The sequence below is a fragment of the Rissa tridactyla genome, chromosome 3, assembly GCF_028500815.1.
Source record: "Rissa tridactyla isolate bRisTri1 chromosome 3, bRisTri1.patW.cur.20221130, whole genome shotgun sequence".
NCBI classification, from domain to species: Eukaryota; Metazoa; Chordata; class Aves; order Charadriiformes; family Laridae; genus Rissa; species Rissa tridactyla.
The window spans coordinates 123,837,397-124,107,121 of NC_071468.1; the positions used below are offsets into that span (position 1 = coordinate 123,837,397).

The 269,725-nt window shown below is 48.0% G+C and overlaps 1 protein-coding gene across 1 annotated transcript; it reads left to right on the forward strand.

Annotated features, from left to right (window-relative positions):
* The first annotated feature begins 28,110 nt into the window (after positions 1 to 28,110).
* On the forward strand, positions 28,111 to 235,239 carry XKR6 (XK related 6). The gene is made up of 3 exons (XM_054197416.1): positions 28,111 to 28,847; positions 210,674 to 210,870; positions 232,459 to 235,239. The coding sequence occupies exons 1-3, from the start codon at positions 28,111 to 28,113 to the stop codon at positions 233,421 to 233,423; spliced, it is 1,899 nt and encodes a 632-aa protein (XP_054053391.1). The 3' UTR covers positions 233,424 to 235,239.
* The last annotated feature ends 34,486 nt before the right edge of the window (positions 235,240 to 269,725 follow it).

Below are 269,725 nucleotides of genomic sequence, written 5' to 3' on the forward strand. Positions count from 1 at the left end.
CCCACGGGCCATGCCAGCTGCAGCGTCAGCAGTCAAGGTGAGACACGTATCTCCTGGTCAGAGTCCAGCCAGCTGGCGAGGAAGATGATTTGGGGAAGGCTGCCATCTTTTGGATGACTGCAAAATAACGGCACCTGTTGGGAAATGCTGCTCACGGATCCGAGAAAGATGTCAGCTCAAGCCTTTTTCTTGGAGCATGAGGTGCGGTTGCAGACAACTGAAGTTGTTCCTGCTCTGCTCTTGCCTCCCACAGAACGATCCACATCTTTATTTAGGGCAAACTAGGATCAGATCTGGAAATGATCTGGCAGGTTTTGTCTGGCCCTTCGTGCCTTTCAGCAGGGGCTGCATCTGCAAGGACAGAGCTGCAGATCTGGAGAGCAATACTGAAGCTACCTTCCACCTGGCCGGCTCAAGCGGAAGAGATGCAAGTAGGCTTGGCACATTAGTTTTGGGATTCTCTCTGCCCATCCCTGCTGTAGTTAGGTGATTCCGGAGGTTCCTTTTACCTTTCCACGGAAATCTTTTTGGCATTTGCCATTGCCATACCTGCTTTCTCAATGCCTGGGGCGTAAGGTCCGACACCAGCCACCTCGGTCCTATGCTTCTCTGATAACTTGTCCCCTGGGTCCCCTCCACTGCTCTCTCTCACAGGCCCAGCTGCCCTGTGGTCTTAAATGTGTCAGGGCACCTGCCTGCCTGGCGTCCCACTTTCCTGCAGATTAAACATTTGTCTAATGGCCATAAGCTGCTTAAATATGTCTTTGGTAAAGCCCCTTTGTGACCGCCCTGACAACAAATGGTTTCCTGCCGGGACCACTGCTATGCCCCCACACCAAAGCATTTCTTATGGATGCGTCGTCTGTTTTCTTTCCCTTTTGTGCATCCCGTCTGCTCATCTCCCTTACACTTCCCCATCACGGACAAAAGGAGATGACTTGCTGTACGTGGCCAAAGAGGCTCTGCAAGCCTGTCCCATCTCTCCAGGATATCCCAGTGCAAGCCTCTTTCCCTGATCCTGTACAGTCTTCATCCACCAAGCTAACACCACAATGTTTAGGATCTGTCAATGCATGACTGTACAGCACCTTTTAATCAGCCTGACAAAACCCCCAAAAAACAGGGCCAAAATATCCATTGCTTCCAGGATTTTCCACTCCTACAAGCCTGGCAGCTCTACATCTCCATTGCTTGACCTCCCCTGTCATCTCCGACCAAGCTGAAACCTTTACAGAATCACAGGATCACAGACTGGCAGGGGTTGGAAGGGACCTCTGGAGATCATCCCGTCCAACCCCCTGCCAGAGCAGGGTCACCCAGAGCAGGTGGCACAGGAACGCGTCCAGGCGGGGTTGGAATGTCTCCAGAGACGGAGATTCCACCACCTCTCTGGGCAGCCTGTGCCAGGGCTCTGCCACCCTCACGGGAAAGAAGTTCCTCCTCATGTTGAGGTGGAACTTTCTATGGTCAAGTTTGTGCCTGTTACCCCTTGTCCTGTCCCCGGGCACCACTGAAAAGGGCCTGGCCCCATCCTCCTGACACCCACCCTTTAAGTATTTATAAGCGTTGATAACATCCCCCCTCAGTTGTCTTTTTTCAGATTGAAAAGACCCAAATCCCTCAGCTTTTCTTCATAAGAGAGATGTTCCAGTCCCCTCATCATCTTGGTAGCCCTTTGCTGTCCCCTCTCCAGCAGTTCCCTGTCCTTCTTGAACCGGGGCGCCCAGAACTGGACACAGAACTCCAGATGTGGCCTCACCAGGGCAGGATAGCTTAGCCCCATAAAAGCATCAAATGCAAATAAAGTGAGGGTGCCCCAAAGCCAGTTAGTTAAAGCAGCTTGTTGGACAGTATGTGGCTTGGGAGGATGATCAAGCTGACCGATGCTGGGAATATCTGGCTCAGGTAGTCCTAGTTGGGACTTCTACTGGTGAAGCCACACCTTGAGTATTGTGGACAGTTCTGAGCACCTCAATATGAGAGAGATATCGAGGTGCTGGAGTGAGGGCAGAGGAGGGCAACGAAGCTGGTGAAGGGCCTGGAGAATAAATCTGATGAGGAGCCATTGAAGGAGCTGGGACTGTTTAGTTTGAGGAAGAGGAGGCTGAGGGGAGACCTCATCACTCTCTACAACTGCTTGAAAGGCCATTGTAGAGAGGTTGGTGCTGGTCTCTTCTCACAGGTAATTAGCGATAGAACAAGAGGGAATGGGTTCAAGCTGCAGCAGGGTAGGTTTAGGCTGGACATTAGGAAAAAATTCTTCCCAAAAAGAGTGGTGAGACACTGGAATAGGCTGCCCGGGGAGGTGGTGGAGTCACCATCCCTGAATGTGTTTAAGACTCGTTTAGATGTGGTGTTGGGGGATAAGGTGTAAGGGAGAACTTTGTAGAGTGGAGCTGATGGTTGGACTCAATGATCCCAAGGGTCTTTTCCAACCTAAATGATTCTATGATTCTTACAAAGGGAACTTTTCATCTCGATGACTTTAACCTGTTACCCAAATTTTGCCTCCAGAGGACGCGTGATATAGACCACTGCCCCTCTGCTGCATCCCTGCTTTGTTACCTATATTGAAAGCAAATACTGCCTCTAAAATCTAAACAATAATACATCTTCCCATGCTCTGAATATCCAGCAAATAAATAATAGAAAAGGCCCAATACAAAACTGAAAGCGCTAGAAACAAGGCAAGGAATACCAGCGACACTCTGTGCCCTAAAATCAAGGGGATTCATGCAGGGCTTATGCTATTAGAGGGGGACAATGGGACGCGCACATCATGCGACGCTAAGCTCAGGCTCCTAAGCTGTGGCTCCTTGAGGATTAGAGAAGGAAAGCGTGTGGGGGAGGTGGTTGGAACGGAGGAACGGGGAACGGGGAATGGCTTAGCGTTGCCGGGTTTTAGAGTATCATGGGGGTTGGTGGCTGTGATCCCCTTTGGGAGAGAGTGCTCTGGTGGGAGGGGAGGACTCGGCTGCACAGGGAGGTGAAAAAGAGGCAAAGTGATTCTATTTCCCAGAAACAGGTTCTGCTTTTCAGCTTGGATGTGTGATGCCCCTCTTGTGTAGATAGTCCCAAGAGGAGGTGCTCTGCAGGCAGTAGTGCTGGAGCCCAGTTCTTCAGTTCCCATCACCCATGATGCTGCAAGGGCCAAGAGAGAGCAGATAGATCCATAAGAAGGAACACAAGCAGCATAAGGGAGACGTGGAGGAGGGAAGGGAAGCAGGATGGCCAGCAAGGACAGGGAGGGATGAAGGCAGGAGGAGTTTCAGATGCAGAACATCACCAGGTACCAGAAAAGGGAAGGTTGCATTAACGAAGATGATGTGGTGACTTCATAAGTATGGCACAGGGGAGGGCTGGATACGTGCTGGACCCTGTGGCTTGAAGAGGGGAAAAAATGGAGGGAGGAATGGTAGGCAGGGAATGAAGGCAATTCCTCCAATGCTTGTATGAACAAGAGGATTTAGAGGTTGTCCTGAGGGACTGGTCTGGTCTGGTGTTTCACTGGAAGAGTTGCGTGCTCAGAGTCAATAGCATTGGGTAATGGCCTAGAGAATCAAAAAGAGATGAAGTGAGTCCAAAGTTGCTCAGAAAGGCAGGTGTACCCCGGGTAAGAAAGGTTCTGGTCTCACCAGCCCCGAGGTTCAGTCTGGTGGAAGACGTGGCACAGCACAGACATGCTCAGTCTTCCCTAAGGACCTCTCTGTGGCGGGAGTCCCAGGCCCACTTGGACAGCCCTGTTCACAGCTGTGTTGCAGGCATGACTGGGTGTCTCCAGCATGCTTTTTTGATATCCACGCACCGCACACCTCGGGCCATGTCCCAGTCCAACACACAGCCAAACAGCCTTTCCAGCATCCTTGGAAAGGCTCTTAGGGCATTTGCCTTGAGCTTGACTTGGACCACCTGCCCCTGGGTTCACCAGTCAGACCCCCATGTCCTGCTACACCCATGGAGGGGGGATTTGGGCCTCCAGTTCCTATCTTGGAGGTGGATCTCCCTTTGGAGGCTTTTGTTGACTACAGAGAGAGCGCAGGATAATGAGGTCCAGGGGAGGTGCCCCCACACCCATGGACCCTACCATGCAAGCCACCCTGGGGGACAATGGCCTGAGATACACCAATATCTCATAGCAAAAGATGGTGAACAGGGATAAAGGGCTAAACCTCAGGGCTATCTGCTTTCTTCTCTTCTCCACCTGGACAAGACTAACCTCTGTTTGGTCCATTTGTCCCAGGTTTGTTCTTGTCCACAGGTACAGCTGCCCCTTCAGAGGTGACCCAGCTGGGAAGATGGAGAGAAGCAAGCAGGCTGTAGGGCAGCAACCCAGGGAGCAGTATGGTGGCGTCAAGGCTGTGTATTGTGTCTGTCTCATGCCCTGCACTCTTGTGCAGCTCATTGCTAGGTGGATCTGGGTTACTTACCTGGGCTTTTGCACTAAGTACAGAGGTAGGGACCAGGCATGTGGATGCTGTGGCTGTGCTAATCCACAGAGACCCCTCCAGAAAGGCTGAGGCGAGCAAGGACCCCAGTTGTAGTCCTGTATATAGGGCAAGAGCACCTCACCAGACTGTCTTCACGTATTTAGAAATCTCTTAAGAGATTTAGAATTTAGGAATGCTCTCGTGCATGCACCCAAGCCAAGACGGAGTGGGCTGTTGGTCTCTATCTATACCAGTAAAAGAAAACCAGGGCCAGGCCAGCTCTATAGTCCTAAGGCCCTTTGGCACAGTCTGGCCACATCCACACTATCAAACTCTCTGAGTCTTCAAAACAGGGTGGTTCCTCCAGGTGGTCTACTGGGAATGGACCCTGGTCTATGCTAACACCTGAGCTTCCCAGGATTGTTTGGGTCAGCACTCATTGACCTGGGCTGAAACTGGCAATTTAGCAGTATGGGTGAATGTCTGTGTCCCAAATTGTTTAATTCCCAGTTACAAATGTAGCCCCAGGGAGTTTAGCTTCAACTATGGTTGAGCAGAACAGTGTCCCTGTGGCCTTTGTGACCAGGTCAGGAGCAAACCAGAAGGACTGTATAGCAAAAACCTTCACCAACAGTGTCAGCTCAAAAAGTACGAGGCAAAATTGTAACTCATGCAAAAAAAAGAAACCTCCTTTTCACTGTAACAGTGAAAATGCTGCAACCGAGTAATTACTCCAGCCCTGGCTATTCAGTCAGAAAGCATCAGGCATTTCTGAGCAGCGCTGAATGAGGGACTGACGGGGCTGGCTGGCATTTCATTCCAGCTTCCTTTCACTTGAGCAATCCACTCTTGAGGCTCTTGCTTTAGTCACTTTTACGGCTCCTTGCACTCAAGGCTGCAGAAGCATGTGTTTGAAGAGATGCTAAATGTTTTTTGTGGCATTGTTTTGCTTAAAACCAACATTTTTTCCTTCTTCATGAATAGCTGTTCCTCCTGTTGCTTGTGATACCTGGTGTACTTTTATTGCGAAATGTGACCTCTGGCCAAATTATTCTTTGAATCCCTGAGTTTCTTCTTGTCTATAAATTTCCCCTGAAAGTTTAACTGGGTGCACTCATCATCTGAAAGGAGGTTGTAGCGAGGGGAGTGTTGGTCTCTTTCCCAAGTAGCAAGTGATAGGACTAGAAGAAATGGCCTCAAGTTGCTCCAGGAGAGGTTTAGATTGGATATTAGAAAAAAGTTTTCACCGAAGGGGTTGTGAAGCATTGGAACAGGCTGCCCAGGGAAGTGATGGAGTCACCATCCCTGGAGGTATTTAAAAGACGGGTAGACGCGGTGCTGAGGGACATGGTTTAGTGGTGGACTTGGCAGTGTTCGGTTAATAGTTTGACTTGATGTTCTCAAAAGTCCTTTCCCACCTAAATGATTCTATGATTCTATCTTCCCTCTTCTTATGGGTCTCCAGTGGTGTCAGCCCTTGAAATGACCTTACTTATTGTATTTGAATAATAGCCATGCTCTTTTCCCAGAAATACCTGAAAACTTTACCCAGAGAAGCCAAAGGATACATTGGACATTTCATAGGTGATTCTTGCCTTTGCTACGGGGCGCTGGAAAAGCCTGAAGAGCAGCACAAGTATATTCTTGTTTGAGGAAAGAAAATGCTCAAAAGCCCCAGAAATGTTTAGTAAAGACAAAAGAAGAGTTTTTGGATATTCAAATCAAAAAAAGGGAACAACAGGCCTAAAACTCTCTTTCCATTTTACTGTGGCACATACAATATAAGTCCTGGATGACACTCATTGAAGGTAAAGTTCAACGGAGGTGAGCAAACCAGAGATCCCACTGCTGTATAGAGCCTATTTATGGACTTCGCTACCCAAGAAAGTCACTGAGTCAACTGCTGTGACTGGATAATTGCATGACCATGAACATTTGTAGCTCTGCACGCAAAGATCCTGTAATAAAGGTAATCAAATCTCATGCTTCAGCGCATAAGTGGAACTTCTGCGGCCGCCAGGAAAGAGGTTTTCCACCCGTGCACCCAGAACGATGCAGTTAGTTTGGTGTGCTATGGAGGTAACCTCTGAAGCCTCAGGTTTTGGCCATCGCTGGAGGCAGGAAGCAGGATTTGATGAGCTGGTGGTCTAACTGGGTATGGCAATTCGAATGCAAGAGCTGGGGAGATCACGAAAGGGGAAGTGTGCGATTAATGTGCTACAGTGAGCCACTTTGCTGCCACGTTTGGAAATATACGCAGTTCAGGAGATAGCCTCAACAGCAAACCGTAGTGTGAAACATCGAGAAAGGACCAGAGGGCACTTAGGCAATGGAGTCTGAAATATCCTCGGAGACCGCAGATGGCACTTTGCCCAGTTCAAGAACGAGGACTGATGAAGAAGCCCTCAGTCCTCAGTGAACACTAAAACATTGAACCTCCCTGCCATGACAAGCCTTTGGTATTCATGTTAATGAAAAGACCCGCCATGGTGCTACCACTACTGCAAAGCAGAGAAGAAACATAGCACCCTGGTGGGTATCACGCTGGGGGTCAAAGACTGTGGTCTACATGCATTTATGTGGGTAAATCTTGGAAATCAGAATCTATGCAGGCATACCCCAACTAAAATTTCCACCATATGCAAGAGAAAAGAAAAAGCAACGTGGCAATAAGACAACTCTTTGACGTTGCAAGGTGAAGAAGACACTGCAGAGTTGGGATGTTTGGAGGTAAGAAGATGATAAAGACAAGCAGCATCTTGGAGAAAATGGCATCATCCAGTAGCGCGAACACTGGTCAGACAAAAATACCAGCTGTGGCTGGTAGAGGGGATGCTGAATTAGCGCTCTTCAAACCTCAGTGTCCGAGTGGCTGCATCTTTGATTAGCGCTCTTCATCTCTATCATAACCTTGATAAGGACATAGAGTGTATCATCAGCAAGTTTGCAGATGACATGAAGCTAAGCAGGAGTGTTGATCTGCATGAGGATAGGGAGGCTCTACAGAAGGACTTGGATAGATTGGACCGATGGGCCAATGCTAACGGTATGAGCTTCAACAAGGCCAAGTGCCGGGTCCTGCACTTGGGCCACAACAACCCCATGCATCGCTCCGGGCTTGGGGCAGTGTGGCTGGAGAGCTGCCTGGCAGAAAAGGACCTGGGGGTTCTAATTGACAAGCGGCTGAACATGAGCCAGCAGTGTGCCCAGGTGGCCAAGAAAGCCAATGACATCCTGGCTTGTATTAGAAATAGTGTGACCAGCAGAAGGAGGGAGGTGATTGTCCCCCTGTACTCAGCACTGGTGAGGTCACACCTTGAGTATTGTGTCCAGTTCTGGGCACCTCAATATGAGAGAGATATCGAGGTGCTGGAGCGAGTGCAGAGGAGGGCAACGAAGCTGGTGAAGGGCCTGGAGAATAAATCTGATGAGGAGCGATTGAAGGAGCTGGGACTGTTTAGTTTGAGGAAGAGGAGGCTGAGGGGAGACCTCATCGCTCTCTACAGCTACTTGAGAGGCCATTGTAGAGAGGTTGGTGCTGGTCTCTTCTCACAGGTAATTAGCGATAGAACAAGAGGGAATGGGTTCAAGCTGCAGCAGGGTACGTTTAGGCTGGACATTAGGACAAAATTCTTCCCAGAAACAGTGGTCAGACACTGGAATAGGCTGCCCACGCAGGTGGTAGAGTCACCATCCCTGAATGTGTTTAAGACTCGTTTAGATGTGGTGTTAAGGGATATGGTGTAAGGGAGAACTTTGTAGAGTGGACTTGATGGTTGCACTCGATGATCCCAAGGGTCTTTTCCAACCTAAATGATTCTATGATTCTATGATTCAAACCTCAATGTCCAAGTGGCTGCATCTTTGATTGCAGGACCCAAACTCTGCATCAGCGAAGGCCTGTAACTTCTGCGGGTCGGCATAGACTGGAGCAGAAATGGATGTTTCCCAGCAAACAGAGAGCTGTGAAATATTCTATTGGAAACCAGCGCCAGGAAACTGTTCCCATCTGATACACAGTAATTTTGCACAGTGGTGAAGGTTTTCACACATAGCAATAAAGAGTGATTTCGGAAGGCAAATAGCTGAAAGAGCAGTTGCACCTGAAAATGAAGGTATCACCTCCGGTCATGATTGCAGCTCCCTGACGTAGCGAGCCAACGCAAGCCAGGAGCAGGATTTCCCACTGGGGTACCAGCCGCCAGACTGTTACTCTGCCTTCACACTGTCAAATGCACTCGGCTTCGCAATTCACCGAGCAGCGGGTTAAAGCACGCACGACTCTAAAGAAAACAAGCTTTGCTGCAGTGCTGGCAGTCAGCTGTGGTTTTCACCCGTCTTTTCTGTGCATAGAGCCCCTACAGCCTGCTCAGTCCAGCATCCTTCACCGCTGCAAGTTTTTTGTTGACACATCGAAGCTCTTCCAAAGAAAAAAAAAGTTAGGTCCTGGAAAACATTTGGGAAACCACGGATTATTCAATAATATTTTCTGCATGTTGAACAACAAATCTAACTTGATCAAAGAGGCATTAGATGGATCGATCATGTCCCAGCGAAGGGAAGATCTGGGGATCATCAGGCCTTGAGACTCTCCCAGTGATGTTTCCTTAGTTTCCATACAGTCTACTCAGTCCGGCATGCTTCACCGCTGCAAGTTTTTTGTTGACACATCGAAGCTCTTCCAAAGAAAAAAAAAAAAAGTTAGATCCTGGAAAACATTTGTGAAATCACGGATTATTCAATAATATTTTCTGCATGTTGAACAACAAATCTAACTTGATCAAAGAGGCATTAGATGGATCCATCATGTCCCAGTGAAGGGAAGATGTGGAGATCATCAGGCCTCAAGATTCTCCCACTGATATTTCCTTAGTTTCAACTGACCTATCTGTAGCTGTGAAGAAGCTGCAAGCACCTACACCAAGGTATCTCCTTATTTAAAGCCTTGCCACAGCAGACTTCTGCACTCTTCACACTCTTTAAGAGGTCAGTCGTCAACAGACACCAGTGAGGGGCTGGGTGGGAGAGTGCTCATCCCTATTTCCCAGTGGTGATGCCCCCAAAGGAGTGGGTGGCAGAGCCTACACACTAACCTGTTGAGACCCAAGCTCTGGTTGATGTGCTTTGGATGGAGAAGTCAGAGACAAATACAGCCCCATCCATCAAGAAAAACCCAAAGAGCAGATGCACTCAGGCTAATGCACAGCCTGGCTGAATGAACACAGGGATGGAAAATATATGTGTCCTGGGACTGAAAGCACTGAGATCTCTCCTAAAGTTGAATGTATATATGTCTTTAACCCTCAGGTGAGGCCCAACTACCAAGTCGCCCTTTACCATAACCTCTATTAACCAATTCAAGATAGACTTGAAGGCTTAGGAGGAACCTGCAAAGTCCTTCCACTCACATTTGCTCCTCAAAAGACAGTGTTAGCTTGTGTCTCCTGCAACAAATGGGATAGCTTCTTGCACCACACTTCTCTGTACCTCGATGGTTGTCCTTAGCAGTGAAAAGGACTGATTCAGCAAAGCCTTGCACCCAAAATTAACGTGAAGCCCACCTGTGCTCCTTGAAGTGGCACTGAAAGCTAGTGTTTAAATATTCTGCCACGCGGGCATGTCTCAGGCATGTGCTTAGATGGGGATAGGAATTCAAATGCTTTGTTTAATCAAGATCTGATGGAAGAGGTGTCAACATGGAGGTGAAAACAGCGGTGTGCATTTATGCGCTGAAAGCACACGCGAGCAATGCGATGGTGTCGCATCCCCTGTGAGAAACACGGGGCAAGGAAAGGTGTGTGTAAGCGCTAGCCCCTGGTGTGTCATGACACTACCATGGCTCCTGGAAGTAAGAGTTTGCTGTCTTGCTTCCAGCTGGCTGCCATCTTGCACGGAATCCTCCCGGAGCCGTGAGCCGCACCACGCCACCCAGAGAGCAACCTGCTCGCACGAGTGGAACCGGCAGCTTCTCTCTTGAATGTTAATTAATTAATAGCTAACACAACAGACGCGCTGCATCTTCACAGCACCTTGCAAAGCAGCTACTTGGAAGTGTGATGAATGCCATTCCTCATGAAGGACGTGTTTTCTCTAATGCGGAGTTTTCTTGGTGGGATTTTCTGACCTGTCTTATGCAGGACCAGCAGCACTATCTCTAGTGGTCACGTCTATGAATTAAGTCTCCCTTTATGTCTCAGAGGAACAAAAATTCTTTCCTCTCTTCTGGGTGAAATACTAGTGGAGCTGAGGAGTGAACTAGTCAAGGCTGCACAATCTCTGCTTGAGCTAGAAGGACAATTAAGAGCTTTTTGGGTCAAGGTAGGTCTCATTCAACAGGCCCACTTCTGCAGTCCTTACCTGGACGGTTGCCCCATTGGATTTATTGGAAGTACAGCAAACTGTAAGATTTAGATCAAGAGTTATTGTTTGCTGCTGTTTCAGCTTCTTTTTTTTTTTTTTCCTCATTCTGCCCTAAAAATGCCAGAGCTTGTTATCCTCTCAGAGGTTTAACCTGAGCATTTGTGCTGCAGAATCCCCTATGCCCCTTTTTATCAGCCTAACTAGCAGATAACAGACTTCCTCATGCTTCTCTTTGAGGAGTCCTTGCTAGCCTCCTGCTTTTGTTTGACCTTCTCAGGTTTCCCTCTGCATTGCATTGACCATCACTGGAGCAGAGCAGGAGGTAGATTTCTCTGGTACTGGCTGGGTTTCCTGCAGGAGATGACACAAAGAGAGCTTTATGACACTCACACAGAGACCAAACACAGCATTCATGTCTCTTGGGCTCTTGCAACCCAAGAAGAAAGACTCAAAGTGTCACCTAATCAAAGCATCCTACCTCTGAGCATGACTTTGCTCACTCTGCCTGGTCTGGGTTGCTCTTGCCTAACTTCATCCCTCTAAAAGTTAGATTTCATAGAATCATAGAATGGTTTGGATTGGAAGGAACCTTAAAGATCATCTTGTTCCAACCCCCCTGTCATGGGCAGGGACACCTCCCACTAGACCAGTTTGCTCAAAGCCCCATCCAGTTTGGTCTTGAACACTCCGATGGATGGGGCATCCACATCCATTTCCTGTGCAGTGCTCCACACTTTCTCCACAGTCAGCAGAAAGAGGATGGGCACCTCCAGAACATGGTTCATCCTGTCCCAAAACTCCATCCCCTCCTCCCAAAACAAGGAGAGGAATTGCCTTCTTGATGTGCTGGCATCCTCTCCAGGTCTTGCAGAGAAACTTTGAAGGACCAGCTTGAACAAGACATCCAACTTTTAATTGCTAAAACAAGGTGAGACAGATTCCCATGCCCAGCTTAGCATTTAGGAACCTTATAGGGAAGAACAATTGATACAAGAGCCTTTATGCTTCTTCTATTTCTTTATTAGGCAATCTTCAAGTGTATTTATCTCTTCCTTCCGGTCTCTTTAAATGCCACTGAAGTTGCTGTCATCGTAAATCAGAGTCATCACAACTGCCTTTCAAAGCAAAACTTCTAACCCCGAAGAAAAGACATCACTGTGAGGCAAACGCCAGCAGATTACACATTGCAGAGACAGCAGCATGGGGTCTGCTCCGACCTCGTCTCAGTGGGGGCCAAACTGATGGACTTGTGGCGTGCATCCTCCCAGGGAGCAGTCAGCTACCAGAGCATTACAACAGCTGGACTGGTTAACTAGTATTTTCTCCCCAGTTTTGGCCATTAACAGGTCCCTGTAAGAAAAGTAAGAACAGGATAAGCACATATGATACATATCTCTACTAATTTCTTACTTTCTGGTCATTTACAGCTCAGGGAGTTCCTTGAACCTCTTGCTATTTGCTTGCAATGGCCTTTTTTTTCCTAGTTCTCATTCTAGAAGAGCCAGTGAACAGCTGGTCCCTATTCGCAGTTCTCAAGTCCTTCAACATTTTGCAGTCCCTGCTGCACAGGGCTCTGGGCCAGTCCGTGCAGAACATGTCAGGGGTCCCACTGGAGAGGTCTGTCACTGTCCAACCTCGGTGGCTGGGTGTCCCAGATGCTCTTACGCGCCAGCAGTTTTGTATGCAGTGACTTGTTTCCAAGCAGTGGCATGACCGGTCATCACCTGGTGGTCCCCAGCGATGACTGATCAGCTGACAAATGAAGCTTCTCTCTGAAAGAAATGTGCATCAGCCCCGAGGTGAACCTGCAGGCTCAGATTCGAGGTGAATCTCAGGGCTCTGAGTCCTGGGTGAGCCCAAGCTGGGTAGTGAGACCTGGGCATGGTGATTTATAAAAGATCTTGAAGCAGTGAAGTAGAAAAGAGCAAAGGGAATGAAGGTTTCTTTGTGTCTTTCTGTTTTCTTGAGGAAACAAGGCTTGGGACACCACATCCCCAGAATGCCCACCTCTGGTTTTCCATGTCCTTATCATTCCTACCCCCTCCAATGACACCTTCATCCCTTGTCCAGTTTCTACTGGATCCCAATGTCCAGATTCTACTGGATCCCATTGTCCAGATTCTACTGGATCTTCTACTGGAGAGACATCCCATTCGTGTCTTCTCACAGAGGACAGGCATGGCTCCGAAGGAAGGGTCTCCACTGGTTCCTCTGCAGGGTTATTACACAGTATGGCCAAGTTGTGCATGAGGATGCCTCCTGCCTTGTCCCTCTGCCACAGCCCTCGTTTATTCTTAAACCAATGTTTTCCAATGGAAGGGTAAACCTGGAGAAAAGAATCTCCCATTCTGTAAAAGTCGGTGGTTATGTGCTCTTCAATTAAAAAAAAAATAATAATTCCACACCAGAATCTAACACATAATGGTTTAAAACTAATTTAATCCTATAATGAATCTCTGTCTTTTCCTTACACGACTGTTTCACAATTCTTAAACCTACACCTTGTTCAAAGATAGCTGGTTTCATTTTGTTTGGATTTTTTTTCCAATCAGTAATTTTGTTTGATTAAAACCTGACAGCATCACTGATGTATATATACACATTTTAATTATAATCATACAGTATTGCTCTTCTTGTGGGTTCGGTGCAACTAACTTTATGACATTACCAAAATATTTGCCATGTGTTGGTTAACTACCATACCTAACCAGCTGGGGAAGAGGACATCGGAACAGGTTGGAGAAAGGACACATTCGTACCTGAAAATCCTTTTCAACAGCTATTCAGGTGTTTGAGCAAAAATCTCACTCTATAAATTCTGAAGTCGAACACAATGAAATCAAAGTTCACTTTCAGCATCAAAGAAACATTATTATAAATCCTACCACGAACTCCACGGTAGCAATACCTGGTGTCTGTGGAGCATGCATCCTCGGAGGGCTTTCTAAACGTTAACTCATGTGTGTATTGTGAACAACCCATGAAATAACTTTGTTGGCCCTTGCTAGGACTCTTTAGTCTTGGTCTTTTCTGTATTACTATGGAAATAGAGTAGATTTTTTTTTATTTCCGAAGATCAACAGAAGATGCGTCTCTCAAGGGCACGAAACAAAGTCCAGTTTATTTCCTACAGCAGAATTTCACTCACTGGTACCCCAGAGAGAGGTCTATAAACACAATGACTCACTCCGGCAAGGGCGAATCTCCCCCACCAGCGCGTTACTGCTACATGAAGGTGGCCTGAAAAATCCGTTGACATGACATAAGGAAAGATTTAGGAGTAGTTTGGGAGCATAACAAATGAACCCCCCATTGAGTCGACTATACATTCCTTGGATCTATAAAGCAATCAAAATAAGCTCTTTGGATTACTCAAGACAAATGCCTGTCTGCACAACAAATCACTGCAGATGATAGCTTATGACAGCCAAATGAGACGCCTTTTCAGAACATCACCCAGCGGCTCTCGCGCGTCTCTGGAGCACATTATAAAGCAGGAGTTAAGAAATTTAAAAACCGCATCACCTCTTTTGGGTCTTCTTTCATAGGATGAGGACAAGTGACTTCAAATGTGCGTGGGAATGGCCGCTCTTACAGGGCAGTTTGGCCAAACATTCGCTACAAGGCATTAGAGCTTTTCCATTGTCTTCGACATTTCAGGTTACTAAAGGATTATATCTATAGACTGTGGTAATCCCTGAATATTTAGAAAATACATGCACGACTCTCCAAACATCAGACATCTGCCCCATGGTGCTGCACATCTGCCATTCCCGTGGATTTTTGAACAATTTCCTTTGATGAGTAGGTTTATTTCAATGGAAATCGACAAATGAGAAAAGCTCCCGTTCCCTTCGCGGCTGTGCCGAGTCTGCAGTTTTGTAGCTTAACATTTTTATCCAAGACAAAATACACAGTCAGTCTCTTTGGACATCACACAAACACGCATAAACACCCAGAGATAAAGAAGTTGAACGCACACACATGCGCACACACATACACACACACACACACGTGCTGAAATCTGCTTTGCTAAAAAATCTGGCTCTGAAACAAATATATATTTTTTAAATTAACAGTTTTTAGAGACACTAACTGCATCTTGAGCGCAGAGAACACATTATTTTGTAGGCGTTTTCGGCAGCACAATACCAACCCCTATTTTTAACTATTGACTAATTACCAGTAGATCTTAATTACATGGTGTGTGGAGGCACTAATAAGTTTACAAATCTGCCAACAACCCTAAACACATATGTCTTTTCAAGCATTAGCCTCCCTCTCCTTTTTTTTTTAAAAAAACACCCTTTCTCTTTTTTTCCCCTCGAATTTGGCAGCAGAAGATACTGGAAAAGGCTGTAATTGTGGGTGATTAGAAGGAGAGCATCTAAACACCCATCCTTGTGGGGAGAAGAATGGCTCAAAGCGCAAGGAGGAATCAAAAGTGAAGGCAGCAGAGCCTGGAGAACTTGTATTTTCAGCGGGATGAGAGAAGGGTTGCCTTTGGAGTAGTTTACTTTTGCCTTCTGTGCGAGCTTCGTGGAGCCATGTGCCAGTTTTATTTATTAGCTCTGTTTAGGAAATAGTGGCATGATATGTCCCATATTTTGTGATGGGGCTGAAAACCAACATGAAGGGGAGCAATGCAGAAGGAGCTGCTGGTTCTGCCCATCCTGCCTGTCCATGGCAGCCCCCAGGAGCCTCCCCCAGCTCTACTGCAAACCCAACAGCACCAGGGTCTTATTCTGGCCCCAGCTGGCCTGCTGTGTTCACGTCTGCAAAATCAGACACTACAAACCCACCAAAAACTCTTGCAAAAAAACCCCAGCCTCCAAGATAAGGTAACTATTTGCTATACTAAGATGGATATAATCTCTGAGAAGAAATATGGTGGTATTTTATACAGTTACTTTTGAGCTTCTTATGCAAAAAGCTTTTGGCCCTTCCAAAAGTAGGTAACTTTCCAACAGTTCCCCCTCTGTTCTGCGTTGCTGGGTTATGGCAAATTGCAGCCAAATCCATCCCAGGGTGATTTTCTCATGGTGTTTTCGGAGAATCATAGAATTACCTAGGTTGGAAGAGACCTTTCAGATCATTGAGTCCAACCATCAATCCAAGACTGCCAAGTCCACCACTAAACCATGTCCCTCAGCACCACATCTACCCATCTTTTAAATACCTCCAGGGATGCTGATTCCACCACTTCCCTGGGCAGCCTCTTTCAATGCTTGACAGCCCTTTCAGTGTAAAAATTTTTCCTAATATCCAATCTAAACGTCCCCTGGATCACCCCGGCATTCTAGAAGGCAAAGAGGTCTTTGCACTTAGCTGATCCTCTGGAAGTCAGAGACATTCACAACCCCCTTCAAAACTTGGTCTACCTCTATCTGAAGCCATGTTTTTAGTTGGTTTTGGTTGTAAATGAAAGACATGCACATGATTAAAGAAATGTGCATTTGATAATTGGAGTCACGTTCCTTATAATATACCTAGTAATTGCACCACGTTTTATCATGCAAAATTCCAAGTTCTTCACAAACTTTCATCCTCTTGAACACCCTCTCGTTGGTGACCACACTGTCATGTATGAACTTCTACTGACTCATTCTGCTCCCTGAAGACACATACATATTTGCTCTCCTGGGTGAGGACTGCAGAGTCCAGCACTGGTCAGGATTTAAGAGCTTGAAAGTGGTTTTCTGTGGCAGCTCAGGAATTTCTTTTTAATCAAATAGAAGATAAAAAATTCCCTTTTGTGTTCCCAAGAGGGAACTCACTCATGTTCTACAAAAGGCACCCACGCACTTGTACTTGGTCCTTACGTTTCAAACCACAAAGTTGATTGCTGTGGTCCATGTTAGCATATGAAGATACTCTTCCAGGAAAAGAGCACTAGGAGGACATGCATTTTGGCAGCTGGCATGGAGGATGTCCCAGAGCCATCGAAAAAGCCTTCAAGTAAGTGTTTCCAAAGAGACAACTCAAGGTCTCTGCTCTCATGAGACCCCACCTGGGGTACTGCATCCAGCTTTGGAGACCTCAGCACAGGAGAGACACAGAGCTGTTGGAGCGGGGCCAGGGGAGGCCCCGGAGATGCTGGGAGGGCTGGAGCCCCTCTGCTGGGAGGACAGGCTGAGAGAGCTGGGGGGGTTCAGCCTGGAGAAAAGAAGGCTCCGCGGAGTCCTTCCAGCCCCTTACAGTCCCTAAAGGGGACCTACAAGAAAGCTGGAGAGGGACTTTTTACAAGGGCATGTAGTGGTAGGATGAGAGTAATGGCTTCAAACTGGAAGCGGGGAGATTTAGATGAGATATTAGGAAGAAATTTTTCACTGTGAGGGTGGTGAGGCCCTGTCCCAGGTTGCCCAGAGAAGCTGTGGCTGCCCCATCCCTGGAGGGGTTCAAGGCCAGGTTGGACGGGGCTTGGAGCAACCTGGTCTGGCGGGAGGTGTCCCTGCCCAGAGCAGGGGGTTGAAACTGGGTGATCTTGAAGGCCCCTTCCAACCTAAACCATTCTGTGATTCTATGATTCTGTGATTCTATGACTGATTACTTACTGTGCAGAACTGCACATCTGAAAGTCTGATGGTGAACGTTTCTGTGTGTTCTTTCCGGTGGCTGAGTGTCCAACAAAAGCCTTCTCACTGGACCATTACCCTCAGCCCATCGCCACCATAATTCTTTTCCCACCCAACAGCACTTATTACAAGAGGTGATTACTTGTGGGAGTTTTAATGTTGCTTTAGAAGCTGTAGAGAGGCTAGTAACCACATCAAAGAGCTACCAAAAGCAGGAATTTATGGCAGAGTTGCTGTATGGGATGATTTTCAGTATAAATAATTTTGATAATTTAACAAGAACAAAAATTAATCTTCTACCTTCAAGTGCAAATATATCCAAAGAATGAAGAATGTGCATATTCTTGGGAAAAACGCTGGGGACATTTGCAGTCTGAGTCCACACTGCTGTTGATCTCCTGAAGTATTTGCCATGGAATCACTAGATAAACTTGAGTTTTATGACTACGTAAATGAGAGCAGGTGTCGCCTTTCCATATCCATATTTCTAAATGCAGAAGGGTATTTCTGCCTGGGATGATTCAATGTTTATTTTTACATGGTGGAGGAGAGGAGATTATTGTCATTTGCATTGATGAAGGAGGTAGTTGTCACCTTCCCATTTTTCCATATTGAATCTTTGTTAGCAAATAACATGTCTTGAGTAAAATGAAAGTAGGAGATAATTTAAATGGGTGCCACACTTAGCCTCGGCAATGAAATTACAAAAGTGAATCAACATGAAAGCAGAATCATTTTTCTCAACAATTTAGGTAATTATGGACAAGGCAAGCATTAGTTTTTGCTGCAGAGAAACTGAACCAGTTACTCTGGTATCTTAGGGCAAAACTTCAGCTCCTTAATTAACAGATTGAGAAATATTGTGTGCGCTGGCAGATGGAAGAAATGATAAGAGCACTTGCCAAAGCTGGATGCGCTGGTGATGTGCACACACCAGAAAGCACAGTGCGTGCCTGAACCCAGACTCCAGAATAGCAATACTTAATTTTTAGGCATTGTCTGAAATAGACACATGATCATTTTTGCCATACAGATGAGAGACCTTAAGCGTCCGTTTCAAGCTGGGCAAATCTCATCTGTCCCCTGAGATATTAGATGACCTGTGCAAAGCCAAATTAATTAAAAGCATTGAAAAATAGAGAAAAGGAAATCATGATGCTTTTAATACGGTGAGAGAATAAAAGGAAGTAAGAAATAAAGTGTTTCTGTTATCCTACAAAAGAGATCTTTGCTCAGTTATAGAATAAACAGTATTTATTCCCCACCTCCTTACATCACTTAATGCCAACTGGCAAAGCCAGATGAACGGTTCTCTTCAAAACAGGTAAAAAAGTCCATGTTGCTGCCTGAAACTAGAGCCTGCTCCTGCCAAGACAGGATGAGTCAGGAGAGGACAGGGGCATGGGGTGGGAAGATCGCTGGGGAAGGAAGCTGGTTACTTCTCCTGCTGTCGAGAAGAAGCTGACAGCTCTTAGGGAGAACAAATCTGGTCCATGCCCAGAACCAACATCAGTAATAGGTACGTGTGGATGTGCACTGGGGGCCTAACCCCATTCCTCCCAAAAGTAATGGCAGAAAACTCAGGGCTAGATGCAGTTTATGAATGTCTACTGCCACCTGAGATGCCGCAAGGTCGCTGGGACACCCTGCTCCAAGACTGACAGGAGGTACAGGAGACCCAAGCCCTCTTGGAGCACCAGCTGGAGGCCAGGTGAAATTGCCTGGGGCCTTTCAAATGGCACCAGATGTCTGTGTGTGGGCAACATTGGTGAGCTCCTTCTTGACTATGATGGGAACTCAGACACCAAACTCATGTGTGGAAGCAGACACTCAAATGTCTCAGGTTGGAGCTGAATCCAGCTCCCACTGACTTAGAATAGGGGCTCTACCAGGTCAAGGCATTTGATTCAGGACCAGAGTGGTAGAAATGGTGAGTAGTGGGGCCAAAAAATTTACTGAGTGTGGACACATAAGTGAGAAATCCCACGTGGTTCATGGTGAGAAGGCCTGCAAAAGGGTAACCAACATAAATAACAGGAATAAAGTGGGAATGGAAATTCTGTCCTCAGGATGAAAAAGGAGAGAAAAACAAGGACACGTGGTTTGGACAGAGCTTTAGGAATACGGTGCATGGGGGATCTCACAAGGTCAGTGAGGAATCAGGGGAAGACGATTTCTCTGCAGTACCTTGACAAGAGGAAGGACCATGAAGAGAAGAAGTAGAGACACTGAGGTATAATAACCCACATTAGAAACAGGCAATGCTTGGGCTGATGTTTCAGCTAAAGGGAGATGGAAGAAGCTACAGTCACCACAGAGGCTACCACCATCAGCCTTTTCTTTGTTTTCCAAGGGGAAACCCAGGTGGGTTGGGATTAGTGCAACATTCTGTCTTTATTTGGTTTGATAGAAAAGGTCATACATTTAATTAACAACTCTGTAGTGACAGCATCAATTACAGGAGAGTACTTTATTCTGTTACATGCATGGCTTTGGATGAGGTTTACAGCTTTATCAGGTATTAAAATGAGCACTGGGGAATGTGTGGAAAGGGGGACGTTACAGGGAATATACTTCACTTTAGTTAAGGTGTGAAACCCAGCTCTGCTCCGTTAGGACAAGAGGAAACAGCCTGTAGTTGCACCAGGGGAGGTTTAGGATGGATATTAGGAAAAACTTTTTCACCGAAAGGGTTATCAAGCACTGGAACAGGCTGCCCAGGGCAGTGGTGGAGTCACCATCCCTGGAGGTATTTAAAAGCCAGGTAGACGTGGTGCTGAGGGACATGGTTTTGTGGTGGTTTTGTCAGAGTTATGTCGATGGTTGGACTCGATGATCTTAAGGGTCCCTTCCAACCTGGGCAATTCTACGATTCTATTCTATGATTCCTCCCCTGGTCCATGGCTACACATTGGCTTTCCCAGTGACCTAGAAGAACAGAAAAGCAATGTGCTACGTACAGTTCCTATTGGGACAACAGCCAGCCTTCACACGCACCCAGTTCAGAAGGGGAAGCATCAGCTGATAACTTTATTTGTCACTGAGCTCCGAAGAGCAGCGTGGCACGCTGACAGTAGCAGCCAGCTACTCTGTGAGATACGTCCCTGCCCTTCATAGCCAATTAAATCATTGGAGCCCCATGAGGGGAAGTAGGAAATGCTGTGTAGTCGCTTTTCCTAAATCCCAGCTTGGAAGAGCACCAAGCAAGTCCCTCAAACTGGAGGTCTTAGCTGTTAATGCTTTTCCAAGGGGAGAAACACAGTTGCCTGTACCGCTCATCACCTTTTTTGGCGGATGAAGTCATGTTGCTTCTTCCTGCTGTACCTTGAAGAGCATGACCGAGGGGATTAGCTCGTGCTCAGTTTAGCGGGAAAGCTAGGCTTCGCAAAGAAAAGGCAGAAAGCCTCTTGAAGTCACTCTCTTCTGCACAGGCCAGACCCCAGGTGGGCCTCTGATCAGGCATCCCATGTCACTGGTTCAGATGGCCGCGTCTAAAAGGTGTCCCACAAAGGCAGGTTTCTGAAAGCAGAGAGACAGGTTCCATTTGATGCTCAGTAATAAATGAAAACAGTTGCAGCTCCCAGGAGATTAAAGGAGGCCTGAGGAGAGCTGAAGAAACCATGTCACCCCAGGTAAGATCTAGGTAAGAGGAACTGTGAAGTTTGCTAATACTCACTTCCCAAGATCATCCTCACTCTTCAATTTTTCAGGAGGCGTAAAGTGATTTAAATGTAATATTACGTCCCAATAGAGAAAAGTTTGGGGTTCATGTAATCACATATTTAGTAGAGAGCTGTTATCCAGCTTTTCTCCTGCTACACCTGAGGACCTGCAGATGTTTTAGGGACTTAAATCGAGCTTCACAACCTCTGTAGGTTATATCAGTACCTCCATTTTGCTAAAAATATAGCCAGGAAGAGGAGTCTGGTTTTAAGGAACAGCCTCTTGTTTTAGATGCCTTCCTCTGGGATGGCCCCATCCAGCTGAAACCTCAGCGAGTGAAACCAGGGTGGCTCACGGGGATATTTACCCTGAAAAAGACTTGCTCCTTGTTGGACTGCTGGAGCCCAGCCGTATTCTTTAATTTTAATGTATTTCCTGGGAAGTGTAAGCCATTCGAAACTACTCAGTTGCATGTGAAATTATAGAGTTGTAAGGATCTGGGATTAGAGGTCAAGCACCTGGCCCAGCTGTGAGAACACGCCACCTTCGGTTGTTTCAAGATATCAATAGGGACTAACGCATTATTATTGACGGTGACCGAAAACTCTTACCAGTCGACTCCATCGCTAAACTGAAAACTCAGGAACTAAGCCCTCAAATAAAAAAGGAGTGCTAGAACTGGAAAGCTTCACCAAGCATTCCTCACGCTCTCTCAGAAGCAGCTTGTAGGATGACCGTGAGCTGGCTTCGCAATACACAACCTTTGGCACCTTCCGCACCTTTCCTAGAGAGCCTAATGTCACCCAGTGCTGTCACAGGGAGACCACTAAGCGCAAGAGCAGCATCGTGTTAATCCTCCCCTGATACACACACTTTCGCATTCAAAAAGTTTAATGGAAAGCACAGAAGTTAATCAACAGAAGGACTGGCCTAAGTGTGTCTCCTGAAGTCAAGCTCACGCAATATCTACTAAGTTTACCAACACACCCAGCTTTTAATACTGTGGAGACTTTAACGCCATGGCAAAGGAAGCTGGAGACTTTTCTGCCTCATGCATGAATAACAAAGCCACCTGCTATATTCCAGCGGTGGATGCTTTATTGTTAGTGATGATGCATGAGGCAGAAATAATGCAGTTTGATTTTCAGAGACAATACCAAGTTGAGCTTGCAAGGCTGTCAGCCCACACTCGTTTGACTTCGGGAACTGAGCAAACAACATGGAAGTAATTGATGGAAACTAATGACACAATAAGATGTCATTTTTCTGACCTACTTTGCTTAAAGTAAATCCCCATTAACTGTAATTATCTGTGCTGGTAGCAGAGTACTCCACATACACCAAACACTCCGCTGGCTCCATCCCCCAGTTATTTAAATGAGGTAGTTCCAGATTTACACAACTCTGATTCTGGCTTACATACCTCTCTATATATAGGGTTTGTTCCTCTGATCTGAATAAATGCCTGCAAGATGGAAGACCACACAGCTCAATTAGCGTGTTGATCAGGATGAAAAAAAAAGGCCTTTAACTAACCAGCACAAGGAGGTTCTGAGCCCATGCCCTGGTGCTGCTGGAGTACCAAAAACAGCTCCCCTTCCTGGTGTCTACACTTGAAATGCGAGGCACAGATGGATCAGCCCTGAGTGCTGCAAGGCAAAAACCCTTGCTAAACATGTTTTATAAATACTTGCAGATCTGCGGGTCACCCAGAGTTTACCCGGACCTCTGGACACAAGTGCCTCCAGCGTGACGGAAGCGTGGGTTGCTGCTTAGCGCTGAGAAAAGCTTTCTCCTCTCAAACACAGAATCATGGAATGGTTTCGGTTGGAAGGGACCTTCAAGATCATCCAGTTCCACCCCCCTGCCCTGGGTAGGGACACCTCCCACCAGCCCAGGTTGCTCCAAGCCCCATCCAACCTGGCCTTGAACCCCTCCAGGGATGGGGCAGCCACAGCTTCTCTGGGCAACCTGGGCCAGTGCCTCACCACCCTCAAAGGGAAGAATTTCTTCCTGAAGAAGATATCTCTCTTAACATATGAGTTAAGAGAGGTATCAACACGGGTGTGATTGACACTGCAACATCCAAAAAACCCTCAAAAATACATTGTGTTGGCTAATAAAAGAAACAGGCTCTGACTAAGGACTCTTTCAGCTCTCTGGAAGGGCCAGTGCTACAGCAAAGCAGGAGTGAAGCTCTTGTTGATCACAGGGGCAAAGCATGTCCCATGTCCTTGGCCGAAGCGACCATGTGGAGGTGGCTGTGGGTACCAGGGAAATGAAGGGTTTGTGGGGTGCTTTGAAGGCAGCTACATCTCTGCTGTGTGCTTAAGTGAGTGAGCAGGAGCTGGAGAACATCATGGGATAATCAGGAATTAAAGATGTAAGTGGTGGAGATATCACTTCTGGCCACCCACGGAGTCATGTATCCGTGACTCATCGCCTGATGCAGGAAGGAACGTAGCGTACCATGCATCAAAATGGACAAGATCTTTCCAAGGAGAGATGATCCGAGCTGGAAAACCTTTCAAGGGCTTTTCATCCCAACTGTTTATTGTTTCACATTGGCATGCGATTTGCTTTGTAACATTACGAAGCTATGTGTTAAAACTAGTTAGTTTTGTGGTTCAGTTTTTTTTTTTAGTCTCTGCAACTCCTACTGGAAGGCTCTTCCGATTTCTAGTCTAAATATATTCATGGCCATTTCCTACTCATTTACTCTTCTGCTGCTGCCCTTCAGTGTCTCAACGCCTTTCCCTTCGCTTGCATTTACTTCCCAGGATGTATTTATAGGCAGAAAACATACTCCCTCTCTAATCACATTTTGCTTAACTAAACAAGCCAAATTCTTCCAGTCCACAGTAGAAAGACAGGTTGTCCCAACTTCTGGTCAACGCCTGGCTCTTCCCAGCACATATTCTGGTCTGAATTCACCCTTCTTGGACACAGGTGACCACAAATACACCGAGAAATTCAGAGGCAGCTTCAACTCTGTATTGTAGCATGTCATATATTGCCCAAGCAGCTGCTTTTCTCACTTCGTGTGCCAACGCTAAAATCCTTAACTGCTGTTTTCTCCCACCCGTATGTCTCATCGCACAAGTTTGGGTTGTTTTTGTATCAAAACAGATGACTCTTCTGCCCCCTTATTGGTTCATGAAATGCAATGTGCACCTACACTTCTATTTAAATAATAAGACCAAATAGTTTTATTACTTCTGTGCTGTTTTGGTGAGGTTTTTTTTTTTTTTCCTTTTCAAATCATATGTAGCAAATCTGCTACATAGAACAGTTCGAAGAAATGAGGAATGCTTCCATTTATATCCCATCGTACTGCAAAACAAAAGTTTAAGCTTCATACGGGTGCCTCTCACCCAAGAACATGGGTCCCAGAGTCCTTATTTCTTACATATTTACTGCTTAGATTTTAAAGTGTCAAACAGGAGAGGAATTTTATGGTATATATATACATTATTATACAAGCCCTTATGCACAAGAATTAATTTTGATCAAGTTGAGAGCTGGCGTTTGCCTCATTTATTTCTATATTCCTATTTCTTGCCACAGGTTAAGTCAGCAGAAAATAAGGGACTGTCCACAGCGTTTAAATTCAGCATCGTGGGGACCTGCAGGATCACGTCCTCTGCGATCCCATTATTTCTCTAACACCAGTTTTCCCCTTTTGAAGAACTTTGTGCCGGAGTTTTGTGCGCTGCAAATGACTTTGATTCGGCCTCATACGGGCGTGCATCAGAGCGCGTTCATCCGGACAATGCGCCGAGCTTTGCTTCCCGTTCCCTTTCTTCTGTCTCTCTGCTACAGGAGGATCCAACCGTTTCAAAACCAGCGGCGTCTTTCAGACTTCGCATAACTTTTGAACTCCTTCGACATCACTCGGAAAGGCCAAATCCGTGCTTCCCAGACAGCTTATTTCCTCTGTGCATGTCCTCCCACTCTTCTCAAGATTAAATTAATTTTGTCTCCCTGGAAAAAGCATTTTATCTGCAATTATGCACCTTTCCACATGCTTGGGTTTTGGTTTGGTTTTTTTTTTTTTTCCCTGTTGAAATTTAGACTCTGCAAAGCAGCAACTTTGGCAGCCAGTTCTGGATCTATCAGCCCTGATATTTTGCCACAACTTTTAAAAAAAAAAAAAAAAAAAACAAAAAGAGAAAGGGCAGAATTCAAACTCCCACAGAGAGAGGCAGAACAAGAACCCATGGGAAGAGTAAAAAGCTGCAGAAGGAGCATCTGGAAGGAGCTTGGTTATGGAATGGGAAAAAAAAATAAAACAACAGAAAAGAGGGGAGATTGTAACCTACAGAGGACAGCACAAGACAGCACAGGAAAGACAGATACGATGAAGGAACAAATGTGAACTGGTAGAAAGGGAACTGGGGGGACGGAGGGGAGGGAAGGACCTTGAATTTGTTTTCCCTGGCCTGCCAGTGGATCCTTGGGTGAAATACCTGCTCAGCCCCAGGCAGATCCCAAAACTGGAGCTGGGAGCCGTTTCCAAAGCTGGCCAGAGTTTTGTCTCCTCCAGCAAGGAGCTGAGCCCATGGAGAGGAGCTGGTGGGTTTGCCTGACCCTGTAAGAACAGGGGGGGTGAAACAGGGTCCCCCAAAAAGGGTGAGGAAGGCACAAGGGCAGAGGAGGACAGAGGATGGGGGATTTTGTGTTTAGGGGAGGGACAGGAGGACGCTGCGGTGGGGGATTTGGGAGGTCACTGAGGCCAAGTGAGGTCTGGGTGCTGAGGTGAGCTTGGAGACCTCTGGGATGCGATGGGGGACCTATGGGATGGGGGTGGGACAGGAGCCCCCCTTCCCCAGCATAGCCAGAGGATAGGAAAAGGCAGAGAGGAACCCAGAGGAGGGCCTGGAGCTGGCTGGAGGTGGGAAGGGGGGAGGCAGCCTGGCTTGGGGTGGTCTGAGGACAACCTGGGTGGCAGAGGGGTGGTCCTGGGATTTGAGGGTGAGCAGGTCACGGGGACAGGGAGGTTGCACTGCAGGACAGGGGTTTGGGCGCCCAAACACTGGGCTGGGGAGCTGATTTGGGAATGGGATGGGGTCAGCACAAGGAGCCCTGGCCGAGGATGGTCTGGGGGATGCTGGTGTCAGCGTACAAAGGGGGAGTGGACGGGAGAAGCACAATGGAGGTGCTAATGCAGAGGAGATGGGGAGAAGTGCAGTGGGTGCTGGTGCAATGGGGATGGGGGAGTGGGCAGCGGGCAGCGGTGGGAACTGGCACAATGGGGACAGAGCAGAGGACAGTGCTGGGTGCCAGTGCAATAGGAACTGGTGCAATGGGGATGGGGCAGAGGCAGCAGTGGGTGGTGGTGCAAGGGGAACTGGGGCAGTGGGGATGGGGCAATGGGCAGTACTGGGTACCAGTGCAATGGGAACTGGTGCAATGGGGATGGGGCAATGGGCAGTACTGGGTGCTGGTGCAACTGGAACTGGTGCAATGGGGACAGGGCAGTGGGTGCTGGTGCAATGGGGATGGGGCAGGGGGCAGCAGTGGGTACCAGTGCAATGGGGACGGAGCAGAGGGCAGTGCTGGGTGCCACTGCAATAGGAACTGGTGCAATGGGGATGGGGCAGAGGCAGCAGTGGGTGGTGGTGCAAGGGGAACTGGGGCAGTGGGGATGGGGCAATGGGCAGTACTGGGTGCTGGTGCAACTGGAACTGGTGCAATGGGGACAGGGCAGTGGGTGCTGGTGCAATGGGGATGGGGCAGGGGGCAGCAGTGGGTACCAGTGCAATGGGGACGGAGCAGAGGGCAGTGCTGGGTGCCACTGCAATAGGAACTGGTGCAATGGGGATGGGGCAGAGGCAGCAGTGGGTGGTGGTGCAAGGGGAACTGGGGCAGTGGGGATGGGGCAATGGGCAGTACTGGGCGCCAGTGCAATGGGAACTGGTGCAATAGGGATGGGGCAGGGGGCAGCAGTGGGTGCCAGTGCAATGGGGACGGAGCAGAGGGCAGTGCTGTGTGCTGGTGCAACTGGAACTGGTGCAATGGGGACGGGGCAATGGGTGGTACTGGGTGCTCGTGCAATGGGAACTGGTGCAATGGGGATGGGGCAATGGGTGGTACTGGGTGCTCGTGCAATGGGAACTGGTGCAATGGGGATGGGGCAATGGGCAGTACTGGGTGCTCGTGCAACTGGAACTGGTGCAATGGGGATGGGGCAGAGGGCAGCACTGGGTACCAGTGCAACAGCAACTGGTGCAATGGGGATGTGGCAGCAGGCAGCACTGGGTACCAGTGCAATGGGAACTGGTGCAATGGGGATGGGGCAGGGGGCAGCAGTGGGTGCCGGTGCAATGGGGACGGAGCAGAGGGCAGCGCTGTGTGCTGGTGCAACTGGAACTGGTGCAATGGGGACAGGGCAATGGGTGGTACTGGGTGCTCGTGCAATGGGAACTGGTGCAATGGGGATGGGGCAATGGGTGGTACTGGGTGCTCATGCAACTGGAACTGGTGCAATGGGGAGGGGGCAGAGGGCAGTACTGGGTGCCAGCGCAATGGGAACTGGTGCAATGGGGATGGGGCAGGGGGCAGCAGTGGGTGCCGGTGCAATGGGGACGGAGCAGAGGGCAGTGGTGGGTGCTGGTGCAACTGGAACTGGTGCAATGGGGACGGGGCAGTGGGTGCTGGTGCAACGGGGATGGGGCAGGGGGCAGCACCGGCTGCCAGCGCAACGGGAACTGCTGCAATGGGGAAGGACGGCGGGCAGCGCTGGGTGCCGGCAGAGCGCAGCACCGAACGCAGGGGCCGCTCCCTTCCTGCTGCCCGGCCGTTCCCGGCCCGTCCGGCGGCGGCTGCCCCCCCTCGGCCGCTGTCCCCCTCGGTGGCTGCCCCTCCGAGTGCGTCCCCCTGGGTCGCTGCCCCGCTCCGTCGCTAGGCGGCCCGTCCCGTCCCGTCCTGCGCGGGCGCGGAAGCGCCGCCCCCGGAAGCGGCGGGCGGGCAGGCGGGCGGGCGGCGGGTGGGGGGGTGCCGGCAGCGGGGACGGGGGGGGCAGAGCGAGCGAGCGCGCCCGGCGAAGGGGCCGGAGACGCGGCGGCGGCGGCGGCGGCAGCAAGATGGCGGCCAAGTCGGATGGCGGCGGCGGCGGCGGCGGCGGCGGGGTGGGCTTCGCCCAGCTGCACAACCTGGACGAGGCGGCGGCGGCGGCGGCGGCGGCGGGCGTCTGCGGCGGCGTCGGGGCAGCGGCGGCCGAGGGCGCGGAGGAGCCGGGCGGCAGCAGCTCCTTGCACATCTGCCACTGCTGCAACACGTCGTCGTGCTACTGGGGCTGCCGGAGCGCCTGCCTGCGGAGCCTCTTCGGGCGGGCGGCCGCCGCCGCCGCCGCCGAACCGCTGGCCCCGCGCCCCGCCGCCGAGGGGCCGCCGCGGGCGCCGGAGGCCGGCGAGGGGGTCGAGCGGCCGTGGCTGGACTGCCTGTGGATCGTGCTGGCGCTGCTGGTGCTGGTGGGGGACGTGGGGACGGACCTGTGGCTGGCGCTGCACCACTACGGCCGGCGGGACTACGTCTGGTGCGGCCTGACGCTGGCCTTCGTCCTGCTGCCCTCGGTGCTGGTGCAGATCCTCAGCTTCCGCTGGTTCGTGCAGGACTTCACGGGCGGCGGGCTGGGGGCCGTGCAGGGCCTCAGCAGCCGCGGGCCGCCCATGATGGGGGCCGTCGGCCGGCGGGGGGGACCCGCCGGCGGGGTAGGAGGAGCCGCCGGCACCGCCACCCCCGGGGCGCAGCGCCTCTGCAGGATCTCCGTCTGGGTCTGGCAGTCCGTCATCCACCTGCTGCAGATGGGGCAGGTCTGGAGGTAAGGGGGCGGCCGGGTGTCCCCCCCGCCGTGTGTCGCGTGTGTCCCCCCCCCCTCCCCGCCCGCCATCCCCCGGGGGTGGCCGGCAGCGCGTTGTCCGACATGGCGGGGGGTGCGGGTGTCGGTGCGTCCCGGGCGCGGGTCGCCGTCCCCTGGCTGAGGTGGGGCGGGCGGGCGTCGCTGCCGCATGGTGTGAGGGGGGTCGGTGTCCCCCGGCTGAGGTGGGGCGGGTGGGGGTCGTTGTCAGGTCGTGGTCTGAGGTGGACGTGCCTCAGTGCCACCTCACGGCCCAAGGTGGACGGGGGTCGGTGTCACCTCATGGTTGGAGGGGGTCAGTGTCCCCTGGCTGAGGTGGGGTGGATGGGGGTCGTTGTCAGCTCATGGTCCAAGGTAGACGTGGGTCAGTGTCACGTCATGGTTTGAGGTGGGTCAGTGTCCCCTGGCTAAGATGCGGTGGATAGAGATCACTGTCAGCTCGTGGTCCAATCTAGTCGTGGGTCACTGTCAGCTCATGGTCTGAGATGGACATGGGTCACTGTCACCTCATGGTTTGAGGTGGGTCAGTGTCCCCTGGCTGAGGTGGGGTGGATGGGGATCGCTGTCAGCTCATGGTCCAAGGTGGACGTGGGTCAGTGTCAGCTCGTGGCCTGAGATGGATGTGGGTCACTGTCACCTCATGGTCCAAGGTGGACATGGGTCAGTGTCAGCTCATGGTCTGAGATGGATGTGGGTCACTGTCACCTCATGGTCCAAGGTGGATGTTGGTTGCTGTCACCTCATGGTTTGAGGTAGGTCAGTGTCCCCTGGTTGAGGTGGAGCAGATGGGCATCACTGTCACCTCGTGGTTTGAGGCGGCTGGGGGTCGCTGTCCCTTGGCTGAAGTGGGGCCAGTGGGGGTCAGTGTCACCTCATGGTCTGAGGTGGACATGGGTCAGTGTCACCTCATGGTTTGAGGTGGAGGTGGGTCACTGTCCTCTGGCTGGTGTGGGATTGATGAGGGTCGCTGTCCCTTCATGGTTTGAGGTGGATCACTGTTCCCTGGCTGCAGTGGGGCTGATGGCGGTCAGTGTCATCTCGTGGTTTGAGGTGGATGTGGGTCAGCATCACCTCATGGTCCGAGGTGAATGTGGGTCATTGTCATTTCATGGTTTGAGGCAGAGGTGGGTCACTGTCCCCTGGCTGAGGTGGGGCGGATGAGGGTCGCTGTCAGCTCGTGGTCTGAGATGGATGTGAGTCAGTGTCACCTCGTGGTCTGAGCTGGTCGTGGTCAGTGCTGTGTCCCCCACATGGAGAAGGAGAAGAGATTCGGGGGTTACTCCCACTTTGGGTGAGGAGAGATTCCCACAAAATGAGGCTGTGGGGCTGAGGTGTGGGACATGGGGGTCGTTGTCACCCCATGGTCCACTGTGGATGTGGGTCAGTGCTCCCCTGGGTGGAGGAGGTGTGAGCCCCCGCCTTGTGCTGAGGGGACGTCCGAGGGGAAGAGAAGTTCCCCCGGAATGTGTCTGTGGGGCTGAGGTGGGAGGAGTGGGGTTTGTTGGTCCAAGCAGGATGTGGGTTGGTGCCCTCTATGTGGAGATTTGGGGTGACCCCTGTTTCACTGAGGAGAACCCCGAAGGGAGGAGAGGTGCCCCCCAAATGAGCATGTGGGGCTGGGGAGAGGGGAATGGGGAATGGGGGCTGCTGTCACCTCACAGCCTGGAGGGGACATGGGTCAGTCCCCCCCACGAGCATGGGGGCTGGAAAGGGTTCTTTCTCCGTGGGGCTGTACATGGTGCCTCAAGGATGGGGTGGCTCTTGTTGCCCCACAGCCATGGGGCAGGGCAGGGGGGGGAAGGATGGAGCTGCTCTTCCCGACAGGAGCTGGTGGGTGGGGGGACACCCCACGGGTGACAGCGTGGAGGCAGGCCCGGGGCTGGGGGTGACCCTCACACCGGCAGCGCTGCAGAGGGAGGTCCTGTGTCCCTGGGGAGGACATGTCCCACCACTCCCCTTCTGGAGATGGGGAGCCCCCACAGAAAGGCAGGGGCTGCTTCAGAAAGGGGGAGAAGACAGTGGACACCCCCCCCCGCCCCCGCTGGCTGCCGAGCGCTGGGATGTGCCATTTCCAGAGGGTCGGTGTCCTCTTGGCGTGGATCAAACCCCCCATAGATGATGAGGGGGTGAGGGTTGCATCCATCCCTGAGAATCTCTCCCCACACAGTGGAGGGGGAGATGCCCCCCCCAACCCGGCACCGAAGGAGCAGGTTGTGGGAGTGGAAAAACGCAGCCTGATGCTGTGGCTTTGGCAAAAGAAGAAACCTTCTCCTCCGGGGAGTGGGGACGGTGGTGGGGTTGCCGGTGTGAGGCTGAAGGTCAGGGATGGGGGCTGTTCCCCGCCAGCAGCTCCCGGGGTAGAGGGAGATGCTGGTCAGAGGAGGGTGTGGGAATAAAAAAAGCATCCTTTGGAGTGAGCTGAAAATTGCATTATCCTCCCCAAAAAAAGAGATGTGGGAGGGATTCTCCGGGATGAAAGCCTGTAGATGCAAACACTTCCAACAGAGATGTCGGTCTTACCGAAAGGGGTGTTGTAAGGACAACTGTGAAGAACCCGGCGTGGCCCAGAGTCCTCTGAGATGGGACGCCGGGTTAATAAGATGGAAGGGGTGGGAGATGTGGGTGACGGAGGGTGGAGGGAAGCCTCCGCGTTGTGTCGCGGGGTGCTGGATGCCCCCCTCCACCCCACGGATGGGTTAATACTGTAGGGAAGAGGCTGCAGATGGGGTTGGTTGGGTTTTTGTAGCTTTAAAAATAATCCTTGGGGAGAAGAAGGTGAATTTTTTTAAGGGGGGAGAAGGTGACGTGTCACGGGGAAGCGGTGGGAAGCCCTGGAGGGGCTCGCTGGAAGGGTTAATACCCCTGCGTTGGTATTTCCCAGATAGAATTAAAAGGGGCAAAAATAAGCTCGCTGATGGATTTTAGGAATTTTTTTTGGGTGGGAGAAAAGATGAAGGGGAAGGCAGAATGTGGTGGCTGATGGGGAGGTCCTTCTCTTTTTCGGCTAGAAGGGGTTAATTCTGCCGCCTAATGAAGAAGTGGCTGGAGTTAAGATGGAGACAGCATGGTTGAGCCTGGGGGAGGGCTGCGTGGGTGGAGGCAGGGGAGGGCCTTGACACCTCTTCTGAGGACACCGCTCTCTCCCCGGATAAAATGAATATACACATCAAAGATTTTTTTATTTTTTTTAAATTTTTTTTTTTTTATTATTTTTAAAGAAGCCGAGGGGGTGGAGGGGAGAGGATCTGCGTAGGAAGGGTGCGTGAAATGTATACCTAGGAAATCAGCCCGGGAGATCGGGCAGCGCAACAGCAAATACATATTTCTTCTGCATCTTCAATGTCATTTGCGTAGCGTTCAAAGCACATTTGTTCTTAACTTCTGCTTGGGGGTTTCTCCTATTTATTTATTTACATTATTTTTTTGTGGCTGAGATTTGGGCTGGGGGGTGGCGGGAGGGGGATGTCTGCGGGTGATGCGTGCCGGAATGATGAATTGGTCCGCGACCCTTTCTCCTGCTTCCCCTGGTACTCCCGACTGCTGAGCCCATCAGCAAAAGCAGTCCTCGATGCAGATGCTCCTCTGGCAAGTTGGATTTTTCCTTTCTTCCAGCCAGGCAAAACGAAATAATTGTGTTGAAACCCGGCATTTGCCAAAACACCCGCGCGCTTGAGTGAACAAGGTGGGGAGGGGGACACCAAAGCGATGCCAGCAGAGATGGAGGGGTGATTTTATTTATTTTTTTTACCCTCGTTAATACGAAGAAGCAAGGCGCAAGTTGCCCAGACTTTATTAATGCAGAGAAAAATGTTTGCTTCTGAGGTTGTGCAGGGCTGGGACTGCCGAAAAGGAGCTCTGCAGATCGGCTGGCGTTAGGTGAAATAAGGCAGCTTTCTCTCCTGTTGATCCCTAAATCCCACTAGCACACGGCTCCCGCTTTTTAAGGTACGACGGCGTGGAGCTGCCTCCCAGTATCTGACCAGAGCAAGAATTAACTTCATGGGATCCGTGGGCTAACCTCCACGAGGGTGTCTTTTTGCATTCCCACTGTAGCTATTGCCAACGCCATTAAAATTAATCTTGAATGCGGTGATGGGACTAATAGCGGAAAGCGCTGGTTTCGCGGTGTTCGCCTGCAGCTTAAATCGCTTGGTGCTGGGAAGAAGTTTATACGTGGGGGGGGGGGACAGAGGAGGAAGAAGACCCGGGACGATGTAAGTTCAGAAGGGGATGCAGCCAGCCCGGTTTCCTGCGTAATCGCGGAGACGGCGGGATGAAGCGTAATCGGGATCACATGGAGCGTAATCGGGATCGTGCGTTTGGTAGAGGCTGTTGTGGCTGTTGCTCAGCAGCTGGAAGCGAAGTCGTAGAGAATAGAGGGGGCAGATTAGTCTTACAGAAATCCTCGTCCGGAATTGCCGAGGGCTTTCGCTTCTTGGGAAGCTTTATTTCATCTGGGTTTTGATTTGGGGGGATAACACAATTCCTGTAGGGACTTTTCCTCAGCGTCGGGACAGCTTGCCAATAAGATGATGAATAAATAACATTTCACAGCAGAAATATAAACATACATCGGGCTCTTATTTTAGCAAGACCCTCTCTTCATTTTGTCAGGATTGTGGGAGAAGTAGCTGGTTGTTTTTTGAGCAATCATCTGGGTGGGGGCTTTGTCTTCTGTTCGTGTCCTCTGTTGTCCTATTCAGAGAGTGAATCGTGACCAGGCAGGAGTGCTGGGGGGGTGGGTGTGTGCGCAATGCAAGTACTTTATCATATTCCTGATTTTTTTTGTGGCTGTTTTTTTTGCTCTGCTGACAGCCTAAGGCTGTGTTAATACTGCCTGCCTATAGCGGCTGCTGGAAAGAAAGTATGCATATACATTGTAAAAACATGTGTGTGCATACGCATATAGGTGTGTATATATATATATTCTTGCTTGAAGTAGTACGATTTCAAATGGCATTGAGACTGATAAAGCTCAGGTCCTGATTTTTTTTACCGTTATAAATCTGCAGTTTTCGCCTTTTCTTTTAAATCTCCTAGATTACCTTGAAGACTAGAACAATTCAGCCAGACTATCCAGAAAGGAAAGGATGCCAGCCGGGGCACGTCACGCTCGCTATTGAGCCACTGCCCTCGCTGGGAGCTGCAGAAGGGCTCTTCATTGAGGAGGGATGTTGCAGTGCTGTGGTTTTGCTGGAAACAGGCTGAAAGCGGGTCGGCCGTCAGAGCTTGCCAGGGCTGTTGCTTTCGCTGAAGCCATTCAGCTGTATAAATTGAGGAGACTTGAAGTTTTCGTGTCTTGGGTAGTTGCGCAAGTTGTATTAATGGCAATTAAGAGCAGAACTTCTGTGTCTGATGTCCCTTTCTTTAACCTCTGTTGGAAGTGGGTTAGTGGGTCGTGGTTGCTGTCCTGGAGTACAAGGGTTAGAGTATAAAGTATGATCCTTTGCGTCACGGCGTGCTATTAAAGAAAACATTATTGGATTCCATTGGATTAACAGTATGTGGAGTTTGAGCTAAAATGAATGCTGATCAGCTGGAAATCGCTCTTGTGTCTGTTAAACTGTCAGTAACGGTAAGTTTCGTGACTTGACTGTACTATGTTTGCGGCTTTTGTTTTTCAAACTGATTTGAATACCTATTTAGAAGAAAAACACTCTGTGAAAAAACAACCAAACAACCCAGAACAACCCTTGTCACTGTTCTGACATTAAAAACACCTTGTGTTTGTGTGTGGTTAAAAGAAAAATTCCTAAAATCTAGGCGAAGACTTGATATCTTGTTTATTAGTGGAAAGACCAAATCTATGAGTTGTTCAGCTTTTGGCACGCCTGGAGGTGGAAGGAGATGAATCAATGGGTTTAAATGGAATATGTGGTATTTAATGACTACGTGATGAGTGGGCTTAGGCTCTACTAAAATACTTTGTTCTGGGATGAACTGTGAGTTAAATACATCCTACTTCAGATAGTTTAGATACAGAGGCAGCTACAACTCTTAAGATATCTACCCAAGTCCCTTGAAGTGGGAGACATCTGCTTGTCAAATGACAGATGAGCGAGAAGCTGCTGACCTAACACTGCCTCCTTGTCTTGGTTTGGGATGTTCAGCTCTGTAGAGCCTTTCTGTAAATTTACTGCCTGCCCTGGCACACTCGGAATATTTTTTTCAGCTTTTTCTGGTTAGCTTGTCTGGCAGCTAAGTTTTTCCCTTTAGCCAAGTTTTAACAGCTTGCTTTTATAGTATGGAGTTTTGTCAGCTTTTGACAAGTTGGCAGAGGGAAGACATTCTGGGATAGATGATAAATATGTTCTCCCTACAAAATCAGGTCTGGGGTATAATTTTTTTTTTTTTTCCCCCAGCGAGGTGGTTCTCCCTTCCCAAAACCGTACCCGTTCTGCCCCCATTTCTAAGAATTTTCTGCAGTATCTCTGTAGGGAAGTGTCAGGCTGCGGGCGTAGAGGTCCAAAGACATTGAATCGGAAGTGCAAGGCAGGTAGGTTCTGTGCGTGGGAAAATAATCATCATCACAATAACAAAAAAGGCTTTATCACTTGAGTAGGGTCTCCATTGGTTGCGAGGTGGTGGTGAGGCTCGGTGTCTTGTTGAGTGCTACCCACTAGAGGGGGTCAAACCACAGATGTTGAAGCAGATCTGCTGTGCCAGCCTTGGGAGGGCAGAGTTTTCTCCAAATCTTTTCATGGGAGAAGTAACTGCTGCCCTGACCTGGTGGGAACTCGCCTTCCTATGCAATTCAGCATTCCTGCAGTGACGGCGTGGCTTGGGTAGGTGGATGAGTGGGATTGGGAGGAGGGACTGGAGTTTGGTTTGCTCTTGGAGGTGGGGATTGTGTTGAGGAAGAGCCATGTGGGCACAAGGTGCCCTGTGGGTAAGGTGGTCCTGCAGTGACAGCAGCTCATCACCTCTCCACCAGGGTGTGTGGGGAGAGGGAAGGGGAAGCAGAAATGCTTTGGTGACCTGACTGTGTTCTTTCTGGAACCAGCATGAAGTTTCCATGGCTTTCAAGGTGAGGACACTGGTGCTAGGTATTTTCAAGAGACCATCTCCAAGGCCAGCCTGGGTGGAGCTTTGAGCAACCTGGTCTGCTGGGAGGTGTCCCTGCCCATGGCAGGGGGGTTGGAACTAGATGATCTTTAAGGTCCCTTCCAACCTAAACAATTCCATGACTCTATAAGGGCAGAAGGCTGCTTTGAAGCTGGGTTGCAGGCTGCTTTCTTAAATGCTGCTACCTGCATGGTCTTTGACCAGAATGTCCCTTTTCAGTTGCTCAGGCTTCATGGTGAAGTCTAGGACACAGTCGTGCCTTTTCTTCCAAGTACCCCATGGCTTCATCTCTAATGCCAGCGGCAACCTGAAAGTGCCTCTCCTGGTGGAGGGAAGGCAGGGTGCCAAGGGAAGGAGGAAAGATGGCTCACCTTTATTTTTATGTTAAAATCATAAGCTCTCTATTTTCCGCCTTTCTAGACACTTCCATTTTGCTTTTAGCTGCATTGAGCTAAGCTTTATTCCTTGCAGTGGTTCTCCTCTCAGTACAAATGTAGGTTATTCAGGGAGCATTTCCTTTAATGAAAAGGATGGAGGTAGAACTGATGGTGATAAAGCATCTCTTTGGAGGAGAGCTGCTTTCGCTGTCTTGAGACTGCAAGGAACAGAAATTGGACGTCAAACGTGTAATTTTCCTTGGGGAATGAAGGCGAGCCTATGGAGGAGTCTGGATCCCTCGCAGAACTTCTCCCTGTACTTTCATTTTGCTTTATTTCCCTGGAATCCTGACTTGATTTTTAGCACCTCGCTGTCACGAAAATCAGTGGTAGTATAAGCCAGTGTTTTAACACCTGAAAGCTTTTAGGCAGGAGGACCTATGAATCAGAGTAATGCTTTGCTATAGCTAGAGATAAAATTAAATTGTAATTAAAGGCATAATAAGCAAATAACATGTGCCAGATACTGTTACTTCATTGACCCACCCTCTTCTGATGTGCTGGGATTCAGGCTGATGCCTTAGTCTGCTACGACTGCTTTAGGGCACCTGAGATGCTTTTCCAAACCGGATCCCCAAAAAATGGGGAAAGAGCTTTCCTGGGGTGACGGATCTTTAGAAAATCCTCAAACCTGGCAGCAGTCTGGCGGTGGGAGGAACAGCTTGCATTTCTAACCCTGTTGAGCAGAACAGGGTGACCTTTGCAGGCAGATCAACAGGCACATCCCATGTCCTTGGGGAGTGGTGGTGCCCGCAGTGTCAAGGATGCTCCAAAAATCTCTTGGGTTGCGGGACTGAGCATTTGGCTGTGTCCCAGGATGGCTGGCAGCATCCCGCTGCAGCTCCCCATGGCTGGATTTTTATTTTATTAGTTTTGCAACTCCCCCCGCTCTGGGAATTTCTACTGCCCACCACCCTATATTCCAGTTTCAGCCTACGTTTGGTTATACCTAAAGGGAGGCCTACAGGGAAGATGGGGAGGGACTCTTGATCAGGGAGTAGAGGGATAGGACAAGGGGGAACAGTTTTAAGCTGAAAGAGAGGAGATTTAGATGAGATATGAGGAAGAAATTCTTTGCTGTGATGGTGGTGAGCCCCTGGCCCAGGTTGCCCAGAGAAGCTGTGGCTGCCCCATCCCTGGAGGGGTTCAAGGCCAGGTTGGCCGGGGCTTGGAGCAACCTGGTCTGGTGGGAGGTGTCCCTGCCCAGGGCAGGGGGGTGGCACTGGATGATCTTCAAGGTCCCTTCTAACCTGAACCATTCGGTGATTCTATGATATGTATCTGCTGTAGCGTAGGAGCTACGTTTGTGTTGCTCAGGAGGAGTCTCAGGAGGTGCTATTTGTCCGCCCTTGGTCAAATCTGACCCATGGGCTGAGTACTCCATTTAAAGTATGCACATGCTTGGATGGCTAAGCTATGTGTCTGTGTCTGCTTTCCTTATTTCAGTATAAATGGATGTGTTATTCCTTCCTTCAGCGTCTTGAAGCCCTAGCTGAACCAGCAGCCCTGTTAGAGCAAAATCAGATCTTGGCCAAGAGACAAAAAATAGAGCGAAAGGCAATCTTAAATGTGTCCCCAAAACCATAACAGGACCTGAAGACTGTGCTTCTCCTCACGTCTCCTTTCTTCTGAAATCTGTGAGAGCTCAGGTTCACCTATGAAATATTCACAGTCTGTCCTTAAGTGACTTCAGCCGCACGGAAGATCTTTTGCAGAATTGGCAGCTTTGCTGAAACCTCCTGCGTTCAAGCCCAGAGCCTTTATCGCGCCGACCTCCTCTTCCTCCGCTCCACTCTGCCTGCATGGTTGCACGTTAGGATGCTTTGGTTGGATGCGGAGGCTCTTGAGGATTTTTGCGTCCCGAATAAATACCTGTGTGTTGTATCCCCTTTTGCACAGGATGGGGTGAGGGAATAGGCATGTCCTCACTTGTCCCCAAACCCCATGGGAAATCGGACTAAGCCAGGAGTGAATCATAAATGCTGCCTCAGTGCCCTGCCGGAGATGGTCTGTGAACGGGGACTATGGAAAACAAGCCTGTTTTGAACAGGCTTAAATTAACACTGCAGAGGTCTGCGCTCGTGCTGGAAAAACTCAGTAGGCTGTTGTGCTTTATCACCCTTTCTACCTTTGCAGGTCATCTTGAGGCGGGAAAAAATTTGCCGTAAAACCCCCACCACTTCGGCAGAACTCTTATTAAAAACTCCTCAGGAGCCACAGTGCAAAAGGCTCGGGCACCTGGAGCTGCCTTTATCACCTTTCTAATTAAACCGGCAGAAAAAACAAATCAAACCCAAGCGACAGAGAAGCCTGACCAGCTGCCGGAGCCTCCTGCAGCTTGTGGGTCTCGCCCCATGGGGTTTTCTATAGGGCAGCAGTGGGGCAGGGGTGCCGGGCCGTGCTTCTGCTTGCACGATGGGCTTCACAGCTCTCTCCCAAGAACAAAGGAGTGATGTCCTTTCAGTGGGGTGGCTCAGGTTTGTCTGCTAAAGCAGAGGGGTGACAGGTATCCCTGCGAGTTTGCAGAGGTTTCCAGTGTCTGGGAAAAAAATCACAATTTCCCGGTTTCTATTGTGAAAGAAGAACAGTTTAACTCTTCGTGCTTGGTTTTCCCCCCCCGCCAGGCAGTCCCGGATGATAGGACTGGCAGTAATGCGTTGCCTGACGTACTGAACACAGAAGACAGCAGTAAAGCACCAGGAGTGGTTTTCGGTTTGGGATTGGAATTCATCCCAGTTATGTCTAAGTGAGGGAAAAAAGAGCAACGGAGGCCGATGTTGTTGAAGTAAAAATTGTAAAGAGTGGTATAAGCAGAAGGCATTTAAATAATGTAAACAGTCTGGCATGGGAGGAAGGATGGGAGGCATTCCAGAAACAAAGGGAAAATAGTTTTAAAACATGGCTAAAAATATACTAACTCTTGAATTCCAGAGATTATCTCAATTAGCGCTTTTTCAATATATCTTTACAACAGAATTGTAGGAGTTCACAAAAGATAATGGAGGCTATGAGATACGGGGAAGTGATATTAATTTGTTTAATTAAAAGGATGAAGGGCTCCCTAAAATAAGATTCACTTATCTTCTGTCGCAGGGAAGAACGAGGTTATATTCAGAAAACAGCGTCTTGTAGCGTTGTAATGTGGAGAAAACGTGGCGAGAGCCGGGGCTGGGAGCAGGAGCCCCCTTCTTCAGCCTCAGCGTTGCTCGCTCAGTGACTTTCGATGGCAAATCCCTTCCCGTGGGATTAAATGCGCTATTAGAGCAAAAATGGTGTGATTTTACATTTCCGAGAGGATTTTGTTTGATGTTAAAGTGTGGGTGTCAGGAGGATGGGGCCAGGCTCTTCTCAGTGGTGCCCGGGGACAGGACAAGGGGTAACGGGCACAAACTCAAGCATAGGAAGTTCCACCTAAACATGAGGAGGAACTTCTTTGCTGTGAGGGTGGCAGAGCCCTGGCACAGGCTGCCCAGAGAGGTGGGGGAGTCTCCATCTCTGGAGACATTCCAACCCCGCCTGGAGGCGTTCCTGTGCCACCTGCTCTGGGTGACCCTGCTCTGGCCGGGGGTTGGACGGGATGATCTCCAGAGGGCCCTTCCAACACCGGCCAGTCTGTGATTCTCTTTGGGAAGCAGAAATTGGACATTGTCCTTCAATAAAAAAAAATAAATGATATAATTCAGTCATCAGAGCTTTCAGGTGCAAGCAAACCCACTTTTAACTGGGTTTCTGTATGCGTGGAGCTGTGCATGTATGTGCTTGATGTCCTCTTTGGCTTTGGAGGCATGCTGGCATGTGTCAGAATTTATGTCCAGCCTCAGCTCTGCATATACATCCCTTGGCGTGGGGGAGAAGCCTGCATTTATATCCAGCCGTGTTTTAAGACGTGTAGGGGGAGGCATTAGGGGCCGGGGGGAGAGAAGACCCTCATGCCAGATCTAAATTAAATTAGCCCCCCGGATGTATATTAAAATGTTAAGTAGCACTAAGCTCCGTATCCCAGCTCAGCAATATTTCGAGGCACTTTATTGCTTTAATGGAGGGATAAAATAGAACCTGCAATTATAGTAATTTTTTCTAATTGAATATTTTGCTTTATTCTTTCCCTTTCAAAGCATGACTGTAAGTACTAGCCTTCATAAAGCTTTGGAAATATTTATACTTTCCCTTTCTGGCAAGGGGTGTAAATACGCTTTATCTTGGGCAGACCGTTTCAGTCCCTCGTGGCTGGGGAGCAGAACAGCTCTGGAAAGCGGTGGGCAATAAATATTTCCCTGCTCGTTTTAACCATCTTGCCGTTATCACTGGAAATACCAGTTTCCCATCTGGTAGAGAGGGGAACGCGGTGTTACGGGTTAAATGCTTTTTGTCACTGTGCGTGGGCTTGACGTGATTTTTGTCAGGTGTCTTTTTAATTAATTTATTGTCCGCGCACGGCTAGTGCTCGACAGCTACAGCCAGTCTTTTATCCCCCGGCCACCTTCTGCGCGGGTGGACGAGATCCTTCATTTCTGCCCCTTAGGCTGGATTTGGGGAGGAGGATCCAGAAAAGCACCTTCTGGATCTTGCTTGAGCAAGACGTAAATGGCAGGAAAAAGCAAAAACTGAAGGGCAGGCGAGGTTCTTCTCGCCCAGAACCGTTTGAGACTGGTGGGGCAGCGATGCTGACAATAGGGATTGGGAATTCAACTTGAATTGCTGATGGTATAATTGGGTGTTGATGGAGGTCTTTAAAGTAGCCATTTTCAGTAATGCAAAATGCCAGCTTTTCAAACATAAGTTCCTACCTCCAGCTCAAGCCTCAAGCAGGCACAAAAATGCAGATAAATTAACATAATAATTGTGTTGTGCATCCTCTGTGCTGAATATCTGGTTTAAAGAGGGAGATTTCCTGATACTTCCTCCGTGCGTACACCCGTGATGGGATGCTATCAGTTTTACGCTGTTGCAATAGCTGTCTTCTCGTCTAAAGGGGACTTTTGATCCAATAAACTGCTTATCTCGTGTAGTTGTCCTTTCATCTAGCGTGGGTGGTGTGTGACGGCTGATTGAAGGCGCAGTATTGTGGTTCGTCTATGAATATTAATTAGGAATGGAAATAATTTGGAACAGCGTGCACCGAGGACTCTCGAAGCACTGACTGCAGAAATGCGTCTGTTCCTCCCTCGCGGGAGGCACGGCTGGGAGTCCTCTCCCAGGGAAGATACGAGCTCACGTTGGGGTGTGAAGTCACCATATACAGGCTGTTGAGCCAACATGATGACTTGATGACGTAGCGGAGAGGTTGCTGCGATGCTTTTGTTTCCCAAAGAAAGAAGAAATGGTTTCTTTGGGGAAAAGCCGCAGCAGACTCAACTCATGAGTCTGATGCTCATGAGTTGGAGCATCTCATGAGCTGATGCTCATCTCACGAGCATCAGACCCAGAGCGGGAGCCGGAGGTTGAGGCTTTTGCATCGGCACATGGCTGTGTCGAAAGGCAGCGCGATAAAATTGCGCGCCCTTCTTTTTGTCAAGGATGTGCTTTTCTCCTGAATGCTTAATCTTGCCTTAGTCCTTGTCAGCCCTGTTCCGTTGTCATGTGTTGATGTGAATGGATCGTACCACCGGGAAAGGCTCCAGCCCCAAATCTGATGCAGCCTGCTTTTGGATGGTGGGTGAGCCCCTCCATGGGTCCATCTCGTTGCTTTCCTCTGCTTCAGGTTGTTCCCTTGAATAAAACACCCACAAAAAAGGAAGACATTTTCCACAGAAGGAAATTTTTCACTCTGAGGGTGGTGAGCCCCTGTCCCAGGTTGCCCAGAGAAGCTGTGGCTGCCCCATCCCTGGAGGGGTTCAAGGCCAGGCTGGGGCTTGGAGCAACCTGGGCTGGTGGGAGGTGTCCCTGCCCAGGGCAGGGGGTTGGAACTAGATGGTCTTTAAGGTCCCTTCCAACCCAAACCATTCTGTGATTCTATGATTCTGTCAAAGTTCTACCATGTGCACTCATCAAGTGTAGAGCCCTCTGTCTCACCTGCTGGGAACTCGCCTTCAAGGTCCATGTCTTCACTTGTGGAGTAATGGCAGGATTTGTCCTCTGGCCCTGAGGTGGGCTAGCATAGCGTGGCTGTTTCTGTTGTGTTAAGGTTTCTTGGCTTTCAGGAGGGGGTGGCTGCCTCCAGCCTGAGTGATGCCAAGGAGCTGCTGGGGTGAAGACTGGTAGGTCATGGCCAAAATTGTGCCAAGGGTGATCCCATCGCAATTGAGCTGCAGAGGCTGCAGTGTCCTAATGTACAAGGAGGAGCCCAGAAGGATGCAACACTTTTGGAAGTGAAATATTCCCCTTAGGGTTAATTTTTATTTTCTTATGATAATATGTGAGGTTTTTTTCCCCAGGTGATGAAGGTGTATCAGAGTCTCTAGCAAAATGGAGAAACCCTGGCCCAGGTTTCCCAGAGAGGAGGTGGCTGCCCCATCCCTGGAAACATCCCAGGCCAGGTTGGACGGGGCTCTGAGCAACCTGGTCTAGTTGAAGATGTCCATGTCCATGCCCATGGCAGGGGGATTGGACCAGGTGGCCTTTAAAGGTCCCTTCCCACCCAAACCATACTGTGATTCTATGAAAAACCACTTCTAGCTTTTGGATGTGGCCACATAGTTCTCCTGTTTGGGTCTAAATTTGTATTATGGCCCATATGTGTGGTCCAGTAGTGGAGCCCAGATCCCTTCATTGGATTAGATTGTAAATGTCACCTTTGGGGGATTTATATTCAGTGGGTCTCTTGAGTATTAATGCTTAAAGGTGAGTGATGGAGAAATGCCTAGGCATGTCCATCTAGCTGAGACCCAAACGCTGGTGTCCTTGTAAGCCCACCCGGCAGATGCTGATGGGGGAGGACGTGGTTCATCACTCCCGCAGCTTTCTACAGCGTGCTTTGCTCCGCAGTGGGGACCCGGTGGGATTAAGCTGGGACCATCCTGGGAGCACAGGACAGGCAGCGAGCCAAGAAACGTGCACTTCTGGGGTCACCCATCTTCACCCAGACCCAGCTCAACTTAATTTGTGGGCTGCTTTTTTTTTTTTTTTTTAAAGCAATCTGAGTAATTAGCTGATTTACTTTAAAACTCCTTAGAGCCCTTAAAAAAAAAAAAAAAAAAGCAGTCGTTTAAAAATGGGTTGATTATTCCGCTTTCTTCAAAGCAGGGTATTGGGAAAAGCTGTCTCCTGCAGGCGTGTTCCTCTCCCAGCTCATGGGCACTCCAGGGGTGGCACCATGTGTCACCCGCGCTCGGTGTCACAAATGGCTCGCCTCGGCGTGCCACTTGCTTACAGCGGGACGTGATGGCTGTCAGAGGGGGATCATCTCCATCTGTGGGTCGTGTTTGGTGTTTTGCTCCGTTCCCGGCGTGGCTGGGTGAGGTCTTTGAACCGGCACGGGCTTTGCTTTTTCAATTCTGCGCTTTAGATCTGGGATAATAAAACATCAAAGTGAACCGTACTGTTGTGGATACGGGAAAATCAGGACACCCGGTAGGACTTCAGGGAGTAATAAATTTGTTCTATATTTAATCTCATATTTATCGCAGTGTCAGTATGAGACCACTTCATTTTACTACTTTAACTGTATCTAAGAATAACCGAATACTTGAAATATTGAAAAAGTGGCTAATACCTGGTGGTGGCTGATGGGATCCAGCTTTAATAGTTATTGATTGGTTTCACAAAGCTCCCAGTATTATTGCGTCTTAGCTACTGTATGTTGGGAACTAAAAACTGTATGTTGGGAGTTAAAAACTGTATGTTGGGAGGAAAAAACCTATCAATTATTTAAGATTAGATGTAATTATAGATTTTCAACTTAATTATCCTTCAGTAGTTGAATACAGGCAGGACTTCAGGTGTCATTTACAATTTTGCCAAAAAATTATGGTTGATCTGCTGCAGTTTTATGGTGGGAAAACCTTGGCAGCCCAAAGTTCCAATGTTCTCAAGCATTTCCACAGCTGCTCTAAAGTTGGTGTTTCCCTAATTGGGACGGGAATGCCAGTTTGAAGTCTGCTTGTCAGACGATGAACCCAAGAGACAATTGAACCCCGTAGGGATGCTCTTATTGCTTGGTCCTTCCTGGTAGTGTCCCGTATCTCAGAACGTACAGGAGAGTCTGCAGAGGTGGGCTGGAAAAAAAACATATATTCTCATAAGAAAAATAAAAATTAGCCCTAAGTAAATGGAGTATTTTCCTTTTAAAAAATCAGGAGAACAAAAAATAAGATTAAACTCTGCTTTTTGGTACTGAAACTTTGCCTGGATAACCTAGCATTTACCTGAATAATCCCTCCATCAGTGTGCTTCAAAGCACCACCTTAATTGATGCTTTACTACTGTTTGTGCAGAGCATGTTTTTAGTCTTTGTTTTACTGCTCTGGAGTTTAATAATTCCATTTATGAAAACTTTTTTTTTCTTTTTTCCCCCCTGGTATGGCTTGTTGCACAATTAGAGCTTCGTTAAAGGCTCTCATTATTTTTGCTTGTTGTGATCAAGCTCTGCCTGGAACGAACCACTGAATTTTCTGTTTGAACACGCAGATCTCACCGTAATTCCCTGCTGCTCTTTTAACCAGGAACCGGCTCTTTGCAGTTGCTGGGAAGTGACCAATTTTTTAGCAGTGAGGGCAAATTATTTCTGACCCTTGTATTTTTCTTGTTGGTATATAACTGTGTTCTCAGAGAAAAAAAAAAAAGCTACTACAATTATCGGGAGCTACATAACTGCAGCAGGGAGTTTGAATTCGGGATTCAAGTTTAATTTCTGATGCTTTGCTGACTTCTCTGCCTGGGACTGGATTATTTTTCCCTTTCTTTCAGGGGATTAGGGGATTTGTAAACCAGCACTCCTAACAAAGGCGTCTAAAAAAAAAAAACTAGGAAGGTTCTGGTGGTTGGGATCCGGTGCTGGGTTATTGTGCGCTTCTGTGAAGTTATTGCTTGTGAAGGACCGCAGCCCTCAAACAACGTACTTATTCTTCCCTAGCAAAGAATTAAAACACACATATTTAGACTGGATATTTTGCCTAGCATTGACCCTTACGGTCAACGGAAGGGTTCTTGCCTTGCTAACACTTTCCACTGGGTATAGTATTAATTCGTTGTGCGAATTAACTGGAGACTAAACTTCATTAGGCTGCCATTATCATTGCATGTGTGTTCTTCCTCTCCTAAATCCGCAGCGAAAACATCTGTTAGTCACTCAAAATAGAAAGCCTGCGTCCTTAGGAGCAATTTCACCATCAAAAAAAAAAAAAAAAAAGTGGATTTTTACTCATTAGGCTCAAAGAGCAGTCACTCTTAAAGAAATTTATTTTTCTTCCGATCCCTTTTCCAGGAGGAAACCTGTCAGTAAGACGGTCTCTGTTAGCTGTAACTGCAAGTTTACGTTTGTGTTTGCAGGTGTGGTTTTGCAGTATCTCTCAAAAACTCGGAGATGGGCAATGTCCTCCTCCCATCTTCTGTTTTCTGCTCTTTACCCATTTTCCTTCTGTAGGACTGCATTTGGCTTGGAAGGTACTGTTGTTTTCTTCAGCAGTACTGCTCAGGTAGGTCAAAGTGTTTTATTTGGACTCTTACCTGTTCCCAAACCTGGGGTTTCTGTGTAATCGGTGCATTGAATGCGTGTGGTCGTTATTTTTTTCTAAACCCAGCATCTCCAGGGTTGGGCTACTTGCTGTACTTATGGAACTGAGTGGCAGAAACCAGCAAACAGCAACATTTTTTGTTTGTTTCTTTTGTTTTTTAAATTTTCAGTATTTTCTTTGTTCCATGCAGACTTTGTTGGGTCACCTAAGAAATTTGCTAGGGCAGCTTCAAGCTGTCCCTGCCTGACTCTCCTGCTCTTGGAGCATCACCTGCTAGGGTTTCATCTGGCCATTGACCCTCATGAAGTTTCAGGTTTTTGGAGCTTCAGTACCTTCCCCTTATTTACCTCAAATGCAGAAGCAGTACCTGGCAGCTGCCCACACCCCAGTAGCCCATCTGAGCCCAGCCAGCTCCTCCAGCAGACAGCCAGGTGAGAACTAGTGGTAGTCAAAGGAAGAAAAACATAACATCATAATTTCTTCGCCAAAGAGAGTCTTCAAAGTCCCAAACAGAAGCTTGAACACCAGCAAACAGTGCTGCAGCCTTGCTAGCCCGACTTTTCCACCCTAACTAGTCCTGGCTTGGGTCTTCAGCAGGCTTTCATAGAATCATGGAATGGTTTGGGTTGGAAGGGAGCATAAAGATCATCCCTTTCCAGCCCCCTTGCCCTGGGCAGGGACACCTCCCACCAGACCAGGTTGCTCCAAGCCCTGTCCAACCTGGCCTTGAACCCCTCCAGGGATGGGGCAGCCACAGCTTCTCTGGGACCTGGGGCTCACCACCCTCACAGTGAAGAATTTCTTCCTGATATCTCATCTAAATCTTCCCTCTTTCAGTTTGAAACCGTTCCCCCTCGTCCTGTCACTACTTCCCTTACACTTGGGGGAGTGTAACTCCACAGGTGATAAGTTTTGAAGTGTCAGAGGCTGAGAAGCTCATAGTGATTTAAGTTAAAGAGGCATTCATTGCAGGAGAAGTCATTTAGGGTTGTCTTCCTACCAATAATGAAGAACTAGCTGAGAAGAGACCAACAAAAGAGAAGGTTCATAATAGAAATGCAACTTAAAAGCCTGACAAATTAAGGCCGGTTTTACTGAAAGTGCTGTTTACGTGCTATATTAGATTTCGGAAAAGCACATTCGTAGGAGCAGGGAATGACCATGAAAATTTACCATCCCAAACATAAAATTTGCTCATGCATCCTTTGCTCGATGATTCTAATGATAACGCTGAAATGACTTTATTTGCCCGTTAAAGGATATATATTACTCTTCCTAATCATATGAGTAGAATTATAAAAAGAAATTTCTCCTTTAAATTAGGCTGTTTACCCAGCTCTGTGGAGTAGCTATTATTTTCCCCTATGTACCGTCTCCGCAGACCACAGCAATGGGGCTGATCTGCAGACGCGAAGAGTTAAAACCCTCTGGATTCCGTCAGCAAAGACAGATTTTGTTGGTTTATGGTCTCATGCTTCCCGCTCCCCCCCCACAGGAGTTCTGTTATCTGATAAGATCTTATCTCCTTGGGTCAGACCAGTGGGATTATCTAAATGAGGCTGTTTTGCTACCCCGTCCTTCCCGACTTAGCGATGGGTTTTGTTGCTCTGCCTTGGCTTTGATGGGGACCCGTTCCTGGGGTGTCCTGCAGTCGTTTGATCGTGAATTAAAGAAATAACTCTACGTCCTGAATGGATCAGGGCTCTGGGTGATGGGGATGAGTAGCTTATTGTGCAGGGCTCCCTGTGATCTGTAATGACTGCCCGAGTTCAAGGAAGAAATCACAAAGAAGCGTCAACGTTTGGTGTTTTTAATGGAGTTCCAATTTGAGCATAAAATACCTTTTGTTGTTGTTTGAACCCTACCAGTTATTGAAAGGAGTTTACAATGCTTGAAAGAGCTTTTCTGGAGGTATAGGAAAGTGCAACTGAAGCATTTGTATCTTCGGAGATCTCAGGCCAAAAACGCTGTGCGGCTCGTTATCGTGTTTTTGATGGCAAACAGAAAAGAGCACAGGTGGCCTGGGAAAAGGCGTTGGATCCGGGCAGGTGCGTCGTGGTTTTCCTCCAGGTTATCATGCCGTCATCTGGCATTTGTGACTTCGAAAGTTCCTGAGCAGGAGGTGGCATGTGTTTAATAGCCCGTGATGAATGCCTTAGTCCTCTGAGGGTTTTTGAAGTTTGGCAAAATTTTCTGCAGTGCTGTGGAGAAAAATTTTGCTTCACTTGGCGTTTCCTCACTGCTTTGATTAGGGAGGTTCCCACGTAAGGACGTGAATTCTGAAGGTTTGAAACTCTTTTCCTGCAAAAATCAAGAATGGCACAATTACAGCTGGGGTTTTTTTTCATGCAAATTCATGTGTGCAACAGGGATCTCATTCCATCACCTGAGCTTTAGACACAGTACATTATGGTGAAAGAGCTCAAACCAGTGAGGTGAGTTTCTGCCCCTTTCAGAGGCAGAAAATACCTATGGAAGAAGTACCTTTCCATAGATTAATTGTGGATACTCTTATTTTTGAGTGGAGCAAAATACTGCATGTTACAAAGTCAGTTTTCCAGCCTCTCTGGAATGTGGATATGGAGGACCAAGTATTTTCCTGGTGGCATATCAACAGGGTAATGTCAGTTGAGAATTTGTCTTACATTGAAAAGATTTGAAGATCCCTGCGGTTTCTAGGGTTTGTTTGTGCAGTATCTTCTGGCTGGAGTTAGCACCAGGACTACGGTCAGGTGAGGAGCTGGGTTGCATACCACAGTGAAGAAAATTTGGAAAACTTGGGTTCGTTTTAGATATTTTTATTAGGTAATTACGTTTTGTGTGTGTTGGCCTTTAGGAATGTATATGGAGAAAGTACTTTTTCACTGTTGGAGTTTTTTAGCGTGAATGCATTACTTTGCAGTTGAAGTGTGTTTTAGTGTGAAGGGTTTCACAGGTGAGATTGCCTTAGCAAATGCCCGCGCTCTCCGCAACTGCTGCAAAGAGAGCCGAGCACCTTTCGGGAGGTGGGAAACCCAGCTCTGGAAACAGGACACAGGCATTGTAACACCCCCTCAGGACCTGATACCACCTGGGATGCATGTACTGATGAACAGGGTACCCGGCGTGATTTTACACAGGGATCACAGAATCACAGAATGGTGGGGGTTGGCAGGGCCCTCTGGAGATCATCCCGTCCAACCCCCTGCCAGAGCAGGGTCACCCAGAGCAGGTGGCACAGGAACACGTCCAGGTGGGGTTGGAATGTCTCCAGAGACGGAGACTCCCCCACCTCTCTGGGCAGCCTGTGCCAGGGCTCTGCCACCCTCACAGCAAAGAAGTTCCTCCTCATGTTGAGATGGAGCTTCCCATGTTCGAGTTTGTGCCTGTTACCCCTTGTCCTGTCCCCGGGCACCACTGAGAAGAGCCTGGCCCCATCCTCCTGACACCCACCCTTTAGATGTTGATGTGCATTGATGAGATCCCCTTTGAGTTTTCTCTTCTTCAGGCTAAACAGACCCAGGTCTCTCAGAGATGCCATGGCATGAAACCAGGAATAGCTTCAGAAGCAAAGATGGGTTCTCAGCTGAGTCATTATGTTGTGGCTTCTCTCATTTTTATCATTTTTTTGTCTTTTGGAGTACTCGCAGCAGGGTCTAGCGAGAATTTGGTCCTCACTGATTTTGCTGCATCAGGTTATGATCCCAGCTGCAAGATATACAGCTTTATTTGAAGAAAAATCATAGAATCATAGAATGGTTTAGGTCAGAAGGGACCTTAAAGATGATCCAGTTCCACCCCCTGCCCTGGGCAGGGACACCTCCCACCAGCCCAGGTTGCTCCAAGCCCCGGCCAACCTGGCCTTGAACCCCTCCAGGGATGGGGCAGCCACAGCTTCTCTGGGCAACCTGGGCCAGGGGCTCACCACCCTCAGAGTGAAAAATTTCTTCCTCATATCTCATCTAAATCTCCCCTCTTTCAGTGTAAAACCCTTCCCCCTCGTCCTGTGGCTCCCCTCCCTGCTCCAGAGTCCCTCCCCAGCTTTCCTGGAGCCCCTTTAGGGACTGGCAGGGGCTGGGAGGTCTCCGCGGAGCCTTCTCTTCTCCAGGCTGAACCCCCCCAGCTCTCTCAGCCTGTCCTCCCAGCAGAGGGGCTCCAGCCCTCCCAGCATCTCCGGGGCCTCCTCTGGCCCCGCTCCAACAGCTCCGTGTCTCTCCTGTGCCGAGGCCCCAGCGCTGGAGGCAGCACTGCAGGGGGGTCTCCCCCGAGCGCAGCAGAGGGGCAGAATCCCCCCCTCGCCCTGCTGCCCACGCTGCTGGGGATGCAGCCCAGGCTGCGGGGGGTTTCTGGGCTGCCAGCGCACGGTGCCGGCTCCTGTGGAGCTTCTCATCCACCAACGTCCTGGAAGAGGGGAAGCAGTGAGAAGGGAGCGTGGGCGTCACAAGAAGATATGTTGGCTAAATACTTTCTGGGAGGCTACCAAGTGGTGTAATAACTAATCTCAAAGGTGACAGCTGTTTTAGAAAGAAAAGCTTGTTTCTGATTTCAGCTTCTAGATAACGTGGTTTGGCTCGTGCCTTGGAGCTGTCAGTGCAAGAGAGGGTCAGGAAGAAGGTGAAGGGCTGCTGGATGAATTGAGGTGTATCAAAGCTTCAACAAGTGGCAGTGTGAAATCTCGTGTGGCGTTCTTCTGAATTCATAAGAGCAGGAACAGAGCGAAAAAGCAGTTGAATTCAATACCTAGAGAGCTTTCTGTGATCCTGCTGTGTAGGAAGGAAAATTCCAAGTAGCTCCAGCCTGTCCATATTGTGTAGTTAATAGTGCTCTCCCATTAAAATAACCTATTTTTTTAAAACAGAAATGAATCTGTAGGACTCTTTGCTGAGGTTTACTTGGTGCATAAACTTTCTATGTCTCTTTCCGCTCTTCTTTCCTTGTTTTTTATCATATTTTATGTTTCTGACCAGCCTCCTCTTGCATTTCCCACGGGACACTGACAGTGATACTGCTGCTTTCGAGGTTCGTTTGCAGTGAGCACAAGCTGCAGATCTCATCTGAAACATGAAATTATCCACTGCATGATGCCTTCTCAGCCCTCCGGAGAGCCTGGCCGTCCCCTGGTACCCCAGCCCACCCCTGCTAATCCACCTGCTCTGTCTGAGCGCTGAGCAGATCTGGATCCCATGGAGATTTTTCATCTCCAGCAAGACTGCAAGCCACGGACCTCGTGTTCTCCGGGATGTGAGCAGAGTGTAATATTGATTATAATGCTTACTGTAGTTATTTATGACATTCATTAGCAGGGAAGAGATGAGAGACTATCTTACTGTATTAAGTTGTCCCAGAGACACCTAGATAGTAAATAATAAATAAACAATCGACGATGGAGTAGAACTGGTGGAAAGCTGGGACGGTCAATGTAAGGATCTACCAGCCAGCCTTTTTAAATTAATAATGTGCAGATTCAGTGTGGTTATTACTTTCTGTGGCTGGTAATGCTATATTAAGGGGCCTAAGTGACTGAAGATGTATCTTGACTGAGCTAATTGAGGTCCATCTCGAGATGGCCATCTTCCTCTCTGCTGCACGGCACCGGGACTTTGAATACATGTCTCCACAGGATTTCACCCAGTGATAAAAACCTCAAAACTGATATTTCGCCGTAAACATACGCTTCTTCTAACAAAGCAAAGATCTCGCTAGAATGATTAATGTCCCTGAAGTGGGGATTTGTTGGAAAAGGGTGGTAAAACCCGGAGCAGCGCAAGGGTATTTCCCTGTGCTGTTCACTTAATTTCCTTCTAGTTTACCACCAAATAGACCTTTCGTTATCGCAAGAGAGAGATGAATGTCTGTGCGCAGGCATGGGATTGGAGAATTTTCTGACTTTACTGGTTATCGTGGACATTTACCCAACATTCAGCTTCTACTGGAGGCTTTTGAACCCAGAACTGGCACAGGGCCCAATACTGCAGCCGTGTTGCCCTATTTTATAAGAAAAACAAAGCTTACCGTTTGGCCAAAGGGGCCTCAGAAAGAGCTCAGTGACAGGAATGGCAGGAGGACTAGTTGAAGGCAGCTGAACTGAAAGCAGGGAAGAGTGGCCAAACTTTTTTGGCTGATCTTAGTTGTATTAACTATTAAAAAAACCACCAAACAAACTTGCATTAACGCTTTACCTTAAGCAGCCGTGACTCATAAATGAAGCCGTTCAGCTCCGTGTTCACAGTGTAAACCACTGGAGATGTATTTAAAGCAATAAACTCTGTAGTTGCACTTGTATTTTTGGTTTAAATCCTGTTTGCGTAAGGCTGTTAATTTACACGGGGCTTTACAAACACAGGTAGGACATGCTTTCCCTGCCCAGGTAACTCATTCTTAGAGGCTCGGACTTTCCCGATTAGTATTTTCTCCAGGTATTAGGGCATCCCCTCCCTTCCTTTTGTACCCTCTGCCTGGCATCGGTGAGAGGTCCTTGAGCCAAAGCCTGGTTTTTGTGTACGGATATTGCTTCACCCAGGGGGGCTCTGATTCCCAGTTGGGCACTGGGCTCTGTTTTGATGCTGGCAGTAATTTTGGGGATGGTGAGTACTGCACCCAGGAGGTGAGTAGGTGCCTGTATCAGGAACAGTGTGGCCAGCAGGAGTAGGACAGTGACTGTCCCCCTGTACTGGGCACTGGTGAGGCCCCACCTCCAATACTGTGTCCAGTTTTGGGCCCCTCACCACAAAAAAAGACATTGAGGGGCTGAGGTGGGTCCAGAGAAGGGCAACGGAGCTGGTGAGGGGTCTGGAGCACAAGTCTTGTGAGGAGTGGCTGAGGGAGCTGGGAGTGTTCAGCCTGGAGAAAAGGGGGCTGAGGGGAGACCTTCTCGCTCTCTACAGCTCCCTGAAGAGAGGGGGTAGCCAGGGGGGATCGGGCTCTTCTCCCAGGGAACAGGCAATAGAACAAGAGGAAAGGGCCTCAAGTTGTGCCGGGGGCGTTTAGATTGGATATTAAGAAACATTTCTTCACGGAAAGAGTTATTAAGCATTGGAACAGGCTGCCCAGGGAAGTTGTTGAGTCACCATCCCTGGAGGTATTTAGGAGATGGGTGGACGTAGTCCTTAGAGATGGTTCCGTGGTGGTTTTGTCAGAGTTAGGTTGATGGTTGGACTCGATGATCTGAAAGGTCTCTTCCAACCTAGGCGATTCTATGATTCCGTGTGACTACCAAGCTCCGTATGTATGTGTATAAATAATACTCCTGTTGTGACAAATGCTAGTTAGGACATGGTGCATCCAATAATGACAGTTCCTGACATTTCTTGCTGTTGTAGATCTGTCCTACTCCTCGACTGGGGAAGGATCCTCTTTGTGTTGGAGGCACGGGGAGTTTGGTGCATGGTAGTGCAGGTTGTACCTCCGGCAGGCTGTTGCGCTCTGACGGTGAGCGTGGTGGTTCTCAGGAGGTTTTTCTCTTGCTCGCGATTGCTGGTGGCGTCGAGCACTTCAGGCTAGGCTGAAAAGCGTGAGTGTCTCCTGCAGGAGTGTATTGTGTTCTCCTGGTGCCAAATGGGTCAAAATCCCTGATGTGGTTGTGGCAAACTGCAGAGCTGGCAGAAGAATGAATAAATCAGAGACCGTATGAACGTTATGGGGAGATGATCGTTAACCAGCATTCATGTGTAAAAAGCAGCGTCTAGACATTCAAACACTGCTAATAGCCTTTGATTAACCATTTTTGTTTTGTTCTTGCTCAGTGTGTTAATCACTGTGATTAAAATGCTTAGCCACCATGGAGCTAGACGTTGTATAAATTAGTAAGTAAGCAAATCCAAACAGATGGGGCAGGGAAAATTAGTATCTCTGGCAGGGCCAGCGTTAGACAAGGCAGGGCCAAGGAAGATTTAGGGGGAGACCCTAAATAATCTAAGAAAAGCAAATTTGCCTCTCCAATGGGCCTGCCAGACCTTCCACCCTCCTGCTCCTATAAAGCTTTGCCTCTTCAAGCCTTTTTTTGCTGCCTCTAGACCCCGTTTCTGTCCTCACCTGGTCCACCACATCTCAGGATGAGCTGGGTCTCTGCCCAGGATGCTCCATTCAGGCTTGGAAACGGCTTTTCCCTTTGCACGAGATGAGTTATTAACGTGCCAGCTTCTCCGTGGCGTGGATGCTGTTCCCCACACTGCAGAGCCTTGCAGGAGGAGGACTTGGGGTGAAGGGTTGACCACTCAGGCTGTTCTGGCTCCAGACAGGTCCAGCTTTCTAGTTATTTGTTTCTTTTTTTTTTTTTTCCTTTTTATAGCAATAGCAAAGGATCACTACTGATGTTCAACCTCTCCACCACCAAATGTGTGTGGATACCGTCCTTTGCTGGGAGGGCTGCCTAATTTAAGCTGTTGGGTTTAGGGCTAAGTCCTCGGCTGATGCAGTTTTTCAAGGAAGAAGCTGAGCTGGAAAGGGTGAGAGAGGCACCTTGCACTACTTGTGAGATCAGGAGCCTTGATAGGTGTCGAGATGCATCAAAATCAGAACCGAGTCATGTCACCTCTAAAGAGAAATCACAGTTAAAATGGGTAAGCGTGGTGTTTTCTTGGTGGTAGACTTAGACAAAGATAGAATTACCTGAAGCAGGGAGTGTCCGTGGAGGTGACAGACCACACTCACAGCCCTTCTTGTTCTTCCTTCTCCTCAATCTGGTTTTCTGTGTAACTCATTTTCTGGTAGAGCTGTGAAAAAAAATTAAATGGGTAGTTTTGGTGACAGCAGGTTTTTGCCTATTATGCGCTAGGATCTGTAGCTAGGATTTCCAATTTCCCTTCTAATCAAAAGGCTTCCTAAACCTTTCAGAAGTGCTCTCCTGGGATGACTGCACTCGCAGAAATGCAAGCACTTTGTTTCTGCTGGTGTCCGTCTCTTCAAAGGCAGCTGAAACACGGCGCAGCCACCAAACCAGTCCTGCTCTTCCCAGTGCTGCTGGGCGTGAGCATAGAATCATAGAACATAGAATGGCTTGGGTGGGAAGGGACCTTAAAGATGATCCAGTTCCAACCCCCTGCCCTGGGCAGGGACACCTCCCACCAGCCCAGGTTGCTCCAAGCCCCGTCCAACCTGGCCTTGAACCCCTCCAGGGATGGGGCAGCCACAGCTTCTCTGGGCAACCTGGGCCAGGGGCTCACCACCCTCACAGGAAAAGAATTTTTTCCTAATAATCTCATCTAAATCTCCCCTCCTTCAGTTTGAAACCCTTCCCCCTTGTCCCACGGCTCCCCTCCCTGCTCCAGAGTCCCTCCCCAGCTTTCCTGGAGTCCCTTGAGGGACTGGCAGGGACTGGAAGGTCTCCGCGGAGCCTTCTCTTCTCCAGGCTGAACCCCCCCAGCTCTCTCAGCCTGTCCTCCCAGCAGAGGGGCTCCAGCCCTCCCAGCATCTCCGGGGCCTCCTCTGGCCCCGCTCACAGGTCTGGGGTGTACCCAGTACACAGCTCTTCCTTTTCCAGTTGCCTCAGCCCAGCACTGTGTATGTGACGGTCCTAGGATATCACAGTGTGAAAAGCTGGAAAATCTTGGCAGTTTCTCCGCTTAAATGAAATGCTGAATCTATTCTGAACCAGTGCAGAATCAGTGCAGCGTGCCTGTGTAGTTCTTTTCAGGTTAAGTTGTATTTTGTTCCTGTTTTTTTTTTGCTGTGCCAGAGGGATTTTTACTGACAATGCAGCAGCATCGCTGTTGGGCTGATGGGCAGCAGAAGCTTTTGGGCTGCGAGACAAGTGAGGCTGGATTGGGATGTGTGTTTGGGGGAGGAGGTCCCTGCTCAGAGCTCAGCAGTGAGGTGTCCGCACCTCCGTGGGGTTCAGGATGGGCCAGTGCAGCTCAGATATTTTAAGTGGCAGGAGGTGGAATCCTGACCCCACTGGAGTCCGTGGCAGCGCTGGTGTTAACTGGAATTTGTCCCGTAGGGTCGGGTCATGAGAAGCCACAGGAGGCCACCTCTGTTCTTCGGTGCTTAGGTTAAGTTGGAGAGTGTTGTGGTTTTGGCCAAATTGGCCAATGGCCGGCGACAGATGCTCCCTCCCACATGCGGAGAGGAGGAGAGATGAAGAGAGATTTATGAGTTTAGAAGAAACTGAACTACTTTAGTAAAATATTAGTAATAAAATATAAAGGAAAATAATGAATTAGGTACAGTATGTACAAAACCGTATTAAGCTCCCAGGATGACGTCACTAGCAGGCCCTGGGGAAGTCCCAGACTGGACTCAGCAATGGATGGGAGCTGAGTTCCAGAGCTGGAGTCAGGAACCAATGGATCGGGATCAAAGGCAGACGAACAGACAGGGTCCTCCTTGGACGTCAGCCATCAAAGAAAGAGAGTGATCCTTTGATCCCTCAGCTTTTATACTGAGCCTGGGGCAGATGGGATGGAATACGCCTGTTGGTCAGTTTTGGGTCACCTGTCCTGTCCGCTCCTCCCTGCAGGTGGGACCCCTCTACGCTTTTCCGTTTACGACCCTCCAATGGGGCAAATAACGAAATTAGCTGACCTTGGTTGTTATAGCAGTAAGTATAAGCAAGAGCCTCTCTGCGTACCATTCCTTGGCACAAACTGTACGCATTGGTCTTGTCACTCTGAGAACGAACCGTTTTCGGCACAACATGCTGTTCATTTCAGAGAGTTAGAAGAGGCCTAGCTAAGAAGTAAAATTACTGGACAGAAAGTTGGTTCTGTTTCACCTCAAACCCGGATGGAGGGTTTCTCCATCCACCCACATGTTGAAGGCAGCTCCTGCTTTGGTGCGAGCGTCTGCGGAGACGTGGTGCTGGTGGGTGCGTGTCCCCAGCAGTCAGCAGCTGATGGATTCAAAAAGCGTCGTAACAGACAGCAGCAAGAGCTCCAACCGAACAGATTCCCAGGCAGAAATCACATGCTTGATGAACTCTGAGGGTACATCCCTGGCTCCCGGTACTCTTCTCTGACCCCAGGCAGTACTATATCTCATTTAAAAGTCAGTCCTTCTCTGCTTGTTTGTTTTCTTTTTTTTTTATTTCCTCATCCCCTTGCTATAGTGTTTTCCCTCTTGTCCTTATATGAACCATCCATCTTTTTCTTCATCTTTCTGATTTCTTTCTTAGCTTGACTAATCACAGCAATTTTCAAGCCTCATAAAAAACTTTGTTGCCTGTCTCTCCTTCCTTACGCCGGCCTTCCTTCCTTGCTTTCATCTCCTGATTTTTTTCCTAGGGACATGTGACTATATACAGGAACGCGTAAATAGAGCTAAATAAAAATATGTTTCCTTTATACCTGAAATATATAGAAAGACCTAAGGCTCAGCACTAAGCGTATACCTTAAAAAGGTGGGCTTATTCAGCGCTCCTCTAAGGCAATTGAGACATGTGAGTATACAGCTGAGTGCGTTAAGCTGCACAGTGACCACAATTCCGAGTACATTGGAAATATTTTATTTGCAGTGTGTTAAGGTTTTCAGAAACTGCTGTATTGTTATTGCCGGGAAAATGCTGACATATATTTTATGTAACACATCAGGCGGGATACAGACTCACTTTGCAGAACTGAGTAGCATTGCTACGGCCAATTGTTCAACACAGCATTTTGCTACGTTTTCTGACATGCTTAATAAAGATATTTTCATGATTCTAGATTCAGTCTGAATGCCATTAACTGCTGGCTTTCTGAGGGAGCAGAAACGCAGCTCGTAATGCCAGACTCCGCAGGTTTTGCTCAGCAGCCATTAGGTACGACTTCGGAGCCTCTAAACCCTGGAAATAAAAAGCACCTGGGCTGGTTGGCGGAACGTGGGCTGCTGCTTTCTGGCCGATGGACGTTCTGCAAATTGACTTCGCCCATCAATTAGGGTAAGGCAGAGCTGGGGAGTATTTTCTCAGGGATGGGTATAGAGATGGTTGGATATTCTGGCACAGGGGAGACCTGGCAGAGAATATAAGGAAAGCGGCTGCTGTCAGCCTTTGTTAGGGACCCCGCAATATCCATGTGTTGCCTTGGCATCGTCTGGAGCCCGTGGACTTGCGTATCTTGCAGGCAGAATATGAAATCATTATGTCGGTAGAACGGGAGCTGCCTGTCGTCGTAATTGGTTTAGCTCACATTTAGTATTTTTTCACTTACAATCTTCTGCAGCGGATATCCGCAGTAGCGTTTTGGAATTGTACCTGGTTTTGCATGCGGTTTTGGTGTGCTGGGAGAAAATAGTCTGCTTGTTGCATTTCGAAGGATGGTGCTGATTGTGGTAGGGTTATTCTGGGCATCTCTGTGCACTTGAGAGTACTCTTAAGAGAGTGCGGCATCACTGAATGTCCCAGTGGAGAGGCGATCAGGCTCATATCACATCCCTTCCCAAGGAGGGCATACCTGCTCTTCAGGCAGGTGTCAGTTCTCCCCGACTTCTGTGGTTTTGTGTTTAGCCTGTAAAGCAGAGGGATTTTCACCACGGAGAAAGAAACATGCATGTAGGTTGTAGAGAGGGGGAGTCAGTCTCTTCTCCCAAGGAATGGCGATAGGACAAGAGGAAATGACCTCAAGTTGTGACAGGGGAGGTTTAGGATGGATGTTAGGAAAAATTTCTTCCCTAAAAGGGTTGTCAAGCATTGGAACAGGCTGCCCAGGGCAGTGGTGGAGTTGCCATCCGTGGAGGCATTTAAAAGCCAGGCAGACGCGGTGCTGAGGGACATGGTTTAGTGGTGGTTTTGTCAGAGTTGGGTCGATGGTTGGACTCGATGATCTGAAAGGTCCCTTCCAACCTGGACAATTCTATGATTCTGTGGTTCTATGTTTAACTTTTGCCATCGTGAGGACTGCAGGAGAGGGAAGAAGACTAGACCCTCGTGATACAGGTGTCCTCTTTGACCATGTGAGCTTGTAGGAAAGCTAGCAGTGCAGGAGAAGGATGGAGGCCAGGAGGAGCGCAAAGGAGGGGGTGGGATCTTCCATGCTCCTTTCACAGATCCCAAGGATGCCCCAGTTTGGTGCAAAAACTGAAGCAGGGAGTGGCAGAGAGTTGACTTGCTGTTTGGCATAGAGCTGAACAGCTTCTGAGTTGCTTAAAATAAGCACTTTAAAGGTAAACGGTCAAGTTATGCGCAAGTTGGAGCTGTGGGGAGGGTTGTGTTGCAGAGCTGAGACCACGATGTGGGGCAAGTCGGGGGGCTGGACGGTGACATTCCAGACAGTGTCTGTACTGAGGAATGTGGTGGCAGAGGGGCCGGAAGAAGAGGGTGTTGTGGTGAAGTGAAATAAAAAGCTGTATAAAGTTAGGCACAGTGTGAAATGAACCCAGCGCGCTGGGGAGAGCTGGTGGGAGCTTTTGTCACTGCTGCGACAGTGTCACCCTGCTCTCACGAAAGCTTTAGTGCACCCAGATTTTCTTCCGGTACAAGGAGAGAAGCATGGCAAGTCCTTACCAATTTTATTTACTTTTCCTCAAATGTCTGCAGAAAAGGGTGACTAATATCTAGAAGAAATAGTGGTTGCTTTGATGCTACTTCTTAAAAAACTTAGGGGAAAACATGATTATATTTTCCACAGTGATCTTTAGCTTCTTTCCTTGATGTGCTATTACGTTTTTTTCAAGGGAAATGCATCTGAACAAGTGATAGGACGAGGGGAAACGGGTTCAAGTTACGTCAGGGGAGGTTTAGATTAGATATTAGGAAACGCTTTTTCACTGAAAGGGTTATTAAACATTGGAATAGGCTGCCCAGGGAGGTGGTGGATTCACCATCCCTGGGGGTGTTTAAAAAAAGGGTAGATGGGGCACTTAGGGACATGGTTTAGAAGTGGCTCTTGTCAGGGTAGGCTAAAGGTTGGACTCGATGATCTTAAAGGTCCCTTCCAACCTCAACAATTCTATGATTCTATGATTCTATTAAAAAGCATAGCATAAAGCATGCGATCGTTAGCCTTTTTTGAAATTAATTGATGCTTAATGTGATGATCGACGTGTGCAAGAGGCACAGATGCACTCCCTGTAGTAACTTTTGAATTTGACCAATTTTAGCCAGATTTTTTTCGGTGTGGATTTTGAAGATACCAAATTGTTGCAGAGTCCACGAAGGCAGAGGCGAGAGAAAAACCTCTTGCAGTCACCACGGAGTAAAAGCCGCTACGCGTTGTGTCGGAGAGTCCATGAGCGAGTTCACCAGGAGATACTAATCCATAATGCAGTGAGTTTCATCGCACCCTTTGCTCATAGATCTGTCCATCCCAGAGGAGCATCGCTCTTTTACAAGACAGCCTTTGGCAAAGTGATGCCGTAATGTGAGTCCAGGGCTCTGATTTTCCTCCTGCAGCTGCTTCCCATCCCAGCTCAGACGCGTGGCATCCAAGGCATTGCGGAGCGCGGCACTACGGCGGGGTGTGCGATAGATCTCAACGTGCTTTGTAGATATATGCGAGCTCCGTAGGTTGGCCTGGTTACTGAGATTTTGTTCGATTGTGTTGGTTTAACTCAGTGGGAGGTTATTTGAGAAGGAAATGAAAGGCTCAATGAACAGTGAATGCTTGAAGAGGTGTTAAGAGGAAATACCAGACGTATAAGCTTTAGGATCTTTGTTTTAAAATTTTTTGCTGTCTCTTCAGCCAGCCTGGTGTTGAGCAGCACAGAAGTAAACCTGCAAGCACAGAGGAATGCCTACCTCCTGTCGGAGTGAGAGAGTCCCTGTTCAAGGGAAGAGGAGTTTGTGCAGAGAAGACCTGGGAGTCAAAAGAGCTCAGGATATAAGGAGAGCAGGTGTAAGGAAGATACCTATAGGACAGATGGGGAGGGACTCTTTATGAGGGAGTGGAGCAATAGGATGAGGGGGAACGGTTTTAATCTGAAAGAGGGGAAATTTAAATTAGATATGAGGAAGAAATTTTTCACTGTGAGGGTGGTGAGCCCCTGTCCCAGGTTGCCCAGAGAAGCTGTGGCTGCCCCATCCCTGGAGGGGTTCAAGGCCAGGTTGGCCGGGGCTTGGAGCAACCTGGTCTGGTGGGAGGTGTCCCTGCCCAGGGCAGGGGGTTGGAACTGGATGATCTTTAAGGTCCTTTCCAACCCAAACCATTCTGTGAGTCTATGAAGAAATATTTTACAACGAGGGTGGTGAAACCCTGGCCCAGGTTGCCCAGGGAGGTGGTGGATGCCCCATCCCTGGAAACATTCAGGTCAGGTTGGACGGGGCTCTGAGCAACCCAATCTAGTTGAAGATGTCCCTGCTCACTGCAAGGGGTTTGGACCAGATGGCCTTTAAAGGTCCCTTCCAAACCATTCTATGAGTCTATGAAATGTTTTATCTGCCTCGGTTGCTGGCCTGGCCACAGCCCGGGCTGTCGTGTCCCTGACCCGTGCTGGAGACGGGGGAACTGCAGGATTTCCCTGCAGGGTGGTAGGGATGGCCAGGTGGGAATGGGAGCGTTCAGAGGGGCACGCAGTGCTCTGTGTCTCTGTGTTGGGGACAAATTCTTCTGCAGATGGAAATAATCAGGAAGCCTCATCCTCTTAGATGAAAAAGCAAGAGGTTTTGTCCTTTTAGAACCTCTTTTTGTGACCAACACTCTATTTATATTCTTAATTACTGGGAAATTGGAACTTTTTTGAATTTATTGTCCTAGAAAGGAGTATTTATATGGGAAAAAATCTGATTGTATAAATAGATGAGTCTAAAGTACTACAGAAAAAGAGGGCAATATTGGCTGTTCTAAAATCAAAACTTTCCTAACCGTTACAAGTGATCATGTCAATTATATCAGAAGCCCAGCAGCAGTGAGGTAGTGAGAGGGAGATTTGATTGCTGAAACAAATGTAATTTCCACAACATTAAGATCTGGCCAAAACTACATTCTGAGGCAGCGGATTGCATTCTTATTAGACTGTGGTTCTCCCCGTTTTGCTATAGACGCACGCAGACTTATTACTGTTTAGGCCAAGTAGGGTAGAATAATATCTCACCTACTACGCACCCATGTGTCATTTCTGTCCAAGTTACAACAAACTATCTGCTTCTGAAACCTGTGATCATTATGGCCGCTGATTTTTGCATGCTTGGGATCGATATACTGGAAATAGGGTAAGCCTGGAGAGGTCGGCTTTGCTTTGCAAGATTTGAGAATTTGATCTACGCTTAGGAGGAACGCACCGTGTACGAGAAGTCTGCTTTCCCTTTGGACTGAACTTCAGTGCCAGATGAGTTTCTTTCCCAATATTCTTAATTTTTCCTTCTTTCTGAAAAACCTAGTAGTAAACCTGAGGCTTCTAGGTCCAGGGTTGAAAAGCTCTTTGTGTTTGCATTTAGGTTACATCGCTGGTGACTCTTGCCGTTGGTCTAACACGAGTGCAGTTCTGCGAGCGGCAGTGGGGGAAGTGCTCGCATGAAGAGGCAAGAAGAGCTCTTGCATGTTTTTACAGTCGTTTCAAATAAAGTTCTCGTTGCTGCCAGGTGAAAGGCAGCAACAAGGTGGCAGAGGCTGAAAGTGGAAGGCTCTGTTGAAGGAGATGTCAAGACGAAGCATTGACTTCCTTCTCCAGATTTTATGCAGTTGGATTATCACTCACTTTTCAAAAACTTCTTAATTATCGCTTTGATTTATTCATCTTTCCCGAAGTTTTTTCACACGATTAGTGAAAGATGGTTGCATGTGCCTATCTTCTGTTCTAAGCAAGATGCTGTAATGCTCTTAAACCCAGCATCTGTCTGTATCCCTCATAGTTGCCTGCACATCATTCTCCACTTCTTGAGCACTCCTTGTTTAACATTTCTGCTTGAGTACGTGTGAATTTGTACGGTTAATATTAGAGCTCAACTATACTGTGAGATCAGATGATTTAAAAAAAGGAGGATAAAAATCTCATTTCATGAAAATAAATCTTGTGAAACCATGTCTAACCTTTAAAGTGAGCAGGAGTACTTCTGAGGAAGTGAATTCTGTGAAATTGCGCTGTTAAGAGACAGTTGGTCGTCTCTCTCTTGACTCCAGGGCATTAAAACTCAGCCCCTGATCTTGATACTGTCTAAGAGATCACCTGATGGGTCAAGAGCTGGCACGTAATTTCAAGCCCATGGTGTGTGCCGTGACTGCACTACACTGGGTTTGATACAGGTTTGGTTTGCCAGATACTGAACTGGTGCACTCGGACGGACCCCGAGGGTGGGCATCAGTCCAGCGTCTAGTCACAATCCCTGAAGTGGTGACATATAAACCAAGGAAAGCAGCTAGACCATCTCCAAAGGAGAAAACAGACCCTGGTTCATCTCTTTCAGTGCTATTAACGCTGCAGACGGTCTCCAGAGTGGTTTTGGCAGAGTGAGGTTTGGCACTGGTGCAGCATCACCTGGTGGCACCCTTCCTCGATTAAACGTTGGCACGGCCTATCTGTGCTAGCTGCTGCCTTCGATCCTGCCCCCAAAGTTCCTCATCTAGGACAAGTGGCGGCGAATGAGGCTGTCGTACGACGGCGCTGCTTTGTCAGCGGCAGCAGATTCGGGTGAAGTTTAACCGCAGAAGCTTTTCCGAGACAGAGCAGGTGGAAAATACAAAACCTTGCATCGCTTGAGAAGGGATGTTCTTGTTCTGCTCACAAAGCAGTTGCAGAGAAGTCTTTATGTGATGTGATGGATCTAAATGGGTTAAAAATAGCATGGGAGCAAGCCAGTAACAAATTCCTGTAGCTGCTCTTCCAGGCTGCAAGCACTCTTTAGTAATTCTCCTCCACAGAGGAAAGTGGAAGGAGCGGCTTGATGGACTGGTCCCTTTCCCATCTCCTGAAGAGTTTGGTTCCTTATGAAGGCAGGACATCAGCCAAGGTGGGCCCCCGGTCTGATATAGTTCAATTTGAATGTGTTGCTGGCAATGAATGTATTGTGGTGCTCGTTGACGAGAGGCATGAAAAGGGATTGACCTGAGACCCAAATTAGGGTTAGGATTGGAGCCGTTTGGCATTTAGAGTTCTCCAAAGAGGAAGAAATACAGATTCTAGCAATCATTGTCTTCCTTCTTTTTTTTCTTCTGTTTTTCCTTCCATTTTTCTTCCTGCTGTTAAAGTCTTGAAGGTGGATATTGATGGTTTATGAGCAACTTAATGTTAAAACAAAAATAAAAGTCTTTGATACTGAAAAACTTCAGAGTTTGGGGATAGGTTTTATTCTTAGCTTTTTTTGATCCGACATGGATTAAGGCACCAAGAAAACGCATCAGTTACATTGAAAAGTCTTCCCATATCACCTCATCCCCCATCGTCGTTTAGGTGAAGTGTTGAGGGTAGCGATAATAGGAGGAGATTGTAAGCCCAAGTATTGGAAAACATTGTTTGGGATGGGTCCAGGGAAGAGTGTTGCAGGAACACATGTAAATAGTTTTATGAAGAAAAGGAATGACTGGTAGAGCTTTCTGGTCTCTTGTCTTGGTCCTTCTTTTGGTATTTCATTGAAGTTCCCAGCTCAACCCAACTCACCAGCTGATTGTCCAGTTTCTCCTTTTACTCTTGCAATTAGTTATGGGATTTCTCCCCAGGAGAGAAAAGCAAAGCAAGGCAGCGCTGTGCTAGTGAGAATATGAATGTGCTCATTGAAAGCTTCATTTAATGTTTATAAAACATCAGGGATCACAGAAATGTTGTAACTTCAAGTTAGTGATATATTTTGTATTTCTTTAAAAAAACACAATTAATGCACTTTGAGGCTGCTGAAACAGTGAAGCAAGCGTTTGTAGGTTTGTAGGAAATCTGTGTCACGCTTCTAAAGTTTATAGCTGTGGGTAGGAGGAGAAGTGTCATCTTATCTCCAGGAACTAAAACATCCTGATTGTATCACATAGAATCAACCTCCAAATTTCATTCCCGCACAGAGAAACCCAGTCAAATAAAATTGCCCAGTTTTGAAGAAGGGCTTTGAAGCTTTGTGACCGCTGGCATTTGTGTCAAGCCAGGGTTATTTACAGGCTGCTGTGAAGGGTCTTAAGTAATCACTAGTAGCGTTAGCCCGTTTTTCATCTCTCGGAGAGCAAAACTATCAAATCCTTGAGTTTTGAGTGGGGTTGAAGAGGTTTTTTACTTTTGGCATCATGTTGCGACGTCTGCTAGAGGCACAACAGGCCAGTGTGGTTCATTTTGCTTTCAATATGTAAAAAAAGCAGTACGTGGGAGGTAGAAACAGAGTCTGCCTATGAGGATACAGGTTGGAAATATTGTCCAGGCGTGTAGGGTTTGAGTTGGGAAAGCCAGAGCTCACCTAGAGTTCATTCTCACAAGGGGATGTCAAGGGCAGCAAGATGATGACCTGGTCTAGTGGGAGGTGTCCCTGCCCAGGGCAGGGGGGTTGGAACTAGATCTTTAAGGTCCCTTCCAATCCATTCTGTGATTCTGTGATCATCTACTCTTGTGTCGTGGCCTGTTGCTGAATGGGACGCATGATTTAACACTAGTGGACACAGATAAGGCTGAGGTCCTCAGTGCCACCTTTGCTTCAGTCTTCATCATCGAGGTCTCCGTGGTTAGTGATGGGGTTTGAGAAGCAGAGGAACATCAGCACTGGGCAAGGGTTAAGTCAGGGATTACTTGCAAGTCTGTGAGACCTGATGAGCTCCATCTGCGGGTGCTGAGAGAGGCAGCTGATGTTAATGCAAGGCCACTCTCTGTTCTCTCTGATATCTCATGGAGATTGTGGAAGGCCCTCAATGACGGGAGAAAGGCAAATATTGCATCCATCTTCTTAAGGCCACAGGGATGACCCAAGGAGCTACAGGCCAGTCAGCCCCACTTCAGTCCCTGGGGACATCATGGACTGAATCTTCTTGGAACAAATTTCTGGGCATGTGCAGGAAAAAAAAGAGTTTGAGAACAGTCAACATGGATTTACCAAGGCTAAATCACGTCTGACCAACCTGTTTGTCTTGTAGGTTAAAATGGTTGGATTTATGGGTGAGGGAAGAACAGTGGATGCCGTTTACCTCAACTTTAGGTTTCAACACTGTCTCCCACCGTATCCCTATATCCAAGCTGGGATGTTACGGTGAGGATGAGTCGACAACTAAATGGTAGAAAAATTGGTTGGATGGTCTGTGTCAGAGAGTCCTACTCTACCTGGAGGACAGTGTACAAGTGGAGCACCACAGGATTTGTCTTGGGACCTGTCCTGTTGGCATCTCTGTCAACCTTGACGGAGTATACTCATCAAGTTTGGAGATGGCGCAAGTAATATTCACTGGAGAGTCCTGGACAGGCTGAGGGAATGGGCCAAGAGGAAGCTCATGAAATTTGGAAGGGACAAATGCAAAGTCCTGCACTTGGAATGGAGAACCCTTTGCAACAGTCCAGGCTGGGGATGAGCTGACTGGGGAGCAGCTTGCCGAAAAGGACTTGGGGGTTGTGCCCTTGGACGCTGGCAGCAGGGGAAGCCACCAGCGTCTCAGGCTCTTTAAACTGGAGCACAACCCGTAGACGGAGGGAAGTGACAACCCCCTTTGCTCGGCATCAACAAAATCCAGTTGTCTGTCCCACAGTACAAGAAAAACTTCAACAAACCGGAGTGAGTTCCTCAGCAGGCCACCAGCGTTGTTTTCTTTTGAGACAAAATCATCTACGTGTAATGCAGATGTATTTTCTGTAAGATCTTAGATGCTATGATAAAAAATGAGCTAGATAAGCTGTATCAGTCGATCTGTGTCATGTTGTCGTGAGTGTGCAGGTTGCAAAGCCAGACTACGAATAAGAGCTAAGCAAGTAGGCAACTAACTATTCCCAAAATTATCTGAGGGTTTTTTTCTGTGTTAAGGCTGAGAATGAGAAGCATGTGTTCTCCCTGCGCATAGCTGGGTCTGTTGGCAAAACTGTTACCAACCATCTAACAAAACTAAGAAGTGGGTTGAACTTCCCAGGTTTTACATTTGTAGGAAAGGCAGTCAAGATTTTTTTTTTTTCCCCACCAGCAGCAGATTGCATGGAATCCAAACTAGGTGGCTACCATCTGCTTTCACACAGGCTTTGAAAACATGGGCCAGCCCTCCACGGCATGGGTGAGGAAGACGGAGGAGAGTGTTTACAAGTCTGTGTTTACGGGATTTTGGGATTAATGTGCTGTTTTCTTATTCTGAGTCAGAGTCAAACTGAATTAGGCTTTGACTGAAATGCTGAGTGCCGCTCGCTTTCAGCGCCGCGTCTAAAAGATGAGCTTCGAAAATCTTTCTCTACCAAAATATTTTCACCCCACCCAATCCAGTTTGATATCATAATCCTGCAACGTGTGTTTTGACGTTTTTCTGCTCTCAGTCCAGTCTAACAGTCTCAGATGAGATATTCTGGAGTCTCAGTGGTGAGGTAGAATCCCTCAAAATTTTTGGAGGAAAAGGAGAATAAGGTTTTAGGATTTGGTCTAATGTATGGGTAACTGTGATTTCTGAAGTAGGATGCCCTGACCCAGGCAGAAGGGAGACATCCCAGAGTCGATAAATCACAGGGTGACTTGAATTTGCCATGCTGCTGTCAGGGCATGTTGTGTTTGAGACGCATAAGTACGTCTTCTATTTTTCATCGTATTATATTATAAAAATATAATAAAACGGAAAAAACTGATGTTAGCGTTGCAGTTAAGTTCAGACAGGTGCTGGAGCGAGCCCCGGTGGGAGGACATCAGGGCAAGGTGCTTGTGCCAGGCTTCTCCTTCTGCCCTGGTCTCCTGCATCGCCGTCGTTGTAAGGTCACCTCCTGTTTGGGGTTTTTAAGGGGGGCACGTTGCTACAAGGGACGAATTGTCGGGTGGTGACCCCAGTCAGTGCAAACGACTGGAGGTGTCACTCAGTCTGCAGCGTCCCTCGTGAAGCCGAAGGAATAATGTGCCTGAGATCAAGTGGTGTGACCCGCAATGCAGAAGGATACGCCGGTAAGGAGCAGGGTTCCTCACGCACGATGAGAAGCCTGGTTATTTCACTTGACTTGGCCAATTTAGCTGATTTCACACGGAGGGGCTTGGCTTAAGCTTTTCTCGGCTGTGTGGGTGAATCGGAGGGCTTTACGGCAGCAGGTGAGATTTTGTATCAGTAAAAGGAGTGTTTTGATGGTTCGTTTATTGGGCATTTCCGTGCCTAGTTTTTGCAGTGCCTCGCATGACGCTGCCGTTCCCAGGTCCTGTTCAAAGGAGACATGAACAACTCCACTGCACGAGGAAAGCAGTGTTTGCACAAGGCAGGAGACAACGAAACATCTGGCGTCCGTGTTTCCTTTAGTTCTTAACTTGAAATCTTCAGCTGGATCGTCGTTTACATTACAGCTCATTTACGCCGCTGTTAGAGGAGGTGTGGGTATAATTTATTCTCACATTTACGCTGCCGGAGTGGTTTAAAGTGGTAAGTGAGAATCAGGCCCTGGGTTTTCTGGTGGTTTCTTTTTGTTCTAATGAAGGATGCACAGCTGGATGCAGTAGCCTTTAACCAAACCCTGGAGCATCTCTTCATTACTCTTAATTCACAGCCGTGCCTGGGAGACCTGTTGCGAATAAGTGAATTGGAGGAAAGCGAGACTCGTTACGTCTCAGAGCTGCTTTGTTCTTTTACTTTGAGAGTTATAGTTTTGTTTTGAATTATTTAGGCTGCTTCGTTACGTGTTCTGTCATCCTGGCTTTGTGCGCCGTTATCAATGGGACGGCTCAGGCGGAGGGGTGGGGGGCGGTTCCTGCTCCAGCCGCTTGCACTCGGATTTACTCGTGTGACCTTTCGACACAGGAGTGGGTTGATAAATCTTTGCTGACAAGCGAAGAGGCATTACCACTTGTAATTTGCAAATGCGAAACAGCGGCAATTAGGGAAGAGCGACTTTGTAGCACCGGCCCTAGGAATTTATTTAAGGGAAGACGGATGTGGGGTGAAGTGTTGATAAAGAATGTTTTGGTTTTGCCAGGTTCCTGAAAAGCTCTTTTTAATAAATTGCTCATCTTTGGAGGGCTGTAAGAAATACCACGGATTGCCTTTTATCAGCCTATAATGTGCTTTCATCACTCCGGAGAAGTATGTGATAGTGGTACTGAGTTGGTCCCTGGAGAAAGCCGAGGAGACATTGCTAACGGCTCCAGAGTTACGGCTGCAGCAAGTCTGCGTTAAAATGGAGCTTATGTTTCCTCGTTAGTACAAATCTCTCTCTGTCCTTATCACCAAAGTGCTGCTGCTGGTTTCGCACGCGCGGAATTACTTTTCTGTAATGGTACAAGTAATTTAGCTCAGTAATACCGGAGTCAAAACCAACTCCTTTCTGAAATGTTATGATTTATTGCTTCTTGAGGCTCTTAACGTTGAAATGGCTTTCCATTCTTGAAACTCGTAAGGCATCTAAATATTACGCTGCATTTACTAAGAGGCAAAATCTACTTGGTGTTGAAGGCATTGAGATAATAAAGATGGGATCCTGAATGGCCATTTTGCAAACATTTTCTGACAGTAGCATTGAAAAGTAACTAGATATTAAAAATCATAGAATTGTCTAGGTTAGAAGGGACCTTTCAGATCATCGAGTCCAAGAATGTTGTAACTCTGCCCTATTTATTAAGCAGGTTTCTCAGTTTTTTCAGGAATTTGTGTTTTCAAACTCGCAACTCTGTACCTGTTGAATGCTGTGCAACATGCCCCAGTGCTTGAGGAACAAAATAAGAGAGTAAACAATGATTTCTTGGTTTAATCTTCCCATTTGAAAAAAAAAATAAAATAATGGTAACACTAGAGTTCTTAAATTGTTCATCTGAGCCTAGCTAGGGATAGTGGTTTATCAGATTATAAATGTGCTTTCATTACCTGGAGGTATATAATATGTTGGTCTGTGAAATACACACTTGGGCAATGAGAAGATGAAGGTCACAGAAATCTCGCTGGATGCCCGCCAGTGAGTGTATTAAAATTAAATAAATCCTTGATGCATTGTCGATGGCGCACGTACAGATGCTCTCTCTGCTTCATAGCAGGACGAATGCAGCGTGTGCATTTGCGTACCTGCATCTCACTGACAGGACAAGGGGTGATGGGCACAAACTCGAACATGGGAAGTTCCACCTAAACATGAGGAGGAACTTCTTTGCTGTGAGGGTGGCAGAGCCCTGGCACAGGCTGCCCAGAGAGGTGGTGGAGTCTCCGTCTCTGGAGACATTCCAGCCCCGCCTGGACGCGTTCCTGTGCCACCTGCTCTGGGTGACCCTGCTCTGGCCGGGGTTTGGACGGGATGATCTCCAGAGGGCCCTTCCAACCCCTGCCAGTCCGGGATTCTGTGACACTTTGCAGCCCTGTTGCAGATAAACATCCTTACCTTTGGCTGATTTTCTATCTTCAAAGACTTTTTTTAGCAATTGCATCCCGTTCCTGTGACACCTGCTGGTGTTTTTACAGGTGAGGGTCTGCTGGCATCTCCAGAGGGTTAGAACTAAGCCGTGCGTTTCATACCTCCTGGAGCCTCTCCTGGTCGGGCTCACGGCTGGTTAAGGCGACTGCTGCTGGTTAAAAGGCGGCGTTGTGCCCTGTAATTAGCAGACACGTCCTCATCTTCCTTCTCCCCAGATGACGGAGAGTCAAAACAGGCTTTTGGCAGCGCCCACTGTCCTTCCACGAAATAACTGGAAACCCTCTGTCTTGCTCTATCTGCTGTTGTGCTGTGACGGGCCAAGGCCTCATGTTGCACCAGGGAAGGTTTAGGATGCATACTAGGGAAAATTTCTTCACGGAAAGGGTTATTAAGCATTGGAACAGGCTGCCCAGGGAAGTGATGGAGTCACCATCCCTGGAGGTATTTACAAGACGGGTAGACATAGTGCTTAGAGATATGGTTTAGTGACGGTTTTTGTTCAGTGTTCGGTTGATGGTTGGACTTGATGATCTGCAGGGTCCCTTCCAAGCTGGGCAATTCTATGATCTAAATCTGCCAGCAAACTCTGGGCTTTGCCATCCTGCCTCACGCCAACTCTCAGGCTTACCATTGCCCACCCATAATTATTTTACATTTTAGCTTCTGCGGCTAAGTGAAGGTGAACTGGAGTTTGCCTCCGAGGCGAGCTGGTTCCCCTTCTCCTTCCAGTATACTACTTAGCGGGCTTTGAAAACTGCTGACAGTTGTTTTAAGAGCTGATTTTCAGGTCGGGCCTTTTGTAACTCTGCAGCAGGAGGAAGATATTGTTAGAAACCAGAGGAACGGAAGGGTTGCTGTTGCTCGAGGCAGGAGGAAAGGGTGCTTCGCTGCTGGAGAATAATGCTTTAAAGTGCTTCTCCTGCCCCTCCTGCTAAGGCACTCAGGAGTTCGCTCCCGCTGTCAGGCTGAGATGTATTATTGATAGCACCACGGCAAACCAGGAGGATGTTTAAAACAAGGGCTGGGGTCCAGAAATGATTTGCTTAAACAGTCACCAAAGATGCTGGGGGAGAAAATGAATTGCGGAGTTTTTGCCAGGGACTTGAGGAAATTTGAAGGGGGGCCGTACAGGAGAGTATTCCCGCGTGCAGTGTGCTGCAGCAGTGATTTTTTTGTTTTCTCAAGGTGTAAAAGCAGGTGGTGTGTGAGCGCTGATTACTTAGGTGAGTGCCTTTCAAGCACTCCTCTAATTTAGCACATACGAAAATAGCACCGCGTCTGTTAAACGTATGATGTTGCTCTGAGTCTTTATGTTTGAGCTCATTGGAAAAGCAGTCGGTTCTCTTGTTGGCGTGTACGCTGAAGAGCAGGAACAATGCAGGGCAGTTATGTGCTCAGAGTTGCTCCAAGCAGCGAACAAAAATACGTTACAGTCCCGCAGAAGTAGCAATTAATGGTGTGCATTTATGGAAAAAGAGGGCAAGTGCTCTTCCTTTGTGGTCTGAAGCCCCGTCCTCATGAGGTCACGTCAGGCAAAAGCTGCTGGTGGATATAAGCACCTCAGATACAGCTTTTTACAGTGAAAAATAGGCAAGAAGAATGCTTAATCTGTCTCTCCGCCTGGGAAGTAGCAGAGGCACGACGGAGCACCAGGGCCCTCGCTGTGTGAGGACGGAGGCAGGCTTTGGTTTTGGTCTTGGCAACCGCAGAAATGTGAAACAGCATCCGGCTGTTGTGGCTTCGGCACTCGCAGGTCAAACCCAGCGTGCCTGAGTGCAGGGCTGGCTCCTTATCCTGCCCCGTGCAGGCTCTGCGCCTGTGTTCATAGAATCACAGAATGGAAGGTTGGAAGGGACCTTAAAGACCATGTTGTTTCTTCCACCCCCCTGCCCTGGGCAGGGGCACCTCCCACCAGCCCATGTTGCTCCAAGCCCCGTCCAACCTGGCCTTGAACCCCTCCAGGGATGGGGCAGCCACAGCTTCTCTGGGCAACCTGGGCCAGGGGCTCACCACCCTCAGAATAAAGAATTTCTTCCTATTATCTCATCTAAATCTCCCCCTTTCCAGTTTAAAACTGTTCCCCCCTCATCCTGTGGCTCCCCTCCCTGCTCCAGAGTCCCTCCCCAGCTTTCCTGGAGCCCCTTTAGGGACCGGAAGGGGCTCTAAAGTCTCCCCAGAGCCTTCTCTTCTCCAGGCTGAACCCCCTCAACTCTCCCAGTCTGTCTTCACAGGTGAGGTGTTCCAGCCCTCTGGTCCTCTCTGTGGGCCTTTTGTGGCTGTGTTGTGATGGGGTCTCGTACTGCCCTCTATACAAAACTGAGCTGAATATTCCAAGACCCTGGACCATTTCCATCCCTTGGCATCATAACATTTCAGCAAGCGCTGATTTTCTTGGTTTTTCCTGTGCAACTGGAGAACTGAAATCTGCGGTGAATATATTAACATACATTGAATTATAGAAGAGATATTTAGCATTTTTCCTGAAGGAGCCTAAAATGCTTTACAGACGCTTTCATGTATCGCTACACAAACGCAGCCACTTTTGCTTCATGCTTAGATATAATTCAAGATGGAGGGCGAGAATTTTGCCTGGGGAGCTCAGGTAAACCAGAATAAGCCCCCAGATTGATTGGTACGGACAGGTCTTAGCTCAAGATATGCCCTGCCACCCTGTAGGGAGAGCTGTCAGGAAAAGATCCAGATCAGTGGGTGCACAAAGGAGCTTGTTGAGCCATTGCGACCACATCCTTCTACAGAAAGGGGTGGATGCTCCATTGTGTCTCCTAGTTTATTTGCAGGAGGACATATCACGAGCATGAGCAAAGAATGTTGTTGCATAAACCCAGGAGATGGCTACAACTGCCACCCAATCCCCCTCTGTCCCATCCTCCCCAAAAGAAGGTATCTCAAAATTGCAGGTGACCGTATACTGCTGGTGACAGAGGATGGCCTTAGGCTGAGGGGTGACATCTCACTGTGTCCGTGGTCTACCTCATAGAGATGTGGAGGTGCAAGACCAGGCCTGCAGCTCTTTTTGAACCAGCTGCATGCTCCACTGTGCCATTGCCGTGAATTTGCATCCTCCTTCTGAAATGAAAAACCCTCCAAATATTCAGGGCGAAATATCACCTGGCTTCTTTGCAGGAGGACATATCACGAGCATGAGCAAAGAATGTTGTTGCATAAACCCAGGAGATGGCTATAACTCCCACCCAATCCCCCTCTGCCCCATCCTCCCCAAAAGAAGGTATCTCAGAGTTACAGCTGACCTTATACTGCTGGTGACAGAGGATGACCTCAGGGTGAGGGGTGACATCTCACGTGGCTTGCTGTGGCCATGGTCTACATCATGGCGATGCGGAGGTGCAGGATCACGTCTACGTCTCTTTTTGAACCAGCTGGCTGCCCCACTGTGCCATTGCCGCGAATTTGCATCCTCCTTTTCTTCTGAAATGAAAAACCCTCCAAATATTCAGGGTGAAAACCGCTAAAATATTCATCTATTCTTAGGCTCATTAAGGCAGCGTAATTGGATGTAGGCGCTTCCTCCGCTCTAACGGTGCTGTCTCGCTCCTGAGCCAAGATTCATTTCCACGGGCAAGAGGATGCTCTGCGCTCTCTCCTCGCGGATAAGGGATGTGTGAAGACTCCCTGTAGCTCACCTCTCTTGGAAAGCAGCAGAGTGTGGCAGCACCTAGCTCGCTTCAACCCTTCCCGGGGATGGCTTTGCTCACCGATGCTGCTTTTACTCCAGCCCTGAGCGGGGATCGCTAATCAAGGCCGTAATCAACCTCTTGCAGGTCTTTTGTTTTCCAGATTGGTGTTCTGTGGCTTCCTCTTCCTGTGATTTTTTTTTTCCCTGTTTCTAACAAAGCTGCATCCATTTGAAGGCTCCTGCTCCGTCTCCTTTCTTTAAGATGTATTTTTGCATTTTTGCCCCTTTTGTAATTGCAACTCCCCATGATCAGGATCTCTCTGGGTGCTCTCAAATGCACAGTGAGACAGATTTTGTCCTAAAGAGACCTAATTTGTAATTTGCACTCAGTGGAAGGCCTTCAAATGCAAAAGCTGCTTACAGTGTCTCTATTAGATGTTAAACAGCACTCATAACAGGCTGGAAAAGGTGAAATACCATTTTTAGAGGCTGAGGGCAGCTGGAGTTGCTCTCTTGAGTCTACAGCCACCAGGACGGTGGCAGCATCATGAAAGGCTGCAGTGTGTGTTGGGCGTTGGCACCCAGCCCCCAACAAACTACCTCATAAAAATAAGCTTAACTTACACTTAAAAATAAGCTTATCATCAAAAAAGCATTAACTTGTTGCCACCACCAGCTCCTATTATGTGTTTGGTGGCAGAATGAACTCCTGGCTGCAATCAAAGGTGGGTTGAGCCTTAAAGATAACCTGGGACAGAAGGCCAAAAGGAGAAGTTTTACAGGATCACAGAATGGCGGGGGTTGGAAGGGCCCTCTGGAGATCATCCCGTCCAACCCCCGGCCAGAGCAGGGTCACCCAGAGCAGGTGGCACAGGAACGCGTCCAGGCGGGGTTGGAATGTCTCCAGAGACGGAGACTCCACCACCTCTCTGGGCAGCCTGTGCCAGGGCTCTGCCACCCTCACAGCAAAGAAGTTCCTCCTCATGTTGAGATGGAACTTCCCATGTTCGTGTTTGTGCCCGTCACCCCTTGTCCTGTCCCTGGGCACCACTGGGAAGAGCCTGGCCCCATCCTCCTGACGTCCACCCTTTAAGTATTTGTAAGCATTGATAAGATCCCCCCTCAGCCATGTCTTTTCCAGACTGAAAAGACCCAAATCCCTCAGCTTTTCTTCATAAGAGATGTGTTCCAGTTTGTGGTACCCCGGTAGGTTTGAGATAACCCTTAAGTTTGCTGATGGATGGTGCCAATTCTCCTGCAGCCCTCAGGCTACAGATGGACAGGCTGCAGAGGTGTCGAGGAAGAAGGAGGGTATGAAGGAGCTGGAGGAGGATGCCCTGGAGGAGCCATCAAGCAAACAATTCACTGATTTTTAGCGTGTGTCAAATCTCACTTATATTTCGGGCTGTTGTATTTAATGAAAGGTGGTGTTGCGCCATCCCAGTTTTATTCACAGCTCCCCAATTTTGTAAACGTTGTCACTACAAAATGCAGAGCTGCTGGAAAGGCTTCTTGTTAAAGTCATCGTGTGGAAGTGAATTAGCATTTAAGGATTTGGGTTCATCCCGTTTCATTTGGGCTATTCTCGTGCGAGTGTTAGACTTGCACAGAGCAGGCCAGATCCTGATGTAGCGGCTTGAGAGCAGAAATACCGCTGAAATGTCGCGTACCTGGGACACGGTGACTTTTGGGAGGGATCTAGAGTTTGTGGCCCTTGCTGACCTTTTTAAGGACAGTTGGATGCTTTCGTGCCACCAGTTCATTGAAGGCGTTGAATAGCTTTCTAATTATTAACATCCACTTGTAACACCTTGAGGTTGAGCTTTGAGGCTGCAGTTTGTGTACTGGAGACAGATGGGTGAAATGCTGCAGATAAGCAGAGGTCAACTGGTTAAGCCTTATTTTGTGAATAGCCTTGTTGGGGTTAGAGAGTGTATTTACTGTATAATCTGTGGAGATGGGTGTAAGAGAGCCTTTGAAGGAATTAGTGAAAATCATTTGAGACTACTTTACATTCAGGCAATAGAGACTTGCTGCAGAATCCGAGACTACCCGAAGGTGTGAGGGACCCTCTTGTGCTCTCCCACCGATGTCGACCCTAGCGACGCATTTAAAAATTGCTTTTCCGCCTGCCGAACTGATCTGCGACTTCACTGTGGCCTGATGAAGTGGAGTCCTCGTTAAATTCGCTGAAGGCTGGGACTTCAGTTCGGTCCTGCGTGGGCTCAACAAAACGGTCAAGCGCATCTTGATTTTAAGCGTGCTGAGAGCTGGGGCTACTTGAGCGCATGGTAAAGTGTTTTGCTGGCGTCTTTGGTCCTCAGTGGGGCAAGGGAGGTGATTTCTGCCGTCTGGATTTAAAGACAAGCTGCTGGTTTTTTTGAAAAGTACCACAAGAGGAAATTTTGGGTGCTTGGAGGATGCTCCCGCCTGCCAAAGCAGATGCTTCATGGGGTGATTGTGCTATGTGGTAGCGTCTCTTTATCTCCGACACCAACGGATCATTTTTGCTCCAGAAGAGTGATGCAAAAATGCTGACACTCCTCATTTTTCGAAGGAAAAATACAAATCTGGCAGTCTTGTGTGAACAGATGCGGTGTCTGGGCTGGATGGACAAAGTTAGCTGGGCAGTGGTGAGTTTGCTCACCGTAAGAATCTGCATCAAAATGGGAAATTATGGGAGCTGGAGAAATCAGGCTTGGAAAATAGCTATTTATTGGTAGCGCTCGCACAGCGAATGCTGGGATCATGATCCTGGCAGCGTGTTGTTGACGTGGAGCGCAGTGTCGCAGCAGGGCAGCACTTACAGCCTGTCTGGCTGGGAAATCTATGGAATCTGGCACAAAACTACAGAGGTGCTGGTTTGCCCCTCATCTCTGCTGGGTATGAGCAAGCGGCAAATTAACGGGGGCTTGCTGGAGTAGCTTGTGCTCTGTCTGGCTGCGTAGAGGAAAATCTTCCTTTAGAAAACGTTTTTGGTGTCAGTGTTTAGGTATCGGCAGAGGGAGGGGGCTTTTGCTCTCGCGCCCACCCTTTTTCGTTCTTCACCCATTGAATACCCATAAAACTTCGTGTTGTCGGGTGCTGGGAGAGCGGTTTTAACTTAGAAAAAAAGGTAAACCGTCCTGATCCCGTTTAGTGGCTGTGTGGATCTATAAACGGGGATGAATCATCTCCCCATGAAAGCACGGTGATTATGTTGCTGCAAATGGGTAGGAAGGATTTAACTTGGCTTTCCTTTGAAACTCTAAAACTGATACTGTCAGAGGCACTCAGAAGCGGCAGACGCAGCGAGAGATGTCCGAAGCAGACGGATCTGCAGACCAGCTGTCCAAAGGCTCAGGTCGAAGCTGCACCGTCATCCCCATCTCGGGCTCTAGAGCAAATCTGGTGGTCCTGGTGCGGGTTTTTTTTGCCCACCATAAAACCGAAGCCATCTCCATACATGACAGGAGCACTGTGAGCATTGGTTCATTAGCATTTGTATTAACTTCTGAGAGCGTTACCACTGCTAAGCACTAACAGAAGGCTTCAGGAAGCAGAAGTAGAGGCTTGCTGCGTGTCCAGAGGAAGACTGACCAGTCTGCATCCATAATCTCTAAGCTTTGTGCATGGCTCACGGCTTCTAGGCCGTTTCTGGCTCTTGTTGTTCTTCCCTGCTGTTGGATTTAAATTCTCCTGTCCTGAGCAGCCGGCTGCTGGAGCGATGGGTAAATCCAGTTCGTGCACCAAGTTACGAGGACAGTAAGAGATCAGAGATGTCAACAAAATGTTCAAGATGTTCAAGGCCAGGTTGGACGGGGCTTTGAGCAACCTGGTCTAGTGCGAGATGTCCCTGCCCACGGCAGGGGTTTGGAACTAGATGATCTTTAAGGTCCCTTCCAACCCAAACCGTTTGATGATTCTATAAAATTTGGGTAGCCTTTAGCCCCATATAATGCAGATTGTGCAGCGCCAGTGCGTTGCCCTGCTGCAGGAGGTGTGTGTTGCTCTTCGCCACAGCATACTCTGCTGCTGGGCTCACTTCAGGGCCACAAACCGGAGCGGGAGTGATGAGTTGGTGGCATTCACAGACACATTTGCAGGGGAGCCCTGTTTTTTTTTAATAGAGCATCCAGAAGTAGGTGCAGGGAATTCACATTGTGTTTCCCTGGAAGTTCTCGAGACAGATTTCCTAATTCTGAATCCTGATGATATAAGGGGCAAAAAACCTCCAGAAAACCTTAAGTGCTGTTCTGTTATTACTGTTTGTTATCCTGAAATTCCTTGCTGGGTTGCTGGCTTGACCTCGGCAGTAAGATAATGCCCCTGAACTGAGAAAAAAATGGTAATAATTGAGAGGTTCAGTGACCAGCAGTATCTGAAAGGCCGTTTTGCTCTTCTCAGATTACTTTTGGTTATCCAAACAACCTGACTTCAGGCACGAATTGGATTTAGAAGATGCTGATATGCTGGAGGTCCTTTACATTCCCGTGCCTCGGTTTCCCCACATCTTTCCCCAGATGTCTTTCTAACATGCTTGACCACCACTCAGCACAAGGTAGTCCCGCTGCTGGGTCACCCTCCAGAAGATGCTGTAATACTGACACTGAGCGGCTAATTTTCTCCTTTGTAAATTTAATTAAGACTTTCAGAGAACACTCCATTGTCTTCAGGAGTTTAGGGGAAGTTCTGTAGATGAATAGTTTGCCTGTTTTCCCTGACGTGCTTTGTTTCTAGCCCAGGTTTATCATCAGTCTTTCCCAGACTTTCATTAAAAGCAGCAGTGTGTCAGTGTGTATTATTCTGGTTAAGTCCAGCCGCATTAACATCTTACTGATTTCTCATGCAACATTTCTCCTACCCAGGAGAAACCAGGAGAATGACTTCCCTCTAATGTGAGTATTCATACCGTGAGAAGAAGGAAGAGTACGGATTATACTTAAAATCGTACTTTTGAAGTACCAGTCTGGGTTGATGGAATTGGTCTGTTACTGCTCCCCAAGGCATACTATAAACTTGTAATGGAGGGGCTGGACGTAAATAAATGCTTTAAGCAGTTTAGTTGGAAGTCTGGATCTTCACCTTACCCTCTTTCCCTCTTCAGTCTCCGTTCCTCCCTCCTGCCTGGCACTGGAATGATTTGAAGAAGGGGTTTGTGTCTGTTTTCACGTGGCTGCCTTGGAGATCTTTTCAGCCAGCTTCCCTCTGGACTATGTACAAACATTAAAAGATGTTTGAAATTACTCAACCTCAACGGTGCTTGAAATTGAGCCATGTTGTGTCAACAGAGTGCTTCAAGTGGTGATTGTAGAGGCCGGAGTAAAGGTTTCCAGCTCTAGTGCTGCCCACAAATCGGCTTTATTAAGTGATGTTCCCCGGCCTGGGTAACCTAGACGTGCTGCTCTGGTTGCTTATTTGTCCTCCTTCCTCCCTCTGTTTGGGTTCTGTAATGAATGAACGGGTTGAGATGGTCCCTTCAAGAGCTGCTGCAGGACTTGTTCTTGCTTGCTTTCCTTTGCGTGCTTGGATCTACTCAACAGTGATTTGGGGAAGAATCAGGATCTTTGTGGGTTATTGGAAATGTGTGGTATTACTTGGCGTCTGAAGAATTTCACAATGCCCTAGTTGGCAGTGCTGTGTTTTTTTCTAGAGCAAACTGTTCAAGAGGCAGCTGAAGCTGCCACCTCTTGTTCACCCTTCTGGTGCCCATGACATACATGGAAGGGCAACAGCGACATGTAATTTGACTTATTTCAGACTCGAACGGTATCTTTCCTGAGTAATTCCGCTGACCGATAGACTGCTTGCTGTCTGGGTTAAGAGGACAGCCAAATTTACGACCTTAGAATTTTGAAACGGTGCGTTTCAGTGGGTGCAATACAGTCTCCGGGTCTTTCTGGCTCAGGATTTCTTCTTTCCTGCAGAAACTTCGATGTTTTGCAGTAAATATCAGGGAACAGGACACTATCATCTGGTGTCTAAAGGCATCCTTTAAGTGAAAGATGAGAAATGAGTTTCTTTTTTGGTTTGAGAAGTGTACTGTGCGTTCAGTGAGTGGGGAACTCTGCTGATGCTGGATCGGATGTTGAAAAAATCCCATGTCTGCTGGTCCCACCTCACAGTGAAAGCAGCAGATCACCCTCTGTGTTTGAGGTCAAAATATGCAAAAAATTTGAAGGGCCAGCAATTTCACAGTAAAGTCGTATGATAGCATTGGAGCTGAGGATTTCAGAGCAGGGGGAGGTTGGTAAAGGCGTGTTTTGTTGTCTTCGAGTGTGGATATCTCATGAGCAGTGCTGTGAGTGCCAGACCTAATGAAGCCTGGCATCCCGGGGGCTGGTGTCTCACGGTCGGCTGCTCCCGACCCCAGGAGGGTATTGCAGACCTGTGGAAGGTTTTTCTGTCATTTATAGGGCTCTCTTCCATGCAGATCCTTTGGTGCCCAAGAGAGGAGAAGTTCACACTCTAGTCTTTCCCCAAGGATGAGAGCAGAGGAGGGTCCACCACCCCCATTCAGCATCAGGTTGATCTTTTGTGGCCTCAAACTGATTTTAAGCCTGTATCTTCCATGGGAACTCAGTGTCTCTTCCCTCTGTCTCTGTAAAATCTCTAGAAACACCAGTTATCTTTAAGATTGCTTCTGCTGTGTCGTATGTGGCATACGTACAATATGGTCAGATAAGAAAGTCCATAAGAAAGCAACTGGAAAAATTAAAACAATTTGTGTGACAAGCAAAGCTTACACGTGGCAGCTTGTTCTTTTGCTGGGCGGCTGCCTCCAAGCTGTAGTCCAATGTCCTGGTTTGGGGTAGAGCGGAGCCAGCTTTCTGTTGTCCTTATCTCTCTTCTTCCTCTCCTTGGAGTGAGAGGTGGGGGAGAGCATCTGGCATCTTGTCATTGGCCAGCCTGGCCCAAACCATGACACGCAACTATTAGGGGAAAACCAAAGATGACGTGTGCGCTTAAAACTGGAGTTGCAGTGTCGGATTAAACTCCACATGTAGTATTTAAAGTAGTATTTAAATGTATACGTGCATAAAAATAGGTACATATGGATACCCATATATCAACCTTCGAAGTCATCTGTGCTCATCATGCCCTTCCTTGAGCAAAGGGAAAGAGAACAGTGCAGGTGGCTATCGTGGAGGGTGGGATTGCTGATTCAGCAGCCGTACAGGAAGATAGAGCTACCAACTGTGAATGTTATTATTTGGGAGAGCGTTTGTTCTTCCTTTTAGAGCTTCGGCTTCCAATAAGTGGTAATCACCTGAGAAAAAAAAAAAACAAAAAACCTCGGTTTGTCCTTAAGAAATGTATATATGTACTCCTAGAACCAGCTGGAGAGTATGAGTCTGAAATGCTGAAAATCAAGAAGTAAAAAGTACCACTCGCCCCGTGTATGTTTATATATTTTTAAATCCTGTGATTAAGGCATTTTTGTAGCGATGTCAATTCTGATTATAAGAAAGTGGCATTTATGGAAGAGGCGGGAGCAAAAACCCCTAGCTCAAGGATTCAAGCTGTCTGCTTGTCTTGGTGGCAGGTGAAGAGGCCACCATCCAGCTGGAGCAGAGCAGTAATGATTTTCTATTTCTGAAGTGCCTTTGAAATTGTGGAGGTGTGAGAAGAAACATGCTTCTGGAGGTTAATCTTTCTGATAAACTGAGAAGGGACTTTGCAGCGAGGATAATTTGCGTGTTTGACGTATTACGAAGGCGAGTAAATTTGGACGGCTTCATGGATAGACGTGAAGGCTGAAGGCAAGGGGGAAGGTGTCCCCTTGAAGAATGCTTGAAAATGAGTAGGAAAGATCTCAGCTGTAAGGAGGACACAAGGTTGTGTTGTCTGTGAGTGTCTCATACTTGACCTTGAGCCTGAGCCTTGAATTGAGTGTTAGGGAGCAGAGGGAGGAGGCACCCCAAAGGTCCCTGCTTCTCCTCAGGGTATGCTGAAAGGGTTGATAGACTGGAAATTGGAGAGGACACGTGTGGATGTGGGAAGCTGAATGAAACGGATGTCTTAAGCAGGAATGAAAAAATGGGTTTCAAGTGAGAACGTGGGAAGGGATGCTGCAAATGGGGTGGTTTTGAGGAAAAACTTCTTTACTTTGAGGGTGCCAAAGGACTGGAACACGCTGCCCAGAGAGGTGGTGGAGTCTCCTTCCCTGGAGACATTCCAAACCCACCTGGACGCATTCCTGTGCAGCCTGCTCTGGGTGACCCTGCTCTGGCAGGGGGTTGGACAGGATGATCTCCAGAGGTCCCTTCCAACCCCTGCCAGTCTGGGATTCTGTGATGTTGCTTTGTAAGCAAGTTGCAAGTCTTAAATATTTGAATTCCTGGAAGACGGTTGAGGATAAAATAATTGGGGAAGAGAACAGCATGCGAAAGTGTGGTAGCTCAAGGGTGTTATAATAGGTGGTACCACCTACTTCTGAGCAGGTGCCCCTTGTCCCAGAGGAGATGATACCTGCTGAAAGGGGGGAGCTTTGCAAAAGCTTGGAGGAGGGGAAAAAAAAAGTTAATTATAACTGTTCGTTGAAGGACAGCAAGACTCACTCTTCTAATAATTGCAGAGATTTGGGAGAAACTTCGAAATGCAAATTTGAAAAGTCAACAGAAGTATTTAGGAGAGCAGGTCCCGGTCCACTGCAAGTTTGGGCGTTTAAGATCCTCTCGTGTGCACCCTGAGAGCTGTGCTCCAGAGGCCAGGTTTAGATCATAGAATCATAGAATTGCCCAGGTTGGAAGGGACCCTTCAGATCATCGAGTCCAACCATCGACATAACACTGACAAAACCATCATTAAACCATGTCCCTCAGCACCGCATCTGCCCGGCTTTTAAGTACCTCCAGGGATGGTGACTCCACCACTGCCCTGGGCAGCCTGTTCCAATGCTTGATAACCCTTTCAGTGAAGACATTTTCCCTAATATCCATCCCAAACGTCCCCTGGCACAACTTGAGGCCATTTCCTCTTGTCCCATCACCTGTTCCTTGGGAGAAGAGCCCAACCCCCCCCGGCTACCCCCTCCTTTCAGGGAGCTGTAGAGAGTGAGAAGGTCTCCCCTCAGCCTCCTTTTCTCCAGGCTGAACACCCCCAGCTCCTTAGAGGTGCGTGTGGATCCCTGCGTATTTTGAAAATTACGCACATTTTTGAGGTGGCTTTGATGTGATTGTCACCCTTTAAGAACAGGACGCAGGGAGCCTGAAGGCCTGAGGTACCTTCTGCTGGGTGAGAGCATCATCTCAGGCAGGTGGGGATGGACGGACGCTCGGTGGTACCCGCAGTCGTAACCTCGTGGCTTCAAAAGAGCTTTGAGGACTGAGAGCAGCTGAGCTGCCGCGTTTCCTCTTTCACTGCGAGCACCCAACGTGCAATCTCCGTTCTGAACGCGGCATTCATCTGAAGTATTCATTAAGACGGGGAATTATTTGCATGTTATTAGCATTATTACGGGGAAATAAAGCTGCCGCTGGTTCTCCCCCTCCCTCCATGTATCTTTCATCACCCGCCTTTATAACTGCTCTGAATCCTGTTTGTTGTGTGACAAACTGGGCTGATAAATCTCGTTACTCACTTGAATGGCTGGGAGACTCATTGCACATTACTGAATTTTGTGAATTATGTAATAAATGCATAATTAAAATTAAACCCAGAGCCTCTCCTGGAACCTTATAAAATTCCGTTCGTGTTGAATTGTAGAGAAATGTACATCGGTATTAAAATTTAAGCCTAATTATTTGGATTTATTTTTAATCAATATTTAATATGCTACCTATAAGTTGCTCCGTACCCACCGCAAATCTGCGGCTGGGGCTTTGCTGGAAAGGGCAGAAAGAGTGTGTGTGTGTGTATGTCTAGAGTCAGATGTTTGTTTTCATCGTGCTTCATATTTTAATATTTGATTACAGAAAGGAAAACTCCCCTGAGCACGATGTGCTCGAAAATTTCTTCAGCCAAGCGAAGGGACTGCTAGGAGTCGGTTTTGCCCCAGCCTTTTCCCACTTGATCACCTTCAAATATTGCGGTTTATTGGAGGAGAATTAAAGTCGTAGGAAATAATTCACCCTAATGGAGCGCCCCTTCGTTGTTCGCTCATCAAGTTGTCATTAAAATCGTTCTGAAAATCTTTTCCGCGGTGTATTTCGGCAATCCTGATACTTATTTAAAGGCAGCTGCCCAAACTGCTGTCAAGTTAAAACTTGAGATGTGCTAAAAACTTATTTTCTAGGTGCTAAAGTGGGCTTTAGAGACATTTTCTAATAGAAAGAGAAGCGATGTTTTTAAGGCAAACAGTCTGCAAGCCCCCGTTTAATTTTGAAAGGTTTGTCTCTTAAGTACGGAATTGAATAGAAGGGATTTTATTCCCCTAAATCCCCGATTCTAGAGAAAGCAGCTTGAGATCTCAGTAAGAGAATTAACACATGGGTTAAACTTACAATAAGAAGCGGTACTTGGAAAATGCCTATTCAGATGCCGTTAAGGAAATAATAGGATTAGTTCTTGTCGTGTCAGCGTGGATTCCTCAAGCCGCCGCTGCCTGCTGACACGCAGCCGGTGCGTGTTGCTGGCCCGGCCGTGAAATTGAGGACAATGAAAATAAAGATGGTTTTTCTTGGAAGCAATGCGTTTGAATGTTTAAGCCGGTCCTTCTGCCCACACGTGCGCCAGGTAATTCAGGATGACAAATAAGCCACTAATAATCCCCCCCCCCTGCTCCCCGCGATGGCGGTGTTTGGGACCGAGATGATGATCCTAATTGGAGCTGTGGAACTGGTAAAATGCCTTTATCCTAAATCAGGAATACACCGTGGCCAACCTTTTTTTCCATTTCTGTAAGCAGATTTCTATTCCTTTCTATCATCTGTTTGAAACACAAAACATTTTTTTGCCTGTTATTTCGATTCTGTGTTTTTGATGAGCCATTTATTGTTCCAATGTGTATATATTTTTAATGTATATACATTATATCCATCATTTAAGATAAAGCATTTTTACTTCTGAATTTTATTTTATTTTTTTTTCACAATTCATAGTAATCCAGTATCCTGCAGCAAAGCATTATTTTCAGTTCCTTGTGTCTGACATTTCATAATCGTCCATGTGTATCTTTATTTTTAGCTTAAGCGAAAGCTGTGAAGCGTTAAGGCTGAACTGGGCTTAATTTTGACATCATCCGATTCCGTCATAGAAGGTGCCGTAGGAGATCGTCGCGGTGAAAAACCTCCAGCCAAATGGTAACGAGAAAAAGAAAGGCATCTGTTGAGCTGTCCTCCTTCTGTTTCTTCGTCTTCAGACACAACTACGGCTTCTTTACACGCCTTCTCCTTACTTTTCTGCGGGGTTTTCCTCTTCCATGTAGTCCTGGGTGTCCTGTAACTCCCCCACAAGCCAGTGCTTTGGGAGCAGATTAGGCAAAACCCAAGTTTTCTATAGACAGATAATTGGCAGATGTAGCAAATTACTCTGTAAATTAACAACAGTGGAGGAAACAAGGTAGGCATGTGCTTCGGTTGATATTTCACTCCATAGTTGAGTGTGTGTCTGACAGTACACCCAAGTACTCCTTGAAGCTGGAACTTAAGAAGGAAGCGGGAAAAAAAAAAAAATCGCTTTACAGATTGGTTTATTATGGAAAGTATTTGCTGTGTTTTGGCAGAAGGTATATTTAGGGGGTGTGTGTGAACTTTCTTCACATTTTGAAGTGATAGACGCGTGCAGCTCACGCTGTCTGGTTTGAGTTGCATCTAAATGAGGGCTCATTTCAGAGAGAGGGAGCGTGTGTTTTAGCAGAGTGTTACTCCATACTTGCTGGAGTCGTCTTCAAACTGAATAATCTTACGGCTCTGGAGGACAGCGATATATCATATTAGGTAGATGGCAATTCAAGATTAAAAAAAAAAACAACATCGTCTAAAAAGGAATTAATTTAGAAAAGCCACACTTGAATGCGTATAAGTATATGCACATGGGAATTTTATCATCCATACAAGAAAACTGTACGTTTTCAGGTTACTGTGCTGTGTATTTTTCTTATTCTTGGACTGCTCCTTGCATGGAATGCCTCATTCTGCTCTTCTCGTAGCTGTTCCTTCCTTACTCAGTAACGGGAGTTGCTTTCTTCTAACAAAAAGTGCTTATCCATATTATAAGTATATGTCTTTTTCAATGTCCCCATTTAATTTAATATTTAACAGAGCAAAGATACGTGCATGATATAATGCATCCGCTTATGGCTAATCGTGATTTGATGTGATCTAGCCTTTTTGTATGTAATTTTTTTGTGCCTTTTATCCACCAGGTTATTTTGTAGGTGACAGCGTTAAGAGTTCGTTTACACTTGAAAGTAGACTATTTCTTTTGGAGTATTTCCGGGTTTATTAGTTAGCGGTATCCTTTTACCAGCACAACTAACAGTGCACTGAAAGTGTGAAAGGACGTCTTATCCCAAACTAGATATCCCCAGTCCTGTTCCAGTGTAAGGTATAGTTACACTTAATGCATTTTCACCCATCTGTAGAATATTTTTCTGAAGGCTTTGGGGTGGTTACTTTACCCTGCTGGGATTGTTTTTTCCAGCTGATTTAATTTATCTAGGAGTTAGTTGTCCACCCTGAGCTACTTGTCTTGGCTTCCTCTCAGTCGATGGCACTGACACTGCAATGTGTCCTCTCCTCCGTTGACTAGAAAGCTAAACGCATCATGGGCTGCATCAAAAGAAGCGTGGCCAGCAGGGCGAGGGAGGTGATTCTGCCCCGCTGCTCTGCTCTGGTGAGACCCCACCTGGAGTACTGCGTCCAGCTCTGGAGTCCTCCGCACAGGAAGGACATGGACCTGTTGGAGCGGGGCCAGAGGAGGCCACGAGGATGATCAGAGGGTTGGAGCCCCTCTGCTGGGAGGACAGGCTGAGAGAGCTGGGGGGGTTCAGCCTGGAGAAGAGAAGGCTCCGCGGAGACCTTCCAGCCCCTGCCAGTCCCTCAAGGGGCTCCAGGAAAGCTGGGGAGGGACTCTGGAGCAGGGAGGGGAGCCATGGGATGAGGGGGAAGGGTTTTACACTGGAAGAGGGGAGATTGAGATGAGATATTGGGAAGAAATTCTTTGGTGTGAGGGGGGTGAGCCCCTGGCCCAGGTTGCCCAGAGAAGCTGTGGCTGCCCCATCCCTGGAGGGGTTCAAGGCCAGGTTGACCGGGGCTTGGAGCAACCTGGGCTGGTGGGAGATGTCCCTGCCCAGGGCAGGGCGGTGGAAGGAACTGGATGATCTTTAAGGTCCCTTCCAACCCACATCATTCTATGGTTCTGTGATTCCAGCTTTGACTGGGTGCCCACCTCACAGCTGAGGTTTGCTGGGATGAACTGTGCCGTCCCATCAGCAGGAGCTGGTCTCTGAATGTCCTCTGGTGCCTTTAAAATGTCTTTCCTTGGGTTCGTAAACTACGATATCCCACTGAGAGCTGCAAAACTGCCCCTGCTGCAGCAGGACGGTGTTGGCCATGGAGCAGGGAAGTTGGTGTGCTGATTCCCACGCAAAACCTTGTCCTAGATCTGAGCTGTGTGGCCAGTCATCCTAGCAGGGGTGTGTTTGTCACAGTTTACTTTGATCAAAGCCATCTGCTGGCATCCTGCCTTTGCTGAAGGAGACCTTTGCCAATCGCAGTGAGAGATTTAATTTTATTCTTCTGTAAAATGCCATTTCCACAAAAGCCATGGTTGCAGACAGCCTTAGACACCTTGGGCTTTCCAGGGTCGAGGAACCATGTGGAAAGCTTTATGTCCGGAAAACAGGAGCACGCCATAGTCTGGGATGGGAGCCCTGGGAGACTACAGCTATACCATGTGTCATTGCTGCCATCGGCTTGGATGGCCATGAGTAGAGCACGCGTAAAACCAGCTGAAGGTACAAGGTGCCATTTCCAGTCATCCAGAAACCCCAGGCACTCTGTTGCAATAGCCTTACAGAGAGGGAGAAGGAAAAAATATAAATCCTTTCTTAGGGTAAAAGCCTCCCTTTGCTGAAATTCCTGGAAGGACTTTCATCAGTGGCTTCGCTCTGCGTGGTTCTTCTTGATTAAATGCGGTTTACTGTGGAGAAGGGGGTTGGTCTCCGTCACTGGGATGTCACACATGAGGGGGTGGATTCCCCAAAGTGCCGCACACCAAACCCCAAAGACAAGTCTGTTCTGGGTACAAATAAGCTCACTTTCCAGAAGGGATTGTCCCTTACAGTTGGACTTCTTGCTGACAGGTCTGAAACTCCTCTCTTCTTGGTTGTATTCCACCCAAAAATAGTGCAGCTGAATATAAAGCCAAGCCCCTACAAGTATTGCTGGGATGCCAAGAATTCCCGAGTTTTATTTTGTCAGGAAAACACCGTATTCCTCCAGTTCTGCTGAATTTTTTCCTCCAATAAATGGGAACATGAGAGCACACCAAGGGGAAAAAAAAATTCCTGTTGTACTTTGAAGCAGTTTTTTGTGAAGTGGTTCAGTTCATGTAGGTCTAAAGCATTATTTTAATTTTAATTTCACCATTTCGGTTTTAACTTATTGATAAGGGATTTGTTAACATTTAAGCTATTTATTTAATTCTTTTCTTTTTTCTTTTTTTTTTTTTTTTTAGGTCTGAAAGGTTTTTATGGGTGGTGAGATGTGCCACCGCTTGGATCGATGTGTGTCGTTTAATGTTGGGAAGGAGCGGATTATTTTTTTGTGTGTTCTTTGTTTGGGTTTTTGAAGTTGCTGTGATTATAAGTCAGCGTAGTGGATCCAGGTGAGGTGTATCTACATATATAAACGTATAAACATCACTGTATGTCCGCAGTGGAGCAAAGGAATCCATCCCAGGGCAGAAGACGACCCAGAGGAGGTACCACAGAGAACAGTAGAGGGAAGGGGGAAGCGCTGGCCAAGGAGTTGTTCAAACTCAGTTGATACCGAAGCGTGATGAAAGCTGTGATGCTCATGTGGACTGATGTCAGGTAATGGTAGGACTAGAGGGAATGGATCAAAACTAGAGATGGGTCGATTCAGACTGGACGTTAGGAAGAAGTTCTTCACCATGAGGGTGGGGAGACACTGGAACAGGTTGCCCAGAGAGGTGGTGGAAGCCCCATCCCTGGAAGTTTTTAAGGCCAGGCTGGACGGGGCTCTGAGCAACCTGGTCTAGTGGGAGGTGTCCCTGCCCATGGCAGGGGGGTTGGAACGAGGTGATCTTTAAGGTCCCTTCCAACCCTAACAATTGTATGATTCTATGGTTCTATGAATGCAGCTTCTTTTAGCAAAGAAGCTGATTTCCACCAAAGAAACTGGGAATGTCGGGGGATTTTCTCCACCAGCAGTGCTGCATCAGCTGGAGCTCACCTTAGCCCGAGGTTTAGCAAGGTTTTTGCTGTGGTGTGAACGACACGGGAGAGGAAAATCTCTCTCCCGTGTTTAGCCGTCAAGGCTGAAGCAGCATCTGCTGGACCAGCGCGATCTCCCAACGCTGAGGGTTGTGAAGCCTCAGGTGAGGTCCCAAACAGCAGGGAGCTTTGCCGCTGGGTTCAGCATCGCCGGGATGTCACCCCCTCGGCCAGAGAACTGAAGCATGCTTTTAATTTCCTCCCGTGCTCAGGTCGGTCCCAGTTCAGCAGAGCGTTCAATCCTCCGCCTGAGCGTTCACGGTCCTCTGCCAGGACAAGGCGAGGGTTTGACATGAGCTGTGTTGCGGGGATCGCGTGAACCAGGTTAGGGGGAAAAAAAAAAAAAAAAAAAAAATATTGTGTGTATATTTATATATATATATATGAAAAAATAAAAGCATCCCGGGATTTCTGGATTTGGGTCGGATGTGATGGGATTTGGATGATGGCATCCTGCCAGTAACCAACTGGGCAAAGCTGAGTAACGATGCTTTTCCTTCGTTGCCGTTCCGGCCATAGGATTCCTGTATAAAAGCCCGTTCAAAATCACTCTGCTCTCCGGGATATGTAACTTGGTCTGTTTTCAGCTCGCCACTGCTGATCCTTCTAAAAGAGAGAGGTTTTTGACTTCCCAACCCCCCGTGTATCCAGAGTTCAGAAATCTCTGCGGAAGACGAAGGAAATTAGAGAAATTAGCTTTGATCCCATTCTGCCAGCATAGGATTATTCCGCATCATACTGATTTTGAAGTTTATGTTTAATCCGGTTTTACACGTCTCGGGGGACTGGGCTTCTGACAACCTCTTCTGCGAAACAGTTGTGTGGGTGTAGCCTCTGATGTAGAGGTAGAATTTGCATTTCCATTACTGCATCCCATTGCATCCCGTGCCATATACATAATGTCGCTGTTTCGTGATATATGGCTTTCAAAGGCATACGGATATGTGGCTTTCAAAGGCGTATCGTGCTCACGCAATTTTAAATGCTCACTACACATTTCGTTAAACTATATTTTGAACCCCGGTCTTGGGAACACCTGCGCATGACTTTCCTTCGGGTCTTCGAACTCTTGGATATATTTATATACAAAAAGGGCTTGTAGCGCCCAGCGCGGATCGTAGCGCGTGGAAACAACTGGCGTGAAACAAGGTTAAAAGAGCCATGCGTGCAGAAATCTTGCTATTCGAGGCAAAGAGGGGGGTCATGGAACTGTTTTCCAGCAAAGCGCAAGGTTTTTTTTTTTTTTAATGCATTGCGCTTTATACGTGGCGAGTTTGTAAAACCCTAAAATTTCTTTCTAATAAACGTGTATTTTCAGGCTTAAAAAATACTTGTCTGTGATCCTTCCAAGGGCCTTTTTGCAGGCGTTCGGTGGCGGCAGCGTGCTCAGAACGTTTTCTCCTTACGCAGCCCGGGCATGGCGGTACCAGACCAGCAGAGCATTTAAGCGCATAATCTATTTTAAGTACGCCAGCGACGCGTTTTAAAAATGACAACGTGTTTTGCTGGACTGACAAAAGCTTGTTCAGAGCCGTGTTAGGTGAGCGCCCAGATCAGTCCCAGGGATGCTTCTGCTGCCTCCTGGAGTCAAAAAGTCCTTGGAGCGGTCAGAAATACGGTTTATACACCAAAAATGTGTTTTATAGGTCGAGAGTTAAAATTTCAAGTTGGCAAGGGTATCTGTATTTTAGTGGGAAGCCCAGGAGATCCCGGAATTGAACCCTCAGCTCTGTTCCTGCCCTGTGCCTTCACCCTTTATACACACCTTGTGCTCTTACTTCATTTTTCTTAAAGAGTGCAGACAGCACCGCGAGGAGAAAATCCGGCTGCATTTCTGGAAGGGAGAGAGGGCAAGCAGAAAGACAATAAAGGGTGAAAACAATAGATAACCTAAATATTATGCTGTGTGCACTGAGAAGGATTTTTTTTTTTTTCCAGATCATCTACAGGATTAACTGTATTACAGTAAATGAGTGTGTGTAGACACTTGGAAACGTGTGTGCGTTTCAGGCAGTTTTTAGCAGCGTGAGGGATGCACTCTTGCAGCCTGGACGGCAGGGAATATTCCTGCTTTTCCGAGCTGAGTTGCTTGGGTAGTCCATGCTGTTGCCGTTTTCTTCACTGGCAACAGATCGCTTTTGGGGTAGAACCCAAATCTGCCCCGATGATGTTTGAAGAACCATCCTTCTCCCCCAAAGCTGGTTTTGGCAGAGAAACGCCGTTAATCCTGACGGAAACCAGAATATTCAGGTATTTCGCATCATCCATGCGGAAAAGGTGGGTTTGGAAGTGTCCTCTTCCATGGCTTTGAACAGACCGTCCCACGCTCCTGCCACCATGGAAATACCTTCTATAAAAAAACTTAAGATGTTTTTAAGTAAATCGGTACTGGAAGGTTGCAAGGTTCTCAGAGTGACTTCTCTCTTCTCCCTCGGAAATGGCATTTCTGGAAGATCGTGGCGGGTGCTGCTTTAGCCGGACGCTTCGTGCACGTCCCCGGCCAGCAGCCGGGTCTGAGTCCTGCAGAAGGTCTTCAAGAGATCTATCGGATGCCCTACTTTATTTAAAATGTTTGGGGTTTTTTTCGTTTTGTTTTGTTTTGTTTTGTTCTCATCACTACAGTAAAATTATTTTAACGACCCTTTGGGTATTACCTGCTTTTATAATCTTTCTATAATTAAATTTACAAATCCGCTTTTGAGCTGGTGATGTATAAAAACTCGCAAATGGGATCCTTTGTGCGTTAACCTATATTTATGTTACTTTTATTCCTTCTGGCAGTAATTATCCTGGCTCTAGGCCTAAGATTAATCCATAAGATGCTGAACATGCTTGATTTTTTTTTTCCCCTCCTTCTCTGTGGCAAAGTCTCTCATCTTATGCAGAGCAGAGCAGGGCATTTTTAAAACCACTTCCTATGAAGCAGTTTAACTGTTACCCCTCTTAAGCGATTCACAGGAGGAGCCATAGCAAAGGTTAATTGATCCTGTGCCATGGATACAGAAGGGAGAAATGATTCAGCCTCCGTCATGGGGAAGGATTTACGGGAGATGTTTGGCTGTTTCCAAGCCCGATGACGCAGCTTTCACTGCACGGACGAGAGACCGTCACCCGTTGCTGCTCGGTGGGACTTTGCGTGGGTCAAGCGGTCGACACGCTGGAGGGAAGGGATGCCACCCAGAGGGACCTGGACAGGCTTGAGAGCTCGGTCTGTGCAAACCTCATGAAGTTCAACCAGGCCAAGTGCAAGGTCCTGCACCTGGGTCGGGACAATCCCAAGCACAAATAGAGGCTGGGTGGAGAATGGCTGGAGAGCAGCCCTGAGGAGAAGGACTTGGGGGTGTTGGTGGGTGAGAAGCTCCACAGGAGCCGGCACCGTGCGCTGGCAGCCCAGAAACCCCCCGCAGCCTGGGCTGCATCCCCAGCAGCGTGGGCAGCAGGGCGAGGGGGGGATTCTGCCCCTCTGCTGCGCTCGGGGGAGACCCCCCTGCAGTGCTGCCTCCAGCGCTGGGGCCTCGGCACAGGAGAGACACGGAGCTGTTGGAGCGGGGCCAGAGGAGGCCACGAGGATGATCCGAGGGCTGGAGCCCCTCTGCTGGGAGGACAGGCTGAGAGAGCTGGGGGGGTTCAGCCTGGAGAAGAGAAGGATCCACGGAGACCTTCCAGCCCCTGCCAGTCCCTAAAGGGGCTCCAGGAAAGCTGGGGAGGGACTCTGGAGCAGGGAGGGGAGCCATGGGATGAGGGGGAAGGGTTTTACACTGAAAGAGGGGAGATTTAGATGAGATATGAGGAAGAAATTCTTTCCTATGAAGGTGGTGAGCCCCTGTCCCAGGTTGCCCAGGGATGTTGTGGCCCTGTCCCTTAAAGTGTTCAAGGCCAGGTTGGATGGGGCTTTGAGCCCTGGCCTACAGGAATGAGGAGAGGGACTCTTTATCAGGGACTGTAATGATAGGACACGGGGTAACGGCCTCAAACTGAAAGAGGAGAGATTTAGATTGGATATGGGGAAGAAATTCTTCACTCTGAGGGTGGTGAGCCCCTGGCCCAGGTTGCCCAGAGAAGCTGTGGCTGCCCCATCCCTGGAGGGGTTCAGGGCCAGGTTGGACGGGGCTTGGAGCAACCTGGTCTGGTGGGAGGTGTCCCTGCCCAGGGCAGGGGGTGGCACTGGATGATCTTTAAGGTCCCTTCCAACCCAAACCATTCTGTCGTCTAGTGGGAGGTGTCCCTGTTCCATCCCTGGGAGGATGGAACTAGATGATCTTTAAGGTGCCTTCCAACCTACCACCATTCTGTGATTCTATATTGTAAAAGCAGTACAGGAGCTCCTATGTCTGATGGGGCTGGTACGTCCATGCAGTGGGGCGGCCCTGATGTACCATGATTTTGGAGCTGTTGGGCGTGAGGCCATGCTGCCCTGTTCTCCACCATATACTATAGGTACTAACTTATGGGGCACTGCAGTCCTTAGTAGGTTAGGGCTGCATAGAGGGGAGTATCATTTGTCATCCAAAAATTAAGGTCTCGGTGACCTCAGTAGAAGGATTTCACCCAACTTGATCCAAGTTTGGTGAAATCCTTGGTCGCTCCTCTGGGTGTCCCATGGAGTTGAACATTATGGATAAATACTGCAGTATCCTAAAGCTGCTTTGCCACCACCAAATGGTGCTTTTGAGGTGGTTTGAAAGAGTGAAGGAGCAAGTCCCATTGCAAAGGCTGTTACTCGCCTGGTGCATCTCTGTGTCTCGCAGGTGAATGTGTGGTTGATTCTCAGAAATGTTAACTTTTGCAAATTCTTTCAGCTTTGCTGAACTTACTATAAACTGGGTTTTGGTCTCATAATGAAACATGCTGATCCCTGACTCCGGTCCTATAATGTGAAAAGTAGCATTTCTGGCATCTTCCGGAGAACATCAGAAACACTGGTGTGTTTTTTTCCTGGATGATGCTGAGCAGAAGTTAGCCTTAGAAGAATGGGAGTTCTGCACTTGACCTCAACCACACTGGAGGATGTATTATTGTGTGAAGCCGAGGACACCTCAGAGGACACAGAGAACACAGCATTTGGAGTTTTGGTTTTTTTCGCCCCCCTGAAGCTGAATATAAGCTGTGATGCCTGGGCCAGCTAGCACTGACCCAAATGGTTCCTGGTTCCTGGTTCCTGGTTCTGGCCTGCTCCAGGGATTGTTCCCAACAGGTATTTTAGGTGCAATCACTTTCTTTTGGAGAGACAATGATTTACAGTAGGATGTGGCTTTGCTTGTTGGGGTTGTGAGTTGAGAATGGATCCTGGCAATGTCTATCCGGCGATACTCAGGTTGGCAGAGTGGATTGTTGTGCCCACCTGCCTTCGTGGCTACTGGTCTTCTCCAGACTGGTAACGTCATTGTGACCTGAAGCAGGGTTTTGCAGCCTACTTGATCAAAATTTTTTATCAGGTCATAGAATCATAGAATCATAGAATGGTTTGGGTTGGAAGTGACCTTAAAGATCATCCAGTTCAAAACCCCTGCCCTGCGCAGGGACACCTCCCACCAGCCCAGGTTGCTCCAAGCCTCGTCCAACCTGGACTTGAACACCTCTAGGTATGCCCAGCTTCTCTGGGCAACTTGTTCCAGTGTCTCACCATCCTCACAGTAAAGAGTTTCTTCCTAGTATCTAATCATGTCTGAGAGAGAGAAGTCTTGGTTTTGTTTGTTTGTTGTGGGTTGGGTTTTTTGGATAACTCTTCATAGAGTAAAGAGGAGCATTTAAGTATTTCTCAGATGTCTGTGTTAAAATCCACTGTCTGCAGCATGCTACAAGATACTTAAAGAAATCATGGAGGGTAGGCATTCACCATAAAATACCTAGCTGGAACATTTATTCATTGTCTTACCACAGAAGATTTAAGGGCCATCAAAGACAGGTGCCAACAGCTTTCTGGAAACAGGAGTAGGTGTTGGGTGAAAAACGAGCACAGGCCTTGGTCTGGGTAATCCACAAACTGCAGATCGCTGGGGTGTCCTTGCCATTCTCAAACAGGTTGCCCAGAGAGGTGTGAGATGCCCCATCCCTGGAAACATTCTAGGTCAGGTTGGACGGGGCTCTGAGCAACCTGGTCTAGTTGAAGATGTCCCTGCCCGTGGCAGGGGGTTGGACTAGATGGCCTTTAAAGGTCCCTTCCAGCCCACACTGTTCTATGATTCTATGATGTGTCCTCTCCTCCTGCTCATCTGATACTGGCCAGGTTATTGTTCAGCCCTTTCTAACAGCACATCATCCTTCCCTTCTGTGGGTTGACTAGGAAGGAGGAGCCATTGTGGAAGACTTGGTGCTGTTTCTGGAATGCTGGTGGAGCATCAGCATTTGGAGGAGCTCCTCATGGCTGAGCTCTCTTTGGAGACCGGTCCCTTGGACGACACGCAGCCATCTCCAAATAGTGGTCAAGGTGGCTTCAACAAGTTTGTAGCTTGAAGCTTCAGCCTTCCTGGAGCCCCAGATCGATGCAGCATCGTACTCTTTGCTGCTGTGTGGGGAGAGGCGCCACGTGCTGTGGCAAATGTTGCCCGTCAGGAATTTTTCCTTAGCAAACCTTTCTGGAGTCATTGATTTGCAGCGTGTCTGAGCCAAATTTAAGCGTGGAGCCACACAGATCTGAATTTAGCTGTGCTGGCTGTTTTCCCTAGGAGGAGGGATCACGGGGATGGATTTGATTGCCTCGGAAAATTAGTGTTGATTTCAGTGAAGAATATTTTATTACAGTGTTTGCATTGGCATTCTCTTCATAGGATAATGGCTAAGAGTTTCCAGTGTTTCCTGTGCTTGTGTGTATTTAATGATTTAATCTATTCCTTCTGAATACTGGCTTGGAAAAAAAAAAAAAAGCGGGGGGGGGACTGGCTGCCTACTTTTAATATCCCATCATAAAATAAAATCACTAATCCCAAAGGTGGAGTTGCGATTGAAAAGAAAGAAAACCAGTCTTGGGAGGTATTAAAACTGAATAATATGCTTTAAAATAGACACTGATCACGGTGTTTACTTCAGTTATGGAAGAGAGCGAGGCCGTAGTGCTTTCAAGAATTGGGATGCCGTTATTTCCATCCCTCAGCGTGGGTTTAGAAATCTGGGGTTAGGCTCACTAGTTTGAAGCTGGTTGCTGCTGAGGGGGTGCTCAGTCTTTCCTCTAGTAAATTTAGTGCATTTAACAGCCTACGGTCACCTGCCCAGGGAAGAAAAGTTGAAAATTTTGCCTGTGTGAAGCCCTTTTTAAGCTGAGGCTTCTGCCGTGACTTTTAGGGTACGGGCACTAACGGCCTTTGGCATTTGCTTGCCCAAGTGCAATTTTATGGGGCAGAAACAGTGCAGGGCTGTCTGATATCTGTTCTACCGCGTTGCCCAAAATGAGCCCTAGTAATAACTGATGCTCTCCGGAGAGGTACCGAAGCCTCATTAGGCACCGGTGGGTAATGAAGGTCGTGTCCGCAGCACCAGCGCCTCCAGGAGCGGGTCGTGCCTCCCCGTAATTTGCAGAAGGCATCACAGAGTCACAGAATCACAGAATGGCAGGGGTTGGAAGGGACCTTGGGAGATCATCTAGTCCAAAGGAGTGTCACCCAGAGCAGGTTGGACAGGAACGCGTCCAGGTAGGGTTTGAATATCTCCAGAGAAGGAGACTCCACCACCTCTGATGGTGGAGATCCCTTTCGCTCTTCTGTTTTACAAATATGAAATAATGAGTTGACCAACCTACTGGACTTCAAACCCTGTTTTCCCCTGCGTGGGCTCTTAACTCTTGCCCTTAAACTCCCCTTCAATCCCCATTCCTCAGCACTATGAAGGTTTCCCTGCCCTGAAGACCCAACCGTGTGCTGCGGACGTGGGGCTCGCATGAGCCAGGGAGGTTGTTTAATAGCGTCAGGCAGTTCGATCCAGCGCAGTTTGGGCTCTGACTTGCAAAGACCGAGGCAGTTAAGAGTCGCCGCTGCACGTTGTGTGCTCAGGAGTCTCCCATATCTTCCCCCCGGGCTGCTTCTAGCGAAGGACAGATTGCAGCGCAGGTAGAGACCTCCAGGATGGAGCAGGCGTGCAGCAAGCTCTTCAGCTGTGCAACTTAACCCGCCTGCGTTTACAACTCGCAGCCTGAAGATTTCCCTCGTCTGCCTTCTCCGGCATCGCTCCGGGCCATGGGAAATTTCGGATCAACGGGAAGTATCGTCAGGCAGCTCCAGCGAGGGAGCCCGTCATGAAAAAGGCTGCCTGGTGCTAAGGCTGGCGTTGGCCGCTCGTAAATTCAGCGCTGTACCTGTTACACCAGGCTGCCGCGTCTGGCGCCAGGGGGGAACGAGTGTAATCAAATAAAAGGTATTTCAGGCACACAAGTTTGGCCAATTAAAATCATAACGATATGCTGGAGCTAACGAGACCAAGGCTGTGCTTTACGGGAGCCGGGGCACGCATCCAGGTTTGCTCACAGAGCTTCTGGTCAAGGATGTTGCTCCTTCTGCTGAGGACTGGGGAGAGAAGTCCCCCCTGGGAAGAGGGGTCGGTGGGAGGGGAGGGCTGAGCATCACTTAGAGGTTATTGCATGTTTTGTGTAAGACCTGAGCCTTGATTTATGGCATCGCCGAGCCGGCGGGGAATCCTGTCTGGGGTTTTTCGGCGTATTTCTGGACCAAGAGAACCAGCCAGGCTTTGTTACCTCTGAGCATCTCCCTGAGCAGCTCCGCTTTACGAGAGGAGCAGGGTGGTCGAGAAGGACAAGCAGAAGAGCCCAGATGACCGATCGCTATCACCTGCTGGCTCCAGAGTCTCTCCGTGGGCAGCAGAAGGGCTCCTTTATGGCGTTATGTTTACCAGAGCTGCCTGGAGGAGGTTATTTAAGCAAGCAGTTCTTTGAACCATGCTCTTGACATAATTTTTCTCCATCTGCAGCCTAAATACCAGCCTCTTCTCTGAACTGAATGACCCTCGTAGTTACTCGCATGCTTTTAAGGTGCAGTCGTTCCCTTCGCGAGCTCCTGTGCCATTCAGAGCCGCCTAGCCTGATTTCTACAGCAAGGCTCCAGCGTACACCAGACCCTATGTGAGAATCAGCATTTGTAGGAGCGTATGTAGACACTGGGATCCAGGCTGGATCTGCTGCATGAAATCAGCAGGATGCTGTGAGGTCGTGGTGCTGAGATTGAGGCCATTTCCCCATCGATTCTGCTAAAATACATATATTTTCCTTATGTACAGTCTCGAGACATGTGTGTGGCTCAGGGGAATGAAAACCTAAGTTGCAATAAAAGTGGTAGCTTCCAGTACCACAAAATTTGGCTGTTCGCGAAATGTTCATAAGAAGCAACTTGTCCATCCACCTGCTGGTTTCTTTGACTCGTGTGGGTAAGGGCTGGTGCATCCAAATGTGGTGGCCTAAGGTGTTACAGTCCCAGTGTTGTGCCCTGTCCCTCTGCCAGCAGCAATACCTCAACTCCTTGGCTTCAACGGGTGGAGAGGTGGGTTTGCGAACGTGCTGCATGAGGAATTGCAGCAACAGAGGCTGGAGCACGCCAGTCCCTGGGAGGTGCAGGAATTCCAGAGGGTCTGTTCAGCGCATGGCTTTTGGAGCCCTCTTGAGATTGTGCCTCATCCAAAAACCTTGTTGCGATTTGGTATGAATCTGCCAAAAATGCATCACCCCTTGGCGGTGGTGGCACTTGGGTCCTTGGAAACCGAGCTGGGAGCATCTTCCCGAAGGGGACAGAGCTGACCTCACTCAGTCGGCTTGATATCTCTTGGCTTTCCTGCAGAGCTGTTGGGTGTCATCTGTGCTTGAGGTGCCGTTCTCTACTTGGCCAAGCTCAAGAGATGGTGGTCACTGTAAAAATGTCCCAGTTCAGTCAGATTAGCCAAGCGTGCATTGGTTCTGTCAGCATTGTGTGTCCATGGAAGGATGGTGGACCTGGCATGAGGCTGTGGTGTTTTTCCATAAATTCAAGCCATCGGGGTGAGTTCATGCTGGGTCAGTGCTTTGACTGAGGGAGCTGTGGAAATTTTTGATCCAGTTCGAGGTAACTTGAAACTGGATTTATGTGTTAGGGCAGAATAGTTCCAGTTGGAAGGGACCTACAACGATTATCTGCCAACTGCAAGATCCTGTGGCTTGAACGCTGCTGCCAGCGAGGGCACGGGGCAGGTACTTGTAGCACTGTGAAATGTCCCTGTAGGGTTGGCGTTTCTCTTTTCCACAGCCCAGAGCAGAGCTTGTGGAAGCGACGGGCTGTTTTCCCCCTCAGTCCTACCAGTCAAAATCAGTTTAAAAACCCCTTCACTTTTGATTAAAGAGATTATTTGTGCGAAGAAGCACTTGAGTTAACAGCACCAGGAGCTCAAGGTAAGTTTACAGCAAAAACTTGCACTTCAAAAAGGCGGTGCGTCTTTTTCAGCTAGACAAGTCTACTCTCACCTAGTCCTTAACGGCATGGAGTAATTGGTTCAAGAGACAAGTAGGTTTTGTGGCAGGAGGAGCGACGAAGAGTTTGCAGAGAGGTGTTTGAGCTGGTTGTTGAGGGGGAGGACTGTAGGGCCTGCGGAGGGTGAGCCGTGGCAGTGGGAGCAGTTGCTCTCATGTTGGGTGCACGCATGGTGCACCACGATGGTGTTTGGTACATGCGGGGCTGGGGTTTCTGCCTGTAAAAAGCTGGTTGTGGTGTAGTGGTGTTGTGAAAGGGAGAGGTGGGAAAGCGCAGCTCCAGCTTCGGAGCCCCCAGCAGAAGAAGGACATGGAGCTCTTGGAGCGAGCCCAGAGGAGGCCATAAAGATGATCAGAGGGCTGGAGCACCTCACCTACGAAGACAAGCTGAGAGAGCTGGGGGGGTTCAGCCTGGAGAAGAGAAGGCTCCGCGGAGACCTTAGAGCCCCTTCCAGTCCCTAAAGGGGCTCCAGGAAAGCTGGGGAGGGACTCTGGAGCAGGGAGGGGAGCCATGGGACGAGGGGGAACGGCTTTAAACTAGAAGAGCGCAGATTTAGATGAGATTATTGTGAAGAAATTCTTTGGTGTGAGGGTGGTGAGCCCCTGGCCCAGGTTGCCCAGAGAAGCTGTGGCTGCCCCATCCCTGGAGGGGTTCAAGGCCAGGTTGGACGGGGCTTGGAGCAACCTGGGCTGGTGGGAGGTGTCCCTGCCCAGGGCAGGGGGTGGCACTGGATGATCTTCAAGGTCCCTTCCAACCCAAACCATTCTGTGATTCTATGATTCTATATTAAAAGTCAGGGGTACATGTCCCCCCACCCTCTGTTGCATGAAACTTACTCTCCTGTGGATGTCTGCTGCTCTGTGTAAAGTGTTCATCCTTTCTTTACTATAAATGAGTTGCTTTGCAAACTGCAAATGTGATTATTAAATGAACCTTCTTTTTTAAGTGAGTTTTGAAACCCTTTGATGTGTGAACAGTCCCATCGTGTGATTCCGTGGCCACAAAAATGTGCTTTTTATTTTCAAAAGGAAAAATTCAAACCTGGGGAGAAATTCCCAGGAGGGAAGTTTAAGAGCTTTCAAAGTGTTCTGCATCACTTTTTCATTGTGTGTGGGCAGGAAGATTTCTCTCCCCTCAAAAGCAGGCGGGTTCCTCTCTGCAAAATGCCTCTGGGCTTTGAGACAGCCTCCAGACCTGTGGTCCCTTCTGGTGGTGCCGTGAAGTTATCTGGACCACAGGAAGCCACCAACGCTTTGATCCAGCTTGACAAAGAAGCTTCGTGTTACCTCCTTAGCCATGGTGATTGCTGGAGTCTTCCCGGTGTTCAGGGATCCCAAACATACCGTGCTCAGAGTCCACCCGGCTGTGCCCAAGAGCTGCAAAGGGTGTAGAGCAGCTTGGGGAGCTGCTTGGCCACGGTTGAATCCCCCCTCAGCCTAGGGACTTCTAGAGCCTGGCCCAGACAGCCGCTCCCCACGGCTTGCCTTTACGTGTGCTGCCTTTTCAAATAAATAAATAAATGCATATCCCTGGGGTGAAACTTTCATAGGCTTCTGGCATTTGAGAGAAGTAACAGTGAGTACTGGGCAGGGTGGCAGAGGGGAAAATTTCCCAGTGTCATAGAATCATGGAATCATAGAATTGCCCAGGTTGGAAGGGACCTTTCAGATCATCGAGTCCAACCATCAGCCTAACTCTGACAAAAACCAACGCTAAACCATATCTCTAAGCACTATGTCTACCCGTCTTTTAAATACCTCCAGGGATGGCGACTCCACCACTTCCCTGGGCAGCCTGTTCGAAAAACGTCTTGTGCAGCTGCTTCCATTCGCAGTCCTACGGCTCTAGTCAAGCGGATTAAGACATGAGAGCATGTGGGACTTGGAAATGGTGAAAAAAACCAAAGTGGTCTCTCGCTGCCAAGAGAAGACGTCCAACAGCTGTCCAGATGGTATGTCAAACCCAACTGAGCTGCCCCTGGTAAACCTCGACCACTTGTCTGCCGAAGAGCAGGACAAGCTGCAGCAGCTGGAGTCCTCGCGGCCAGGCAGCAGTGAGTCGGGTTGCTCAGCTTCTCGGAGGAGAGCAGTAACAGCTCCAAAGTCCTGCTCACAGCTTGGAAACATCTCTGATTCTTTCATTAGATGTTGGATTATGATAGGATTTAGCAGTCTCCGGCTGAGCTTGCAAGGGATGACAGACTGTGCCCCTGTAAGAGCTTGCAGTTCAACGGGAGGTGATGGGCAGACAAGGCGACTTTGGATTTTGCCAACAGCCCGATGTGTGCACAGTTTTGTCTTCCGGAGTGAGAGAACGGCATGGAGATTTTCATCAGTATTGCCCAAGAAAGCACGTGCTTCATCTCAGCGCAGTGCGGAGCATTGACACAAGCAGGCAGAGGTGGAGCTCTTCCAGGAGCGCGCGACAGCCAGAGCCGATGCCAGAGCAAGCGGAGCTGTCAGTGAGCTGCCAGGGGGATTGCGGTCCGTGGGGCCCCATCGGTCCCAGGATTTCCTGATTCTGAGGCCTCTGGGGAGAATATCACTGGCTAATGCAATTTGAGACCCATCACTCGGTGAAACCCCGTGGGAATTCAACTCGCTCCCACGTTTGCTGAGCCCATTGCTTGTGCTGCGAGAAGAGCTGCTGTGCTCAGGTGTTCCTTCCTGTCCTTTTCTTGCACCAAAATGTCTGTGTTCAGTGAAGAAATGCCGTCACGCGTGATGAAGCCCCCAGCCAGCTGCCCTCCCAACCAGCACACCACGCGTTTGTCCTGCTGCAGATCCAGGTGGTGCCACGGTCCCGAATGAGGCATCGCCAGGGCAGAGAGCGGACAGGCAGGCGAGGAGTGGATCAGCTGGGGAAACCTCCCATAGATCGAGCTGTGTGCGAATTCAGGGGTCGAGTAAGGATAGAAAAGAGGCGCTCAGCCAGCCAGGCTGGGATTGTGTTCATCGCCTCCTACGCCCACATGTAGGAGTCAGCTCCAGGGAAAGGAAACCTCTGCATCCTCCGCTGGCTGCATCCAGATATCTCCATTAGCAGCAGCAGGAGCCTGGAGAGGAGACTTGGACGTGGGCATCTGCAGTTCAGTGGGGCTGCGACCCTTCCTGGGAATTACTTCTGCTCACTTTGGTGGAGCCCCACCCACAAAGCACCTCCCCTGATGGATTTAGGTGGCAGAGCGGTGTGCCACCGCTGAAACGTGGTTTTCGGTGCAAAGCCAGGAGCATCCTGCTAGAACCAAGCGCAGCCCCTTATCTGCACATGGGGCAGACCTGCTGGGACCTCGGGAACTGCCGGGAGCTGCCACCGAGCCTCGCAGCGAGGGCGAAGTTGTGAAGGAAGCAAGTCCTGAGTGGGAGTCTGTTTTTCTACAAAAGGAGCCGTGAGCGTAGAGACAGCTGAGCAACGGCGCGGCCTCCGCTTTCCTTCTGCACCAGGAATTGCTTCTGCTGAAAGGGCTGTTTTGCATTTTTTTTTTTTAAATATTAATTTTCCATCTAACAGTGCCACTCCTGAAGCTTAGGTACAGCATGTGATTATTCGCGCCTGAGTGCAAAAATCCAGGCTGGGCATTACGCTTTCCTGCTCTACAAGTTCCTGATATCTTGGTTTGTGGGCCGGAATATCTTTTTCCACGTTGCTGAGAGAATCAGCATTGCGTAGAGGATAAAATACTTCACTGGGTCCTGGAACATATGGATCTAGCATTCAGCTGCCCAGTAACCTCCTGCTAAGTTTCTGGGGACAAGATCTATTAGATGTTTGTGCTCTGTCTGGCACAGCAGGTCAGTCTGGGTCTTATTTTTATAGCGGCATTAAATAACTCCATCTACAGGGTTTTGGAGGTAGGATGGAAAGGGCTTGCAGTTGGCCCTCTTTAAGTGTGACTTGGTGGATTATCCGTGTCCAGGGTCATGTAATACAGGAGATGCCATGTGCCTCTGCAGCCTCACGTGTGGCTTCATCCACCCCCGGCGCTGCCTGTCTCTGGTGTCCTGGTGTTGGGCAGATCTCCACAGATGTTTTCAGTGATGGATGTCTTCACTGGAAACATTCACGTTTGGTTTAGATGAATCCTACCCAAGAGCTGTGATAGCAACCACTGCCTGTGCTTACGGGAGAGGTCTTCATTGTGTAATGCTTTACCATATGAGCTTCTTGGTGAGGCTCGTCGGTTACACTATCTACTAGAAGAAAGTCCTGCCTGGAGACATGGGTGAAGACTGCTCTGAACTTACAGAATTGGGCATCTGAGCATGAAGGGTGACACATTCAGGCAGCCAGCTGTCTTTGAAAGTAGGCTTCTGAATAGGAGTGTAGAGACGGAGTTTAGGATGGATATTAGGAAAGATTTCTTCACTGAAAGGGTTATCAAACATTGGAACAGGCTGTCCAGGGAGGTGGTGGAATCACCATGCCTGGAGGTATTTAAAAGCCGGGCAGACATGGTGCTGAGGGACATGGTTTAGTGGTGGGTTTGTCAGTGTTGGGTTAATGGTTGGACTCAATGATCTTGAAGGTCCCTTCCAATCTAGACAATTCTATGATTCCATGAATAGCTTTGAGGACCCAAGCTGAAGTTCACAGCAAGGGTGTGATGGCCCAAGGATGGAGAGGGTCTTGTGTGATGTGTTTTGATGGGTGGCTTGCACATGGCAATTCCCTGGCATCAGCAGAACTGCTTCCCTGGGCCTGTCCCTACCTGTCCTTTTTTGCTGTAGTATCAAACTTTCTTCCTCGCGTAAAATAAACTGTTTCCCATTGCAAGGATATGTTGGCCTTTTCTTTAATAAAAAAGATTTATTTCAAATGGATGTGATCCCGGAAACTTGTGCTCCATCTCAGCATGACTTCCCCGTTTTAAGTTATCACAAGTATTTGTTGAAGCACTCCTATTTGTTGCCCCGGCTGTGTTCTGTGCCACCCGTTCCCTGCAGCCTTTCATTTCCATGCTCGGAGGCTGGAATTACAAAGGACGGAGGTGGATATTGGGCAGCCACTGCCCTGCAGCCTAGGGAACCTGTAATCTTGAGTTACTTAAGACCTGCAGCCCTGAATTCAGTCGAGTGCAATCCTAGAAGAAAACTGCTTTAGGTTACGCCTCTACTAGTGAACACACCTATACACTTTTTTAGCGGAGAGAAAGTGACTTGCAGAGATTTACTCATCCCATCTTGAGGAAGGCATCCCAGGTCCCTGCCAACCACTGACCTTCCTGCTCTCCCGTCCTACTTCACAGCTTGTCTCAAAATGGAAATAACAATGCCTGCGGGCTCTCACGGCCCGTCACTGTCCCCCAACCTACGCAGCATTTGAGAAGGGATGTCCAAAAGCTCTTGAAGTGCCGACTTTGTACCGGCTGCTGTTCTGTTTCTGCTGTGAGCCGTCCTGTCACACAGGCTTGGGAAACAAAGCAAGGGCAGCCAGGTGGTGGAATGGCTCAAAAGCCTCTTTTGTTTGCTTTTTGCTCTTGAAAGGCAAAACGATGTCACAGAGGAAAAATGAAGGCACGAGAAGGCTCCTTGTGACATTAACACCTGAGTTTAGGAAGTTAATTGCATAAAGCGCCTTGCCACACTCCCAAACCATAGAATCATAGAATCATAATCATAGAATCACAGAATGGTTTGGGTTGGAAGGGACCTTCAAGATGATCCAGTTCCAACCCCCTGCCCTGGGCAGGGACACCTCCCACCAGCCCAGGTTGCTCCAAGCCCCGTCCAACCTGGCCTTGAACCCCTCCAGGGATGGGGCAGCCACAGCTTCTCTGGGCAACCTGGGCCAGGGGCTCACCACCCTCTCCAGCTTTCTTTTAGGCCTCTTTAGGGACTGGCAGGGGCTCTAAGGTCTCCCCAAAGCCTTCTCTTCTCCAGGCTGAACAACCCCAACTCTCTCAGCCTGTCCTCACAGCAGAGGGGCTCTGGCCCTCGAATCATCTTTGTGACCCTCCTCTGGACCCGTTCCAACAGGTCCATGTCTTTCTTGTGCCGAGTGTCCTCCTTCTGCCGAGAAATCCTGCGTCTTGTAGTGCTGTATCAAAAAGGAGGACGTGAAGAGTCCAGAGCGTCATTCAGATGTTTTTCTAGCGCTGCTTGCTGGTGTCCCTGCTCATGCATCACAACGGTCTCTATCATGCAGTGTCCGGCACAGAGTTCATAACGCTTGTGCAGATGAATTATAATGACTTGAAAAATAAGGAGATCTGCACAAGGAGTCGTGGGGCAAGTCTTGGGGGCCGGTTGGCAAGGCAGCTATTAGCTTACAGGCTTAATCAAAGAGAAAGTTCTAATAATATGTTGTGTTTTCTGGCTGCTGATAGCAATGGGGATGCAGCCGCGAATTAAGAAATGCATCACGCATTTTAAACCTCCTATACGAGAATTTCTGCAGGGAGGATAATAATGGCACAAGCTCAACAAAGTACACGGAGGTACTCTGAGGCAAACGGACTCCCGCGGATAACAGAGAACAAGGAAAGAAGAAGAAGGGGGGAAAAAAACCAGCTGGGTTGGAGCAGAACTGAATCCTGGAAATACTCCAGGTTTTGGAAATCGGTAGGCTTCTGGTTCTTGATGGATCCCTCATGGAGCTTAACAAAGACGGGAATGTAAAGATATGTTAATAGCTTTTCTTTGGGAGTTGTTTGCCTCTGTTGTGGACTACAGGACCCTACCCTCAAGCCTAAAAATAGGGATAATTGATGTAATCCTAGACCAAGGGAGTGTGCCAGCTGACTGCACAGATTATAAGCCTGTCTCCTCAGCACCTGGGGGTCATGGGGTGACATGCAAAGAGGACGTTTTTCTGAATGCTGCCCCCCTGCTCATCATGTGCGATGAAATAACAGTGGGTGATGTGAGCGAGGGAAGGATGGACCAATTTGGAAACCCATTGGCCTTCATGAGAAGCACTCTGGGGATGGATTTCAGGAAGCTGATATCTTCTCCGGAGGTCAGCCCATAACTGCGGGCTGCTCTGGAAGATAGCAGTTCACAAGGGAAGGAGGTGACTTTTCTGTCTGCATTTAAGGTGTATTAAACTATCTACTGCTGTCTTGTCGCTGTAGGTGCAACCATTGCAGACCCCTCGCTCAAGCTGAAATTCCCTCTGTTTTAAAAATGAAGGCTGGCAGCAAGGTGTTTGCAAGAGGTGTCCAACTCTGGGGTGTACCTCCACATTCATCTGAAAGAGGACATCTCCACCCATGTCCTTGCAGTAGGGGTGGCCTTTGTCACCTGCTGAGAGCCACTGGGATAGTCTTGAATCCTGTGTTCAGGCTTTTCTCCATGATGACAGGATTATTTTTTCACAGAATCACAGAATCTTCAGAGTTGGAAGGGACCTCTAGAAATCATCTAGTCCCACTCCCCTGCTAAAGCAGGGCTGCCCAGAGCACATCACTCAGGGCTGCATCCAGGCGAGTCTTGAAAATCTCCACAGAAGGGGACTCCACACCCTCCCTGGGCAGCCTGTTCCAGTGCTCTGTCACCCTCAGGGTAAATAAGTTTTTCCATGTATTTGAACGGAACTTCCTATGTTCTAGTTTGTGTCCATTGCCCCTCGTCCTGTTACTGGGAACCATTGAAAAGAGTCTGGCACCCTTCTCCTTCAACCCACCCTTTAGATACTTCTATGCCATCATAAGGTCTCCCCTCAGCCTTCTCTTCTCCAGGCTAGAGAGTCCCAGCTCTTTCAGCCTTTCCTCATCAGGGAGATGCTCCAATTCCTCAGTCATCTTTGTTGCCCTACGCTGGACTCTCTCCAGCAGTTCCTGGTCTCTCTTGAACTGGGGAGCCCAGAACTGGACACAGTATTCCAGTTGTGGCCTCACCAGTGCAGAGTAGAGGGGGAGAATGACCTCCCTTGACCTGCTGGCCACACTCTTCCCTATGCAGCCCAGAATTCCATTGGCCTTTTTGGCAACAAGGGCACATTGTTGGCTCATGGATAATTTACTGTCTACCATGACCCCCAGATCCTTCTCAGAACTACTTCCCAGCAGGTCCACCCCTAACCTATACTGGTGCTTAGCATTCTTCCTCCCCAGGCGCACCTTGCACTTGCTTTTGTTGAACCTCATGAGGTTCTTCTGTGCCCAGCTCTCCAGCCTGTCCAGGTCATGCTGGATGGCAGCACGGCCCTCTGGAGTATCTGCCACCCCTCCCAGCTTGGTATCATCAGCGAACTTGCTGAGGATACACTCTGTCCCATCATCCAGGTCATTAATGAATATCCTGAACAAAATTGGACTGAGTATTGACCCCTGGGGGACACCACTGGTTACAGGCCTCCAACTAGACTCTATGCCACTGATCACAACCCTCTTTAATCATCGCCAGAGGGATCAGAACAAGGTCTTTGTGATGCAGAAACAAATATTTGCAAAGAGCCTTCATCAAGGGAGGGTAGTTGTGGAGGGACCTGCTGGTCACCAGTGGCTTCAACCTGGATCTTTAGATACAATCCAGGATACCTTGAGATCTGTCATGCAATCCAGTGGACAATATATCATGTCCTTACCATGTGTCTACTAGTGTTGCCATCCCAAAGAAATTCTAGGCACATCTGAACTGCCTGCTTGGATGTCCAGTGGGACCAGGGACCATTCCCAATAGGCAGTTTGGATGTTAGTACCCTGTTCTGGATGCCAGGATAATTTAATAGCAGAGACAGACAGCGGAAGCTGTAGGAAGGTCGCTGGTTCTAGTTTCCTCCAGGTGGTGCTGCAAGTGTCTTTGCTCAATGGCAACAAGAAGAGTTAAAAACAAAACCATTTAGTGAAGCGTCCAGATTGGGAGAGGCAGGCTGGGTGATGGCTGGCTGATTCATCCCATGTCCGTGTCGTGGCAGGGGCAGCCAGTTTGGGAAAATGAAAATGGGCAGCAGGAGGACTCGTGGTTGCAAAGGGTCTGTGCCCAGACCATCCTATGGCTGGGATGCAGATGAGCAGTGACCCTGACCAGCCGTGAGGCCAGAGATATTAAAGCTCTTCTGGGCAGAGTCCTCATGCATAGCATAACTGAGTCTTCATTAGGTCTGGTAGATGCTACTGAAAAATTAATAATGCACTTACGAGTCTTAGTTAAGAAGCCCGCTCTGGGCAGCGAGTGAACGTCCCCGCTGATGGGGCTTGAAAACCTGGAGAGCTAAGTCTTGGTTGCTATTTATTCCCTTTTATTTAGCATCTATATTTAATGCTTCGCCTCTTTCAATGGCTTTGCAAATATGAAGAAATTAATTGGAAAGTTACTGCAGCGCACGTAACAAGTAGAGCCCTGCTAATTAGTCAGGGTATTGACATTCAACAGGCTACTTCAGGTGTTGGTGTTTACTTTCTTCCTTCCAGTCCAAGTGCTGCTTTCAGCTACACTTCACCGACGGGGGAAATCCAAGATTCGGCAAAACTGCCTTCTGAAGGGTTTTTCTTAGAAAGGAAAAGCAGAACCTCCGTGCTCAGGAAAGAGGAGTTACACTGATGCATTTAATTTCCTGATTTAAAATGAGTTAAACTTGCCCTTTTTACTTTCTTTCTCTTTCGTTTTTTTTGAAGACTGATCAGATAGCATTAAAAATATACCTGACTGGGAATGTATCTCTAATTAATTGTGTTGCAGCAAATAAGACCGTTTCAATAAATCCTCCATGCACATTTTAGACCTTAATCAAGTGGTAACCTATTTGACAGTGCATTGCAGAGAGATAGGTAATTTCACCCCTGTTGGAATAAGGCTTATTCCATAGAAGTGATTAATGAATTAGGAGTTGTAGGTCATTCCGTTACTACAGTTGCTGTGAGCCGTGTTTCTCTTTTGCATCCATGCCCAAGAGATAGTTTTCTGAGTGTCTTAGAATCATAGAATCACAGAATGGTTTAGTTTGGAAGGGACCTTAAAGATGATCCAGTGCCACCCCCTGCCCTGGGCAGGGACACCTCCCACCAGCCCAGGTTGCTCCAAGCCCCGTCCAACCTGGCCTTGAACCCCTCCAGGGATGGGGCAGCCACAGCTTCTCTGGGCAACCTGGGCCAGGGGCTCACCGCCCTCACACCAGAGAATTTCTTCCTAATATCTCATCTGAATCTCCCCTCTTTCAGTGTAAAACCCTTCCCCCTCATCCCATGGCTCCCCTCCCTGCTCCAGAGTCCCTCCCCAGCTTTCCTGGAGCCCCTGGAGGGACTGGCAGGGGCTGGAAGGTCTCCGCGGAGCCTTCTCTTCTCCAGGCTGAACCCCCCCAGCTCTCTCAGCCTGTCCTCCCAGCAGAGGGGCTCCAGCCCTCCCAGCATCTCCGGGCCCTCCTCTGGCCCCGCTCCAGCAGGTCCATGTACTTCTTGCACTGAGGACTCCAGAGCTGGACACAGTATTCCAGGTGGGGTCTCACCAGAGCAGAGCAGAGGGGCAGAATCACCTCCCTCGCCCTGCTGGCCATGCTTCTTTTAATGCAGCCCAGAATGTGGTTGGCTTTCTGGGCTGTGAACGCACATTCCCGGCTCATGTTGAGCTTCTCATTCACCAGTCGTCTTCTGCTGGATAATTTCTTGCCTCTCAATCCATCCAAATATCCCTATAATATTAGTGGGAACCTGGTGGAGCAGGGAATGAATGCAGGGGCGAATTAGATTGCTTTCAGTGGGTTATCCTGAATTTGTGGCCAATAACACCCTCCAGTCATACCTTCAGTCTTGGGAACTGAGCTTGCTTTCTCCGTCATGGTGGCTTCAACTTGCACCGGGCTTCTGCACCGGTCACCTGTGGATAATTCAGTGGGTTAGCCCTTGAATCTAATGGAGCCAGCGAAAATAGTCTGTATCTCCTTTGCCTCTCTGAATGGACACCTCAAGCTTTCCCTAATGACCTTGATGGGAAACTCTACAGCATCCCCCAAGGAGTCTTCAGAGACGTAGGGTGGAGAACAGCCCTGAGCTCTTCCATGCTTTGTAACTCAGTAGATCATCCATACTCACCAAAGGGCAGTTAGAGGACAGCATTTTATAAATTAGCATTGGCGGTGTAGCCTTAAATATTATTTAATTGCTGTAAGAGTTTCAAAGCCCTCTAAGCTCTCCTTGTATTGCTGAGTTTCCTGCAGCCCTTTAGTTTTATACAATATGTCGCCTTCGGCTCCGCGTAGGAGCACAAATAGGATTGAGGTGCATAGTAGCAAAAATGAGGCAAAACAGCCATAAGTAGCCTAAATAAGAAATAAAAAAGAAATGCAGAATGGGTAAAAATTACCCAAATCCTAATAATTGTCAGGGTTGGGGATTGAGTGGTTGGGGTAGGGGAGGAGACTCGTTACAGCCTCTTGGACCCCTACTCATTTGGGAACCTGCTTACAAGTCCAAGAGGCTGTAAGTCTTGTCCACGACATCTGTATTTTTGCTGCTTTGCTGACAGAGCTAGCAGGGGTGTGTTGTTCATGCCCTACATCCCAGCTGTGGCCTCTAAGCCCAGGAGAAACAAGTCTCTGGTCCCATTCTTCTCCTTCCTGCTTCATCTTCTCTCCAGCCGTCCTGGCGGCAGGAATTCCTCTCTGACTCTGCCCTTTTTGCTGTGCAGAGGCCACCAACCCCTTCCTGGGTGTTTCCCCTCTGAAGCCCTGCACAGTCCCCGTGGATGCTCCTTTCTTGGCTGTCCTGGTCCTTCCATCCCCTCCAAGACGCTGCCTCAGCCTGCTGCCTCCAGGATGATGCTGATGCTTTTTAGCTTCCCAGGAGCGGCGGGGCGTTGGGTTCATCCCCGGCACCGAGACGTTTCGACACGGCTGTTACGGAGGCTGGGGAGATGCTCTGCTGGAGGGAAACGTGGCCAGCACACATCAGCTACTACACAGCCGCCGCTTTATCCGGCATCAGGCTCGGATAATCCCCTGTGCCTTTAAATGTGATGCACATCAAAGCCAAACAGTGCAGAGGAATTCCCCCTTCCCGCTCCCGCCTCCCAGCCCTTGCTCCCTCCTTTTTCGTTTAAATTTTAGGAGCTGGAGAGCGGATTGCGGCTGACACAGATTTGTAGCCGTCTCCATGGCTACAGAGACGGGCAAGTTGTATGTGGAGCGTGTTCATTGTTAAGTTTCTAATTTCAGCGAGGTCGCTGGATGGTTTTTCTGCTTTTTTTTTTTCCACTGCTCTGAGATACCCTGGAGAAGGATGAGAGCTGTCGGTGCCCCCGCCTCCCCGAGCTTCTCCAGGAGCGATCCCTTGCTGCATCCCTGCTATCCTCGGAGTAAAAGCGCTGGGAACCAGTCTCCAGTTTTTGAAGCTTCGCTGTTTTTTTCCCCATCTGGTCATTCCTCTAGGTATTCAGCTCACGTCCGCCTCGGCAATTCCCACCGCTCCCTGAAGTTCCTCGGTGCTTTCGGAGATCTCATCTCCCCTCCCTTCTGCTTCCTTCTCTTGCTTGCAGCCTTGCAATCACAGACATCCTTGGGCGTTAGTGGCCACCCACACGTGCACACCATAAAAGACACCCCTTAGGCGGCTGTCCTGGCAAATTCTGGCTGAGGAGAAAGGATGCAGCATTACCCATGTCTGGCATGGAGGAGAAGTGGGACCCAGGCACCGTTTTTACAGAGTTTGTGGTGTCACTGGTGTTTCAGAAGCTTTTGGCCTTCCAGTTTGACCTTCTTTTCTCATCTTGAGAAAAAACTTGCCTGCATGCAGACTTGGGAATTTTTAAAAAACTTTGTTTAAAATGAGGTGGAATTTGGTGTTTCAAATTAGAATTAACGTTGCCTCCCCCCGCAAGTCATCCTCTGATGCGTTGGAAGGAGAGATAGTGTCCCTTGTGTAGACGCTCTGGAGCTCAAGTGACCTCATTTGTTATTTCCCCACACCTGTGGGATCTCCCTCCCTCTTACCAGAAGACATGCAGAAATTCAATGCACAAACTTGGCCACACAACACAGCACGGGGCCCTAAGACTCCTCGATGACGAAGTAGTAGCCATGATGTGCTGTAAGCATCATCTTTGTGGTCTTTCCTATTCAGTGTCTGGACTGATGTGAGAGCTGTGTTGTAGCCTGCCAAGTGTATCTGTAGGGTGAAGTTGAAGGGCTGTGTTGCTTCTCCCAGGGAACAGAAGATGTCTGGGCTGGTGGTGGAAGACTGTGTTGGATGAAGGGAGGCAACCTGCTGCAATTTGTCTATGCCAGCTATTGGGAACGGTCACTGCCTGGGGATTGTTTGGGTCAATGTGAGTTTCCATCAGCCAAAACTGTGTCACAAACCCTGCTAACCAGTAGCAATGTGGATCATCAGTTTCCCAGAGGTGAAACCCATTCCTTGGCCCTGTTTTGGCTGGCTGTAGGGGCACTTACGCAGTCAAGAAGAACTTGAGATAGCTGGTGTCAGAGCGGAATGTCAGGATGGGGGCCAAACAGGCCGCAATTTGCCCAGTTTGGCCAAACTGCATGAACAAGGTCAGATCCTGCCAGGGAGTGGATGTGCTCAGGCTCTTCTCCATAGTGGCTTGGGTTAAGCTGGTCTTGTAGCAGAGACTCGAGACATCGCGTTGTAACTCCAGAAACAGAGCAAAGAATGGACAGCTGGTATGGTCAAGGTCATGAGTGATCCCATGGACATTGTCTCGTCCTGTACTCAAAGAAAGAAACCTCCTCCCTCAAAGAAAAAACCCACCACCTGTGTTTAACCCCTGAGAGAAGTAGTCTGCTGCACCTGCAAAGCAGCTTCTCCAGTGAGTTGTCAAGCAAAGAAGAGGCTGTCTGGCCTCTTGTTGTCTTTTGATGCCAATACAAGACTCTTCCAGTAGGTACTCTATGGATTTGACTTTCTCCTTGTTTTATGAATGGTATGCGTCTGTGCTTGAGTATACTTGGAAAGCCTGAAGAATAGCAGCCAATATTTCTTGCCTTTAGAACTGCAAAAACAAACATTGGGGTGTTTCTGCAACACATACCACTTCTGCTGGGATCACTGACGTCCTCTTTTTTTGGACTGTAAATGGAAAATGGGGGAAGATGGTACATTTGAGGTCCAGTGCCCTGTGCTACCTTTAAATGTCCTAGATCAGTGGGTCCATTAGTAGCCTGGCTGAAAAACCCATGGGTGTGCTAATTGAATTAAATTCCTTTGTATAAAGCACTGGACTCCTAAGGTCAATGTGCAATGAAACTCAGCCATAATTGAGGTATTCGTTCACTCATGTGCATGCGGGAAGAAGGGCTTGTCTGATTGATGTACCTACTGATGTGCTGCTTGAGGAAGGATTTGCCTGACATTTCAGGCCCAGCTAGTTTGGGAAGGTCTTCATGCTTCCTACACACCAAAATAAGTTTCCTTTATCGGACTCATTCCCTCTCCCTGTAGCTTCATTGAAAAGGTGTTTTATCAGATGTGTTTGAAAACTAAATCTAAGTTTTTTTTCACTAGTGATGTTAAGGGATGAGCCAGTCCCACCAGCAGAGCCTCACATCAGTTCCTCACCTTAGCACTGTGTGGAGGGGTGGGTTTTGTGGCAGACCAGCCTGCACTGAGCTGCCCCAGTTGACCCAAGGAAGCAATTTATCCTTCCATTTGCAGTATGTGACCATTTCCTTTTGAAACAGACAGTGAGTAGTTCCCAGGGCTTTTTTTTAGGGGAGACGAAGGAGCGGTTGACTAGAGGAGAGATTAAATCCCATCTGGGGAGTGAGCAAGAAAGCCCCTCGCTGGAGACTGCTGTTCTGGCTGGGGCTCTGCTGGAGATGAAAGTCTTTGGGTGGATTAACCTGAGCAGTAACACTTGCAAATTCCAGTGTATCGTGATTCATAGCATCATAGAATCATTTTGGTTGGAAGAGACCTTAAAGATCATCGAGTCCAACCGTTAACCTAGCACTGCCAAGTTACTACTAAACCATGTCAAGCATGGTTCCTTGACATGGAACTGTTCCTTGACAGTTCCATGATTCCTTCTGCTTTTGGAGAAAAAAAGGTGTTTCTGAACAGGGTGGGGGTGATTGCAGGAGAAGGAGTGATGTTGGGTTCAACCTTATGGGTCTTCCCCACCAGGCCTGAGAATGGACTGTTCACAAGAAGAGCAGGGAGGCTGTGGGCATCTGCAGGAAAACCGGGTGGCTGTTGTGGTGGTCTAGCAAGAGAAGGGGCTCTTTCTGCTCCTGTAGACTGAGGAGGGATTGATCAACCATTGCAAGAAAGGCAAAAACACGTCGGGGACTTGGCCTGTGATCCCAGCAGGAGCTCTGGAAGTGGCAGATCACAGCGGATAAACAGAGATCACCAAGCTCTTGTCTCCGGAGCAGCTCTGAGCAGAGGATGGATAAAACCTGACTTTCCACCAGCATAACGCCAGAGATCTTGTCCATTTTCTGCCAGAGTTTGTCCTTTTCTCACTACTAGTAGGCTACAAAAAGGTCATAAGGACAAATCCCGTCCCCAGTCTTAGAGAAGGGCTGGTTTTACTATGAAGCAAAAACAATAAAATCAAATAATGCCAGACTTTGCAGTAGTCCCTCTGTAGAGAGAGCTCTAGAGGCTTTGCTGCCTCCCTAGGAAAGAAATTACAGTCTGGGGGTTAGCTCTTCTGCTTTAGTAATTTTTCAGAGTTGATTTTGGCTTTGGTGTGGCAAATCTCTTCAGAATTTTTGTTTGCTTGCTGACATTTTAATAAAAATATTTTATTTCATGTCTATAGTACTTAAAAAGTAATTGAGAAGGAAGGCAAGGGGATAGCTTTTCATCAAGTATCTCATTTTCCTAAAGATCCTTGCTTGGAAAATATATTTTTTTCTGAGAAAATCTGTGTGCTCCAGGAGCTAAGGTTGAACACTCCTGCTTTGACAGGAGAGAGAAGTGGAAATGCGAAATATTTTTGGGGGAGTCCAAAAGTTTGGACTCCCCCACGATGAAGAGCGGGAGGCTCCAGCACATGTCCCATCCCAGGAGAGCTGCTGAAACAGGGCGCTTCCCACAGAGGCTGCTGACGCCCTTTTTGTTCTTTGGCTTCTTCTTGCAGATATTGGCACCGCTACCATGGTGTGCTGCAAAATACAAGCTAAAAGGGATGTGTTGACTAGAGAGGGTGATCCTCACACAAAGGCAAATTAATGTTTTGCAAATTACGATTAATGAAATTATTTCTGTTACCCCAGGAACCTCAGGTTGGCCTCCAGACCTGGCCCTGGGGCTGCCGTGACGTGGATGTAGAGAGAGCAGCAGAGGGCCATCAATTAAGCCTAGCTGGCCTTGAGGAGTGATGCGTGGAGCAGGTGGAGTTAGGCATACAGACTTCATGGACCTGCATCCAGGGACTCAGTGCAGTAATTTCTGCCAAGAGGCAGGGGCTTGTCTTAGAAATGGCAGGAGAAGGAAAGAAAACCCAAGTGTGAGCTGATCAGAAGGTGGAAAATGTAGCATGGAGGTAGAAGAAGAAAGGGGACTCAGAAGTGTCTCTGGTAGAGACCAGCTTAATCCCATCATGTTTTGGAGACCTTGCTGGAACACGGCACCTATTTCTGGTCTCAGAATCACAGAATCACAGAATCTTCATGGTTGGAAAGAACCCTTAAGATCATCGAGTCCAACCAAACAACCTACAATCTCTGTCACTAGAGCATGCCCTGAAGTGCCAAATCTTGACGTTTCTTAAATCCTTTAGGGATAGTGACTCAACCACCTCCCTGGGCAGGCTGTTCCGTTGCCTGACCACTCTTTCAGTAAAGGAATTCTTCCTAATATCTAACCTAAACCTCCCCTGCCGCAGCTTCAGACCATTTCCTCTGGTCCTGTCATTATTCCCCTGGGAGAAGAGGCCAACCCCCACCTCTCTCCACCCTCCTTTCAGGGAGTTGTAGAGGGCAATGAGGTCTCCCCTCAGCCTCCTCTTCTCCAAGCTAAACATGCCCAGCTCCCTCAGCCTCTCCTCATATGCCCTGGTCTCCAGACCCCTCACCAGCCTGGTAGCTCTCCTCTGGACACGCTCCAGCACTTCAATGTCCCTCTTGTACAGCGGGGCCCAGACCTGAACACAGCACTCGAGGTGAGGCCTCACCAGTGCCGAGTACAGAGGCACCATCACTTCCCTGCTCCTGCTGGCCACGCTGTTCCTGATACAAGCCAGCATGCTGTTGGCCTTCTTGGCCACCTGGGCACACTGCTGGCTCATGTGAAGCTGGCCGTCGACCAGCACCCCCAGGTCCTTTTCTGCCGGGCAGCTTTCCAGCCACTCTGCCCCAAGCCTGTAGCGCTGCTTGGGGTTGTTGTGACTGAAATGCAGGACCCGGCACTTGGCCTTATTAAAGCTCATACAGTTGGCCTTGGCCCATTGATCCAGCCTGTCCAGGTCCCTCTGTAGAGCCTTCCTACCCTCAAGCAGATCAACTCTCCCACCTAGTTTGGTGTCATCTGCAAACTTACTGAGGGTGCACTCAATCCCCTCATCCAGATCATTGATAAAGATATTAAACAAAACTGGCCCCAGAACTGAGCCCTGAGGGACACCACTGGTGACCGGCCACCAAGAGGATTTCACCCCCTTAATCACAACTCTCTGGGCACGGCCATCCAGCCAGTTTTTTACCCAGCGAAGAGTACACTTGTCTATGCCATGATTCGCCAGCTTCTCCAGGAGAATGCTGTGGGGCACGGTGTCAAAGGCCTTACCAAAGTGCAGATAGACAATGTCCACCGCCTTCCCCGCGTCCAGAAGGTGTTTCACATGGTCACAGAAAGAGATCAGGTTGGTTAAGCAGGCCCTCCCCTTCCTAAACCCATGCTGGCTGGCCCTGATCCCTTGGCTGCCCTGCACTTGCTGTGAGAGGTCACTCAAGATGATCCTCTCCATGATCTTTCCTGGTACCAAGGTCAGGCTGACAGGCCTGTAGTTCCCCGGATCCTCCTTCCGACCCTTCTTGTAGATGGGCGTCGCATTAGCCACCCTCCAGTCATCTGGTATCTCCCCTGTTGACCAAGACTGTTGATAACTGATGGAGAGAGGCTTGGTGAGCTCTCCCGCCAGCTCCCTGAGTACTCTTGGGTGAATCCCATCCGGCCCCATAGACTTATGTATGTCTAGGTGCAGAAGCAGATTATTGACTACTTCCTCCTGGATTATGGGTGGGTTGTTCTGCTCTCCATCCTTATCTTCCAGCTCAGGAGGCTGAGCACCCTGGGGATAGCTGGTCTGACTATTGAAGACAGAGGCAAAGAAGGCATTCAGTATCTCAGCCTTCTCCTCGTCCTTGGTTGCAACTTTCCCCCTCCACATCCAGTAAGGGATGGAGATTCTCCCTGGCTTTCTTTTTGTTGATGTATTTATAAAAGCTTTTTTTGTTGTCCTTAATGTTAGTGGCCAAGTTGAGCTCCAGCTGGGCTTTTGCCTTGGTCTCCCTGGTACATCAAAGGGTGAGCCCAGGCTGGATTGGGACAGAGTTCAGAGGCAGGGTCCAGAGGAGGGGGCTGGACTGGGTGACCTTTAAAGGTCTTTTCCAGCCCAAACTATTCTATGGTTCTATGACAGGACAGGCTGAGTCAGGATGCCCACATCATCCCAAATTCACCAGCTGGAGGGACAGAGTAAGGAGTTTGGGGTATCAGCTGGAAGCACCCCATGTTTCCCCATGGGTTTGAGGCCACCAGCAAGAAGACTGCTGTGCCTTGAGCCTGGGGGTCGAGGTCTCCCTTTGCTGGGTCATTGCAAGGAGACCTGGTATCGGTTGAACCCAAGGGTTGAACTTGGTTCTCCCCTTCTCCAGGTCTGGTGCACAGGCACCAGCCACGACTCTGCCCTGCCAGGTCTTTCATCACAGCCTGCCACGGCTAAAACCACACCAGACAGATACCTCCTCCAAGCAGGCAAGAGAAAGGAGGGACTAATTAACCTCCCTTATTAGCAGCACAGTAATAAAAATGTTAGCATCCCCGAAAGGTTTGCAGAATTAATCACAGCTGGAGCAACAACGACCGAAGAGTAAACCTGAACAACAAAAGGAAAGCGTATCCCACACATCGTCTTGATGCTCCCTGGCATGTGCGGATCCAGAGTCATGTTTTTGCCTGCCTTCCCTCCCAGAAGTCCTGTTGCAATAGTACACAGAGGCCCCAGCTGAAATCACCCAGGTGGTGAAGGTGCTGCACATCCATACTAGATGGTTGCTGCTCTGAAGGAATATTGCAGCCTAACAGAAGGATTATTCTTCTATGGGACGATGTATAGGACTGGCAAACATGACACAGAGCCTATGGGACTGCAATGCTTCTCTGAAACAGCAGCTGAAGTCAGGAGAAATACCTTGGGACATCACAGCCGGTGGTAGATGCCTCCCTGTGGGCAAGAGACTCAGGCTTAGAGGAGCTTGGAGCAAGCAATCCATCTGTCCTGGAGGAGGCATCTGTTTTAGGGAGAGCTGAACTGCTTTCCCAGCCTTGCTGACTGTATGGGCTAGGGCTCCCGTGGCTGTGGTGGAAATGGAGACACCTACAGATAGGCACCTGCGTTAGATACCTCAACCTGGAGCTCCCAGGCTGGTGGTCTTGACTGCTTCGTGGCGCGTATGAGTAGCTTCCGTGAAATGTTTTAGGAACCAGGCCAAAATCAATTTCAAGATTAAGAAGACCCTTTGGAAAGGGAGGACTGAGGTCTCTGTTTCCAAGAGTTCAGACCCCAAAGCCACAGCCTAGGACCCGAACGCCTAAGCGGAGGGAATGGCTCTGTCAGCAGCGCCTGGGAGGAGAACCTGAAAAGGAAATTATATTGAGTGATATGAAACGACCTCCCCTTCTCCCCTGGCTTGTAACCCCCCTTCTGTCACAGCCGAGCCACTGCCAGCTAGATTGGAGGAAAACACAAGAAATTTTACAGTAGGTTACGAGGTAGCTTAGCTGGGGATGTTTCTTCCCATCATTTAGGTGTCCATCAGTTTATATTGCTCACAAGGCAGTGCCCTTTGATTGAGAAATGCCTGGTGGAGTGCATTCAATTCCCTGCTCTAGTGCCAGACCTCCGAGATGTCTTTGGGGAGGCTTCTCACCTCCTTTCGCCGTTTCCAGCGCCGCAGGGTTGATAGCGCTTCCCTGCCAGAAAGAGATCGCGTGCGAAAGGCACCCGTCGCCTTTCTGCATGGGCTGTTTGTCTGCCCCTGAGCTCCTTAAAGCGGATGCTATTGCAAGTCGGGGTTGCTGACGTTTTGCCAGCATGCACTGGAACTTCTCTAGCACCGCTGCCCGTAATTAAGCTAACGCGATGGTGCGATTGCTCTCTTGTAGTGTGTGTCTTCACCTGACACGGGGGTGGGCAAGTGAAAACATCATCTGCAACCACAGCCCGCGAGGTGGTGGTGCTGGAGGCTGAGATATGATTTGGGAGGAGGATGCTGTTCGACTTCTGTACAAGGAAATCCAACCCTTTCCAACCTGAGGATCAGATCAAACACTTGCCAGTCCGCTAAATGCACTAAGTGCTAATTTTGAGTTTTTTTCATCTGCTTCGTGCACTTGAGATAGTATCCCTCCTCTGGCTATCCTTGGGAACTCTTCAAGGAGTTTAAAAATACAAACGTGAAAGCTGTAATAATAAATGTCCCCTCAGGACTGATTTGAAGCCTTTCAGATGTGTTGTGGTGCCAGGGCAGAAGACCGCAGAACTAAAGCGGTATGGCTCGCGCAGCTGAAGCTCGCGTTGCAGAGCCACAGAGGATGTGAGCAAGAAGTTGCGTGATGAAGCATGCAAAATAATGGTTTTTTCCCTGGGAGCTGTTCTGCTCCTGGCCTGGTAGAACAAGGTGTGCATCTGCGTACACGCGTGCACAGCGTTATTCCTGGAGAGGAGCAGACTGAGAGAGGATCTCATCAATGCTTATCAATATCTAAAGGGCGGGTGGCAAGAGGATGGGGCCAGGCTCTTTTCAGTGGTGCCCAGCGATAGGACAAGGGGCAACGGGCACAAACGGGGACACGGGAAATTCCATCTCAACATGGGGAAAAACTTCTTCCCTTTCAGGGTGGCAGAGCCCTGGCACAGGCTGCCCAGAGAGGTTGTAGAGCCATCTTCTCTGGAGATGTTCAAAACCCACCTGGACGCGTTCTTGTCCAGCCTGCTCTGGGTGACCCTGCTCTAGCAGGGGCTTGGACGAGATGACCTCCAAAGCTCCCTTCCAACCCCTGCCATTCTGTGATTCTGTGATTCAATGGGAAGGAAAGCAATGAACTCAGAGCATATGAGGTGGACCCAGACCAGCTAGCACAGTTCCTAGACACGCTCAAGGTGTTAGGAAGAGCCATGGGCCATTCCTAAGAGGTGTTTTGGGTGGACCCTCCTGCTCTTGGGCAGGAGGGTTTAGCTGCTGCAAGCTCTCAGGACCAGGGAATGGTGCATTTCCTAGTTTATGTACAATGGTACACATAGCCACCGAGGTGACGACCATCTGTTGGGAGTGAGAGAGTTGTGTAGGTTCACAATTCATGTGATTGATTGATTGATTGATGATCAAGGGGGGAGTTGGACATGGATACCAGCGTTCCCCTGCATGCAAATGTTTTCCTTCAGAGTGGGCTGGCTGTGATTTTTGCTGTAATGTTTGTGCCCAAGTCTGGTCCCGTGGGGCTGGCCACCAAACCTTTGACCCTTGTCAAGGTGGTAGCATCCACCCTGGTGACAACCACATCTGTCACTTTCCTTCCCCACCTTGTCACTGTTTCCTATTCCAGTGGATCCCCTGGGCCCTTCAGGGGAGGACGTGGGGCTGGCTGGACCATAACATCCTGAGCCTTTCCCCCCACCTCAGCTACCAGCACCTTCCCAGGTGCTGCTCAACAGCTGTTACCTCTTGACCGTACCCCTGCATCCTTTGAACTCCTACCAGCACCGCTCTGAACTTTCCTTGGCCATCCTCCAGCCCTCAGCTGAGCAAACCAGATGAGGCCACACTGGTTGTTCCCTTAAAGGCTTGCGTACTGAAGTCTCTTTCTCACCCAAGGTCTCATTTTCCTCTTTACTTTCTGCCGTCTTTAGGCTCTTTCTGCTCGCCCCACGATGACATGGTTGGGAACACTGCATCAAGGAGGTCCTCCACCATCTCCCATCCCTCTCTTGAGGTGAATCCCTGCTGGCACAGGCTCCCTACTCTTTCATGCTGTCTCCGTCAGCTAAGTTTACACAGAAAAGCTTCCCCTGAGCACCTTGTAATCCCTGTTAAACTCTTCTCTTCGCCAGCACCAACAAAGCACAGATTTGTATTTCTGTTTCCCCTGGCTTCTGCCATTTAGATCACCCTCATCAGCTTCTCTGGTATGGCCACCAACCGACCAGCCTCCACTGTGGCCCTCGGAGACCTTGGCTCTCTGCAAGCAAACCATTCATGACCATACGGAAGGTCTAAACCAGCTTAACCCATGTGAACTCTCTCCTCCAATTACAGTGACTAGGACTATGCTTCGTTAGTCCATCACAACCTCTCCAGACTGTGCCTGTAACGACCTGGGTATCGCAGTCATGTTCTTGGCCACTAACCAGGACCAGGACCTCCATCTGTGAAGTGCTCTACAAATGCACGGTAGGAGGCAGTACCTGCCATGGTCTTCCAAAAGGGGAGGAGAAGGAAGGAAAGGACAGGCGTGAAGCAGCAGAAAGGAAGAGCCAAAGATGTTTAGGAAATGCTCTTGGGAATTTTTTCCAAAACAATATGTGTGTATGTCTATATCTGTTTGTGCATTTTAATTACCTATTCAACATGTAGGTATTTATGTGTATATGTATCTGTGATCAGCTAGTTCTGAAGGATTTAAGTCAAAAGTAGCTACTTTAACTATCCCCAGCCTACCCCAAGAAGGGGTTTGAGAAGAGCATCCAGTCTTCATTTAAATACATCAGGAAACAAGGCATTTACCATCTTCCTGGGCAAATCATGCCGGTGGCTAGTTCTTCTCTCTGTTGCAAATATGCATCCTTTTTGCCTATGAATTGGTGAAGTTTTTGATTTCTGGGCAGTAGTCGTTGTTCACCCTGGGCACACTGAGCTCAGAGCCCTCTGCTCACCCTCCTCTGCCGAGCAGGATTCGTACCTCCAGGAAGGCAAATCCTCGCTAAACCCCTGAATCTTTTAGTGTTAAGGGCATTAATTATCATCATTTTGAAAGGACCCCAAGCAAAGCGGGCCCTTCTGCAGATAAATTAACTTTTTTCCACTTGCATTTCTCTTATTCCTGAAGGCACATCTTTGTGGTGCAAGTCAAAGGCGGGTGAAGCCTGTTTTAATGCCGCTACGCTCTTAAGAGCCTTCAGCCAGCGTGGTTACAGCCAGGGAAGGTCTCATCAGGGTACCACAGCTTAGAATCAGAGAATCACAGAATCACAGAATGGTTTGGGTTGGAAGGGACCTTAAAGATGATCCAGTTCCACCTCCCTACCCTGGGCAGGGACACCTCCCACCAGCCCAGGTTGCTCCAAGCCCCGTCCAACCTGGCCTTGAACCCCTCCAGGGATGGGGCAGCCACAGCTTCTCTGGGCAACCTGGGCCAGGGGCTCACCACCCTCAGAGTAAAATATTTACTCCTAATATCTCATCTAAATTTCCTCACTTTTACTTCAGAGCCATCACCCCTTGTTCTATCACAATAGGCCCTGCTGAAAAGTCTGTCCCCCTCTTTCTTATGTCTCCTTTAAGTATTGGAAGGCCACTATAAGGCCTCCGCGGAGCCTTCTCTTCTCCAGGCTGAACCCCCCCAGCTCTCTCAGCCTGTCCTCCCAGCAGAGGGGCTCCAGCCCTCCCAGCATCTCCGGGGCCTCCTCTGGCCCCGCTCCAACAGCTCCGTGTCTCTCCTGTGCCGAGGCCCCAGCGCTGGAGGCAGCACTGCAGGGGGGTCTCCCCCGAGCGCAGCAGAGGGGCAGAATCCCCCCCTCGCCCTGCTGCCCACGCTGCTGGGGATGCAGCCCAGGCTGTGGGGGGTTCTGGGCTGCCAGCGCACGGTGCCAGCTCCTGTGGAGCTTCTGACCCACCAACACCCCCAAGTCCTTCTCCTCAGGGCTGCTCTCCAGCCATTCTCCACCCAGCCTGTATTCGTGCTTGGGATTGCCGCAGCCCAGGTCGGTAATCTGCAGTGGTAAATTTTTGGTACCTCCGCTGTTTGCCGTGCATGGCCGTGACCGGCCAGCCCAGGGCAGTGGGTGTTTGTAGGCATGGTCTGTGTGTGCGGTGTGAAAGCTCACGTCTCTGTATTTGCACTAACAAACCAACCAGGGGAAGGGCACGAGGCTGAGTCCTCCTCCGGGATCATCCATACCACTATATTGTTATGATGGACCTGGGCACGGGTTTGGCCCAGGCCAACTCTCCTTCTCCCAGACAATATCTGGGCATGCTTGAGGGTTTAGCATGGACGCTCTCCAACCGGCACAATGCCAGCCTGTTTTGGAGGGGAGGCAAGTTTAGCCATATGGATGCGAGCCGTGCCATGCTGCTTGCCTTCAGAGAACTGGCCCTGACCCATTTTGTTTCCTAGCAGGGACGTGGGACGCGTGTCCCGGAGGCACTGGATTTGTGCGCTGCCTTGTCAGACTGTGCAAGAAGAGCTGCCCTTTGCCAGGTGTCTGGAAGTTTTAGGGACTAAATGAGACAACTAGACCCCACCAGCTGCCACCCCTCCCTGGGAAACCCATGATGGACTCCAGCATCCAGTTTTCTGTGCATGCACCCAAGCAGAAATAGCCCCAGATTTAGAGCACTTACTGTCAAAACACTGGGGAAACTGAGGCATGGAATTCCTATGACCTACTGGGATCTGGATACTGGATCTACATGCTCTGGAAACCACCACCAAAGCAATGATTTTTTGATGTGGGCGACCAGTTGGGGTTAGGCGGGTCAAGGTAAAACCAATGTCAGGAACCAGGTTGCTGCATCAATAATCAAGGATCGGAAGGGCTCATCCCATCCTGCCGGCTCCTCTCACGTGCGAACTCTTGAGAGCCCTCAGGGTGGATGGGGATCTGCCTGCCAGTGTTGAACTTACCAGATGCAAATCACCCCTGATCTGGGACCTGGTCATCAGTATTAATATGAGTGTATTTGAGCTCAGACACCTGCCTTCAGCATCCTGCTGTGCACCACGTTGTCCTCCCGTGGCGTGCAGGTTTAAGCTGTGGAACTCATTGTTGAAGAGGGCTGTGGATGCTAGAGGTTTGTGTAGCTTGGAAAGTCGTTAGATTTAGAAAATTGGTGAAAAACCCCCACCTCTATAGGTAGGACCTGATGTGGAAATTGATGGAGAATTGGAGTGTTGCGGGAAACTATCGTGTTACCCAGTTCTTATCCTCCCCTTGGGAATCGGTTATTGACTATTGTTGGAGACAGAAAATGGGTGAGTCTGACCCCGCACAGGGGTTTCATTTATGGAATCATTTAGCTTGGAAAAGATGTTTAAGGTCATTGAGTCCGACCGTTTCTGAGATCTTACGCAATTCGATCCAGCTTAGGCAATTCAAGGGGAGCTGGATTTGTGACCCCACTTTGGACATCTCTTGGATGTTTAAATTAGGTGATAGCACAGCAACTTATAATGCACAGCATACAAAAGGCTATACACAGCTTTGGGAGAAGTGTTTGGGCTCCAAGGGGCTAATAATAGCCCAGAGACTGCGTGTGTGACTTCAGAGCCATGGTGGAAACTCCACCTCGCCACCAAGGTGACAAACTCCGTCTCCGAGGATACATCTGTATAAACGCAGCCTTCACTATAAGGAGCCTGGCTCATACCTAATGCGTCGCAGACCACATAGCTCCCAAAATGACCCCTTTCTCCAGACCTTTCAGCTTTCCGTCTTAACCAAAATTCCTCTTTAAGTGGGGGGACTGGTTCCCAGTGCTGCTCACAGCACGTATTTGGTGTTCGTCTGCATAAGGTGGATGAACATCGCTGCTGAATTAATAAAGAGCAGAGCTTTGCTGCTCTAAGTGGCGTTGACGCTAATGTAAAATGGCACAAAGTGGAGCGGGAGGAGCCCACCGGCTTTTCGGAGATGCTTCACCTGGCGGGAGCAGAGGCAGGAACTGACCTTGAAGAAAACTCAGCTGTGATTTTGACGTCTGTGAGCAACTTGAAATGGCTGCGTTGCTCTTCAGCATCGGTAACGGGGACGCATTCGGCGCTGGGACGGCAATGGTGTTGCACCGTGCGCACCTGTACGCACAACTGGATGGTGCTGGTTCAGTCGCTCAACAGCCCTCTGAAGAAGCAGCTGCCGCCAAGCAAAACGAGTCCCCTGCCCAACGTTTCCACTGATTTCTTCCTGCAGAGAGAGAGGCTGTGTAGCTCAGAGCTTCACTGTAGTAGGAAGCGCTGGGCTTTTTTTTTTCTTTTATGCATATATGCGGCTTCGGTTTGAGAAGACAAAGCACAAGACCGTCTCTTCGCTCCGAGTGGAAGAAGTTGTCATTTCTACCCGAGCATCCTCTTCTGTCCTGGACCAGCCTCACAGACCCTGTCTCCTGCGTCACAGGAGCATAGCCTATTCCCTTTCCCCCGTCACTCCTGAACTGCTCCTAGCCAGACACTCGTTGCTTGAAGTGGTGTTTGATTTAACCAGAGGCAACTTAACACCGTAGTCATCAGTCAGTTCTTAACACTATCAAGGCCTGTGAGATAAAGGGGCGAATTAAAAGGAAGGGAATAAAAAGAGAGAGAGAGAGAATAATAATAATAAAAAAAAGAATCCTGTCCCCTAAGATCTGATTTCATGTTAAATGTTTTCATCTTTGGAGTGAGCATCAGCAGTGTCTGCTCTTTTCACTCCCTCGTAAAATGCAGTTGTTCAAAGAGACGGGGAATGTTGTCTCATGCAGGAGATGAATGGCCAGTAGCTGCCTGGATCTGGCTACCACACAGGCTTGCCAGCCTACCGCAGGCTGCAGGAGAGGGCTGGCCTCCTTGTTGCCAACACTGGAGCTTAAAAATCAGTGTGCCTGTGCGGGCTCTTCTTCCTTGGGCTCCTCAGGAAAAGTACTGTACAGGGGAGCATAAGGGAAGAAAGCCAGGTAGGGATTTCCTGAAGAGGTGTGACGGGCTACTGGTGGGACTGTTTGTCAGGAGGAAGATCCCTGGCGTGTGGCCGGGATTTTATATGGTCTGAAATGGGCAGACGCTGCAGACAGGTCAGCCAGAACTTCAGAGGAGTTTGCCAGGGCTTTCTGCGGGCAGGAGTTAAGATGGAGCTGTGCCATCTGCCTTACATTTCTAGGTATCCCGACCAATATTTTCATAGTCCCACTTTACCCCTGCTTATGCTTAAACTGGAATACAAACCAGATCTCCCATGGAGACCTCATCGCTCTCTACAGCTCCCTGAAAGGGGGTTGTAGAGAGTTAGGGGTCAGTCTCTTCTCCCAACTAACGGGCGGTAGGACAAGACGAAACAGCCTCAAGTTGCACCAGGGGAGGTTTAGGATGGATATTAGGAAAAATTTTTTCACTGAAAGGGTTATCAAGCATTGGAACAGGCTGCCCAGGGAAGTGGTGGAATCACCATCCCTGGAGGTATTTCAAAGATGTGTAGACATAGTGCTCAGAGATATGGTTTAGTGATGGGTTTTGTCAGAGTTAGGCAGATGGTTGGACTGATGGTATGAAAGGTCCCTTCCAACCTGGGCAATTCTATGATTCTGTGATTCTATGGATGTAAAGAAACGCAAATTGACTAACCTTGATGGAGAAGCTTTGATTTACAATAGTTGTGGTTGCCTTGGACATCAACGTCATGGCCACTGGTTGATCCACAATTGTGGAAATACTTGGACTGATACTGCATTTGCAACACCTTTGGTGAAAAGCTGAAGTCAAAGACTGTCTCGATGGCACTGCATAGGAGGCAAAGATGTTTGTACCACTCAGCCACCTCAGGAGAAGGTAAATGTCTCCTGTTTCATGAAATAAATGCTGGTCAGACATCACATTTCCACTCCTTGCCACATGTGCCCAGCAGTGGCCAAGCTGTGAATCAGGGGAATACTTTTAAAGTTCATTGACTGATATCTGGCACCTAAAATGTCTTTCTCTTGGGACTTTTTGACTATGCTGCATAAGTTTCCAACATGGCAAGCAACCGGCTTCCTATTTTATAGAATCCCAGAAACTGGAGTTGGGAGAGTTGAGTGCAGTTCATCTTAAGGCAACTCTTCCTGCACTGTTCCCTGTTTTTTAAGTCCTATACCATGAATTCTGTAATCAGAGAAAAGCTATGTTTCCTTCAGTTGACTTCAGGATGTCATTGCTGGATTACCCTAAAACCCTTTTTAGGATGGAATGGGATGCTGAGGTAGCTCGTGGAGACCCAAATTTGGTTCTCTGAAGGGCAACATCTGAGAAATGCCTGTGTCAGAAGGGCACAGCCCCTTATTTTTAAAACTGAGGCAGCCTCAGCTGTGCGTGCAAACTTCCCAAAATGCAGCTGTATCCTCCTGCACCTGTTTCTCAAGCGACGATGAAAATGGAAATGTGAATCAGTTAGCAATACGTCTTTAAAACTCTGTTTGCATCATTAGGCATTTATGAGGGATGACCTGACAGCTTAGGGGTCGGGATGCTTCATTACCCCTGCTGTGATTAAACACACCTCTAGAAGGTATTTGGGGGCTTTTTGTTTAATATTTCTGTATAAAATGGATATGAACTCCAAGCAATGCCGCCTGAGAGGCATTCATGCTCTTCTGCAGTGAGGGTGTCGCAGTACCTATCCAAAGGGGGAAGAATGGCAAAGTAGATGGTCTCACCTGGAAGTCACTCCTCTGATCCTTCACCCAAGTGCTGCATTTGGCTATGGTGCCACTAACGAGTAAGGTTCATCCGTACATTGTTAACTAGTGGTATTGAGGACACACTGGGTTATCTGAACATCCTCATATGGCTGTTAGGTACACCCCCAGGCAGGCTGGAGCAGCAGCTACAGGCAGGTGGGACAACCTGAGTCACTGACCCGTCTTGTTCACTGCAGCGAGGGCCTGGGCATGCAGCTCACATGGAGACACCTACTATATGAATGTGGGTTTCTGAATCCAGACCTGACACCCATCACTGGGAATTGATTTGTTTGTCCACCAGTAAGTATCTGGTGAGGTTAAAGATGCCACCAGGAACCATCTAGCTGCTGGGTGTTGCTCCAGGAAGGGATGGCATGCACGAGTGTGGGAGATCCCTCAGGACATCTCAAATGGCAGGAGGTGGCTATGCATGAGAAAGTGAAGTGTGCTGATAGTGTTCACCGTTGTTTTCATCTGAGAGAACCTCTTTGGATAGTCTTTAGGCAAGACTTTTGCTCTATAGGCAGCAAGCATGGATACATGAACTCAGTTCATCTAACTTATTTTAGGTGTCTACATTAGAGCGGGTGATCATGTGGCAACATCCACAGGCTGCACTGATCTCCGTTGCCATGTGTCTTCCACCCATCTGTTCCCAGGTGCCTGTGCGGCCGCGTATTCTTGATCTCATTTGCAGTTTTCCAGTGCTCCTAAAATCAGAGGTTTAATTTCATGAAAAGGTGGGGTGGAAGGTTAAAAATCAGAGGTTTAATTCCACAAAAAGGTGGTGTGGAAGGTTCAAAGTCATGCTCTGCCATTAGTCTCCACCAAAGCGTTTTGAAGTCGGGGTTTTTAATGGGAACTCCGTGGAACGGAGGAACGGGCTTTTCACTGGCCCCTGTGCGGAAGGGATCCAGCGTCCAAGGCATGATGTTCTACCTGCAACTACACGAGGCTCAGAGTTTGGGCCTGAGAGGATGTCAGACAGCCCAGCCCTGAACACACCAACAGTTTTACAGCCTTCACACAACAGTCTTCAGATCACCGTCAGACCTTCTGTAGAAAGAGGAGGATAGGACCTTATTTGCTGGGCTCGTTAATCTGAGAGCATTCAGAGCCCTTTCTACCCATGTGTTGGAATGAAAGAAGACCGCCAGACTGGTTTGATATCATCAGGTATCAGGCCATATTTTACAGCGACAGTCGGAAAATGTCACAAATATATTAATTTAATAATAGTTCATAGGAGGTTTCTTAAGATAAATGCTTGAATGGTACACAGCACTTTCCTGAGGGATTCTGAGCACTCCAAGAAGTCAGTGATGTAAAGAAATATTGAAATAGCTGGGATCTTGAATTTTTAAAAGAATAATAGCTTTGCTAACAGTATTGTGAGCCAGCCACGAGATGTCTCTGTGGCAGTACGGCATTCCTGGGCATGGTCCTTGGTAAACAAGAGAGACAAAGCTGGAGCTGGAGCTGAGTGTTTATTCATAATTATCTCTTTTTTTCAAGATACACCTCAAGTTTAGGATTTTCTTTTTAAGATACACCTCACGTTTATCTTAAGATTCCTCTAGCAGCGGCAGCTGGCTCAGGGGTGGGCACTCTTTGCAGCTTCTTGCAGGCGCTGTTTTTTTCTAACGTGTGCCTCTCAATATTTCCTTGTTAAAAACAGGTTTTGGGTTTATTCCTCCTACCACACATTTTCACAAAGACCCAGTCTGCTACCTAATAAACTCAGCATGTTGGCAGCCAGTCGTCTGATACTTCTGAAGCAAGTGCCTCTGTTTCTACTAACACAGGCAACTTGATTTGTAAACAGATACTTAAGTGGGTGTTTTTAGCGGTATAGCAGATGGTCAATACAGCTGCCTTCTCTCCCTTCTCTGCATTCGCTCCCCTCCTCTACAATTACAGTTTCTTGCCATTTTTCTCTGTAACGTGGATTTGGTTTAAAAAAAAAAAAAAAGAAAAAGCATTACAGGAGGGAGAAAATTGCTCAGTGAATTTCAAGAGGAAAAATTGGATGGCAACCTCAACTGTTACCTTAAAAGCACTGTGAAAGCTACCCACACATCCTCACTTTGCTTGACTTTCCCCGCTTGAGTAACTCTGGATCTCAATGGGACTGCTTGTGTGGGTAGAGCACAACACGGGGATCGACTTTCCTCACGCACAGAAACTCGTGACTAATGCTACAATATGCAGCTGAAGTGTTCATTTGCCTCTCTGCTTGATGTAGTTAGTCGCTAGTACTTGGGCAGGTGCTTCCCTGAGTTCTGCGTCAAGGCTGGGAAGTAACGTGAGGATACGAGGGGATGGTGTGGATCACTCTCCAAGGGTTCGCTTGCTTTGGTCCAGTAGTGGGACTGGGGTCTCCGTAGGTGTTTTGCTCTTGCTGTTGCATGTCCCCCTTGCATTAGACTCAAGTTTTCTAAAGTTACCTTGCTGTCTCCTGTGGGATTGATGTCAGCCCAGTGGGTGGTGGGATAAAGCCAGCCTAGTGGGTGTTGGCATTGAGTCCCCTTCCCTCCTGGGCACTGGACCACAACCCAACATCTCTCTCTTCTGAAGGGTCTTCGTAAACACCTTAAATATGCCTTCTGCTTGCTTTCAAGCTATCATTTCTACTTTCCCTTCCAGCACAGCCCCATTGCATGGCTAACACCTTCAGGAGTCAGCACTTAACCTTTACAGACACATTAAAGCAGTGGAGTGAGACTAATCCAACACTAGTCTGGGGGCTGGACTGATTTAAGCCACTGCTGCAGCTTTTAAAGCAAACCAGCCATCATCTCTCTCTTTCTTACAACAGGTTTGACTAGGGATCAAAGTCCAGGTGGGGTCATATTGAATAGTCTTTTGTCCTCGACAGGTTGTCGCTCTCTGCAGTTCATCTGTAAGACCTGGAGATGCTATCAGTGAAAGCAGGATGTGTTCAGCCTATCCAAGCCTGGGTCCTCCATGCATTGCCTTCTGAGAGAGGATTGTGGTTCAGTTCTTATCCCCACAGCTTAAAATATTATAGGGTTGGCTGTCAGGTCTCCTGACCTGACACTTGAAAAGAAACCCATTGAGAAATTTCTATGCTATTGACATAAGGTGGTGCATTTAGCCCCTGGAACAGGACATGATCTGTTCCGGTTGCACCTGGGACGTGGGAAAGGTTCTCCGTGGCAAAAGTAGCACAACCCTGTTTGAACTGATTGTCTGCTGAGGTCTGCGAGCATCACTGCGTGTGACCGACCTCTTGGGCCAGTCCATCAAAATATCCTGGGTTTAAAAAACCCCACTCCTGTGCATATTAAGCTAAGCTAGTCTTTTTGGCAGAGTAGGTTGAGGGCAGCTTGTGCATAGAGTTGCACTGGTAGATCTCTGCCTGGAGCAGCAACGCCTTGGCTCCTTGCTGATGGGTCAGAGCAGCATGTCCAGCACTGCCTGAGGCACCTGGGAGGGTTTCCTGCCTCTTCGGCCCTTTTCCAAGCAGATTGCACTGAGGCATAAGTCATTCCTTCGGTGACCCCGTTCATGTCGTTTCATTAATCTCCTGAGAAAGCTGACCAAGAGCTTCTCAAGGCAAACTTTTATTTTCCTGGTGGAAAACATCATGTCAGCCCCCCAAAACATCCCTTTTCTGGGAGGGTGCCTGTTCCAGTAAAGACTCCAGCAGGAAGGAACCCTCTGAACTAATAGTCTGGAGGCTTGGGTACTTATCTAGAGATTACTATTTACAGGTTCTCCCCCTGTGATGGGTGCCCCCATGGGTGATACATGATCCTGTAGCCCATGCTGTGGTTTATCTGCCTACCCCCCACATTGGCAAGAGACTTCTCTCCATGATGTGCTGTATAAACTTCCCAGCCCTACAAGGACGGGGCTTGGGGGATTCATTCGTAAGGGGTGGATGGGCTGGCTGCTCCAGCTGCCTCTTCCTCTCCAGCAGCAATTAGGAAAAGCTGCAAGGAACTATCACATGTCATTTCCAACACTGGAGGCATCTAGGAGAGCTTGGGTGAATGCGTGAGGGATTGCACAAGGGGTATTTGCAGCCAGGGTATCCCACAGCACCCACGAACTGCCCATTCCTTGTCCTTACCTATCTCGCTGATGGGATCTCGCTTGCTGCTGGCACGTGGAACTGGAGCTTGGCTCTAAATCCAACTGGGAAAACAGCACTGGTTGGGTTAATGGTGCTGGTGGAGGGATTCGCACAAGGGCAGAGGGGCACGACCTTTCCCAGGGACAGGACTTTGCCGAAGGTTTTGCTCCTCTTCCCTCCCCTCGAGGAGAATTTCTGGCCTGCGACACCGCTGCCATGCTGTTTTCTGGCTGGATCCTCGTTGCGTGGGGATGGCTACGGCTCCCGGCTCCTGCCCGTGCCTCTGGCCTGCATCCATGGCTATCGAAGGACACTGTGCAATAGCCAGAGCCGCTTGTGCTTCTGTTCCCTGGACCTGAGCCCAGCCGATTTCCCTCCCCAGCCCTCCTTTCCATGAATGAAGTGGAGGGATTTGGCTGGGTGCCTGAACCCTCCGGGCTTTTATCAATGGGATCAACAGTTTGTCAGATCCGTGATGATGAGTCACAGCAAGATCCTGTTACTGTTCGTTAATACCTCGCGCGATGCAGGTCAGCCTGCCCTGCCCGTGGCTGCCATTCAGCCCAGCTCTGCAGAGAGCCAGGGACCTGCGTGGAAGGGGTTTGCTTGGACACCCTTGAACGTACGTCCCCTCGAGCTCACACATGGACACCACCACAGGCTCTGGATGGCAAACAGACCCTTCATGCTCAGGGCACACACAGAAGGCTGCGTACACAAACACACCTCCCGTTTGTCCGCATGTGTGTGCACACACCATTGCGTGGGTACGCTACGCACACACTTGCAAAAACCAGGTTGCGCACACCCAGACATATACGCACGGGTGCAAAAACATCCATGCACACACCTGGGCATGTACATACATACGAAGCTTGCGTCCAGCTTTGGAGTCCCCAGCCTAACGGGAGACACGGAGCTGTTGGAGCGGGGCCAGAGGAGGCCCCGGAGATGCTGGGAGGGCTGGAGCCCCTCTGCTGGGAGGACAGGCTGAGAGAGCTGGGGGGGTTCAGCCTGGAGAAGAGAAGGCTCCACGGAGACCTTCCAGCCCCTGCCAGGCCCTAAAGGGGCACCAGGAAAGCTGGGGAGGGACTCTGGATCAGGGAAGGGAGCCATGGGACGAGGGGGAAGGATTTTAAACTGAAAGAGGGGAGATTGAGATGAGATATCGTGAAGAAATTTAGATGAGATATTGTGAAGTGTGAGGGTGGTGAGCCCCTGTCCCAGGATGCCCAGAGAAGCTGTGGCTGCCCCATCCCTGGAGGGGTTCAAGGCCAGGTTGGACGGGGCTTGGAGCAACCTGGTCTGGTGGGAGGTGTCCCTGCCCAGGGCAGGGGGTTGGAACTGGATGATCTTGAAGGTCCCTCCCAACCCAAACCATTATATGATTCTGTGATTCTTTGATTCTACGATATTTGCATAAACACACTTAATGCATGCATACACCCAAGCACGCGTGCATATGCTCAAGCTTACCCAAATACAAATATGTAAACACACACCCAACATATGTGCATGCTTGGACAAGGTGGCATCCTGCATGTCCCCTCTTCCCAAGGGCAGCCGTGCAGGGCTGTGGTCCCTTCTTGGAGGAGATGAGAAGGTGGCTCACACACTCAGAGAATGTCCAAAAGCTGAATCCAACTGAGATCTGCATGATGCTACAGCACATGTCGGCTTTTCCATGGTGGTGTCAGAGATGGGTTGGGGTGACAAGGGCAGCAGGGAGAGGACTTGCTCACCACCACATGGGAGATGAGCACTGAACCACCTGGCAGAGTCCCTGTCCCATCAGTAGCTCACACTGTTGTGGTCAACCAGCTCTTTTTTTTTTTGTGTGTGTGTTTTGGGGGTTTTTTTGTGTGTATGGTTGGACTCGATGATCTTAAAGGTCCTTTCCAACCGTGAAGATTCTATGATTCTATGATTCTCTTTCCCCCACAACTGAAATTTAGCGGCTTCACCTGTGGCGTTGCCGGTCTCAGGCTCTCTAGGATGCACGTCAGGTCCTCAGAAACTAACTAAAACCAGGCAAGTCAAGAAAAAGTCATCAGCATTCAATTTTTTTATTCTTTTTTTTTTTTTCCCTTAGGTGTTAGAGCCTGGAGAAAAATTTTCAAGTCAAATCTTCTCACCTCAGAGACATTTAAAATGCCCATCTTCGCATGAGAGGTGCAAAAATCTGTTTCCAAAGGTTTCACGTTTCATTTTGTGCAGTGCCTTTTCACCAGGGCAACTATCGCAACTTTACTTCAAAGTTCTTTTCCCAAGGAAAGCAGACCTATGTAGCAGTGGAAGGTGGCTGCCAGCAGCCGAGGACCCCTCACATCTTTTAGTACTAATTTGGCAGAGGATAAACCCTACGAGTTTCACACAACCAGGCACAGGGATAGAGAGGAGGGACCAGTTCATATCCTCAGTGAAGGAAAAAGCAGCCTAGGAGCATACGCCTCCTTAAATTCCAAAGAATTTGTAATTCCAAGCCGCCCCTTAGAGAGACTTTATGAGTTTCACAGCCTTGGGTAAATCTTTCATTGGAGTTTGTGCTATATTGGACACTAGAGAATCCACCATCCCTTGGAAACCAACCTTGTTTTGGTCTTTTACTCACAGAGCAACCAGTTTTCTTAGCTGCGTCGTACCGTAGGGGGAGGTCTGGTAACGATTTCATGTTAGAGCATGCAAAGAAACACTTTGGGGAGACAAATAGGAAAGGCGCAGGTTTTTTGAACCCTGGGATGCTGCACGAACATTGAAATTCCCTAACGGCCGTAATAATAGTAAAGCTGATGTTGCCTTGATTGTTTATGGCTTTCATTTTCATTCACCCCTTGTCAACGGCAGAGTGAAACTTAAAGTGTATTTATGCACAGCACTGAAAGTACAGTTATACAAATTGCAATGGAAGTGAAGTTCATAGGGAAGGATCATGGTCTTATTACACCAGCTGATACGGCAAGAAAATGACAGCAAGCTTACGGGCTCCAAACCTGCATGTCTGACCATCCTTTCTGAACTTTCCTAAGGTCAGGCAACTTTCAGGGTACCAAGCTGGAGCTCTTCTAATCCAGGTGCTCCTCACTGGGGATCTGCAAGCTCAGACCAGCTCCCAAAAACCCGAGTGCCAGGGACTGGCAATACCTGCAACGCGATTCAGCGGCAGGAAGGCAAAAAGTCCCACTGGGCTTTAGGGTTGTTGGCTTTGGGGTTTATTTTTTGAGCATTTCCTGAAAGGTTCATCATATCTGGGGCCTCATCTGTTACCTTTGGGGCTGGTGCCATACATATTGTGGAGTACGGTGTCCAGCTCTGGAGCACTAAGCACAAGAAGGACAAGGACCTGTTGGAGCGAGTCCAGAGGAGGCCACAAAGATGATCAGAGGGATGGAGCACCTCTTCTATGAAGACAGGCTGAGAGAGTTGGGGTTGTTCAGCCTGGAGAAGAGAAGGCTCCAGGGAGACCTTACAGCCCCTTCCAGTACCTGAAGGGGGCCTACAGGAAAGCTGGGGAGGGGCTGTTTGCAAGGGCATGTAGCGATAGAACGAGGGGCAATGGTTTTAAACTAGAGCAGGGCAGGGTTAGATTAGCCATTAGGAAGAAGTTCTTTACACTGAGGGTGGTGAAACACTGTCCCAGGTTGCCCAGAGAGGTGGTGGAGGCCCCATCCCTGGAGACATTCAAGGCCAGGCTGGATGAGGCTCTGAGCAACCTGATCTAGCTGAAGATGTCCCTGCTCATTGCAGGGGGGTTGGACTAGATGACCTTTAAAGGTCCCTTCCAACCCAACACATTCTATGATTCTATGATTCTAACGAAAATATTTGCTCTCTGAATAAGCATTTCTTATTTCAACCAGAAAGGGTAGAGAGACTGAGGGAGCTGAGCTGAGCCTTTTTGGATGGGCAAGAGTCACACCAGGAAGGCCTTTGTTTTAGCATGTTGGAGGGTTTTCAGGAGAACTACAAGGACCATGGCCCTTGCATCTGTTCTTCTGAAGGACCCTCTTGCCACCAGATCTGGCCCATCCTTGGTCTGAAAAATCATTTCCAAATGGCTGGCAAAGAAAAAAAAAGTGGGAGAGTTGGAAATTCATCAGGTTGTTGGCCCAGAAAATATTCCCTCTTCCAACAGTTGCAGAGGTCTTCAGTTGTGAGATGACCGAGACCCCTGGGGGCTCTTGGACATCCTCAGAAAATGGCAGGTTGAACATCCCTCCTCACAGGGCTTTAGGAGCATGTTGTGTCCAGGTCTACCCAGAGAAAACACGGCCACTGAATGAATCATTGATGGCACAAAGCCAGGTGGAGATTTGTGGATAAAATATGGGAAGATTGTGACGTGTCAAACCCCAGAGGTGCTACTTAATTTCATCTGGAGCAGACTTCCTAGAAGATCCTATCTAGCATGGTCATCTGCACCATAGAGAAGCAGATGCAGCAGGGATTTGCACCTCGGTCTACCACATCTGAGGCACGTGTCTCACCCACCAGTCTCATCCTGGGCTGACCTGAGCACACTCCTTTTTTATGGGGAGAACTGAGGAGGTTGCTTTCCATGAGCAGATCTCCACTTTGTCCCAGGAATATTTACATAGGACGGAAAAAACTTTTCCTCCTCTATGCACACAATTTTCTGTTATCCCTCAAATAGCTGACACCAGTCTGTACCCCATTCCCTGCCCCAGAACCCATGTGGGGACCACAACCAGAGGTGGGATGGTGGAGGTCGTGAACCTCCGCCTTGTCTTGCACACGGTTCCCTCCCAAATTTCCTCCAGGCTCTTGGGTGCAACCCAGCCCAGCGCAGCATCAGCTACGTGTCGGGGGAGAATAATTGCGTTTCCAGCTTCCGCTCCCCGAGCATCTGGTTCCCCTCCCCTGAGTGCAGTGGAATTGCTTGATCTCCCCACAGCCCTTTCCGCCCATCAGACAAAACCAGCCCCCCCCTTCCCTCTCAGCCCCATTCCCTCCCACTCCTGCTTTCCCCCAGTGCCTGCTTAGACCCATTAAGTTTTTAATCTGGCTCGTGTTTACCATCTCCACTTACTGTTGCTCCATTCTTATTTCTTCTGTTTAATTCCTCCTGCCCACATCGCTGGTGATTCAGCATCAGGAAGGCAAAAAGCCCCACTGGGCTTTAGGGTTGTTGGCTTTGGGGTTTATTTTTTGAGCGTTTCCTGAAAGCTTCATCATATCTGGGGCCTCATCTGTTACCTTTGAGGCTGGTGCTGGGTCGCTGCAGCTGAAAGGGGCTGATGGATGGCACCTGAAGCCTCTCCTGGGAAGGTCTCATCGCAGTCGCCCCGCTGGCAGCTCCTGCCTGTACATCCATAGCCGGAGCTTGGTTAAAGTTTCCAAGAGCAGCACGTTGAGACTGCAATCTCCTGCAAACCACTCTGCTAGGAGGTCTCTTTTTGGCCAAGTCTGAGGGGCCGGTGCCACGTTGTGGAGTGGGCAGAAGTACCCCATCTTCTGCAGGTGTGCAGGAGGCATCACGGGTGATGCAAGGTCCTTGCCTGTACAGCTGGATCAGGACCTGGAAGAGCGTTTGCAGTTTGGGCAGCCCACACAGAAGACCTCAGGACTTCAGAGAAGAGGCTCTGGTTAGTTTCTGTATACAGAAGTTGCCTTTACATGGGGGTTTTTACTAGTAATTCCCCTGTCCAAATATTGGTGCCAAATGCCATCTGAGATGCCCTTAGGCTATGCCCTGACCTCACTGCAGGAGGTCATATGTCTCTCATAACATCCTCCTCAGGAAACTGATGAATTGTGGACTAGACGAGGGGACAGTGAGGTGGATTGAGAGCTGGCTGTGTGACAGGACTCAGAGGGTTGTGATTAATGGAGCAGGGTCGAGTTGGAGGCCTGTAACCAGTGGTGTCCCCCAGGGGTCAATCCTTGGACCAGTATTGTTTAACGTATTCATCAACGACCTGGACGAGGGGACAGAGTGTATGCTCAGCAAGTTCACTGATGATACCAAACTGGGTGGGGTGGCTGACACCCCAGAGGGCCGTGCTGCCATCCAGCGTGACCTGGACAGGCTGGAGAGCTGGGCAGAGAAGAACCTAATGAGGTTCAACAAGGGCAAGTTGGTCCTGCACGTGGGGAGGAAGAATGTCAGGCACCAGTATAGGTTAGGGGTGGACCTGCTGGAAAGCAGCTCTGAAGAAAAGGATCTGGGGGTCTTGGTAGACAGTAAATTATCCATGAGCCAACAATGTGCCCTTGTTGCCAAGAAGGCCAATGGAATTCTGGGCTGCACAGGGAAGAGTGTGGCCAGCAGGTCAAGGGAGGTCATTCTCCCCTTCTACTCTGCACTGGTGAGGCCACAACTGGAGTACTGTGTCCAGTTCTGGGCTCCCCAGTTCAAGAGGGACAGGGAACTGCTGGAGAGAGTCCAGCGAAGGGCAACAATGATTGAGGGATTGGAGCACCTCCCTGATGAGGAAAGGCTGAGAGAGCTGGAACTCTTTAGCTTGGAGAAGAGAAGGCTGAGGGGAGACCTTATGATGGCATACAAGAATCTAAAGGGTGGGTTTCAGGGTGGCGCCATCTGGCTCTGATGGTGCCAGACTCTTTTCAGTGGTTCCCAGTGACAGGATGAGGGGTGACGGGCACAAGCTGGAACATAGGAAGTTCCCATCAAATACGAGAAAAAACTTCTTTCCTTTGAGGGTGACAGAGCACTGGAACAGGCTGCCCAGGGAGGGTGTGGAGTCCCCTTCTCTGGAGATTTTCAAGACCCGCCTGGATGCAGCCCTGAGTGATGTGCTCTGGGCAATCCTGATTTAGCAGGGGAGTTGGACTAGATGATCTCTAGAGGTCCCTTCCAACTCCGAAAAATTCCGTGATTCTGTGATATGTGCTCGGTTCAGGGTTGAACCAAATAAAATTCTTCCCATGTTTTCATTTCAGTGAGAGAAACCTCATCCATCCAACCCTAATTGCTTTGCTTTTCTCCACCTCCAGTTCATCAGCCAGACTGGAAAGCCATGAGTCCCACCGCCACACCAGCTTCACAGACAGAACATCCAACAGACACCTTATCGTCCCTCCCTGATAGAATAGGAAACGGAGGCACGGGCAGGTCCCAGCGGAGACCAGGGTCCATCAGGCCTAGGGGACATCCTCAGCCACCAGATCCCATTCCCTGTGACCACTTGAGCTTGTAGCAGTAGGACCCGTTGTTCTTTCCACAGGAATCCTGAATTAGCCCCTGCACAGAGGCACCCATCATAGTAGGGTGGATGCATCCACACTGCCCATACTGACTCCCAGTCTTGCCCACCAGGACTGTTTTGCAGAACTAAAACCGCGCAAGGGGCTGTGCTGACAGTGGGGATGGTGCAATCTGTGTCCCTGTGTCATCCGCTGGTGCAGACACAGCCCTTCTGTCCCATCTCCACCACCGCTGCCTCCTCTCTCTCAGGCATCTTTCTCTCCAACAACTCCCAGCCCTGCCCAGGCATTTATCCAGCAGAAATACGACTTTTAATTACTATTTTTTATGACTTCCTTTTCGTAATTGCACTGGGGGCTCTCCGCTGTTCTGCTTTAATCTGCATCCTGAGAAATCACATTCTCAGGCATGATCTACTGAATGGGGAAGGGAATTAGGGCTTTCGAAATGCAGCGATGGGCTTGTTGGCAGCAGAGAAATGTGGGACGCGCTTTAGCGTTAGCGCAGCTCCTGTCCACGCAACGAATGTCCCTTCACTCTTGCTGTTGTCTCCCAGCCATCAGGGTGGCCAGAACCATTTTCCTTCTCGGCAATGATCTCTGTCTTATTCTGCCTCCCGAACTGGGCTTGGGCTTGCTCTGCCATCTTGCTCCAATGTCTCTACCAGCCTTGTGACCCCCAAAACTTGCCCCAAAACAACGGAAATATTTTTTTTTTTTTACCTGCCAAACCATGTTTTGGCAAACTCCTTTTCACTGTGAACCACTGCACGAGGTCTAGCTGGCTTTGCAGTTTAATTTCCTCCCCTTCGCATCCCCCAAAAGCATCCAGGGGGTGGCCAACGTCCTGCAGACCACCCTTGGCCTGCCTGTTTCCCACCCGGCTGCCTTTACGCTGAGGTTTCCACAAGAGCGGCTGCCTCGGTAAGCACAGGGGCACTAATTGGATTAAAATATCAGTGTTAAGACTTTAGCCCAGCAGCCCCTCCCTCCGCCCCATTGCGGCTCAGTGTCCCTGTCATTATCTTTTATTAGACGGCGTCTATCAGGATGTTGGGATTGTTCGCTGCCTGCCATCCACAAAGGAGGATCTGCGAATCGTTTAACTGGAAAGTCTTCGGACAATGCAAACATTTATTCCTCAACATGAAGATGTGGAAACCAGCTGCTCCTTTCAATAGGGCCAAGTCAAGGGCTGCCGGGGGCTGAATGGCTGGAGGCAGGAGCGGGGGCTGAGGAGCATGCTGAGAGCCGAGGAGGTTGTCTCCTTTTGTTTTGGGTTTTAAAAGCCAAACCAGCCTTCAGGCGTGGTACGCTGGGGAAAAGAGGAGATTTGGGTGGCTGTGAACAGTGAAGGGAGGGCTGTCACCGCTTTCAGAGGGAAACAGTGTGGGTTTCCCCCCCACACAGTGGGGACACTGCAGGTCTGGGATGTGGGTCCTGTCTCGTGCTTAGGACCAAAGTATCTGAAGGAGGAGACTGTGGTCACCAAAGAGCCTTTTGTCAGCAGTGGAGACACCTCCAGTCGTCTCACCCACGAGAGGTGTCCAAGACACACAGGAACAGCCACCTCTGGAGGTGCCCATGGATGTAGATGGCATCTCAGGTGATGAGGTGAGTCACGTAAGGGGCTCTGGTACTAGTACAATGATAAACTGAGAGCAAGGCATGAAGGCCTGAAGGCCGGGGTACAAAATATCCACGTGGAGGGTGGACTAAGGCTGGAGAGCCATGTCACAGTGGCATTATCCAGGCAGAGAAGTGCGAGCTTTATGGAATAACCCCTCTGAAAGCTGTAAGATCCAGTCCTCATCCCCTGTCCTGTCCTGGGCATCCCACAGAGGGATCCATAATCCAGCATGACCTGCGTGGAACCAGGGGAAACAGCGAGGCGCCTCCTGAGCTGGATATCCCCACCGAACCGACGCGGGGCTGGGTGAGTGGCAGATGTGCGGTGAATCACAAAGCTCCTCAACACCACCAGCTTCAAACCTTGCACGCGAGACTCCTTCCCGCAGCAGAACCCCCGAGCCATTAGATTTCTTTTAGACTAAAGCAGCGTGTAATATATAATTGATAATGGTTATTCCTGGTGCACTCCTTGTAATGAAATTTTAATGCTAGGGACAACTTCGCGTGCGCGCGTATGTATGTAATATATAGCTGTATCTTCACGCTGTTAAGTACAGGTGCTCACTGTTTGTTCTGGCAACTAAGTGAATCTGCGATTTTTTTCTCAAGGTTGATGAGGTCATCGCCATGTTTCCCTGGTGCCAGTAATCCCACCGAGGCCAAGGGTACAGGCCTTGAAGTGGACTCTGTTCCCAACTCATGTTAAAACATATGGTTGAGTGATGGTTTTTGTCAGAGTTAGGTTGATGGACTTGATGATCTGAAAGGTCCCTTCCAGCCTAGGCGATGCCGTGATTCTGTGACTCCACGTGATACAGAAGAGTTACCCACGCCAGTCCCTTCCTTCATGCTCTGGGAATTTGGCTGCCCGTAAGTGACATCTCCATCACCTTTGGGCCCCGTTAGGAGCAACCGCAGCTGGTCGCGCCAGGCTCTCACCCCCCCAGCAAGCTGCCTTTTAGCAAGTTGCGCGATTTGGACCCCTGCGGTGTATAACAGCCTGCTTTTCTCTTTGACACTGATAAAGTGGTCTTGCAAACAAATTCCAGCAGCGACAGTGCGATGTGTTTTGTTTTTTCTTTTTTTCTTTTTCTTTCCCCTGCTTTGTCTTCCCATTGAATGGTTGGCATTCTCCAAAGAGCACAAAAGACTTGAACTCATGGCAATAATTAGCTACAGGGGGGCTAATTAACTCCCTCTCCAATGGTCCAAGGTTCCCACTGAGCTGTGTTTTCCCCTCCATTGATTTATTTCCATAGGCCAGGGCAGGCAGCAGTGTATATAACTCCCTCGTTGCTGGTGTCCAGCCCTGAGGCCTAACTGGAAAGCAGAGGGATCTTGCCTCTTGATCAGGTTTGCCCAAATTAATGGGAATGAGGAAAATAAGTCATCTTACCCTCTCCTATACTCATGTCTTTATGCCGATTACGGATGTCACCTCCCTTTCAACATGCTCTGCTCTTATGCTCTTACCCTTTTGCCGTTCCTGTGTTCACTATAGCAGGGTTCAAAATGTTGCCTCGGGTTTCTGGACAAGTAAAGTGAACCAAAAAAGTGGGGTTTCCCAGACTGACTGCGTTGAGTTTTTCAAAAGGTGGCAAGTTTCAACTGAAGCTTGGTTAGGGCTGTCCATCCCACTTGGACTCACTGATGTCTTCTGTAGGAGTAAGGTCATGGGAGAGTCTTTTCCTTGGGAAGAGGAGGCTGAAACGTGTGCCCTCTCTTTGTCTGCCTCCCTTTCTCTTTTCTATCCAGGTGACTATTTTTGTGATGTTTGTGGGGGTGTACGATTGGGACCAAGTGGGGCAACCTCTCTGTGTTCGCTCTGTGTAGCAGCTGGTCCTGGGGCCTCTTGAGGACACACATGGTGGGGCAGTTTGGGACAGCGCTTGTTGGTCTGGGCCAAGACTGTGCCAAGGACTATGCCGGCAAAGTCCTCCCTACTCCATGCTGGTCACTGGTGCCAAGGACTGGGATGGGGAGAAAACCTGCAAGAGTGGGACGTTTCCTCGACTGTTTTCTTGTGCTCCAGGTTACAGGGCTGCCAGATTTCCCAAGCGTTAGCAATGCAGCTAAACGAGTTGTGCTTCTTTTGAGGAGTGTGTTCCCTGCGTTCTCCTCCCTGCCCTCATCCCTGGTTCACAGCTGCTTGGTGGGGAAGTGCAGAGGTGGTGATTGCTCCAGCCAATTTGCGTGTCCCATCTCTATCCCTGGTCACTTCTTCATGGTGCCTTTTCCACCTGCACTAGCCCAAATCCTCCCTGCAATTTGGTCCCACCATCTGGCCACTTTCTTAGGCATAGCCCTTGCTCACTGCAAACGTTGTCCATAGAGGTGGCTTCGTGTCCTTGGTGGCTGTTTAGCCAAAGCAGCCAGCATTTTAATCTATCCCCTGGAGCAGAGGGCAAGCAACTGAAAGGGTGTTATGTGAGTCACCATCTAATTTCATTCATTGATGAAAGTCACTACTGCTGCTTAGGGCACCTGCCCTGACATCAGCCGAGGCACCGATGAATTAAAAGCGCTGCCAGCAGCCAGGAGATGTGCTCAGGTTTGCCCAGGCCCTGCCATGGCTGAATGATTGATTATTGTTAAGTCATAAGTGGAACAGAGTCGGGACACGAGGGCTGGGGTTCAACCTTCTCTACTCTTAACGCTCCCACCACCATGCCTAGTGCCATTTCAGCCCTGGTGAACTCCGACTTACCCAAACCATCCCTGCCACAGCTCAGGAGTTGGTTTGGGCCAGGGACCATGCCCCTCAGGCGGTTGGGATGCAGCCACCTTGCTTAGGAGAGTGTGAAAGATTAACAGTGTGGACATGGCCAGGCCTCAGCGCTGGTGACCAGGCTCCAAAATGGGTTTATTCCCTTGTGGAGGTGTAACCTCAGCATCAGCTCTGGACCCTGGGCACTGCAAGGGTTTGCCACTTTGCCTTTCCTGCATCCCAGCTGCTCTCAGCATCCTCCTTTTCTGGTAGCCTTTACGAGGAGTTGGGTCAAAGAGATGATCCCCCTCGTGGCAGTCTTCTTTCCTTTCCAAGATTCAGAGGCAGTTTGGAGTTTCCTCCAAGCACCCAGCCCAAGGGCGTTGGCTTGATGGTGGCCCCTCTAAATCCCTTGCAGGATGCACACGCACCACCGGCTGTGCTTTGCGCCGGGGTGGGCGAGTGCTGCATCTCAGAGAGGTTCATGTGAGCCAACCGTTGTCACGGTAACAGGAGAGTTGGTGCGGAGGCGGAGAGGGGATGCCAAGAGTGCAGAGGATTCGGGGAGGCGGGGGGGGGGGGGGGCAAGGCGCTCTCCCGTCATCCCTCAATGCAGAGATTCCCCCAAGGTAGAGACATCTCTCTGGTGCTTTCCATGCCGGGGCTCGGCAGCTTGCCGGCTCGGCTCCTCCCCGCTGGCGAGGATGAAGTTGATGGATCTGTCTGCACTGTTCCTTCTCCGAGTCAACCCATTCCTCCCTGTAGCACCAGAAAAAAAAAGAAAAAAAGAAAGAAAGAAAAAAAAAAAAAAGAGCAGGCTTTTGATGAGGAAAGAACGAGGATCCAGAGGATTATGGAGGAGTAATGCCAAATTCCCACTGTTCCCATACCCGTGATTCCTGCATTGCAGTGTGGCACTGGAAGGCACCAACGCTAAGGGCACCATCCGTCAATACCTGAGTGCTGACACGGACACGGGTGGCCCCTTCCTCTGCCTTCCCCAGAAAATATCCTTGTCCCCACCTTGCCCCTTATCAGGATGCTCTGAGAGGTGGCACACCATGGAGGCGATGCAGGATCACTGGCATGGCAGGTAGGACACAACCCTGGTGTGGGGGCCCCCATCACTTTTCTGTCCTTCCCTGCAACTTTGTTGGCCATCTGAATGCTCCCCAGCTTCTCCTGGGGAGACTGGAGGGAGGTCACTGAAGGTCGCGGCTGGCCTTTTGCTGTGGTTCAAGGGTGATGATGGCAGGGAGCAGAGGTTCGCATGCGGACATTGGGGCGTGCAAAGGGAATGCTGCAGTGCAGCCATGGGAACAAGACTCTGGGCAGTCCCCTGGGCTGTGTTCACTCGCAGGTTGAGGCCTGGATGGGTTTGGGCCAGTATGAGTTGTGCCAAGGACCATTTTAGCAGTTTTGGTGGGGACGGTCAAGTCCCAGTGGCGTGGCAGTGTTTAACTCATGGCTCTAGAGGAAGCCATGGTGGCTAGGGTAGAGGTAAAGGTAGGTGCCACACTCCTCAGCGAGATCTCACCCCTTAGCCCAGCTTCTCCAGATCTTCCCATACCTGCATTGCCTTGCTGAGGATGTTTCCATTCCTTTCCCTGAATTTTTGGGAGCAGGGAGCTGAAACCTGCAAGTGGGCCTTTGACTACCAAAAGGCAAAGTGAGGGAATTGCATTTATTAGGAGTGTTGATGAGACCACCATGAGGAAAAGAAGTTATATGATCTTAGTGGATAACCATGGGGTCAAAAGTCCTCACGACAGGGGCTGGGTGGGGAAGGGGTTTTTACTGCTGCGTTTCCCTGGCTGCTCCACAAAGAGCAGCACAAGGTCTTACTTGTGGGCTCAGCTCAAAATCTCAGCCAACTCAAAGAATGAATCCCCACCTGGGCTGGGGATGACGGGTTATTTTACCAGCACCAGGATGAGCCGTGGTTTATTATCCTACTAAATATTGGGTCCTAACCTGAGCCATCAGTTACGTGCCTGTATTTAGGCAGGATAAATCCAAGCTGAGGCAGTGGGGGCGGCTAACACAAGAGTGAGTCCTTAATTTTGTTATTGCGTGAGACTGTTGGCTTTGTCCCTCTAGCTTGGTCTACAGCCCGGCATGACCGCAGCACAACTCAAGGGAGAGGTGAGGAGGAGGAGTAGGGTCAGACTCTGGGAGAGACGAGAGCGCGGCCAAACAAGAGCCGCAGCGGCCCCGGCTCGGGGAAGCGGCTGAAATGCATCCGTGGCTGAAAACATGCCTCCGCTGGGATTTCCAATCAGTCTCTAAATGCAATGGAAATCACAGGCATATTTATTCGCTTCCAGTTCTTAATCCTGCATTGAACCTGATGGTGGTGATGGATATTAGGGCTGATTGGACATGGCTTATTATTATTATTACTATTATTATTATTTTGCCAGCTGCAGGGTGTATGACTGGCTCTTGCAGGGCTCTGCCTCTTCTCTGCTGCTCAAGCGACTCCTGGGGGCCTGCTCCAGTCTAGTCCTGGGGACCTGGAATGACTCCGTAGCAGGATCGTATTTTGTTGGGTTTTTTTAGAGGTTTGGTTTTGTTTGCCTTTTTTTTTTTTCCCTTTTTTTTTTCCCTTCTCCTTATTTAAAGGTGGGGAAAACCTCTAAAAATTTCCAGGCTTGAATATTTATGGATATATATCTCTATATACAATCTATTAGGGCACCTAAATCCTGGCTTGTGGGGTGAGGACATGGCCCAGGTAGTTTGGCAGGAGGTGAGAGTTGAACAGTCTGGATACGGCTTGGTGGGGCCAGGTGGGCTCAAGGAAGGGACCCTGGAGTTGATTTTACCGGTAGAGCTATAACCTCTCTGCATCTCCCCTTCCAGTTGTCCTTGCCCGTCCTTCTTCTTCTCCTTCTCCTTCTCCTTCTCCTTCTCCTTCTCCTTCTCCTTCTCCTTCTCCTTCTCCTTCTCCTTCTCCTTCTCCTTCTCCTTCTCCTCCTTCTCCTTCCTCTTCTTCCTCAGCTTCATTCACTCAAACTCACCTGCTGAGCGTGTAAACAAATATTTATTTATAAATATATTTAAAGAACATGGCCTTGGTAAATGGTGCCCTGAGCTGGAGACAAAAGGGGTGGGAAAGGGGGAAAAAGGTGCTCATGAGGAAATGAATGTAAAGACCAAATCTGAATCACCCAAGGGCTGCAAAGCTCTTGGTGAAGGAACTTGATTAATGCCCCTATTTGACCTCATCCATGGCTTCAGGAGAAATTATGAGGTCATGTTTTTAAACTAGGTCTCGTGTGACTCGGTTTTGGCCATTTTTTTGGATCATGTTAAATGTATTTTTTCAGAAAATTCTCCAAAGAAAATCCCCCAAAAAAATTCCTTCCCCCCAAAAAACCTCAGCCATCTTGCCCTGAGCATTTTGTCAGCTTTGATTTGGGGTATGTGGATAATTCCTTATAGCAGAAACAGGTCTTGGACATGTCACCAACTTGTGTCATCAGACTTCAGTGCTGAGCCCGTGAGGAACCTGGGGAAACTGAGGCACAGAGGGAGGCACGTCTCAGCGCTCAGGGCTTTTGGGCACTCTGATGGGAAAAAATGGGGTTCAAAGCAAAGTGTCTGGGATCATAGAGTACCGAAATTGCCCGGGTGGATCAGGCTTTTCACTGTGGTATATTTTTTATCGCAATAATTACCATTTAGGTATTGTGTGGGTACATAGGAAACACACAGCCACAGGGAAGCTTTCCTCCCAAAGCATAAATAGAAGTTAATCTGTGTCCGGGAGGGTCCTTCTGTAAGCACGTGTTTGCGTGGCAGCATGTTGCATCCATGTGAGTGCGTGTAGATATGCTTATTTAAAGTCCGGATCCTTTTGTGCTCCATATAAACATCGTTTTTAGAAGTCAGCTGGGCTTTTAATCTCTTGGGCTTCTGAAGAAACATTCTATTCAGGAAACAATTCAAAAACCCCAAGCTCCTGACCACTTGTTAGCGCTGAGCAGGAGGAAATCTTGTGCCTCGGGGCTTTGGGGACTTGGGCTTTTGAAGGTGAAGTTTGCGGGGAAATCCTTGCAGCGTGAAGCGCAGCTCCTGCCTGATTATACGGGCAGCTAATAAAAAGAGAGAGGAAAAGGTTTTTACAGGCTGGTTGGGGCTGGATGCTCTGGGTGGGGGGAGAGAGTGGTGTATTTTAGGGGAGCGGGGAGGGGTGTGAGGATGGGAGGTGGAGGATGTGGTCGAACGCTGAGCAGGCGTTCAGGTTGCCCACATGCCTTTGGTACAGCAAACCGGGCTCTTCCCCTCCATGAGATGGGGGACATGGTGCTGGGATGTCAGAGAGGAGGGACACGGGAGCAGGCAGAACTTGGGGGAAGCATCGTGGCGTCTCCTGGGCTCCCCGTGGCCAGCCGGTCCTGTCGCTCGCTGCTGCAGTGGGGACGGGATTTTTGTGTGTGCAAACATTCGCCGTTCCAGCGGCGCCGGTTCCTGAAATGACCCCGTCATCGCTGCAGGACCGATCCCTTTATCTGTAGCCGTGGTGCGCTAGAGGAGGGGATGGAAGGAGGAGAGCGATGGAGGGGAGGAGGAGGAGGAGAGGGAGGCTGGCAGCTGATTACGTGGGAGGCATTTTGTCCAGCAGCAGCAGCAGCAGCAGCGAGGATGCAGATGAAAGAAGCATCCCTCCTGCAGGGAAAGGCGATGGCGAGGATGGTCCGGTTGTGCCCATGGGTGGGATGGCACGGATGGCACCCAGCTTGGCATCCCCCTCCCGTCCCCGGGCACCCCTCCACCCCGGCGGGGCTGTGCGGCTGCCGGGGCTGGGATTAAGATGGATAGATTGGTGAGAAGCGTTTGGTGTGACTGGAATAGAAAGCACGGTGGCTTCGTGCTGACTTGAGGGCACGGATCCAGAAAATAGCATTGCTCGGGAGATGATTACTTTACTATTGGAGCTTGTCCTTAAAATAGTAAGTTCGCTCCTCGCTGCCCCTCCTTGCCCTTCGCCTCTGCATATTCCTAGTGGTGGCTGTGAGATTCCTGGGGTCCCCCCCTCCCCAGTATATACCTTATTTATTTCCTTATTATCCACGTCTCATTGTACTTTGTAAGGATGTCCTTGAAGGCCTCCTGGTCGGCGCTTAGCTCGCGGCGGGGGCAGAGCTCAGCTCTGACCGTCGCATTTGTAGCAGGGGGAGGATTGGGAGGTGCTGGGGCTCCCTGGGGAAAATCACAGTCAGGGCATCCGCAGGGTGATGAACGCAGGGTGGGAGTCCCCACGCCTGGGGTGATGCTGGGATGTCACCCAGGAGCATCTCTGGGGAGCACCAAAGACCGCCCTTGGACATCTCCTCCTGTCTGTGAGCCCTGAGGCAGGGCCTGGCAAGGATGCGCCGTGATCATGGGTGGGTGATGCCCCTGCCCCAGGCTGTCCACACAGTCTGGCTCTGGCCACTGGGTGGTTTTTTTCACGTGCAACAGGCGACTGGAAGCAGCAGTGAGAAAAACAAAGCCCAAAACAGAGCAGGGAGCGACCCAGGGCAGTCGCTGATCCCTTGGAGCCAAAGCTTTCAGCACAAGCGGAGCCTCGTGCTGTCACCGCGGGGGGACAGTGAAGTCCATGCCAGGTCCCGCGGGTGCATTTGCGTCTTTTGCTCTGGCGTAGAGAAAGCCACCCGTGGCAAAGGAGTCATCGGTGCCGAAGGCTGGAAGGGGAAGCGGCAAACCTCTTCCACCGGCTCAGCTAGGAGACCATGAGTCAGAGACCTCAGCAAGGGTTCTGAGCTCATTTCAGGGCTAAACTTAGTTCAGAGAGTCCCAGCAGCCACTCGGGAGCGTTGCCACATTGGGATGGATGCCCTGTAGCAACATTTTGTAGGCCAAGCCATCCGGTTATTATTGTTAATGTTAAAAATATTCTCTGCTGAGTTATGGAAGCTTTTGCTCTTGCTAGGCTGTCCCCGTGTGGATGTCTCATGTCTTCCCATGTCCTGGGTTTACATAAAATACGGAGTTCTTGCAAAGGGAAGGGGAGATTTCTGCATCTGAGGATATCCTGGGAGAGAAAAACTGGGATCATAAGGAGAGAAGGGAAGAGCTGTGGGTCATCCAGAGGAAAGTAGGGAGAGCCATAGGGTCTGTACCAGTAAATGCAGCAGACACAGGGTCTGCCATTTGACTGTCTACATTGCTCCTTTATCATGGCTCCGGTTGGCCAAGACCAAGGAGCACTGACCCCCATAATGCCCGGGCATGGGGCAGGGACTATGACTGTTGCCACAAAGTGGTCTGGGTACACCCACCCGCCTTCAGAGGACACAATAGTTTAGTAATACAGACCTGCCCCTAAAAACTGAGCTTTCCTCTCCCATTTTCCAAGCCTTGGGGCAGCCTGAACATAACTGGGGTTGTACAATTCCAGACATGTCATTTCCAACGTGGGAGACACCAATCTATACAGTCATAACAGACATTAACCAGGACCAAGATGCTTAGGTGTGGTTTCCACCATGGCAACATGGGGTTATGATGATCTGAAGCTCTTCTGGTATCTCCTGCCCTACCTCAAAGATGGAGATGAGCTTCAGACTCACTCAGACAAGCAAATTAAAAGGTGAGCTTTATCACTGACACTACTAAAATGATGTCCTGGTTGCTGACACAGCTTTGACTTGGCCAAAGAGGACCAACCCAAGTGGTCGCTCGTTTGAGTTTGGGAGTTAACCCAGCCCAGGGGCCATCCCCAACAGGCAGCTCAGGTGCAACCACCCTACTTTGTCGAGTGAGGATTTGGTGGTGCGGAAGTGGTTTTAGGACCAGAGCTGGATAAGGAGCTTTAAAATATATACATACATTTGTTTATTTATTTAAAATTATGCAAACAGCTGCATGGACACGCTCATGTTAGCTTCAGCTGGCCTTTTTTCTGCTTAATTAATGATGACGACTCTTGCAGCGTGCTTGGCATTCACTTAAAAAAAGTGTCATGAAGCAGCTGGTTATTTCTGCTTTTTCTTCTTAGTAATACTGCTAAACCAATTTTGAACAAGCTAAAGACAAACTTAGAGGAGCCTTTTGGACACCAGGGTAAGATCTCTTGCAGACAGCCGTGCCAAGGCTTAATGTTTTGTTTGAAGGGTGACTTGAAATATTTGTGGACAACCTCACACAGAAACATCTCTGTTCTTCCTGAAAAACGGAGGGAAAAAAACCTCAAACCAGCAAAAAAATCTCTTTGTTGCTTAGTGAGACAATTTTTTATCTGATCTTCTGGCAGGGACAGACATTGAGCGGGGACGGGGCAGGTATGGGCAGGGAGCAGAAGGGCAGAGCCCATGCCAGGAGGTGTGCAGGTCCCGAGATGTTGGGGACCGGGCTGGTTCGTTTGTCACCAGCAAAAGGACAGAATGAGGGACAGAAGAATGACCTTTTCCAACCATGTAGGGATGACCAGGGAGAAGAGAGGAGATGGGAACATGGAGGAGAAAGCAATGAGCTAAAGACAATCCAGAACTGACATCTAACTAATCTGCTTAAAAGATATTTCTGGGTCTGTTCTAGTAATTTGGGGATTTTTTTTTTTTTTTTTTAAGACTGCCCGTTCTGGGATTAGCTCTCAGGAGAGCAAGGACTGGAAATTTTTTTCAAGCTATTTGTGACTCAGCAGCTGGGAAGCGCTGATTACTGGCAGCAGCTGACGTCCGAAAAGCATCTAAGTCTTTATTATATTATCCAAAAAGGCCACAGACTTTTTTTTTTTTATCGCCCCAGCTTCAGAACAACGAGTACCCAAGCCTTCAAGCAAGGCCGGCAACACAGGGCAGAAAAAGGCACTGCAGGAAAATTTTAATCTTTCCCAAAAGCTCTTCAAGTTTGCCTTTCCTAGGTGCCTCCAACCAGTTGCGTTTCCTTGGGTGGTCCCTTTGAATGTAGGCAAGACAAGCAACCCAAATTCAGCCAGTCAGGTGGCCGGCTGCTCCCAGCTGCCATTGGTAGATGAAGTTCACCATGTTTCTAGGGAGCATGGCTTCCATGTTTTCATGGGAGAGTACCGTCCTTTCTTGCATGTCCCTGGAACGCTGATTTCCGTGAGGGTAGCATCATCCAGGCCAGAGGAGCACTGAGCAAGTTGGTTCACTCCTCTGTGGCTCCGTTTCCCAGCACTTGTAGACTCAGTAGACCACATCAGGTTGAGGGTATGTCCTCTCTGTCCCAGTCTTTGTCAGCAGCCCTAAGCATTACTGTAGCATTGCTTTAGTAGTTATTTATCGTAGAATCATAGACTCATAGAATACCAGGTTGGAAGGGACCTCGAGGATCACCTGGTCCAGCCTTTCTTGGCAAAAGCACGGTCTAGACAAAATGGCCCAGCACCCTGTCCAGCTGGACCTCAAAAGTGTCCAATGTTGGGGAATCCACCACTTCCTGGGTGGTTGGTCTCATGAAAAATTTTCCTTTTATGTCTGATCGAAATCTCCCCTGAAGTAACTTGTACCCAACACCCCTCATCTTTTCCATGTGACGCCTTGTAAAAAGGGAGTCTCCTTTGTAGCCACTGTTTAAATACTGGAACATGGTCTACCCTCAGCCTTCCTTTCTCATCTTCTTTTCTTTTCGTCAATGCCACACCAGTCCATCTGGGTGGTCTTGGCAAGATCTTCTTCACTAACCATTCAAGTCCAGGTCTGATTTGCGTGGCCGGGGATGGCAAGTTGGGGGCCACAGAAAAGTGCTTTGGTGCTGCTGTGTCAGGTCAGGGGCGAGGAGTGAGACCTGCCTCCCCCTTCTCCAGGGCACTTGGCTGTAGCCCATGCAACAAAGCAAGTCAAGCCACGCTCGCCACTGCTTGTCCCTTCTCCCTCAGCCTCTCCTTGCCTTTACAGCTCCTGTTTGTCATTCAGAGACAAACTCCCCCGCAGCTTTCCCCTCTGTTGCAATTATAGACTTGCTTCCTCTGCTCATCTCCTGACTCAGCCTGCCCAGTAAAGCTGATAGCCAGGAAGTTCCCGGGATGCTGCGAATCCAAGCAGCCGATCCGCATTACCAAATAAGCGACGGGAGTGAGACAGACACAAGGCCGGGTTCCCTCGGCCAAGCGGAGGAAGCAGCAGCACGTCAGCAAGATGCGCCCTCGGTGCAAACCTCCATATGGACGGCAGCATCCCCCAGAGTCCCATCACAGGAGCTGAGCATCCCTGCCGCCTGCTGGAAAAGGGGGCCGGACAAAGCCGTGGTGGGCAGCGACAGCGTCCCAGATTTTGCATCTGATGGGCACAGAAGAGGCCAGTTTGGGATACGGGCTCCAGAGCAGCTTTACTCTTTTTTTGTTGTCCCCCGCAATGAGTAGGAGTGGGATAAAAGAAGGGGAGCAAAAGAGGAGAAGGTTTCAGAACACAGGAGGGCACGTTGTCGCCAAGAAGGCCAATGGCATCCTGGGCTGCATAGGGAAGACTGTGGCCAGTAGGTCGAGGGAGGTCATTCTCCCCCTCTACTCTGCACTGGTGAGGCCACAACTGGAGTACTGTGTCCAGTTTTGGGCTCCCCAGTTCAAGAGGGACAGGGAACTACTGGAGCGAGTCCAGCGAAGGGCAACCAAGATGATTGTGGGACTGGAGCACCTCCCTTATGAGGAAAGGCTGAAAGAGCTGGGACTCTTTAGCCTGGAGAAGAGAAGGTTGAGGGGGGACCTGATTAATGTTTACAAGTACCTAAAGGGTGGGTTTAAGGAGGACGGAGCCAGGCTCTTTTCAATGGTTCCCAGCGACAGGACAAGGGGCAATGGGCACAAGCTAGAACATAGGAAGTTCCGTTCAAATACACGGAAAAACTTCTTTACAGTGAGGGTGACAGAGCACTGGAACAGGCTGCCCAGGGAGGTGGTGGAGTCCCCTTCTCTGGAGATTTTCAAGACCCGCCTGGATGCAGCCCTGAGGGATGTGCTTTAGGCAATCCTGCTCTAGCAGGGGAGTTGGACTAGATGATCTCTAGAGGTCCCTTCCAACTCTGAAGATTCCGTGATTCCGTGATTCCGTGATTCCGTGAAATGAGGAGGAGTGGAGTGGCCCGTTTTGTCCCGTCGGTGCGTGAAATTGGGCACAGCAGGGTGGAAAGAGTTGGTAAGGCACCACAAGAGTTACTGAAAATGAGAAATGCTTGGTGAAGAAGGTCACGACTGAGGTCTGTGCCTGCTTTAAAGAGGGCATAGACGTCCCCCTCATTTACCAGGGATGGTAAACCTAAGCAGCATCTGCTAGGGTTTGGTTTGCATGATGGGGGCTTGCAGAGACTAAGGTTGGAACCCAGCTGAACTACGTTTTTAGAGACAGAAGCACACTTTGTAATCCCTGTCCTGAAGGATATGGGTCACACAAGGAAAGCAACACTCTTTAGAAGGTCAGTAGCTAATTTGGGACCAGGACTCGTGTCTGATTTGGGGCTCACAGCCTGGGGCTGTGGACCTTCCTCCTGAAGACTCAGTCCCCTTTAAGATGAATGACTTCAAGGAACAAAGGGAATAGAGTTGCATGAGACTGTTCTCTAAAATCATGAAGGTTCACAGTGAAAGGACCAAGGGCAACCAGTGAAATGATGAGGAACAAGCCTCAAAAAAACACATGGTGGTGCAGGGTGTTGTTTCATGGTGGCACTTGGTGCTGCAGGGTCCTGTGGAGGTTGGGACTGGAAGTCCCTTTGAACATGGAGCAGATGACCATGGAGGGCATGTCCATCAGGGGATAGCAATGCAACCTGTACATCAGAGGGTCCCTGAGCTGCTGATTTGCAGTGTCTGCTGGGAACAGGAGAAGGTCCCTTTATAAAGCTTCCTTCGGCACCTGCTAGTGGTCACCGCTATAGATAAGAGATCTCTAGATGGGCCTTTGGTTTGATGCCTGTCTCTTCTATGAGTCTCTCAGAGGACAGTGGGAACAAGATGCACGTGGATTACAATAATCCCCAGCTTTCATGTGGGTACTCCTGAACGCCCTAATAGAGTTTGTCCTGGAGCCTGTGGTGTGAATCAGGCCCTTGAACACCAACAAGAGCTTGGGTTCTTCCCAAACCGGTTTTCACACGCTTCTCTCCAGAGACGCACCATGTCTTAAACCTTCTCAGATCTTTCTTACGCAAAAACCAAGGGCTCATTCGGAGAGCAGCTGTTGGGTGCAAACCCAGCTAGTTCTTTGTGCCTTCCGAGGCATGCAAACCCATTGGGGAGGACCTCGAGGGACCGTGAGCATGTTCCTGCTGGTGAATCTGTGGGAAGATCCTGACCTACATTAGCACAATCAGATTTTTACACCTCGGCTCTGATTTTTGTGCCATCTTGGTTCTGCCACGACCTGATTATGACTAAGAAAAAGCAACCCCAACCCTCTATCAAGCCTGCACTGGTTGCGTGTGCCCCCGTGATTCCTTCTCCAGCCCCATCATCCAAGAGCAGCCAACATGCCCTGCGGCATGACATGCTCATCCCTCGTAGAGTGGCCTTTGTGAAGGCAGGGACAACATTTCAGTGACCGTCCCCTGAGATTTATATATCCAATATGTTGTAGGAGTGGGATGAGTGATCTCCACTAGAAAGCTGGTGAGATGCATGGGAGAATCAATAACTCCCTGAACAAGCCAGAGCAAAGGCTCCTTCCCCTCTCTAAACTCGTTGGCTTTTACAGTCCCTCTTGTCTGTCTTCCGACATGAGCACGGGAAGCTGTTTTAGGATAAATCCCAGTCCATGTGTACACGTGTCTCGCCCATGAGGATGGGATGTGTTCTCTTTCCTTCCCCTGCTCTGCTTTCAGCCCTTCCCCTGTCTCTCACTTTGCTTTCCTCTGTTCAAAGACCTTCTCCGAAATATGTCATTACCAAAGGTGGGGGGGGAAGTGGAATTATCCAGACTTTGTGTTCATACCAGATGGATGTAAGAAGCTGACCTTTAGCATATGCTTGTGGAATTGGATTTCTGAAATAGCTCGCATCAGAAATAATACTAGCAAAGTTTATGTATTAGAGTGTGTGTGTGTGTATGCATAGCTGTGTGGATATAGATACAGATACAGATACGGGTGTACATAGAGACATCTATGTGTAGAGACATATACGTTCACTTATTTTAATTGATACCCAGGCCTCATTTTGCAGCTATTTTGGTGCTATTTTGGTGCTATTATTGAAGCCTTCTGATTCCAAAGAATCAAAACATCACCCTGTGAAACCAAAACAATGTTTTAGAAGTTAATGGTCTTAATTCAAAAAAAGGAAGTCTCCTATGTTGCTTACAGAAGATTTCAAATATTTCTCAAGGTGGGCACATTCCAGCGAAACAGCTGATTTTAACAACGCCATCCTTGCCTGTGGACAGCCACCCGGTTGGAAAATGAAATCTCACCAGCCGTAGCGACCTTCAGAGTTTGGTGAGGAGTAGCAGTCTCGAGGCTGAGGCACAGCGCTGGGACATGGGAGTTGGGGTTTTCTTCTGGGGTCTGACACCGTTTCAGATGATTCATCGCTTCCCAATCACCGCAGTGCACTGCTCACGATCGGAGCTGGAAGACATCCCTTTGTAGGACCTAGGCTGAGATCTCCGGTGCTTCTCTGCTACGGGGGGATGTAAATGTAATTCTTCTGCTAATAACCATCAATCATCTGGAGAGGACTGACTCCAGCTGTGTGTTATCCCTTTTCTAAGGAGGGGAATGCAACTACTATCATAATACAAATAATTGAGTTCGCACTGGTAAATGAGACGTAAAGAGGCCATCTTCTGAATTAATAAAATTTCCAGAAATGGCAGAAAATCAAACTCCATCCAAGATTAAGTGTTAATATCTCAGCTCTTATTTTATTCTTGGACTGGGAGAGGGGAGTTGAGATTGTGTACCTATTTTTTTTTTTTCTGCAGAACAGCCTTTCTCTCTGTGGAAAATCATTTGACAAGCGGGATTTTCACCTTTTGGATATTTTTTTTTTTTAGATAATCAAAATGTGCCGTGTCAGCTCAGTGTTAATTGGTGTCCACCCTGGCCCCATGGCCTCCTAGGATGCAGTTTGACCATTTCAGGTCCTCAGGGATGAACCCCCATTTTGGAATTTTTTACCCCACCCACACTAAAAGGAGTGACCCCAAATTTTTCACGGAGGGTGCTTGCCCAGCCTGTGAACTCCCTGACCCTTATTGCATCAAGAGTTCTTCCACAGAACAGCTCAAAAAATCAATCAAGTAACATAATAAAATGCTGAAGTGATTTAATACGTCTATTTCCCACTAAATCAAGACTTAATAAATTGTCTCTTTTTTTCCTCCACCCTTTTCATTCCTTCTTTCTTTTCTTTCTTCCTTTCTCTTAAAATTGCATACATTATTGAACTTTTTTGAGATGGAGCTTGTTTCAGAAGCTGTATAAATCTGGAGGAGTTCATTAAGCACCACAGAATTTATAGAAAGTTATAAAGTTTTTAAATCTACAAATGTTTGACATCTTTAAAGAATTATTAATTAATGCATATCATTAAATACTGTTAAAACTCATGTCGCATTTATGAAGCATTTGAGCTTCATTGAATATGCAGATCAGGTAATTCATCTTTTTAAGCTCCATCGGTCTTTCGGTTCTTAAAAAAGACAGGTTGTTAATGGGAAGGAGGAGAAACCAAAGTTTGCAGAGTTCTTAGGGTAGGAGGATTCACAGCCAAAATAAAAATTTCTCTATTTCCAGGAATTTTCATCCCAGTCTTCTGCATGGTCTCCTGATTTCTGGTGCCTTCAGCTTTGTATGAGCACAGGTGCCTGGTGGTGTTGCTTAGGGTCATGGCCTTGTCCTGGGTCATTGTCCTTCAACCATTGGGGGCTGGTGGGTTGCGTTGAGGTGGGAAGGTGACACAAGCTTGAGAAAAGTAAGTCCATGTATGCTAGGCAGTCACCTGGAGGTGTGAAGTTTCTCAAGGAGACTGGGAGGTGTCTGGAGGCCCTGAGTGGAAAGCCACTGTAGGCTGCACAGATGGGTGACAGTGTCTGCTCTGTATGGATATTGAGAAGGTTGCTAGAGAAAATTAGGGGAAACTGAGTCACAAAGGAAGTGAGGTGATTTACCCTGGATTCATTGCAGAGAAGCGTCCACTGTCTACTCTCATCTGACCTTGAGGAGCGACTGAGGAAGCCAGGTCAGCTCAGCCCAGGGAGGAGAAGGTGATGAGCGATTGAATTGCTGTCTTCTAACATCGGGTGGATGGTATGGAGAAGTTCAACACACACTTTTCTCAGGGACACCCAATAAAAAGATGACAGGTGGTGTCACGGGCTGCAGCAAGGGAAATTCATCTAACTTCATCTAATGTCCAAGCTGGTCCTACTCAGGCTGGGAGAGTTTCACAGGAGGCCTATGGAAGTCCCTGGGTGGGTGGCTGTGCATGCAGGAGAATTGCTGATGACATGACAAGCTGCCGTCACAGCCCACTCCTCTCTGAAATGGCATCACTGAAGCCCCAGCCCTTGCAGAGAGCACGCAGAGATCCTGGGGACAGGAGCTGGGTACTCGTGGGAATGTCCCCACAGTGTAGGGGAGGTCATGGGGTGCCGGTGGGGTCGGGGGCTGAGCAGACAGTTCTCCTTGCGTGTTTGGGGCATGTCAGATTTGCACCCAGGGGTGTGTGTAGAGGGACAGGTAAGAAAATACAGAAAATAGAGGCTGTGTGCCTAAAGCTAGCTTGATATTTGATGAACTCCAGGGAAAGGAGTGGTGCTTACTCTTGAAAAAATGGAAAATCCTCTTTTGAGATCTTCACACTGTCACCCGCTGTCTGGGTTGTAAAACTGAGGGTTTCACTAGGCAAAACCTGTCACACGCTTCCCATGGGGGTGCACAGCCCCCAGGGTTAGTCCCAAGGGCTCTGGCAGGCAAGGAGACACATCTAGCAGCAAAGCTGCGGATGAGGTGCATCCCACCCTTCACCCTGCACAGGTGATGGCTCCTGGTGAAGACCCTCTCCTTACCCCCTTCCCATATAGGGATGGGTGGCACGTCCCATGCTGGCACAGCTCTGCAGTGACCACCACCAAGTCTGCCATTGCTTTTAGGTGCCAGGAGATCCAAGCTCCACCACTAAGGCTGTGGAGAGTCATCCCAGCCCCACCGAATTTGGGGCAAAGCTCTGGTTGATATTGGCCGGAGGTTTTCAGTTGTTCTTCTCCAGAAGAGTGCATCCACACGAAATCATCCTCATCTTCCCCATCACCTTCTGGCTCTTCCCACCTCAGGAACAGATGCATCTCTCGAGCAAAGACAGTCCAGGGGAGCAGTCCAATCAGAGCGTCTCCCCCAGCCTCCCCAGCTCATGACATGTCCATCGTGTTTGGGGGGTGTCAAACATCTGGAAGGAGAAGACAGTGGCGAGCGAGCATCCTTTTTGCATACACCCAGGCACAGCAATCACTGCGTCCTGCCCTGGTGCACTTCATAGCACCGTGACTACCTGTGGAGATAGATGTTGGCCACCAGATCGCATTAAGGTCCAATTAGCTGTTACTTTTGTTAGGTTTATTTATGACTAGTCACACCAGAACCATTAAAGGGACTCGCAGGTTTACTCAAGCAGCAATCAAGACACAGAATTACCCTTCCTTACACCTAAAATCAAAGCAATAATTCACTTTGTTGACTTTACCACAGACTGCACAGTCTGACATGGAGGTCAGAAACCCCACCTTACCTCTGGGAGATCTCCAAAGGATCTGCCTGGTATCGTCCCCTTATTTTATCTACTGTCCACATGGATTTTTCTAAGGATGTCTGTACTTACTTTGGATGTTACAGCATCATTACTGGTGACTCTACAAATCACTCCAGTCAAAGTAAGTTTAGTATTTATCCTCACTTTGTCATGGTTATATTGCAATTAGGAGTTGCCCATGCAGTTCATCTCTAACTGAAAACAATTTGGGCAAATAAATGGCAAAATGAACAGAATTACCGTGTCTCTATCATGGTCTCTAACAAGGTTGCTGAAAGTTTCCAGGATAGAAGGGTAGTTTCTGTAAGCCAGCATACCCGCAATCCAACGTCCTCGTGCCAAGAAAGCTTCTTGGGTTTAAGTTTCATGTGCTTACATTGCTGCAAAGTTAAAACTCTTCGGCGGGGCCAGCACAGGAGGCCACTGTAACAGGGCAGTGTTTGCACCCAGAGCTGAGCAAGGCTCTGGTTGGACTTGATGATCTGAAAGGTCTCTTCCAACCTAGACAATTCTATGGTTCTGTGATTCTATAACGCTTATAGCTAATGAGGGGACCATCGGCTGCGTTTGGAGGATGGGTGAGGAGGGGACAGGGCTCAGCGATTAGCCGTGCTTTGAAATGAATGATTAGTTCACTGATCTTCTCAAGATGCTCTTGATTCCCCACGCTGGGGAAGGGAGCTACAACCCCAGAGGTCCCCATCCCTCCCGGTGCAGGTAGCTGTGGCTGAAGTTGGAGGCTGCTGGTGCTTCCCACCTTGGTGTAATCCCATTCAAGGAGTTTTGTGGGTGGAGAGTCCGTATCATATAAATTAAACCAGGGTAGATAAAGGCAGCTGAACTTTAGTGGAGGCTTAAGAGCTTGAATTTACATGGGGACATGGCAGAAAGTCTGTCTGAATGTCTTCTGAGATAGGTGAGTTAAAACCCCAGGTATGCCTATTTTGAACAAATGGCCCCTATTAGACTCAAAATTAAATTAAATAAACAGAAATAATACTGGGAGAAGATATATGCACGGGGGATTGAATGCAGAATAATTCTCTGTCTTTGAAAATCACATTTTCCATAGGTTTGATTCAGTTTTTCAGAATGTTCCCATACAGTAAACCTTTAAAGAAAACTTGAGGAACTCCGATTAGGTGGGGACTGTGATCTGAGTAACTTTTGTAGACAAAATAAGCCCAGTGACTTCAAGCCCTAAGTGTATGAAGGACTTTGCCCACTAAGCAACCCGTTCACAGAGCTCATCTTGAGGGATCAGAGGTTGAAATGAGGCAAAGGCAAAATATAGAATATATATATATGTGTGTGTGTGTGAGAGAGTACTTCCTGAGATACATACAGATCAAGAGACAGACCAAGTAGAAATTTTTTTGAGAAAAATTAGAAATGGCCTTAAGCCTCATCTATCTGAGGACGTATTCTGGACACCATACTTGACATTAGTGGTTCGTAATTAATTCCCTGTGTTGATGCTCTTATTCCAGAATCAGACACGCCTTATTTCAAATTAGTTCAATCCACCCGGGACCCCGCCACAAAACCAGGTTAAGAAATTAGCACAAATCAGCTGAGCTTTGGTAACCAACGGGATAGGCGAGCAAGCCCGTAGAAAATGCAAAAGAATTCAGCTTAATTTTACATATCAGAGAGGCGGATAACAATCTAGCAATAGCAATACCTGCCTCTGAGTAAAAAAAACACACACGTGAGCAATAACCAAGTCTCAGCTGATGCACGGTAATATTTTAGGTCGCAGTGATGTGATATAGTGTAAGAGCCCCCGGCACCGCTGGGAAATAGCTCTTCTACTCTAAACTCTCTTCCTGCTGTAATCAGAGTGATATTTTCCCCTGAAAATAAATCTGCAGAGAAAATTTCATAGATCAGTAGCCTGACTAGGAGAAGGGGTTGGGAGAGCTCCATCCTGGGCGCAGTGTTGATCGTTTACCGATTCTTCTACCACTTGGTGTACAAGTTAACAAATCACTAGTTTGGTGTTTCTGTATTTTTGCTGATTTTTATTTTTTCTCTAGCTGTTGAACTTTTAAACTTGAAACAAGCATGGAATTTCATCCCAGGTGCCGTGAACAAATCTACTTATCCTAAAAACCAATACAGGTGAAAAATAAAAATACATAAAATAAATAAATATTAAAAAAAAGGAGCCTATTTAGTGGCAATGTTGGGGGGCTGGTATAAGCTGCCTGATCAAAGGACCCTGCGGTGTCTAAGCTCTGGTGGGGATGGTCCATATTTGGGGACTTGTTTGGGTCAGTGCTAATTCCCTTACCGTGTGTAGGCATCATTCCAGAAATCCAAAGCTTCAAGTGCACAGGGTGCATACCCGAGGGGCAGCTGCACATTTTCTGGGGACTATTTAGCTTGCAGAACCAGAAGTGACAATGCTGAACCCCTCTTTTCTCCGACCCTGCATCCGATGTCGTGTCGGTGAGTGAGGCAACAGCCTGGACCTTGGCAGAGAGACCTCGTGGTCTCCATCGTCTACCACAGGAGTGTGCCAAACCGCCGTGGGGAGTGGGTCTTCCCTTATGTGTTGCTTTCTTCAGCTTGATGGGACTGTGACCATGTTTGTTGGGAAGAGTCCCCACTGGCATGAATTAAACAAATTCCTGCCTGAGTGCAGGAAGGGGCTTTTTGAAAAGTCCCAAAGGAGACTGCAAGCAGAGTCCTGATTTATTCATGGAGAAAGAAGAGGCCCCATCAGTAATTAATCTGGTGTGCTTGAGCATAGAATCCCCTACTCTGCCAGAGGTTTCCAGCTCCAGAGCAGCATAAAGAAAATCACTCTGCTATCAGAAAAAGATAGGGGAAAAAAGAGAGAGGTGAAAATATCTCTGAGAGTGGGACTGTGGGGCATTGATGATAGGGAAACAAGTAGACACAAAGCAACCCACCTCTCGTTTTGAGCCTGGTGATTTTCCTAAATTATTGGGACTTCCTTTTGCTTCCACAAAACTCCTGCAAGCTTTATAGTTGGTGTAAAATGTGGTTTCTATGTTGTAACAGCCCTTTAAGGTACTTCACTTTGCCACTCTGAGGTGTTCTGTGAATCAGATGCTCTCTTCTAGTTCTCTGGTCTTCAGACCTCCTGGCCTAGACCTCCTTCAGACCTTCTGGCCTCCAATGACCGTGGTGTAAAACCAGCAAGGAGTCCAGAGTTGTACCCCAGTGGTTATCTGGCCAGGGTGTATCAGACCTAAGTCTTAAAAGTGTCTGAAAGTGGCTTCAGATATCAACTGCTCCATCATTTCAGTGAGCCACCTGTAGAGCTGCTGTATGGATGAATTAGGCAGTGCCAGGGCATGATTTAGGGACAATAGCGTTGGCCTAAGTGCTTCCTAGGTGCACTTTTGGAGTTAGCACAGGCCAGGGATAGTGCTGGGGTGGTACTTTAAAGGTGGGAGATCAAAGAGGAAAGTACTTCTTCATGGTTTGAAACCCATTCCAGGTTTTGCTCTGAACAAATGGCAGGAGCTGTGGTATACAGGGAGCTCCAGGACAGCGTGAAGGCACCAGGATTAGTGAAATAAAAAGTAGATGAAGTCAGGGTGGGGAAACTGTCTGTAAGATCATCTGTCTCCTGCCCCCGTGATGTGACCAACCGAGACAGTTCAGCTCCCCAGGGACACTGGTGCTAACAAGGCCTCGGGTGAACTTCTCAAGTGCAGTGAGGTCAGACCTTTTGCATAGCTGCCCTTTGGCTGTGGGACTCAATCCTCAAGAGATTAGAATGACCAGAGATCTTAGTCACTTTTGGAACAGATGATGGTGGGGCCCATCCCTTCACATTACTTTCCTCTTGATGTGCTCCCTAAGGGAATGATTATGGTGATGATGCGAATGTGAAAATACTAACCAGGCTTTCTCAGCCAGGTCTGTAGCAAGAAGAGGAGCCATGAGTAAAGGGGTGGTGGTTGGAGGATAGAGCATGCTGAGGTGGTGGGGAGGCCACAGCTCTTCTCCCAGGAGCCACACTGCAAATGACAGGACTATCCATTTTATCCATTTATTCATCTCTTCATGTGAGCGTTCACAAGCAGAGTTACCTACGTTGGTGTCTCTCCTAGTACTCCCTCTGCACTGAAGTTCTGTACCTCACACCTCTGCAGCCCACAGCCAGTGCTTTTCTGCTGTCCCATGAACTGCTGTGGGACTGGACAAACTTCAAAGCTGGTGGCTTCAGTGTGGAGGAGAAGCTGTAGTGCAGCTGGTGTCTGGGGAGTTTGATGCTGTGGCCAGCGTCTGTCCTGAAGTGCAGACACATCTGCCATGTGGCTTGACAAGACCTGGTCTTAGCGGACAAAAAGTGGACAAAACTTGAACATCATCTCCATTTCACCTTCCTAAGTCAGGACAGCTTCCAGAAGAAGTAGCAGGAATGTTGAATGTCAAGCACCAGTCCAGGGTGCCTGAGTCGGTGGGCACTGCAACACGCTAAAAGTTTAGTCCAAGGCCCAGGTTCAAACACTTGAACTTTCCCTTTGGTTCAGAGTATGTGCAGGAGTTTTGATAGATCAGAGTCAACGGGGTCATGACCAGACCACTACAAGGTGAGACTAACTTGGGCATCCTGGAGATGCCCAGGTTCAGGAGAATGCTAAGTGATCCAGGTGGTCTGTGCTTCACATTGCCCAGACCTGGCTTCCCATACAGGCAGGGGCAAGATGCCACCACAGTGACATCAGCAACAACATGCTGCAGGACATCGTCCAACTGCAGGTCCCGGTGTTTCAAGTTTGGAAAGTGGTGTTCACCGCCCAGATCCTGGATGACCAAGGGAGGGTTGCTCACCCACTGAGGGAGATGCCCACTGCAGATCAGTCTGTGGCATCCCACCATCTTTGGTCACTTTGACGAAGCGAATAGGGACAAGAGAGATGCCAGCGCTGGAGATGTGTTCAGCAATAGGACTCAAGACTACATCTTGCTCCGACAAGGTCTACCCACCCTTGCAGTTTGCTCGGCAATTTCTGTCCGAGTGCCCAGGGAGAACTCAACAGCGGGGAAGACAATGTGACACCCACTGTTCACCCACGGGAGAGGGAACATGTCATTAGCTGCCTAATTCGAGGTTTTGCTCCTTGTGTCTCCTGTCCTCTTCCTAGCAGCAGACCAGCAAACCAGCCAGAGTACAGTTAGCCACATATAATGTGCGAAGCGGGATGGACAGGGCTGATTAAACGAGAGCGCGTGGTAGCTGTAAATAAAGGACCTTAAATGAAATCTGTCACAACTGTTAGGCTACGGCCGCAAGTAAAGGACAAAGAAATATCTACAGGAGCTCAATAATGCAGACAGTAGGTTCTTTATGACTGCCTCGAAAGATGCAGTGAAAATGTCTTTGGCTTTGTGGGAGCTGTGCCAAAAGCCCGTGATAATGTGCATGGCAATAGTATTTATAAAAATCTTTAAAAAAAAAAAAAAGATTAATGGAATTTATGCTTTTAGGGCTGGATTCTCCAAAGCGGTTCAGCGCTGGGCTATCTCAGCTCCCATTGAAGTCAACAGGGGTTATAGCTCTGAAATCAATGAAGGAGCAGAGTGTTGCTGATTCTGAGAGCTCTTGAAAAGCTCATCCCTTGGTTATTTTTGGCTAAGCAGTCAAATAAATAAATATGCCCACCAAAAAAAGAGCCCTATCCCCAAAAGCCCAGCTCCTCCCGTCCTTCCTTGTGGAGAGAGAGGAGAAGATGATTTCACTAATCCTGCCCTAAACCTGGAGGAACACTAATCATACCAGTGGATTTACATTGTGATCAAGGGGGGCACCCTGCTCCCTGTTTCATGGGGAGCCCAACGTGAAGGGATGCTTCTCCACCACATCTCCTCCTCCCACGGCAAAACCAGGTTTGTGAGGGGTCCAGCTGCTGCTGTCTGTTCCCATCGTGTCTCTCAAAGTGCCTTTGCAGCCCTCCTGGTTCCAGGTGAGCCAAGGGGAAGGGTGGGGGACAGGAGGGGAAGGAAGGAGAGAGCAACAGAATCCTTGTAGAGAGTGCAAATAGACAGAACAGGAGCCTCGGGAAGAGTGGTGCTTGTAGATGTCTTGGCTGGAGAAAAAAGAGGCACTCAGGGTATGACACAAGTAGGTCGCTCTGCTTCCCACTCTTTACATCTTTAGAGGAGGCAGAGCCAAGAGGCAAGGAGTCATCCACCTTCTCCTGCCCACAAGGCTTGTGGAAATGCTACCTTCACCTGCTCTTGCGAGTGTGCATAGACCAAGGGCCATCGCCTGGTCTGCCCTGAGGACCAGCATGGCAAATGGCTTAATGCTTCTAAAATGAAATGGTTTCATCTCTAAACGCATCCTTCCCAGGGTGGCCAGGAGTGAACACAGCTCTCCAGCCTTGCGCAGGTAAACAGCCTTAGGATGCCTCTACAACTTGACTTCTTCTGTGCTCCACGTGGGCTGTTACACCTTCCTTTTTCATCTTTTTTGTATTTTTCTCTTTGCCTTTGCAAAAGGTGGCTGGCTTGAAGGGACCAGAGGCTACTAATGCAAACCTGTCTAGTTTGGCTTTCTCTTGTCTGCCTCTGTGGCCAGTCCATGCTGTGTGGCCATGTTGCAAGGAACCAACCTCGATGGGAAGGAGAGTCTTGCTTCTTGGCCTGCCTTTGTGCTAAGCTGTTGTTTAACTCCCTGTGGGAAGTAAGTTTGTGGAATTTGTCTGCATTTTCTCTTTCCTATCTTTCCAAATAAGGCTACCTTCCCATTGCTTCACAAGTGATCCCTTGAGCCCACGTTCCCCTTTGGCTTTGGACTACATGGGTTTGACTGCAGACCACGGACACAACCTTCTCCACTACAGGCATTTCAAAGAGCCGCAGAGTATTTGAGGCTGCAAGGGACCATTTTTTCTTTGGGTCTCAAAAACATCGAATAACTGTATTTTGGGAAGTTGTCATTGGCACCACTCTTATTCACTTCTTGTACATTTTTGTCCCCAGAAATGCAGTGATAAAAATGTATTTTTTTGTGTTAAGTATTGTTGTCATCCATGTTCACCTCTGCAGTTGGCCTCGGTTCTTCTTCCATGCCTCTGTGGGGGCTCTTCTCCCTGGCAAGCTTGTGCTCCTGGCTGCCTTAATCTCTCCACGCTGCCTGTTCAGATTCACTTTCTGGATGCTGGGTTGTTTGCTTGTTAATTAGTCTTCCCCGTGCTGCAAGTGTGGCGATGCTGCCTCCTGCCACCATGTTTCGTGTACCACCTGCTGGAATAGAGTATGAAGGGCCTCCATGTTTGCAAAACTAAACAGCCTATTTATTAAATGAACTATTTATAGAAATGCTGAAGCCTGGGAGGCAGCACCAAAGCCTGAATATCCACTTAACCTTTGTGTCCTGCTTGACATGATGCCTGCTCCAGCCGTGGTAATTCCGTAATTCCCCCTCCTGTCCGGCCAGCCTTGCAGTCCAAAGCACCACCCCATTTATTTTGCTAACATCTGAGCATTTTGCATCCTTAATGTATTTATCCTCCTGACACGTAGGGACTTACTGATGGTGGCACCTCAATGTTGCTGGCCCTTACTACGTCTTGCCACCCAAGGGATTCCTCAGGACACAAATATCCTCGGTTTGCAAACAGTTAATTCATTTTGTGCTGTGCTTAATTCAACCGAATGGGAAGTTTGACAGAACTGTGTCTTTTGTGATGGTTTAACCCGTTCTTTCCCGCTCACCCCCTTGTTTGTGTGCTTTTCTCTCTCTGGTGACGCCTCCCCCTCTCACCAGAGGGAATCCCAAGGCAAGCAGGACCAGCAAATATTCCCTGTCAGGCTCTCGGGGTTCACTCCTGGCCTTCAGTCACGGATTTGCACACAATGCTATGGATTGATTTAATCTGGCTCACTAAACAAACACCAGGGAGATCCCCTGTACTAAAAGGCTCCTTAATTTATCAAGTTAAATCACAAGAAGATTCTAGCTGCTGAATGAGCAAAATTCAGCCTGGAAGTCAATGCAAGACCAGGCACTTGCAAACAACACAGTTAGAGCAGGGAGCTTGAGCTCACCTGTGTGACTTTTCGTTGCAATGGAGCAGGGGTGCAAACATGATCAGTCATTTCTCTGCTGAAGCGACAAGGCATTTTTCAGTCTGTCTACAGAAGCAGCTGGAAATTTGGTCCCCGGGAGTATAACTTGGAAGCCGAGGGAGTAGATGTTCTGTGGATTTGGACTCAAGGAAGGGGGAGGAAAGTGTTTTCAACCAGGGAGTGGCAAAGAAGTGGATGGCATTTGGGTGAGCAGGACTGTTCCTGGGTATCATAGCAGAAGGTGGCTTTGGAGCTTCACCCAATGGTCTGATCACCCCTGGGACATCGCTGCCGTCCTCCATGGAGCAAAACTGTGTCCATCCATCTCCTGAAACTCATACCTGTGGGCAAGGCTGATTTCACGCGACTGTTTTGGAGATGGAAGAGATTTGCCTTAGGTATGAGCAGCCACACGCGGAGTTAAATTTAGCTTCCTAATTGTTCTCAATGAAAGCAGTACGTATTTGTGTTATCAGTGTAGATATCCATCAACCATTGGCCAGTTTCACTAACCAGTATCCTTTCCAAATTCACTTTTTTGTTAAGTAATATATTACATCTTTAGGCAACTGTCCAGACAACCCAAATGAGCTTTATTAACTAACTGCCAATAATCCTATGCTTTTCACAGGAAGAGGGAACCTGAGGAAATCCAGGCAGGACTTTCTTTCTCGTTCTTGTTGAGTTTCTCAGACCAGTGTTTCCTGGGTCACAGCACATGACCTGCCCTGAAAATTTGATCCTGATCATATGCTTATAGATTTCATTTCACCACTCTTTTCCTCTGGGAGAGCTACACCAGAGGATAAGCCATTTCTTCCATGCAGCTACCTGTGCTCAGTCCAACCCATGCCATCAGCTGGCCCAGAGTTCACCCAGTTGTTCAAACATCCGTTTGCAGACGTTGTTCTTCTGTGATGATATGGTCCAATAGCGAGGACCATGAGGTAAATAACCTTAATTACAGGCCACTGACATCACTCACTGAATATTAATAGCAGATTTAAAACTGTAGGCACACTTTGTACACCACCATGGTCAACAAGTGATGGTTGGTGACTACTACCCATGCTCTCCAAGACACTGCTGTGGCTTGTCTTTCTGTGATCCCGTTGGCTTTTCTCACACGTCCCTTGGGCATATCACTTATTGGCTCCCTTCTGAGCCTTAACTGGAGTTGGTCGGGATGCCTAATCATGTGAACACCGTAATTGCCGTGTACGTCAATCACATCGCATGCACAGTCGGCTGTCACAACTCCGCTCCTGCTTCCTAATGGCGTCTGCTTTCAGCCCCATTAATGACCGTAATTATTTTCCTAAGCATAAATTGTTCCTAATGACCGTAGTCATTTTTAGCATGATAGCACAGCAAATCATGCATCCATGGGACAGGATGAAGCCACGGAACAGACCTTTCAAACCCCGTTAAATGTCAGGCACACATATTATTTACAGGGCGCTTTAGACTGTGCTGTGTTGTTCCCATTGTTGGTTTGGAAGTTCAAACAGTTTGACACTTCTCTTTGGCCTTTTTTGGCTGTGATCAAGGGCGGTCTTGGTAGCGTGATTCATTTGCCCACCGCTCAAAACTAGACGTATTGCCCAGGCAAAGGGAGACACTCAATAGGTCTCTTTGGATTGCTGGTCACTGAATGCTGGGGCAAAACGATTTGCAAAATTGATATTTCAAGGGAATCTGTCAAATCAAATTTGTCTCAAATAATTCAGCACTCCAAGCTGCAGCTTGTAGGTAGCCTTCTTTTTTGAAACCTATGCAGTTTTGTTTTTTCATACCCATCGCTCCATCTAATCTTCATCATTTCAGTCTCTACTTTGGGGCTCTGTCAAAAATACCTGCAGCTCAGACAGAATGTAACTCTTGGGTGTAATTTTCTTAGAAGACTTCATCACACATGATTAACTCATTTGTAGTCTTAATTAGATCTTGATCTTGGATGACTGTTGAAAGATCTGTAAGTTGATATTTGATTATTGGAGTAGTAAATTGTGCCCTGGGCACAGGAACCACGGATTGACTCTGCAGAGTTATCACTGTCAGTAGAAACAGACGAAGGAATGCTGCAGCATCCAGGTTAGGGACAGGGCTGAGTGAGAGCTGATGACTTTTACTCCTGGGACTTCATCACCAATCAGGATTTGCAATGTTTTTGCTCAAGCTCCAGCATCCTAAACTCATACTGTTGTTGGAGAGTCTTTACTTCCATTACAGAGGTTTCTAACTGTCACAGTTATTAAGAAAAGCAATTCAAGTGCTGTCCGTGAGCTCTGAACTTAAATAAAAAGTCTGTGGTATTATTAGTATGCCATCCATTTGGAGAAGGAAAAATACATGTTTCCATGCACCCGTACAGGTTAGGGGTTGACCTGCTGGAGAGCAGCTCTGTAAAGAGAGACCTTGGAGTCCTGATGGACAACAGGATGACCATAAGCCAGCAATATGCCTTGTGGCCAAGGAGGCCAATGGTCTCCTGGGGTGTATTCAAAAGAGCATGGCCAGCAGATGGAGGGAGGTCATCCTTTCCCTCTGCTCTGCTTTGGTGAGGCCACATCTGGAGTTCTGCGTCCAGTTCTGGGCTCCCCGGTTCAAGAAGGACAGGGAACTGCTGGAGAGGGGACAGCAAAGGGCTACCAAGATGAGCAAGGGACTGGAGCACCTCTCTTATGAGGAAAGGCTGAGAGCCCTGGGGCCGTTCAGCCTGGAGAAGAGAAGACTGAGAGGGGATCTCATCAATGCTCATCAATATCTAAAGGGTGGGTGTCAGGAGGATGGGGCCAGACTCTTTTCAGTGTTGCCCAGTGACAGGACAAGGAGTAACGTGCACAAACTTGTACATAGGACATTCCACTTAAACATGAGGAGGAACTTCTTTGCTGTGAGGGTGGCAGAGCCCTGGCACAGGCTGCCCAGAGAGGTGGTGGAGTCTCCGTCTCTTGGAGACACTCAAACCCTGCCTGGATGCGTTCCTGTGCCACCTGCTCTGGGTGACCCTGCTCTGGCAGGGGGTTGGACTAGATGATGCTGGATGCTGGATCAAGCACTGGCTGGATGGGCAGTCCCAAAGAGTGTTGGTCAATGGAGTTAAATCCAGCTGGCGGCCGGTCACAAGTGGTGTCCCTCAGGGCTCAGTATTGGGACCATTTCTGTTTGACAACTTTATTGATGACCTTGATAAGGACATAGAGTGTATCACCAGCAAGTTTGCAGACGACACGAAGCTAGGCGGGAGTGTTGATCTACATGAGGATAGGGAGGCTCTACAGAAGGACTTGGATAGATTGGACCGATGGGCCAATGCTAATGGAATGTGCTTCAACAAGGCCAAGTGCCGGGTCCTGCACTTGGGCCACAACAACCCCATGCATCGCTACAGGCTTGGGGCAGTGTGGCTGGAGAGCTGCCTGGCAGAAAAGGACCTGGGGGTTCTAATTGACAAGCGGCTGAACATGAGCCAGCAGTGTGCCCAGGTGGCCAAGAGGGCCAATGGCATCCTGGCTTGTATTAGAAATAGTGTGACCAGCAGAAGGAGGGGGGTGATTGTCCCCCTGTACTCAGCACTGGTGAGGTCACACCTTGAGTATTGTGTCCAGTTCTGGGCACCTCAATATGAGAGAGATATCGAGGTGCGGGAGCGAGGGCAGAGGAGGGCAACGAAGCTGGTGAAGGGCCTGGAGAATAAATCTGATGAGGAGCGATTGAAGGAGCTGGGACTGTTGAGTTTGAGGAAGAGGAGGCTGAGGGGAGACCTCATCACTCTCTACAACTACTTGAGAGGCCATTGTAGAGAGGTTGGTGCTGGTCTCTTCTCCCAGATAGAACAAGAGGGAATGGTTTCAAGCTGCAGCAGGGTAGGTTTAGGCTGGACATTAGGAAAAAATTCTTCCCAGAAAGAGTGGTGAGACCCTGGAATAGGCTGCCCAGGGAGGTGGTGGAGTCACCATCCCTGGATGTGTTTAAGACTCGTTTAGATGTGGTGTTAGGGGATATGGTGTAAGGGAGAACTTTGTAGAGTGGAGCTGATGGTTGGACTCGATGATCCCAAGGGTCTTTTCCAACCTAAATGATTCTATGATTCTATGATCTCCAGAGGTCCCTTCCAACCCCTGTCAGTTTGTGATTCTGTGATTTCTGAAGAGGGTTAACTGTATTTTCTGCGTAGGACTAAAAATCCCAGGGAAGCCTGTGGCTGTGTGTAAGAAGAGGTTTCTGGGTCTGAGTGACTTCCAGACAGCACAGCCAGCCTCGAGGCTCCTGGTACTGTCAGAAGTGGTCTCAGCTGCCATTTGTGAAGCAGGTACCCTTCGAGCACCCTTGTTGATTGTGGACGTTGTGACTGTAGTGACTCTCCTCCACAAACTGGGCTCAGCCTGGTGTGGGAGCAGGCAGTGGTGGTTGACATGTGTCTGTTCACACATAGACGACTGCCCCATGCCTGCAATGCCTCTTATGAAGTGGTTGTGCACCTTAGGAATGGCTTTTCAGATGTGTTTTCTGGCCTTGAGGCCAGTTGGTCCAATCTGTGCTTTACTATTGTGTCTCTGACCCTTGTTGTCCTTACATCCTTCTTGAAAGGTAGTGTTTCCATCCAGCTTGCCAACTGGGAACTGTCTCCCATCCAGGCCACCTCCCAAACCAACCTCGGGTATCGTTTTTGGTCTTTGCTCCTTGGTGTGGGCCAAAACCGTGCTAGGAATAGTGTAATGAGATAGACCATGGAGCTGTAGCACCGGTGTCTTGGCACTATTTCATGCAGATGTTCTCTGGCTGTGAAGCCCTACCTACACAACTAAGTGATGAGCGGGCTGGAGAAGGGGTTTAAACTCAGCAAGCTGCTTAGGAAGGGCTTAGGAAGGGCAGAGCCTGCACGAAGGAGGCCAACAGGCTCCTGACCTTGTTCTCTCTCCTTCCTGGCACAGCTCTCCATGGTTTGGGGTTGAAGAGCTGATTTTGGGCAAACTTGAGGGACTGCTAGGTGTAGTCATGACAGCGGGCTCAGACTAACCCTCCGTTAGCTGGCAGCATGGATACACCCCAAAACGAGCGCAGAGGGTCTCCCAGGTATCCCAAAGTGGAGGAGCCCTGCTCATCTTGCTTTACCCAAGAATACCGATGTACGTTGGGATGTGCCCTGCCTCATTTCTGCCCGGAGGGAGCTCCAGCTGCTCGGCATTGCATCGCGATACAGCTAGGCAAGAAGGCTGCAACCAGCTGCACCACCTGTTTTTCAAACAGGGCTCGTTTTGTGCGCTGATTCATCGCAGGCAGGGCTAAATCCATATGTTAGGCAGGAGGCAGGACTGATCCTGTGGATTTCCTCAGCCCGATGAGTGTTAATTTGATCCATGCCGCTGTGGCAGGGGGAAAACATGGGGGCGGTGCGGCTGAACATTGAGATTCTGAAAAGGGTGATGGAGAATTTAATGGATCTTGGCGGCTTAATGCTCCATTTTTCTTGTGATTCCCCCTCGTTTCTTATCGCTCGTATTTACATAAATTATGGGGACTCCAGGGAAGCTGCGAGGCATAGAAATTTAATCAACCTGATTCTCAGGAGCCTGGTCACTGTGCAGCAAAAAGAGAGAAGTGGAGTGGAAAATAAAAAAAAAAATAAAAAAAAAATTTAAAAGGAAAAGAAAAAGAAAAATTAGGAAAAAAAACAGAAAAAGAAAGGAAAAGGAAAAGGAAAAGGAAAAGGAAAAGGAAAAGGAAAAGGAAAAGGAAAAAAGGAAAAGAAAAAGGAAAAGGAAAAGGAAAAGGAAAAGGAAAAGAAAGAAAAAGGAAAAGAAAAAGGAAAAGAAAAAAGAAAAAGAAAAAGAAAAAGAAAAAGAAAAAGAAAAAGAAAAAGAAAAAGAAAAAGAAAAAGAGAAAAAAGAAAAAGAAATCGTCAGAGCACAGGATGTGTCAAAAGGGACTGTTACTAACACCAGCCCCAAGCCCGGTTGAGCAAGGAGCTGAATTTCAGGAGCGGGGAAAGGATGACATCACCTTTTTGCTGCACACGGGGTTTTCTTGCGAGCGAGAGCGAGCTGGCTTTTACGCGCGGCAGGTGAAGAGCAGCCGGGGAGGCAGTTTAACCGCTCTCAACCCCGCACCGCAGCGCTTTTAATTTCGAGATGCTGATGGGGGAGATCCTGGCGTGGGGAATCTCCTCTCGGAATACCCTTCCCCTGTGGCCAGGCTCCTTTTTTCCTCCCCCCGCCTTGTTCTTCAGCAATGCTGTTAGAGGAGGGATTGAATCCAAAGGGCTAGGGAAGAAGCGGTTGCAGAATTGCCCAGCTCCTCCTCGCAGGATGACATAATGCGTGGTGTGGTCTCTGAACTCATGGTTTGCAGAGGAGGGGTCTGCGGGGACGGAGCGCGGTTTGAGGTACACCCACGTATCGGTTAATGGTGCTGGGTGGATTCAGGCAGGGGTGGAAATTCGGGAGGAAAACCAAATGAAGGGGGGATCCACCCCTGGTTTTACCACCTGATTTTGAGTGCTCGTGCCCTCTCCACGTTCGGTAGACGGACCCTCCCCTTCCCAATGCAGCTCACCCTCTGCTTTGGATATTTTTTTTTAAAAAGGCTCCTTTGTTTCAGGGTGTTTTTTCCACTTTATTGTGAGGCAACTGCTAGCATGAAACACTTGATTTTTAAAATGTCAGACTGGAATTCTTATACTTTCCTGCTCTGTCTTTGATGCCTTTTTACTTCTAAAGCAAAACTGTTACCCAGATTCATACATCACTCCCCTTGGCCCTGGCCATATTTCAGTCAGATATTGTTTCTCCAAGATGTTGGGATGTTCGGACTGAACATCAGCAAAAGCTTTTTCGCGGGAGATTGTGCAGCACTGCAAGAAAGAGGTACTCAGGAAAGTGGGGGAGTCTCCATCCTTGGAGGCTGTCAAAATCTGGTTAGCCCACACTGTGGCTGACCTGATCAGGTGTTGGATGTGGTCCTGCCTCGAGCAGATGGTCAGACAGAGACCTCCAGATTTCTCTTCCACCCAGTGTTCCTCTGATTCTCTGCAACCTCAACCAGGCAGGAGGTCTGTTGGGCTGGTTTTCCACCTGAACATTGCATGACACAAAGCCAAGTAGACAGAGGTCCTTTGCAGTTACTCTTATCAACCAAACCTGGTGTCTGAGCAAACTTAGATGGGAGGATTTTGTTGTGGGGATTTTGGGCTGCCCTTGTGCACTACAACCTTTTACCGATCGTGGTCTTCACCTGCCTGCCTTCCCCCCACTGGTGGCAAGATCAGCAAGCCCAAGAAACCCTTTGGAAGAATCCCGTTAAATTTCTTTCTATTCCTTCGCTGATGACAGTCCGGGAAGTTACACTAGCTGTCAGTGTTGAAGACAGCTTTATCGGATGCCGGGCTTATCACAGCTCACCTTATGCATGGTGACAAGCTGCATTGACTGCATTATTAATCTGACAGGCAAATGCTCCTGTGCAAGGGGGAGCGGGACAGGATATGAACCGTTAGATCCAAGGATCTTCCTTGCCAGGGTGTGGAAGGGGAGCATCCTTCCCTGTCTTGCCCATTAGCTGGACTGACTGCTGTCTAGGCTACCGCTGCCAAACTGCTGAGGAGAATTGGGTCTGATGACCAAAACGCTGCTCCGAAGTCCATGGAAGCATGACGAGACCCTCATTGGCACCAGTGAAGAAGTGTTTTGTCAGTTCATTGTGTTCGGTGATGTTTAATGAGCCAACTGAGGAGGGTTTGAGGAAGCCTCCATCATTAGTCTACCGTCCGTCTAGAGCAGAGGGTTGGGGTTTTCTTCCTTTGTTTATTTGCTCCTGATATATCCCTCTTTGAGGTGTCTATATTTCTCCGTCCTAGTTCTGGGGTACTGTTGATGCAGCCCGTATAGAGTTGCCGCATCACTGACAGCAGGGCAGAAGCAGTAGGAGCTCCACCGTGACAGTGTAGAGTGAGAGGTGTGGTACAGAATAAGGTATTTTTAATAGCTGATACCTTCTTGTCTTGCATAGTAACCCATCCCTTCCACTATGGACCAGAACAAGGCTTCATTTTTCTGGGTGTTTAAAAAAAAAACAACGCAGGGCACTCATATTTTTTATATAGGCAGTAGTGGCTACAACATATGGGAACTGGTATTCTTGGATAAACAGCATGAACAGAGCAAAGGTGCATCTACCTTTGGGAAAAAAAAAATAAGATATAAATAGTGGGAGCCATCTAACCAGGAGAAAACCTCCACAATGTAGACACTTATTTCTGAGCTGTTACCTCGATCCCCTTTAGAGTTAATGGAGGGAAACATGTATCTAAAGTAGCAGAAATGCATTTCTCTCAGTTGATTACAGAAAGGACCTGGGGCAACTAACTCAAAAGTAGACAAGTATATTTTAGTCACCTAAGATTCAGTTCAGCTTGTTGCATTATTCATTACTTACTGCTTTTTCAGCTTCAGCATTGTGCCTAAATACAGGTGGCTAGCATCACTTGAGGTACCCAGAGACACCCACGTGGGGATGGCAGCTTGGATATAGGACCTATGAAAGCCTCATGACCTTCTGGACCAGTAGCATGTGGCTAGGTGACATCCTCAAAGCTATCTTAAGGGGTAGAGCTCAGGCTCCTCAAGGAGATGCCTCCTCAAAGGTGTGTAACAGGAGGGTGTTTTGGAGCCCACTGGGAAGGCAAGTTTCTGTGATATTGGGCCAGTCAGACCTTTCTTCTCGTTGGCAGTGGCTGGTGGTGCAGCCTGTCCCCTGAGGGGTTTCTTGCAGGTTCCTTTCTTTTTTCCTTTTTTTACCCACTTTGACTACAGTGCGGGGTTGTGCTTAGGGATAGACCGTGGCCTCTGTTCCACCTGCTTGCAGCGAGAGCCACGTCAAGGCCACGGAGGTTTTAGTCAGCTCCAAAATGACCATCCTGGCAGTTGCTTCTGGAGACACAAAGACAGAGACAACAAAGTTTGAGTGGCCGAGGAGTAGAAGCAAGTGGAAGCAGATGACTCCATATCTTCTTCATAAAAGGACACTAGATTTTATCTCCATAATGTCACATACACCGGGAAGAAGGCACATCCTGGAAATGCAAGTCTGGCCAGAAATCTTATCCTATTGAGTCTGAAAACATGGAGTATCTGAGTCACAGCTCCTAGGAAAAAACGTCATGACATTTCTGTAATCCTGTGGGGTTTTAAGCTTTCTCTTCTGAAAAGCTGAAGTTTCCTCTGAAAAATGTGGATCAGACCCCAAAACTTCTAGTAGTTTTAGTAAGCGAGAGGTCTATCCCGTTTCTGCTTCCTCCTATTTCTACCAGTCACTATAGGAAGGTACTTCCTAGGAGAAAGCCGGCAGTGCTGAATTGCAGATCAGGAAATTCTGGCTATGTATATACTTAATAAATAAAACAGATCCTTTTGGCCTCATCCATTTTCTTAAACTCTCTTTCCCTCTAAAACAGAGTGGCCATATCAGGACTGCTGTCCCTGCCCAGGTTAATTCCTGAAGCTTGCCAAAAATTTGAGTGGGCAAAAACTATAGCAAGAACCATCCTAAAGAAGTTCAAATGAGAAATCTCAGTCTTAAGAACTTGATTTACTAACACGGATATAACCTATCTGTCCAGAAGATGTTCTGCCCAAATGCTTGTGTCTGTTGCATCAGGATAGGATGGTTGTGGCACGCTTGTCTGTTGCCAGAGGTACCTGAGATATGTCCAGCACCACATTGCCCTGTCTCGGTTCCTTAGTCCAATAAGCAGGTAGTGACAGCGAAGTTCATCTGGTGGCCCCCTTCAATCTGGAGCCAAACTTGGACCCCAGATCACTTCTGAGGTGTGATTGCACTGACACAATGCGTCAAAGGCGGTAGGATAGGCAGGGCTCTGCAAAATATTTGCAGTGATTTATCTCCCACAATATAGAGAACAGCTTTGTACTATAGTTTTCTCCAAAAGTTTAATTAAAAAGTTCTTTTTCTTTCATTCCTTTTGTTCTCTGAAAATAGGAGGAGAAAGGAGATGGATAAAAATAAAATAGAAGTGAAGTTAAAGCATGCAAATGTTGATTAAAAAATATCAACCCACTCTACTGTGAAACGCTAACAATGGTTCCCATGGCTCCTGTCTCCTGAGTCAGAACAGCCCCAGTGGGTGAACTTTTGATTTCTAAAAGCACTGCCACTTCTTGAATGGGCACCCTTAGTTCCTCGCTCTCAGGAAGGCGATATCTGCTGTAAGGAGATAAAATCGCCTGGTGAGCTCCCATGATTAGAAAGTGATGTCAGTCAAATTCCAACTTGAAACAAGTTTCACATCTTTGAACTGTGTGGGTAGGTAGTAAAGAGAACAGATCACCAATGGGGACCAGGATTTTTTTCCCCCGTTATTTGCACGGATAAATCAAACCTGGACGGCTTTCTGCAAGCCAAAACACAAGACAGGGATCTGATGATGTTCTTAAGTGAAATTCCCTACCCCAGGTGCTAAGGGCAATCACTCCAGAAGCTCATTACCGTCCTGTTATGCCACCTCCCAGTCTGTGCATCCTTGAAGAAAAAAAAAAACCCAGTCATTTATTACGTACTTAATTGTCACTTTCAGTTTGCCCAATTTACAGCAATATTTAGCACTAACACACACTTCAACCGACCTGCGGAAATTTCACAGCGTTTATTTTGGCTGATGAGTGAAGAGTAGTAGTAACCTCAGTGTGTTTCTCCAGGGCTTGCTCTTTTACCTCCTCCTTCTTCCCAACATGTCAGCAGGTTCCTACTCGCAATCAATACAATCGTTAGAAAAACATTAGCCTCCGATAGAGATCCCCTAACCCATTCAGTAGCCAGTGCACGAGGGGGGGAGCAAAGTCCAAGAAAGTGGAAAGAGTTGTAGGTTGTTTGTGAGATCTTGGACCAGTTGCACCACTCCCTGCTGAAGACACGATAGTAGATGGCTTCAATGCCCCCCGACCACCTTCCTCCCATCTTATGGTCCCCAACACACAGTGAGCGTGTGTTGATATTTGCAACCAGAAGATGGGAGGAGGAGAACAAATCACAGGTCAGCCCCAGCAGCTTCTCCCTGAGCAACTCTGGGGCTTCACGTGCTTCAACTGGGGCAGCTTTCGAGGGAGCCCTGGGAAAGCCAGGGCAAAGCCATCCCTGCCCAAGATTTCAGCGTATTGGGTGCCTTTGCTGCAATCTCAAGGAGCAGGCTCAGCAGAGGCTGCCCTGCAGATGCTGACTCAACTTTTGGGTGGAATTTCTTGAAAAAAAAATAACAGTTGTGCTGGTCCAGCCAACTTTAAAGTCCATCAAGCGCAGGTTGAGCAACAGCAGGATGGTGTAAGAACAAGGCAAACACACAACGCTGCATCCCAGGATGCTCTTGAAGGGCCTTCTTGAGCTAGCTGTGGGGCTGTCAATTTAATAACAGAATTTTCCTTAGTGGTTGAATTTGTATGTGATTTTTTTTCTAAATGCTTGGCAGCATGAGAAGGGGTTGCCCAGTTTCCACAGAAAAAAAAGGAGCTTTCATTTTGCTAGGCTTGAACTGTCATCTAACCATTTCATACGGTGCTCCTAGCTCTTGCTAGGAAAACCTTTCATTGCAGGGCAGTCGTGATTTTATAGACGTTTATCTTACATCACATCTGTTGTCCCTTTTCTGGAATGAGGAGTCTTGGTTTCTGTGACAGCTTCTCGTATAGAAACTGCTCCATCCCTCTGATCACCTTCACCACCTTCCTCTGAACCTTTTCTAGTTCCGCTACACCCTTTCGGAGGCGAGTGGGGACCGCAAACGCACAGCACGCGGCATCCCAGACAGTGCAGCAGTAGTGTGATTTCTGGTTTTCTTTCTTCCATTTTCCATCCCCCCTTTTATCTGATTTTGCTCTTCTGACCCATTCCCGGGCTGTGCCGGTTGCACAAGCCGCGGTGGCTGCAGGACTGGCAGAAGCACATTGCAGCCGTCTGGCTGGAGAGGACGTGGTGCAGCGAGAAGGTTTCCAGCCCTCCCTTTACAGCCTGCAACGCTTTTCCCCCCTTCTCCACTCTGCCTGGCTGCGATTGCGCTGCCTTCTCCCGCTCCCTCTGCCTGGCACAGATGGTTGGAGGTTTTTCTGAAGCTGGAAACACGGCGTAAAGACACTGAGGCCGCCGTATTCCTGTGTGATGCTCAGCCTTACGGAGGGAGCGGTTGGCCACCGCAGCCATCGGGCAGTGGCAGCTTCTCGTCCCCGTCTCCTCCCATTGAGCTAGAGTGGTTTTGTTACAAACAGGTAGGTAGATTTAATTAGAAGCAGCGAAACATTTTGATTTATGATTCCTACCCGCCTTACCTCCTCCCCTCCCTCTCTGCTCTCCAGCTTCACGCTTGTCAGAGCAGATATTTTTAATATATATATATATTTTTATCACAAGCCACTCCTTCAGCGCTACCGGCAAAGCTTTTAGCAGGGGAGAAGATGCCCAGCTTACAAGTAGCTCTCCAATTACTATTGCTTGCTTTAGTGATTTTCCAGGAGAGGCGAGGGGCTGTATCCTGGCTGTTTCTCTTTCCTCCACGGCGAGATGTTCACCTCCTCTCATAGCATCATCCCCCGGCTCTCCTGGGTGGCACGTTCATCCTTCGCCATGGTGGAGAGCTGTTCCTCTTTGCCCTGCCTTGCTCTTGGTCCAGGGCACTGGTCTGTGTCTGCTTTTCCCCCATAGCAGACATCGAGGCATTAATAAATTAGCCCCTCTGGCCTCAAGGGTAGATAATCTCTACCCTCTCGACATACCCCCTCAAGGGTAGATCATGTCTACCCTTGAGATTGTCAAAAGCTGAACTAAATCCCAGGGCAGGGGCAACAGGAGGGGAACGTTTCTGCAACCACTGAGTTTGCCAGATCCACGTCTGAGCTTAGGTTTGGTTCATGAATTAATATGAGAGAAATCCCTTTATATATACGTCGGGCTGGGATGCGTGTGTGTATGCATATAATCAAATGAGTCATTTCCACGCCCATTTGTAGATCGAATGTAAAGTCGCACCTCCCAGAACTGAGACTGGGAGACGGGACTTGCGGTGATGGGGATGGAGCTCGGGGATGCAGGGATGGGGCGGCTGAGCGCCGGTCCCCATCGCACGGCCGCGGCAGGGGAGGCTCCTCCATGCCTCCCGAGCAGCCCGGAGCAGCGATATGATCTGTGCTGCCGGCGTGGCTGCGGTGGCTCCAGGGAGACTCTGTCCAGACCCATCATCTGCAGCTCAGGAGGGAAACCAGAGAAAGGCAGGGGGGTAATGGAAGGACTGAAAGAGGTGCCAGGTGGTGAGCAAAGTTCAGCTCATGTAACGCCTCGGAGAGCCGGGGGATGGAGGAAGGGCAGCGAGAGCTTGGCAATGGTCTCTTGATGCCTCCATGTGGAGCAGGAACCCGATGCAGAGACTTTTCTCATCTTTAGCTGCAACAAGGGGTACCAGGACCTGGCTGCTTCCCTGCGTCGTCAGTGAGAAACACTTTGCCTTTCCAAAGACAATGATTCAATCTGCATGAATTACAGCTGCCTTTTAAATTTTATTTTATTCTATAATTTATTTTATTTTATGTTATTTTATTTTATTTTATTTATTTTTAAATTTAATTTTATTTTGAAATAGCATTTCGCCATAATATGTTGCATGGCAATGGGTCATCCCACCCAGCCCCACGGATGGCGTACACTGAATACAAAGTTTAAAAAGTGAAATACAACCAGGAAGAAGAATTTTGCCAAGAAGTGACATCTCCTAGGTTTCTAAAAAGAGCTTTCCTAAATCATTCCAAAGGCCTTTTAGACTAAATCTTCAAAATACTCACTTATTTATTCCAGCTGGACCTCAAAGCTGATTTCCCCTATTTACATCAGACAGCAATTCCTGGTTCGACCTGCTCCACCAGCAGGAGATTGTTTGTATAGATGTATAAATGAATAAATAAACCGTGTATATGGTCATATATATACTATATATATACACACGCACATATCTTTTATTTATTTATATAAATATATAGGTCATGAATCAGTTTTTTGTGCATGTATTTATACATACGGTATACCTCTATGCGTATATATACATACACGTGTGTGTACACTTATAATGAATAAATAAGCCATAGATCTGCGTGCATGTAGGTTTGCACATATGTATGAAGCTAGATCTCTGTTTGAGGGTATGTGTAAGGGTATGTATATGTATATATGTGGTTTATTTATTCATTATATATTTTTCCTTGGGATACATTGTCCTGCATGGTGCTCATATGTTAAAAAAAAAAAAGACCAAAACTGTTTAAAAATTCACTCCAGAGTCATTACACAAGGAGACTAGTGGGAGAAATCCTGGGAAAGATGAAAGTGGGGCAACAGTCTAGTGTCAGAAAACAGATTTCGATGAATACGTAGATGATTTCTAAATAGGAGAATGGTTAGACCAGAAGGATGGGATTCACCTCACCTGACTTTGTGCTTTGGCAATGGAGGTATTTCCAAATGGGGTATATAATATGTAATTAAATTCGTAATTCATCTCAGCCTAAAGGAGGCCTCTGAAACCCATCACATGTCACTCCCAGTAAAAAAACACAACTTTTTCTTCCTGTTGAATACAAAGGGCACTTCACGTTACCAGTGCGGATGGACCTGTGGCTAGTGGGTCCCTGGCTGCCACCTGGAAGGAGCCCCCTCCCCTGCAGCCATCGGAAGCACTGACAGCCGTTGTTGCTCCTCTCCTCGTGATTTTGGTGTACCACCTCATCCTCCCACTCTCTGTCCGAGAGAGCTGATCCTCTGGAGGATGACTCAGCGCAGGAGGCTGGTTTCATGAGATGAGTCACCCTCTGCAGTTGCCCCTTGCTCTCCCTTGGCCGCAGAGGAAGCCCGGTTGACATCAGACGTTTGATGTTGGAGACATGAATAACCTGATGCCCTGCGCACACACTGCGCATCCGCTCACCACAAACCCCAAGGCTCTGCTAACGTCTCATGTCAAGCTGGTGACCTGCAGTCAAACTATTAAAAACATGGACCAGAAGGAGAAGCCAAGGGCACTTCCCCATCCCACCAGGGCTGGCTGCACCGCAGCATTGCCACCATCCACCAAATAAGAGCTTTCCACATAGACCTCCTCATCCTCGCCTGGCTCTTCACCCAACCTCTCCTTCTGCCTCTTTCATAGTCATAGTAGAATCATAGTATTATCAAGGTTGGAAGGGATCTTTCAGATCATCAAGTCCAACCATCAACCTAATACTGACAAAACCCATCACTAAACCTTATCGCTAAGCACTACATCTACCCGTCTTTTGAATAACTCCAGGGATGGCAATTCCAACACTTCCCTGTTCCAATCTTTGATAACACTTTCAGTGTAAATATTTTTCCTAAAATCTAATCTAAACCTCCCCTGGTACAACTCGAGGCCGTTTCCTCTTGTCCCATCACCTGTTCCTTGGGAGAAGAGACCGACCCCCCCTGGCTACCCCCTCCTTTCAGGGAGCTGTAGAGAGCGAGAAGGTCTCCCCTCAGCCTCCTCTTCTCCAGGCTGAACACCCCCAGCTCCCTCAGCCGCTCCTCACAAGGCTTGTGCTCCAGATCCCTCACCAGCTCCGTTGCCCTTCTCTGGACTCGCTCCATCACCTCAGTGTCTTTCTTGTGGTGAGGAGCCCAAAACTGAACACAGTATTGGAGGTGTGGCCTCCCCAGTACCGCAGGGGATGATCACTTCCTTAGTTCTGCTGGCCACACTATTCCTGACACATGCCAGGATGATGTTGGCTTTCTTGACCCAACCCTCACCTTCAAGGGTGGTGGCACCATCCTGCAGCGGTGTCGGGCTGTGGGAACCAGGGGTTAAGCCACACCGGCTGCAGGTTGCGCTCCCAGAATGTCTGCAAAGGGGCTCGTTCCCATGAAGTTGGTCACAAAAATCTTTCCCTTACCGAATGGTGAGCCTAAAACTCTTTGACAGTGTCCCTCGAAGGCACTGTCAGCTGTGATTGTCTTGGACGTTGCACCCGAGGCACGGGCAGCCTCTCGCTGATTTGGGATGATAGAGGATGGGCCAAGGAAGGTTTTATTTTTTACTGTACTTCCTTCTCCACGTGCCTGCCCATCCAACTTCATAGTGGTGTGGCATCGCATGAGTAATCCCTCAGGACTTACTGTACGCCGGGAGGCCTACGAGACACCCTGCCAGCTCCCGAGAGGATTTGCAGAGCTCAGACCTCTTAGCATATAGCTGTGCTTTCACAAGCTGACGTGGCAGGGGTGGGGATCCCTCCATGTCTGCGCCTGGGCGAAATGCTCATTACGACCAGCAAGGCATTTTACAGTGAAGCTGCTTACTGTCCCCTGAAGGAAGATGCCCATTTGTCAAAAGCAACTGGCTTAGGTGGGAAAACACTGGTTTGGGGAAAGCTTTTGAGGGAGGGGTTTTATTTTGGGTCCAAGATGGTCTTCTGTCTCCATATCGCATCTTCTGAAGCAGCTAAGCATGTCCGTATAGGGATGGGGTGCATCTCCCATACCTTGGCATGTATGGGGAAGAGGGGGACCAAGAGGTGGTTTTGCAGATGTAGACATAGCCTTTCTGTCCCATTTGTCACAATTTTACCTTCTTGCCCCCATTTTACAAACAATGCCAAGCTGAAGGAAGCAAAGCAGATCTGCTGTCTGATGTGGACCAGGATCTCCAATATCATTGGGGAGGTTTTTGTTAAGTCCATGCTGAACGTCCACCCTGGTTTGTCCATTCACCAGTCGTGCCGTGCACCCTTGACATTAATCCCAAAGTCATCTTGCACTTAAAATTCATGCTCCACCCACGAAATGCCTCCTAGGAATTGCAGGGCTGACCAGAGGGGCTTTCTGCAACCGGGCTCTGCAGGAGCCGACCGTCCCCAGCCCTCCTCCTCCTCCATCCTTTGGATCAGGCTGCGCATACTGGTTTTGATGAGGTTTTTCTAGAGCCTGGGAGGGGAGCCGTTTTCCTGTGAAAGCCACTGAACGGCAGGTTTCATCTCCCGAGCTGGCTCTCAAACACAGAGCAAAACCATCCCCGGCTCTCCCTCTGCTCATTAACGCGCAACTGGGAGAGAGGCAGGAACTTCCTAATGACTCGTGGCTCGGGAGCGAGGAGACGGCGCTTTTGTTATTTGTCATGTCGGAGCCAGTTTCACCTTTGATTCCTCTGATGGTAGGAGGGGACTGCTGACAGCAAGGGCTGAAAGCAGGCATCGTCAGGAGAGGAGATGAAGGCCCAGCTTAATGCCTTTTTTTAAATTCTTTTTTTTTTTTTTTTTGTCCTGTGCATTTAAAAAGCTGGGCTGGGTAATCTGGAGGTTTGGACAGCATGAAACACCTTACTTTTGAATGGCTGTAGCAATTTAAATGGGGGAACTCAGAGACAGGTGGATTTTTTTTCTTCTTCTTTTTAGCATTTTTTTTTATTGAAGTGATTGTCATGGAAAGGACTGGAGGTAACTAATACATTCTGCAATTTTCTGCTCATCGGTTAGAAAACAGGCAGAAAACCAGCCCCACAAGCCCGGGAGTGCTGGAGCAGTTCATCTGCCATGGATGATACAGCTCTGGCTTTCACACCAGCATCACCAGAGGGCTTGAGCATCATTTCCCAAGTGGAGGAGGATGAACAGGGTCCTCCACCATACCTTGCAATCAGTTGGTGAAGCCAGCTGCCAGACAGGAGAAGACCTGGGTTCAGATCATATCCAGTGGAAGTGAGCTTTATTTATCACCACCACCCTTTAACAACCCCTCCACAGCACTGGTTATGGGGCTGGTGACCATCGCGCACGCAGCAGGGCGATGCTTTTGCCATTGTGGCTCCTCCAAAGGACGTGTACGTGTAGGTGGCATCTCTCCTCCCACAACCTCTTTACCTGACCCACACGTACAGGCTGGGCACAGTCTTGTTTGGGACAACCTCGGATCCTCCCAGTCTTCCCCCAGGCCTGTGTCCCCCCCTGCCACATCAACCTGATTTTTAAGCAGGGATCTGAACTCCAGCCCTTACCCACCGTGAACTATCCCATGAGGATCTGCTCTCACGAGCTGCCTCCAACATCACCTCTCTTTTAGTTTCTTCTTCGGTTCCACCAGTGAACCCCCCCCCAAAAAAAAAGTTATGTGCATTGTTTCACTAGACCTCTATTTAGTAGAAAGACCACCACAGTGATTTTGGTGTTTCTTTATAAATCCATCTACGTAGGCACAATATTGTCTCTCACCACAGTCTCTGATCACCTTATCATATAACCACACAGAAGATTGAAAAAGAAGTTGATTTTCAACCCAAAGATGTGCTTCCATCCCCTGTGTACTTTCTTTGGTTTATGGAGAAAGGCCTTCTAGACCATCCATGGAGTTTCCTTATAATAAACCTCACACCTTTTAAAAAGGAACTTTCTCTGTTGGCTTTCAAGTGAAAAATAGGTAAAACGTGGGACTCGAAGCCCAAACTTTGTGGCAATGTTTAAACCAGGGCAGTAATCAATGACTGTTCTCTGATCTTGAGACCGACCTGTGTGCTCTGCTCACATCTGCACAATCAAATCTCCCAGCCATCAAAATGATGGGGCGACACCCCAGATGTTTTATTGTAAATGTTCCCTGGCTTCGGCTAATTCCTCATCCATGCCTGGGAATTGTCTGAAGAAGGCTGTTTCTCCTAGCACAAAGCTGTGCTGGGATGACGCTAACAATTTAAGTGTGGAGAGTCAGGCTTCAACCCTTTTCCACATTCCCACGTGCTGCTGAGTTTTCGAGCATGGATGTAGTCATGCTGTTCCTGCAAAACATTGAACGAAAGTTATTTAAAGTCATAGCTGAGGTGTGAAAAGTCCCAGTCCTACAATCACTTTATTTTTTACCATTCACGAAGGTACCTCAAAGGGTACCTTTTGTTCTCAAATGGCTGGGCATGTTCCGCTCCATCACTGAGCAGGTGTTGTGGTCCACTGCAGATTCACCTACCTTCCCTGTGTTTCTCATAGCTGATACGCTACAAAGTACATACTTAAATTATAATACATATATCCATTGTTTTTCTTTTTCATTGAAAATCAACCAAACCTTGTGGTATTACCATTTAATGTGCTTTGTTGTTTTTGCAGACATTATATGATTTACTAAAGCGTTAATTTCCTATAGCAAAAGTTATAATGGGATACAAAAGTAAAATTGATTTTAAATTACCATGGCAAGCTTGCAGAAACACTCCCATTATTCAGTAGAATGGGTGAAGGCACTGCAGTTTTCACAGCTGTGAAGGAAAATACGTTATTTAAGACCATAGGCTCTTGAGTGACATTGCCAGGCTTTGGTGACACCATTATGGTAGAGTTCAGTTATTAGGGAACGTGCTCTTAAGAGACTTTGATTGAAAGCAACCCAGTCCATGCAGAAATGCCACGTTATTGTGACTTAGAATCATAGAATCATAGAAGGTGTTGGGTTGGAAGGCACCTTTAAAGGTCATCTAGTCCAACCCCCCTGCAGTCAGCAGGAACATCTTCAGCTAGATCAGGTTGCTCAGAGCCTCATCCAGCCTGGCCTTGAATGTCTCCAGGGATGGGGCCTCCACCACCTCTCTGGGCAACCTGGGCCAGTGTCTCACCACCCTCAGTGTAAAGAACTTCTTCCTAATGTCTAATCTAAACCTGCCCTGCTCTAGTTTAAGCCATTGCCCCTCGTCCTGTCGCTACATGCCCTTGCAAACAGCCCCTCCCCAGCTTTCCTATAGGCCCTCTTCAGGGACTGGAAGGCCCCTATAAGGTCTCCCCCGACCTTCTCTTCTCCAGGCTGAACCCCCCCAACTCTCTCTCAGCCTGTCTTCATAGGAGAGGTGCTCCAGCCCTTTGATCATCTTGTTTTGCTTGTGTTTTATTGAAATGACGCTGGTGGGGATGGTGCTGTGGCGGTCACCAAGAGTGATCAGTGTAAGAGCAAGAGTTTCAGGCATGGCTTTGCCTCCTGGGCACTTGTCCTTGATATCCCTAAAAGCAAGGATTGTCCCTTCTTTGCACCCACCTTTGTGCATGGATGGCTGCCCTCAGTGCGGTGCTTCCCAAATGAACACCATTTTTCACTTGAAAGCTAAATTAATCCAAAATTATTTTTCAGCGAGGGTGGCTGAAGCCAAGGGAGAGGGAGGGGGGTGGATTGCAAAGCCCAAGGGCTCTAACTCAAGCACAAAGTCTGCTTGAGCCAGGGTGATGTTTTTCAATGCTGGGATGCATCGGGAGTGCGATGCACAGATAAGCGGCCTGTGTTGTGACGAAAATTAGAGCCGAGGACCCTCCTAAAGTTATGGTGATGAATTGTGGGGTCTTGTCCTGAAGGCTTTACCCTTCTTCAGGCAACTGCCCAGGAATGAGCTGGCTGTCAGTGCCCTGGGACAGGATCCTTTGCAAGACCAAGGCTTTGTAGAGGCAACAGCAATCTCGGACTGGCTTAAGCTCATGGAGTCAGAGAAGCTTTCCTGTGGGAGAAGACCGACGATATTAAATGTTTACTATAAATCAACATAAGGCGTTATTACATCCTGTCTTTCCTGGTTTATGAGAGCACACTGCACGGTTGCAGCTACAGCGTAGCTGCCCTGCTGTCTGGAGTCCCCCTGCTCATCCCATTCCCAGCAGGCGCTTGGATGTGCCCACCCTGGTATGAAGGCTCAGAGGGTTCAATAGTATGGATGTGGCCAGATTCTGCCTGTTGGCCTCAGGGCAGGAGAAGGACCCTGAAATGTTTAGGTAATTACTTTATATGAGGCCCCAGAGACTGGAACAAAGCTCGGTGTAAAAAACAATTCCTTTTCTTGGCCCAATAAATGCCACGAGCCCTAAAACTGCTTGTTCCTCACCTAATGCTTCTGCTCCGTAAACATCACGTAAGGAAAGTGCTTGTTTGCACTTGGGAGCACGCGGGGACTCTATGATTTGACACGAATAATTCATGGGAATGTTTGCTCCCGCAACGGCGTGCTGCAAGGAGAAGATGAAATGAGACAGATCATTTGAATTCCCCGTTGCCGTGGCTGCATACGAAGGCTTACATGCAGATGTTGAGAGCACCCACAGCAGTAAGCTATTTATTGATATCATAACCATTTCTAATCCAACGTGGATTCTAGGGCAGCGCGGAAAGGAAAGCAGTTACACAACAGGATGAAGCTATGACCAAATGGAGGCAGGGTGATCTCAGAAATATGGGTTTTGCTGCATAAAACCATGGGTAAATTACCCTGATTTCCTACGTTACAGCTAGGCTTGTCTGAGGGGTAGACCCCTGATGGTTATGGCTTCAGAAACCAGTGTAATGACCACAAAATGTCTAGTATGGTCCAGGGCTGCTGGGGCATAGCCATGGGGGAGTGCAGATATGTCCCATGCATTTCTCTGTTTCTGCTTCCCCTCCTATGCAGTGTCACTCAGCAATTGAAATTATAAGTTGTCTTGGTAGGACTTGACATTTATTTTTGTTTAAAAAGAGCTTTAACTGCTAAAACCGCTATTTTATTTTTTGGTTGGCATTTTTACTGGTCTTGGTCATTTCTGAAGAGTCCAAAGGTCAACCCCACCATGCTTCTTCCTTGCCTCTTTCTTCCCTGCAGATCTGGCCATTACAATTTCAGGACAGTTAGAGTCACTTTGAGGCCAAAACTAATCAGATTGCCAACAAGTGGCTAAAAGAGACACAGGGCTGGTGTTTATCAACTGAAATCAAATCCTTCCATACCTAATCTTAAACTCTTCAGATTTGGGGGGTTCCACTGAATAGAATAAATCTCCTTTGCATCACTGCTACGGTTCAAATCCATCCCTGAGAGTTAAGGAGCTTTGGTAGGCTAATGGAAAAGGAATTGATGTCAGAGGCCAAATCCCCAAAAAGTAGTACCAGCCTCTGCTTAAGCAGACAGAGTAAATTTATTTGTCTTCATGTGCTTTCTCACACGCGTGAAGACATGGAGTGTTGTAGGGCATGTGTGCACAGACAGGTGGGATAATCTCATCATGCTTTGCGATGTCCTCGGAAATGATCAATCCAGCACCAGTCTTAGCACGGTGTTGTGCCCAACACAGAAAACTTGCTGAGGGTCACCCTTTCAGGCAGATGTCCCCTGAAACCTGCCCTTTCAGGCAGGTTTTCCCTAAGGAAAAGTGATTTTGGCTTCACCTTGCTTTCTTGCCAGTCTGTAGAAGTATCTGAAGTGGTTTATCAGCCTCAGCCCTGACCCCTCTAACAGGGCTTGGAGGGGACCTGTCTGGGTGAAGCATGGCCAGTTGACAGGGGATGAAGATGACACAGCGGGTGGTGGTATCAGAGGGGGCTATTCTCCTCCCTCACATGTACAAATAAGGATGGGGCAGGGGCAAGAATGCATTTATGCTGGGCAGTGGTTTTTGGCCAGGGGGTCTTGGCCTCACCTGGACCATCAGCAAAGTTCCCGACTCACCCCGGATTCCCGACGTGCACCTTCCCCTGAGGGCTGAGACAAGACAGCGTCCGTGGGAAATCGAGGGTCAGATTTTGGCTCTTCCACAAGCTCCCTCTGTGACCACAGGCAATTTATTGCATCTCTCAGTGCCTCAGTCCCCCGCTGTTAATAACACATCCTTTCCTTTGCTGTGTTTCTGTCCTTGTCAGTTTAGATTGTAAATCCTTTAGGGCAAGAACTGTCTCTTACTATGTGTGCGAACCGGACTCAGTACAATCAAACTCTGATCTCAGCAGAAGCCTTTTAACATTGCTATAATAATAGATAACAGTGATATCTGGGAGCCGGGACTCCTGGGTTCTGTGGCCAGGTCCCTCAACCCTGCATTGCAGCCAGGGACAAGTTATTTTACCCCTTCCTAGAATAAAGCACCTCTAAAATAGTGGCCAGAAGGACTGGCTGAATGGTGGGGGGAAACAGGATCTATTTACGAATAACTTTAACATAGGGTTGATGGGGTGCAACAGTTGACTAATTGGTTGTGAATGACTAGTATGAATTAGATTTGGCTTCCTACAGAACTGATCACTAGTCCTAAGGAAAAAAAAAATAATGAAAGGGGTTGCACTTACCCATGGGGCTGATCCGATAGCGGAGCGAAGGCTTTGTGGACAGTGATTTGGCTCTACTGCATGACTGCTATCCTGCTCCCTCATGCTCCCCAACCTTCTCCGTTTGCTGCCTTAATAAACAAAGCTGCTCAGAGAGATGTATTCTGTCCATGTACAACACTCTGCTGCCTACAAAACTACCGAGCGCGCTCCCAAACCTCCTTTATATGCTGCTTCTCTTTTCTAAGCACTGAGCAGTGACATCTTTGTCAAAGGGCATAGCTGGTGACAGAACTAGCAGCCCCGGAGGTTGCAAGGACAGAGGGTCCCGGTAGTTGTAGCTTGCAGGGACATGCAGACTCTGCTGTCAGTCTCACAGCAAGGGTTTCTTCCAGCCAATGCATAGAGTGGGCAGCAGGGACCAGGGAAGGGCAAGATCTCCAGGCGTGAGGCGAATAAACTAGGTGGCTCCCCATGGGCAAAGCATAGATGGAGAAATGGGGAAGAGGAGAGCCTGCTTTGTAGTCTGTGGCAGGGTGGAGTTGGTCTGCCTGGCTTGGTGGCCTGTTGTCGTAGAGATTCCCACTCTGGGCTGAGACCTGGAAGCTCCATTCAGTTGTCCAAACCAGGCACCCAGCACCATTCAAGGTGTTGTGGTTGTCCCAGTGCGTCCTTGGTTGTGGATCTAGAAGGCCACAGGTCTTCTGGATATCTTGTGTCCTACTTTCCATCAGTCTGTGAATATCTTTGATACCCTCTGAAACAATGCCAGATACCTATAAATCTTGCCCCTGGTCTCCAAATTCGTCAGAGATGCCTTGGAGAAGCCAGCTGGGGGATTATGCATGGAATTGTCCTATATGAGGGCTGTTATTGAAAGGCAAGACTACTCCTCTGGGTGGGGAAGGACATAGAAGCTATGGGACAGGGTCTATTCTAGACAAGAGCTATTCATGGTGTGTGTCGTCTTCCCAAGGCTGTGTATTTGCTCCACAACAAAAAGGAAGGCCAAGTTAAGAGATGGCTGGAACAAAAAATATCCCAGCCAGCTCTGGGAGCTCCTACTCCGGCTGTCAGATGGGAATGCATTCAGTTTTAGTGTGAACTTTACTTCCCACAGGAAAAATCCTTTCCTACCTGTTAGCATGGTCCCTGGCACTGCCCCAGTCTCCATGCCCCCCAAGTCTTTTCCATGGGGAAGCATGTGCATCCAGGGCAAGTGAGTCCTCCAAATGGCATATCAAAATGATGGCAAGGAGGTGCGAGGCATCTGATAAGAAAGTGAATGCCAAGGAGATGGGAGACATCTGGTATCAGCCATCAGATCTCAGCTAGTTGTCTGGACCCTTCTGTAGTCAAGGGAAGGAGACAGGAAATCTGTAGGAGGTGTTGTAGACACTTATCTTGGGATGGGATAAATGGCTTTCCGGGAATCTCTCGCTTTCTCTCCATTGATAAAAGATGGAACAGAGCTGATGAGTTTAAATTAGCTTTCCCACTTTGGGACTGCTGAAATAAGAAAGGAAATCCCATTCAAAGAGACTTGGGTCTACTTCTGTGGCTCCAGAAAAGATTTTTTTAGGCACATGAACTTGAGCTTCAACAAAAAGCTGCAAACAACTGAAGAAAACTCCTACCACATCTAGGGTCGCCCCAGAGGCTTGAGGGTAACATTTAGCACAAAATGTTCCTTACAGCCCAGGCAAAAAGGTTGCATGAGAAAAGCAAGGGGAAAAGGGATTCATTCACAAAGTTATGTTAAAAGGCATAGGATTGGTGTCCCGCTTTTAGCTGTCACCTGAAGAGGCAGGGCATGCAGGCCAGGGGCGGGGGGGGTAGAAGCTGGAGGATTAGTTCCCTCCATAGCCTGGAGGTGACTCAAGCCTGCAGCATCCTCTTTCCAACAGGGTGTCCACATGAGACCACGTTCGTAACCCAGCCTGCTGGCACCCGGCCACCCCATGCGGCTGAGGAAGCGTTTCCGACTGGAGGGAATCAAGCCTCGGCATTATTCTTTCTGGGCCACCCTTCGAGCCAGCAGACGAGAGTCTTCCTGACATGCTGCCGTGTCTCAGGAGATGTTTAAGTGTTAGATATCCTGCACAGCAGCCCCAACACAGGAATCTGAGAGCTTTGTCTCCTCGGTTGGCTCGGCGTGGTTAATGGGTTCGCCTGTGATGTTCAATGCCCAAGGTCAAGCCGTTTCTCCATGTCTAGCAAAGAAGGGATTTGGACCCACAAGAAGGGATCTGAACCCACCCAAAGGGGTCTGAACACACCCAGGCACTCTCCTGGGTGGCAGGAGAGGGGACAAGAGTCTGTTCCTAGTTGGGTGTTGAGGTCTGGGCTAAGACATGGAATGGTGCGTTGGAGGCAGGGGAGGATGGAAGAGGAAATTATGACCCTTTTGGTGGCCTAGACCTGTCACTGGTGTTGGACAGGCCCTCCTGTGTCTGCCTGCCACAGCTTACCTGCCTAGGGGACTCAAATACCTGACATTTTAGACTAGGATTTGAGGGGTTTACATCCTGGACTGAGATGCTAAGAGTCAGCTGCATCGGTCAGGGCTTAGCTTTGGAGGCAAAGGGCAACCTGAGTCAGATTCAGAGTTTGTAATGGAGGGGTTATGTCAAATCCCAGCTCCCTAAGGTGGCAGGTGGGATGCTGTGCTCTGCGATCTCAGGTTTACAGGCAGGAGACATCTCTCAGAGCCTGTTCAAACTGGTTGCTGACGGCAGGTCTCTCCAACATCTTCTCTGCAAATGTAGGAGGTGGCATATGCTACGTCCCGTGATGTTTGAGGTCTTAACTCCTGTGAAGGACAAGGCAGGACTTGTGGGGGCAGGAGGGCTAACAGTGTCAGGCTGCATCTGGGGACTGTGCCCGCAAAAGGGCTCTTTTGAACATGTGCACAGGTAGCTGGCATGTCCCTTAGCTGCAGAGTGATCCCCCTCAGCCGGGGGCCAACAGCAGCTGGGCAGGAGGTTGCAGGGAGGACAGGTCACTTGAACGTGGCGCCATGGGAGGAGCAGGGTCTCAAAAGCAGGAGACAGGCTGTGGAGAAGCAGATGGTGGGAGGGGGTTACCTAGCGGGGAGCTGGGGGAGGCAGGGAGGAAGGACATTTTGGGCTAGCAGTGAGACTCCTTGTAGCCAAAAGAGGACATCCCTTTGCTTCTCAGCTTACCCCAGCATACACAGGGTGGGTTTTTTTGCTTCAACCGATTACTGCAAAACCCCCATCTGTATTTCCTTCAGCTCCTCAATGACCGTGACATCTGCTCTGCTCCTGTTTTAAGAGCAGATCCCTGGAGTGCAGGAAACTCTTCCAGGCCCATTCCAACAGGCAGCTGCACCACCTTTCCCAGCCAATTCTGCAGCATCTGACACACAGACGGAGCTTACCCAGCCGCTTTGGCCACACGCCGTCCTTCTTGGGAGGAAAAGCTTCATGTTCTCCATTGCCCGGGATCCTTGCCTCACTGCACGAGATTAAATCCTCCCTCCAGGAGGCAACGCTCTGCAAGATCAGAGAAGGCAGGAGAAAAGAGAGGAGCCAAGGCCAGGGCTTCGGAGACAGCGTGCGATGCCAGCAGGGAAAGGTTGCATGTTTGCACTTCGGAGAGGCATTTGGGCAGTAAATGACAGAGGCGCTGAATTATTCCACAGGAGAGGGAGGGGGTGTGAGCGCAGGAGGGGAAAATCCATTCATTCATTACAGAAATCAATAGCCCCCACATGTCATTTAAGCTGGCCTTCCCCTGGAGAAGTGCAAGGTGGAAGAGACCTCTTCTGCTTTGCCGATGAGAGCAGAAACTCTGCTCGGGCTCAGCCAGAGGAAGGTGCCTAAAGAGTTTATTCAGTGGTGACTCCTGAGTCATGGCTAGATCAATGAGTTCAGCTATTTATCGGTGCTTCTGGGATGTATCTCGTCTAAGCATTTACGATAGTCAATGTTAATGCAAACGTCCTCCGCGCAGCGCAGGGCAGCTGCCTTGGCTGTATCAGGCATGCAAAAGGCATTCGGTTGGGCTGGGGAAGTAGTTTGGGTAGCAGGAGGTCGAAAGGACGTGTGTGAAAACGAAAAGCTCTCTTTTATTTTGTATTAGGCACCCACCTTGCGCTTCCCAAAGGAGAAAAGGAGCCCAGCCAGCAGGGTCAGGGAGACAAGGACCTCCCAAATTAAAAAACACCAACCCCCAAACTCCACACCGATTTCTCCCACCAGCACGGGGATAGTCACTTAACCTCTGTGCCTTCATTTCTGCACCTAACTGTGCATGAACATCGGTCCCTTGGGCTGGGCTGCAGGATCCTGTACCTCGCAGCCCAGATGCTGTTCACTGGCAGAAAGCTCCTGTGACCGCTTTTGTGTCACTTGGATAAACAGTCTGCCAGCACAAGAAGACTCAGCCCTGCCCGGAGGGTGGTGGAGCGAGGACGTGGTCAGGTGGCTTCACTTTTATCAAGCTCCGAGCAGAAAGCTCCTTTTAAATTAGTAGAAGAGGAAAACAGAAAAATTACTGTAATACTGGGCAATACTGTACCTGGGCTGTTTCTTCTCCTGAACATGACCACTAGGAAGTCACAAAGTCACAGAATCCCAGACTGGCAGGGGTTGGCAGGGGCCTCTGGAGATCATCCTGTCCAACCCCCGGCCAGAGCAGGGTCGCCCAGAGCAGGTGGCACAGGAACGCGTCCAGGCGGGGTTGGAATGTCTCCAGAGACGGAGACTCCACCACCTCTCTGGGCAGCCTGTGCCAGGGCTCTGCCACCCTCACAGGAAAGAAGTTCCTCCTCATGTTTAGGTGGAACTTGCTATGGTCAAGTTTGTGCCCGTTACCTCTTGTCCTGTCCCTGGGCACCACTGAGAAGAGCCTGGCCCCATCCTCCTGACACCCACCCTTTCAGTATTTATAAGTGTTGATAAGGTCCCGCCTCGGCCGTCTTTTTTCCAGACTAAAGAGACCCAAATCCTTCAGCCTTTCTTCATAAGGGAGATGTTCCAGTCCCCTCATCATCTTGGTAGCCCTTTGCTGTCCCCTCTCCAGCAGTTCCCTGTCCCTCTTGAACCGGGGAGCCCAGAACTGGACACAAAAAAGTGGTCCTCTGTGTCATGTTATTTAGAGTGAGTCTTAGGAGTTACCTGTTAAATGAATCAGCTGCAAGTGCAGCCACCCGTAGGCTCCTGTGTAGCTTGAGTTGCTTCGTTGTATTACATCCTTACTGGGGGCCCCCAAGCCCCCAGCAGCTGGAAGAAATACCGCAAGTAGGCAAAGCTGCTGGCAGGCTGGGAGGAGACTTGTAAAGTAACTGCAAGTGTAGCAGGGAAGGATACTTATGTGAACTTCCTAAGGATGCTGAGGGGGAAAGGGGTGTTTCTGCAGGGATCAGCACAAATGTGTTGAGGTAAGGGCTCCTACACCTCCCGAAAGTGCTGTGTCTCGTCTCCTGATGGCTGGCGACATCCTTGTGGCCTTTGAAAAGCCACTGCGAGGGGATGGTTAGGCTCGTTTGATTCTCCTCTACCCGATGCCTCAAAAGCCCCAGGAGACTGCGATACCCAAATACAGCGCACTGCGTGCGTGTTTGCGAGACTGCTGTTGTACTTATAGCCCCCTTAAAGAACAGAGTACGTACACGCTTCAGAACCCGCCAGTACATTTCCTCTGGCCAGGAATAGCTGATGAGTAATACAAAGCGGCAGAGGTAATAAATATTAAAGAGCTGGAAAATGTTAAAGTGCACGGGCAGCGGAGCTGACTCGCGCTGTGGGTGTGAAGTGCACCTCGCGAAGGCATTGCTTTTCATCCTTCAGCGTAGAAATAAACGTTGCAATTATTTTCTCTTAATAGTGCGTTGAAAGGCATCGTGCATTTCCATGGGCTCATGATCTCCTGCCCTGTCCCTGGTCTCATCCCCTTTATGGGTCCAAGCAATGCTTTTTCTGGCATGATGTGTCTGGACCAGTGGAGACACAGCCAGTGGGAGGAAGGAGATGTGACACCAAGCATTTGAAGAGGGATGAGGTCGTGTTTCCCAGGAGGTTGCATGGCTGGAAGATTGCAGATTAGGATTAAGAACCTCATGGTGGGTGCACTGAAGGCGGCGTGTGGCGGTTCATGAATGGCATCCAGCTTTGGCCGTCACGACAGGTCATTGGAGTTGAGGCATCAACTCTTGGGTCCTGCAAATGTTCTGAACTCCTCCCTGCCCCTCTCAGCCCATAGTGTGGCTGTTTCCCAGCAAGACATGATAGTGACAGCAGGCAGATGCCATTTCTGTGCTGGAGTTTCCTCCCAGTCCCCAGCTGATACCAAAGATCCCTTCTCCTCCCATCAGACATAATGATATAAGGGCCGTGCGGCAAAGACACCCCCCAAATCTTCCTCCACCTGGCTAGAGCCAAAATGCCTATGAAAACCTTTCTACCCCGTTTTCTGGTCCCCATCAGGGTCCCTAAGAAGGTGCAGCTGGATGGGGCCGACTGTGGCGAGATGACAAGGGTTAAACTCTTTCCTGGCAGGCTGGGAGGACGGCGTGTGATTTCTCAGAGCCGTGCGCACCCAGAGAGGAAGGCAGACCCTTGCTAATGTATGCGCAGCTTCTGCGAAACTAAAAATAGCCGGGATCTGAGGCTGTTCTTCCAGGATTTCACAGGCGCTCACCCAATTTTTAGCTCCTTCTTCTCAAACGGATGGCAAAACGAAGGCGACAGCCTCAACCCTTGTGCAAAGCCGCTGCGTCGGGAGCCTTGCTCCAAGGATGCCTTTGACCCCTGCGGCACAGATGAGCTGGGGATGTGCTGCCGAATGTATAGTCCCGGGTCCGTGACCATCCCTTGCAAGCCTGGGGTGGACCCCAGCATTCGCGATCGCTGCTGAGCAGCCCCCGGAGGATTTGCTGGCCGCAGGGCGCTCTGAAGCTTTGCTCTGCAGTGGTGTGTGCCAGGAAAGGGATGCAAGCGGTGGGGAGAGCATGTTGCAGCCAGCAGCAAGCCTATAGCTCTGACCCTGGCAGCTCTGCAGCAGGCAGGGGCTGTTTTTCATCCTCAACAGGTCCTCAAGAATCAGCCTCCCTTTTCCTTGGCAGGGTCCTCTCCCCCTAGACTTCTCCTCTTCCCCCTAAACCTGGTGTTTTTCTGGTGTGGTGTTAAAAAAACCCCTCTCACTGGCAGAGTGTCTCCTGAACATCCACCTGCTCAGCTCTACAAAGCCACCGTCCGTGGGGGTTAGGAGAGGCTTTGCTGTAAGGAAAAGTCTTGTCTAGTGATTTCAGGTCCTGCTTCAGCATCAGTGACCTTGAAGGCTGGGGGAGAGTAAATACTGTAAATTCAGTGAATACTAGCCTAGAATCCATATCGGTTCCTGTATCAGTTCCCTGATCTCCCTGAGGGAGACGTGAACCCCTGGTCTTCCCCAGCAGCCACATCACTTTTTGAGGGTTTAGGCCCCGGCAACCTGCAGTCTCTGTTCTGATCTTTGGACCTGCTACCCCGAACTGGCTTGTTAAATCCCTCAGGAGGTGGGAAACCCTTGGAAGAGAAACCCACCACATTATGTCTCCAGCTCCAGGGGACTCACAGGTAGTTAAAGCTGTTCCTTTCCCCTCTGCTCCTCTGCATCCTCCACCAAGGTGTCTTGCAGGCTTGCAGACAGCCGTGAGGAGATGAAGATGTGTCCCTGTCTTTGACTGCCCCTGCCCAGAGCAATGCAAACTTCTCTTCTCCTGAGATATCTTGTGCCTCTGGTGAGCCCATGTGATGCCAAGTCACCTCTCAAGACCATATGGGTTAAGTGTCCCGTCCTACAGAAAGGGCGAGGTGGCTATTCCCGTGTGTCCCTATAGCATCATGCCTTTGAATACTCACATTTTGGGAGCCCTCAGGCACTTCTCTGGATTTGCCCTGAAACTTCCCTTGCTTGGAGCCAAGACAAGTCATTTGAAAGACCTCCGCTCTCTTTCAAGGCCTTCGGCTGCATCTGTTCCTGTAAGGCTGACTGGACTGGGACCAGTTTTATTTCCAAAAGGAGAGCCCTGACATTAAACCCTATTAGCTCAAACACACTTGAAGTGAAAATTCAGTCTGAGTTCAACTTTTTCCTTTCTGTGTAAAGCTATTTAACAGCTTTGATTTAAAACAGAAGGCTTTGCCAGAGGCGATGGCACTAGGTGTCGGAGTATACTTTAAGTAAATAAGTGTGTGTAAAATAGGAAAGGGACTGGGACTTAAGTATTCATTACTAATTTTGAGGGGGGGAGGAATCTGTGATAAAAGACAGCACTTGGCTCAGTGCTGGGATGCAAGACCATCCCACGTGTGATAGATGCTGTGACATGTCTCTGCACCACCCGTCACTTCGATACCCTCTCCAGCAGCCCCTGCTACCCTGCCTGCTCCTTTATGCAGGATGCTTCCCACATTAAAGTCAGAAAAGAGCTGTCATACCCTGGCGCGGGAGAGGTCTTTGGGATTTTTTCTGTTTTAGGACTCTACGCCTCGCAAAATAGTTGGCAAGTAAAAACATAAACATGATTTCTACGAGCCTGTGTCGAAACCGTAGTGGCTCCCACTACAAAGCTATTCTCCGATGCTGTATTGATTTAATGAGCAAAGATCTAGAAACGGGGATTCTGCAACCTGGATATCCAGGGAAGTCCTGCAGCCCATGGGCACACAGGCAAGGAGAGGCTGCCTGGGCAGAGCTGCCTGCAAAATTGGGGTTGTAATGAATATACCAATGACGTTCATTTTGCAAATAAAGAAATGCTGGCCCAGCTCTGGCTAAGCATGGATATTTCAGTAACGGCCCAGATTTGGGAAAGTTTGACAAATTAGTGCCAGACAACAGCGCTGTTTAGGGCTAGCGTTTTCTTCTGATTTGTTTCTCTTCCTCTGGTTGCGATCTTTCAGCCTGTGAGTCAGAGAGAGCTACTCTGCAGCTAGGAAAGGAGAATAGTCACAAAGATGAATCCCGGAGACATCCCCCAGATTGGGCAACACAGGTATGGGCAGCTCTTGTGTTTTTGGCCTCTGGAGCTGTAGCTGCAGTGATGCCCTTGCCCCAGTTCTCTGCCCCATGCATCTGCTGGAAGTTATGACCCTGGTATCTGCCAGAAGCATGAAATGCACACCTGCAGCTCTGCCATATGCTCTCACAGTCTCAAATATCTGCTTAACCACCAGTAAAAAGGGAATTGAACAAAGACCAGGGACGGTGTCCCAGAGGAGGCGAGACAGGTATATGTCCCATTTGGCTGGCATTGCAACCAAAGTTGTAATTTCAGAGAATGCAGGAACATTACTCTGAAGTTATCAACCACAGCTCCCTGTTTTGTATATCAGAGTCCCCAAATGATCAGCCACAAGTTAAATCAGGCTACAAACATCAAAGCTACAGGAACTGGATCCTAAAAATCCTGCAGCGTCGTTATTTTATTGCCTCTCTCCAACTATTTGATGAAATTGACTCTTTTCAAGGAGGGGGTGATTTGTAGGCTTCCTTTAAATAGTGAAAATGATCTGCAATGATTGTGGTTAAGCACTGGAACAGGTTGCCCAGAGAGACTGTGGAGTCTCCATCCTTGGAGATTTTCAAAACTCAACTGTGCAAGGCCATGACCAGCCTTCTCTGAGTTCAAAGTTGGAGGGGAAGCTTGCTCCAGAGACCTCTGAAGGTCCCTTCCAACCTAAATTATTCTATCACTCTATGATACGCTCCTCCCCAATATACAGTTTACAAAATAAATCGGATGCCTCTTGCGTGGTTGGCGTATAGTAAAGCCATCTGTGCTTTAAAACAGCTTTAAACTGGCTTAGACTATGAAATTATTACAGTTTCTCCTGCACAGCAGAAGACTGGCACTATCATTCTTTCTAGTAGATATTTCAGTTGCAAATAGTGTTTCAAAAAAGCAAGACTTTCTAATATAAATGGATGTTCAAGTATCATCCCCTCTCAAATACGTGTATTTAAAGAATAGGGTTTCAAATTCACATAAAAGCCAGTGTTTTCCCTGAAGTGGTTGTTATCGTGTCTATGAACTAGGGGTATTCAGGAAGTTTGACTCAACTTGACCCTTTGGCTTTAAAGGGAACAGGTCTTGGCTAATGCTTTTGAGAATCTGACTCACAGGGAAGTTTTCAAGCAGGGATAAGGAAATAACAAGCCTAACAGGAATGTCTGGATGCTAGAAAACATGAAAAGCGATTGAAGTGGCCAACAGTACAGTTTAACTCAAAAATGTTAATATAGGCCAAGTAATCCAATTTTCTCACCTTGATGAAAACACTGTTGTGTAATCTAGTTGTGAGCGGCTCCTAAGCCTGATCCTGGATCGCAGTGATATTGGGATAAGTTAGAAAGTGGATAAAATCTCATATTGGAGTTCCAAGTTAAGCACCGAGATGACAATAAACTCTGTGTCTGAAGAAACACAGTGTCCTCCATGACCTATTAGTCTACAGAGCTCATTAATGATGTCATGCTGCATATTTAAGTTTTTTAGGCATCTCTAAGGCATGGAATAAGCTTGTTTTGTGTTCAGCAACATTCTCCTCCAAGAAGCAAGACAAGGCATGGAGTGGAGATTATTAATTGTTTAATAGGAGCTGATAGAAGCAATTAACTAAATAAGAGGTAGTTGTACACGGAAGCATGTTTACTGGGCAGGAGAGGGCAGAAACTGCAACACTTGATGAACACAATGAACACAAGCAGGGATGAAATGAGGAAAGCCAAGGCCGCCTTGGAATTAAACCTGGCAAGGAACGTCAAGCTCAACAGGAAGGGCTTCTACAAGTATATTGCGGGCAAAAGGAAGACCAGAGAAGTTCTGGGCCCACTGTTGAGTGAGACAGGAGCCATGGTGATGGAGGATGTGGAGAAGGCGGAGTTACTGAATGCTGCCTTTGCTTCGGTCTTTACTGCTCAGCCCAACCCTCAGGAGTCCCAGGCATTGGGGGAAGTAACGGGGAAAGAAGACTTCCCTTGGGTTGAGGAGGATTGAGTGAGGGATCAGGTAGGTCAATTAGATATTCACAAGTCCATGGGCCCTGATGGGATGCACCCGAGAGTGCTGAGGGAGCTGGCGGAAGTCATTGCTGGGCTGCTCTCCATCATCTTTGAAAGGTCCTGGAGAGCGGGAGAGGTGCCTGAGGACTGGAGGAAAGCCAGTGTCACTCCAGTCTTCAAAAAGGGCAAGAAGGAGGAGCCGGGGAACTACAGGCCAGTCAGCCTCACCTCCATCCCTGGAAAGATGATGGACCAGCTTGTTCTGGGCGTCATCTCAAGGCATGTGGAGGAAAAGAAAGCTATCAGAAGTACTCAACATGGATTCACCAAGGGGAAATCATGTCTGACTAATCTGATAGCCTTCTATGATGGCGTGACTGGATGGATAGATGAGGGGAGGGCGGTAGATGTGGTCTACCTTGACTTAAGCAAGGCGTTCGACATGGTCTCCCACAGCATCCTCATAGGGAAGCTTAGGAAGAGAGGGCTTGATGAATGGACAGTAAGGTGGATAGATAACTGGTTGAAAGACAGAGCTCAGAGGGTCGTGATTAGGGGCACAGAGTCTAGTTGGAGGTCAGTGACGAGTGGTGTTCCCCAGGGGTCAGTACTGGGTCCAGTCCTCTTCAATATATTCATCAATGACCTGGACGAGGGGATAGAGTGCACCCTCAGCAAGTTCGCTGATGACACAAAGCTGGGGGGGTGGCTGACACACCGGAAGGCTGTGCCGCCATCCAGAGAGACCTGGACAGGCTGGAGAGTTGGGCAAAGAGGAACCATATGAAATTCAACAAGGGCAAGTGTAGGGTGCTGCACCTGGGGAGGAATAACCCCCCACACCAGGACAGGTTGGGGCTGACCTGCTGGAGAGCAGCTCGGTGGAAAACAGGATGACCATGAGTCAGCAATGTGCCCTTGTGGCCAAGAAGGCCAATGGCATCCTGGGGTGCAACAAGAAGAGTGTGGCCAGCAGGTGGAGGGAGTCGTCCTCCCCCTCTACTCTGCCCTGGGGAGGCCACACCTGGAGTCCTGTGTCCAGTTCTGGGCTCCCCGGTTCCAGAAGGACAGGGAACTGCTGGAGAGGGGACAGCAAAGGGCTACCAAGATGATGAGGGGACTGGAACACCTCTCTGATGAAGAAAGGCTGAGGGACTTGGGTCTCTTTAGTCTGGAAAAAAGACGGCTGAGGGGGGATCTTACCAACACTTGTAAATACTGAAAGGGTGGGTGTCAGGAGGATGGGGCCATGTTCTTTTCAATGGTGCCCAGGGACAGGACAAGGGGTAATGGGCACAAAACTGAACATAGGAAGTTCCACCTAAACATGAGGAGGAACTTCTTTGCTGTGAGGGTGTCAGAGCCCTGGCACAGGCTGCCCAGAGAGGTGGTGGAGTCTCCGTCTCTAGAGACATTCCAACCCCGCCTGGACACGTTCCTGTGCCACCTGCTCTGGGTGACCCTGCTCTGGCAGAGGTCCCTTCCAACCCTGTAATTCTACGATTCTATGATAACACACTTCTTGTTGCATTTTATTTATTCTTGGGTATAAACCACATCAAGAAGCGCCAGAAGTGGCAAGATCTCAGAAAGCGTTGAGAATCCCGATCCTGAAAATAAAGGGCCCATCAAAATGATGAGAGATTTAGTCTTATGTGGTTGGGATGACGTATGAGGATGCTGGGTTAAAGGAAGGCTTTGTGCGCTGCTTGCTTAGTCCTATGAGAAGATTTCATGTGCCCCTTCTTGCTTTTGAGATGTCAAGCCATCTTCCCCAGTTTAGCAACAGTCCCCAGCATGGTTTTGGCCCAAGGCAACCAGCAATGGGGTAAATGAGCCTTTCACACCCTTTGAGGATTAGCCCAGGCCAGGAACCATTCCCCTGAGGTGGTTTGGATGCAGCACCTTGTTCTGGAGGAGTTTGATGCCGTGGAAGCAGCCAGACAAAGCTGTGGTATATCAGCACCTGGATGGGGCCCATAGACGCTTCTTTGATACTCGAACTAGGAACAATAATTATCCATCTGTGAATCCTTATCGCTAACTTGCAACATTATGGCGAAGAAAAAAGTCAGTAACAAATGTCGATATTGAGCACCTTAATTGTGACGGTAACTGTAAGTTTGATTTTGATTTTTTTAATAGACAGCATTTTACTTTCATGCTCCCCTGTTGCTCGAGCGCTGCATCTTATATTCCTTTTTATATCTGTTAGAATGAAAATAATTCATTAAAATTAAAAAAGCGGGCCAAAGCCGCAGCTGGTGTAAATTGCTAGAGCCCTGTGGATGCCAGCTTGCTCCAGCTGAGATCTGGCCTTACATAACCTCTTTTTAAGGGTACGTTCAGGCAGCCTTTGCTGCAAGCCTTCCATCCGAGCAGTTACACACGTCCTCATTTCCTCCCTTCCAAGGAGTGGGCTTTTAATCTGTAAACACCCTCTAGTGCTTAAGGGTAATGGTCCCTTGCAAGAGTTAGCAGAAGTGCCCGCGGAGGAGACAGCAGGAGGGTGAGCCATCAGATGAATAACTCACCCCATCCCACCCTTCTTCTTCCAGGAGTGAGCACCAGGGAGAAAGCTGGTGCGTGGGATGGATGGTGAGGGAGATGGTGTCCATCCATACCATGTGCGTTGCTACCATAACACCTAGGACATAACCACGCTCCTGTAGTGCCATGGCAAAGTAGGTTTGTCCAGAGAGAAGCAGATGAGGTTAATGAGATGCTGGGAAGGGTGGTGTACCTGTTGCCTTCCTGGTCTTGATAAATCCTTCCCATGCAAAGGGGCATGTAAGGTGCTGCAGGCATAAGTTTACACCTACTCAGCAGAGTTAATTTTCTGAGCTCCCCCTTTCCCTAGAGGTCTGTTTGTGCCCTCTCAAGCATGCTTTCCCATTTTTCATGCCTGGGTTTTCTTCTCTGAAAGCAGTACTAGGCCTGGCTGTGCTTGGTCAAGAAGAGTTTCCCAACCTGGTGTTGCTGGGAGAGGTCTGGGTACCTCAAATCCTATTCCTTTCCGTCTTTCCGTATACCTATACTAGCAAACTAGGCAATTTCAAATCCTGCTCATGGGCACCGTAACTTCATCGTGACACTAAATTTTTAATATAATCACAAGATTGGTCAAGACTTACAAGCGCTCTCCCAAGTAATCATAACCTGGGCAGGGCCCGGGACTCCACAGGAGCCAGGGATCAACTCAATACTGAGCATGAAGGCAGCTACCTGGTTTTGGAGGATGAGAGATTTCATTTCTGTGGTCAGTCTTGGCCCATTGGCCTCAGGACAAGTGGTCAGACCCCTGTCCTTTGTTGACTATTGTAGATATAGTCTGAGATTACTGACCTTGGCCAGCTGGTGGTTGTGTGGGATAGACCAATGGCATCCTGGAGTGCATCAAGAAGAGTGTGGCCAGCAGGTGGAGGGAGGTCATCCTCGCCCTCTACTCTGCCCTGGGGAGGCCACACCTGGAGTGCTGTGTCCAGTTCTGGGCTCCCCGGTTCAAGAAGGACAGGGAACTGCTGGAGAGGGGACAGCAAAGGGCTACCAAGATGATGAGGGGACTGGAACATCTCTCTGATGAAGAAAGACTGAGGAACTTGGGTCTTTTCAGTCTGGAAAAAAGACGACTGAGGGGGGATCTTATCAACACTTATAAATACTGAAAGGGTGGGTGTCAGGAGGATAGGGCCAGGCTCTTCTCAGTGGTGCCCAGTGACAGGACAAGAGGTAATGGGCACAAAACTGAACATAGGAAGTTCCACCTAAACATGAGGAGGAACTTCTTTGCTGTGAGGGTGGCAGAGCCCTGGCACAGGCTGCCCAGAGAGGTGGGGGAGTCTCCGTCTCTGGAGACATTCCAACCCCGCCTGGACGCGTTCCTGTGCCACCTGCTCTGGGTGACCCTGCTCTGGCCGGGGGTTGGACGGGATGATCTCCAGAGGTTCCTTCCAACCCCTGCCAGTCTGGGATTCTGTGACTCTTCTTCCCTCGAAACATAGCCCAGGGCCTGTGCTGATGTGCCTTTCCATGTTCCTGCAACCCTCTTACACCTCAGCATCCTCTTCATTTCAAGCCAGTGTGTTGCCTGAGGCTTCCTCCTACACTTCAGAGCCACCTCTGTAAATCGAACAGTGCCAATGTACAGGCACAATCCTGTAATAGTTCACCCTGTTAAACTGTCAGTGCAGTCCGTGGCAATTTTTGACAAGACCAACTAGCATGGACTCCACGTGGAGTTGAGTCATGCCAGCTGGCCAAGGACAAAGGCTGGTCTTTGGTCTGCTTTGTTTAATGGTATAGACAGAGCTTCTGACTCCAAAATCCTGTCTCTGGACATTTCTGCTACAGTCCTTGCTGAGACTGCTGAGCAGCCTCTGCCATCCACATGAAGCATCTTTTTCCACAGCACTTAGGGTAAGGTGGTTTTTTTTACAGTAGAAGCATCTTCTCCCTCCTGGTGGCATCCTGGGGCTCTCTCCAGAGGTTATTTGACCACATTTCTGGAGCTGATGGCTTTGGCTCCTTAAAAACATGGTTTGGCGCAGGGACAGCAGTGACTTTGCCCCGCGCGGTTTGTGTGCTACTGCGACATACGTAGTAAATAAGCGTGAGGGTAATTATACCAACAGGAATTCTGGGAACCCGGCCAGAACGGAGGGGACAGCCAATCCTTTGTGCATTTAAAGAAAATCACCCCAAATCCCCCTCCCAACCCCAAATTAGTTCTATCTCTTGAAGCCATAGTGGGACTTAGAACTAAAAATACATGCATACACACAAATACACGCACTCGTATATAAAAATAGCCAGCATTCAAAAAACAAAAAGCCCAATGTTAGGCTCCTGTATCCAAAATTAAGCTCTTAAATAAATAAATTAGCCTGATTTTCAAAAGCACAGAGCAGTGAATGGTTTTCACTGACATAAGAGGAAGCATCGTGTTGCTCAAGATTGAAGATCAGGCCTCAATATGGATTTGAAAGTCTAATTATAGAATCCTGTTTGCTACCACTTGACCGAGAACAACAAATTTCAGGTGAAATGACATTGATTTTTTTCTTCTTCAGCATTTGTCTACACTTAACCAGTGTTAGTAAAGGTAGGAAAAAGCCCTTAAACAAGTAAATAAAATACCACAAAGAAGAAACAGATATACTGGAATAAAACTGCTTACACCAGTGTTGTACATTCGTGTTCAGGAATGGGATTAAGCCTTACCAATATTACAGCTGGGTGAAATTTTATCTTGATTAATTAGACAGGTATTTATTAGTTGTTGAAAGCCTACCAGGCAGAAATGCTGCTTTTCCCACTTACTCTCGCACTTTCTCTGCTGAAAACTCAACAGTCGTCTGGCCTCAAGGAGGAATGCATTTTTAGTCCTCCTTTTCCCCCCTTCATCAGATTTGGGTCTGAAGGATGCTAAAGACAGAGCACCATATTTTTGCATGGACTGGAAGTACAAAGAGAAGTTAATTTCCCTTCAGCTGCAAATGGTCGTTGGAGCTGTTTTGCTCATGCACCGTTCATTTGGGAGGCTGCGACCTTTTGCTGGCCAAAATTATGCCCAGGGATTCCTGAGGTCATGGTCCCCTGTGGCAATTAGATTGAGACAGGTTTGTCCTTCTCGTGTCTTTCAGCACAGACCAAATTGAGCAGAGCTGGGCTTTACAGTATCAAGGAAGTGTGGAGGACCATCACCAGGCAGAGCAGTATTTTACTGCCTCCAGCTCTGGGGCCTCGGCACAGGAGAGACACGGAGCTGTTGGAGCGGGGCCAGAGGAGGCCCCGGAGATGCTGGGAGGGCTGGAGCCCCTCTGCTGGGAGGACAGGCTGAGAGAGCTGGGGGGGTTCAGCCAGGAGAAGAGAAGGCTCTGGGGAGACCTTACTGTGGTCTTCCAGTACTTAAAGGGGACCTACAGGAAAGATGGGGACAAATGTTTTAGCAGGGCCTGTTCCAGTGGGACAAGCGGTAATGGCTTTCCACTAAAAGAGGGGAGATTCAGAGTAGGTATAAGGAATAAATTGTTTACACCAAGGGTGGTGAGCCCCTGTCCCAGGCTGCCCAGAGACGCTGTGGCTGCCCCATCCCTGGAGGGGTTCAAGGCCAGGTTAGACGGGACTCTGGGTAACCTGGTCTGGTGGGAGGTGTCCCTGCTCACTGCAGGGAGGTTGGACTAGATGGCCTTTAAAGGTCCCTTCCAACCCAACTATTCTGTGATTTTGTGATTGCACTCATATGTTTGTGTTATGGTGGTTAGAGACTGGGGACAGCACTAAACTCTCTGGGTTCTGCTGCCCACCTGTTCGGAGGACTTTGGGAGAGCCCTTTGGGTGATCCATGACTCAGTTTCCCCATCTATGGAAGGGGCACATTAGGGATGATCTTTGCAAAAGGCTGTGGGCTCAACAGCCAAGAGAATTTGGTGTTGCTGTCATTGCCGTTGTTCTGGCCATTGATGGAGACAAGACCAAGGCATTACTGTGTGGATGGTGATGAATCTCTAGAGATCAAGGAGAAATCACTGCAGGACGTGGTGTCCCTTCTGTTAGTTTCTTCTTAATCTATCTTTTTTAGTGACTCAGTGACATTGTTATAGTTTGGTTCTGCCAAGCCAGAGTGCTTGGAAAAGTAGACAGTCTTAAAAATAAGCAAAACCCAGACACAGCTGGTGGGGACAGCAATGTGGAAGAGCAGAGGTCTAGAAAATGTGAACTGTGAGAAGGGACTGAAAGAAATTGATGGTTTTTTAATCTGGAGAAAACAAGACTGAAGGTTTACATGGTAACTATGTGCAGACAGGTAAAAGACTGCTGCAGGGTGAAAATGAATAAATTCTCCTTGTCCATGGCTGGGATGATGATAAATTAGTGGCTTAACCTTCAGAAAAGGAGTTTAGGTTTCGTGTACTAGCAGGAATGGGAGCTCCTGGGAAGGGGAGGCCGTGCAAGACTACAAGATGGCTTCAGTGAATATCTCTGTGGAAAGAGTTTGGCAAAGGTGATGCTGTCTTTGCCCATGGGCAGCACCTTATGGGCAGCACCACCTTGGTTTTTGGTGGCCCTGTTTAGTTGTTATTATAAAAACCAGTTGCATGCTCTTGTTCTCTGCTTTCTCCTTGAGCCACTCTCCCCAGCTTTGCCTTTCCGGTGTAATTTCTCACATGCATAAAGAAAAGGCAGGATTCCTGTATCATCCTGCAGCTTCTGGGGCTGAGGGCTTTCAGGGAAATGCCGAGTACAGGCGGTGGCCTTGGGCATGTTGGGGAGTGGGAGGACGCCTGGTGTCCATGAGAGGGCAGGTGGTCAGCGGGCATTTCTACCCCACTCGGACGCTGCTGGGGATGTCACACCAGTGTCACCAGTGTCGTATGTGACTGCCGTAGCATTTTCTCGAGTGTCGAGCCCCATCTGGTGGCTTTCCTGCGTCATTTTTTGTGTCCTTGCGTCTTCTTTCGGGATTTTTCGTCTTCTGTGCTTGCAAACTGCGAACGGGAAGGAAGGACAAGGTGCTTGAGAAAGGGCAGGGCTTGCTCAGCTACCTCTGCTTCTCTCCCAGCTCCCTGTCCCTGGGTGAAACTTGGGGATATAGAGGCTGACGAAGCTTATGTCCTTTCCTTCTGCTCTTCCTTGCTGTGCGATCTCGCACCGAGTGGCAAGGAATGATCTAATCGTTTTGGCGAAACCCCAGTTTGTGCTGTGAGCCCCTCCCAGAGCCTCCAGAAGGCACTTCAGTCCTCTGTCGTGCTGGCATCTGAGGTGGGACAGATGAACAGTCCCAGGAGGGGACATTTCTCTCCATTGACTAGCTCAGATGACCAACTTCAGGGTCAGCATTAGGTGAAATGGTTCCCATCCCAAATTTCAGAGCACAAGGTTACAGCCACCACTCAGGTTGAGAATGAAAAACACCAAATATTAGATCATTAGTATCACCAAGCATTAGAAAGGACCCTGTTAGGAGATGCTTCCTTTCTTAAATGCCATGATTCCTGTGACATCCAGGCACCTTGAGCTACCCTGATTTGATCAGCTCCATTTACAAAGGTTGGCCAAATGTTCCATGACGGGAAGTTGTCCCCCAGAGTGAGGTTTGCAGGTCTCCTTGCACATCTGATATGGAAACAGGGACGACAGAACAGTACCTGTCTGTGCATGAGACACCTCCTTCTAGTCCAACGTTGCCCAAAGTCTCAATAGCTGACCAGTAGCAAGCTGTGGTCTTTTGCATTTGTGGGTCACACGTGCTGAAGGGGAAGGTGGTGTCTCATTGCTCTACCTGTGATGAAATGGGGTAAAATCTCTGGGGTACATGGGGAAATTTCCTTACTACAGTGCTGCAGGGGCTTAGACGATCTGTCAAGCCACCGCCAAGTGTCATGACCAGCATTTGTCAAGTAGCTTCTTTTCTCTTCACAAGAACAAAGTGAGTGAGTTGTTTTCTTGTGCAAATGTTTCATGAGCGTTTCCTGCCCCCATGCTTCGCATTTGGGTGCTGCAAGGAAAGGTTTCCCACTCCTGCAGTACAAAATGTTGCAGGAGATGGTGTTAGAGCTGTGTAGACACTCCAGGCTCCCTTTTACTCAGCCAGCCTCCTTCTACCCATACAACTGGCCCACAGCCCTGTCCCCCTCGCGTTTTGGTGCACGCCAAAGTCTCATGCTCGGCTTTTCCTCCTGTTTCCTGCAGGTATATCCGAACTATGTACCTGGGGATCCAGAGCCAGAGGCGGAAGGAACACCAGCGGCGTTTCTACTGGGCTATGATGTACGAATATGCAGACGTAAATATGTTGCGCCTCCTGGAAACTTTCCTCGAGAGCGCCCCTCAACTGGTGCTACAGCTCTGCATAATGATCCAAAAGAACCGTGCAGAAACATTACCATGTAAGTGGCCTCCCTCGTCCCCCCCTCCCCATGCTCCCGGCCTCTCCCCTCTGATCCCATGCTCAGCTGCCAATGGATGTTTTGCTAACTGTCCGCCCTACGCAACCTGGCGTGTAAGGGGCTGCCACTTGGGACAAATCTCATTCCAGCTCCGCGCTGCGTTCGCTGGGTAAAATTTCTGCTCGTTCCACTGAGAAAAAAATCAGTATCAATGGAAAAACAAGATTCAGCTCTTCCACACCCAGTCCAGTCTAACGAAATGATGGTGTTATCAGGAGAAGGCTGGCAGTCTTGGCTGCGGTGGCAAGTGTCGCCATTCATTTACTGCCTGACACTGGGCAAATGCAACCCTTCTCTGCCTCAGTTTCCCTCCTTTCTTAAGTAGGTTGATAAAACTGGCCAAATTTGAGTTTGTGTTGCGAGGACTAATGCTTCAATGCCTGTGCAATGCTCTGATGGTGTGACGTGTAGTATAAGGTGCTTGGTTTTATAGATAAAAGCTGCAGGACCTTTTCTGAAGAGTTCCCAGGAATTAAGGCTTGGTCATTGGTACTGTGGTTCTCAACAAGTACAAGAAAAGAGAGGGGAGAAGGCAATGGAGGGGACTGTGCAGAGGCAGAGATGTTGTAGCACAGGTATCGCTGCAAAGGTAGATAGATGAGCAGAGGCTTGGAAGGAACCACAGAGAAGAGTTTGCCAATTTTTATGTCCTTTGCTGCAGTGATGTCCTGAGCCTGGGGCAACCACCCCAGTCAAGAGGCATATGCCCCTGTCCCAGCCCTGGGGTGAGCAGCTCTACCAGCCCATGCCCGTGGGAATGCTGGTTGCCAAAGGGTCCCCAGCTTGAGGGAGAATTGTCCTTTCCAAGGACCAACAGTGGTATCAGCTGATGAGCTGCTGGGTTATTCAGCCCTTGCTCAATTCACACACCAGGGATGACACTCAGCTTCCTAAAGGCAGCCTGTTTGTGGCGTGCCATTTCTGGCAGACCTGAGATGTTTCTTGGGGCTGGGGTTGGAACCGGGCAGTTCTTCAGGGTTAAATTTTGCTGATTGAACCAACCAAGGTCACCACTATGTAGAGCGTCGGTAAATCGGACTGCTCTCCCCTTCCTCCATACTTTAAGCATGTCCATCACAGCTGTTTATAGAGGCTTCCCTTCTCCTATTTGCGCACACTTTTTTCTGAAACCTATCATCACAAGCTCTCCAGGCCTCCAAAGTGCTGACATGATGAACGTGCTTTTCTATAACTCCTGCTGGAACTGCTCACATTTGCCAGCACCCTTTTCCTGCTGCTTCCAACGTTATTAACCCTACTAAAAATGCATAAATCATAACCTAAGAGGCTTGCCAGGGCGTTATGCAGATTGTTGGACTTGCTACAGAAAGCATGGGGTGAAGTTTGCTGGTCTCTGTTGTGCTGCAAGTCAGACGACACGGCCGAATAATCCCTCTAGGCTTTCAAATCTGCGGCTCTTTCAGTTTGCCACTTCCAGGCATGGCTGCCTAATCCACCGAACAAGCTGCATCATTTTCCAGCACCCCCCCCCCCCCACCTCCCTCCCCTTCTTCAGCTATGCAGTTCCTCCGTTCCTCCACCACAGCGACCAAGCTGCGCTCTCTTCCAAGGCAATGCACGTCCCCGCCTGCCTCCCCGAGCCCTGGAGGGCTCTTTGCCTGCCACGCTCCAGCAGCCGAGCTCTCAGGGTCCCCAGTGCATCCTCTCCCTGCCCTCCCTCCGTGCCGGTGCCAGAGATGCGGTCGTGCATCGCGGGGCTGCGTGCCGAGCGGCGGGCGCTGCTGATGGATACGAGCGGCAGAGCTGGCTCGGCGTTCCCGACTCAGGTGCAAGGTTGCCTAAAGCTCCTCCGTGCCGGTGGCGGTGCTTCTGTCTTCCCCCTCCTCCCGGCCGCACGTAATTATGTAAAAGGAAATTAAATGCTGAGAGGAGCCGTTATGAAAGGGAGCCTCAAAGATTTCCCTTAAAGCAGGCAGAAGCCAAAGGAAGATGGGTATTGTTAGGGAGGCTGTGTGTTTAAAAATCAAATCAAGTCTCTCCTGGCTCATCGTGTCTATGTGAGCGTGGCTCGTCACAGGGAGAGGCCAGTTCTGTCTCTAAACAGGGACGGTATCAGCTGCGGCTCTCAGGGACTGGCAAAACGGCCCCCAGCAGGGACTACAAACCCAGGTACAGCCTGTGCTAGTGTGTCCTGACTCCAGCTATTTCCATATGGTTCACACAGCCTCTTATGGATGTGCTTAGTGCTAGAAGGTCAATTTGCCATTTTATATGGCGTACATCCCTCCTCCAAGCCCCAGAGCTCCCTGCCCTTAAGACTGCAATACCAAGCCCAGCGCAGGAAGCCAAACCAGGCTCCGGTCTTCTCCTAATGGGTCAGATAATGTCTCCTTCTCCTATTTAAGGAGCTTTAGAAAACGAGTTACTGAAATAGCTGTCAGGAAGTTTTGCTTTTTTCTCCTAGTTCCCATGTTAAGATAGCTGTTGAGGTAAGAAGAGTGAATACACTGGATGTCTTTGCTCAAACCCTCCAGAGATGTTTAGGAACATGGTGACAGAAAGGGCTGATCTTGCCGACTGTGGTTGCAGTGAGCAGGGGAGCGCTGCAAGGACTAGCAGAAGGGGATGCAATCAGGCTAACTATCTATTGGGTGGGCAGAAGAAGGAAAAGCCTCACCATGCTGTGCAAGAACCATTTCACCCTGAGAGGTACCTGTTGGAAAGGGCTGAGTGGAACCTGTTTTTGTTGCTCCTTCAACTCTCAAAGAACAGGCAAGTTTCACTAATGGGCCCCTGCTCACGCAAGAGTTAGCATCTCCTGCGTGGTCTGACAGCACCAGCAAGAGAAGTGCTGGAGCTGGAATTTGAGGTCAAGTCCCAACCTCAGTAAAGTTTGGGACAACACCCCTTGGGATTTTATGAAGGTCAGGATTCGTTCCTTCGTCATATCCCTAGCACAAGGCAGACCAGATCCCAGCTTAGCTTCTGTCGCCCAATGACTGGGAAAGAGCAGAAAATAGCACAGAGAGAAGAGAAGTAAGAACTCGGTGTACTCCATCAGGTGAGCAGATCTGACCTGGAAGGTGCACACTGAGAGCCTGAGCTGGAGTACTTTGTGCTGTGGCTGCTGGGACAAATGGGTCGACACCAGCTCCTGAATATGCACGTGGAAGGAGCTGGTGTTGGTGTGCAGGCCCTTTGCGCGCAATTCGTCTGCTACAACCACAGCTGTCTGGGTCCAAACCAGAGTCAAATGAAGGTGAGGGAGGAAGGATGTCTCCAAAACATGGATCAGCCCGTGTCCAAAGTGGCTGAAGGAGGTGAGATGAGATGTTCACCCTCCTTTCTCCAGGGAACCTAGACAGAACCTGGGTGATGCATTTAGGTGTTCAAGGCCAGGCTGGACGGGGCTTGGAGTAACATGGTCTGGTGGGAGGTGTCCCTGCCCAGGGCAGGGGGTTGGAACTGGATGATCTTTAAGATCCCTTCCAACCCAAACCAATCTGTGATTCTGTGATTTAGACCTGCCCCTAGGGTTAGGCAGAAGGAGGTGGTGGGACTCTGAGACGGCACAACTCTGTCCATGACTCACCTTACCTGTCTCTGAGATTTAGGAGAGGATGGATGAAAGGGCGGCCATCTCTCCCAGATTCCTGGACAGCACTGGCCAGAGGACTTCCCCTAATTTAGATAACACGGTGTATTTTGCGGGGAGAAGCATAATATTAACGACAACCCAAAAAAGCCCAGCAACCCAGATCTTCATTTCATAATCACTCCTAGCAGATAATCCTCCTTGTTCTTGCAGAATAAGCCATCCTTAACCCTCTTCACCCTGCAGAGGTGCCTCTTCCTCTGCACTGAGGGGGAAGGAGCACATATAACCAGCTTAAAGGAGACACCCAACTTGAAGGCAGTTAGTGAGGTGAGAGGGATTCCAGTTTTTCAGCATAAATCCCCTCTTAAAGAGGGTTCCTTTTACTTAATTTTTTCACATGCCTACTTTAAGACTTAATGAGCATTAGCCGAACCACTGATGTCCTTCCACTCGTGTCACGAGTGCTTTACGGAACGCTTTTGCTGGGAATTTGCCTGCGTGAGGCTGCAGTTTTCATCACAGGGTTTCCCCCTACAAAAACAAGAAAAGAGGGCTGTCTGTCCACCGATGCTGTGCCCATCTCCTCTCTAACCCTGCTGTTGATCTGAAAGAGATCTGCAGCGTCAGCCTTCGTTATGCAAAGTCCTGTTGAAACCTCTGGGATTTTGCGAGGTGTCTGCACTCCCTGCAGCCCGCAGTAAGTAGTCTGAAGCTGCTCGTCTATTCAAGAAAAAGCAGCGTTAGCTTCAGCCTGTCTGGGGAGGGTCACTTTTTTAAGCAGAGTGATACAAGTTGGGCACTAAAAGGGATTTTAGACAGCTACAGATGTGTGTTGGCTGCAGAAATAGCCTGGTGGCATTTGCAAATGATGTAGCCAAATCTCGTCCCTCCCAAAGCAAAGTCCTAGCTGTTTCACTGTGTCCTCACTCTTTCTGTACCATGTCTGGAGGCCTTTTATGATCAGGGCTTCTCCTTTTTTTGCAAGGGCACTCTAAGATGCTTTTTCCTCTCAGTTTAGAAAATTTGACTGGTCTTTGCAAGGTATTGGAGGACAAGCAGCAGGGGTGGGTTACCCTTTGCCCTCACTGCCCAGGGAAGGCATTCCCCATCAAGCTGAGTGGGTTCATGACGAGCCAACCTCAAGTTAAACACTCCTGCACCTGAATGAGAGGATTCCTGTGTGGGTGATGATGTGTTAAGTCTAATGTGGAGATAAATTTCTCAGTTAATTTTCCCCCGATGACAGGCTGGTAGTTAACCAATAATATGCTGTGAATAATGGATATGCTGTGAACTACATACTGTCTGAAATGTCCTGTTAGATATATTCATAGGGTAGGAAATATCCCAAGGCACCACGACTTGTTGAGGAAAGGTTTGAGATCTAAAACCAAGGCCATATCTAAAGGACAACACATGAATGGATTACTTCTTACACAGGCCTCAAAGATCAAAGTAACCTTCTTAGCTGAGGCAGCCAAGTTAGAAAGGGAACCTTCAGCCTTTAGTTGCCCAAGGGCGTGATTTTCAAATGTGATAAGCGCTGGCCTGAATGTAACCAAAGAGACTAAAATTCCCATGTCTCCACTGAGAGTGGAGAAGAGACTCATTAGATTTGAAAGTTCATCCTACAAGTAGCACTGCTAACCTTGAAAGAACACTAGAAGTTAGTGCAAGATCCTTCCTGCTGGCCTGGGCCAAGCAGGTACGTCCATCAGAAAGCCCAGCAGAAATCCAGTTCTGGGGTGTAAGTGGACAGTCACTGGCAACAGGCAGCTATCATCACTGCTGCTGCCCTGTTAGCATGGGCCTGACGTGGTTTTGGCTTGGGCCAGCTAACTCTGAGCCAAAAAATCCCCAAGGACTGCTTGGGAGTAAACACAGACCAGGGACCATTCCCAACAGGCAGTTGGATGTGGCCACCTTTGGATGGCAAGAGATGGGGTACGGATGGGGCCAGGCTGTGCTTGCTGGCCCCAGGGCTGGAGAACAATCCCTGCAGATACTTGGTTCTTAGTAAAGATGCAGTCACAAAAGACTATGGGTGGGAGATGCCACGCTGGATGGAAAAGCATGTGTAGTGGAAAGTGCTTGCTGTGGGATGTTGCTGCCTGTTTTACACAGGTGTCTTTCAATTTGGGTCTAACAAAATATATACATTCCAACAGTGCTCAAACATGAATCCAAAACCCCAAATTCAATTCTCTGTGACCTCACTACACAAAATTGTCCCCATTTGTGCAGAGTCCCACAACCAGAGATACCCATCATAAACAAGCCGTGGTTCGACCCTTTCTACACAGGCATCAGATTCCACAGGACTCAGTACAAAAAAGATCAACATGTCGTCTGCACCCTCTATTTGGGATGGGTGAGACATCGATGTAGGTCCAAGCAAAGACCTTTTCCTTCAGAAAGAGAAATCCTCTTGCCTTTTCTGACCTGAGTATTTATCCTAAGATCCATCAAGATAATAGCGATGTATGCCTAAAAAATCTTTGCCTCATAGATTCCTCAGTAACAGGATGGGTTGGGGGGCGGGGTGAAAGGTCTACCAAAGTCACAGTCTGGCCTTTGGCTTGGGCTGGGAGACAGATGATAAGGAAAAAGGGTGCTAAAACTTTGCCCATGGGGTTGAAGGCATATTCTTTCTCCCTCTCTCTCATGCCTTTCCTTGGGGAGTAAAAGAAATGGGAGACATCCATCACTCAGCCTTGGTTCCCTGTGGCAGAAGAGGCTTGAACAGAAAAGCAGTTGCTCATTGCCATGTGGGCAAGGGAAAAGGACCTCACCAATTGTGTGCTTGCTGAAGGGCCTTGGCAGGGAGGAACAAGAGTACTCTGCGTTGAAAGTTTGACCTGATTCAACCACAGTTTCCCTTTAAATGTTCATCAGCAGACCAAGGAGGCACCTTACGAAATGCCCAGATAGCTCCACACACATAAGCAGCTCGCCTGGGAGGCCACTCATATGACTCAGTTACTTTGCCAGACTGGGGCATATGGCTCTGTTCTTGCCGTCCCCTCCTTCTCACCAAAGCCGGATGACAGATAACAATTTGGTGCCCTGCTTGAAATGAGTCTCTGGTCCCAGGCCAATTCTCAGCAGCATCAAAAAGCCATCTCCACAGTTGGCAGTGGGCACTCAGGACGTCTTGCTCTGGCATGCTGAGAGCAGGCCAAGCCCGAGGCATGCTGGCAGTGAGCAACATGGGGAAAGCTTGCCCTATCATCAGCCGTATTGTCCCAGCGCGGTGGGGAAGGACTGGGTCCAGGAGCCTTTGAAGCCAGTGACAGCTTTTTTTTTTTCCCAATGGGCTTTGGAACAAGTCCAAGGAGAGATGTCATCCTTTAGCCCATCCCCACCTGCAGCTTCTCCATCCACCACCTTGCCATAGCTCTTGCTCTGTTATTTCGGAGTGCTGATGAAAACCCTTCTGTTCCATATCACGTGCCATCATCACGCATATGACATGCCACAGCCAAAAAAGATGAGTCACCATTCACAGGACAGTACTGGCAGGTGGCCAGTGCTGCCAATTTTAGGCTTTGTAAGGCTGTGGTAATCATTGGGAGAGGGTTACATCATCAGAGCTCTACACAAGCATTAGTCCATGCTGTTCCTAGGAGCTGCAGGCCAGCTGGGAAACTGAGGCACAGATGGAGAGGTCTGAGTAGCCTGAGGTCTTGGGGAGGATCTCTACGCTGCAGGCTCCTGGGGAGCAAGTTCATGCCAAGCAGATTCCAGGCAGGAAATTAAAGCTTTTTCAGGTAATTTTATGCTGCAGACTTTCTTGGAGACATACCTCTTGTGGCAGATTTGTGATTAGAGCACAGGAAAAGGTGGCTGCACGCTGCTGTGCAATTGGCTAATAAAATGCATGGAAATTCAACTATTTTCATCTTCAGGTGGCTCTAGTGTGCAGGTCTGGGGCTCCCATCAGGCATCCAAGAGAGCATGCTAGCTCTGGATAAACAGGGAGCACGTAGCCACTGAGACGTGCAAAACAGCTGTGGAAGACGCAGGGCGGGTGCTGGGCAGGGACTTCTCTGTGCTTCTACCCCTGATGTAGATGGAGCAGTTCAGGTTAATGCAACTGGCTCAAAATTGCTGAGTATTGAAGGAAGGAACTTTCATGTTTCAGAAACTGTCAGTCATTTTAGATGACTAGCTCAGGGTGACAGTCTTGAGTCTGGGAGTGCAGTCGATTTACTGAGTCAACAGAAATCTCCTGAAATGACTTTTGTCCTAAGTGGCATTTGACCAACCTCATGCTCTCAGTGCCCTCAGCCTGTTCATGTCTTCGCATGGGTGCTCACTGTTGGGGGACGTCCACCAGGCACGGCTGTTTTCCCTGTCACAGAAGCCCATATCTGAAATACCCTGAGGTGCAAACGGAGGTTTGCAGTAGGGGAACGGATGCATGGTTTGATCTCAGCCTGTCCTTGGGGAAGGTGATGTTCATTAACCTGTTGAAGAGGCAGTCTCAACTCCCTCTTGTACACACATGAACTTCCGAGAAGGCAAAGAGACCCAGGAGAGACGAGCCAACCTGAGCACAACTTAACTGGTGGATGCTGGCATGTCATTGAGTTCTGGCCTGCTACACATCACTTAGACCTTTGCAGAGTGTACAAAGCATGGGAAGCAGAGGAAGAAACAGGTTCCTGATGTTATCTTTGGAAATCAGTGTCCCTGGTGCCTTCAGCTACCCCACTGCGAGACAGCACCAGCTGCACCACATCCGTTTTTGTCGCTTTGTCACTCCCCCTCACAGAAATGCTCTGCCAGACTCACTCTAATGATGCCAGCCCTGTGTACTCTCCACAAGTGTCAAGTTGCTCAGTCTTTTCAGGAGGCAAGTCACCTCACCTGCAATTATGCCGAGACAATTCCACCAATGCCCCCCTACACATTAACAAAGACTTACAAACCGTAAGGTTAGCAAAGTGTGCCTTGCTGACACGTTCTCTAAACACACTGAATGAAGACCTCTTACCTTGGCCAGTGAGTGTGAACCAAGTTGGGTTTCCTTTCTCTTTCCCATCAGGTCAAAAACATTCCCAGAACTGGGCTGAAGTTATTTCTCTAATGGCCTGCAAACTTTCTGTGCCCTGGCCATGCCAGAGGTGGTTTGCAGGATCCATGTTTGGTACTGTCACAGACTGAAACACTGCCTTGATGTTGCCTCGTCTCCAAGGAACTGGCCGTGGGAGCTGTATTTATAGCAGGAAGTTCCTTCACTAAGCCCTGGCAGAAGATGTTGCTTCCTCAATCTGGTGATGAGTCTGTTGGGTTTCATCTATGCTAATAAGCTGAAACACATCAGAACATGAGCACAGACACCAGATCTTCATCATCTACGTGGCTCAGTTATCATCACAGTCCTTGGCACGTTTGTAGCCCACAGCAGCTAGCACCAACCCAAACAATTTCCAGACTTGGCTCAGGTGTTAGCATGGGCCAAGGATGATTCCCAACAAGCAGTCTGGATTGGGCCACCCTGGTTTGGAGGCTGAGACAGAACAATGACATGGATGTATCAGTCAACAGAATTAGGCTTTGCTCAGTTACTGATCTCCTGGTACAGAGTTCAAAAGCCAACCCAGACCTGTGCTAGGAAAAAGAGATTCTCATGGTTATGTTCAGAAGCGGACAGCAGAACTCCTAGGGCTTTGCTTCCCAGGGCTGATGTGCTCCCCTATTTTTCAGAGTATTTTAGTCCCACCTGCAAGATTACAACATCCTTTCAACTCGTGCTAGGCAGATTTAAATTCTTCTGAATTCATCTGCATTAAAAAAGAATGCCAGGATAACAAATATCAAACGTACAGTGTCAAAATGCAAGTATATTATATGTGTTTGTAGAGTTGTGTTGTTTCATGCCAACTACCCCTATTCAGAATGGGTGGGGAAAGATTTATTCTAAATCAAGCCATGTGTGGTTTTCCTTAGCAAAGGGGTTTTTTTTCCCCATTTCAGTGCATTCCAGTAGTATCATAAGGTGTGTTTCTCTTCTAAAGGTTCCTAGCAGTAGAGTTCAAATATCATTAGGTCTGAAAAATCTCAATACAGGAGGCTCGTTTTGATCTTTACAGAGTGTAAATTGGGAGCGACTCTGCTGGAGTCTCTTAAGATATTCAATACACTCAAGAATCTGAGCAAAGAACTGGCTGCTAAAAGTTGCGTCTAAAGTGTCCTTCACAAAGAACCAGCTGTTGAATGTGCAATAGGATTTTTCCTCCAAGAGTAACTCTTCTTGGATTTTGCCATCTTATTTTTCCCACTTAAGGTAATCACACATTCAGGTTTTTTTCTCCTGTTGCTCTGGGAAAGACTATTTTAAATAGCAGAGGGAAAAACCCCTATATCTCAGCAATCAACCTCCATGCAGCACTGCACATCTAACCAAGAGGCTACAAGAGCAGCACAGTCATACTTGGGTGTCTTTAGTCCCTAGACTTCCATGGTAGATCCATGCTAGTGGTGGTGCTTAGCTCCCATCTCAGGTGCCTGGTAAGATTTGAATGCCTCTGGGCCATGCTGATGGCCATGTAGATACAAGGCTCTGCTCAGGCTACTCTGGTTTTTGAGCTGAAGTCAGAAGCAACTAAGCACAAGAGGAACCAGAAAGCACACCACGAAAAAGCAGTGGAAGTCTACAGAGATGACTTGTACTCTTCTCTGCTGGCTGTGTTCCTTGCAGGTTGAAACATGTTTCTGTGATAGATTCTACTGCCCTGTGACATTGCCTACACAGAGGGATTTTGCTCTGCATGCATAGATTTAAAACCTGTCCTTGCTGGAGGTGTTGTCAGGACATCCTCGTGGAGCATTTCAAGTGAAATCTCTTGAGGTCTCTTGAAGAGCTTCAAATCCTCTTGTCTGTAGCTGTTGACTTTTTGGGGATTCAGGTGGGGTTCTTTCTCACCGCGATTCCAAGACAGCAGTTAAAGGCATTCAGATTAACAGGATTTAACTGAAGTCTTTATAATTACAATGATGACTGCGCAGAGGCTATCTCACTCTGAATAGAGTGGCAATTCATACAGCCTTTGACAAAAATAGACACGTATAAGAGTTCTCGTGCTCTATTTCCAAACAACCTAAACTGTGCCCAGAAAATCACAGAATCACAGAATCTTAGTGGCTGGAAGGGACCTCTGAGATCATTGAGTCCAACCACATAAAAAAAAAAAACAAAAAACACCCAAAAAAAAACACCAAAAAAAAACCCACAAAAAAAAAAAAGCACCCACCTACTAAACTCCACACCCACAACCCCACACACAACACCCCACCACAAACCAATAATCTTGGGCACTACAGCATGCCCTGAAGAGCCATGTCTACATGTTTCTTAAATACCTCCAGGGATGGTGACTGCATCACCTCCCTGAGCAGGCTGTTCCAGTGCCTGACCACTCTTTCAGTAAAGTAATTCCTCCTGATATCTAATCTAAACCTCCCCTGCCGCAGCTTCAGACCATTTCCTCTGGTCCTGTCGTTATTCCCCTGGGAGAAGAGGCCAACACCCACCTCTCTCCACCCTCCTTTCAGGGAGTTGTAGAGGGCAATGAGGTCTCCCCTCAGCCTCCTCTTCTCCAAGCTAAACCTGCCCAGCTCCCTCAGCCTCTCCTCATATGCCCTGGTCTCCAGACCCCTCACCAGCCTGGTAGCTCTCCTCTGGACACGCTCCAGCACCTCAATGTCCCTCTTGTACAGTGGGGCCCAGACCTGAACACAGCACTCGAGGTGAGGCCTCACCAGTGCCGAGTACAGAGGCACGATGACTTCCCTACTCCTGCTGGCCACGCAGTAAAAAAATCCTGGCTGCTGCTCCCCCAGCACATTTCCACTGCAGATTTAGCCCAGGTGATTGGTACCTGGATAAATTTAGAGCAGGCTCAGACCAGACCGTCTCTCATTCCTGTATGTGCAGCATTAGGAGACAGAGATGCACACAGTTGTTGGTGCTGAGCATCTCTATGAGCCTTAATGCAGCCCTGTCCACGTGAGATTCAGCATGCCCTTTGGAAGAGGCACTGGGGAAGGATGCGCCTGGGCATTGTGGGAAGATCCTGAAGAGATATTTGCACTTGTGTAAGACAGCCTGAGTCCTCGCTGCTGGGGGTGTGGGTTACCAGGCTCCACAAACCCCAATTTAAGTGATAACAGCAGCTATTCTAGTTGGAAACACCATCAAATGTGGCCCCACACCGACATCAAAAAACACCATCAGAAAGACTAATGAGATTTCTGATTTACTGGCCAAAAATCACAAAGGGAAGAACTGTTCTATATTAACACCCTCAAAATAGCATCCACTGAAGTGGAACTGTTTGCTTTTGGTCAGAGGGGGACAGTCAGTTCTTTTCTTTATATTTTCTTAACATTTAGGGGAAGTTTCAAAATGGAGGAGCAATTTCAAAATAAGCAGCTACATGTCATAAATAATGTCACATCAAAAGGGACTACAAAGGAAAGATTGGTCTCGTTGGGTGTCCCCCTTCACCTCTGCTCTGTGGTTGCCTCCAGCTTCTTTAGGACTGAAACTATTCACCAAACTCACCCCAAATTCCCGACTGCTCTTAGATGCCTGCCATGCATCGCTCCCTCTGAAAAGTGTGATTTTGAAGTTAATTTCTTTTAACTCCAATCAGACACTCTGGTGGCTGGAGGGATTTTCAGAAGAGGGCTTTTCTTCTTAAGGGGGGTTTGCCCATCTATCTATAGCAATAGAGTCACACTGGCATTTTCCTCACACATAGCTTTGAGAGCATAGCTGACACCAAATTCCTAGAAGGATTAACCTATACTGCCAAAATAACGTTTTGCTGGCACAAAGCTGTCTGCACATCTGTATTACCCCTTACCTATGCTCTAGCTGCCACATCTGGGCTCCCCAGATCTGTCTGGACACAGCAGCCACCTGGGCTAATTTACTCTGCCAAAAAGCCCAGCGTGGAAAATCTGATAATATGAGAGGCTCCATCTCCAGGAGTTGGACCACAGGTCTTCCACGTTATTTTTAAAGTGATGGGGAGGATTATATGACCATGTTTGTGATAGGCAGAGGACTGTGCACAGATTATGTCTATACCTGTAATGCAAATGGTGCCAGAGTCCAAGCACTGGCAGTCGAGTGTTTCTGTTAACATGGTCTCTGGTACAGTTTTGGCCAGCTAGCCCTTTACCAAAGCTTTCCCAAGCAAGGGATAATGAGTTCACATAGGCCAGGAACCCTTCCAAAAAGGCAGATAGGATACAACTACTCTGTTTTGGAGTCTGCCACCTGGGCCCAAGGTCAACGAATAGCTGTGGCTCTGTTTCTCATTTGCTGGTTTAGATGTCACCACAGTGACCCAGGTTCTCTCAAGTCTTGAGTTCCCATGTGCTCTTCTCCTCTCTGCTGTTTTTTTATGAGCCATTATCTGGTGGCAGCCACTGTACGAGATCAAAGATCCCAGTTAGCTAGGTGCGAAGAGGCTGGTTTGAAGATCTGTGCATATGTAAGGACTGAGATTTCAGCTTCACCTAAGTGCTGCCAGAAATGTTTCAGCTGTGGATTGGATGTCAGCAGCTTTTTTGCCTACAGAAGTAGGTAAAATCTGAGATACCTGCGGTCAGCATCCTATGAAAGGGTCAAGGCTGTTATGGAAAGCAAATAATGGCCTTACACGGCTATAAGAACTGTGTACCTACATGCCTGTTGAGATCAGCCTTCTTCTTCTTGATGTAGCAGGGGATATTGTCTTTCTGATACCACTTCCTTGAGGATGGTGATAATCTGACTGGCTGTTCAGGGAAATGCAACTTGAATATGTCCTCTGACTGATCATGGCACCCTTCTCTCATCAGGTGGGTGTTGGGGGGTTGTTTTGCCTGCTTGGCCTTCAGTGGTATAAAATCATGGTGTTGCGTCACTTGAATTTGCCCACGTTACATTGGGTCTGTCAACTTCTGCTCTGCAGAAGCTGATGGTAGCTATTCTGCTCATCTTGAACCCAGGAAATGGTTTCCCCAGCCACAGAATCACAGAATCGTAGGGTTGGAAGGGACCTCTGGAGATCATCCCGTCCAACCCCCGGCCAGAGCAGGGTCACCCAGAGCAGGTGGCACAGGAACGGGTGCCAGGCGGGTTTGAATGTCTCCAGAGACGGAGACTCCCCCACCTCTCTGGGCAGCCTGTGCCAGGGCTCTGTTCCAGAGCCCTCCTTTCTGCTCTCCTTTCCTTGCTGGAACTCAGAGCTCTCCTCTGAGCTCTTGTGGGGATTTGGTGGATGCCAAACCACTGCTACCTAGGGTACTTTTCATCTTACTCACTTCTTCTTGTTTGGTCATTTCAGTTCGATCATCCACACTCCAGGTAGAGTCAACGGAGAGGCAGCGAGGCATTTCCAGAGGGCAACTCATCCCATGCCTCAGACAGCTCTCCTTGGGTCGAATAAACGCTGAGGCACAGGATGCACGGAATATCTTCAATAAGAGCTTTTTAAAATGGGGGGGAAGCTTTGCCAGTCCTTACATGGTGGGTGATAGCAAACATTTCCAACAGGAGATTTGACTCTTCACTGAGGGTATTCAAGGACAATCCAAAACAGAGGGCAGATTATCCCATTTCTGCTTGGCCTAGGGTGCTTGTGCCTCCCGCAGAAGGATCAGTCGCTGGCTTTGCATCCAGGAGAAGATACAGGACTGGATGGCCCCAGGGCCTGAGCCAGTTTGGCAGCTCCCGAGTTCACAGAGGAGATGAATAGGAGGAGACATGACAGAAGCAGCCGAGATAATGAGAGCACAGATCAGACGAATGTGGCCGGTCACCTCTTCTAGCAGTAGAGACAAAGGGGCATTTGGGAGAACTGAAAGGCAGCAGGATGAAAGGGGAGAAAAGCAAGTCCTTTTGAAACACAATCCATAGTGAACCTGTGGACCTCAGTTCCTCAAGGCAGTGCTGAGGCAAAGGCTGGAGGGGAATTAAAAAGAGATGCAATGTTTCTGGGGTCAGTGAGGACGTCTTAATTGAGCAAAAAGAAAAGGGTTTAGGAAGCATTCACATTTCGGGACATGAGCCATCCTTTAACTGGCAAAGGGTGGGAGGGCAACTCTCCATGTGAGCAAAGTATTCTGAAGTTGCCTTGCTATGGACTTTCTCACTCTCAAAATAAAAGGTTGGGAACATGGATGTTCCTCTGGTCTGCTGTGGAAGAGCCCTCCTTGTGTTAGCTTGGACATGGACTGACCTGTATAGAAACTCAAAGCAAGCCTCGTGTCAGGAAATGTCGGTGAGATTCTGTAGTAGAAGACCCTCTTCTTGTTGTCCAGATCTACTTGGAGATTGGTCCCCGAATCCACCGGTGCGACACCTCTTCCTGGTGCCAGGCTCTGGTTTTTCATCCCTGGTCACTCCAGCTCTGAGTACAGTACAGAGGTGTCACATAGATGTGGGCGAGCCATTCCTGTGGCAGGCTTATGAGTGATGTCCACCATAAGTGGAATAGCACTCATCTGCCATAATGGACTGGTGGCACACTGCACAAACCAGTTAAGGAAGTGTCCTGAAGTCTTTTGAGGCAAAACAGTATATGCAGCCCATTATTATTTATATACTGGTAATGATCCATATTCTTCCACGTTCAAAGTGGAAAACATAGAGGGAGAATGAAGGAAAGAAGAAAAAGTCATTCCCTCCTCCTAAAGGGGGAAAAAAAAAAAAAAAAAAAAAGAAAGATCAAGCATCAAACTCCAGCAGAAACAAATGAAAATCAGAGCTGGGGTCTGATTCTGATCCCTTTTACTCTGGTGCAAATAAATAAAGAGATTAAAAAGTAAGGGGGAGCAACTTTCAGGCAATGCTATTACATCAGCAGAATCTGTCTCGATCTCTTTTGTATACAAATGCATTTTCACTCCCTGTGCATCAAAATGAAAACCTGTTCCTCGATTCGAGCTTCAGGGAGGAACGTGCCACCCAAAGGGGAAAACACGATAACAGGGTTCACCGCACAGAGACCTGAGCAGCCAGCGAGTGATGGGGAGGAACCGAGACGTGGCGCTTGGCATTAAGCAAGCGCTGCCTTCGCACAGGGGTTGATGGAAGGTTTCGTGTCGCACTGAATATTTCCTGTCCGGCTCACCCGGGAGAAATGTTGGTATCTTCCTGTTTTGTTTTAGTAGAGTCTTCAGGAGAATTAATGTCAAAAAAGAAATAGAGCACCATTTAGGCATCGCTTTCAGCTTTAAAGGGACAGGCACCACAGTAAATACTTAGGGAATATGCTACGCTGAATGCATTCAAATTACTTACAGCCAATAACCTGCAGCTGGATTTGTGATGAAGACTGTACATACCCCTAGTGAAAAACCTCTCTCCTCAGCCGAACAGCACTGTAAGCAAGGGAAAAATGGATATATTGTTCATTTTAAATATTCGTTTTTGTGTGCGTGTGTGATTTGTCTGCAGCTTTTATTAGACTTGTTGTAAAACCGTATGTAATTGCGCAGCGTGAATGGGTCACATAGACTGGGATGGCTTTCCATGCGCTGTTTTTATTCCTGCACATATATGGGCTTTAAAACCAGCAATGGCGATTTAAGGGGAGTCATTGTTTTGAGTCTCTCTTGGGGATGTGGATTTTTCAAAGACCCTCATTATATTTCTGAGATGGTCTTTTCTTTTTCTGATGATGGGCCATCGGTAGGAACTAGAGGATGAAAACTGAAACAGGCTGGAACTGAGCCTGCCCCTGCGAGCTTCAGCAAGGCTCCAGGAGCTTCCCTTGAACTCAGAGTGGTCCATGCTCCTCTCCTCAGGTATCAAACCGTTACCTGCATTTACTCTAGTCCACTCATGTTTTCTTGATCCCAAGCAATGGCTCTTATTTCCCCATCCCAGAGACTCTATTCCTTGGTCTGACACATTTCTCAGAAAGTTTAACCTGCCTTATTTCCCACTGCTTTCTCATTTTTCTTCACCATTTACTGTTGTTTAGTCCCCCTGCCACGTGTGTTTACCGCTGAGGACTGTTCATTAGCTTCCCTGAGAAAGGCAGAATTACTAAGGCAAGAAGCCGTCATCAAGGCAGTTCAAGATGATGGGCGAGTTCAGCTCCAGATTCAGACACCTAAAGAAAGGTGTCTTCAATGGAGGTGCCTCCATGTGATGGGGGTGTCCAAGCTTCCCTTGTATTCAGTGTAGATGTAGGCAATACAACCACAGGGTCTCAACGACAACCTTCGTACTGCCTGTCTGTGCTGGCCATGACGGCCGAGGAAACAATTTTGTTGACTTTTGCCTAGTGTCATTTGAGATGCCCTGAATACCCTGCCTCACTCCAGCTCCCAGCTTAAAAATGTTCTTGTCTTCTGTATGCAAACTTGTCACATCTGCCAGCTCCACATGGAGGTCTGGGATATCCTAGAGCATCTCAAATGTTGTTGGATTCCCATCTGTGATAGTTGCACTAAGTCTTAATTCTCCATTGAGGAAAGTAAGAGACATCGCTCACCTGTGGACACCCCCAAGGTGAATCTCTACAGTAGGAGCTGAACCCTGTCTGAAATGCCTTGGCAAGGTGCACTGTGTTGTGAAGGAGGTCTATTCCCTGCTATAGCATGGATTTTATGTGAGAGCTTGGATAAATACTTCAAATCTTAGTGCTTCTTCCGCCAAATAGGGACATTATAGAGCTCTGCCTCACCATGCCGAACACATATTAGGAGATGTCTCACCATAAGGACTTCAGGACATATTACTAAAAGGACCTGGGGAACTAATTCTTGTGATGTGTCATTCAAGACACATGGGCTTGACTCCTCAATGGTGCTGACTATGGCCTGTGAGTCACTCATTGCAGGTGACAGGAGGAGTTCAAGGGCTGTTGTAGAGCCTGGTACAGAGAGTTTGAAGATAACCCCGTTCAATGCCACTCTGACTTGTTACAGGCAGGCAGGATACAGATCCCACAGGTGAAGCCACAGGGCATCCAGCCCCATGGTAGATGATGTCCTGCTGGCTTGAGAGTGCCCACACAGATGTGTCAGTGCATGGTGGGTGTTTTCCACTCCCAAGACTAAGCACAGAGTGGGAGGAGTGGGAGTGGGTTTATTGAAGTGACTTCAGTTTTAAACCAACCCCAGCCCTTTGATGAACAAACCTTGGGAGGGAGTTGAAACCCACTCACGCTAGATGAAGGTGCGTCAGTCACCATGTGCAAAAGTCAAAATCAAAATTAAAAAAAAATACTTCCCATGTGATCCAACTTATCAGGACTTTTTGTTCAAGTTATAATTGGAGACATCTCTATAGGTGCTTAGCTATAAGGCCTGGAGAAGTGGAAAAGAAGGGAAGAATTTATCCCACGGTCTGTGAGAGTTGTACATTGTATCAAGATTTCACATCAAGAAATAACAGAGAAAGATGGGAATCAGAAACTCATGGTCAAGATGACAAAAGCCAAGGTGTACTTTGTCATTTAAGTCTGTATGAAATAGCCAGGGAATAATTTCTGTGGCAACACGGTAAGAAGTGCTGCAAAAATCTTCATATTGCTCTGTGGCTTCTGCTGATGTCCACCTACTGATCGCACTCCCCTGGCACCCAGGTTCAGATCCTGCTCATCGCTAGGATGCCAAAATGTGCATTCACCACAGAGCCCTGAATTTTTAAACAACAGTGGGAATATGTCAAAATGTCTAGAGATACTTCATCCCCCCCCCACCTCCTCGGATCTCAGTGCAAATGAGGAGACAACAAACTGTTTTGTAAGGGTAGGACTCATCCCGCCTGACTGCTGGTGTTCGCAAGTCCCCGCACTCCCCTGTCAAGGGATGGGGACAGGCACTTTGGGAGCATGAGTCAACCCCCCCCTTGTCCCACACATGGATCTTAGGACAGGGTGAATCACTTTCTGGGGGTGTCTGCCTCTCTCTGTTGACTCGAGGAGACGTTCAGATGACTATCAGCAGGCATGGTACCGTGCAATGGGAGTGACTCAACACACATACCCTCAGCCAGCGCTGTGCAATTTACGGCAAAGACTGTGATTAGTGTAGGCTTCTGCACTGAAAACGTTATGGTGGGAAAAGTCTTTATGTGTATACTGGGGTTTTGTTTCTGTTATATTTTATCCCTCTCTCTATTCTATAATAAATGAACCCAACAGAAACATTTTTTTAGAATCATAGAATCATTTAGGTTGGAAAAGACCCTTGGGATCTTTGAGCCCAACCATTAACCCCACTCTACAAAGTTCTCCCTTACACCATATCCCCTAACACCACATCTAAACGACCCTTAAATACATTCGGGGATGGTGACTCCACCACCTGCCTGGGCAGCCTATTCCAGTGTCTCACCACTCTTTCTGGGAAGAATTTTTTCCTAATGTCCAGCCTAAACCTACCCTGCTGCAGCTTGAACCCATTCCCTCTTGTTCTATCACTAATTACCTGTGAGAAGAGACCAGCACCAACCTCTCTACAGTGTCCTTTCAAGTAGTTGTAGAGACCAGTGAGGTCTCCCCTCAGCCTCCTCTTCCTCAAACTCAACAGTCCCAGCTCCTTCAATGGCTCCTCATCAGATTTATTCTCCAGGCCCTTCACCAGCTTCGTTGCCCTCCTCTGCCCTCGCTCCAGCACCTCGATATCTCTGTTGTATTGAGGTGCCCAAGCTGGTGTGACACATCTGTCTCTTGTGGGTTGGCGCTGCTTGAATTTCAGTATATAGGTACTTCTAATGCCGTACAAGTTTCTACTATAACAGCCCTAAAATAAGACAATAGCACCACTAACCTTAAGAATTGTGTGGCATTGGTCAGCCTTCCAAAGCTGTAATGTCTACCAAGAATGTAACACATCCAATGGGTTAAAAATAAACCTAATCTACATCTGTTTGCGGCTGAGGCTGTTCACTTTCAGAAATGTCCATCCATTAGAGTCCCCAAGTCCTGTATGCAAGTGTTTCTTATTGAGGACTTGGGGAACTTGGGGAAAAATGTGGTTTTCTTAAGGATGGTGGCCTAAAGGTTCCCACTTTGATAAGGCCATTGGTCTTACTTGTTTGTAGGTTTTAGTTTTTCAAAATTCAGTCTGAAATGCTAATGCACATTTGAGCCCAAGGCAAGGTATTCAGAGGGAGACTTGAGAGCTGGTGGAAAGGCATAGTTTTGGTGGACCTGCAGGCTGGGAGAATATCAACAAGGGCCAGAGGTGGAGGTCTGACATCCTTCCTGGCCACCTTCTCCAGACATAGCTAGGCTGGAAAGGGGGAATTCTAACCCCACCGCACTGTGGGGTGGGATCCTCAAAAAGAAGATAAAGTCTCTAGAGTGAGGTCTGAAGAGCCACTGGATCTTCCTTCCATCCCCATGGGAGCCAGGTCCTTGTGGGCACAGGGAAAAGTGAGAAGGAAACAAAAGAAGAAGAAATGTAGGGTTTTCAGACTTTTTAGCTTTTTAACCCATAGCAGCTGCCACAAGCTGCTCCTTGAGTTTTCTTAAAGTAGTAAAAGCAAAACAGACCTGGGCTTGTTTTCCAGTATGTTACACATCACAGATGGAGGGACGTTTGTTATTGTTTGTTTTGCTTGAAACCATTAGCCCTTGTCCTTTAGATTGTATGGGTGATGCTCCCAGAGAAATCTTTGGCAAAGGCCCAATCAAAGTATAGCTACCAAATTACTTAGCTTCCCAAACACGGATCTTAGTCCATCACCTCTTCCCTCACCTGCAGAGCAGTTGTCCAGTGAGCAGCAGTGGGAGCAGTGGGAGCAAAGGAATGAGATGCCAGTGGCTTTTTCCCAGGAATCTGTAAATTAATTTTTATTATGATGCTTGGCTCAATGAGTTGTTTGATTTACCCTACCCTTGTGATGGGGCACTATTTTATCCGCTGGAGGAAAGAAATAGTTTAAGTGTTGGTTGTGATGGGGAATAAGATGAGGGCCCTTTGGAATATCATGGGGTGCCTGCCTCATGCTAGGGTGCAGGGGGTTGAGTTGGGAACCAAGGGTGACCCCAGGGCCGGCAGTGCCCTCACTGATGGGAGCAGTACCACAGGGTCTGAGTGCACTGGGTAGAGCTGCGCGCTGGTAACGGCTCCCTCAGCAGTCCTAGACAAGGCAAGGGGATGGACCAGGTCCAAGGTCCCTCCAGGGAGTCCCTCCAGGAACAGAATGAGACAGGGCTGGAGATGGGGCTGGAGACACGACTGCCACTTGGATCTGTGGTCCATCCAGGAGACGAGGCTGGAGATAAGCTCCCTGCCATATAGATCTTCAGTCCATCCTGGAACCAGGGCAGGGGAGTTGCTGGAGGGATCAGATTCTTTGTTTTGGGACCATTTGAGGGTACTGACGAGTCTTGATGTTCCCTGTATTTATATATTGATCTGCATGGGACCACAGGGTGACAAAAAATTGACCAATTGCCAAAGGCCAACGCAATCAGAGATTCCTGATTATGGCAGAATCAAGCACAAGTCAATGTGAATGTTGCTTGTATGAAAGTACTTTAGAATAAAAAAGATCCGTGCAGTTACAAGGAATATAGATGCCCTGCTCTTACGGCGGTGCACTCCAAGACAGACCCCTTTCTACAGAAAGTAACCTTCATACTCGGGCTGCAGTGTTTAGATGGGAGCTGGATTTCAAGTTCTCAAACGTGGATCTAATAAGGATGAGGACAGAGGCTGTTCCTTCCAAGGAGAGAAGGGCTGGGGTGGGGTGGCAGGGCCAACGGCTCATGAAGATAAGCATAATGTGCCGTGTCAGAGAACTCCTGAATACAGCATCGTTTCCAATTCACACACTGTTATTTCTGTATTTTTCTCCTCTAGACTGTAAGGACAACCTGACATGAGTTGAACCCTTAAGCTACTGAGCGTGCCCCAGATGCAATAATGTAGTGAGCAGATGATGTTTTCAACCAAACCTCCTGTCTAACTCAGTGGATCTGTGTGTCTTCCGGCAGGTGTGTCCTCTGTGGCCTCCCTGATGTCCCTGGCTTGGGTGCTAGCCTCCTATCACAAGCTTCTTCGGGACTCTAGGGACGACAAGAAGAGTATGAGCTACAGAGGGGCCCTCATCCATGTCTTCTGGCGCCTCTTCACCATCTCATCCCGAGTTATTTCTTTTGCTCTCTTTGCTTCCATCTTCCAGCTCTACTTTGGGATCTTTGTAGTGGTCCATTGGTGTGCCATGGCTTTCTGGATCATCCATGGTGGGACAGATTTCTGCATGTCTAAGTGGGAGGAGATCCTCTTCAACATGGTGGTAGGGATTGTGTACATTTTCTGCTGGTTTAATGTCAAGGAAGGGCGGACTCGATACAGAATGTTTGCGTATTACACGGTAGTCCTGACGGAGAACGCTGCCTTGACGCTCCTTTGGTATTTTTACAGAGATCCTGACACTACTGACTCATATGCCGTGCCAGCACTGTGTTGTGTCTTTCTTAGCTTTGCTGCTGGGATAGCTTTGATGCTGTTATATTATGGTGTGCTGCATCCCACGGGGCCAAGAGCTAAGATCCTTGCCAGCTCCTGTTGCGCCGAGCTGCTCTGGGGCATTCCTTTGCCCCCCGATGTTGAGCCCATGGCACCCCAAACCCCTGGGTACCGGGGGGCCCAGGCTACGCCCACCAGAGCGGTCACGGAGCAACAGGAGGAACTCACAGCTGACACTTGCTTGCCCGTTTTCCAGGTGAGAGCAATGGTACCATCTACTCCATCTGGGCGACCCTACCCCCCAGAGGGGCCTCTCATTAAGATTGACATCCCGAGAAAAAGATACCCTGCATGGGATGCTCATTTTGTAGACAGGAGGTTAAGAAGAACTATCAACATCCTCCAGTATGTCACCCCCACAGCTGTAGGTATTAGGTATAGAGATGGACCTCTCTTATATGAGTTGCTACAATATGAATCTTCACTTTAAAAGCTCCTTAAAGCAAAAGTAAAAGAGGGGACCTTATTTTTGTTTACGGTAAACACAGATCATGAAACAAACACAAACCTTCAGATAAGCTTTCTTTCTGGTTGCTGTATGTATAAAAAAAAAAAAAAAGATATTCTCTATGTTTTGTAAGTAAAAACAAAAAGAAAAACTTTTCTTTTGTTTTTTACACACAAGAAACAGTATTTCAACTTCCACACCTAGGATTCACAGGTGGAGAAGGAGGCATCTCCACATCAGTTTTATACCGTACACCAAGTGTAGAACATTATTTATGGGATTGGTGCTGATTGAAAAATAAAAAAAACAAACAAACAAACCTACAACTGCCTTATGCCCTTAGGTGCTGAGTTTCATTAAGTACTGTCACCTTTCTCATGCAAAACTCTTTGATGATTATATGCCAGGAAAAAAACAACCAACTGAAATACAAACCTTAAAATGAAAAAAAAAAAAAAAAAAGAAAAAAACGAACAACAACAACAAAAAGAGAGAAATGTATGAAAAACAATCTTGTTGCTCCTATTGGATTTAGCAGAAAAAACCCAAAATGTCTAAAGATTAAGAAAGCAAAGCCAAGACACCCCCGATGGAGTTTGATTTTTCCAACAGTTGAAAGACAAAATCAGGTCTGTAACTCAATTTGGCAATGCATTTATAACGCCGTTTGGCCAAGCCCGCGAGCCTTGACCGAGCCGTGTTATAAACGCGCTCCCCCCGTGTAACCGCTTCCCTCGTGCAAATGGGCCGCGCGCAATGGCCGGTTTGCACCAGATTAATACGGTAATACAGTATCTGATCTTGTTTCGAACAATCGCACACGCTAAAGAGCCACTGTCCTCAGTGGAGTAAATAACAACCGTCTGAGCCCAGAATAAGGCCTGCCACCTTGATTTCTGGAAAATGCGAAATCTGCAAGCATTGAAATTATATACCAAAAACATTATACTAAAGTACATCTACACATATCTAATAACTCTTTCAGTAATAATAAAACTCAGCATAGTAGCAAAAAGCGAGTCAATTTAAAGGCACAATACTTGATCAGTGACTGGCAAAATAATTTGACCTACTGTATCATTTTAAGGCTGTGAAAGGCATACATGTATTATTTGTAATCTCGTGTAAGACCTGTCATGTCTCACTCAGTGCGAGCCTTAAAGTGATTGTAAAGCATCCTTCGTTCCATTTCGGGGTTTGGGGGTTTTGATTTTTGTTTTGTTTTGTTTTGTTTTGAAGGAAAACAAAACATGAAAATCGGGATAAAAAACAAACAAACAAACAAACAACAACAAAACAACCAACAAACTTCTTCAAACGGTAATAACCTGTAAACTGACTCACGTCTTGAGATGATTTGGTGCTTTGTATTTTTGTTGATGTTGTTGTTGTGATTTAGCTGAGAATTCTTCAACTCGGTACGTGTGGGGAACTGCTGATAAAAACTGTCTCGTGTCACCCTCTACTGTAAGTACATGGCGAGAAACACCACCAGAGGAAATTCAAGAGCGTTAGCCAGAGCATCGTGGTTTAGCTTAGCCTTCTCACCGCAAGGAGATGCTGCCACCTCCGATGATGGCAAAGCCTAGACGGTCACCTGCCGAGGGTTGTGTGGTTGTCTTGACATTTCCAAATAACCCGCTCGGTGTCTGAACATTCACATCTCTTGAATTCTGTTTCTGTGCTGGAATCTCTTGTTTCGAGTTAAATCACGGGTTTGCGTCTATCTAACACCCTTTTCCTTTTCGAGAGTATTGCTCCTTTAAAGGGTTATTCCTGTTTCAGGGCATCTTTTCAATCCCACCATCCCTCTAATTGGGAGGGGAAAAACCAACAACAACAACATGAGATATTTTTAAGTGAATGCTGTAGTATTTTCTGTGTGCAATTGCAATTTTTTATTCCAGAAATACTGTAACTGTCTAGGGTGCAAAACTCCCATGCTGACCTATTCTGAAAAGAAGATCAGCATGGGGGGGATATTTTTTAATTATGATTATGATTTATTTTTTTTAATTTGAGGAATCGGTTGGTTTTTTTAATTATAATAGTATTTAAAGAAACTAGTACCAATTTTATATAACAGTTTAAAGAAGCTGAATGCTTTCTTCGCCTGAATATACCTGAAGAGAAACATTTTTTTCAATCAGTGATCCTTTGCAGTGTTCTGAGAAAATGTTGGGGTTTCTTCAGTTGTTTCATTTTGTTTTGTAAAGGAAACTTCTAACTGGTGTCTGTCCCTTTTAAGGAGGGCAGGACTCATGCACGCCAAACTATAGACACACGGCAAAGTTTATAAGAAGCCAAATTGTCACTGGTACTGTAATTCCCAGTCAAACTCCATTTCAGGCAAATGTTTCTGGGCTCTGATTATAACCAATAAGGCGGTCACATTTTCATGCAAAGGGAGGGATTTTGTCTTGTCATTCCCTATCTAAATCCCCAGTCCCTTGTTTACTGTGCGCATAAATATATATATATATTCACACATATATATTTGTGAAAAGCTTTCATTTCCCTCATCCATTGTCTGTGTCCCATGGCCAGTCCCTTCTCAAATGTCCTACTAACATTTCACCCTGTTTCTTCCCTCTGTCTCCGTAAAAAGAGGTAATTTGTGAAGTGAACTTGCTGTCCCCACCTATCGAGTCATAAAAACACAGAGGTGCCCATCTTCTAGCAACAAGCCTGCATTTCTCTTCCCTGGACTTTCTTTGACTTACCTTTAATACTAGTGTAGATTTGCTCTGATCCAGTTCCCTGAGACTCATGCCCTGTGTAAAGACTCTCATTGGTCCTTCCGTGGAGATCTCTCCTCTACACATCTGCATTTCATTGGCATAAGCATGAGAAAGGAATGGATGACAAACAGCCCTTCTGTTCCTCGGGATCCTTCCTCCAGGAGATAGCATCCTCATTTCCAAAAAGCACCAAGAGAAGGTCCCCCTCTCCAAACTTGTCAACCTTGAGGTCTGATTTGGAGATGTGATCCCACTCCCAGGCCCCACTGGACAGCTGGACCCTGCCGCTTTGCACCAGGACAGTGAAATGAGTCAATGAGCCGAGGCACACTCATCGGGAGTCAAGGAGGAGACCCTTCAGTGTTGCCTCTCATGAGCATCTGCAGCCTGCCTTCCCTCAGGAACGGGACCCTTGCTCCAGACCGCCACACCAACAGCCGTCCTCTCCATCCCGTTACGGGAGCGGAGGGGCAAAACACTCTAGAAGTGACCTTACCTCTCAATGCAGTGCTAATTTCTCACAACCAAACCAGCTTGACTAAGGGCTTGACACACCCCTGCTCCAAAGTCCTCCTTCGTGGCTCGTAGTATGGATAACAATGAAGGCAGGTGCCTCCACTGAGTGTTCAGACTGTTTCATTACGCTTAGGTGCATAAACTTTCTGCCTCCGCTATTAGTCCTTTCTTTGAATGATATCCACTGGCATCTTAATTTAGCAGAAGATTTCCAGTGAGAGCCTGTGTCAACTCTGAAGAACTATTTCTCTTTGAAGGACTTCATTACAGCCTTAACGTAAAACACGTGCTCTACCACTACACCCAACGAGTTCATGGTGGACAGTTTGGTGTGGTGACCATTTCCTCTTGGGGTTATCTGTGATTTTGTTGCCAAACAGCGCCTTTTGCCAAGCCAAAAGCTCGGGGAGGAAAACTACCCCCAGCTTTTTATTGGTACTAATCCCAGTGCTAAGAGTCTAGTCCTTGCCTCCTGTGTTTTTTTTTGCCCAGGATCTCTTTGATTTTTGGTGTGCAATTTGGCAGGATGGTCAGTGACTTGTTTTGGTTTCACTTGGTTTTTAACACCTCAGTTTCTCCCTGGTAGCTTAGGTATGCCATGTTCCACCTTCTTGCCAAAGGATACTGCATGAAGCTTTTTTCAAACTGTCATGGAGAAGGCTGAGTCCATACGTATTCACATCACAAGATCAGTGGGCAACGTCTCTGGCACATTTGTGCTGCTGGATTCACCCTGGGATCATCTAAACCAGCCAACTATGCCACACCAGGGCAAAGCCAGGGCACAAGGGCTCCACCATCCCCACTGTTATATTGTTCAAACCTTCCCTGGCATGGTTTTGACCAACTCCAACGAGCCCTGGGCTTGGGCACAGCTTGCACAGGCGTTGACACTGGCCAGAGACCATCTCCAATCAGCAGTTTGGATGCAGCTGCTCCGTATCAGGGATGAAAGGGTTTAGTAGTGTAGGTGTGGCCAGCACTTGTCAGTTGGCTTCATAGCCAGAATGGATGCTGGCAGTGCTTAATTTACTAAAAAAGATGTAACTGTATGCCGCAGACCAGGACTCAGGACTTGGTGGATGACATCAGCTCTGATCTCTTATTTTTGTATTTTCCACCCAACTCAATGGACAAAGTATTTTTTCAGTTCACTTTGTTCTTTTTGCTGAGATTATTTTGCAAGCAGCGCCACTTTTATCATGCTGGTGTCAAACCATCCATCTAGCCCTCCATCCATGTCAGATGGCTGGCATGCTTAGTGTCATAGCGTTATACGTCCGTAGGCAGCTAATTTGGAGACAGGAATGATTCAGACCAGACCAAATCAACAATGGAAATACAGGAATTTCAAGGTCCCTGCCCATGCCCTTGTCATGTTTTGCCACCCACACAAGACATTTTTCATGCGCAGCAGATCCAACCTGAACTGCAGAAGAGGAGCCGATGTTGTATAATTACCAGCGGAAAGTGCAAGTGAGCCACCGATTTCGAGTAGAAATATATATATTTTCAGTGTTTGGGATTGGAGCTAATTGTCTGCTTCATCCTTCTCTGCACCTGCCAAAAGTCAGTAGTCATTTGCATGTATTTTTATTTAAAACTGACTAGATGAAGCAGGACAAAATTAATTTCAAGCTTTAGTCAGTGGTCTGCTAAAACCTGGCTGATGCTGCTCACGAGGGGAGCCTTGCTATTGACTTTCAGAGAGCAATCATCCCCTGCTCTTCAGATATATTTTTGTACGCTCAAGATTCACTTCACAATTTATCCCTACTCCTCGTCCCTGCACAGAAATGCATGACACACCTGTCACCCACATACCTGCAGCATGACTAAACCTCCTGAAGAAAATGTGGTCTGAGGTTCGTCCAGCGTGATTTCATTGAAGCTCAGAGGTGCTTTGAAAAGGAAAACTTACTACTGTGCATTTGCAAAACCTTTTAGTGCCTGCTTGCTGGGCAGCTTGGGCAAGAGACGATTTGGAAGCTGCCGGAGTCAGCGGAAAATTGCAGAGACAGGCTTTTCTAGGGTCTTTTCTTCTTTCACTGGGTTAGCTTTTCTCTGGATTCTGTTCAGATCGAATGTGGTCATGCAAAAAAAAAAAATAACACAAAACCCAGAAAACAAAAACCCAAATAACCACGGCAAAATAAGGTCTATACTGATCCCCATAGAAGCTGAGATAGCTGACGTTAGATGGTAGGGATGACGTGAACTCCGTTGTGTACCCTTTGCTTGCTGAAGCTTGCATGTTGTTATTTTGGCAGTGGTCTAAAGCCCTGGGCCTTTGGGGATGGTAGTTTCACAGGGTTATGATTGCTGTTTTTATTTTTCCTTGGAGCTCAGGTGTATTCTGGTGCAGAGGATCTCAGCCTGGTTTGAACGAGAAGATTGGAGGCTATCCCAAATAGACGTGGGCAAACCTTTCACTGTGTGCAGAACGCATTTCCAGACCTTTGGGTACCGCTAGAGATTGTTGCAATCCACTTATTTCTCCATGAGCACGTTCAGAATCGCTTCATTGTTCTGTTGCGTTTGAACATGGGAATAACGGTGCGGTGACTTTTCTGTCGAGGTGTGATGTGAAGAAAGGTAGGAGCCTTCCTGCTGTGCTAGATATTGCCTGTGTTCAACCTTGTTCCTTACCTGAAGCTCAGACAGTAGGATAATGAGAAAAAGGAGAAAATGAGGTGACAGAGAGCTGCATATGTTCCATTGGCTCTTCGCTGATGAGGAGGGAAGCAATTGGTGACAATTAAAGTAAATCTGCATAAACCATCTGGACCTTAATGCATGTTCAGACGTACACATGACCCAACTGGAAAGTGATGTTGTTGATAAAATAATGTGGACTATCGTTTCCTGTTGTATATTAAAAAACTAAAAAAAAAAAAACCAACAAAAAAAAAAACAAAACAAAAAAAAACACAATAAAACAAAGCATTGCAAGCAGACAAAAATTAAAAATTATTTGCGAACATAAAGTATACTTCCCGCCCCCCCACCTCTGGGACACATGCAGCGAGGCAACTCTTTGAAAACCAGGCACTTTGTAATACGTGGAGTTATTTGCATTTGTGCACTGCTGTGTTTGTCCGATGGTCTTTTACAGCGAGCGTAGAAAGTGGCCATGGTCTAAAACTCATTGCAGATTTCTGGGTGACAGTACTCCTGGGTTTCGACCCCCAGCTCTGCCACGAAGTTGCTGTGTAACCTTGGGCAAGTGATTTAACCTTTCTGTGCCTACAGTTTACCCATCTGTACATGGGTATAATAATATTTACCTACCTCACAGGGGTGTTGTGAGGCTTAAGTAAATGCGTTGTGAGACGTGCTGGAAGTGCGCCGTAAAAAATTTCATTCTTGCTGGGTTTGTGCTGTTATCGGGAATGAGCAGAAAAGGGGTTTGTTCCAACACGCAGAAGGAAAACCTGCTGGTGCGTGTGTGTGTCGAGGAAGCGATCTTAAGTCTTTTCTCTCCCCAAAAGCAAGGAATGGAGAAAATCGTTGTGCGCCAACTGACTAGCCTTGCTTTCCTGGTCAAATGTAATAGCACTGTTTGCAATATTATTTTCTTACACAACAGGTGACCTTTCCCTTTTCCTTTCTGTTTCTGGAAACTTGAAACTAAAGATCACAAAAGTATTTCTGAACCGAACAGATTACTGATGAATACTTGAATTCCTTTAAAAGTTGCTCTCATCAGCCACGGTTAATGTGCACTAATCTTTCAGTCATCAGCTTCCATCTGAATACAGTGAAAAATTTGCTCACGCTGTTTTGGAATAGCCTGGACCTTATTTGGGAGGCTGGTATACTGTTTGCTGAGGACTCTTTAGGCATGGGAAAACTAGTGTCTCAACTGATAAACAGGTGGAAAATCTTTTTTTTTCCGTTTTTGCCTTTTAAGTTTCTTGACTGCCTAAGACAGCACAATAATTGCAGTTTACTTGGTTGTACAGTAGCTTTTTTTTTAACTATTTCCTTACGCGAAGGGCGAAGGTGGGTTGTGAAAGGATAAACTAGACCCAACGCTGCTCACGCGCGACTCTTCTCGAAGTACCCGCTTTCCTGGAGAAAAATCTGTGCCACATCCAGAGAAACTAGACCAGGCCTGCCTTCACCATCCTCCTGCAGGCAAAACTTCCCTTGCCGTCAGTGGGAGTTTTGACTGTTAATTATGTGTCTATCAAGGTGGATTCATCCCTGGTTGAACCCCCAGACACGCGGGGGAAACCCGAAATAACTTTCTTTAGAACGAGGGAAGGGATCCAGTTTGTTGCTTCAAATATCTCCACTGGTCAGATAATTCGGAAGGGGGGAAAAAAAAATGTGATTGAAAGCCTGTTTTGGTTTTTTTGTGGTTTTGAGCCAAGTGTTTTTATTGTCTAAGTGTTCTGACCATCATATAATGTCTCTTTTGGAAATGCAATGCGAGGCAAGACTCCCTGCTCCCTTTAAGAAAAGCTTTTTGAAGTCTACTCATGCACTCCTTACTCAGGTAAAACTCCTGGGTTTTGTTGTTGGGTCTCGTTTTCTTTCCTGAGTAAGGACTGTGAAATCTGGCCCGTTCTGGATAACCGAGTGGTGTTTCGGGCGGATGTTGTCTTCTCCAACCCAAAACTTGCCTTGCATGAAGCAAGAACGAAGCTAGGAAACCCTTCTCTAGCTCCGTCTTGGTCTGCCACGTACCTTCCCTGTCCCTTTTCTGCGTCCACCAAGGGGAGGTAGTTCAAAATCTTCTGGCTACATGGGCCAGGCTCTTCCACATGACTAACCAGGCAGCTGCATATCTTCCCTCTGGGGAAGAGCAAATTCAGAAGCCCATGTCTTGCAGATGGGCCACTGCTCATCTTCATCGGCTTTGGGTCTTCTCCTTCCCCGTTCTTCTCCCCAGACATTTATTTGCCCTGTTTTAAGCACTCAGCTCAGTGCTTCTGGGTTCTTTTTACTGCTTCTGTTCCAAAAAAAGATTGAAGCTGGGAAAAAAAACAGCTCCTTCGGTGCTATGCTAACTGCTTTGTTCGACCCAACCAAATGCTGGCCAACATATAGATTTTCCCTCTTTGTCCTAAGAAGCACCACACGTCTGTGTCTTGAACAGGGATGGACTGAGAGAGGTGAGAGAGGGCAAGTGTGGTTTTGAAAGCAATTAAAGTCTCATGTGGATCTAGTAGAGCAAAAAAAAAGATGGAAATGCAGGATGCTTTCAAAGCTAATTGTCGCCCACCTTGTGGAAGTAAATAGGATATAGCCTATGAGGTATTGAGGGCATTATATATATATATTTAAAAAAAAAAAAAAAGGCAAAAAGTTCACCTTATCAATAAATCGCCCTTTAATTTTCCTGAAAATGTACTGTTCAATAGTAAATACACTTGGCTGTGCTTGCACCCAGTTGTTTTGCTTTGACCCACTTCAGCAGCAATGGCTACGTTAATTGCAAGGGTAAAAAAGACCATGAAGAGAGAGAGAGCTCCTCCTACTATATATTAGGCATGATGTGAAGTGGGTGGCTATGAATTTTCAGGATTAAAGGGACTAATCAACATGTATGTCTGTGTCTATATACACAGTCCTGTGGAAATATAGAAAAGCATACATGCCACGTTACTGCAACCGTATATAAGTTTTAATATATAGGAACACCTTGTGAATTCCAAAGGGCTTTCTGAGATGAGGAAGGTAGTTTCTGGTGCGAGGTGCTAGCAACTTGGGATTTGCAAGCAGGATTGAAATAAATATTCCTTGTATGATTTATTTTAAAAAGTAAAAAATTGGCATAAAAGACCATCAGAAGCTTAAGGTCCTTCTGGGGAAATGCTGTACCACCTGATCTTCCACTTCTTAAGAAATTTGGAAGCCAAAATCAGGCCACAAATGAGGGCCAAATGCAATGTCAGTATAAATCTTTAAATTAAATAAATCAGTCAAGCTCCATTGATGTTCAGGTCCACCCTTAGTCTCCCTATGCTAAAAAAAAATAGTCATTTCTGCTGGTGCCAGGGGAGCCCAAACTGGGCTCCAATTGGGTTTTTTTTTCTTAACGTGTGATAATAGATTTCCTGTTTGAGCTCGTAGATTTTGTCAAAACCCAGGCAAAACTTGGACAAAATCAGGATTTTCTTTCCCAGCGGAGCCATCTGAGTGTAGCATAACCCTGACCGACACGGGGGCTTTGTAGTCTCTGGCTTCAGCTGAGGAAGAGATGGCTTCCCCTTCCACCAGTATGGCCATTGCAATGCGAACAGCCCAGTTAATTCACACAGCAAATTGGGCCTTCCTTTGCAGGGGTTAAACCCCTCACCCCACCCCAGTCTGATTTCAAGCCCTTAGAATCCAAATGCCAAATGCCACTTAAAGGGAATGATTATTGTTTTCTCTCCAGATGTCATTCCTGTTCATCAGTCACAAGGACAAGCAGCTCATATTTTCCATTCTAGCTGTATTTACCAATAAAACTCGCCGCCAATGCCAGAGCCTCCTTCCCTCGGACCCAGCTGAACACCACCTGCATGCCGCCCCCGTCCTTCCTCCCCTTCTTCCACCTTAAAAGTAAACACTGTTCCTTCCCAAGTAGCGAAGATCCAGGACAAATGCCAGATGATTACACCTGCAATCTGTTCGCTTTAGGATTTTATTTTAGTTTCTGAGGGCATACGAGTACACACAGGGACGCGCGCCCGCAGAAATATCCGTAGCCTGAAGTTGAAGCCACCTGACTTCAATGGACTTGCTCCGAGCTGACACTGCTGAAAGAGAAAGTATACACCAAGTGCACCCCAGGCGACCCCCTCAAATTACTAGTTTCACACCATTCCCGAATAATCCGTTCTTTTCAACAATTACTGAAGACTGAGGGTCAGTCAGCCAATCTATGATGGATAAGTAGTAGGAGAAGTGGACTGGTTCTCACTTATCCATAGACCTCTTAGTACTACTCGAGCAATTAAACAAGCCTTAAATTGGATGTAATTGCAGCCATTTGGAGGAGAGCTGTGATGCATGTTTTGTAAAAAGTGTCTAAATAGGTATCACAGCCAAATCCCTTGGCCCCATCTTCTCTATGTGGGGAAGGGAGAGGGAAGAGAATTTTACATCGAACGCCAAAGTTTGCCATTAGCTACAAAATGTGTCCCCTCCCAAAATGTATCTAAAACCATTTTTTGGTGCAAAATGTTTTCCTATCAGAAAAAAAACCCCAATGGTTTTGGCTAATGTTTCTGTTCTGCAAACTCTTTTGCCATTCCAGCCTTTTGTTCCAATGAGGAATGGGAATTAGTTTCAAAAGTGTTTAAATTACTCAGGGAAGGACTATTTCACATCTAGGTCTGGTGACTTCCACTCGACGTCACCAGGCCAAGTTCAGACCATTCCACTAAAAGCAATGTGATTACCCATGGTACGAACCCAGTATGAGATGACAGCTGGGGTGAAGCCCTTGTGTTGTCTCCTCTGTGCTCCCTATCACAGACTTACGGTGATCTGCTTGGGAACCTGACACAGCATGGCCCATCACGGAGCTGTTCCCTTAAAACCAGGATTTTCACAGGAAGGTTATATATTTCGGAGGCTTTGAATGACTTTTTGATTGCAAGGAAATATCATCCCTTTGGTGTATATATTTTTGGATGCACTGTTGTGTACAGAAGGTAAAATCTTGGTGCCTGAAGATACATGTTCTCTCTCCATCTCTGCCATGGGCTGTTAGTTGGGAAAGAGAAGGGGATTTTAGGGTTGCCTCTGCTGGCAGATATAGTATGTTCCCTAGTACCATTGGCCTGTTCTCCAGGGCATGTGATATAGCAATGGACAGGCTGTTGCCTGGCTCCCATCACCGACCGATCCCGCCTCCAGCCCTGCCACGCTTGCCCCAGCTGTTGCAACGCGGGTTGAAAGATTTTTGTCTACCCAATTGAAGTGCTGGGAGAACAGCCTAGTTACGTACTCCTTGCAAAGCCCTTGAGCACCTTCCGATTGAAAGGAATTCTGAAAGTTCACTGTATCTTCTCAAATTAGCTTTCATCCTAGGAGCATTTTTGATTAGTGAATTTTGATAGTACTGGAAAATTGGCACAGCCATAGAGAATAGCACAATTTAAATACTTGTATTTCAGAAGTGCCACTTTTCCCATAAACATTGAAATTTGACTAATCACTGCTGGAACTCGTTGTTAGCATTCAAAACCCGGAAAATACTCTTGCACTTGATTCCTCAGATAAACCTTATTCAAGGAGAACAAATTCTCCAATCACTACAAAACGGTAAAAAGAAGCTATTAATGCAGGACACCTGGGTTCTTCTAATGTTTTTGCACTGCAATAAACTGTAGCTCCTGATTATTGTCCGTTTGCCTTGCAGTAGGCACACTGGGACTGCAGCCAGGCTTAGGACCCCCTCGTGCTAAGCACTTTACCAAAACACGGAGAGATATGGACCTGACACAAAATAGCTCTCAGTTTCACTGTGGTGGGTTGTGTGACCTTGGGCAAGTCATGTAACTGCTCCATGACTCAGTTTCCTCATCTGTAAAATGGGAGGTGTGAGGTCTATCACACTATGGGGATTATTTAGGCAACGTTGGTGAACTGCTTCAAGACCTTAACATCAAAAGCCCTTCAGTGGTGTTGGGCAGAGCAGGACAAAGCAAGCATCATGTCACCTTTCCCCTGTCTCCACGTAGCCAAGCAGAGACGAAGGGGCAGGCTGATCTGAATGTGGGGTTCTCGCGGAGGACTAGCACAACCCACACAAGACACCACGCTAAGCTTTTGGGGAGTGCTTTTCTTCTTCCTTGAAATGCTCCGCTCTCTCTTTAGAAAGCAGTTGGAGAAGTCAACCAAGAAGCCAAGGATTTAGCACAGTCCTGTGTAGTCATGGAGTCAGAGAAAGCAGAGATGGAAAGAGCACATGGGTCATCAGGTGCATTCCCAAGAGCCCATGCCGCAGGCATCCCTGCGTCTTATTCTCCCACTCTAAATCCTGACTGGTTGGAAATGTTCCAAAGAAGGGATTGGCTCACCTCAGACCCTCACAATCAGGCACATCAGACAGAAATAATGATCTACGTTTTCCTAGCAAGCAGTACATTTTTTGTTAACTAAGCTTGAAACTTAGTCATGCCCATGCCTTGAATCTTGCCTTATTAACCAAACTCAGCCCATTCTGGACCCAGGTCATTCATCTGAAGTTGTCCTATCAGTGCCATTCTGACCCAAGCGTGGCTTGCAGGTGAAGATACCTGTCCACCCAAGTTAGGATCAAAGATCTGGAGAGGGTGCCTCCTTCCTAGGTCACTTCTGCACCTGAGCCATCCTTACTGGGGGTCTAGAGAGACTGGGATCCAAATTAGACCCCCAAAAGTAGGTCTGAATGAACAAGGGAAACTACTTCAAGTCCTGCCACAGGCAATTCCTTTTCTCCCTCACTTTTCAACTCCATTTCTAGCTTCTGCCAGCAAGCTGCACACGTGGTGCTTGGGAGATACAAGGATTTCCAACAACCCCTGCTCTGAGCTGGCCAAGGGCAGACCTGAACCCTCCTCTCATGTCCAGTGAGCGCATTTCTGCCGGTCTCGGTGGCGTTGCCCTTGATTTGGTGCAACGCTGCCGAGAGCAGGGGTAGGCTGCTTGTCAGCAGCTGTCTGAAGAGCTACGGTGGTTTAGATGGGATGGGCTGACAGGTGTCAGCACGATGCAAAACTGGTGCTATTAACTTGGCATAGAGTGCCTGCGAGTCTCTTCTTTTTCTTTTTCGATCACCAAGCAATTACCTTACGCATGGGAAGCCCATTGTTTATAGACAGTGTCTGTAGCGACTTCTCGTTTCACAGGAGGGCTCCGAGTATGTACTCTGTCTTATACCCCAGCTCTTCCTCTAATTTCTATGTCTTGGAGGAGGATGTGTGCATGCGTGTGTGTGCTTCAGTGTGAATTTACGAGCGAAAGAAATAGAGCAAGGGCCAACCCAAATATTTAGTGCAGTGGAGGTTTTGACGGAGTAAGGAGTGAATGAGAAGTCCGGGCTAAGACCTCGGAGAACCAGATGTGCAGATTTTGATCTCCGCCTCAGTCCGGTGGGACTTCTGTAAATCCATCACGATCGTTGTCTGTGTCCAGGACAATTTCTTCTCTGGGCTCCCGGGGAGGGACAGATTGAGATATTCAGGGCAGGGCTCCGCAGAGGGATGAGATCAGGCTCGCTGAGCGTCTCCGACCTCCCCTGGTTTAGTGGAAGCTGAAGGCATCCAGCACATCCCAGGAGGCAGTCCACGTGAGGTTGCGCCCTGTTTACGTTAGATTATGCTTTGAGCATTCAAAGTTCAATTCTGCTTTCTTTACACTGGCGCAAGCACGTTGCACATGGCAATATGTGGTCATTTTGATTTAGGAAGGCTGTTAAAAAGTGCCCAAAGTGCTAGATAAGAGCTCGCAAAATCAACGTGCCCCTTAAAAGAGCAAATTCTGGTCTCGATTTCACCAAGGCACCAGCCACCCTGAGTGAACCCCACTATCTTTTCTGGGAATGCCCTGGTTTTTCTGTCGCCAGCGAGGCCAGAATTTGGTCTGGCCCCACCTGCCCTCATTAACTCCAAAAAAGCCCTTTCTGTTTGCTGACGATGGCTATGTGAGGGCAGCGACATTTCAAATTCTCAAAACCTTGTGGTGCCTTTTCTTGTGGTGCTTACCCTTCGCAGGACTTCAGTCAAGGCAACCACTTGCATCAAATAGCAACGCTAGTACTTTTCCTCTGTATTACGTGCCAGTGCAGTAACAGACTTTAATGTATACGTATATAAATATAGATATATAGAAATATTGCTATAGTTATAATTATATATATATAATTGAGGTTCTGATGCCACTGTATGGGGAATGGACCATTCCTCTGCAGGATTATACACTGCTCGAGTGAAACCAACAGCTCAACGTCCTGTAAAGCGTTACAACCTTGGCAAGGAGCTTCTCCTTCCCGCCTTCATTTTTCCGGCTCCCTTTTCTCCTCCCCGCTCCCAGAAACGCACTCCGGCGAAAGCGGCTGTTTCGCACCGTAGCAATTTCTCCAAATAGCTCTCCCCATCGCCAGCATATGCCGCAAGGCAACATCTTCCTCCTGACGCGGTATGGGGAGGTCTCCCCTTGCCGTGAAAGGAGGACGATGGGCCCAGCGGGGCGGCATCCCAGGGTGGCATCCCGGGGCAGCATCCTTGCCTTTTCTTTGCACCGAGGCGATGCAACCCACCGGGTGGCAAGCGGCGTTATTCCCCCGCTAGCGAAACCATCCCGCTGGCGAGCCTCTCCATCGCACCTTCCCCAGCGAGACACCAGCTTGGTGTATTCTTCTTTTTTTGCCTCTTCGGATGCTCGGTTTCCCGTGCTGCTCCGAGCGAGCCGAGCGCCGCAGCCCTCGCTGGCAGGGAGGAGGGAAGATGTTGGCGGTTGGCTTTGCTCACGGGAGTAATTCTGCCTGACTTCAAGGTGGGGGGACGACTTCTTTTTGTCAAGGGACTGCTGGGTTGGGTCACTCGTCACCTTATCGTTACCTTTGAAGTATTGCTGAAACTACAGACAGATGACAGAACAGATGTTGAGTAAGGTATTTTCTACTAAAGGGAACAACACCAATAATACTGTAAAAGGTGCTAGAATCAAACCTCATTTTATATACTTTGGTTCTTAGATTAAAAAAAAAAAAAAAAACAAAAATACACAGAATTCTTCCTGTGCAGCCTTACTGTAGATTGCTATAACCAACTCTTTATCCAAAAAAAAAACAAAAAAAAAAGTGAAAAGGTTAAAAAAGGACAAAAATGAAGCGATCCTGTATAAAGTGTAACAAATATGACTTTCCTATATAAATGTAAATGATCAGACATATATTAAAATGCACTTGAGGCAGGCAGCAAGCATGAAAAGCTTTTGAAGCATCCTTTTTAATGCACAACACCTGTCTTTTTCCGTTGGGCTTGTGCAAGAGGGAATGTGCCGAGTCACTTTTATTTCCTTTTAATTCCGTTTGTGATTTTTGGGAAAAGGAAAGAGGGGTGGAAAGAGGGTGGGAGGTTTAGCTGGAATATTCACCTCAATTTATTTTTTTTTTAAATTTTGTTTTGTTGTTAGTTTATGACATTGGTGACAGTGTTTGTACTCACACTTCATTTCTCAAATGCTTTTGAAAGCTTTGTTGCCTGCCCCAGGTGCTGAGCATAACTCTTACCTCAAGAACACTTACAAAAAAAGTCAATTGTTTTTTCCCATCTCTGGAAAATTAAAGCAAACAAATGACAACAACAGAAAAAAAAATAAAAAAAGGCAAACAACCAGCAGTGAATGAAGGAATGAAAAATAAAATAGAAAGAAGTCAAAGCAGAGGTTTGGTGATCAAACCGAGCCATTCTGGTGCTTTTCCCCTTTTTGTGTTGCTAATGATCAAAATTACATGAGATGGGCTTAGACAAGTTTGTGGTCTTAGGATGTAGCAAAAAATGTATTTAAAAAGAATACAAATTCGCATGGAAAAAACTCTGATGGAACATTTAAAGAATGGCTGTTTCAATGTCAGACGTTTAATGTTAGCATGTGTGTGTGCTGTATATACCTTTTCATGTGTGACATGTACAGTTGACTGAGGAAAAAAACAAACATATGGAACCGAACAAAAAATAATAATCAAATGCTATTTTATCAGATGATGCACTTTTTCACCTTGATGAGAAGCCACTGTTCACAACTATGCAATCTTCCAGTTTCTCTCTATATCTCCTCTCTCCAACCTCAAATTTCCCAACTATTTTCCGTAACCTAAACCGTTTTTTCTTTTGTACAAAGAAACACAAAAAGTTCCAAACTCTGGTTCAAGGTGAGAGTGCTACTGTGACTTTTCTCAAACGATAAGAGCTAACAAACAGACAAACAAAAGGGGTTTGGTTTGGTTTTCTTTTTAAGAAAAAGGAGGTTCGGACATGACCCTCTTTATGTTCTCTAAGTGAATCGATGTTTTCTACATGTGCCAGGCTTCTGTTGACTGTTTTTGGGTTTGGTTTTGTTTCTTGGTTCATTTTTCTCTCTCTTGGGTTTTAGGATTATTTTTTTTAATTGTTTCCTTATGTACTTCTTTTCTTTTTTACTTCTGGTTTTGTATTGTAGGTATTGGGGATGTGAAGACGAAGGTGAAATTTGGCTTAACTTCAAGTGTTTTAGTACATGTGTGTGCTATATGTATATAGTTTTCTACATAGAAAATTTTACGCGCTTTTTAACGCACTTTACGACTTGTATGTACAAAGTTGTCTATATAGAAAATGTAGTGAGTGTTACCCAGCCTTCAAAGAAGAGAGTTTTGATTAAGAGGAGTTAAGATGTTTGAGTATCTCACGCGCACACGCGCGCGTGTGTGTATTATATACTATATTATATATTATAGAAATATATAATAGCGTATGTCCGCGTTAGGGTGTGTATAATATATACACACATCCAAACACATGATCATGCCCATCTATACCATAACACTAGAGGTTTTGTATTTCTTTAAGGTTTTCAAGCTACAGTAAATAGCCTGGCTCTACTGGGTAAACTTCTTCCCTGTCCTTAGACAAAAGGTAGAAAATTGCCCTCCCCTGTTATTCACAGTGCATATTCCTGGGGGAGGGAGGGGGATTTAGCCTTTATAACCTTTCTTTTCCCACCCCAGTTTGCCAGCGGGTGAGAGTGTTGGTGAGGAAACAGGGTCGTCCAGTGATGAGCTCAGGAAACCACGAGACCACGCAATGTGGCTGCCATGTCCCCTGCCCACCACCCACTCACCATGCAACTTAGAGCACATCACTCCCACTTCTCTGTGCCTGTCAAACTGGGGTTACTAATGCTTACCAAGCCTTTAAGCACTTTGCACTCGTGGTCCCTCTCTGCAAATACCGCAGGGTCCCCTTCAATACCAGTGGGAGGTGATTTGGGCCAGTTTTACAGTGAGATCTTCACCAGCCTACCCCTTGTCCTCCATCTCTTTTCTGTTCAGGAAGCCCACTGCTGCCGCGTTGGGCCATGCTTTGACCTTCATTCCCTCATCATCACATTTTAAATGAGCATCGTTGTGCTTCTCCTTCCTTCCACTCAAGGCTTCCCCATCCTTGAGAGCCACGGCCCACCACGCTAACACTTTTCACATCCCTTTATCAGACTCTCCTCTGACATGGTGCCTCCTGGCACTAAAACAACTTGGCAAAGGGCAAAACCTTGGGCTTCTGCCATTAGCCCACTCTTGGCCTACAAACTACAGACCTGGTGGTCTTGACCCTTATGGGTCCCTTCCAACTTGAGATATTCTGTGATTCTATGGTCTCAAGTTTCTTGGGGTAGGGCAGATGAAACTCCATTTCTGACTCATTGGGCACCTGATTTAGTGAAGCTCTTCCATGTGACCAAGGGACAGCTGGGGCTGGGTATCACACACAGCTGTGGATACAGAAAGGACCCTTCCTGAAGCCAGCAAAAGTGGGAAGGATGAGGGGAATGGATTTGTGTCATCTCTTCCATGTGTCAGTGGAGACACAAGTGTCCACATCAGTCTGTGGCAGCATGTGTGCTTCTTTCAGCCAGTCTTTTGCACTTGAGTCCTTAACAAGAATTTCATGTCAGCCTTCCTACTGAAGTTAAAGCCACATTTATCTGAAAACAACCGTAGTGGAAAAGCTGGGGACAGTCTTCCCATCTTGCATGACCTATGGCTTCAGTCGTTGTCAGCCAGTTGGTTGATCTGTAAATCCAGGTGGGCTCAGAAACCTCCTGTGGGTGCTTCATGTAACTCAGTTCTCTAGAAAGCAGCATTCATACCTAAATAACTTATTGCAGGACACCTCCCTCAGCCTTACACGTTACACATTGTCTGTTTAATGGTATAATATGTAACACAGCTGAATTGCCTCAAGTGTCTACTTATCTGCTCTTCCTGCACAAACGTGGGCTCTTGCATCTACCTGGGCTGACAGGTTTTAGTCTCTGGTTGTGGCTGATGTTTGCGAGGAGCTGTGGTTGCCCCTGGATTTGCCATTAGGATGCGGGCATTTGTGGGCTGTGTTAATAGTCAATCCCACACAAGTCAAAGAGAGTATTTCTCCCCCCTGACTCCCTTTAAGGCAGAACACCTAATTTCCTTCCCTGAAAATGTAGCGCTGAGAGGTGCCCACCTGAGGAGGCCAAGTGGAGTCATCCTCTGCCCCAGTTAGCACCTTGTACTGAAGCCTTAAGGAAAATGATGAAGTTAGTTAGTTTTCTAATTGCTAGGTTCAGCGAATGGAGGAACCAAAAGCGCAAGTTTGACTCAATCCATTATCTTGCAGCTAAAATCTTCTAAATTCTTACACCCCAGTTTCTTAAAGGGAGTAACTTGCAAAGTCTTCTTCCTCTCCACCAAGAAAATCTATGTAAGGGAAAGAAATACGTGGAGGATGCTTGGCAATATATTCTTTCTCTCCAGGCTACTCAGCCCCTTCAAAGCAAAGCAAAGCACCCATCAGAGTTACAATAAAAGCAGAGCTGTGTTTCAGTTCAAAATGCCTTTTTGTGATATGAAGAAACAAATCTTTAAGAGTGAGTTTGGCAAACAGCAGGAGAGGTTCATTTTGTGAGCAAGTATAAAGCCACTTGCAGCTTTCAGACCCTAAGAGAGCATATTTCTTGATACCACACAAACCCCCTGGTTGGGGATGTTTGTTCAAAGTACTTTGCCTGAGCATGGGATCCAGCCCTCTAATTTAGCCAGAAAAGCTGGTTATCCAGCAAGTTATCAAGGTCCCTTCCATACTCAAGAGAGACAGCAAGATATCTCCAGGTAGGGATTCATCCTGCTTGGTTTCCAGTTTAGATCTGTTCTGTGCCCTTTGGCTGGTTACATTTAGGTGAGTTGAATCCCACCAAAAGTGGACAGGATTTACCACGCTTCCAAACCATGGCTTACCATGAGGCTTGTCCTCTTTCCGCTCTGCCAACGAACATTCAAAGTTATCTCCTTCAGCAGAGCTCCATGCTTGCTCAGGAGCCTCTACCAAAGTGGCACCTTCACATCAGGCAGTCCCCTTCCAGGACTGAAGGGTATCAGGCCGCAATTCAGAGTGGGAACCGCTCAAGAGAGGGGGGATTTGATTTTCTTTAGTGATACACACTTTCTGTGACAGTCTTCTGGTCACCCTAGGGGTTCGCAAATACACCTTGAAAATTAATGCATGATCAAAAACCTGTGTGTTTTCCTAAAGGATAAGGTCATTCTTTGGCTAAGTGAAAAGGAAAAAGTAAAATCTGAGCTACAATGGTGACTTGTTTAGTAGATTCACACAGCGAGGTGGTAACAATCGCATTGGCTTCTTCTGCTCATTAGCAATCTGTTCTGGTCAATTCTCCTCATTTTCTTTAATTCAGCCATGACATTGTAAATGACATGAGAATAAAGCTCAAATTGCCACCGTTTGCAGAACAGCTGGGGAATCATACTCCTTCCAGGGCACCCTTCCTACCTTTGCAAGAAGATCAGGAGATGTTCGAGCAGCAGCAAAGGGGCTGTCTAGCCCAGAGCTTCAAACTTCTTTTTGTCTGTGTTTCACGTAAAGCACCTGAGAGCTCCTGACATTCCTGGTAATATGTGACTCCCGTATCCTAGGATATGAGGGTGTCACGCCCTTCCTTTGCTGCACATGTCACTTCATGAACGAGGCTGGTCCGATGGCCCAAAGAAGAGCTTTTACCAACCATGCCTATGCTTATTGGAAAGGTTTTCCTGTATCCAACCTGGTTCCCCCTTGCTATAGTTAAACCCACTGCTTTTCATCTTCATGTCTTTTCTCCTGTGGGAGCACCAGGTACATATTGTCCTGCATTGATAGACTAAATTTAAAAGCCGGGAAGCCCAAGGCTATTCCAAATCCCTCCCAAGATGTTGTGATGAGAAGTAACTGAAGAGCCCCAGTCATCCAGGTGCCTTAACAAGTCTCCTTTTGGGAATGCAGAGCAAGCAGCCAGATCCCACCAGGTACCAACACCCGTCACACCAACGCCCGGTCACTTCAGTGGTACCGTTTTTCTTGCCACGTATCTGCTGTTGCTTGTAAAGAGCAACAGAATCCATCAAGGGGCCACCCTTCTATCGAAGCCTTGTTTCGTTGGCCATCGTCAACAAGCCCAAGCCGATATTCACGAGCATACGTTGGTGAATGTAGCCTCAAGCGTTCCCAAGGTGTGCTGCTTCCCCTTGGCCATCAGAAAGGGAGGGGAAATGGTTTGTCTTTCTTTCACTTATGTTCAACCCCAGCAGATTCCCCTACTGTAGAGTCCACCCTCTTTTTCTGCCCTTGTGCACTACTAGTACCCCTAGAACACAGGCTATTTCTCGGAGCTGTTTTAACAACATTAAAAGTCATGAAAAATCAATGGGAATTTTTCCCTTGGAGATTACTAGTTTGTAGGAAACACTTCTGATTTACTTTCCCCTTTCCTCCCTGCTTTCCAAATGACACTATTTCTAAATGGGCTCTAATATCAATATCAATATCAATGTTAGTAGGATCCATTGATTAAGCTGTGAATCAAAGCTCACTGCTGTGTTGAATATACATATGTTAACGACAGTTGCGTTAAGCCAAATTTAGCAGCTGGATTCTTCAACATCCCTTTGTTTTGTATCTACCTCACTATGATTTCTTTAATTTCTTGTGATTTAGTGTTGTATACAATGTCAGAGGTGATATGTAGATAAAAATATATATATATATATACAAATATATATTTTTTGCTTTGCAATAAAGCTCAAAGCTATAACACGAATATTCATAAAATGTCATAATCTTTATTGTAATGTTCCCTTCTTAGTTGTAAAATCCTGTCTGGATCCTATTTTCCTGTACACTAGAATCGATATTGTGTTCATGAGTGAATGGCTATTATTTGTGTTACTTTTCCATTTAAGTGATTTTTTTGAGATGTGAGATAGACACCAGGACTGTCAAACATGAATTGGTTTACTTTTTCTCTCCCCCCCGCCACAAATACAGCCTGTTTGTAACTGGAATCAAACAGCGAAATTGAAAGAAAATGATTTGCAGTCCTGATCTTTCAATTTTGGTTTGTCCGGTCTTAATGTTGAATTTGGTAGGAGGCAGAGAGGGAGAAAAAAAAAAAGAGGGGCTATTAGGATTGATGAAAGAAAAATATGTTCAACCGTTTCCATTTGGGTGAAGTAATTCTTTGAAATAATTGAAATGTGGCCCTTCCCTGAGCATGGGGACCACACTCGTCAAAATTAACTCTTGCCATTGAGAAGTTGTGTGTCTAATGGCAGTCACTGACCCAGAGTTACTAATCCAGTTCCTTACTATGGGAATGGAGAGAGACAAAAATTTCCCTAGGACGGTTCACCCCATGCTAAGGCACTTGTCTTATGGGGGATGCATCTCCTTCGGGACGGCGGTGTCTCCCCGTCTCTGTGAATGGAGCTGAGAAGACGAGCTCACATTAGATACTTCAACTCTATGGGCTAAAACCAATTTCAACGACTCCCATCGTCAACGCACAAATATCATCCTGGCAAATGAAAACTGTCTTAGTTTTTGGTCATGTGCATTATTCTGAGCCACATGGTACCTTGTGCTCTGTCTATGGAAGGAGTGAGGAAGGTGGGAGCTCCTGGTACAGTGAGCAGGACCTTGCCTACTTCTTCTATGCCCATGTGGTGGAAAATGTCCTTGGACCGGGTGACTAGCCAGAAATGCCGTAATGTCCAACACCTGGCACAGAAATGCTGGTTGAGTCCTACAGTGTGGGGAGGAGTGGCAGGGAGGACTGTTGAGTTGGACTCATCTGTTTATTCCCAGTAGAGCCTTTCCGAGAGCCTCACAGCTTGATTCTGCCACCTAAAATATGAGGGGACAAAGCCCACATCTTCCCAGTGCAATCCTTCCTCAACCCCCACACTGCTCCCATAGGTTGGAATTAGAAAAAAGCATCAAGACCCAAATGCCGAGACTCTTTGCTTGATAAGAAAACATTTCCATGGATCTGAAGCATTGACTTTAGTGGGAGCAGAATGAGGGGAATCCTCTCCATTTCCTCTCCATCAGACTGCAGGGAAGCTAATATTTTTCCCCCATTGCTTTGTCAAAGCAAACAAAAACTTAGTGACCAGAAAGAATTGGACACAAATGGAGTATGACATATTTTTTTAAAAGCGGGGAGAAAAAAATACCATTGAACTTAAATCCAGCTATTCCATCTGGGGAAAAAAAAAAAAAAAAAAAAAGAAAAGAAACGTGCAGGAAATGAAACCCAAACATGAATAAATCTCAAATAAATCTCATTGGAGAAAGTATTAGTGGGTTTTACCTAAAGCACAAGACAGGACTGCAAAACATGTATTTAGACTCGGTTTCACGAGACCCCTTCTGCGTAGTCTTCGCTCTAAAATTGGCACAATTGTTCAGTACAAACAGCATTTTTTTCCTCATTCTGATCTGGTGTCTGTACAAATCTTTTTTGGTTTTTGGTTTGTCTTTATTATTTTTGTTGCCTGTTCCCAGCTATTTCTATTTTTATGGTGTAGTATTTTGTCTATAGGGAATGAAATACAGATGTGTTCATGAAATTGTATAGCAGATGGAATTACAGGTTGGAGTTGAGATGAAAAAAAAAAACTAACAATGAGAAAAATATCTATATGAGAAGTATGCTTCCAAAGTGTGTGTTTGAATTTGAGCATTTTGTCATTCTACTGAGCTTTTTGAAAGGTTTATTTTGAAATAATGAGACTTTATGAAGGTTGAGGGTTTTGAGATACCAAAAAGCACAATTATCGTTAAACAGTTATAATTTCATTGAGGTTCCATTATGTTATTTCATTCTTCGCCTATCTGAACATTATAAACCCAGAATTTTGACATGAAATACATAATACTTTATATCCGTTCATTAATCATCTTGCATTAGGCAAAAGGGAGAGATGCAGCAGTTTCATTTCTGCTCAGAAATCATGCAGAATTCCTGGCCTTATTTGTTCTTCATTTGCTTTAAAAATAGGATTGAATTTTGTACTTAGTGGTTGTTCTCTTTGACACCTATTATAAAGTCAAAAAGGTTTCCTTTTAACTGAGTGACAAAGAGTCTATGCAGTAAAGGGAAGAGACAGCTTGGTTTTTATCACATCTGCAGTGAAATGTGGTTTTGGAAGGCCTAGGTCATTGAAATCACTCATGGATCTGATTTGGTCACACTGATAAATGTTAACGAGGGGGCAGGTTTGTCCTTGTTGCACTCCACAGCTACAGGCAGAGGCACTGGATAAAGCAAGTGTCTGAAGTAGTGTTAACGGTGTCCTCAGATGTTCAGAGGGCTGGTGGGTTGTCTGATGAAATGGGAGAGTCTTAAGCATTTATTTTCCTTCACCTCTTTGTCTGAAAGGAGCTCAGATTTTCTTTCCTTACTCTCACAAGTATTTCCACTGATGCTAACGGGATGGGTTTGGCTTTGTTCATGGAAGCATTTCCTTGTCACATCTTCTTGTTTCTTTTTACTGTGGTTGTATCATGATGATTTGCTAATGCTGACTTCAAGGTTTTATGTCCTTCTGTAGCATCAGGTCTGCTTTACTGAGAAGCTCTGTGTGTCTCTTCCATCATGTGCAGTATCTCTGTGGAGGAAAGAGTGTTTCTTCTAGCTTCATGATCACTGCTGCGCTCTCTGCTCTTTCCAAGGTGGTAAGACTGTTCTTTTCTATAAAGGTCCCATTTATTTTGGCAGCTGTATCATGAGCAACGTTTTCCTCTTGCTTCAGCTATGTAAATGCAGGAGAGCTTTGCCAGCTTCCATGGAGCTGGCTCAACATTTATCCTGGCATAGAGCAGCAGCATCCATTGGTGAGAAGGGTGTGCTATTTGAGCGGGAGTTGCCTCTCTGGTGATATAATAGCATTGTGAATGTCTTCTGCTGTCCCTCTTACTGAAGAGAAGATTTGGGTAAAGGGTTGAGCAGGTTTTGGCAATGGAGCCCTTACAGAAACCAAGACTCATTTGATGTGGATCAAGGGTCTCCTGAGATCCCTTAGGCAGCGGAGCACTGACAGACACGTTCACCTCTGGAACTCTGTTTTGTTTTCTTGTGGTTTTCTCCTAAGATTTGGAGGCACAGAGCCCTGCAGAGAGTCAGAGTTGGCTAAATCACGGCTCAGGTCAAGTCAAGATTGTTGGCAGCAGGTGAGGGAGATGTCCATGCTATTAAGATGCAGACTTGTGTCTGAGATATGAAGGTGAAACCATGATTTGAGGACTTCTGGGTCCTTTAACGGCTGTATGGTTGGGCATCAGGACATGCCCAGGCTCATATGCTAAAGGGGAGACCAGTGCACCATCAGAAGATCCTTCAAAAAAATATCAGAGCTTAAAATACATATAAAATGTACTGCAATTTGAAATCCTTCTCTGAAATATGGACTTACTTAGCAAAGGGGACTAAAGACATACTGCCTGAGGTGACAACTGTGTATGGCCATTCCACTGTCAGGAAAAGGTGGTTGTTCAAACAAGTGATGGATCATCTGAAACCTGAAGAGAATTAGCCTGGAATCACCAAAGCGGTCATGCCACCCAGCCCACAGTCCTGCCTGACCGTAACTTGACTAGATGTACAAGGAGGAGGTGTAAGGCTGGTAGATGCTGAAAGGATAATCTTCCCCCTACTCAGCGGGCCTGTCCCATCCCTGAAGCTGGCTTGAATCGCAAACATGTACCTTGAATTACATTTCTGAAGTGATAATGACATTAGCTGTGAGGACACTCAGCTCTTCTTGGTGCCAGTCCCTCTTTGGATCATTAGCTCAACACCGATGACATCACTTGGCAGTGAATTTCTTACAGATCTGCCTGGGCACCAGATGAGCGTTGTACTCCCCAGCCAATTTCAGTGTTCAAGACGAACAACCAAACTCCCTTGCTGGTGGACCTGCTTGGGGTCTCATCTCATGATCTAGGATGCTCTTTATATACCACTGAAATGCAGGGGGAGGAGTTGAATAACACTTGGATGTGCTCTGAATATGTAAAAGCTCTAGACTTGATAGGAACCACAGATTATTATCCCATTCCTCTTTGGTTCCTTGTCTACGCCCACACTAATAAATTAAACAGCACAGGACCTCGGAACAGGCACTGGCACTCAGCTGTCGATATTGTTCAATTGTATGTGGGGTCCTTGGCACGGTTTTGGCTGGGGACAGCTAGCATTGACCCAAACAATCCCCTACCTGAGGATTTAGCAGGCGCTTTGGTTGTGGGCACCCCGTCTTGGAAGCTAAGGGAGACTCTCACAGGGAGAAAGAATGGGCCCTGGCAGTGTTTTGTTTATTAGAGGTATAGGTAACATGAACCTCACCAGCTGCCAGTTAAATGGCATGACAAGCCATGGTGTGATAGTCAAGAGGAGGTAGTGTTAGGCTAGACCTGCAACCAAGTCCCTGCTTAATAAGAGAGACAAGGTTTGAGGGAGAGATCATATCTTTTACTAGAAATTTATATTTTATTATTAAAATACCTCCCCCTTTAAACCGTGCCTCTTCTATTACCTTAGACTATGCCAGCTACCAAAATGTGACTCAGAAGTGTTTAGAAATGTCTAACAATGGATTTTGTCTCAGCATCATCATTCTAGCGTTAACGAACTTTTGTGGCCCTTTAAATCCTTGTGGCCTGCACCCTGTTCTTGTCCCAGGGTACACACCAAAGCCAGAGACTTCAACTTTGCAAGGTGCCAAAGGTTTCTTATTAAGTCCAAAAATACCATCCCTGCTTTCTGTGGAGCTGAGGGGATCAGTATGTTCCAGGAAGAGCCCAGAATTTTTTTGCTCCATGCCTTCCCTTTGTTATCCTGCCAACAGAGCCTCAAGGACAGCATATGGCCTTATTACACTTGCTTTTTATAAAAAAAATAAATTCAGACTCCTCAGTGCTGCATGAGTTTTAATGGTGTAAAATGTGCTGTGTTTATGCGAGTTTCCCTCCGACAAGCAAGATATTTCTGCAGAATTCAGCAGCTTCAGAGCTGGCTGCATTTTCTTGCAATAATTCCTTATTTTTTCAGGCTAGGGCAATGATTGCTTCCCCCCAGTCCAAGGCTGATTTAAAATGTAATTGTTTGCCTTCTTCCCAAAATGCTTCCTCAGCTCCAATGCTCACTAGGAACTCAGCCTTGGGCTTTCTCAAAACTCGTAGCCAAAAGAGCTGAAAGAATTTGCATCAAGTGGACGCTGGGGAAGTGTTCGGCATGGCAACTTGAGATTGGGTTAAGAGTTCACAGATTTGGTAAAGCAGATGGCTGCACATCTCTCTGGCTCACTTGGATTTACTCGCTCTGTCAGGTCCTGTATTCAGTGCATCAGATGCTTTTGAATTATTACTTTTTTTCTATAAATATGAAACTTTTTTATGGGAGAAAACAAAAGCATTTTCCTCTTCTTACATCATGACACAAGCAGCCCTGATCCATATCAACCAAATACAGGTCATTCAAACAGCGGAGATCACCCATAACACTTTATTGGAGCAGTACGTTCCTTTCTCAGGAAAAGAAGAGCCTGGTTTACCTGGAGAAAAAAGACAGCTGAAATGACTCTGGTATTAAAATTTATTACAAATTGCATGATTTTTAAAAATGGAGAATTTCAAGCGAATGCAGGAAAGAGCGGTTGGCATCAGTGAAGAATATAGATGAATGTAGATAACATCAGTGCCGTTATCTCCACATTGCTGATGTGCAGCATCGCTACTCTGACACAACCCTTTCAGTCATGACTTTCTCCGCATCGAACTATTCGGCTGAAATTGCCAATGGAGATGATCCTTGGAGCCCACTGTTGCTTCAGCCTTCGTGATGGGATATTGGGACATTGGACAAAAATTCTTTAGTGTTGCTGTTCCATCCATCAGCACTGCAACTCCCAGCCTACTTTCTTTGAGATACGTTTGATGTACCAGGTAATTGAAGAAACGATTCTCTGCTCACTTCGCATTTGGTCTAATCTGAAAAACTGTTTAAGCAATGACTAAAGTCTAGTTATTTTCGTGTCCCATGGCTACCTCCATAGTTTATTTTGCTACTTGAGGAGTTCCAGAAGATACGTCCTTCAAACTTGCAAGCTTTAGCAGCCCAGTGTGCGGTCAGAGGTTCTTCCCCTAGCTGTGTCCAGGCTGTGTTATCATGGTAGGATCTTAGAGTGCTTTGCTTTTGTAGGCACTAAGAAGGACACTATGACAATACCCTACCATTTTAGTTCCTTGAGAATTTGTCTTAGCAGCAATAACGTAAGCTTTTAGTACACGGCTTATTTACTATTCTTTATTAAGGTATCTTTTGTCTCCATCACCATGACAATTAGTCACCCCTCTGTACCTTATGTGGATACATGTGAGGCAAGATATTGCTACTCAATCATTCTCCCAGAGCAATTTTATTGCTTCCCCTTGCTCTCTAGCAAGAACTGAAAAGGTCTCCCACAGAGCTCCAGTAGGAATCTCTGAAGTTTTAAGATTTTGACTGAGTCTCCGCTGGAAATAGGATCTCGTCCATGTAAGTGATTCTTGGCCCTTCAGCTTTCCGTTTGCTCCAAAACATTCTGGCTGCTTTGGGAGGCAAAAAAAAAGATAAAAAAAATCAATAACTTTTGCAATCTAAGGTGATATTCATCTCACCTGACTTTAGACATCTACAACGTGGATGCCCTGCATGAGTAGATTAATGAACGGAGGCCACTTTTACAGCCTGTAGAAATGAATATGCGCTTCTGGGATGCAATTCCTGTCACCGTAAAACAGCTGCCCACACTTTGTCAGATGAATCATGTCCTAGAAATGTCTGTGTCTGTCTTGACTTTAGAAGAAGTCCAAGACACTAACTTGAATACAAGCATCAATCTCTGTTCAGATAATGAGGTTCCCAGTGTCTCAAGACCAAAATCAATTTTTAAAGTGTACTCTGCAGCCTGCTTACCTGTCAAGGTGATCTTCTGTTTCTTACACACTTTATGGGTGTGGAAGGAAAAGAACTTCTCGCGTTCAACATAATGAGTCAAGTTGGTGACGTTACAATTTCTACTTCTGCAAAACATCTCATTGGAAACTTTATGGTCAGTTTACACCTTATTTGTATGGTAGAACGTCCAAACAATCTAGTTTTCATCTTCTTCCCCAACTCAGGGTTTCAGTAGAGAAGTGTCACCTGCTGAAACTCTAGTCATTTCAGTCTTGGTCATCTATCTTGGTCATAGTCTCACCAGACTTGGTCATAGTCTCACCAGACTTGGTCATAGTCAATTTTGCGTAGCTTGTTAATTCAGATAAGCTTGCAGCACAAGGTAGCACAGCCTTAAACAGCTGAGATCAGCCTGCCAAGCCCCTCCAAAGGGGCACTGTAAGGTCCTTCAGCACCTCTTCCAGATTTTTACTGCACCATATAACAACAATTCAAAGGCGTGAACTGCAACGTCTGCTGCCTTACAGTTGGAGAGGAAATCTTTCCGCGTACCCATCTCTCTTGCACAAAACTGACATCTTTTTCTGGCAGAACAAGTGGCATAGTTTGTTCTCATCTTCCAGAGGTTTTAGTGGAGTAACATCAAGGATCCAGTGCTGAGACATTCCCTGTGCATTCCATAAAGCACAGATCTTGCAGATTTCTTTGTAGACATCTTGCTGGAATCTGGATGCTATGAGCTGCTGCAGCAATCAGTGTCCTTGCATGACCCAATGAACAAAACGCGTTCGGTTCCCAAAACCACTGGCTAAGGCTGCAGTCAAAGGCTGCACACAGATGACCCAACCGGGAAAAGAAACTACAGGTGCATGTAGATGAGAGGAACTGGTCTGACACCTGCTGTGGAAAAGAAGCTGAGATGCCTTGGCATGAAATGGAGGAACAAGAAATTAAAACAGCTGTTACTCCAAGATGGATTGATGAGTTCAAGACGGAATAGAACAGCATTGAAATGTGTCAGTGCTTTAGAAAATCCAAAGCTCCACGCATTTTTAAGAGCTTGGAGAGAATGAATATTGCTGGTAAGATTCATTTTATCTGACTTAGATAATTAAAAGTTAACTCTCCAAACTCAAGTTAGTGCTGCTCAACTTTCTCTTTGATTCTCGGAGAATAATACTCACCTCTCCTAGCAGAGATATCTAAAGTAGGAGAGATGAATCGGTCTCTGGAAATGCCTATTTCTTGCCACCGACTACAAAAGAAGCCAAGGGTGATTTTTCTAACACAATGTGGAGATCACAAGCTATTTTCACTAGGCATGCAGCAAATTCTTCTGTGTAAGAATGAGGCAACATTCCTGCTTCTTCCACCCACGATTCATCAGAGAAGTTCAGACATTATCATCCAAGGGGCAAAACCACTCTAGAGGGTCGATATCTTTGTTGTATCCTAGAATAATGAAGCCTGCTCCTCTCAACTAGCCTCAGAGTCTTGCATCCCTAAGTTTTACATAGTCTAATTTTAAGCAACTTGGCTTATCATACTTTGACAACTTCTATAGCTCAGGAGCTTGTGCTTTAAGCATCTGAGCATTTTCTGGGTAGGCAGTAAGGAAGTCTTCATGGACATTCTGGCCTTTCAACCTTTTTGGGTTAGGCTTGTGGTTCACTGTCTTGCTGTTGTTTAGAGTTTGGGAGAAGCAGTGCTTTTCCTTTCACAAGGATTTTTGTTGCTGTTGTTGGGTTTCTCTCTGTCTTTTAAATTGATTTTTCTTTAGAATAATGATCGTGGCTAAAGGAGTGCTCTTGCAGTGAGGCAGCACTCCTAGCACATACCTCCGAACTTTGACTGCTTCTCCACTGGCTCATCAGGCTTCCAGACGAATGCCTCATTTAATGAAAGCCCAGGGTACAGGCGCACTGTGATGAGAATGTGTCTAATCCTGACCCTTTCCTCTTTAAAGGGACAAGCATTCCTCCTGACTAGGGACTTTGTCAAGTATTTTACTTTTCTATGAGCCAGATTGATACGAGCTCCCGTGATGTTAGGTAGACAGCACCAGCAAAGGTAGGCTCTTCTCAAAAAGTAGATAGTTTTTAAAAATAAGGTAATCAAGGTGAAGTGGCAGGTTTGCCACGTGGAGGAGCTTCTCAGGCCAAGATCAAGGTGTGCTGTGAGAGAGGTGTGGGTTCCTACATGGAGGGGCTTTGCAATGAGGAGCTGAGGAGCAACGGTGGAGCTGACTGCAGGGGTCAAGCCTGATGGGACGATGTAGTGTCTGACAGAACAAATGTGTGGCTACTGACACAACAAATGTGTGGCTACTGACACAACCAAGAGCACCTTGTGCTGGATTTGTGCTGTTTCTTACAGCCTCACAAGTGTTCAGCATAAAATCTAAAGGGAGGCAGGGATGGAAGACCTTGGAAAAAACATTTGTCTTTATCTTCATTGAGCTCATAACGTTCATCCAACTTCCTCCAGCCTCTGTCTGGGGCTTCATTAGCTGAAGATTGAGGATGACACTTTCAAAATGTGAGGTTTTTTCTTTTAATATAAAACATTCCTTCTAAGTAAATCTGCAGCCTTTCCCACCCGAGTATCATATATTTACTTACCTAGACATTTGGAGCGGGGAGAGAAGTTGAAAGAGGGATTAATCTCATTTAATTTTTACTTGCTAAAAGTTAAAATGCCTGGTCTAAACTCTTTGTATCCCCTTCCTCTACCACCACTGGAAGGAGACGGGCACCTTCGGAGAGGAATTCATCCCACATATCTCACACCACTTTTTTGGGTCTGACTTTCTGGTGAGTAACTCGAACTCAGATGAAACTCATCCTATTTATCTGAGTAAAGGCCACTTGAGGAGGTAGAAATTGCAGAACCGAGCACTAAATGAATTCCTGAAATATTCTTCAAGGGACAGGGACATTTCTGCTGTGAGCCCGTATTTGAGGTGGTTATGAAGTCAGCTGGATACCTCTTCTTGGAGCTGTGATTTAACCTGCAGCCTCAGGTCTTCCTGACTACTTTCAGATTACTGTGTTGTCTTGCTTAGATAAAAGTCTAGTTGGTTAAAAAGTAAAACCAACGTGTTTGATGAAATTAGCAAGTTACCATCATGCTTCTACTATTTTAAAGCTTGTTTGACTCCGAAAAGTCAGATCTGGCTGCAGTAAGCCATTAAGGTGCGTGTCTAGGGCATGTGATAGGCTGGGTGGAGAGATGTACAAAGACCGGGGAGATGTATATTAGCAGTGTGCCACCAGTGACAGGCAAGCAGCAAAGTGGTGGTTCTTCTCTGAGCACTGGGAAGTTTTGCTGTAGTTTCGGAGTAGACGCGAGTATAAAGTCGAGGTACCTCAGCTGCTCTCATCCAGCCCACAGAGGCAGGGCAGTCGGGTGCACTAAGGCAATTCTGGATTAACTCCATGGAATTAAGGGGCTGAACTTGGTTTCGCCCCAGCGATTTCCTGAATTGCCTCCTTTGCGGTATATTCCATGTGCCTGCTTGCTGAGCTGTGAAGTTGGTTTTTTGGGGTAGGAGCTAAGCGTCATCCTTGAGTTAGCTCCACGCGGTGGGTTATTGCCAGGGCTGCAGTCATTTGCATCTCATCTTGATAATTTCAAAAAAGAGCGAGCCCCTTGTGAATCCATCTCTGGCTTGGAGTCATGGGGCCGGTACGGAGGATCCTTCTTTAGGGAAGTCATCTGTGCAAGAAGTCGATCCTTTAAAACGTTAAATGCACAAACTCAAATCCCGGCTGTGGGAAGCCGAAAACCAGTTTGCCCGACCAGCAACTGGTGGGTGACGGAGGGAAGCAGCAGTTTGACGACACAAAATCACCTGTGAACTCCAGGAGCTCAGTGGGGTGGCAGAATGCCGTGACTCAAACACACAGTCGCGTCCCTCATTGAATGGTTTTTACATTTCTTTAAATGTCGGGATTTCGACAAAGTTTTCATGCTTTTTCTTAAGGCAAAAGTATATGTGCTTGTGAAATTGTGAAATTGATGTGTTATTTTGTATCTGTTAAAAAAAAATGTATTTAAAGCTAAAGAGCCGTTATTGTGCGGGGTTTTCTCTCAAACTGGTGCATACACTTTACATCAGGGACCTACTATACATAACAAAAATCAGTGATACAGTTACTGTAAAACCAGATACACACCTTTTACTGTAATAATAACTTTAAAAACCTTGCACTGTAATGGTTACTATTAAAAAAAAAAAAAAACAACAAAAAAAAAAACCTCTTGTCAGAACTGATTTTGTATCTTTGATTATATCTGAAATTTTAGCATTTTTGTATACTTACCATGTCAACGATCGCATCCTCCATGGTTAATTTCCGGGTTCTGTTTCCTTTCCGTCTAATCAAACACGTGCATTGCTACATGTGGATGGGCAGGGTTTGGCCACGGGAACCGAGTAGGTCACCCCCCTGCTCTCGTTCAGAGACGTGCGCCCGAACAAGCCGAGCAGAAGGAAAAACAAAGACCCCTAAAACCATTTGGATGGTTTCAGACCCCGTTCAGAGTTCCAGCTGCCCCGATCATGCGACGTTTCTTTATTCTGGCGTTGTTCTGGCCACGTTGGCCGTGCAGCTCCGTCACGCAGCAATGCATTGCGAGTAGGTAGGAAATCCAAACCGACGAGATAACTTTGCAACCACTAAGTTTCTTGACTTTTTCTTTTTCTTCCCCTTTTTAAACGTTTTCTTTTTTTTTTTAAATAAGATGTATTTGGAATCAGACAGCATGGTGTTGCAATTCTTTCTATTTTTAAATACTGATACATTCTGTGTGTAAAGTCTTGTTTCTTAGCTAAGAGAATCTTAAATGTGGAGCTGAGTTCGAACCATTTTTTTCCTTGTTGTACTGTGATTTGGGAATTATTTTGATATAATCCTTTAATTTGGTAGAAGATTTCCCACACCTTCTCCCCTCCTTCCTATCATCATTTCATATTTTTTACAAAACTGAAAAAAAACAAACAAACAAAGGAACAAATAATCTTTTTTTCTCTCTTTAGGCTGTGTAATGTTGTGTTGTCCAGATTCTGTATAAAAATATGTATATGATGTATCTGATATTTGGCAGTGAACGGCTGCAACTTTAACCAATATAATTAACAAAGAAATGCATAATGTTGGTGTTTTAAAAAGTAAAAAAAAAAAAAACCTAGTTAAGATGTTTGTGTAAACTTGCATGGTTTAAAATGTACTTAGTGCATTGAGAAATGTTGTTAGGGTCCTAAGTGAAAGGCTGGTTTACTTTTTGATTCTAATGGTGATTGGTTTGTTGATCAGAATATCCCCTATACTGTATGTCTTAGTTTATTTAGCATATTTTTTTTTTTTTTCTCAAGATCTAGCATAGTGTATCTATCTATATGTAATACTGTTCCTTAAAACCAGGTTGTGGAAACTGCGTTTCGTCCGGCAAAATGATGTTTTGCATCACAGTTGTGATTCAGTTGCGTTCCATTTAATTTGCTGTGAAGTCCAGGTTTTGACTTTCCTTTGGGATCTCACTTGCCGGCGGGGAGATGCTATAGAGCCCAGGCTGTGAGTGCTGCTGGGACAAGGAGGACCCGAGTGGCTTCCTCCAGTCGGACACCAGGACATCAGCGTCAGGCCTGGCGGTCCCTGACAGCGGAGGGGTATGAGGGCAGGATTTGGTCCCTCCTTCATGAACGAAGGCTGGGTTTTTCCTCTGGGCAGCATGTGTTTTATCAGGATCACAGCAGGCATCCCCTGGGTTTTCTCCCAGCTCTCTAATGGATGAATTTGGCTTTTAGTGGCAGCCATCCAACACTGCTGAAATAACGGGGTACCAGCAGCGGAGTATGGATGACCAGCCCTTGCCACCATGAGAAACACCATGAACCTCCAGCATTGGCAATAAGCTCCATGCTCCCTTCCAGAAGCACAAACCCGCCGCGTTCGAAAGGAGTTGAGTCTGGCCGATGGATGTGATGACATCCAGGACCAAATATCAATGTGGGAAGCACATGGGCAATGGTCACACTTCATTTTCACGTCTCCTGCCCCCACCACACCTCTTACCAGTTTTCTCCAAGCTTTGCTTCTGCTGAACCACCAGAATGGGGACGTTTCCAAGCCTCCAGCAGGAACCGCACCACCACCATCAAAAGTCACTGGCTTTAGTGACCATTAATGGCTCCTGGGACTGACCTCCTTGCACTGGTCAATGAGGACACGTTCTTGTCTCTTAATGCCTGAAAAAATCTCCAGTGGCCTTTCCCAAAAATAAGACAGAGCTAGACTTAGACACACAGAGCTATCCAATTTCTTTCTGTTCTTCATCCCCAAGGGTCTCAAAGGGCTTTTCCTGCGTAACACGATTGTACTCATGCAGCCTGTAAGTGGCAGAGCACTGTTACTAACCTGCAGCCACCTCCGGGGTGAACCTGCCTGACATCTGCCAGCCCACGGCAACTCTATGCAACAGTCTAGTGGAAGAGGTGTGGATCGCACCTTCGGGGCAACTTTTCAAAAGTATAACATGCACAAAGCCCAGCAAAATCCACTCTAAGACCAGAGAGGACAGGTTGACTCATTTAATTTCCTTTTCTGGGCAGTTCCCCTCTTTTTTTCTGTCCTCACACAATGTTGGGCGTTGAACTCTCAAATAACCTAAACTTTTCCAGTTTGCTTTCATCAGCTTTTTCTTTCCTAAAAGCTTTTAAAATATTCTTTTTGCACAGGAGAACAGGGAACAAATCTGTCCCTCCTCTGCTCCAGAAATGAAACAACTCCATCACTCTCTCTTTCCTTGCCTCCCTTCTTTGTACAAAGCTATTGGCCAATTAACTTTCAGTCTTCTCTGATCTCCGCTACTTCTTTTAAACCACAGTTACATTCTGATTTTGCTGCTTGATGTTCTAACTGGTTTAAATCTGGACAGAAATAAACAGCCTGACATTAGGCACTGGCAGGAATCTTTGCTTGGCATGCAGATATATGCACTGTCCCGTGGCCAAATCATACAGCTTGATGGATGCCGACTTGTGGCCTTGATGCTGACTACAAATCCTGTGATTTGTTGCAGGATTGGCTGCATCTCTGAAAAGCTGCTCGTGGTGGTCATCTCCCCAGCTTGGTAAGCTTTGTTCTTACTTTGTTCCAGATCCAGAGTTTCTCCAGTCAAATGGTGGAATTGCCCAAACACTGGCTCTCTGGCAAGAGGAGGAGATCACCTGGTTGATGTTTCATGGCATGATGCTCAGTGGATCTTTCTCTTTAAGACTGATTCAGTCAGTCCTGAGTCCTAAGTGTTTTTATAGAAAAGCTCCTGCTGAAATCAAGTGTTGCTTTCAAAGGCTGTGAGATCAGTCTACTTCAGACCCATCAAGGTTGTCCGTGGAGCATCCGCAGATGGAGGACATCAGTATTCAGTCTCTTGCAAGAGCCTTTCCTATTAGTCAAGATTTGCTTCTGCAAAGCTGGCCTTTCGTATCTCCAATGTGTCTGGGAGAAGATGATGTGCCCTATTAGAAAAGAGCTTATTCCTTGACAGATGCAATCTGGAAGTATGCTCATGTAGTGTCACCTTGCCCCTTGGTCTATCTGCCTCTTTGCAGCCCCACATACATCGAGGGGAAGCTGGCTTTTAGAGCAGCATACTGCAGAGAGTCAGCCTCCGATGGTCGGTCCTCCCTCCCCTGTCTCACGGCCAGCATGAAAATGTTTTCATTTGAGCAATTAACCATACATCTGATGTAAATTATCAGAGTCCCACAGAAATAACTGGAGCTATTCTGACATGCACCAGCCAAGGGCATGGCACAGCTGTCTACCAGCTGCCAGAAAGATGTTCATCGTCTAGTTGCCTACCAAGCTTTGATTTGCTCAACGGGAGCAGATATTTGCTCTATCTGGGGTTAGATAAAAACCCTCTTAAAAAGTATTACACTGGTTTACAAGCTGGGCACACTGCTTCCCTCACCCTCTAACCTCACCCTCACTGCCAACCCATTGGAAGAATCTCTCCGTATAG

What these genes read in the sequence shown, in the direction of transcription:
- XKR6 (XM_054197416.1), top strand. Translation starts at nt 28,111, where the DNA reads ATGGCGGCCAAGTCGGATGGCGGCGGCGGCGGCGGCGGCGGCGGGGTG. An exon ending in CAGATGGGGCAGGTCTGGAG is followed by an intron (nt 28,848 to 210,673) that starts GTAAGGGGGCGG and finishes TGTTTCCTGCAG; the next exon opens with GTATATCCGAACTATGTACC. An exon ending in CCGTGCAGAAACATTACCAT is followed by an intron (nt 210,871 to 232,458) that starts GTAAGTGGCCTC and finishes GTCTTCCGGCAG; the next exon opens with GTGTGTCCTCTGTGGCCTCC.